Source organism: Homo sapiens, chromosome 19 (genome assembly GCF_000001405.40).
Source record: "Homo sapiens chromosome 19, GRCh38.p14 Primary Assembly".
NCBI classification, from domain to species: Eukaryota; Metazoa; Chordata; class Mammalia; order Primates; family Hominidae; genus Homo; species Homo sapiens.
In genome coordinates, this window is record NC_000019.10 from 16,044,251 (window position 1) to 16,269,138 (window position 224,888).

Below are 224,888 nucleotides of genomic sequence, written 5' to 3' on the forward strand. Positions count from 1 at the left end.
TGGCCCACAACTGTAACCCCAGTGCCTTGGGAGGCCAAGGCAGGAGGATCCATTGAGACCAGGAGTTTGAGACCAGCCTGAGTAACACACATAGTGAGACCCTATCTCTACAAAAAAAAGAAAAAAAAATTTTTAATGTTGGAACATGAAAAGATGTTCAACATGATTAGCCATCAGATAAATGCAAATCAAAACCAAAATGAGGCCAGGCATGTAATCCCAGCACTTTGGGAGGTGAAGGCAGGAGGATCACTTGAGGTCAGGAGTTTGAGACCAGCCTGACCAACATGGCAAAACCCTGTCTCTACTAAAAATACAAAAATTAGTGGGGAGTGGTGGCTGATGCCTGTAATCCCAGCTACCCAGGAGGCTGAGGCAGGAGAATCCCTTGAACCCAGGAGGCGGAGGTAGTGAGCTGAGATCACGCCACTGCACTCCAGCCTGGATGACAGAGTGAGACTATCTCAAAAAAAAAAAAAAGAGAGAGAAAGACTTCACACTTCACACTCCCTGAGGTGGCTATAAGCAAAAATATAACTACAAATGTCAGCAAGTATGTGGAGAAATTGGAATCCTTGTGCATTGCTGGTGGGAATGCAAAATGGTGCAGCCACTATGGAAAATAATCTGGCAGTTTCTCAAAAAGCTAAATATAGAACTCCCACATGCCCCCGCAATTCCGCTCCTAGAGATATACCCAAAAGAACTGAAAACAGGACCGCAAATAGATATTTGTACACTGACATCATAGCAGCTCTATTCACGCTAGTCAAAAGGTAGTAACAATCCAAGTGTCCGTCCGGGACAATGGAATATTACTCAGCAATATACAGAAATAAAGTTCTGGCCAGACACAGTAGCTCATGCCCGTCATCCCAGCACTTTGAGAGGCCAAGGTGGGCAGATCGCTTGAGCCCAGGAGTTGGAGACCAGCCTGGGCAACATGGCGAAACCCTATCTCTACAAAACATACAAAAATTAGCCAGGCATGGAGGTGCACACCTCTAATCCCAGCTACTCAGGAGGATGAGGTGGGAGGATTGCTTGAGCCCAAAAGGCAGAGGTTGCAGTGAGCCAAGGTCAAGCCACTGCACTCCAGCCTGAGGGACAGAGCGAGAGACTCTGTCCAAAACAAACAAACAAACAAAACCTCAGACAGTATTATGAGAACTAGGACTTTGCTTTTAATTATAATTCTGTTAGTTCAATAGAACCTGAGAGAAGACTCAACACTTATAGAAATACTTAAATAGAAAAATAGAAGTCTCAGCCGGGTGCAGTGGCTCATGCCTAATCCCAGTACTTTGGGAGGCCGAGGCAAGCAGATCACGAGGTCAGGAGATCAAGACCATCCTGGCTAGCATGGTGAAACCCTGTCTCTACTAAAAATACAAAAAATTAGCCAGGCATGGTGGCAGGTGCCTGTAGTCCCAGCTACTCGGGAGGCTGAAAGGCAGGAGAATGGTATGAACCCGTGAGGCGGAGCTTGCAGTGAGCTGAGATGGCGCCACTCCAGCTGGACAACAGAGCGAGACTCCGTCTCAAAAAAAAAAAAAGAAAAGAAAAGAAAAGAAAAATATAAGTCTCAACAGGATTTGATGAAGGCTCAGGCGTGAGTGTGAGAGAAAGGTAGTCAAGGGTGACTTCAAGGTTTTGGATGAGAATGACCAGAAGGATGGAGCTGCTGTTTACTGAGATCATTACCAGGTCTCTTGCATCCTCAAAAAAAATAATAATAAAAAGGATATTTTCTTTTTCCTTTTTTTTTTTTTTTTGTTTGAGACAGGGTCTTATTCTGTCATGCAGGCTAGAGTTCAGTGGCCTGATCACAGTTCACTGCAGAGGTCAATGGTTTCAGCGACCTCTGGAGCACTTATGATGTCCCAGGTGAAGACAAACAGTATCTTGTTCTTTCAAAAAAAAAGAAAGTTCTAATCCATGCTGCAATGTGAAAGAACTTCAAAAACAAGCTGAGTGCTATGGGAGGCCGAGGCAGGCGGATCACGAAGTCAGGAGATCCAGACCACCCTGGCTAACCCAGTGAAACCCCATCTCTACTAAAAATACAAAAAAAAAAAAATTAGCCAGGCGTGGTGGCGGGCACCTGTGGTCCCAGCTACTGGGGAGGCTGAGGCAGGAGAATCGCTTGAACCCGGGAAGCAGAGGTTGCAGTAAGTGGAGATCACACCTCTGTACTCCAGCCGCCTGGGGGACAGAGCAAGATTCTGTCTCAAAAAAAAAAAAAAAAAAAAAGAACTGGGGATAGAGGCCGAACTGGGTTTGGCACACAGTCTGTGGGCTCAAAAGCAAGACCAGCCAGGAAACAAGGGCGCCCAGGAGGTGTCCGAACTCTCAGGATGGGAGCTCGAAGGACGCAGTGACCTTGACGGGAGAATGGTGATGGAATCTGCAATTTACTTACCCACCCACACAGCCCTCTCCTAGTAGTTCCTTGATGGTGGGAGCCACATTGAGTGTGTGTGTGTGTCTTTGTACGTGTGTGCACGTGCATGTAATATTTCAGGCATACAAAAGCATAGATAGGCTGGGCATGGTAGCACACACCTGTAATCCCAGCACTTTGGGAGGCCAAGGTGGGAGGATCACTTGAGCCTAGAAGTTTAAGAACTGCCTGGACAAGATGGTGAGACCTTGTCTCTATATATTAAAAAATAAAAGTAGGCCAGGCGCAGTGGCTCATGCCTGTAATCCCAGCGCTTTGGGAGGCCGAGGCAGGCAGATGGCGCCTGAGGCCAGGAGTTCCAGACCAGCCTGGCCAACATGGTGAAACCCCATCTCTACTAAAACTACAAATATTAGCCAGGTATGGTGTGCACACCTGTAATCCCAGCTACTTGGGAGGCTGAGGCAGGAGAATTGCTTGAACCCAGGAGATGCAGATTGCAGTGAGCCAATTGCGTCATTGCACTCCAGCCCGGGCAACAGAGCAAGACACTGTCTCAAAAATAAATAAATAAATAAACAGCATAGATAGGGGCCAGGTGTTGTGGTTCACGCCTGTAACCCCAGCACTTTGGGAGGCCAAGGCAAGAGGATCATTTGAGCCCAGGAGTTGGAGACCAGTCTGGGCAACATAGAGAGAACCTGTCTCTACAAAAATAAATAAATAAATAAAAATAAAATTAAAAATTAAAAAGCATAGATAATAATTCGTGCTGGAACACAGCTTGTATTCATCACCCAACTTAAGAAGAAAAAAATCACGGATAATACTGATGCTGTATATACACCACTTCACTTCCATTTACCTCTCTCTCTCTGTGTCTCCCTCTCATTTAGCATTTATCATTCCCATGCACATTTTTTTTTACCTTTACAACATGGGATGTATTCATGAACACTATATAGAATTGTGGCTGGATGTAGTGGCACGTGCATGTAATCCTAGCTATTTGGGAGGCTGAGGCAGGAGGATAGCTTGAGTCCAGGAGTTCAAGCCCAGCCTGAGCAACATGGTGAAACCCCATGATATGGCGTGGCTGTGTCCCCACCAAAATCTCATCTTGAATTGTAGTTCCCATAATCCCCACGTGTAATGAGAGGGACTCAGTGGGAGGTAGCTTAATCATGGGGGTGGTTACCCTCACGCTGTGCTTATGATGGTGAGTGAGTTCTCAGGAGAGCTGATGGTTTTATAAGGGGCTTTTGCCCCTTTCTGCTAGGTGCTTCTCCTTCCTGCCACCATGTGAATAGGGACGTGTTTGCTTCTGCTTCTGCCATGATTGTAAGTTTCCTGAGGCCTCCTCAGCCCTGTGGAACTGTGAGTCAATTAAACCTCTCCTTTATAAATTACCCAGTCTCAGCCTGGGTGCGGTGGCTCATGCCTGTAATCGCAGCACTTTGGGAGGCCAAGGCAGGTGGATCACAAGGTCAGGAGATTGAGACTATCCTGGCTAACACGATGAAACCCCATCTCTACTAAAAATTCACAAAATTAGCTGGGTGTGGTGGCACACGCCTGTAGTCCCAGCTACTAGGGAGACTGAGACAGGAGAATCACTTGAACCTGGAAGGCGGAGGTTGCAGTGAGCCAAGATCACACCACTGTACTCTAGCCTGGGAGACAGAGCAAGACTCCGTCTCAAAAAAAAAAAATTAAATTAAGAAAAAACATAAAATAAAATAAATTACCCAGTCTTGGGTCTGTCTTCTTTAGCAGCATAACAGACTAATATGCCCCATCTCTACCAAAAAACAATATATATATATATATACAAAAATTAGTTGGGCATGGTGTTGCATGCCTGTAGTCCTAGCTACTCCAGAGGCTGAGAGGGGAGGATCACTTGAGCCTGGGAGGCAGAGGTTGCAGTGCAGATCACGCTACTGCACTCTGGCCTGGGTGATAGGGTGAGACCCTGTCTCCGTAATAAATAAATAAATAAATAAATAAATAAATTTATTTTCCCCAGTTGTCACATGGAGACAAGCCCATCAGGGACAAGACTAGAAGTAGACAAACCAGTCAGGTAACAACTGCTAGAGCCAGGTGCTAAAGACAGGGGCTTGGAACAGGATGGGTGTAGAAAATGTAGTGAGGCCTGTTTGGATACATGGATATTTTTGGAAGGCGGGGTCAACAGGATTTGATGAAGGCTCAGGTGTGGGTGTGAGAGAAAGGCAGTCAAACATGACTTCAAGGTTTTGGATGAGAATGACCAGAAGGATGGAGCTGCTATTTACTGAGATAATCACCAGGTCTCTTGCATCCTTAAAAAAAAAAGGGATTTTTTTTTCCTTTTTTTTTTTTTTTTTTTGAGACAGGGTCTTATTCTGTCACCCAGGCTGGAGTTCAGTGGCTTGATCATAGCTCACTGCAGCCTTGAATTCCTGGGCTCAAGCAATCCTACTGCCTCAGCCTCCTGAGTAGCTGAGACCACAGGCACACCGCACCCAGCTAATTTTTGTAGAGAGAGATTTTCTATTAATATCAATAATCTTTTTCAAAGTGTTGAGTCTTCTCTTAGCTTCTATTGAACTAACAGAATTATAACTAAAAGCAAAGTCTTAGTTCTCATAATACTGTCTGAGGTTTGTTTATTTGTTTTAGACAGAGTCACACTCTGTCGCTCAGGCTGGAGTGCAGTGGTGCAATCTCGGCTCACTGCAAACTTTGTCTCTGGGATTCAAGTGATTCTCCTGCCTTAGCCTCCCAAGTAGCAGGGACTACAGGTGTGCACCACCACACCTGGCTAATTTTTGTATTTTTAGTAGAGACAGGGTTTCACCATGTTGGCCAGGCTAGTCTTGAACTCCTGACCTCAAGTGATCCATCCACCTTGGCCCCGCAAAGTGCTGGGATTACAGGCATAAACCACTGTGCCAGACCTGTCTGAGGTTTTATGTATTCAACACCTCACCCATTGATTAAGTCCCAGAAATTATTTAATCATCATATTTATTTGATCAGTTTGACTTTATTAATATTTGTTCCACAGAGCTTTACAGGCATCCTTTAACTGATTTCTAGGATTCAATAAATTTACATTTTTTACTTTCTTCACCAAACAACAAATTCATTTTTATAAAATTTAGTTGACCCTCTGAGAGTTTCTTTATACCACTGTTCTCTCAAGATTGATATTAATTCTGTTAGTTATCTTTTCTTTTCTTTCTTTTTTTTAATGTTTAGTTTTTTAGAGATAGGGTCTCACTCTTTTGCCTAGGCTGGAGTGCAGTGGTATGATCGTAGTTCACTGCAGCCTCAACCGCCCAGGCTCAGGCAATCCTCTCTCCTCAGACTCCAATGTAGCCGGGACTACAGGTGCACGCCACCATGCCTGGCTAATTTTTGTATTTTTTACAGAGACAGGGCTTTGCCATGTTGCCAAGGCTAGATCCTATTGGTTTTCAAATGGTATATCACATTTACTTCTATAATATCTTACAATTACACTTCTGTTTCATCATTCTCATAACTTACTATTACGTGTTCAACCACGTTTTAGGTATCATTTAATACACATTGCTAGGTACTAAATGATTGCTATGTACATTATTGTTAGTTTTAAGGACTGGAATATTTCCTTCTTATAAAGCCAAAAGAAAGTATTGACATGCAAGGACAGACAATGTTTTTGAGGAGCATTGAAAGCCAAGGAGCAGAGAAAAGGAGGTAGTTGGAAGAAAGAAGGGATTCTTTCAAAGCTGGAAGAAATTATAGAATCCTTACATCTGGAGCTGGATTCTCCCCAGAGCAGGTTTTGAGTCGAGGAATTGAGTGTAAATATTCAGGAGATAATCTCCAGAGACCCAGTGAGCACCTGGAGAAGAGAAATGGGAAGGAAGGGTGCGGTTAAACCTTCCCCTCTGGGCAGGAAGATCGCTTGAACCCAGGAGGTCAGGGCCGCAGTGAGCTATGATCACACCATTGCACTCCAGGCTGGGCAATCCAAAGGAGTAATCCCTGAGATATAATACTATAGAACACCCCAGAACTGCCCCACTCAGGAGTGAGGAAGCCAGGGACTCACCCAACAAGCCCTGTCCCTCAACAGCCAAGGGTCACTTCTAGGAGTGGGAACTCCCAGCACATCCACATTACCCCCATGTGCAGGCTGAGCCTGCTCCTGTGGTCAGATGAAGCCCTCGGGCATAGAGACACATGGTGGTAGAGGTAAAGGGTCAGTGTGTCTGGGAGCCATCCACCCAGATGACACCCTGCACATGGGCTGGGGGAAAATAAACAGTGTTGCTTCAGTGTGTTTGCTGATAAAAATGAAGGAGCAAGCCAGGTGCAGATTCACACCTGTAATCCCAGCACTTTGGGAGGCCGAGGAGAGAGGATTGCTTGAGCCCAGGAGTTCAAGACCAGCTTGGGCAACACAGCAAGACCCCATCTCTAAAAAATTTTCAAAATTAGCTGGGTGTGCTGGCATGCATCTGTTGTCCCAGCTCCTCCTGAGGCGGAAGGATCACTTGAGCCCAGGAGGTCAAGGCTGCTGCAGTGAGCTATGATCTCACCAATGCACTCCAGCCTGGGGAACACAGCAAGATCCTGTCTCTACAAATAAAAATTTTAAAAAAGGAATAATTGAGCCAATAGGAAGGAGGAAATTCTATTGCAGGAAAGAGTTGGGAGAATTGCTGAATGTCTGAACCCAAAAGAGGGGATGAGATCGGGATGCAATGGGGTCGGGGGCTGGCCTCAGCCAGAACCGTGGACAGCTCCTCCGTTTCCTTTCTAGTTGACCCAGGTTAGCTACGGAAGGGATGAACGTCTAAGGCAGAATAGCGAATTAGGATAACCACGGGTTAAGGCACAAGCATAAGAACAGCAGGGGCAGCCACTTCTAGGCAACATTAGGCAGTATCCAGGCCACATCCTCCCTCCTATAATAACAAGACAGAAGTTTCCACTTCAGCCTCTGATTGGTCATGGGCTGTCTCCACTTCAGCCTCTGATTGGTCCTGGGCTGTCTCCACTTCAGCCTCTGATTGGTCACAGGGCCACCCTTCATAGGGTGTAGCCAATTAGAGGCCTCTAAAGGGCACCTGAGGTGTTGCCAAATTATTCTAGCTTAATAAAAACCTCAGTTGGGGGTGCTCTTGAGCCACTTGCTCGAGCCCACTTCCACTCTATGGAATGTACTTTTGCTTCGATAAATCTGTGCTTTCATGACTCTGTTCTTCTGTTGCTTGTTTGTCTTTAGTTGCTTCTTTCTTTTATTGCTTTGCTTTGTTCAACACTCCAAGAACTTGGACAACTCACAGTCAAGACCTTCCGTCTGGTAATCTGGTAACATCTTGCCTGGGTCTCTGAGTTTCTACTCTTGGGCCTCTTGGAGGAACTCATGCTCATCCTCTTCCTGAGCATATTCCTGGTCACTGGGCTGAAGAACCTGCTCATCAACGAATTGCTTGAGCCCAGGAGGCAGAGGTTGCAGTGAGCCAAGATCACACCACTGCACTCCAGCCTGGGCGACAGAGAGAGACTCTGGCTCAAAAAAAAAAAAGAACCTGCTCATCATCCCAGCCATTGCCACTGACACCCGGCTCTCTGTGCTCGTGCGCTTTTTCCTTGCCAACCTGGCCTTCGTGGTCACTTGCTTCACCTCCACCACCATCCCCAAGATGCTGGACGTGCAAAGAGATCCCTTGTGTCATGTCAGGATGCAAAGGGATTCCTTATGCTGGTTGCCTGACCCAGATGCTCTTCTTCATCTGTTAGGCATCCACAGCTTCCTGCTGACTGCAATGGCCAATGAACACTGTGTGGCCATCTGTCACTCTCTGAACTCCATCAGGTCTGTGACACCATAGCTCTGTGGCCTCCTGGTGGTGGCCTCCTGGACCTTCGCATTCAGGAATGCCCTGACCCACCCAGTGTTACTGACCCGCCTCTCACTCTGCACCTACGAGTGGGTCAGCCATGTCTTCTGCAACCTCAGCCAGCTGCTGAAGTTGGCCTGCTCAGACGCCACTCTCAACAATGTGACGGTGCAACCGCTACACAAAACACAAGGACATGAATGCCATTCAGCCACACATTCTTTTGGCACTTCATAATAATAATCACTTTTCCTCCCATTTTTTGTGGTTGTTGTATTGTTTAAACAGGTCTCACTCTGTCACCCTGGCTGGACTGCAGTGGCATGATCATAGTTCACTGCAGCCTCAACCACCCAGGCTCAAACGATCTCCCACCTCAGCCTCCCGAGTAGCTGGGACCACAGGCGTGTGCCATCATGCCCAGCTAAATTTTTTGTATTTTTTGTGGAGATGAAGTCTCTCCATATTGCCCAGGCTGGTCTCAAACTCTGGGGCTCAAGTGTGCCTGCCTAAGACTTCCAAAATGCTGGGATTACAGGTGCGAGCCACCGCATCTGGCCTCTTCCAGTTTTCAACAACATGGTCCTCATTTCCATCTGGGACCTCCTCAGAATGGCCTTTGCCATTCATATTGCTACAACATTCTCATCACTGCCACCTAGGTAAACTTTGAAAAGATTGAGGCTTTCTCTCCTTTTCTTTTAAGACTTCACCAGAATCACTTTTAAGGCCTTGTTCACAATAACATAGTCTTTTTCTAGCATGCACCTGCACGCTCTTCCAGCCTCTACCCATTACCCAGTTCCAAAGCTGCTTCCACATTACTGGGTATTTTTTTTACAATAACACTCCACTTCTTGGTACCAATGTCTTAGTTTGTTTTAGCTGCTAGAACAACATACTTTAGACTGAATAATTTATAAACAACAGAGGTTTATTGCTAACAGTTCTGAAGGCTGGGAAGTCCAAGATCAAGGTGCCAGCAGATTCAGTGTCTGGTGAGAGCCCATAGATGATGCCTTCAAATGGTGGAAGGGGCAAACAAGCCCCTCCAGGGCTTTTTTTGTGGGGGGAGGGGGGAGGTGAAGTATTGCTCTTTCACCCAGTCTGGAGTGCAGTGGGGTGATCTCGGCTCACTGCAACCTTCGCCTCCTGTGTTCAAGTGATTCTCCGGCCTCGGCCTCCTGAGTAGCTGGGACTACAGGCACGCACCACTATGCCCCACTAATTTTTTTTGTATTTTTAGTACAGATGGGGTTTCACCATGTTGGCCAGGCTAGTCTCAGACTCCTGACCTCAAGTAATCAGCCCACCCTGGCCTCCCAAAGTGCTGGGATTACAGGCAGGAGCCACCACACCCAGCCTGTTGAAAAAATTATTTGAACTTTACAATTTATTGCTGGAAATGTAAAAAATAAATGTTCGGGGTGACTGTCAAATTGGGGGAAATTCTATCAAGTTTATGTAATTTTGAGCTGTAAGGTTTGGAAAACAAGCTTCTGTATATGACGTACATTAGAGCTGTGCACCATCGGACACTATAGTGTCCAGTTCAATGGGAGGAACCTGTTGCATTGCACCCTGACCTCTGACTTTGCACCTCTGTGTCACAATGTCTTTGCTATTGTGAATAGTGCTTCAGTGAACACATGCATGCATGTGCCTTTTTGGCAGACTGATTTTTGTTTTCTTTGGAGTATATACCCAGTAACAGGACTACTGGGTCGAATGGTAGCCCTGTTTTTGGGTTTTGTTTTTTGTTTTTTGTTTTTTGTTTTTTTGAGATGGAGTCTCACTCTTGTCACCCAGGCTAGAGTGCAATGGTGTGATCTTGGCTCACTGCAACCTCCGCCTCCTGGGTTCAAGCGATTCTCCTGCCTCAGCCTCCCAAGTAGCTGGGATTGTAGGCAGCCACCACCACGCCTGGCTGATTTTTGTATTTTTAGTAGAGGCGGGGTTTCACCATGTTGGCCCAGCTGGTCTCGAACTCCTGACCTCAGGCAATCCACCCACCTCAGCCTCCCAAAGTACTGGGATTACAGGTGCGAGCCACCGCACCCGGCCAGGTAGCTCTGTTTAATTTCTTTGAGTAATCTCCAAACTGCTTTCCACAGTGGCTGAACTAATTTACATTTTCATCAGTACAGGATAAACATTCCATTTTCTCTACAGTCTCTTTAATGTCTGGTGGTTTTTATTTTTGTTTTTTGTTTGTTTGTTCATTTTACTTTTTCAGAATAGCCATTCCGACTGGTGTGAGATGGTATCTCATTGTGGTTTTTATTTGCATTTCTCTGATGACTAGTGATGGTGATCATTCTTTCATATGTTTGCTAGCCACTTGTATGTCTTCTTTTGAGAAGTGTCTGTTAATGTCCTTTACCCACTTTTTAATGGGGTTATTTGGTTTTTGCCTGTTCAATTGTTTAAGTTCCTTGTAGATTCTGGATATTAGACCTTTGTCAGATGCACAGTTTGCAAATATTTTCTCCCATTCTGTAGGTTGTCTGCTTACTCTGTTGGTAGTTTCTTTTGCTGTGCAGAAACTCTTTAATTTGATTAGATCTCATTTGTCAATTTTTGTTTCCATTGCAACTGCTTTTGAGGACTTAGTCATAAATTCATGTTTCCTAGGTTTTCTTCTAGGATTCTTATGATTTGAGGTCTTACATTTAAATTTTTAATCTATCTTGAGTTAATGTTTGTATATGGTGAAAGGGAGGGGTCCAGTTACATTCTTCTGCATGTGACTTGCCAGCTATCCCAGCACCATTTATTGAATGGGAAGTCTTTTCCTCATTGCTTGTTATTGTCAACTTTGTTGAAGATCAGATGGTGGTAAGTGTGTGGCTTTATTTCTGGGCTCTCTATTCTATTCCATTGGTCTGTGTGTCTGTTTTTGTACCAGTACCATGCTGTTTTGGTTACTGTAGCCCTATAGTATAGTTTGAAGTCGGATAATGTGATGCCTCCAGTTTTGTTATTTTTTCTTAGGATTGCTTTGACTATTCAAGCTGTTTTGGTTCCATAAGAATTTTAATATAGTTTTTTCAATTTTGTGAAAAATGGTTTTGGTAGTTTGATAAGAATAGCATTGCATCTGTAGGTTGCTTTGGGCAGTATGGCCATTTGAATGATATTGATTCTTCTAATCCATGAGCATGGAATGTTTTTCCATTTGTTTGTGTCATCTATGATTTCTTTGAAGTGTTTTGTAGTTCTCCTTGTAAAGATCTTTCACCTCCTCCATTAGATGTATTCCTAGGTACTTTTTTGTGTGGTTACTATAAATGGGATTGTGTTTTTGGTTTGGCTCTCAGCTTGGATGTATTGGTGTATGGACATGCTACGGATATTTGTACATTTATTTTGTACCCTGAAACCTTGCTAAAATTGTTTATTAGTTCTAATAGCTTTTTGGTGGAGTCCTTAGGGTTTTCTAAGTATGGAATCATATTGTCAGTAAAGAGAGATAGTTTGACTTCTTCTTTTCCTATTTAGATGACTTTTATTTCTTTCTCTTGCCTAATTGCTATGGCTAGCACTTCCAGTATTATGTTGAACAGTTGTGGTGAGAGTGGCCATCTTTGTCTTGTTCCAGTTCTCAAGGAGAATGCTTCAAGTTTTTTCATGTTCAGTATGATGTTGTTCCCTAGCTTCTTGTGGTTTGCTGCCAATCTTTGATGTTCCTCGGCTCGTAGACCTCTGCATTCATCTTCACACGGCATTCTCCCTGTGTGCGTATCTGTCTTTAAATGTCACCTTTTTATAAGGACACCAGTTATACTGTATTAGGAGCCCACCATTCTCCAGTATGACTTCATCTTAGTTATTATACTTAATCCTATTTCTAAATAAGGTCACATTCTGAGATACTGGGGATTAGGACTTCAACATATGAACTGGGAGAAGAGACATAATCCAACTCATAAGATTTGCTAAAAATAAAAAGAAGAAAAGGCCGGGTGCAGTGGCTCACACCTGTAATCCCAGCACTTTGGGAGGCCAAGGCAGGTGGATCACTTGAGGTCAGGAGTTCAAGACTAGCCTGACCAACATGGTGAAACCCCATCTCTACTAAAAAAAAAAAAAAAAAAAAATACAAAATTAGCCAAGCATAGTGGCACATGCACATGCCTATAATCCCAGCTACTTGGGAGGCTGAGGCAGGAGAATCGCTTGAACCCAGGAGGTGGAGGATGCAGCAAGCTAAGATCATGCCATTGTACTCCAGCCTGGGCAACAAGAGCAAAACTCTGTTTCAAAAAAAAAAAGACTCTAGTGAGTGGATTCATAGCTGAAGCAACATAGTAGCTTATTTCTCACATAACAGAATCCTAGGTCAGTGCATGGCTCTACTCCTCTCAGTCACTCAGAGACCCAAGTTTCCTGAGTCTTGTTTCCCACCTATTTCCTAAACATTGTTCTTGTTTATAAGAGCAAAGCTGTGAACTCTGGATTACAAAAAATAATAATAATCAGAGTGCATAGAGGAGGCAAGCCTATTGTCTGGAAATGCCACCTACTTTTCACATTCCACACTGGATTACACCTAGCTGCAAGAGAGGCCAAGAAATATGACATTGGAACCTTGGTCCCTAAATAATTGCGTGAAGCAGAATCGCATACTGAACTGAAACTAGAGAGAAAAGTAAACTTTAAAATATTGAATTTTGGACCTCTCACTTCTTTTTACTGGAGCTTAGACTTTTGTCCTAACAAACGCAGTAACTGGTTCCAGAAGTGGGGTACACCATAAAAATAGATGGCATTTGCTTAATGACAGGGTTGTGAGGACGCAGATATTTCAGACTGGAAAGCTGAGTATCTTCCTTAGGCCAAGGCAAAACATTTGGTAAAACATGGTCAACCAAGTTGCTAGGCTGTGATTTCGTTATTATAGAAGGGGAGAATGGATTTTTGTAGAGAGCTAGCAGTCCACATTCCATCCTCTAGCCACCAAATATATAAAAGCATGCTTCTTCCCACCATGGAATACCTTTATACCCTTCCTGGAAGAAGGCAATATCCCATGTTATTGATGCATCCAGCTCAGAGTCCAAAATCTCTGGCTAAAACACAGTCTTCATCAGGCAGGTATAAGAAAGATGGGGACTTAGTGGTCAAGAACTTGACCAATATGCAAACAGAGATGGAAGAATCCACAGATAAAAGTCCACAAAGAGTTGGAGAAATCATCTGACCCTGATCTCTCCAACAGTGAGTGGTAAATAGGCTTTTCATTTGAAAGGCTGAGGTGGGTGGATCACCTGAAGTCAGGAGTTCAAGACCAGCCTGGGCAACATGATGAAATCCCGTCTCTACTAAAAATACAAAAATTAGACAGGTTGGCCAGGTGCAGTGGCTCACGCCTGTAATCCTAGCACTTTGGGAAGCCAAGGCAGGTAGATCATGGGGTCAGTAGTTCGAGATCAGCCTAACCAACATGGTGAAACCCCGTCTCTACTAAAAATATAAAAATTAACCAGCCAAGGTGGCATGCGCCTATAATCCCAGTTTCTTGGGAGGCTGAGGCAGGAGAATCACTTGAACCCAGGAGGTGGAGGTTGTGGTTATCTGCGATCACGCCACTGCACTCCAGCCTGGGCGACAGTGCAAGATGCTGTCTCAAAAAAGAAAAATTAGCCAGGCCATGGTGGCAGATGTCTGTATTCCTAGCTACTCAGGAAGCTGAGGCAGGAGAATTGCTTGAACTGGGGAGGCAGAGGTTGCAGTGAGCCAAGATCGCGCCACTGCACTCCAGACTGGGCAACAAAAGCAAAACTGCATCTCAAAAAAAATGAGGGAGACAGAGAAGGAAAGAAGGAAGGAAGGAGAGAGAGATAAAGAAAGAAAAAGGAAGGAAGGAAGGAAAGAAAGAACAAAGGAAGGAAGGAAGGAAGAAAAAGAAAGAAGAAAAAAAAGAGAAAGAAAGAAAGAGAAAAGAAAAAAGGAAAGAAAGAAAGAGCCAGCACTTTGGGAGGCCAAGGCAGGCAGATCATGAGGTCAGGAGTTCAAGACCAGCCTGGCCAATATGGTGAAACCCCGTCTCTACTAAAAATACAAAAATTAGCTGGGTATGGTGGCGTGCACCTGTAGTCCCAGCTACTCTGGAGGCTGAGGCAGAAGAATCGCTTGAACCCAGGAGGCGGAGGTTGCAGTGAGCCAAGATCATGCCACTGCACTCCAGCCTGGGCGACAGAGCAAGACCCTGTCTCAAAAAAAAAAAAAACAAAAAGGAAACTTGAGCATCCTGGGTTTTTTGTATTTTCAGAGGGTCTTGGAATCTATCCCCTGTGGATACCGAGGGTTGACTGTGATTTGGGAGTGTAGAGGGATTTCTTATTTTAAAAAGGACCCCCTAAGCCAAAGAAGGCAGCTTTGAAGGATGTCTTAAGATTGTGGTCCTTCCTTAAAGAAGTGATTGTCAACAAGGAGGATGATTTCACTCGCTCCCAGCCCCGGGGACATTTGGCCGTGTCCAGAAACAGTTTTGACTGTGGTGACGGGATGGGATACTACTGGCATGTAACAGGTAGAGGCCAGGAATGTGGCTCAACATCCTCCAATGCATAGGAAAGTCTTGTGCTATAAAGAACAATCCATGAGGCCGGGCGCAGTGGCTCATGCCTGTAATCCCAACACGTTGGGAGGTTGAGGCGGGAGGATTGCTTGAGCCCAGGAATTCAAGACCAGCCTGGGCAACATGGCAAGACCCCGACTCTGCTAAAAACCAAAAAACTTAGCTGGGCATGGTGGTGCATGCCTGTAATCCATGCCTGTAGCTACTCGGGAGGCTGAGGCAGGAGGATTGCTTGAGCCCAGGAGGTCAAGGCTGCAGTGAGCCATGATTGCAGTACTGCACTCCAGCCTGGGTGACAGAGCAAGACCCTGTCTCAAAAAAAAAAAAAAAAAAAAAATTATTCAGGCAGCAAAGAGTTAAGGTATGCCGTCCCACTCTGCACCTACTTTGAAAGGTAGCTACAAACCAGGCGCAGTGGCTCATGCCTGTAATCCCAGCACTTTGGGAGGCCAAGGCAGGTGGATCGTCTAAGGTCAGGAGTTCGAGAACAGCCTGGCCAACATGGTGAGACCCCATCTCTACTAAAAATACAAAAATTAGCCAAACGTGGTGGCGGGCCCCTGTAATCCTGACTACTCAGGAGGCTGAGGCAGGAGAATCACGTGAACTCAGGAGACAGAGGTTGCAATGAGCCGAGATCGTGCCATTGCACTCCAGCCTGGGTGACAAGAGCAAAACTCCATCTCCAAAAAATATTAAAAAATTAAAAATTAAAAATTAAAAAATTAAAAATAAATAAATAAATAAATAAAAAGTAGCTGCATTTAGCTGGGCATGGAGGATCTCACCTGGAATCCCAGCACTTGGGAGGCCAAGGTGGGAGGACAGCTTGAGGGGCCAGGAGTTCAAGACTAGCCTGGGCAACATAGCAAGATCCCACCTCTACCAAAAATGTAAAAATTAATTAAAAAAAAAGAGAAAGAAATAAAAATTAGCCAGGTGTGGTGGCACACACCTGCAGTCCTAGCTACTTGGGAGGCTGAGGCAGGAGGATCACTTGAGCCAGGAGTTGGAGGCTGCAATGAGCTATGATTGCATCACTGAACTCCACCCTGGGCAACAGAGTGAGACCCTGTCTCTTTAAGAAAAAAAGAAAAGAAAAGAAAAGAAAGGTAGCAGTAAAAGTGAGACCTAACCAGGCCAAATCTAGGATCCCAAGAGAAACACCTTGGTGACAGTTGTCATCCCAGAGACACAAGTAGTTGTCAAGAACTGTGAAGAGTCTGGGATCTTATCCTACTTGCAAGTGGACAATTGAACCTGCTACAGTTTTATGGATGTGGGCAGAAGACACGAGACTCCAGTATCAGAGACAAAGGACTTTATTACTCATGGCACAGCAGGCAGCATGAACTTTGTGTTTGCACTAGCCCACATTGGGTTAGTTCCACAGCCAAGGAACTCTGAGCTTAAAGATCTCGATTTTTATAGTTGATTGCAAACAAACCTGGTCTATTTTAATACCAGAGGGAGACATTATCTTTATTATATGGATAGCAAATGAAACTGCCCTCTGCTTCACAGGAAGAAACTCTGTCTTCCAAGGCTGTTTGCTATACAAACATCCTTGAAAAGATAGCTGGAATAAAAGCTGTCTGAGCCCCTGATTTTGGGGTGTACAGAAATGCAAGAGACCCGTGGAGAATTGTTCTCCAATGACACCATTGACACCTAATGGGCAGTGGCTGTCCATGAAGGTAACTCAGGTAGGAGGTTGAATAGGGGAGGCTGCTCAGGTTATAGTTTGTGGGTCAATGTGTAGAATCCGGAGTCAGCCACTCTTGGTTCAACTCCCAACACCACCACTTCTTAGCTGTGCTGGCTTGAGCAAGTTACTTCACCTCTCTGTGCCTCAATTTCTCCTTTTATAAAATGGAAATGACAGCAGCACTTATCTCACGAGGTTATTGTGAAAATTAAGTGAGCTGATGTGTGCAAGGCACGTAGAACAGCATGGACACATTAAAGACATGTCAGTGTTAACTATAATTATTATTAATTATCGTGACGATGCCACCAAGCTTGTGGTCATGCCTGTTTTACGGGATTAATGGCCAAGCTCTCTAACCCACACAGTTCCCTCGGAGTGTGGCTCAGAGACTTTGGGGAGGACTTAGAGCCCTTTTCTCCTTGCCCGCCCCACCAATGGTTTGCCCCTTCCCGGATAATTTTTTTTTTTTTTAAACAGGATCTTGCTCTGTAGCCCAGGCAGGAGTGCAGTGGTGCAATCTCAGCTCATTGCAACCTCTACCTCCCGGGTTCAAGCAATACTTGTCAGCTTCCCAAGTACCTGGGATTACAGGTGTGCATCACCTATGCCCGGCTAATTTTTTTGTATTTTTAGTAGGGACGGGATGTCACCATGTTGGCCAGGCTGGTCTCGAACTTCTAGCCTCAAGGGATCCAACCCCTTGGCCTCTCAAAGTACCAGGATTACAGGTGTGAGCCACTACACCTGGTCTAGAAACTCTTTTTTTATTAAGAGATAGAGTCTCACTCTGTTGCCCAGGCTGGAGTGCAGTGGTACCAGCATGGCTCACTGCAGACTCAAACTCCTGGGCTCAAGTGATCCTCCTGCCTCAGCCTCTGGAGTAGCTGGGACTACAGATGCATGCCACCACACCCAGCTAATTTTTAAATTTTTTGTAGAGATGGGGTATCGCTCTGTTGCTCAGGATGATCTTGAACTCCTGGGCTCAAGCAATTCTCCCACCTTTGCCTCCCAAAGTGCTGCGACTACAGGCGTGAGCCACTGCACCCAGCTTCAGGGTCATTTTTATTGTCATCCTTGTCATCTTATTACTCTATTGTACCCCATGAAATGAAACTCCATAGAGTGCAAGCTGAGAACATTTTTGCTCTTTTCTATTGGAACTCAGTAAACTCACCTGTTGCCTTGGTCTCTTTGCATGTCTCAAACTGCAGGAGACACATTTGGGGGCAGTCCCCATCCTCTCTTCTGTTGTTTGATCTCTGCAGCCTCACCACCCACCACACCACACCACACCACATCCTCACCTCTGCATTCAACGGCAGACACTCTCACCTGCCCTCAGTCCCTTCCTCCTATGACCTTCGCATAGACCCCATCACCACCGTTCAGGCCTCCCTCAATTGCCACTTCCTCAGGGAGGCTTTTTCCTGACTTCCACCCAAGACTAATCAGGTGCCTGCATTTTGCATGCATTAACATTTTTAGGCTGGGCGTGGTGACTCATGCCTGTAATCCCAGCACTCTGGGAGGCCGAGGTGGGCAGACCACCTGAGGTCAGGAGTTCGAGACCAGCCTGGCCAACATGGTGAAACCCTGTCTTTGCAAAAATACAAAAAGTAGCCAGGTGTGGTGGTGCATGCCTGTAATCCCAGCTACTTGGGAGGCTGAGGCACGAGAATTGCTTGAACCTGGGAGGCGGAGGTTGCAGTGAGCCGAGATCGTGCCACTGCACTCCAGCCTGGGAGTGCAGGACAGAGCAAGACTATCTCAAAAAAAAAAAAAAATTTAGCTCACACTCTGGGTGCCTGCCCAGATCCACTGGGTTCCTACTGTTTCTCTCCACACCAAGGGGTACTTCTAGCAGCTTCATCTCTCTGCTAGGGGGAGAGGCGGTCTTCCTCCAGCTGCTGAAGTGAGTGTGACCCATACAAGGGCAGATCAGCACAATCAACAGCCCCTAAGAGCAGCCTTCAATCAACAGCAGCATGGAATTGGTGGATAAATACCCCAGCTCCTTCGCCCCTCAGCTGGGACAACTCCAAAGAGCATGCTCTCTGCTGCCTCCAGAGGCCCTCAGTGGGACTGCACCCTATTTGTCCATGGCAGTAACTGGTTTCATAATGCATGCTTAATGGTTACTTTCTTTTCCCTATTTCACTTCCCATCCTCTACTTGTATCTCCTTGGGTCACTTCCCAAATAAACTATTTGTCCTTGCATTTTTTAAGAGATGGGGTATCTGATGCCCAGGCTGAAGTGCAGTGGTGCAATAATAGCTCACGGCAGGCCAGGCACAGGGGCTCATGCCTGTAATCCCAATAGTTTGGGAGGCCAAGGCAGGAAGATCACTTGAACCCAGGAGTTCAAGACCAGCCTGGGCAACATAGCAAGACGCCACCTCTACAAAAACAAAAAAGTATCCAGGCATAGTGGCACATGCCCGTAGTCCTAGCTACTCAGCGGGCTGAGGTGGGAGGATCAATTGAAGCTGGGGGATCTAGGCTGTAGTGAGCCACGATTGTGCCACTGCACTCCAGCCTGGGCAACAGAGTGAGACCTTGTCTCGAGAAAGAAAGAAAAGAAGGAAAGAAGGAAAGAAAGGAAAGAAGGAAAGAAGGAAAGAAGGAAAGAAAGAAAGAAAGAAGGAAGGAAGGAAGGAAGGAAGGAAGGAAGGAAAGAAAGAAAGAAAGAAAGAAAGAAAGAAAGAAAGAAAGAAAGAAAGAAAGAAAGAAAGAGAAAGAAAGAAAGAAAGAAAGAAAGAAAGAAAGAAAGAAAGAAAGAAAGAAAGAAGGAAGGAAGGAAAGGAAGAAAGGAAGAAAGAAAGAGAAAGAAAGAAAGAAAGAAAGAAAGAAAGAAAGAAAGAAAGAAAGAAAGAAAAGAAAAGAAAGAAAGAAAAAAAGAAGCTCACTGCAGCCTCAAACTCCAGGGCCCAAGTGATTCAACTACCTTATTCTCCTGAGTAGCTGGGACGACAGGCACAGACCACCATGCCCAGCTAGTTTTTGTATCTTTTGTAGAGATGGGGTCTTGCTATGCTGCCCAGGCTGGCCTCAAACTCCTGACCTCAAGTGATCCTTCCACCTCAGCCTCCCAAAGTGCTGGGATTACAGGCGTGAGCCATTTTGCCTGACCTCCTTGAACTTTTGTATCAAAAGACAGTCATTTGCCCTATTGTAATTCATTCCATAATTGCAGTTATTGGTTGTCTTGCCCCACTGGGATGAGTCATGTCCACCACAGTGTTCCAAAAACACGCACATGGTAGTAGATGCTTGATAAATGACTCTGGGTCTCATGACTGGGAGGTGGCTGGGATGCTGATGGGCTGTTCTCTTTCCCCCATCCTGTCCTTAGAAGCCCCCAGTTGGAGAGGTTGTAGTGCAGGAGGGAAGCTCACTCCTGAGCTATAAATGGCAGCCTCCACCTGCCTCATGCTCCAGAATACACAGCCTGAACAGCTGGGGCAGGGCCCCCAGCGTCCGGGAACCCCAAATGACCCTCCCGGCCCTGACCAGGGCTCCTGGGGTGTTCCCTGGAGCTCATGCCCAGAGGGGATGTAAGTCCATTACCAAGGCTGCAGACGACACACTAAAGATGCTGATGGGGTCATGCAGCTAGTCCTAGCGCCATTCCTAGCCTGTGTCTCCCCTCCTCCGCATCAGACTCCACCTCTGGGAGCTCCCTTTGCAAGAAACCGTACCAGGGACAAGGGTCTTCCCTACAAGGCCATGAAGCACGCAGATATCTCCTGCGGGAGGAATCTCTTTCCGAGGTCGGTGGTGTCAGGCCTGGAATTAGCCACACCACCTGCGGCGAGGCTGGTCCCAGGGTCTCTGGGGACACAGCGGGGGACAGCAGGGGTGGAGAGGACATCAGGACTGACCTCTGATGACTCAGCCTGAGATAGTGAAGAGAATGAGAAATGGTGGGCATGGAGGCCTGGTTGTGGCAGAGCGGGGTGGGTGAGGGAGTCTTAGGACTTCTTGCCAGCTCGGTCCTAGAGTCAGCTGGGCCACTCACAAGCTGGGTGACTGTGGGTGAGTCACTCTGGGCCTCAGTTTCCCTATTTGTAACACAGGGAGGGGCTTATAACCGCAGCTCATTCCTGGAGTTCATTGTAAAGGCAAAGGGGCCTACGTTGCAGCTGCCTCACCTGGCTGGATGGCCTCTGACATAGAGGGCCAGCCTCAATTTCCTCCTCTGTAAAAATGGGAATAAAAGGCCAGGCACAGTGGCTCATGCCTGTAAACCCAGCACTTTAGGAGGCAAAGGTGGGTGGATCACATGAGGTCAGGAGTTGGAGTCCAGCCTGACCAACATAGCAAAACCCCGTCTCTGCTAAAAATACAAAAATTTAGCCAGGGGTGGTGGCAGGCACCTGTAGTCCCAGCTACTCGGGAGGCTGAGACAGGAGAATCACTTGAACTTGGGAGGCAGAGGTTGCAGTGAGCCAAGATCATGCCACTGCACTCCAGCTTGGGTGACAGAGCAAGACTCTGTCTCAAAAAAAAAGAGGGGAATAAAAACAGTGCCCCCCCCTCCAGCTTATGGCTCAAAGTGGGATCTGTGAGTCATCTGCTAGGCTTAGTCCATGAACAGCATTTCTTCATTATCCACCCAGGGTCCTTTCATCATGACTGACGTCCCTCGAGATGCAATTATTCTGGTCTGCTTTTGTCACAGGACGAAACTGTCTGTGTAGCATGGGGGAGGGGTGGGATAAGGGAGGAGGATGAAGAACGGAGTTGGGGAGGGGTCTGGGCTTGGCCCCCTTAACTCCGGAACACAGGGAGAAGTCAATGTCTTTAGCGCATGAAAGAAGTTCTAGAATGTTCTATTTGCTACCTTTTCAGCCCCTGCACCAACAGGGGTGAAGTTTTCACCATGACAAAGAGAAGGAAGCTGGCTTAATGAACAGTGAGGCAGCTGGGAGGGGGCAGAGGGAAGCTGGACACTCTTGGCCCGAACCTACAGTCCCCAGTGGCACTGACCACTACCCATCTCTTCCACGATCCTGTTTCCTCTACAGCCTTGGGCAGAAAACAAGGAGGCCTCCCTACCTCCACTTCATCCCACACAGGAGTCTTGATGCTGGGTGGGAGTCCAGGAGTCTGTCTAGGAATCCAGGAAGGCTTCCTAGAGGAGGAGCCATTGCATCTGGGCCTTGAAGGATGAATAGAAGTTTCCTAGGCAGCGAAGTGTGTGTGTGTGTGTGTGTGTGTGTGTGTGTGTGTTTCATTTTAACAAACACTTTCCTATCTTCTAGGGGCCAGGTACTCAGAAGACCACAGACAAGACCCAGCCCCATGGCCTGCCCCAAAGAGTTCACATCTCATAAATGATGCTTGAATAATAACAATAATAGTAACAGCTCCCACATGCTGAGTGTGCGCTGCTAGGACACAGCATGTGACAGGAATTCAGTGCCTGAATGAATGAGCCAATAAATTAAACTTTCTCTTTAAAAAAAAAAATTCTTTTTGTTTTATTCTTTTAGCTCTACTATCTAAGGAAGGAAAAAGCTTTCTGGAGTCAGCAAATCCTGCCCTTGATTGCTGGAGGGGAGAACGGAGGCATAGTAGGGTCAAGGAGATGGACGGCACAAAGGCCTGGGGGTGGGAAAACTGGAGTACAGGGGTCCAGTGTGGAGAGAGTTGGGGGCAGAGTCTTAAGCGGGGAGCTAAGGCACTAAGGCCGTCTCCTGTTCTTTGGGAACTGGGGAGCCACACCTTGATTCCCAGCACAAGAGGGAGGAAAGGAAGACCTGAGATCTAGAGAGGACAGCAGGAGCCTGCCCTGGGCTCCAAGAGTTTCAGAGATGGCCCAGATCAGTTGATTGAGTGGCCTTCTCCCTGTCATGAGCCACAAGCAGTAGAAGCCACAGGGGGGCAGAAGAGATGGAGAGATGGAGAGAGACACAGCGACAGTCACCAGAAGAGAGACAGGGGCATGGCAGAAAGAGGTGGGAGAAATCCAGGAAGGCTCCCTGGGGGTGGTGGCCGGAAATAGGGTGGAGGCCTAATCCCTGATACTAGAGAGGCAGGACCTAGAGGGGAGGAGAAAGCTTGATGCTAGGCAGGAAGTCCAAAAGTCTGTCTAGGAATCCAGGACGGCTTCCTGAAGGAGGGGCCATTGGATCTGGGCCTTGAAAGATAAATAGACGTTTCCTACATTTCCTAGGCAGAGAAAAGTGTGTGTGTGGGCGGTGGGGGAGGGGGGAAACGGGGAATTGCTCATTTTACTTAACAAGTACTTTCCCATTTTTAGGGGACCAGGTACTCAGTGGGCCACAGACAAGACCAAGGCAGAAAAGACAGGCGCCTCCCCACATTGCAGCACCGGGACCCCGAGCCCACCCACAGCCCTCTTCATTCCTCCCAACGATGGATGGGGAAACTGAGGCAGCCCAGAGCAGCCCCCACCCTAGGTCCTGCCCGGGACACGCCCACGCGGGACCTGTGTCACCAGGTTAAAAATGGAAACAGCTAGGACCTTTTTTTTTTCTTCCTTTAAGAAAATCCTAGGTCCAAATAAGGCGAGGGCTGCCGGGAGCACGGTGAGCTGGCCAAGTCCTCCTGAGCAAGCGAGTGGCGGCTGGCCCGGCCGGCCTGGGCTTGGGCCTCCTCCAAGACTCGCCTGGCAGGAGGGCGGAGGCACCCCGGGAGGCTATAAGGCCCTCTCCTCCACCCTGCCAGGCTCACTCTGCCCCACAGCCACAGCCCCTGACTGCCGCAGCCCCCACAGAGCCCGCCGCGCACCCCACGTCCCCCACGCCAGCGCCCAGCCATGGAGGCCATCAAGAAGAAAATGCAGATGCTGAAGTTGGACAAGGAGAATGCCATCGACCGCGCGGAGCAGGCGGAGGCGGATAAGAAAGCCGCTGAGGACAAGTGCAAGCAGGTGAGGTGCCCTCCGCTGGGCCGCTCCGGGCTGCTGGGAGTCCTCTCTGTGCGGAAGGCCGGGGTCTGGAGCCCAGTTGGGGGTCGCAGACACCTGCGGGAGGATAGGAGGCTGATGCTTTGGCGGAGGAAGAGCGAGGGGACCATTGCCTTCCTTGGATGGGGTCCTGGGCTGGAAGAGGGGTGACGATCGGACCCACCCCCAGCAGGGCCAGTGCGAACAAAGTGAGTTTGACAGAGAGAGAGTTGGCGGGGGAGGGAGAGTGAGAACGTTCGTGAGCGAGGTGTCGTTTGCGCTGGGAGGTTGTGTACTAGATAGGGCGGTTGGGGACATGCTGTGTGTGTGTATTTGCGTGTGTTTGAGCGTATGTGTGTGTACGTGTGTGTGTACGTGTGTGCGTGTTTGCCTCTGGTGTGTGTGTGCATGTGTGCGTGTGTGTGTGTGTGTGTGTGTGTTTGAGACAGAGTCTCGCTCTGTGGCCCAGGCTGGAGTGCAGTGGCCCAATCTCGGATCACTGCAACCTCCGCCTCCTGCGTTCAGGCGATTCTCCTGCCTCAGCCTCCGAGTAGCTGGGATTACAGGCACCCACCATCACACCCGGCTAATTTTGTATTTTTAGTAGAGACCGGATTTCGCCATGTTGGCCGGACTGGTCTCAAACTCCTGACCTCAAGTGATCCGCCCGCGTCTGCCTCCCAAAGTGCTGGGATTACAGGCATGAGCCACTGCGCCCGGCCATTTGTGTGTGTTTGAGCAATTCTCTGTGTGTGTGCGTGAGCATTTCTGTGTGTGTCTGTGTGTGTATCTGCATGTTTGAGCATTTGTGTCTGTGTGTACATGTATTGTGTATGTTTGAGCGTGTGTCTGTGTGTATCTATGTGTTTAAGCATTTCTGCACATGTCTGTGTGTGTACACATATTTGTGTGTTTGAGCAATTCTCTGTGCGTGTATCTGTATGTGTTTAAGCATTTCTGCGTGTGTGTGTACACATATTTGTGTGTGTGAGAGCAGTTCTGTGTGTGTGTGAGTGTATCTGTGTGTGTTTGAGCCTTTCTGTGTGTGCACATGTGTTGTATGTGTCTGTTTTACGTGTCTATCTGTACATGCACATATGTTTCAGCTGAAAAGAGTGCGGAGGGGTAAAGGTGACTGTGAGAATGAGTGTGTACTAGGAGAGCTGTGTGTGGGACGCTGCGTGCGGCTGTTGGAAAGTAGGTGTGAAAGAGTGTGGGTGTGTTTGTGAGCCTGTGTGTAGATGGTGGGGGTCTGTGAGGGTAGCGGGACAGGCTGACTGTGTGTGTGCTTGAGCAAACGCTGGTATGACAGTGATTGAAAGTACATGTTGATGTGGCTATGTTTGTGTTGGCATCTGTGTATCAGGGTGATGGGTTTCTGATGGCGTGTGTGTGTGCACCCACGCACATGTTTGGATGTGTGTTTCTGTTGTGTGTATTGGTGACTGTGCTTCTGTTGGGGTGTGTGTGCATGTTTAGATGAGTGTGTGTTTCTGTTGGTGTGTTTATGTGTATGAGTGTGTTTCTGTTGGTGTGTGTGAATGTGTATGGATGAGTGTGTGTTTCTGATGGGGTGTGTGTATGGTTGTGTGTTTCTATTGGTGTGTATGTGTGTGGATGAGTGTGTGTTTCTATTGGTGTGTGTGTATGAGTGTGTGTTTCTGTTGGTGTGTATGTGTGTGAATGAGTGTGTGTTTCTATTGGTGTGTGAATGTGTATGGATGAGTGTGTGTTTCTGATGGGGTGTGTGTATGATTGTGTGTTTCTATTGGTGTGTATGTGTGTTGTGTGTGGATGAGTGTGTGTTTCTATTGGTGTGTGTGTTTCTATTGGTGTGTGTGGATGAATGTGTGTTTCTGTTGCTGTGTGTGTGTGGGTGAGTGTGTGTTTCTGTTGGTGTGTGTGTGGATGAGTGTGTGTTTCTGTTGGGGTGTGTGTGTGGATAAGTGTGTGTTTTTATGGGGTTGCGTGTATGAGTGTGTTTCTATTGGGGGGTGTGTGCATGTGTGGATGAGTGTGTGTTTCGATTGGTGTGTGTGTGAATGAGTGTGTGTTTCTGTCGGGGTGAGTGTGTGTGTCAGTGACTGTTTCTGCTGGCGTGTGCATATGGATGTGAGGGGGGCTGTGCGAACCTGTGTGTGCGTGTAGGTGACACTATGCCCCTGGATCAGGAAGCCTCCACTGTGACAGAAGCCCGCTGTCTCATGGGCACCTGCCCAGGAGAATGGCACGGCATGTGTGTGTGTGTGTGTGGTGGGGGCCCAGGGCTGTGACCTGCTGCAGGGGTGACTGGGTGGGGTCTGGGGACTGGGATGGGAGTAGAGTTGAGAGTGAGTCTGAGAATCTCATTGTGTATGTGGGGGTGTCCCTGCTAAAAGCCTGGAGGCCGGGGCAGGTGGGCTGCCCGTGGTGGACGGAGGAGAGGGAGGCCATTTCCCATCTCCTGGCAGCCAAGAGCCCACACAGACCCAGAACTTTGGAGACAAGAGTCCTGGGAACCCTGGCAATGAGAATGCATTGGAGTTCCAAGGCCGTGGCCATGGTTTGGGGCAGAGCAGACAGGAGCAGTGGGTGGGAGGAAGGAAGGGAGTCCCCTCCCACAGAGCCATGTTCCCCACAATGTTTATCCACACCCCGATGTCAACTGCCAAGCCCTGGGGAGCATCCAGGTCTCCGATAAACCCTGGGAGATGCCTAGGACCATGGCACCGAGTGCCCAGCCCCACCCAGGCCAGGAGCCAGGCCAGCCCGGCAGCTAAAGGCGAAAGCTCGGAGCTCAGACTGGCCATGTTTGAGTCATGGCTCAGTCGCTAGGTGTCCCGGACGCCTGCATGAGTGAGATACGGAAGTGACAGTAGGGCCTCCCTTGCCACCCCATGACAGGATTAGAGGTGACTGTACAGGTGGAACCCTTGGCCCGGAGCCTAGCTCAGAGTAAGCACTCAATAAATGTAGGTTGATTTCCTGCCCCGCCCTACTTCCCCTTTGGGCCTCCCCAGCCCCCCGTGCCCCAGGGCTGCCCTAAGAGTATGTGGCACATTCGTGCAGGCCAAGCCCCACCCCAGTGTTCCCTGCCACAAGCTCTCTCCGCCTTCTCTGTGCCCCTCCCTGGCAAACACAGACATTCATCCTGTGCTGGGCCAGCTTCTAGCCATCATTTAGCCCTCACCATGAGGGACTTAGCCAGAGATTCGGAGAGAAACAAGTTTATAGCACTAATTCTTACTAAGGTGTGAGTGGCTATCTCCCAGGACAGCCACAAGTTCAAAAAGGAAGAATCCTCAAAGCCTCCAGCCAGCTGCGTGGCCAAGGAGGTTATGCCTTTTTTGTCCCACAAAGATGCCCACTGGAGTAGACTTGGGCTCAAAGCAAGTCTACACAGACTAGCTTTCAGGCAAACCTCCATAGACTAGCACATACTTTGTGTATATCAGTCTTTAAATGTATTTTTATTTTTTAGAGATGGGGGTCTCACTCTGTTGCCCAGGCTGGAGTGCAGTGGTGCAATCACAGCTTACTGCAGCCTCAAACTCCTAGGGCTCAAGCGATCCTCCCACCTCAGCCTCCCCAGTGGAGGTGCACACCTCCACGCCCAGCTAGTTATTTTATTTTTAGTAGAGACAGGGTCTCACTATTGCCCAGGCTAGTCTTGAACTCCTGGGCTCAAGTGATCCTTCCACCTCAACCTCCCAAAGTGCTGGGATCACAGACTTGAGCCACGGAGCCTGGTCTTTGTGACTCTCCTAGCTTCATGACTGAGGACACGTTCCTGCACATTTCTGAGCCCTCAGTGTCCTCATCTGTGAAATGGGAACACGTGAGGCCTTCTGAAGTTCAGGTGTGGAACTCAAGATCCCAGAATTCCGAAGCAGAAGCCAGCGCCCCACAGGAGCTAACGGCCAGTCCTGCTGGGGAATAGAGGCACTTAGAGCGCCTGACGCTGCAGGAGGCCAGAGAGAGCAGCTCTCGGGCCAGCCTGATCCCAGCAGCCAAGCACTGATTTCTGGCCCTGCTTACCCAGTGTGGGAAAAGGACAAAGAGGCCCAGCCCGGCCGCTTCCTGCCCACTCCCCTCCCAGGGCAGCAACATCCTCCACCACTGGCCTTTGACCCCACATCCTGCCTCAGCCCTGCCCCAAGGCCCCATTTGCAGGGACTAAGGTAATCCTATGACAGATAGGGAAACTGAGGCTCACAGAGGGACAATGACGGGCACGCGCCACCAGGCCCGGCTAATTTTTGTATTTTTAGTAAAGACGGGGTTTCACCATGTTGGTCTGGCTGGTCTCAAACTCCTGACCTCGTGATCCGCCCGCCTCGGCCTCCCGTAGTGCTGGAATTACAGGCGTGAGCCACTGCGCCCAGCTCTCATTTATTTTTTATCCTCACTGCCTACCACTGAAGGGTTTGGGGTTGTGTCTTCGATTCATCCCAAACACTTCCTACAGTGTTCTAATGCTGGGGCCCATAGTGGCCTCAGTCCCAGAACTGACCCTCAAGAAACTCCAAGCTGAGGGAGACAGACCATGAATACCTCCAGCTCAGAGGTCAGGGCCGGACCAGAGGGAGGGACAGAGGCTGGGACAGCTGTAGGCGTGGCGAAAGCTCTGCTCAGGGCAGCAGAGCAGGCCACCAGGGTTGGGGAGCCTTGGGACTGAGCATGGAGGGACGGTAGATGCCCTCCCAGTGAAAAGTAGAAAGTCATTCTTAGCAGTGGGTCCAGCATGGTCTAGAAGTCAAGCAAACCAGCTTTGGAATCAGACTAACAAAGATTCAAATCCCCCATCTGTGTGGCATCAGGCAAGTCCCTTCCCCTTTCAGAGACTCAGTTTGCCCTTCTGTAGTATGGGGCTTCCCTGAGACAATATTTGTAACACGCCCTGGCCAGGCATAGTGGCTCACACCTGTAATCCCAGCACTTCAGGAGGCTGAGGTGGGGGATCACCTGAGGTCAGGAGTTCGAGACCAGCCTGGCAAAACCCTGTCTCTACAAAAAATACAAAAATTAACTGGGCTTGGTGGCATGAGCCTGTAATCCCAGCTACTAGGGAGGTTGAGGCAGGAGAAGCACTTGAGCCAGGGAGGTGGAAGTTGCAGTGAGCTGAGATCCAGCCACTACACTCCAGCCTAGGCAACAGAGCAAGACTCTGTCTCAAAAAATATATCAAAACAAATTGTAACACGCCCAACACATTCTAAATGCCAGATAGCCCCCTGTCGGCCTTATCCCTGTCCTCACATGTTCTTGCCCAAACATTTCCCCCAAAAAAGTAGTCAAAACCCCAAACCAAACAAAAAAACCCCAAACCAGCCAGGTGGGGTGGCTCATGCCTGTTGTCCCAGCTACTCGGGAGGCTGAAGTGGGAGGATCCCTTGAGCCCAGGAGTTCGAGACCAGCCTGGATAACACAGCGAGATCCTATCTCAAAAAAACAAAAACAAAAACAAAACAAAACACCCAAACCATCTTCATACCCTGATGAGTCCATGCTGTCAGATTTGCTCTCACTCTTCCTACATGTTAGGAGAGTCCTGTGTTGGGCACACAGTTGGCACCCAATAAATGCTGTGATCCACAGATCTGGAAGGAAGTCAGGTGGATGCTGTAGGTCAGGGTTGACCTATGAAACGTCTTTAAGGAAACTGGCTCATTTTCTCAGTCAAGGCAGAAGTTCAAAAGCAGCTGCCGGAATGCTCAGAGACCAGCATGTCAAGGTTTCTGTTCTGCAGATGGAGAATCTGAGGCCAGAAAAGGGGACGGGGGTCGCAGAGCTTGGATTTGGAGTCAGGCTTCCAGGCTCCCCACCCGGAGGTCAAGGTCAGGCCCTATAGACTCTGACCCTGCCCTGATCAGCTGGCCACCCTGGATTGGGCCCTGTCATCTCCCCATAGCTTGGGATGCTCCTGAGGACTTCAGACAGGATAGCCCTCCCTGCTCTCTGTCACATCTCAGCTAGAGACCCTTGCAGGTCACCTCAGTGACATCAGCTGAACCTCCAGCTGCCAGCCTCCACCCCATCCTCCAGCTGACACCCAGCAGGCCGCAAGATGGGAAGCCTGGAGTTCACACTTTCCAGCTACTCAGGAGGCTGAGGCGGGAGGATCGCTTGAGCCGAGGAGGTCAAGGCTGCAGTAAGCTATGATCACACCACTGCACTCCAGCCTGGGAGACACAGGAAGACCATGTAAAAAAAAAAAAAAAAAAAAAACGCAAAAAAAAAAAATAATGCACACACACACACAGCAAGATCAGGTTAAAAAAAAAAAAGGCAAAAAAAAAACATACACACACACACACATATGGGGCACCTGGTACATTTTGCACATCCACTCAGGGGTGAGCACGTAGCCCAGACAGGATTCAGAGCTCAGTCTAGAAGCCACGGGCACAGCAGCTTTTTTAACATACCCTCTTCAAGAAAAAAAAGAAGAGAAGCAAGTCAGAGAGGGAGGAAGGGAAGCTGGCCTAGTGTGAGGAACAGGGCCAAGGGCTTTGTCTTTGTCAGCTCAGGCAGTTATAACAAAACACCATAGACTGGGTAGCTTCAGTAATAGACATTTATTGTTTACAGTCTGGAGGCTAGATGTCCAAGATCAAGATGCTGGCAGATTAAATGTCTGGTGAGCGCTCTCTAGCTAGCTTGCAGACAGCCACCTTCTTGCTGTGTCCTCACATTGGAAGAGGATAACCAAGTTCTGGCCTCTTCTCATAAGGGCCTTAATCCCATCATGGTGGGTCAACCCTCATGACCTCACCCAAACCTCATCATCTTCCAAAGGCCCCATCACCAATTACCATCACATGGAGATGAGGGCTTCAACACATGAATTGGAGAGGGGGCAAAAGCAAGCATTCAGTTCATTATAGGCTTATATTCCAGAAGACCTGGGCTCAAACCCTGTGCTGTGTGACCTGGGGAAAGTCATCCCACCTCTCTGAGCCTCCTGCTGTGGGGAGGAAGCAGGAGAATGAAGCTGGGCTCAGTGGGGGCTGTCTGCCCACCCTGGGAGCAGGAACAAGATCAGTGTCAAACCATCTAAGGCAAAAGTCAGATCCAAGCCAGGTGTGGCGACTCACGCCTGCAATCCCAGCAATTTGGGAGGCCGAGGCGGGCAGATCACTTGAGGTCAGGAGTTTGAGACCTGCCTGGCCAATATTGCAAAACCCTGTCTCTACTGAAAATACAAAAATTAGTCAGTCGTGGTGGTGTGCACCTGTAGTACCAGCTACCGGGGAGGTTGAGGCAGGAGAATCACTTGAACCCAGGAGGCGGAGGTTGCAGTGAGCTGAGATCGTGCCACTGCACTCCAGCCTTGGTGACAGAGCGAGACTCTCAAAAAAAAAAGTCAGATCCAGGCATGAGCTGGATATGATCACCCTAATCCAGAGTTGGGGGCCCAGGGAGGGAGTTTCAGCCTGGAGGTGACAGAAAAGTCTTCTTGAGCCAACTCTAGACCGGTGTGGTGGGGGGTGACAAAGAGAGGTGATGGGGTCTGTGGTTTGTAATCCATAGGCCTGAGCTTCTCAAACTAGGAGTGATGGGAGGATAGGACTCTTGGGATAAACAGAGGACTGAAAATTTAGGGAAAGTAGGGGACATTTTTATTAAAATGAACATGGCCTATATGCAAAAATTTTAAAGATTTAACCCGAGCCTTCAAAGAAAGTGATCCTGTAGGGGCGAGTCTCTTCTAGCCAAGCTCCCCAAAGCCCAGAAATGAGGGACTAGGTCTGAGCCCTTCAGCCCTTCAGAGTATTTTGGTAAGACAGTCTAAGAACCACTGCCTTGGGCCATAGGGAGCCATAGCAGGTTCTAGGCAGAAAGAGGGCAGGCGTATTTGTTAGAAAGTTTCTCTGACCCCGTGTTGGGGTCAGAACCAGAGGGAGAAAGGCTGGGGACAGGGATGGGCGGAGGGATCCACGCGCAGAGAATGAGATTGCTTAACTCCAGATCATGGTGAGGCTGCACCTCTGAAACTGGAATGTGTGTATTTCTGGAAAACATTTGGAGTCTTCAGTTTCCCAAAAGCTGCCATTGATCTCCCTAGAGTACTGGGGACCCCAATAAGCCCAAAACAGCTGGTCCTCAGGACGAGGGAAAGATGTGAAAATCCCACTATCAGGTAGCATGGATGGCGTGGTGCATGCTATCGCAACCCCTGTTCTACAGATAAGGAAACTGATGCCCAGAGAGAGACGGAGGACTCTTGTGAATATTGGGGGGGACCGCCCCTGCACCTCGGGGACGTGACCCCCCCCCCAGGCTGACCCGTTCCTCGCTCTGTCGTCCCCAGGTGGAGGAGGAGCTGACGCACCTCCAGAAGAAACTAAAAGGGACAGAGGACGAGCTGGATAAATATTCCGAGGACCTGAAGGACGCGCAGGAGAAGCTGGAGCTCACGGAGAAGAAGGCCTCCGACGTACGTGTGCAGGGATGCGGGAGCCCGCGGCGGGGCCAGGCCGGAGCCCCGGGGCCGGGAAGGCGGGGAGAGCCGCAGGGGGAGGAGGAAGAGGAGGAGGAGAAGGCGGCGCCTCCCAGCGCTTTCTCCAAATAAGTCCCGAAAAGGGGCACTTTCCAGCAGCTGTGGCCAGCGGTGCCGACGTCAGGCCCTCCCCCAGCGGTGCTGACGTCGGCGGTCCGGCCGGGTGACCTCATCGCCCCGACGGCAGCCGGCCCGGGGGGCGGGGAGAGGCGGGGGCGGCCCCCGCGCAGGCAAAGGCTTGGGGGGCCGGGGCGCGGCTGTGCAGCTCTCGCCGGAGCCGAGCCCAGCCGAGCGTCCGCCGCTGCCCGTGCGCCTCTGCGCCTCCGCGCCATGGCCGGCCTCAACTCCCTGGAGGCGGTGAAACGCAAGATCCAGGCCCTGCAGCAGCAGGCGGACGAGGCGGAAGACCGCGCGCAGGGCCTGCAGCGGGAGCTGGACGGCGAGCGCGAGCGGCGCGAGAAAGTGAGCGCCCCGGCCTCGGGCCCCGCACCCGCAGCCTCCTCCCCCGCGCGCCCTCCTTTCTTCCCGGCTTCCCGCGCTGCCCGCCCGCGCGCAGTCCTCGGGCCGCCTTTTTACGCCCTCGGACGCCGATCGCCGACCCACATCCCTGCGCCCGCAGCCAGGACCCCCTACTTCCTCCGCCGTCCTCCTTCCTGGGCCTGGGACAGGGGAGGGGGCGCCGCCTCCGGGTCGGGCGGGGCCGGCCAAGCGGGAAATGGGGGGATGGGGCGGAGGGGGTGAGCGATCTCCGGGTGGAGAAGTGGAGCGGCGGGAGGGGGCGTATCGTGCAGGCTCCGACTCCGGGGCTGGCGCCGGGGTCCCGGGCCGAGGGGAACCCGCGACCGGACTTGTGGGGGAGAATGAGGATGAAAACGTGGAGCTTCCATTGTCTAGGGTTTGACCGGCCGACAGGGATTTCGACGGGGGACCGGGGATCTGGGGAGGGGGTCGCACTTTCTCGCCTCTTTCGCGGCTTCCCGGCTTCTGCTTGCTTCCCTGACCGTTCCCAGGGGCGCGGCGGCGACGTGTCTGCTCCAGGCGGCGGGGGGGATGGGGGGTGGAGGAAGTTCAGCCCCAAGCCGCCCGCCTTTCTCCAGCTGATTCCTGCGGGAACCGGGGCGGCGGGACCCTGCCTCTCTCCAGAAGGCCCCGGGAACGCTGGCGCGGGGCCCTGAACCCACGATCGTTTGAGCGCCTGCTGTGCGCCTCCGCCGCGAGTCGCAGGGCCCGAGATAAACAATGGGTCTGAAAAAGGAGGGAGTTTCACCATCCTCTCTGCATCATCCTCCTGGCTGTCCCTCGGGACAGATGGTGGCACCGCCAGGGTCTGGGGACAGATTTGGATTCTGGTCCCATATCATGCCACCCACAGGCTTCATGACTTGGTATTTGCTCTCTAGGAGCTTTTTTCCCATCTGCGAGTAGGACTGATAAGAATCCCGACCCCCCAGAGTAGCAGGGAGGGTCCCAGGAGTAAATCTCAGGCGTGGAGCCTGGCGCTTTGTAAATAATCAATTGTGTTGTTGTTTTTTGTTGTTTTGTTTTTGAGGCAGTCTCACTCTGTCGCCCAGGCTGGAGTGCAGTGGTGCGATCTCGGCTCGCTGCAACCTCCACCCCCCGAGTTCAAGAGATTCTCCTGCTTCAGCCTCCCGAGTAGCTGGGATTACAGGTGCCCGCCACCACGCCCAGCTAATTTTTTTTTTTTTATTTTGGATTTTTAGTAGAGACAGTGTCTCACCATGCTGGCCAGGCTGGTCTCGAACTCCTGACCTCGTGATCTGCCCACCTTGGCCTCCCAAAGTTCTGGGATTACAAGCGTGAGCCACGGCGCCCAGCCTCAATTGTGTTTTCTCTGCCCTGGGAAGAGCTCATAGACAAATGGAGGCAGGGGAGCTGACTCACTGATGGAGCGAGGTCTGCATTCCACGGGTTTTCTGTGCAGTTATGGGAGCATGACAGGGGAGGCTCCAAAATGGAGGTTGAGCTGGGTCTTATAGAATAAATAAGTTTGCTGGGACCAGAGACATGGGTGTGCACAGACTCAGAGGCAAGAAAGTTGTATGATGAGGGTGGGGGGGTGTGCGGATAGAGGTTGAAGCCCAAAAGCCCTGAAAGTTCAGTGTTGAGGCTCAGGGTGGGGACCCTAGAGAGGCAAAAGATGCCCAGCCAGATGGAATTGGTGGTGTGAATTGCCAGGACTGGAAAGAGCCCAGATGGGGGCTGCAGCATGGGCCTTGGTTGAAGCCTCTAATCCTGTAAGGGCTGCTTTGGCCCAAGAGGCCTTAGAAACCCGGTGTAAGCCTCAATCGGTAGCCGGTCTGGCCTCTTTCTCACACTTAACCGACACAGCTCTTGCTCTGATCTCATCCCAAGTCATCTCGCTGGAGGACAATTAACTCGGCTTCAAAATGGCCCTCAGCCTGGAGCCAAGATTTAGGAGCAAGACCGTCTAGTTGGGAGAGAAGATGTTTTTGGAGAGTTGAAGACTTCTTGAAAAAGTTCGAAAAGTTCTTGAAAAAGCAAAGGATGCTTCTTTCCGTCTGGGAGAGGGAAAACCTCTCCCAGGGCAAAAGGAACTAAGACCAGGGGTGGGTTAAAAAAAAAAAAAAAAAAACCTTTCACTCTTGTAGAATAAGCCAGGAGCCGGCGTGTGGTAGACTTCTGGGCCTGTTTCCCGACAGCTGGTTTCGTTTAGATTTTTGTGTGATTAACTGACATCTTCCTGTTCCTTTGCCACATGTATCTAGCAAGCCTCTTTTACCTTATAAGGGAAATCCTTTGTAGCGTGTGGAAGGCTTTGATTGCAGGAAGGGGTGGAACCCAAAATGACTCGGCCGTGACTAGCAGTTTTTCAAAAATACATATATATGTATGCATGTACAGATATGCGTGTATCTCCCAACTCCAGACAGCTGAAAATCTGCCAAAAGCGTTGTTTGCCAGGATTCAGAATTTCCCACATAAGGGCTACTCACTTCTTAAAAGACAACTCATGAATCAAGCACCTCTGTTTGATCTTTAAAATCAATTCCTCGACTGCTAATGGGTACACAGTTTTTTGTTTGTTTGTTTGTCTTTGGCGGGTTATGAAAATGTCCTGGAATTCGATAATGGTGTTGGTTGCAGAGTGTTTTTGCAACATCAGTTCCTGGCCCAGTTACTGAAGGTGGTAGGAGGAGTTAAGATCTAGGCAATTAAAAAGAATGAAAGGCACCCATTCATGGGAAGGCCTCAGTGACGTTTCTTAAGACAGTTTCATCAGTGGTTTTCACAATTCTCTGCATTTGGTGTTTCAGAGGACACTGCAATACGAAACACCTGTGGGAGTGCCCTCTTTCTGCTTCTAGGAATCTGAGGCTGAGAAACCTTCCTGACTCTATTTGTGTAGTTTTTCGGCCACGTTAGCCTCATTCTATTTTTTTTTCCCCCAGTATGAACTCAGGGCAGGAGAGGGAGTGGTTTCCTAATAATTTTTTTTTTTTGAGACGGAATCTTGCTCTGTTACCCAGGCTGGAGTGCAGTGGCGCGATCTCGGCTCATTGCAACCTTCACCTCCCGGGTTCAAGCGATTCTCCTGCCTCAGCCTCCCAAGTAGCTGGGATTACAGGCGCCTGCCCCCACACCCAACTGATTTTTTTGTATTTTTAGTAGAGATGCGGTTTCACCATGTTGGCCAGGCTGGTCTCGAACTCCTGACCTCATGTGATCCACCCACCTCCGCCTCCCAAAGTGTTAGGATTACGGATGTGAGCCACCGCGCCCGGCCTTCCTAATAATTTTGATAGCCTTCCCCAGTTCAGGGATTCTTCATTTGTTCTGATAGGAAAAAGCTAGCGTGGCTTCCCTTTTCCTCTCGGTTGAGGCCCGTTTGACCCGTTCTCAATATTCCTTCCAAAGAGCAGGCATCGCTGGAAAACTCGCCTTGCCTCGTAGCCCTGGCAGGACCTAGGGGACAGGTTCTGACAAGGAAGAGCCCTGGGTGGGTCTTAAGAGGCCATTCATTTCTTACCAATTCTGAGTCACTGAATAAAACCACTTCCCCCAGTGGGGCCCCTCGGTTTCTTCACCTGTAAAATGGGTGCGATGTGTGAGGATGAAATTGCAGTAAAATAAAACCGTGGCAGTAAGAGATGCCTTTCTCTGGCACATCCCACCTGCTGGGCATAAGCGGCGCCACCCTCTGGAGTTACAGCCTCAAGGCAGTCCGGTAACTAATCAGGCTTTGGGATGGAGAGGGCCAGGATGAGGAAGCAACCTTCCCAACACCACGTGGCTGTGAAAATGACAAAGCACGGTCGGGCGCAGTGGCTCACGCCTGTAATCCCAGTACTTTGGGAGACCAAGGCGGGTGGATCACGTGAGGCCAGGAGTTTGAGACCAGCCTGACCAACAAGACGAAACCCTGTCTCTACTAAAAATACAAAAAAATAGCAAGGCGTGGTGGTGTCCGTCTGTAATCCCAGCTACTCAGGAGGCTGAGGCAGAATTGCTTGAACCCGGGAGGTAGAAGTTGCAGCAAGCCGAGATCATGCCATTGCACTCCAGCCTTGGTGACGGCGCAAGACTCCATCTCAAAAAAAAAATTAAAAAGAAAATGACAAAGCGGGGATTCCAGCCCAGCACTTTTTGGCCCTGGAGTTCCTGGTTTAATGCTTCCCATTGTACTTCCTTTCTTGTAGGTAAAAACACCTTGAAAAGCCAATAACACTATTGGGGTATGTCTTCCATGCCTGCAACCAAGTTTTCTTTCCCTTTCCATATCTTTTTGTCCTGCCATCTCTCAGCCAGGCGGATTGAAGGATGGAATTCCAACGAGGCTCCCCCGCCTCGTCCCACCTTGGTAATTGCATGGCCAACATTTAACTGAGGGCTCCATAGTCTTGCATTTATCTTGCCATTCAGGTGAATGGGAGCGGAACTCACAGGACACAATGAGCCGGGTCACTGATGGCCTTGCTTTCTAAGAATCTCACAGTGAGCCCTAGAACTCTCTACGTGGTAACACTGTGTGCCTTTTTCAGAGAAGAGCCTATCTTAGATCTTAGCCTAACGTTGGGTCTATTGTGTTGCTGGAGAGACCAGCACTGACATTCATCTCAAAGCACATGGTATGTTTGACTCCTATGTTGACTCAACTACCCATCTTGTACTGGGACACTCGCTTTTTTTTTTTTTTTTTGAGACGGAGTCTTGCTCTGTCACCAGGCTGGAGTGCAGTGGCACGATCTCAGCTCACGGCAACCTCCGCCTCCCGGGTTCAAGTGATTCTTCTGCCTCAGCCTCCTGAGCATGTGGAACTACAGGCACGTGCCACCACACTCAGCTAATTTTTCTATTTTTAGTAGAGACAGGGTTTCACCACGTTGGCCAGGATGGTCTCGATCTCTTGACCTTGTGATACACCCACCTCAGCCTCCCAAAGTGCTGGGATTACAGGCATGAGCCACCACGCTTGGCGATGCTCATCTTTTGCTATGGAGTGGTAGATGTTTTTCCCAGACATTTTCCGGGAAGATCATACTGAAATTTTGGTATGAGTGTAAATTCCCTATGGCCTGGACTCCTGGGTGGGCTTTGACGGGGAAGATCAGGTTAACAGAGGGCAGGACATGGGGGAGGCTCCCACTGGTGGCTGGCCTGATACTTCTTAACATGGCTGCACCTCCGACCTCCCCAGGCTGAAGGTGATGTGGCCGCCCTCAACCGACGCATCCAGCTCGTTGAGGAGGAGTTGGACAGGGCTCAGGAACGACTGGCCACGGCCCTGCAGAAGCTGGAGGAGGCAGAAAAAGCTGCAGATGAGAGTGAGAGGTAAGGACGCTTTGAATCTGGTGGCATCCGTGTTTGCTTTTAGAAAATGGGGATCATGCTGCCGACCTCGCAGAGCTGGTGTGAAAGTAAACAAGGTCACAAGGACATGCATGTGTCCACAAAAAAGTGCATGACAGCACTTTGTAAACCATCACTCCATGGGTAGAGATGTTTATCCGTGGCCAGGCACGGTGGCTCATGCCTGTAATCCCAGCACTTTGGGAGGCCAAGGCGGACGGATCACCTGAGGTTGGGAGTTTGAGACCAGCCTGGCCAACATGGTGAAACCCCGTCTTTCCTAAAAGTACAAAAAAATTAGCCTGCCATGGTGGCGGGCACCTGTAATCCCAGCTACTCAGGAGGCTGAGGCAAGAGAATCTCTTGAACCCAGGAGGCAGAGGCTGCAGTGAGCCGAGATCGTGCCATTGCACTCCAGCCTGGGCAACAAGAGCAAAACTCCATCTCAAAATAAAGTGAGGGGTGTTTATCCTTACGGTAACCATGAAAAGAAACTTCCGACAGACAGAAAGGCAAACAGAACGGGCAGATGTGAGACTGCAAGTATGACTGTCCATGGTGGTCAGTTTGCAAAGCACTGCTTCTCGTATTTTCTCTGAAAGCCACAGTGCCTCTTAGTGTTCTCTAGACACCAAATTTCAGGTAGGCCGGATGCAGTGATTCCTGCCTGTGCTCCCAGCACTTTGGGAGGCAGAGGCGGGCAAATCGCCTGAGCTCAGGAGTTCAAGACCAACTGGGGCAATGTGGTGAGACCCTGTCTCTACAAAAAATACAAAAATTAGCCGGGTGTGGTGGTGCACGCCTGTACTCCTGGCTACTCAAGAGGCTGAGGTGGGAGGATCACTTGACCCCAAGAGTTTGAAGCTGCAGTGAGGCAAGATTGTGCCACTGCACTCCAGCCTCAGTGACAGATGAGATTCTGTCTCAAAAAAAAAAAAAAAAAAAAAAAAGCAGAGTACTGTGGAGAGGAGGAAAGGAAACTTGGGATGCACAGGTGATTGTTAGCAGAGCTGTCAGGCTTTAGGCTTTTGGACGGTGACAGCTATTTCAGGGACAGTTGCAAACCAGCATGGTTAATGTACTTGCAACTGACCATGCACCAGGTGCCGTGGCTCACGCCTATAATCCCAGCACTTTGCGATGACGAGGCGGGTGGATCAACTGAGGTCAGGTGTTTGAGACCAGACTGGCCAACATGGTGAAACCCCGTCTCTATTAAAAATACACAAATTAGCTGGGCGTGGTGGCGGGCACCTGTAATCCCACCTACTCAGGAGGCTAAGGCAAGATCCCCCAGCTTGAACCCAGGAGGCAGAGGGTGCAGTGAGCCAAGATCGCACCACTGCACTCCAGCCTGGGCAACAGAGTGAGACTCTGTCTCAAAAAGAAACTGACCACGTTCCTCACCCGCCCATGGTATCTGTGCTGCAACCCAGCCACCAGTAGGGTGCCTTCTCCTCGGTAGCCAGATCATTCTCTGGCACGCCTTGGCACAGGCTCTCTGGAAGACTGAGGGTAGATTGTGTAATTCACAGAAGCAGCAGTCTGTGTGTGGTGGAAAAGGAGTTCCTTGTGTGGCAATGGTGTGGGCCCGACCAGTGATCATCGCGTCTGCCCCTCATTCACACCGGAGTTCTCACTTGAGCCAGCCACCATGCTTTTGCAGTATAAACACCTCCCAAAGATTCATTTCTTTTTTTTTTTTTTTTTTTGAGACAGGGTCTTACTCTATCACCCAGGCTGGAATGTAGTGGTGCGATCACAGCTCACTGCAGCCTCGACCTCCTGGGCTCAAGCGATCCTCCCGCCACGGCCTCCAGAGTTCCAGAGTAAAGCTGGGACTACAGGCGCATGCCATCATGCCCAGCTAATTTTTTTTTGAGACAGAGTCTCGCTCTGTCGCCCAGGCTGGAGTGCACTGGCGTGATCTCAGCTCACTACAAGCTTCACCTCCTGGGTTCACGACATTCTCCTGCCTCAGCCTCCCAAGTAGCTGGGACTACAGGCACCCGCCACCACACCCGGCTAATTTTTTTGTATTTTTAGTAGAGACAGGGTTTCACCGTGTTAGCCACGATGTTCTCAAGCTCCTGACCTTGTAATCCACCTGCCTTGGCCTCCCAAAGTGCTGGCACGCCTAGCTAATTTAAGATGCATTTCTGGTTGTGCTGCTGTGACCACTAACCAGAGATTAGAAACCAGCTAAGGAATCTTGGAGATTGCATGTCACCCAAGCTGGAAATTTCTTCCCAAGTAGTGGAACAGCCAGGGCAGAGGGAACAGACGCTACTGCAGACTCTGCTTCAGCCACTGAATCAAGGGAGAGAGTGGCAGCTCCGGCAGCCACGGGGCAGTGGAAGGACCCAGTCACGAGAGTTCCTGGCTGTGCCTGTGGCCTGGGTTAGCTGCTGTTCACAGTCAGACCAGCCTGGCTGGATGCTGACGTTGAGGGCTCCCATATTGGCAAACCAAGGGAGGCTGCGAAGGCCAGTCTCTTGTTTGCACCATGTCCCCAGAGGCCTTTGGTGACACCCCTGTTAAAGACTGCTGTGTCTCAGTAGAAAGAATTATATACTTGAAGCTTGGGGATCTAGAGTCAGCTTCTACCACTGGCACTTTCTATGGAGCCTTAGGCAAGTCACTTTGATCTCTTGGGTACTACAAGGGGTTTTGGGGCAATAAATAACCCAGAGAGCTTGCTCACATGCTGAGGGTGAGACCTCGTACAGGTGGGGGAGGGTGTTTTGAGACTTAGCTGAGAACGGGTGACACCCCACGTGAACATATTTATTGGACAGCAAGAAGCATATGGTCTCTGTGCTGGGTGGGAATGATACATATCAATGACACATTATCCCAGGCTGGCCTCTTCTTTTCTTTTCTTTTCTTGTTTTAAATACACAAGGTCTTGGCAGGGTGCGGTGGCTCACACCTGTAATCCCAGCCCTTTGGGAGGCGGGCGGATCGCTTGAGCCCAGGAGTTTGAGACCAGCCTGCGCAACATAGTGAGACCCCATCTCTACAAAAAAATATTAAAAATTAGCCAGGCATGGTAGTGCATGCTGGTAGTCCCAGCCACTCAAGGGACTGAGGTGGGAGAATCACCTGATCCCAGGAAGGCAAGGTTGCAGTGAGCTATGATTACACCACTACACTCCAGCCTGGGCAACAGAGTGAGAACCTGTCTCAAGAAAAAAAATAAATAAATACACAACGTCTTGCTCTGTCACCCAGGCTGGAGAGCAGTGGTGCAATCACGACTCACCGCAGCCTTGAACTCCTGGGCTCAAGCGATCCTCCTACCTCAGCAACATTGCAAAACCCCCACCTCCACAAAAAATTTTTTTTTAGTTTAGCTGGGTGCAGTGGTGCACACCTATAGTCCCAGCTACTCAGGAGGCCGAGGCAACAGGATTGCTTGAGCCTGAGAGGACAAGGCTGCCGTGAGCTCTCAGGGCACCACTGCACTCCAACCTGGGCAACAGAGTGAGACACCATCTCTCAAAATAAAAGAAAAAGAAAGGGGGCACAGACTCTGGAGTCAGACTGCCAAGGGCTGAGCCTCAGCTCTACCACTTACCAGCTCTGTAACCTTAAGTTACTTACCCTCTCTCTATGCCTTAGTTTCTTCATTTGTAAAATGTGGATAATTTACCTGCTCCATAGGGCAGTTGTGAAAGTGAAGGCACTTAGAAAAGTGCCTGGTAGTAAAGATGAAGGGAGGCTGGGCGCGGTGGCTCACACCTGTAATCCCAGCACTCTGGGAGGTCAAGGCGGGCAGATCACTTGAGGTCAGGAGTTCCAGACCAGCCTGGCCAACATGGCGAAACCCCCTCTCTACTAAAAATATAAAAGTTAGCCGGTCACGGTGGTGCATGCCTATAGTCCCGGCTATGCTGGAGGCTGAGACAGGAGAATTGCTTGAACCCAGGAGATGGAGGCTGCAGTGAGCTGAGATCACACTACTGCACTCCAGCCTGGGTGACAGAGCGAGACTCCATCTCAAAAAAAAAAAAAAAAACCAAGATGAAGGAAATGTGTGCACAGAGTTCCATCTTTGCAGTGTGTTACAGTGCTCAGTAGATTCAGAGACTCATTTAGATGAGAGATGGGACTAGGGGTGGTGTCTCACGCAATTAGCCAGACATGGTGACGGGTGCCTGTAATTCCAGCTACTCAGGAGGCTGAGGCAGGAGAATCGCTTGAACCCGGGAGGTGGAGGTTGCAGTGAGCTGAGATCGTGCCACTGCACTCCAGCCTGGATGACAGAGCGAGACTCCATCTGAAAGAAAAGATAGATGAGAGGTGGGTGGAGGGGTGTGAGTGAACGGCCGTCCTGATGAGATTGCTCCTTGCAGAGGAATGAAGGTGATAGAAAACCGGGCCATGAAGGATGAGGAGAAGATGGAGATTCAGGAGATGCAGCTCAAAGAGGCCAAGCACATTGCGGAAGAGGCTGACCGCAAATACGAGGAGGTGAGTGGGGCTGGCAGATGGCGCAGCAGCAGGAAGTGGGAGGAAATGCATCTGCTGAGATAGGGAGGACACCGGGGCCAACGAAAGGAAGCTCTCGGTTAGGTCAGCTGTCCTCCTGCGTGAACATATGTTTGTCCAGAGACAACCACTTGGCTAGGAAACTATCTCCCACGATGCCAGAAAGTGCTGCGGACGCTTGTCTAACGTAATGGGAAAACCGAATGATCAGCTCACTTGTGTCGTTAGCTGGGAGTTTTGGCACAGTTGGGCAAAAATGGAGGATTGTGGTCCCAAGCCATGGAGTTTCAGACCATGCAAGCTCAGGCCCTCCTTTGCCTCCCTCGATGGCTCGGCTCTTCCCTCCCGCCTCTTGTCTGCCTCGCTCCTCAGGCTTGAGGAAGAGAATCAGGATTTCCTCCAGGCCCCAGGATGGCTCTTTCAGTTGAAGCGCCAGCAAAAGGCCAGGCGCGGTGGCTCGTACCTGTAACCCCAGCACTTCGACCGAGGCGGGAGGATCACCTGAGGCCAGGAGTTTGAGACCAGCCTGGGCAACATAGTGAGACCCCATTTCTAAAAATAATAATAATAATAATTAGCTGGGTGTGGTGGCATGCACCTGTAGTCCCAGCTACTTGGGAGGCTGAGGCAGGAGGATCGCTTGAACCTGGGAAGTCAAGGCTGCAGTGAGCTCTGACCACGCCACTGCACTCCAGCCTTGGAGACAGAGCAAGACCCTCTGTCAAAAACATAAAAGGGCTGGGCATGGTGGCTCACGCCGGTAATCCCAGCACTTTGGGAGGCCAAGGCAGGCAGATCACCTGAGGTCAGGAGTTCATGACCAGCCTGGCCAACGTGGTGAAACCCTGTCTCTACAAAAAATACAAAAATTAGCCGGGCATGGTCGTGCATGCCTGTAAGCCCAGCTATTTGGAAGGCTGAGACAGGAGATTCACTTGAACCCAGGAGGCAGAGGTTGCAGTGAGTCAAGGTTGAGCCACTGCATTTCAGCCTGGGTGATGGAGCGAGACTCTGTCTCAAAAGAATAAAAAAATAAAAAAGAGGCCAGGTGTGGTGGCTCATGCCTATAATCCCAGCACTCTGGGAGGCCGAGGTAGGTGGATCAGGAGGTCAGGAATTCGAGACCAGCCTGGCCACTACGGTGAAACCCCATCTCGACTGAAAATACAAAAATTAGCTGGGCGTGGTGGCACGCGCCTGTAGTCCCAGCTACTTGGAAGGCTGAGGCAGGAGAATCGCTTGAACCCAGGAGGTGGAGGTTGCAGTGAGCCGAGACTGTGCCACTGCACTCCAGCCTGGGCAACAGAGGGAGACTCCGTCCCCCTGCAAAAAAAAGAAACACCAGAAAAACCCATGTTGCAGCTGGTCTAGGGGTCTGGGTGGGGCATCATTGGGGGCTGTCTGCAGTGGATGGGAGAGGACACGGCTGGTGGGGATCGGGCTCAGCTGGGCCTTTCTGTCTCTGCAGGTAGCTCGTAAGCTGGTCATCCTGGAGGGTGAGCTGGAGAGGGCAGAGGAGCGTGCGGAGGTGTCTGAACTGTGAGTGGCAGAACAGGACTGAGCGAGGCTGGCTCGATTCCTGGGGCGGAGTGGGAAGGAGCTGGCTGTGTTGGGAATTGGCTCTGACCGGGGTCTCTGCTCAAGTGGACGGGCGTCAGGGGCTCATGGCTCATCTTTTCTCTTGGCTTCTGTGACAAAGAGGTGGTGACTTGTTCTTACTGCCATGGGAAGCACTGCCCACGTGTTGACCCTTTCTGCAAAGATATGAGGAAATAGGAGTGAGACAGGAGGCAGCAGGGAAGCCCAGAAGTCCCATTTTCCCAGAGAGGATATCTCAGGGGGCTGTGCCATCTTAACAGAACACTGACCTGCTCCAGAAGGCAGGCTCCCCCGGTCAGTATGTAAATGCTTTTGCTCCTGTCAGTGTTTGGCCGTGACACATTCCTGGCGGGAAGGTGAGAAGCTTAACCAGAATCCCACAAGCAAGCACCGAAAAACAAAACACCTGTCCTCTTGGCCCCGGGTGAGGAATTCAGCCCCACAGAGCATCCGGGAGTGCTGAGAGAGATCTGGTTTCACAAATCCACTCCGGGCTTCCTTCCCGGAGTGTCCCCTGCAAACTCCCATTGCTCTCTGCCCGCCTTCTGCCCTCAGTCCCATTCTTACACCTTCCGGAGTCGGCCTCATCAATCATAGATTTCACAAGTCCTTGCAGCCTTACCCTTGGCAAAAGACCAGGAGTGTTTTCCAAGCCCTCCAAATACTCTTCGGGCGCACCTCGCCTCTGCCTGGTATGATAAGCCTTTGATAAGCCCATAGTATCACACTGCAGAAAAATCCATTAACATTTTCTCCCCACATTCCTTCTGCCCCCCACCGGGGGAGCTGTGTAGGTTTCTCCTTTGGAAAATTTATTGTTGGGGCGATTGCTATTATTGCCGGCTGTAAGGGAAGATAAGACACAAAAATCCTTTGTCTTTGTGCAGAAAATGTGGTGACCTGGAAGAAGAACTCAAGAATGTTACTAACAATCTGAAATCTCTGGAGGCTGCATCTGAAAAGGTAGGTGGTTGGCTTGAGCTGGAGGGTGGCTTGCTGGACTTTGTTCTTTTCTTCTCCCGAGGGATGCAGGAGCCTGTCAGGTTATGGGGAATCTGCCCTTTATTTAACAGTAGCGTTGGTGCCTGGCAGCCAGGGTTTTTCCCCTACAGAAAGAGCTGGATTTCTCCTGCACACTCTTGAGTCCTCTTCCATGGGGTCTGAGCACCATCTTTGATCTCCATCTCAGGAGGATAGAGATAGAACATGAGGCTCTTCTTAGCGAGATCTGAGCATAGTTGTATAAATAAATACAGAGCCTGCCTCTCACCTGATTCCCCTGGTTCCTCCAGAAATACCATCTCAAAGGTATAGCAATGATCAGAGGTGGAATTGGGCTTTTTAGTTTGAAACAGCACCCAAAGCAGTTGCTACGTGGCAGCTACGTCGGGAACAAAGGACACACTTCCACGGCCGAACCCCACTGAATTTCCCAGCCTCTTCCTCATTCTTGCTCCTGCTTTTGCAGTTTCACAGACATTCTTTGTTCTCCCATCACCTCCACCCCCCACTTTTTTTTTTTTTTTTTTGAGACAGAGCTTCGCTCTGTTGCCCAGGCTGGAATTCAGTGGCATGATCATAGTTCATTGCAGCCTTGAACTCCCAGGCTCAAGCGATCCTCCCACCTCAGCCACCACCTGCTATTCACTCAACTGGGTGTGGCTTTCCTTTTGCTTGATAAACCCCTATTCAGCCTTTTTTTTTCTTTTCTTTTTTTTTGAGACAGGGTCTCACTCTGTCACCCAGGCTGGAGTGAAGTGGCGTGATCTCAGCTTACTGCAGCCTTCGACTCCCAAGTTCAAGCAATTCTCCCACCTCAGCCTCCCGATTACACGCTAATTTTTATAATTTTTGGTAGAGATGAGGTTTCACCACATTGGCCAGGCTGGTCTCGAACTCCTGATCTCAAGTGATCTGCCCGCCTCGCCCTCCCAAAGTGCTGGGATTACAGGCATGACCCACTGCACCTGGCCTAGAGATGAGATCTTGCTCTGTTGCTTAGGCTGGAAGTGTAGTGGCGTGATCATAGCTCACTGCAGGCCCCAAACTCCTGGGCTTAAATAATCCTATCACCTCAGCTTCCTGAGTAGCTAGGACTTGCAGGCATGTGCCACTACTCCAAAACTGTATTTTTTTTTTTTTTTTTATAGAGCACAGTCTATGTTGCCTAGGCTGGTCTTAAACTCCTGGCCTCAAGTGATCCTCCCACCTTAGCCTCCCAAAGTGCTGGGATTACAGGCGTGGGCCACCGTGCCTGGCTAATTTTTCTAGTTTTTGGTAGAGACAAGGTTTCATCATGTTGGCCAGGCTGGTCTTGAACTCCTGGCCTCAAGTGATCCTCCCACCTTGGCCTCCCAAAGTGCTGGGATTACTTTGGGAGGCCGCCGAGCCTGGCCTCCTGTTCATCCTTTGAGCTTCTGCTTAAACATCACTTCTGAGAGTCCTTCTCTGATTTCTCATCTAGGTTAGGTATTTCTCTGCTGTGTAGCCCTGTCTATACTTTTGCTGGCATTATGATTTCTTACATTTATTATAGTTACTCCATTAATTGCATGCCTTCCTTGCTAGATTGTAAGTTGTAAGGACAGGAACCATGTCATCTTGTTCAGAGTTGTGTCCCTAGTACTAGCATTGTGCCTGGCATATATCTGTAGTGTGTGTGTGTAATTTTTTTTTTTTTTTTTTTTTTAGTAGAGATGGTGTTTCACCATGTTGCCCAGGCTGATCTCAAACTCCTGGCCTCGAGTGATCCACCTGCCTCTGTCTCCCATATGTGCCAGCCCTGGCATATATCTGATACTAGGATGTGTAAGGAATGAATCCAGTTGGTGTGTGTATGCCAGACACTGCCCCGGGCCAGGGGGATAGATGTAACACCACTAATACCTCAGCTGCTTTGTTTTGTTTTGTTTTGAGATGGAGCCTTGCTCTGTCGCCCAGGCTGGAGTGCAGAGGCACGATCTCAGCTCACTGCAACCTCCACCTCCTAGGCTCAAGCAATTCTCCTGCCTCAGCCTCCTGAGTAACTGGGAATACAGGCGCACACACCACGCCCAGCTAATTTTTGTATTTTTAGTAGAGACGGAGTTTCACCATGTTGGCCAGGCTCGTCTCAAACTCCTGACCTCAAGTGATCCACCCACCTCGGCCTCCCAAAGGGCTGGGATTACAGGTGTGAGCCACTGTGCCCAGCCTGGCATCTGCTCTTGAAGAGCTCAGAGTCGAGTCTAGTGGAAGGGATTGACAAAGTCACAGAGTGCTTTGGGAATACAATAGAGGGACCTTGGTAGGTTGTGAACGGTGTCACCAAGGAGGCGACATTTAAAACAGCTGTAGGTCCAGCACGGTGGCTCATGCCTGTAATTCCAGCACTTTAGGAAGCCGAGGCGGGAGGATCGCTTGAGCTCAGAAGTTCGAGACCAGCCTGGGCAACATGGAGAGATCCCGTCTCTACCAAAAATACAAAAACTAGCTGGGCATGGTGGTGCATGCTTGTGATCCTAGCTACTTGGGAGGCTGAGGTGAGAGGATCACTTGAGCCTGGAGGGCGGAGGTTGCATTGAGCCAAGATTGCCCCACTGCACTCCAGAGTCAGGCTTCAGTCATGACTTGATCACTTAATAGCCATGTGACCCTAGGCAAAATAATAACTTCACCTTTCTGTGACCCTTTCCTCCCCTATAAAATGGGATTACAGATACCAGGCTGTGATGCCATTAACTATGTCTGGCCCATGGTAAGCAGCTAATAAGTGTTAGTTATTATTGGGAGGCCGAGGCAGGCGGATCACCTGAGGTCAGGAGTTCGAGAGCAGCCTGGCTGGCCATCGTAGCGAAACCCCATCTCTGCTAAAAATAACAAAAATTAGCTGGGCATGGTGGTGGGCGCCTGTAGGCCCAGCTACTTGGGAGGCTGAGTCAGGGGAATTGCTTCAGCCTGGGAGGCAGAAGTTGCAAGTCACAGTGAGCCGAGATCGTACCACTGCACTCCAGCCTGGGTGACAGAGCAAGATTCTGTCTGAAAAAAAAAAAAAAGAAAAGAAAAGTATAATTTCTGATGGGTCATCATGGGGAGGGGAACATTCCATGCTAAGGGGTGCATTCATGGACAGGGACTGGGACTCAGGAGTCCACAGATTATGATCAGGGAGTGCCTGTCACCCTGGGGAAGGTGGTGGAGAATGGGGTTGGAAATACAGAGGGGGCCTTGAGTAACAGATTCCCAGTTATCTCCCTTTCTTCGCCATACTTTTTATCTCAAGTTCTCAGTTTAGGCCTTCTGATCAATACCATCCTACAGGACTCTCCCCAACATCCTCCACATTTCACACATATTTCTTCTGCTGGGGAAAGGTGCCTGCCTCTACTCTGCCTACTTTTTTTTTTTTTTCTTTTTGAGATGGAGTCTCACTCCATCGCCCCAGGCTGGAGTGCGGTGGCGCCATCTGGCCTCACTACAGCCTCCACCTCCTGGGTTTAAGCAATTCTCATGCCTTAGCCTCCTGAGTAGCTGAGATTACAGGCACCCACCACCACACCTGGCTAATTTTTGTATTTTTAGTAAAGACAGCGTTTCGCCATGTTGGCCAGGCTGGTCTCGAACTCCTGACCTCAAGCGATCCACCCGCCTTGGCCTCCCAGAGTACTGGGATTACAGGCGTGAGCCACCGTGCCTGGCCTGCTTACTTCTTTTTATGCTTCTTCCTCCTTTTTTTTGAGATGGGGTCCTGCCCTGTTGCCCAGGCTAGAGTGTAGTGGTCCAATCAGAGCTCTCTGCAGCCTTGAATTCCAGGGTTCAAGCCATCTTCCCTCCTCAGCGTCCCCATTAGCTGGGACTACAGGTGCTCACCACCATGACTGGCTAATTTTTAAATTCTTTGTAGAGACGGGGTCTCACTATGTGACCCAGGTTGGTCTCAAATTCCTGGGCTCAAGTAATTCTCCCACCATGGTCCCCCAAAACACTGGAATCACAGGTGAGAGCCACCACACCCAGCCCTCCTTTTCTTTCTTTCTGTTTTTTTTTTGTTTTTGTTGTTGTTGTTGTTTGTTTTTTTGAGATGGAGTCTTACTCTGTCACCCAGGCTGGAGTGCAGTGGCGTGATCTCGGCTCACTGCAACCTCCACCTCCCAGGTTCGAGTGAGTCTTCTGCCTCATCCTCCCCAGTAGCTGGGACTACAGCTGCATGCCACCAAGCCTGGCTAATTTTTGTATTTTTAGTAGAGACGGGGTTTCACCATGTTGGCCAGGCTGGTCTCGAACTCCTGACCTTGTGATCCACCAGCCTCAGGCTCCCAAAGTGCCAGGATTCCAGGCATGAGCCACCATGCCTGGCTGGGCCTCCTTTTCTTAAAGCAGTGTTTTGGTTTCTCCCACAGTATTCTGAAAAGGAGGACAAATATGAAGAAGAAATTAAACTTCTGTCTGACAAACTGAAAGAGGTGAGTGTGGTGGCACCCAGCGAGCTCTGGTTTCTCCTGGGGCTGGTCTTGAAGCCATGATAGTAACTCCTTTCTTCTTATCTAGGCTGAGACCCGTGCTGAATTTGCAGAGAGAACGGTTGCAAAACTGGAAAAGACAATTGATGACCTGGAAGGTATGAGGTTACCATCTAAATGTTTGCCTTGCCCTGCCTTCCCCTCTGGGACACATCCACGGACAGTTGGGGAATGTTTGTGGAGGGGCTGGGTTGGGCTTTGTTTGCCTTAGGAAAGTAAAGCGCATAGTGATGTCATATCTGGATGTCCTGGAACACTGGAATAGGATAATGCAAAGCATTCAGGCTTGAATGGCCCTTTTTTTTTTTTTTTTTTTTTTCTATGAGACGGAGTCTGGCTCTGTCTCCCAGGCTGGATGGAGTGCAGTGGCGCCATCTCGGCTCACTGCAACCTGCGCCTCCCGGGTTCAAGTGATTCTCCTGCCTCAGCCTCCCAGGTAGCTGGGACTACAGGCGTGTGCCGCCACACCTGGCTAATTGAATTGCCACTTTCAGGAGGTAAAATATCTCTGCTTAGTTAGTCCCATGAGCAAGTATAGAGAAAAGAGTATGGCTCTCTCTGATTAAAAAAATATTAATAATAAATTAAAAATCTCAGGCCAGGCGCAGTGGCTCAAGCCTGTAATCCTAGCACTTTGGGAGGCCGAGGCGGGCGGATCACTTGAAATCAGGAGTTTGAGACTAACCTGGCCAACATGGTGAAACCCCGTCTCTACCAAAAATAGAAAAAATTAGCCAGGCGTGGTGGTGCACGCCTGTAATCCTAGCTACTGGGGAGGCTGAGGCAGGGAGAATCCCTTGAACCTGGGAGGCGGAGGTTGCAGTAAGCCAAGATCACGCCACAGCTCTCCAGCCTGGGTGACAGAGCCAGACTCCGTCTCAAAAAAAAAAAAACTTCACAATTTCCTTCTGTTTGCTCATTTCTGATAGATGCCTTGCATTTTTTTTTTACATGCCTTGCATTTTTGCAGAAGCTCTGTCCCAGGGAGCTCAAAGCTTATCATAGTATTTAAAAAAAAAAACAGAAATACAGAAAGTGTAGGGACTGCAATAAAGACTAGTCTGCAAGTCTGGGGCCCACTTCTCCCAGAATTTTTTCAAGAGTTCCAGTGTTTAACATTCGGCCTCAGAAATTCCAGAATCTTGGGGTTCAAATGGAATCTTCCAAACTGCCCATCCCACCCAGAAAGGACACATTCTTCAGACCATATCTTCCAATGTTTTTTTGGGGAAGTGAGGTTCCCATATAAGGGAAAATGCCCCATTCCAAAATACGACCTTTGGACAGGGTGACGTCATTGGAAATCCGAAATAAACTGAGGGGTGGGGACCAGTGGGGGGAAGCTCTGTCACTTCTGGTTACCACTGTTTTGAAGCTTCATTGTGGCTAATCCCCCTGCAGAACCTCAAACCACTTAGAGATCAACTCCATAGATCTTTGGTTTTCTTCATCTGTTTCACATGGAACACAGCTTTCTCCTAGTCTGTGCTTTGTTTGCTCACGTGTTTTTTTCTTCCTCTTGTGGTTCATCTGTGGCACTCCATTCCGACCCTTGCCTTCTGTCCCCTGTACTTCTGAACTGTCTCCCTGGGGACCTCCGCCCTCTAGATGAGTTATACGCTCAGAAGCTCAAGTACAAAGCTATCAGCGAGGAACTGGACCACGCTCTCAACGACATGACCTCTCTCTGAGAGGCAGCCAGGTCGCTGCCCTCTGTCCTTCTCACATGGTGCCTCCTACGCCCCTGTGGGCTTCTAGGAGCTCCGGTGGCCTGCCTTCTGGTTTGAACGTCAGAGCCTTCTTCTGATGTGTCTGTGACTCTACAACCGAAATAAAGACGGGCAGTCCTCCTCTTCATGCCCCCTCATTCTCATTTTCTCCACTTGCTGCCTTTGAGCTGTAGCTGTGTGCCCTTAACCATAGCCTGAAACACAAAGTGGGTGGTTAGCCTCTCTCACTCACAAATGAAAAGCTTATTACAAAAAGAAAATTATGCCTACAGGATGCTTTTCTGAAGACGTGAAAACAAAAGCAAACTGGGCATGTGCTCTCAGATACCGCTGTTAGCTAACGGCATCTGCATGCCAATAATTTTTTTTTGTTTTTTTGTTTTGAGACAGGGTCTTGCTTTGTCACCCAGGCTGGAGTGCAGTGACACCATCATAGTTCACTGCAACCTCCACCTACAAGGCTCAAGCTATCCTCCCACCTCGACCTCCCAAGTAGCTGGAACTACAGGTGTGCACCACCACACAAGGCTAATTTTTGTACTTTTTTTTTTTTTTTTTGAGGCGGAGTCTCACTATGTCGCCCAGGCTGGAGTGCAGTGGTGCAATCTCGGCTCACTGCAACCTCCGCCTCCCGGGTTCAAGCAATTCTCCTGCCTCAGCCTCCCAAGTAGCTGAGATTACAGGCATACACCACCACACCTGGCTAATTTTTCTTTTGGATTTTTAGTAGAGACAGGGTTTCACCATGTTGGTCAGGCTGGTCTCAAACTCCTGACCTTGTGATCCGCCTGCCTTGGCCTCCCAAAGTGCAGGGATTACAGGCTTGAGCCATCACGCCTGGCCATTTTTGTACTTTTTGTAGAAGCGGGAGGGTTTCACTATGTTGCCCAGGCTGGTCTTGAACTGCTGGGCTCAGGCAGTCTGCCCACCTCACCCTCCCAGGGTGCTGCAATTACAGGCATGAGCCACCGCGCCCATCCCCAATGGTTTTTCCTTAAATAGAAATTGTTGTGAATGGAGGCTCATCCTTGTAAACCGCTTAGGCAGCTTAAGAGTCAACAGGGATTTGGAAAAACCAGCAAGCCTGTGTCAAAAATGAGGCTCCCCTTGAATGGGGCTTGAGCTACAGATTCAAACAGCGGCAGTGACATTTTGATCTCCATTTCCTCCTTTTCTTGTGTCTTTTCTCTGTGTTACACTGTGAGTGTGGTGACTGGGGCTTCCCGTGGCTTTACTCTTCACTGTTCATCCAGCTCCCAGTCCTGGGAGGAAGTTCACCTCCACGCCCTGCCCTTAGAAAACTGACTGTACAAGGAGTGAACGGGCCTCCATGAACAGGGAAAGTGCTGTGACGTCAGAAGACGTGAATTTAGAATTCTTTTCCCGAATTCCAGAATTGCCTGAGACTGCTAACATCAATCTCCATTCATATTTCAGTTAGTTATAACAGGAACCTTGCTTTAGTTTAGAATAGCTCTTAAGGTTGACCTGTGGGTAATAAAAGGTCATGCTTTTTCCTACATGAGGAATATGGAGAAAACAAGGTCACTCTTTTTTTTTTTTTTTTTTTTTTTTTTTTTTTTTTCAAGACAGGGTCTCACTCTGTTGCCCGGGCTGGAGTGCAGTGGCGCCATCTTGGCTCACTGCAACCTCCGCCTCCTGGGTTCAAGTGATTCTCATGCCTCAGCCTCCCGAGTAGCTGGGATTACAGTCGCGGACCACCACACTCAGCTAATTTTTGTACTTTCAGTAGAGATGGGGTTTCACCATGTTAGCTAGGCTGGTCTGAAACTCCTGGCCTCAACTGATCCGCCCACCTCAGCTTCCAAAAATGCTGGGATTACAGGCGTGAGCCACTTTGCCCGGCCCAGGCTATGCTTTGCTTTTTTTTTTCTTCTTTCTTTTTGAGACGGAGTTTCGCTCTTGTTGCCCACGCTGGAGTGCAGTGGCGCCATCTCTGCTCACTGCAACCTCTGCCTCACGGGTTCAAGCAATTCTCCTGCCTCAGCCTCCCAAGTAGCTGGGACTACAGGCATGCGCCACCATGCCTGGCTAATTTTGTATTTTTAGTAGAGACAGGGTTTCACCATGTTGGCCAGGCTGGTTTTGAACCCCTGACCTCAGGTGATCCACCCGCCTCGGCCTCCCAAAGTGCTGGGATTACAGGTGTGAGCCACTGCACCTGGCCCAAGCTATGCTTTTCTAATGATCAAAAACATACCAATTTGTCCCAAAATTTCAAATAGTGCATCTGGTTCTCCCCTGCATCCTACCACCACTACCACCTCAAATTATCACAGATAATTGACATTTAGATGTTCAAGCCACATCTTCCAGACTACCCCTTGAACCTGGAAATGGCATGAAAATCTCCAACTAGATCCTGAATTTTCGGTATCCATTGTTATTCCTCATCCTATTTTTTTGTCCAGGTGGGAAGCTCTGTCCCCATTACTCTCTCTATTCATCCATTCCTCCAAAATGCACCTCCCCTAAACCACCTCCACCTTTCCACCCTCAGCCTCTCCCTGCTCCTAACTGCCGTCCATCCTGAACTTCTGCAAAAACCATTCCCCTCACACATTGCCATATATATGCCCTTGGAAAGATTACAGACTGTGTAGGGGGCTGGTTTTTGTTTGGAGTCTGTGTGTTTGTCCCTGGAATTTCTCCAGGCATTTCTGGACTCCACCCTTTGAAGTAACTATGCAGCCTGTCTATCCAGTTATTCTACCTAACTAAGCACATAAGTGGAATTTCAGAGATTAGTGCTATGGCCGGGCACGGTGGCTCACGCCTGTAATCCCAACACTTTGGGAGGCCAAGGCAGGCAGGTCACTTGAGGTCAGAAGTTCAGGACCAACCTGGTCAACATGGTGAAACTCTGTCTCTACTAAAAATGCAAAAATTAGCCGGGCATGGTCATGGGGGCCTGTAATCCCAGCTACTGGGGAGGCTGAGGTGGGAAAATCAATCACTTGAACCTGGGAGGCGGAGCTTGCTGTGAGCCAAGGTCGAACCTTTGTACTCCAGCCTGGGCGACAGAGTGAGACTCCGCCTCAAAAAAAAAGAAAAGAAAAGAAAAGAGATTAGCACTATGGAGGTCTACACTATCTGTTGATAGTCTGTGAGCCTTGTCGTGATTCTCAAGGGCAGTTAACACTTTCAGGGAAAGTCATTTTATCTCAGACCTAATAACAAAATAGATGCTAAAGCATCTGAGTGACAAGATGAAGCGAAGTCAGGATTTGTAGTCAAGAGACCAGGGTTTAAGGCCTGGCGCAGTGGCTCACACTTGTAATCCCAGCACTTTGGGAGGCCAAGGCAGGCGGATCACTTGAGCTCAGGAGTTTGAGACCAATCTGGGCAATATGGCAAGACCCCATCTCTAAAATTATTCATAATAATATTTTATTTTTAAAAAATTTTTTAATAAAATAATAAATAAAGAGACCAGGATTTAAAATCCTAGCTCTACTACTTTAACCATGCCAACGTGAACAAGCTGCTTAGGTTTTCTGCAAAATAAAGGTGATATCTCTGTTATGAGGATTAAATGAGATAATGGAGAAACTGGCTCGTCCAACATAGTCAGCATTCAGTTAACATCTATTCACCCAGACTGGATAGGCCCAGGTCACTGATCTGTCTGATAGAATCCTCCCAGGTCATAGTCACTTGACTCTGTGTGTGTGTGTGTGTGTGTGTGTGTGTGATGGAGTCCCACTCTGTCACCCAGGCTGGAGGGCAGTGACGCAATCTCGGCTCACTGCAGTGTCCGCCTCCCGGGTTCAAGTGATTCTCCTGCCTCAGCCTCCTGTGTAGCTGGGATTACAGGTGTGCGCCACCACACCCGGCTAATTTTTTGTATTTTTAAGTAGAGATGGGGTTTCGCCATGTTGGCCAGGCTGGTCTCGAACTCCTTACATCAAGGATCCATGGTGTCTCATGCCAGTAATCCCAGCACTTTGGGAGGCCGAGGTGGGTGGATTGCATGAGACCAGCTTGGGCAACATGGCGAAACCCCATCTCTACTAAAAATACAAGAATTGGCTGGGTGTAGTGGCACGCACTTGTAGTCCCAGCTACTTGGGAGGCTGAGGTAGAAGGATCACTTGAGCCCAGGAGGTCAAGGCTGCAGTGAGCTATGATCATGCCACTGCACTCCAGCCTGGGCAACAGAGCAAGACCCTGTTTAAAAATAAATAAATAAGAAAGGCTGCCATCTTCTGCAGTCATTTTTTTCTTTCTGTAAATTTCCAGGCTGATGATATCACATTTTATGAGGCATTTTGCTTTCCCCCAGCATTTTAATGAGTCTTGGCCTTGTCCCTTATCAGCCATCACTTACTGCAAACTAAGTTCTCTCTCGTGCTCTGTCACGCATAGCTCTAAATGGCGTCTTTTTTCTCTCTCTCTTTCTTTTTTAATTTAAATTGTTTCATCAGCTCAGTTACTTAATAACATGCCTGTAGAATGGCTTAAATTTCGCATTTACCTGGGGTTTGTCTCCGTTCTCCTGGATTCATAGACAGTTACACAATTATGTGTATAATTTAAACAGCCATTCCCAGAAGCTCCGAAGGAAAGATGGGTTACAGGATTTTAGATTTAACTATCAAAGGCTCAGGGGCTAATTAACTAGCACTTGGGTGGAAATTTATATTAAGTCACACATATCTAGGACTGAAATCTTCATGTAGCAGCACGTCATAGGTTCTGAAGTATTTCTCCTTTATTCCTCATCATAACCCCCACACCACGCATTGATATCGTTACCCCCATTTGACAGACGGGGAAAACAGACCTAGGAAGGTTAGATGCTTACTTAAGTGATACAACTGGAGCTTAAGTTCAGGTATTCTGACTCAAGGGTTACCAGAGTTCACAAGGAAAAATACAGGACACCAACTTAAATCTGAGTTTCAGATAAGCAATGAATAATTTTTTAATCATAAGTATATCTCTTGCATAAGTACATCTCATGCAACATTTGGGATATACTTACACTAAAATATTATTTGTGGTTTATCTGAAATTCAATTTAACTGGGCGCCCTGCATTTTATCTTACAACTGTGACTCCCAAATTTGGTGCTTGTTCCTTAGTATTCTGTGATGTTCTGCTGTAATTAAAAATACAAAGTACTGGACAGGCATGGTGGCTATAACCCACCTGTATTCCCAGCACTTTGGGAGGCTGAGCAGATGGGTTCCTTGAGCCCAGGAGCTCAAGACCAGCCTGGGTAACATGGTGAGACCCTGTCTCTAGAAAAAATGCAAAAATTGGCCAGGTGGTGGCATGCACCTGCAGTCCCAGCTATGCGGGAGGCTGAGGTGGGAGGATCACCTGAGCCCAGGGAGGTCAAGGCTACGGTGATTCGTGATTACGCCACTGCACTTCAGCCTGGACAACAGAGTGAGACCCTGTCTCAAAAAAAAAGTACTTTCTCTCTTGTGACTTTCACCCTGGCAGTTTCAGGTTTAGAAATCTTTGGGGGGGTGCTGGGCATGGTGGCTCACACCTGTAATCCCAGCACTTTAGGAGGCCAAGGTGGGTGGATCACTTGAGGTCAAGAGCTCGAGACCAGCCTGGCTAACATGGTGAAACCCCATCTCTACTAAAAATACAAAAATTAGCCGGGTGGTGGTGGCACGCGTCTGTAATCCCAGCTACTCGGGAGGCTGAGGCAGGAGAATTGCTTGAGCCTGGCAGGTGAAGGTTGCAGTGAGCCAAGATCGCGCCACTGCACTCCAGCCTGGGTGACAGAATGAGACCCTGTCTCAAGAAGAAGAAAAAAAAACAAATCTTTTTTTTTCTTTCATTTAACAAAGACGCTTATTAATTTATCTTTCCCCATACTCTTAATCCTCACCAGAGAAACTTGCCCAGGCCAAAGAAGAGAACGTGGGCTTACATCAGACACTGGATCAGACACTAAACGAACTTAACTGTATATAAGCAAAACAGAAGAGTCTTGTTCCAACAGAAACTCTGGAGCTCCGTGGGTCTTTCTCTTCTCTTGTAAGAAGTTCCTTTTGTTATTGCCATCTTCGCTTTGCTGGAAATGTCAAGCAAATTATGAATACATGACCAAATATTTTGTATCGGAGAAGCTTTGAGCACCAGTTAAATCTCATTCCTTCCCTTTTTTTTTCAAATGGCACCAGCTTTTTCAGCTCTCTTATTTTTTCCTTAAGTAGCATTTATTCCTAAGGTAGGCAGGGTATTTCCTAGTAAGCATACTTTCTTAAGACGGAGGCCATTTGGTTCCTGGGAGAATAGGCAGCCCCACACTTTGAAGAATACAGACCCCAGTATCTAGTCGTGGATATAATTAAAACGCTGAAGACCATAACCTTTTGGGTCAACTGTTGGTCAAACTATAGGAGAGACCAGGGACCATCACATGGGTAGGGATTTTCCATCCAGAGCCAATAAAAGGACTGGTGGGGGCCGGGGGTGGCTATTGTGGGAAGTCATAACCCACAGATAGATCAACCTAAGAATCCTGGCCCTTCTCCACTCTCCACCATGCAGGACAAACATCTTCTCAAGCAGTCAACGTAGAATGCTTGGGAAATAGTCATAATTACCCACATATAGTAATTAATAGATGGTAATTAATTGATCCTTGATGTGATGTTCTTTTGCATATTTCCTTCATTCTAAAGTTGTTCCCTGGCCGGGAGCGTTGGCTTTCGCCTGTAATCCCAACACTTTGGGAGGCCAGGACAGATCACTTGAGGTCAGGAGTTCGAGACCAGCCCAGCCAACATGGCGAAACCATGTCTCTACTAAAAATACAAAAATTATGGTGACGCCTGCCTGTAGTCCCAGCTACTCGGGAGGCTGAGGCAGGAGGATCGCTTGAACCCAGGAAGTGGAGACTGCAGTGAGCCGATATCGCACCACAGCGCTCCAGCCTGGTCGACAGAGTGAGACTCCATCTCAAGAAAAAATAAAAATAAAGTTGTTCTCTGAAGAGCAAATGTCTCATTCCAGTAATGACCCACTCAGCAGGAATATGGTGGAGTTCAGTCCAATTCAGGTCAGCCATATCCAAAAGACCACAAGTCATTACTAAGTTGAGCAAAAGAGTTTTTATCTATTAGCAGAAAGGGCCTCTCTGGCAGCAGAGATTAAAAACTGGCCCAACTTCATTTCCATACTTCAGGGAACAGCAAATTGAGGATTTACTTATCTAGGACTTGAATTCCTTCTTTGGGACCAAGTTAATAAAAGACCAAGAAACTCCTGATTAAACTGGATAATGAAGGATTCTGTAGACAGGGCTGCACGTATCGGCTTTGTTTGACTTCTCTTTTCTCAGTTAACATCTCAGAGCTAGAACATTCCACATTCCCCAGCAGCGTGTGGGGGCTGACTAAAGTTTACAATTCCAACTAAAAATCACCCTGCTTCTGGCTTATCTGAATCCCTTACCCACCCCACCCCACCACCCTACTCCTATTTATTCAGCACCACACTACCCAGGAAATACACTAGCAAATTGTGCAATGGAATAAAATCCACACTTTAGATTCTTGCAACTGTATCATATGTAATAGTATCACTTTTTCTACATTTTGGTCAAATAAATTTTTACATAAACTACAATTTGCGTGAATTTTAGAATGTGTGGGGGTACACAGAGCATTTTGGTTCAACAAATGTTAAAGGGATGGAAAGGGAAAATAACCAGAGCCAAGAATGTAGACAAGGTTATCTATTTGCTTTATACTGTGACTTCATGATACAAGGATATTACAGTCTCATTGCAGGCGAGAGCACTCAGCCTCGGTCACTCGAAAACTCCTGGCCTTCCTTATCCCCTACGCTGCCTAAGCCAGGCTGTGAAGAATGAGTAGGATTTTAAGAGATAAAAGCAGGGAAAATCATCTCTGTTGCCTGAGTTAGGAAGATCTGCCTAGCTAAGGCTGAGTTACACATACAAAGGAAAGCAGACCAGCATGGGCACCATAGTGAGACCCCGTCTACAAACAATAACAAAAATTTGGCCAGGTACAGTGGCCAAATTACACCTGTAATCCCAGCACTTTGGGAGGCCGAGGCTGGCGGACCGCTTAGGGCCAGGAGTTCAGGACCAGCCTGGCCAACATTGTGAAACCCCATCTCTACTAAAAACACAAAAATGAGCTGGGCATGGTGGTGCACACCTATAATCCCAGCTACCCGGGAGGCGGAGGTTGCAGTGAGCCGAGATCACGCCACTGCACTCCAGCCCCGGTGACAGAGCGGGACTCTGTCTCAAACACACACACACAAACTAGTGGGGTGTGGTGGCACATGCCTATAAGTCCCAGCTACTCGAGAGGCTGAGGAAGAAGGATCGCTTGAGCCCAGGAGGCAGAGGATGCAGTGAGCTATGATTGGCCTGTGCACTCCAGCCTGGGGGACCGTCTCTGAGCAAGACCCTGTCTCAAAATAAGTAAATAAATAAAGCAAAGCAGAAGCAGAAAAGCTGGAAGGTAGGCTGAGCCCACACTGATGACAGCCTGAACTTAATTTAGTCAGGAGTGGAGAGCCACTAAAGACTAGAGGAGGCCAGGTGCGGTGGCTCACACCTGTAATCCCAGCACTTTGGGAGGCTGAGGCAGGTGGATCATTTGAGCTCAGGAGTTCAAGACTGGCCTGGGCAACATGGTGAAACCCCGTTTCTACTAAAAATACAAAAATTAGCTGGGTGCACACCTGTAATCCCAGCACTTTGGGAGGCTGAGGCAGGTGGATCATTTGAGCTCAGGAGTTCAAGACTGGCCTGGGCAACATGGTGAAACCCCGTCTCTACTAAAAATACAAAAATTAGCGGGTGCACACCTGTAATCCCAGCTACTCAGGAGGCTGAGGCAGGAGAATCACTTGAACCCAGGAGGTAGAGGTTGCAGTGAGCTGAGATCATGCCACTGCCCTTCAGCCTAGGCAACAGAGCAAGACTCTTGTCTCCAAAAATAAAAAATAAAGACTAAAAAGACTGGAAGAGGCCAGGTGCAGTGGCTCCCACCTGTAATCCCAGCACTTTGAGAGGCCGAGATGGGCAGATCACGAGGTCAGGAGATTGAGACCATCCTGGCTAACAGGGTGAAACCCCATCTCTACTAAAAATACAAAAAATTAACCGGGCATGGTGGCACGCACCTGTAATCCCAGCTACTCGGGAGGCTGAGGCAGGAGAATCGCTTGAACCCAGGAGGCGGAGGTTGCAGTGAGCCAAGATCACACCACTGCACTCCAGACTGGGCCACAGAGCAAGACTCCACCTAAAAAAAAAAAAAAAGACTGGAGGAAACAAGTCAAGCAATACATTAGGAAAATCCACTTAGCATTCATCTTCAAGAAGGTCTAGCATTGGGGTGGACTAAGGCAGGAAGCCCAGTTAGGAAAAGGTTTCAATAATCCAGTACAGGTTGCCATGGAATACGAGGGAAGAAGTGATTCGAAGGAAGTAATCTTAAAATTTAGCTCGCTGGATGGCAGAGAACTTAGAACAGAATGTCAAAGACCACTACAGTTTCACTACCTGAATTTTGATATTTTGCCTCAAGATCTTCTTTTGAGGAGGGGAGGCAGTGAATCAGAAAGAGAAATGAAAGCCTTTAAAACATTAATGGAGTCTGCAGACAACTTTCTGTTATCGAAAAAATAACAAGCCGGGCGCTGTGGCTCACACTTGTAATCCCAGCACTTTGGGAAGCCAAGGTGGGCAGATCATCTGAGGTCACAGACAGGCAGATCACCTGAGGTCAGGAGTTGGAGACCACCCTGGCCGACATGGTGAAACCCTGTCTCTACTAAAAATACAAAAATTAGCCAGGCGTGGTGGCACACGTCTGTAATCCCAGCTACTTGGGAGGCTGAGACAGGAGAATTGCTTGAACCCAAGAGGCAGAGGTGGCAGTGAACCAAGATTGCGCCACTGCACTCCAGCTTGGGCAACAGATCAAGACTCTGTCTCAAAAATAAAATAACAGGCCGGGCACGGTGGCTCACGCTTGTAATCCCAGCCCTTTGGGAGGCCAAGGCGGGCGGATCATCTGAGGTTGGGAGTTCGAGACCAGCCTGACCAATATGGAGAAACCCCATCTCTACCAAAAATACAAAATTAGCCAGGTGTGGTGGCGCATGCCTGTGATCCCAGCTACTCGGGAGGCTGAGGCAGGAGAATCGCTTGAACCTGGGAGGCGGAGGTTGCCGTGAGCTGAGATCCTGCCACTGCACTCCAGCCTTGGCAACAAGAGCAAAACTCTGTCTCAAAAAAAACAGCAGGCAGAGACAGGGGAGGATAACGAGCCCAGCCAGGGGTTCAAGACCTGCTTGGGCAATATAGCGAGATCCCATTCTCCAAAAATAAATTAATAAAAAATAAATAACTGGCTGAGCACGGTGGCTGACATCTGTAATCCCAACATTTTGGGAGGCCGAGGTGGGCAGATCACTTGAATTCAGGAGTTTGAGACCAGCCTGGCCAACATGGTGAAACCCCGTCTCCACTAAAAATATAAAAATTAGCTGAGTGTGGTAGTGGGTGCCTATAATCAGCTACTCAGGAGGCTGAGGCAGGAGAATCATTTGAACCTGGGAGGTGGAAGCTGCAGTGAGCTGAGATCGCGCCACTGCAATCCAGCCTGAGTGACAGACTCTGTCTTTAAATAAATAAATAAAATAAATAACCGAAAATGTAGTTATAATAAAAGTATACAATTAAAGCATTTCCTTTAGGCCAATCCAACCTTTAATGGGCACTGGGCTGATTCAGATGGTTGGTGCAGAGAATGTGAATGAATAAAGTCACACCCTCCAATAAAGGCCCTGCCATGATTTGACCACAGTTCCTCCTTTGTGTGTCTGTTTCTCCCTCCTCCCTCCCCACTTGGGTTGTAATCTCATCTCGGGATGCTGTTTTAGTCATGCTTATGGCCTCAGCACTTCACACTTCACTGTGTTCAACGGACCTGTCCCAACTTTTGGGGAGTTCCCAATGCCATGAAGTATGGCTGGAACACAGCATGAGGTCAGAACCAGACTGTGAGGGATTTCAAACGCTAAGAGGAAGATTTTGGACTTTATCCTGCCCAGAGACCACAGATGGCTATTAAAGGAAGTGGTTTTTTTGTTTGTTTGTTTGTTTGTTTTGCTTTTTGAGACAGGATTCCACTCTTGTCACCCAGGCTGGAGGGCAGTGGCGTGATCATGGCTCACAGCAGCCTCGACCTCCTGGGCTCAAGCAATCCTCCCATCTCCACCTCCCGAGTAGCTGGGACGACAGATGTGTACCCAGCTAATTTTTGTATTTTTAATAGAGACAGGGTTTCGCCATGTTGCCCAGGCTGGTCTGAAATGCCAGACCTCAAGTAACCTGGTTGCCTCAGCCTCCCCAAGTGCTGGGATTACAGGCATGAGCCACCGTGCCCAGCCTAAAGTATTTTAGAATAAGCACACTGCAGGGTGGAATCTGGGTTAGAGAAAATGGTCAGGGAGACCAGTGGAGAAATGTAATGATTCCACTGTGGCAATGGAAATGGAAGAATGCAATTCAAGAGCTATTTGTTTTTTTATTTTTTATTTTTGAGACAGAGTCTTGCTCTGTCACCCAGGCTGGAGTGCAGTGGTGCAATCTTGGCTCATTGCAACCTCCGCCTCCCGGATTCAAGCCATTCTCCTGCATCAGCCTCCTGAGTAGCTGGAATTACAGATGCCCACCACACCCGGCTAATTTTTTTAATTTTTAGGAAAAACGGGGTTTTACCATGTTACCCAGGCTGGTCTCAAATTTCTAACTCAGGTGATCCACCCACCTCGGCCTCCCAAAGTGCTGGGATTACAGGCATGAGCCACCGCGCCCGGCCCTCAAGAGCTATTTAGAACCTCCTTAAAAACCAGAATGTGACGGATGAGAGATGAAAGGCAGATGTCAAAGACAGCTTAAGTTTCACTCCTAAGGAAAATCAGGACAAGCCAGTCTGGGTATTGGCTGATGGGTTCAGTTGTGAACATGCTGAGCTAGGAGTATCTGACAAATCCAAAGGGAGATGTCCTGAACGCAGGTGGATGTGAAGAGATGGCTGGGCTAAGGATAAAACACTGAGAATGGTCAGCATGGATTAGGAGCCCCCAGAAAGTGAGAACAGAGACAGAACAACGAGGACCACAAACACTAAGGGACAGGCAGAACCCACCCCTCCCCCACCTCAAAAAGACTTCAATGGGGTCTGAGGAAAAAACAAACAAACAAAGAAGGGGAGGCAGAGGCAGAGGTGGTAGGGAGAAGAAACCAGCAAATAAAATAGGGACAGGGCCGGGCACAGTGGCTTATGCCTGTGATCCCAGCACTTTGAGGGGATCACTTGATGTCAGGAGTTCAAGACCAGCCTGGCCAACATGGTGAAACCCTGTCTCTACTAAAAATAACAAAAATTAGCCGAGCGTGGTGGCACGTGCCTGTAATCCCAGATACTCGGGAGGCTGAGGCAGAAGAATCGCTTGAACCCGGCGGGCAGAGGTTGCAGTGAGCCGAGATCATGCCACTTTACTCCGGCCTGGGTGAAAGAGCGAGACTCCATCTCAAAAAAAAAAAAAAGGGGGATAGGGGCCAAGCGTGGTGGCTCACACCTGTAATCCCAGCACTTTGGGAGGCCGAAGTGGGCAGATCACCTGAGCTCAGGAGTTCGAGACCAGCCTGGCCAATGTGGTGAAATCCCATCTCTACTAAAAATACAAAAATTAGCCAGATGTGGTGGTGGGCCCCTGTAATCCCAGCTACTTAGGAGGCTGAGACAGGAGAATCACTGGAACCCGGGAGGCAGAGGTTGCAGTGAGCTGAGATCGTGCCACTGCACTCCGGCCTAGGCAACAAAGAGTGAAACTCCATCTCAAAAAAAAAAATAATAATGGTATAGGGCCAGGCATGGTGGCTCATACCTGTGATCCCAGCTTTTTGGGAGGTGGAGGCTGGAGGATCTCTTGAGCCCAGGAGTTTGAGACCAGCCTGGGCAACATAGGGAGACCCCATTTCTACAAAAAATAAAAAAATTAGCCTGCCATAGTAGCGTGCAGATGTAGTCCCAGCTACTTGGGAGGCTGAGGTGGGAGGATGGCTTGAGCCCAGGAATTCCAGACCAGCCTGGGTAACATAGCAAGACCCCATCTCTACAAAAAATAAAAATTAGCCATGCGTGGTGGTGCATGCCAGTAGTTCCAGCTACTCTGGAGGCTGAGGTGGGAGAATCACTGGAGCCTGGGAGGCGGAGGTTGCAGTGAGTGAAATCACACCATTGCTCTCCAGCCTGGGCCACAGAACAAGACCCTGTCTCAAAAATAAGTAAATAAATGAGGATAATACCAAGAAAAAAGAATATTCAGAGGTGATCAAGACTATCAAATACCACAGAGGCTGAGGCCTGTAGGTGGTCAATGCCTCTGGTTGAAGCTTTTTTAACCAGAGCTAGATTAGCAGAAGAATGAGCTGAAGTGGAAGGGAGGAGGAAAGGCTGGGCCCTCCTTCCACAGATCCTTAAGTAAGCCTCAAGGCCCCGGAGGCCCCAGAGTGACCTAGAACAGACTGGACCATCTCTAAGAAGCAGGGAGCCCTAGTGATCAAACTGCGGCCTGGGAAGCTTGGCACTCTGAGTTCAGATACCAAATTCCCACTTTTAAGCAGGAAGGGGGAAAAGTCACTTAACCTCCTCTGGCTTCAGTTTTCTCACCATTAAACAGGAAAAAAACAATAACATCGTTTTGCTGGGCTGGTACTGGGATTAAAATTTTAAGAGTCAGGGGCCGGGTGCAGGGGCTCACGCCTGTAATCCCAGTACTTTGGGAGGTGGAGGCAGGCGGATCACGAGGTCAGGAGTTCGAGACCAGCCTGGCCAACACAGTGAAACCCCATCTCTACTAAAAATACAAAAAAATACACCACACCAGGCGTGGTGGTGGGTGCCTGGAATCCAAGCTACTTGGGAGGCTGAGGCAGGAGAATCGCCTGAACCCGGGAGGCAGAGGTTGCAGTGAGCCAAGATCGCGCCATTGCACTCCAGCCCTGGTGACCGTGAGAGACTCCATCTCAGAAAAAAAAAAAAGTCAGGGTCTTGCTCCGTCGCCCAGGCTGGAGTGCAATGGTGCGATCACAGCTCACTGCTGCCTTGACCTCCTGGGCTCAAGGGATCCTCCCACCTTAGCCTCCTGAGTAGCTGGGACTACAAGCATACACCACCATACCTGGCTAATTTTTTAAAAAAATTTTTTGTTTTTTGAGATGGAGCCTTGCTCTGTCACCCAGGCTGGAATGCAGTGACACAATCTCGGCTCACTGCAACCTCCGCCTCCCAGATTCAAGCAATTCTGGTGCCTCAGCCGCCTGAGTAGCTGGGACTACAGGCGCACATGACCACACCTGCCTAGTTTCTGTATTTTTAGCAGAGATGGTGTTTTACCATGTTGGCCAGGCTGGTCTGGAACTCCTGACCTCAGGTGATCCACCTGCCTTGGCCTCCCAAAGTGCTGGGATTACAGGTGTGAACCACCTCGCCTGGCCAAAAAACTTTTTTTTTTTTGCAGAGATGGAGGTCTTGCTATGTTGCCCAGGCTGGTCTCCACCTCCTGGCCTCCAATGAACCTCCACCTCAGCCTCCCAAAGTGCTGGGATTACAAGCGTGCACCATGACGCCCAGCTAATTTTATTTGTTGTAGAGATGGGGATCTCCCTATCTTGTCCGGGCTGGTCTTGACCTCCTAAGCTCAAGCAATCCTCCTGCCTCCCAAAGTGCTGACTCCCAAAGTGCTGGGATTACAGGCCTGAGCCACCACACCCAGCTGCAAGCCCGATTTTCCAAATGTATCTCTCCTCTGTTTTTCTCTTTCTTTTTTTTTTTTTTTTTTTTTTTGAGACGTAGTCTCATTCTGTCGCCCAGACTGGAGTGCAGTGGCGCGATCTCGGTTCACTGCAGGCTCCGCCTCCCGGGTTCACACCATTCTCCTGCCTCAGCCTCCCGAGTAGCTGGGACTACAGGCGCCCGCCACTACTCCCGGGTAATTTTTTGTGTTTTTAGTAGAGACGGGGTTTCACCGCGTTAGCCAGGATGGTCTCGATCTCCTGACCTCCTGATCCGCCCGCCTCGGCCTCCCAAAGTGCGGGATTACAGGCCTGAGCCACCGCGCCCAGCCTTTTTTTCTTTTGATAGGGTCTTGCTCTGTCGCCCAGGCCGAATTGCAGTGGGGCGATCACGGCTTACTGCACCCTCAACCTCCTGGCTTCCCAAAGCACTGGGATCACAGACGGGAGCCAACGCCCCGGCCAGTTTTTTCAACGTTGAGAGCCCTGGCCCCTAGATAGGACCCAGCATCCTCACTGCTCTAACCCCTCCCCCCCCACCATCCCCGGGCTGGCCCGGACAACCCCTAAGGTGGCCGAGGGCGGGCCCTGAGGAGGCCGGCGCGCGCTTCCGGGCACAGCTTGTGGCGGTGAAGCCGCTCAGATGGCGGAGGCCTTGGGTATCTCTAAGCAGATCGCTAGGCCGCAGACCTCGGAGCTCGTCTTGGGTCACTTTTATTTATTTTTTTTGAGACGGAGTCTCTCTCTGTCGCCCACGCTGCAGTGCAATGGCGCGATCTCGGCTCACTGCAAGCTCCGCCTCCCAGATTCAAGCAATTCTCTGCCTCAGCCTCCCGAGTGGCTGGGATTACAGGCGCCCGCCACCACGCCCGGCTAATTTTTGTATTTTTAGTAGAAACGGGGTTTCACCATCTTGGCCAGGCTGGTCTTGAACTCCTGACCTCGTGATCCACGCGCCTCGGCTTCCCAAAGTGTGGGAATTAAAGGCGTGAACCACCGCGTCCGGCTTGGGTCACTTTTCGAGTATACAGCTCCTCCTCTCTCCTTCCTCCCTAGGCCCCCACTGCCCCGACTCGCAGGCCGCAGACAAGGCTGAGAGCGCTACCTTGCTTTCCCGCGCTCGCCTCGGTGCCTACTGCGCCTGCGCGAGCTGTGAGGGCGGGACCCAGAGACACCCGCCCCAACTACTGGCGTGCGCCCTCTGCTGTCGCCTAACGGAACTCCGGGCGCGCGTGCGCACGCACCCCAAGCCACGCCCCGCCAGGCTGCCGGCGCGCGAGCGGTTGGCGCCGCTCCCTGCCTTCCCTCTCCTACAGTGGGGCGGGGCCGGGCCGCCCGAGTCGGGGGTGGAAGGCGGGGGCCACATAATGCCACGCCCCCGCCTCGTCCCCATTTGAAGCCCCGCGACTCTTCACTGCTGGTCAATCAGAGCCCGTGCTCTCCCTAGTGCCGGCCAATGGGAGGTGCGCTCGGGCTGCTTCCGGCTCCGCGCTCCGCTCGCCCCCTCCCAAGGTCTCCCCGCGACTGGCGGGACGCAGGGGCGGGCGTCGGCCGCGGTGACGCGCAGCGGGCCTGGAGCCAATAAGGGGCGGGCTCGGTGCTGATGGACGGTGCTGGTGGCCAGTGGAGAGGCGCTGGCCGCACTTCCCGTCGGGGAGAGAGTGTAATATGGCGAAGACCTACGATTACCTGTTCAAGCTGCTGCTGATCGGGGACTCGGGGGTGGGGAAGACCTGTGTCCTGTTCCGCTTCTCCGAGGACGCCTTCAACTCCACTTTTATCTCCACCATAGGTAACGGGACCGGGGAATGGCTGGGGGCGCCGGAGGCCCGGGCTGGGCGCGCCCCTGAGGGGCTGGGGCTGAGGGATCTACAGGGCTGGACGGGCCGAGGGCGCTGAGAGGGTCGAGGGGGCCTAAAGGGAGAAGAGCAGTCGCCTGCACCGCCGTTCGGGGGTTCCTGGGCCGTGGTGGGGGAGACCAGGTGCCCATTTTGCAGATAGGGAGACTGAGGCTCCGACCCTCAGCCCGCTCGTTAGGGCGTGTTATGTCTTGGGCTGGGGTCTTCGCGCCCGTCCTCTCGATCTGTCCTAGCAGCAGCCCTCGAAGCGGTTCTTTTGAGGCTCTTGCCTTACAGAAGTGGAAACTGAGTCATGGGGAATTGGCCATGGGAAAAAGACAGTGGCATCTCACCTTAATGAGCATTTACTATGTGCCAAGTGCTTCACGTGCATTTTCACACTCTTCAGTTCTTGGTGTTAAGTGCTGTTATGAGCCCGTCTGACAAGATGAGGAATCTGAGGCTCAGGGAGGGCATGGAACTTGCCCAAGGCCACACAGTCTGCACGTGGTGAGAATGGGATTTGATGGAATTTGAACCTGGCTGTGTCTCAACCCAAAACTCGAGGCTTAGCTCTCCTAGAGAGATGCCACTGCACACTCCCAGCTGATGACAAGCTCAGCTAATGCACCTTGGAGCCGGGACTCTAACCCACACCATTCCTGCTCTTTTCTCTGGAGCGTTCAGAGGTTGAGCCCCTCTCCCTGACCATGCTTCCCCTCATAAGCGTATTTTCCTCTAGAAGGAATGATAAGAAGAGTCAGGACCTTTTCCCTGCCCACCTTTCATCCTGCTCCAGGAATGACAGCAATGGCAAGTGACAGCACTGCCTGCCCTGGGACCTGTCATCCCCAAGAAGATGCAAGATAAAAGCCTCAGCGAGAAACTAAATCAGCCACTGCCACAGACAGCCTTGACTTCCCTATCAAAGGGCCCAAGACTCCAGCTGTCACTTTAGAACAGCTTTTCCTGTAGGGCCAGCCCACATTGTGGTTGAACAGAATTGGCTTGGTGCATCTCAGTTGTGATGTCCACAGAAGTGGAGCTGACCTCTCTCAGTGCCACAAAAGCAGTCCTGGCCCACAATGAAAAGGTTTGACCCAGGAGTAACACCTATTTGAGTGGCTTGTGAGCTCTGTAGCCCTGCTAGGGATGGGGAAAGTGGGGGAACGGTCACTAAGTCCAGGAGTTTATTCCGACTCAAGAAAACCTAGGGAATGGCCTTTGCTTTACTGTGTCACTTTGACAGAATCGTGTTATCTCCCTGAACCCCAAGATAATGTGCTAATTCCATTCTTGCCCTCCTCCAGGAGCTATGCTTTATTTATTTTATTTTATTTTATTTTTTGAGACGGAGTCTAGCTCTTTTGCCCAGGCTGGAATCCAGCGGCAGGATCTCGGGTCACTACAACCTCTGCCTCCCGGGTTCAAGCAATTCTCCTGCCTCAGCCTCCCTAGTAGCTGGGATTATAGGCACCCGCCACCACGTCCAGCTAATTTTTGTATTTTTAGTAAATACAGGGTTTCACTGTGTTGGTCAGGCTGGTCTCGAACTCCTGACCTTGTGATCTGCCTGCCTTGGCATCCCAAAGTGCTGGGATTACAAGCATGAGCCACCGCACCCAGCGGAGCTGTGCTTTATAAAACAGTTATATGCCAGATGTAAAATAGAGAGAATTGACTGGAAATCATTACGTCTGGTTTCCAGTTGCTGTTTGCCCTTGAATGTGCACTACCCCTCTCTGAGCCCTGCTGTCTTTAGAGCAGGAGTGACACTGTCTGCCCAGCCTAGTGCCCTGGTGGTTGAGGATTAGAATTAGACAATAAGGGGTTGTCACCACAACCAGAGGCTATCTAGAGGAAGCAAATGAATGGCTCCTGCAGTGACAGCATCCAGCCTCTGAAGACAGATGTTTCTGAATTCTTCCCCCTCCCCCACTCCAAGGCTAAACTTTAGGGTAATTCTTGTGCTCCAACCAATCAAGAAGTGGCGTTAATTCAGCCTGGGCAACATGGCAAACCCCATCTCTACAAAAAATAAAATAAAATCAGCCGGGCACAGTGGCTCACCCATGTAGACCCAGCCACTTGGGAGGCCAAGGTGGGAGGATCGATTGAGCCCAGGAGGTCAAGGTGCAGTGAGCTGTGATGGTGTCACTGCACTCCAGCCTGGGCAACAGAGCGAGACCCTGTCTTAAAAAATAATAATAAAAATAAAAGAAAGAAAGAAATGATGTTAACTGTGAGCAGACTGGCTTGCATTCACTCAGATCCCAGTTTCCCAGCCTTCCCCACAAACCCCCCTCTTTTTTTTTTTTTTTTTTTGAGACAGTCTCTCTTTGTCACCCAGTCTGGAGTGCAGTGGCGCGATCTCGGCTCACTGCAACTTCCACCTCCCAGGTTCCAGCGATTCTCCTGTCTCAGCCTCCCAAGTAGCTGGGATTACAAGCACCTGCCACCATGCCCAGCTAATTTTTGTATTTTTTTTTTTTTTTTTTTAGTAGAGATGGGGTTTCACCATGTTGGCCAGGCTGGTCTCGAACTCCTGACCTCGTGACCGCCCACCTTGGCCTCCCAAAGTGCTGGGATTACAAGCATGAGCCACCGCGCCCAGCCCAACCCCCCTCTTTAGAGTTACTTTGAGCTTTAAAGAGGCTTTCTTCCATTTGCAGATGAGGATGTGACTTGGTGAAAGTTACCTAGCAAGGTGGAGGTGGCACCTGACCCTAAGATCCCTCCCTCCCACCCCTTCATTCCCCTCCTTCCATTTGTAGCCTTCTGTCTTCTAGGAAAGTCTAATTCACCATGACCTTGAAGGTCAGACCTCATAATTCTTAGGCCTCATAAAGTTTACACTTCCTAATTAAATTTGGCATGTTAATAAAACCCAGAGGAGTGTAGGGCGGAGTGCTGCTGTGGAGCTTGGCCAACCTAACAGTGCTCCTCGATTTTTTGTGTCCCTGTACACGTGTGACAGGAAATGGGGAATGTTTTAGGAAGCCCAGGCACACTGGGCTGTCTAGTCCTGAAGCAGTATCACCTTAATGCTTAAAGGTGATTCCATAAATTAGCCATACGTGGTGGCGCTTGCCTGTATTCCCAGCTACTCAGGAGGCTGAGGCAGGAGAATCGCTTGAATCCAGGAGGCAGAGGTTGCAGTGAGCCAAGATTGTGCCAGTGCACTCCAGCCTGGGCAACAGAGCAAAACTCTGTCTCCAAAAAAAAAAAGAAGCAATTCTATATTGGCTGAGTGTACCTCTGGGTTTTCTTTATAGACAAGGATTGAGTGGCTATTCATTTTCTGCCACTCAATCCTTAACATTTTGCCAAAAGTTACATTTCATCAAAGCCTATTCTCAGAAGCCCCATAGATCATTTGTGGTGTGAACTTGGCCCTGTAGCTCCCTGGAATGGGTTCTCACCAGCCTGGCTCGGCGCCACTGCCTCCTCAGGGGCCCATTGATTCCTCCAGTGAAAGGGTTGGCATTTGAGAAAGTGCTTTGTGAACCGCTCAACACCGCGTAGACCCTGTTGCGCTTTAATACTTTGATCCAGCCATATTTTGCCAGTGTCTTCTGTGGGCCAGGCAGCCATTTTGGCAAGAGGGCTGCAGAAAGGACACAGGTGAGTCAAGGTGCGTGCAGGACTGGGGTACCAGCTTCTAGCAAATGTGTATTCAACCCCTGTGTGTTCAGTCACTGGAGGTAATAGCAGTGGATGAGACTTGTCAGTTCCCTGCCCCAGGGAGCTTACGTTTGAGAGGGCGAAAGTCCAGTGCTGGGGCTGGATGGATGGAATTAGCATCCCCACCCTGGGTTCAGAGAGGCCCAGCCAGGCCTGGGCCTCAAGTCTTCCCCAGCAGGCACTTGAACAAACTCCTGGTGGCAAAGGCTGGGTCTGGCTGTTTCTCATCTACATGGGCCATTATGATCTGCAAGCATTATGCCCAGGTCCATGCAGCAGATACATACATGTATGTCAGTTATGTTAATAAATAGGTAAAGGGAGAACTGATGAGGATGGTCAGAAAGGTTCCCCTGAGGAGGGAACTTGAATGGGAACCTGAACAAAGGGATAGCCAGGTAGCTACAGAAGAAAGAACTTTCCAGGGCAGGGAAGAGCAAACATCAAAGCCCCGAGTCAGGAGCATGCTTGGAATGTTGAGGAAATCGCTGTGTGGATGGTGTGGCCAGAGAGAGCAGGTCATGAGCCAGAGTGCTGAGAGGTGACCAGGTTAGGCAGGACCTTGACACACATGAGCAGCTGTTTCCACTTTATTCGAGGGAAGTGGGGCAGGGAAGCCACTGAAAGAGGCTTTAAAAAAAAATAGCTTTATGAGATAGAATTCGCATACAGTTCACCCATTTGCAGTGTACAATTCAGTGGCTTTGGGTACATTCACAGAGTTCCACAACCATCACCACAGGCAATTTGGGAACATTTTTATTATGCCAAAAAGACACCAACCCAAGGCCAGGCACGCACGGTGGCACAGTGGCTCACGCCTGTAATCCCAGTACTTTGGGAGGCTGAGGTGGGCAGATCACGAGGTCAAGAGATCGAGAACAGCCTGGCCAACATGGTGAAACCCTGTCTCTACTAAAAATAGAAAAATTAGCTGGGCATGGTGGCGCGTGCCGGCAGTCCCAGCTACTTGGGAGGCTGTGGCAGGAGAATCACTTGAACCCGGGAGGCAGAGGTTGCAGTGAGCCAAGATTGCACCACTGCACTCCAGGCTAGCCAAGATCGCACCACTGCACTCCAGGCTAGCCAAGATCGCACCACTGCACTCCAGCCTGGTGACAGAGAAACTCCATCTCAAAAAAAAAAAAAAAAAGGATACCAACCCTTCCAGTTTCCCCATGTGCCCCCCCAGCCCCAGACAACTGCTAATCAGCTTTCTGTTTCTATGAATGAGCCTATGCTGGACATGTCTGTTAATGGAATCTCACACTAAGTGACCTTTAGTGTCTGGCTTCTCTCAGCATCCTGTCTTCAAGGTTCATCCACATTGTATAGCATGGATGAGTACTCCGTTCCTTTTTATGACTGGGTCATATTCTGTTGTATGGTTGGACCACATTTTGTTCATCCATTCATCTGTTGGTGGACATACTAGAAAGTTTGGAGCAGAGGGCCGGGTGCGGTGGCTGATGCCTATAATCCCAGCACTTTGGGAGGCTGAGGCAGGCAGATCATTTGAGGTCAGGAGTTTGAGACCAGCCTGGCCAACACGGTGAAACCCCATCTCTACTAAAAACTCAAAAATTGGCCGGGCATTGTGGCAGGCACCTGTGGTCCCAGCTACTCGGGAGGCTGAGGCAGGAGAATCACTTGAACCTGGGAGACAGAGGCTGCAGTGAGCCAAGATTGTGCCACTGCACTCCAGCCTGGGCGACAGAGCGAGACTCCATCTCAAAAAAAAAAAAAGAAAGTAAGTTTGGAGCAGAGGTTAGCTGTGTAACATGGTTAGGGTTATATTTTTGAAGGCTGGGGAGGGGACTGCGGGTGAACAGTGGGAGCCTGGGGAACATCAAGGTGGCTGCGAGGTCACCGTGGGGAAAGGGGATGAAAGCGGGAGGTGAGAGACAAGGAAGATGGGGTCAGGAAGGCTTGTTAGGAGGTGATCTTCAAGGGGGCCTTAAAGGAGGAGAAGTGTGCCTAGCTGACGGGCCAGTGGGACACAGACCACCCGCAGAAAATGAATAGCATGTACAAAAGCTGGGGGCAGGAGAGAACGTGACCATGTGCATTGACGCATGGTGGGGCCTAAGGCCCTGTGTGCCTGGGGGTTGGTCAGCTGCAGGGTGTTGGGGAGCAAGGGACTCAGGCCTGCAGAGGGCTCTGTTGAGACCCACTCCGTACAACTGCCTGGGGTGGGGAGGCGGGTTCAGCTGGCAGCAAGGGACAAGAGCAGGGCTTTGCCACCCGCGCCCCCTGGGTTTGCTCTGCACTGCTCCCATCAGCTCTTGGAGAGGGAAAATATCTCCAAGTGTTTCCAGATCTGGATATTCCGACATCCTGCATGCCCAGCACCAGGCAGGGTCTCCGTAAGCCACAACAGCTGTCACCTGCACAGGTTGGTGGCGCCCAGCTCAGACACAACTTGGGAAATGGGCTGACAGTGACGTGCCTTTTTTCTTTTTTCTTTCAGGAATTGACTTTAAAATTAGGACCATAGAGCTCGATGGCAAGAGAATTAAACTGCAGATATGGTAAGAGTCATTGTTCTCTGTCATTCTCTCCACCTGGCAATGGCTTCAAGCCAGAAGCCCTTGGCCTTCTCCCTCCACCGTCCCTGTGACCTTGGCCTCCATTTCTTGGTGCCCAGTCCTGGCACATGGGGCTTTCTCCAGAAGCTCCTGGAGGTTTATACCCAGCCCAGAGAGCTGTCCTCTGCTGGCTGCAGGGCACCAGGGCCTACAGCATCATAGGCACAAAGCTGCCCAGCCCTGGCTAGCTCAGTGTTCCACAGTGGGCACCATCTGGGTCTGGCCTTCAGAGTGGGCTGCTTCTGTTGAACGGGAAGAGAGCCCTCTCAGTGCCAGGTGCTGGTGACGCCTGCAGGGACTGTGAGATGCCCCAGCCGAGAGTTTCCTTTTGAGCCTCTCAACCCACTCAGAAGCATAAAGGTCCAACTTCACTTCCTCTTTTCTCCCCTGGGGCAGGCCTGGCCTCCCTTCCTAGCGTACAGACCGAAACCCCAAACCGAAATTAAGCGGAGGGCCGGGCCCCATGTTGAGACCTGTTTCCATTCCTGAGAACTAAGGGTGACTTCCCATGCACATACAATTAGGGAAGTGGGGAGACTCCAAGTCGCCATCGCTGGCCTGATTCTAGTTTGCTGAGACTGAGTTCAGGTGGCGGGTATAGTGGGGTCCTGCCCTGCACACATGCCACTCGCACAGAGTCACTGGCCCTGAGCAAAACAAAGAGAAGTCACATTTAAGAGCATGGTGCAATTTCCCTGTCACCCAAACCAGGCAAGTGCCTTTGAGTGGGAGCAGTGTGCCAGGAGATGGGCCACGAAGTCATCCTCCCTCAAGTCTCAAAGTTTGACCGGTCACCCCCACTTGCCAGTTTCAGGGAGCCCCACAGCTACCCTTGACTCCAGGTGCTATTCACCTCTTCTTTTTTTTTCTTCTTTTTTTGAGACGGAGTTTCGCTCTTGTCGCCTAGGCTGGAGTGCAATGGCGCGATCTTGTCTCACCGCAACCTCTGCCCCCCGGGTTCAAGTGATTCTCCTGCCTCAGCCTCCCAAGTAGCTGGTATTACAGGCATGCACCACCACGCCCAACTAATTTTGTATTTTTAGTAGAGACGGGGTTTCTCCATGTTGGTCAGGCTGGTCTCCAACTCCCGACCTCAGGTGACCCACCCACCTCGGCCTCCCAAAGTGCTGGGATTATAGGCGTGAGCCACCACGCCCGGCCCTACTGTTCACCTCTTAATCTGACTTTGGGAGTCGGGTAGGTTTAACTTGCAGTTCATCCTGCAGACATTGGTAGTAAGTCAAGCTCTGGCTGCCTTGTAAGTTCCAAGCCATGGAAGTTTCTCCACTTCCAGCACGTTGGTGCCATGTCACCCTTTGTTCCCAAGTCCAAAGTGACACTGCATCAGCAAGCAGAAGTTTCACTTTCCTCCTGCCTTCCTGCTTCTGCTCTTAGCAATCGTGGTGAGGTTAGTGACTCAAAACTCTTCTAAGGACTGTAGTTGAAAAAAAAATGACTGGTTTTTTTTTTTGTTTCTTTGTTTTTTTGAGACAGAGTTTTGCTCTTGTTGCCCAGGCTGGAGTGCAGTGGCACGATTTTGGCTCACTGCAACCTCCGCCTCCTGGGTTCAGGCAATTCTTCTGCCTCGGCCTCCCAAGTAGCTGGGATTACAGGTGCCTGCCACCACGCTCGGCTAATTTTGTATTTTTAGTAGAGACGGGGTTTCGCCATGTTGGCCAGGTTGGCTTCGAACCCCTGAATTCAGGTGATCCACCCGCCTCGGCCTCCCAAAGTGCTGGAATTACAGGCGTGAGCCACCGCACCTGGCAAAAATGACTGTTTTTAACCACTCATGTCTCCTGCTGCTGGTGTCAGAAAGTCAGCTTAGCTCCAAGCAAGGTGTTTCTGCACAATCCAGACGTATAGAGCCCTCCGGGTCCCAGCAGGGCCGTGGGAGGAACCCTGGGCTTGGAGACAAAAGACCTGAGTCTTGCCCTGGCTCTGTCACCAATCAGTTAGGTCACCTTTAATTTTTTTTTTTTTTTTTTTGACAAAGTCTCACTCTGTCACCCAGGCTGGAGTGCAGTGGCATGATCTCAGCTCACTGCAACCTCCACTTCCTTGGTTCAAGCAATTCTCGTGCTTCAGCTTCCCGAGTAGCTGGGATTACAGGCACCTGCCACCATGCCTGGCTAACTTTTGTATTTTTAGTAGACAGGGTTTCACCATGTTGGTCAGGCTGATCTCAAACTCCTGACCTCAGGTGATCTGCTGGCCTCAGCCTCCCAAAGTGCTGAGATTACGGGAGTGAGCCAACACGCCTGGCTTTTTTTTTTTTTTTTCCTGAGACAGAGTCTTACTCTGTCACCCATGCTGGAATATAGCGGCACGATCTCAGGTCACTGCAACCTCCACCTCCCAGGTTCAAGCGATTGTTGTGTCTCGGCCTCCTAAGTAGCTGGGACTACAGATCCACGCCATCATGCCCGCCTAATTTTTGTATTTTTAGTAGAGATGAGGTTTCATTGTGTTGGTCAGGCCGGTCTCGAACTCCTGGCCTCAGGTGATCCACCCGCCTCGGCCTCTTAAAGTGCTGGGATTACAGATGTAAGCCACTGCACCAGGCCAGTTAGGTTACCTTTTTTTTTTTTGAGACGGAGTCTTGCTCTGTCACCCAGGCTGGAGTACAGTGGTGCAATCTCGGCTCACTGCAGCCTCCACCTCCTGGGTTCCAGCAGTTCTCCTGCCTCAGCCTCCCAGGTAGCTGGGATTACAGGCACGTGCCACCATGCCTGGCTAATTTTTGTATTTTTTGTAGGGACGGGGTTTCACCAAGTTGGCCAGGCTGGTCTCAACCTCCTGACCTCAGGTGGTCCACCTGCCTCGGCCTCCCAAAGTGCTAGGATTACAGATGTGAGCCACTGCGCCCGGCCAGTTAGGTTACCTACCTTTAAACCAAACACTAAGTACCCTTCAAGCCAGGAGCTGGACTGGGCATGGGTATGTCTTACCCAGGCATCACCTCCCGGGCAATAGGCCCTGTGTTCCTTGTCATGCAGATGAGGAGGGACTTTCCCCATCATTCAAACCAAGATGGCAGGCCTGAAAGCTTTTCCTGAGTCCCAGCCACCCTCAACAGCAAGAGCTATGTTCCTGAGCCACATGACTGGCTCTTCTGTGAACCAGAAACTCCAGGGAGAATTCCCTGGAAGCAAAGGTGCAGAAGAGGAGAAGGCGCATGGGTCAGGGATCCCATCATGGCTCTGCCACATCAAATGACCCCTCCAGGCCACAGTGTCCTTCCCTGTAATAATAGGGAGATTAGAAGGTGCTGCCTTAGCAGAAGAAGGTATCACAGTGGCTGAACGGTGAGAAAGCCAGGCATCCCGGGTAGATGCTCCTTGTCTCCTACTGAGGACAGTTATTTTCCTTTAATGTTGCTAATATCCCTTCTCTTCATGTTTAGGGACACAGCCGGTCAGGAACGGTTTCGGACGATCACAACGGCCTACTACAGGGGTGCAATGGTAGGGACTTTTTGTTTGGTTGTTTTTATCTGCTTTTTAAGTCAACATGGGAGCGTCACTGTGCATTGGTTACCGAAGCCTAGATGTTTCTGTGGAGCCCGTGCCCCAACTCCTCAGGGCTCCTTGGTCCCAAGTTAGTCTTAGGAACAGGCTTTGTGCCCCGGCCTACCCCCATGTACATACCTCCCCTTCTGGCTGCAGAGACAATGCAAGGTTTAAATAAAGTGGAAACATAATTCTTTGGGAATGAAGAAAGACACAGGAAGCCGGTTCTTCCAGGTGAGCTCAGTGCAGTTAAAGCCGGCATGCCCCGACTTTTAGGAGCTGTCACATGACCTGCATCTGTCTCTGAAATTTGCTACCAAAAGCTTGAAGATCTTCCAGGAGCTGACCTGCCCTGGGCTGTCGGCCGTTATATCCGTCACCCAGGCCTGAGGCGGGATGACGTGATGGGAAGACTCAGTCATCATCCCTCAAAACATTTCTCAAGCACCTTCTCTGGGCCAGGCCTTAACTAGATGCAGAAGGCGGCCAGGGATGGGACGAGGTCCTGTGTCAGGGGCCCTGTGTGTACATGGCAGGGCATTCAGGGGTAGAGGGAGCAGGAGGTGGAGCCCCTGGACCTGACCTGAGACCCTGGCTTGCCCACTGAGCTCCATCTCCTGACTTGGAAAAGGGAACGGAGCACAGCACTGTGTCTCGGGCTGTGCTGAGGATAAACGGCTGCCTCTCCCCATTCCCAGGTCCCTCTGCTCCCCACTCTTTCCTCCGCATACCCCATCATTTAATTGCTCAGGCAGCTGCCTGTTTCCTCGATGAGGGCAGCGCCACATCCTGGTCCCTGCCATCTGCCTGGCCCCGGGGAACCTGCTGGGTCTGCAGTAGTTGCTCAGGAAAGACTTGTGGAGGGTGGAGATGGAAGGAGGCATTATGTGTTTAGAGCATCCCACACGGCATCCGAAACCTCATGGCAACCCACTCGTGTGGGCTGCAGCCTTAGTGTGCCTCAGTAAAATTAATGTATTTCTTTCCCCCCACCTCACAGTTCTCTGGTGGAGGGTGGGCAGGCGGCCTGAGGGCACTGGGGTCTTGGGGAGCTTCAGCCTCTGGAGAAAACTGTGACCTGGGGCCTGTCCCGATCTTCTCTGGGCCCAAATAGCCACCTTCCACCCTGCCCTGACCACCAAGCCCTCCCCTGCACCAGGCAGTGGGCCCAGGTCTTAGCTCAGATTATCTCATTGCATTTTGGCTGTGAACCTCTTTGTGCAGGCGCCATTGTCATCCCTGTTTTATAACAAAGAACCTGAGGTTTGGCCCGGTGGCCTGCCCCGCTGAAGTTCACTCAGCAGGTAAATGGCTAGGCTGGGCTGGGCTGTTTGTCTCTAGCACCCACATCCTCAACCAGCACCAAGATGATCGTGGCTTTCCATCCTCCTAGACCCAGGCCAACCTGAACAGATGCCACCACTGGCTGCATGTGGCTATTTGAATTTACCCAATTAACATTGAAAATCCAGCCAGGCGCAGTGGCTGATGCCTGTAATCCCAGCACTTTGGGAGGCCGAGGTGGGTAGATCTCTTGAGGTCAGGAGTTGGAGACCAGCCTGGCCACATGGTAAAATTCCATCTCTACTAAAAATACAAAAATTAGCTGGGCGTGGTGGCGGATGCCTGTAATCCCAGCTACTCAGGAGGGTGAGGCAGGAGAATCGCTTAAACCTGGGAGCCGGAGGTTGCGGTGAGCCGAGGTTGCACCACTGCACTCCAGTCTGGGCAGCAGAGCAAGTATCCGTCGCTTAACTACTTAATTAATTAATTAATTTTAAAAAACATTGAAAATCCAGCTCCTTGGGTCAAAGCAGCTATGTTTCTGATGCCCTAGAGCCTTGTGTAGCCAGTATCAGTCATATGGGACAGCACCACCATTGCAGCTGTGTCCTCATCTCTGTCAGCATGCTCATAGACCCTTGGGCCTCAAAATCCCAAGTTTGGGAAGCATTGGATGCCTAGAGACCCATGGTGAGGTTTGCCCAGACGGGGCCCTGGAAAATAGTCACTTGGAGCCCTGAGGGGTGTTTCCAGGAAAACCTGGAATAGGATGGCTGGCTCAGTGTTTTCCAGGTGCTTCTGCTTGATTCTAAGAGAGAGCTCTACCCACTGCCCCACTAACGTCCAGGTTCTCCCCTCAGCTCCCTGAAATAGGTATAATCCAGGAATTTGAGTCTTAGGCACATGTCACCAACTTAGTGGTGAAGGCAGGAATCCTGGGCTTTCAGAGGGTCCAGTCCCCGGATAAAGGGCCCCACGCCCCCTGTCCCTGACCATGTCACAGTCACAGGGTGTGCCCACCGTGGATGGGGCATGGCAGACATCATGGGCCACTGCAGCCTTGAGGTTCTTCGCCATGGTTGCGGCTGACTGTGAGGCCATTATTCATGTCCCTGAATTCCCAGGAGGATTTGGGGTTGCAGTGACTTTCTTGCCCCATCTGTGTCGTTTTTGTCCCACACTCTTGCACCCACATCTGTCTCACCATTACCACATGGCCCGTGTCCTTATTCTGCAAACTTGGATGGCCCCAGACAACTTGGCCAGCAGCAGAAGTCATCAGTGCCCTCAGGTGCCACAGATGCAGGGCTGGGCCTGGGGAGCAGGTAGCGAGGAGGAAGGAAGAAATCCAGGCCTGGCCATGAGCAGGCCACGTGCCTTGGAGCCCAGGATGCCCGGCAACAAAGGGGGACTTGTGATGGCACTGCAGGCTGGCCCGCTGTGGGCACTCCACAAGGACATCGAGAACCACACAGACCGTCAGAGGGTGGCCCCCACATGTGGGTTCTGGGGCTGAAAAAGGCCCAGGGATATTGCTGAGAGGATAGGTGTCATCAGTGCTTTTGGAGTTAGCCCCCCCCCGCCCCCCGTGCTTGAATCTTAAAGGTCACGTCTCTGTGCCTCAGTTTCCCCTTGCATCGCATGGGCATGTTTGCGCTTGTCCACAGCAGTAGCGAGGCTGTGGACCCAGGCTGAGGCGGGGCTGCCCCGAAGCTCTTCCAGGACCCACGAGCCGTCTCCCAGTTGCTCACGTCTAGGTTAGGGAACTGGAAGGGCCTTGGCACTCTCGGCTCCATCTTCACACAGCCGGTTCCCTCTGTGGTGGGGTCACTGGAAGTTGTGTGGATGTCGGGTCAGGACTTCCTGGGCTCAGTTGTGCCTGGTAGGTGGCTCAGGCAGAGCGTGGGGTGAGCAAGGGGTGAAGAGGAGGCCGATTGCAGGGGAGGGTCAGCGTGAGGGGAGTGCTGCTGGCAGTGGGCCTGTGGACCGGCTCCCACCGTCAGGCTGCACCACCCCGTGGGCCATGAGGGGAGCCAGCCGGGCTTGTCAGCGAGTGCGTGGCAGGGGCTGGCCTGTGAGGCAGAAGGGTCACCTCAGCGGCCCGGGGGGCAGGACAAGGCTGGTGCCAGAACCCAGCAGAAAGAAGGGCCACAGGGATGGAGAGGAGGGGGCTGGCTTCCGGGGCTCCACAGAGGTGGGGAGGGCGGCAGCTAATGGGCCTGGCTGTGCAGTGGGTGCTGGGCTCCCCACCACTGTTCTCTGGTGCCGCTGAGGCCTCCCTTCCAGAGCCTGCAGCCGATCAGGCACCTGTGTCTTCTCTCCCCGCGCAGGGCATCATGCTGGTCTACGACATCACCAACGAGAAGTCCTTCGACAACATCCGGAACTGGATTCGCAACATTGAGGAGGTGAGGCCCTCCGGCTCCTCCCACTGTCCCTGCTTCAGTCCTTGTCCCAGAGCCCTCTGGTTTACTCATGAGAAGGCCAAGGTGCAGAGACACATACAGGCCACTTGCCCACAGCCTCCTAGTCAGGGACATGGTGGGAGCAGGGACTGAGATGCAAGCAGCCGGCCCCAGGGACCACACACTGGCCTGGCCCCACCCCGGAGCCCCTCGGAGCCCATCCCTCCAGCTAGGCTGTTGGATCTGGCCAGTGTCATGGTTATAAGAGAAAGGATATCCAAGCTTGTGGTCACCATGAGTGTTGGGTGCTTTCTAGAGAAGGAAGGGTCTAGCACAGGTGTGACCCTTGTAGTTGGAGGGTGTGGTGAGCAGGCGTCAGTTGTACTTTGAGCTATATCGGAGCAGGGTGTGACCTGGTACAAACGACCTGTGTTCAGACCTTGAACCATAGAGCAGTGAGAAGTAGGCCAACCCCTCCTCCCCTCCCAAAGCCAGCATCTTCATCTTCTGCTCCCCAAAGAGCTGACCTCACCCCCAAAGCCTTCCTGGCTGCCGGCACCTGCAGCTTTCTATAACTAACCATGTGGGGCTTCAGGTCTGAGGCACAGCCAGAGAACTTTTCCCATCTATAAAACCACAGCAAAAGGGCATATCACTGTCCACCCAGGACTCATGGACCTCCCAGGCCAGGCCGAGAGGCCACCCCATCATTTGTGAGTCATTGCACTGGGCTCACCTCCCCAGTGACCCTGAGAGGGCTGTGCTGCCAAATTTGCCAGTGCAGGGCTGCACCCCAGCTGGGAAAGCTGTCTTCATCCGTGGAGAGGAGGAGAGCCTGGTCTTTGTGAAAGGTCTCTGTTTCTGGCCAGCGGGCAGGAGCCACCTTCTGGTTCATGGGAAGTGAGGCAGGGAGTGGCGCAGTAGGTTCCAGAGACCAAGTCTGAGCTGGTGGAAGAAGACAGCAGTTTCCAGTGTCCCCGTCCTCCAGGAAGCGTGGTCCGCTCCATGGGGACCCAGGGAGACTTGACGAAGGAGCTGCCTTTGGGTATGAGGGCAGAGTTTGGGCAACATCAGACAGGGTGGTGAAGTGCCTGCAGCTGGTGACGGCCTCGAGTTGCGACCACCTCAGGCACGGCCTGTTTCTGGAGCCCAAAAATAGTTGAAATGTCAGGGCCAGGCGAGGTGGCTTATGCCTGTAATCCCAGCAGTTTGGGAGGCTGAGGCGGGCAGATCACCTGAGGTCAGAAGTTTGAGACCAGCCTAGCCAACATGGCGAAACTCTGTCTCTACTAAAAATACAAAAAATTAGCCTGGTATGGTGGCAGATGCCTGTAATCTCAGCTATTCGGGAGGTTGAGGATCGCTTGAACCTGAAGGCAGAGGTTGCAGTGAGCCGAGATCATGCCACTACACTCCAGCCTGGGAGACAGAACGAGACTCCATCTCAAAAAAAAACAAAAAAAAAAGTGTCAAAGCAGAAGGTCCCAGGACAACAGCTGGGGCCTCTTGCAGAGGAGCCAGGGAGGGAAGGAGGAAAGCCAAGGTCGGGGGGTAAATATCTCAGCCTCACTCACCTCCCATAGGCTAGACCCGCCCAGCATCCCAGGTGCGGGGGCTTGATTGATACAGCCATAGAAGCTGCCAGAAAGCATTTCAGAAAATGTGCATTTGCTCAGAGTAGCAGCTAGAACCCTGGCCCCAGCCCTGGCATTGGCTGTGTGACATGGGGCCGGCTGCTTGGCCTCTCTGAGCTTCAGCTTGTCCCTTAGACCAGGCTGTACCTAGCAGTCCTGACCCCACCGCTCTGATTTCTGGGGACAGACTGTGTGTTGGCAGAGGCACCTGGCCTGTGTCATCCGGTCTGATCCCCCGTCTGTCCCCCTCCCTCTCAGCACGCCTCTGCAGACGTCGAAAAGATGATACTCGGGAACAAGTGTGATGTGAATGACAAGAGACAAGTTTCCAAGGAACGGGGAGAAAAGGTGGGCATGGTGGCACAAGGGGCAGAGGGCCTCGGGGTCTTGGGGTTCTTGTGCAGAGGCCTTCCCCTGTCCCTCCTCTGCCCCAGGGGCCTGAGACGAGTTGGTCACCCCAGTGGGGCACGTGCCATGGGATGACAGAAGCACACACCCAGCCGGGGCTTCTTGGGTGCACTCTGCGGGCATCTCATCAAAACCTACCATGGCCCCGCTCCAGACTTTCAAGACCACAGGAGCGGGGAACAGAGCCATAGTTTGATCCCAGCAGGTCCCCGCCACCCTCCCATCTCAGCTGCCATCCCCAGCAACTCCATGCCCTGTGAGGCCCTGTGGAGGGGCATTCACTATAGAATTGAGGGAGTGATCCAGGAAGTCACGCCCACAGCCCCAGCCCTGTTGCTGCTCCCTCTTGGCGCCGGCCCTGCCTTCAGCTCCTGTTTTAGGCAAGCTCAGATGCGCCCGGCGGCTGGTGTGCTCATGCGTGTGCCTCCCTCTCTCACAGCTGGCCCTCGACTATGGAATCAAGTTCATGGAGACCAGCGCGAAGGCCAACATCAATGTGGAAAATGTGAGTCCCGGGCCCTGCTGGGAGACATGGGGCCTGCAGGATCGGCCCCTTCAGGCTAAAGGGGGAGCTGGCGTCCTCCGAGGAGGTCCTGCCAGACGGACCAGCCTCGGGCTCAGGGCTGCCAGTCAGTCCTCTGAGGGACATTTCCTGGGCAGTGCCACGTGCCAAGCACAGGCAGCCCCTGGGAATGTGCCATCAGCAGGGACAGGCACCACAAAGGGCACCTAGGACGCATCTCACGGGCTCTTGGGCAGCCCTGGGGAATAGGCACGGTTTTACAGGTGAGGAAACTAAGGCTCAGAAAGACCCAGCTCTGTGTTTACCCTCTCAGCCACACCACTCACCCTGGAGAGGCCCCTGTCAAAAAAGCCCAGACATAGCAGGGAGCCCTGATGGGACCTGGGCCCATGCCACCCTCCCCTCTCCACGGGGCGACCCCAGCCCTGCGGCCGATCCTGTGATGTTTCCCCATCCTAGTCATGTTTCCAAGGCGGATCTTCCATATCACTCCCGACCTAAAGTCTCTATGCTGACGTGAAGACAAAGGCTAGACTCCTTGCCTGGCGTGGAAGGCCCTCCCTCACCGGCTACAGCTGGTGTTTGCCACCCAGGGCTCAGGCCTTGCCCTCCCCAGGCCACCTGGGCTGCTCCCTTCTCCAATACGTCACTGCATTTCCCTCCTGTGTGCCCCTTTTTCTGCCTGCCAGGTTCCCTTTTCTAGTCAGGGCCTGGCCCTGGGGGCCTCTCCCCAAGAACACCTTCAGTCTCCCCTGGGCCTTCCTCCGCACCCCAAGCCACTCTCCTCTCCAGAACCTCCCACATCATGGGGATGTATGTTGGGATCACGCCTCCCGCCATCTCTGTATGTCCCCTCCTCAAGGCTGTGACAGCAGCTCAACCCTTGGCTGTGCTGGGAGATGAACCTGCTCCCGCTCCCAGCCCTGCCAGGCAAGGACTCCGAGTGAAGCTTGTTTGGCCACAGAGCTGCTTGCCTTTTTCCCTGACCATCAGAAGGGAGGCCAGAGCTGACAGAACCTAGGAGTCAGAGACAAAGAACTGGGCACTCCTAGATCCTTCTGGATTGGTCGGTTAACTGCTGGGTTCCTTTGGACAAGTCACTTGGCCTCTCTGAGCCTCAGTTTCCTCTCTGGCCAACTGAGTGTCGCCCCATCTCACAGGGCTTAGGGGAGGTGGCACATGCGTAAAGTCCCGTCAATGCTAAGGTGCTCTGCGGAAGTGAGAGTTGATGTCAGAGAGTAAGGGTGGGTGGGAGGCAGAGGGAGCCGGGGAAGGATGAGCTGGGGCCGGACAGGCCAGATGAACCCACTGCCAGAGGCGGGCATCAAAGGGCCAAATGGGAGGCCCACGCCTGGGAAGCTGTCTCACCACACCCGCTGTACACGGGCGGCTGAGGACTCAGGGTCCTGCCATCCCAAGGACTCACAATGTGCTTATTCCACAGGCATTTTTCACTCTCGCCAGAGATATCAAAGCAAAAATGGACAAAAAATTGGTGAGTGTGTGTCCTTCCGAGATCCCCGGGTGGATCTCTGGGATCCAGCCATCGTCGTTAGCAGCAGTGATATGACGTGCCCTAGATCCTGCTTTTTAGGGCCCAGCCAGACCCCATGGGACATTGCTGGGAAAGGGGGAAGAGTTTGCAGGTGTGGCTGGGGCATCAGCATCAGGCAGTGCCAGCCTGGGGACGCTGCCCAAGCAGACAAGGCCGTGCCCGGTGAATCCCCAGGCTAGCAGGGAGCACACGGCCTTTTCCATTCCACTCAAGGGCCAGAAAGACAACATGGTGTGCAAGGACAGAGAGCCATGGCTCGGAGAAAAGCTTCCTAGGTCGCTTGGGCAGGGCCAGGGCTGGTGTCTGATAACTGCTGGCTCATCGTCTTGACAAGCATGGCAGATCAAGAACCTGCCCCCGCTCCACCCCAGCCCCAGATGCTACAAGTTGTGACAGCTCTGCAACCTTCATTGTGTCCCAGGGTTCTCTGAGGCCTCCAGGGAAGTCTGCATGAATCCCTACCCATCTACCCTCTCATTCGTTTCTTGCTTTTTTTTTTTTACCACGTTAGCGATTTCCTAGTCCGCTGCGCTCAGTATCAATGGTGCTTTCTTGATGGAATCAAACACTTCCCTGTACTTTGGGGGCATTTAGTGCCTAAACACCGTAGTGACCCTTCCTCCCTCGCCCTGGTTCCAGCAACTGCCCTTTCCCGGCCATGTTACATTGGTTGTCCAATCGAGGAGCACACGGCGCTCTATTTGTGGGTTAAGTCTGGTCACTTGAGAATGCACATAAAATACAAAATGCCGTTCAAGTTTTACATCTGATGTAAGCAAATCTGTTTTGTAATTCTAAGATGCGGTGTGTTGAACAGTGAGGCATGTGATTGATTTAATAGCAGCTCTTTGGCCATTAAATTAAAATGGGAAACAGTTCATGGAAACCAGTGCACTGACCAACAATAATTTGGGATTTTCTTGCAATTTTTTTTCTTCAGTATAATGGTCAAGGTCTGATTCTTTTTTCTTTTAGTTTTCTTATTAGTTAAAAAAGAGATTTTTTTTTTAGAGTCTCACTTTGCCACCTAGGCTGGAGTGCAGTGGCACCATCACAGCTCACTGCAGCCTTCAACTCCTGGGCTCAAGCAATCCTCCCACCTCCGCCTCCCAAGTAGCTGGGGCTATAAGCACACACCACCATGCCTGGCTAATTTTTTTTCTTTTTCTTTTTTTTTGAGAAGGAGTCTCGCTCTGTTGCCCAGGCTAGAGTGCAATGGTGCAATCCCTGCTCACTGCAACCTCTGCCTCCCAGGTTCAAGCGGTTCTTCTGACTCAACCTCCCGAGTACTTGGGATTACAGGCACATGTCACCACGCCCAGCTAATTTTTGTATTTTTAGTAGAGACGAGGCTTCACCATGTTGGTCAGGCTGGTCTTGAACTCCTGACCTCAGGTGATCCACCTGCCTCGGCCTCCCAAAGTGTTGGGATTACAGGTGTGGGCCACCCCGCCTGGCCATTTTTTCTTTTTTAAGAGGCAGGATCTCACTTGTTACCCAGGCTGGACTCAAACTCCTGGGCTCAAGCAGTTCTTCTGCCTCAGCCTCCCAAAGTGCTGGGAAGGGTATGATGGGGTGGGCAGATAAGTGAGAGAGTGGTTGGAAGGGGTGGTATATAGCAGATGGAAAATAGATCTGTTTCTGAAAAACGAATTATCAGTTGTAAGAGAATTGGATGGATGGGTAGAAGATAATGGATGGATGGTTGGTTGAAAGGGAATAAATCGATGGTTGATTTGTTGGAAGGAGATGGTTGGATAGATAGATGATTGGTTTGTTGGTTGGTTGGAAGGGGATGGATGAATGGTTGGTTGGAAGGAGGTGGTTGCTTGGAAGGGGATGGATGGATGGTTGATTGGTCAGAAGGGGTGGTTAGAAGGAGATGGTTAGTTGGAAGAGGGTGGATGGGGGGAAGGAGATGGATGGGTGGATGGATGGTTGGAAAGGGATGGATGGATGGTTGGTTGGATGAGGTGGTTAGAAGGGGATGGATGGTTGGTTGGTTGGTTGGAAGGGGATGGATGGTTGGAAGAAGATGGATGGTTGGAAAGGGATGGATGAGTGGATGGTTCTTGGTTGGAAGGGATGGATGGTTGGTTGATTGGTTTGTTGGTTGGAAGCAGGTGGATAGACGGATGGAAGGGAATGGGTGAGTGGATGGATGGATGGTTGAAAGGGTATAGATGGATGGTTGGTTGGTTGGTTGGTTGGTTGGTTGGTTGGTTGGTTGGTTGGATGGTTGGAAGGGGACAGCTGGACGGACTGGCAGATGATGGATGGATGGTTTGATGGCTGATTGGTTGGTTGGATGGCTGGAATGGTAATGGATGGATGACCTGGCAGATGATGGATGGATGGTTGGATGGCTCGTTGGTTAGTTGGTTGGTTTGGCTGGTTTGATTGGTTTGGTTGTTTGGTTGGTTGGTTGGTTGGTTGGTTGGATGGTTGGATGGATGGTTAGGTGGATGGTTAGGTGGATGGCTGGTTGATTGTGAGACGTAGTGCTGATTCTCAGTGATAACCTCAGAAAACCTCTTGTGATTTCAGGAAGGCAACAGCCCCCAGGGGAGCAACCAGGGAGTCAAAATCACACCGGACCAGCAGAAGAGGAGCAGCTTTTTCCGATGTGTTCTTCTGTGAGGAACACCGCCTTACTCTGAGCCTCGCTCAGCCCAGCTGACTGTGCCTGTTCTGAGTGAGCCCCTCACTCAGCCGGGGCCCTCCCACCTCCAACGCCCCGCCCACGCCGCGGCCACCGGGCCCACGGCCACCAGAATGCAATTGAGAAATCGTTTATTTTAGTAACTGTCTGATCTTTTTCAACTTTGGAGATGGAATAAGTTAAAAATTTGCTATTTTTCCTGTAACATCTGCTGAACGGGCCCACCCACACGTTGTATATTCAGAGAGAGAGAGGGAGTCAAGGTGTGACCGTCGACCACAGCCAGTGTCAGGCCTCTGCCTCTGGGCCTTTGCTTTGTGGCCTCACTGCAACACAAAGCTCCACCAGGAGGCTGGTTCACGTCCCCTACCACGGAAGCGAGGTCCCAGAAGGCCAGCGGTGGTTCCAGGAGCAACAGCTCCCAAACCCTGAGCAAGGCAACCGATCGCCAGGACCAGGAAGCATCACCCAGGAGATTTGGCGCCCACTTCCACCTCTTCTCTCAGTTTTGGACAAGTGACAAACCATTTTGCCCCCTCACTCTTCTTTTTTAACTGTTAAACCAAAGGAAAGCACAAATGAAGGAAATCCTGTGTAAAGCATTGAGAAGGAAAGAAGCCTGGAGCAGCCTCTCCTGTCCACAGCCAGGGGTTAGGTCTGCAGGCCCGTCTGCGGTCCCCATCGAGCATCAAGGGGACGCTGTGTGTGCTGCAAGTGACCCCGAAAACAACCACAGCCGTCACATGGTCCTCCTGAAGTTGGGGCACCCTCCTCTCAGCACCAAAATGGCCCCCACTCCTTCGTGTCCTCCCGCTATCTCCAAATCGGACGTTCTTTCTAGCTGAGATTTTTATTTTTCCACATCTGTAGTGCCATGAAGCGATTCTGTCTTTGACTTCCAATGGCAAACCTGGGTGATCGGGAACAAGCACGTTGTACCCTTGGCTGGACATGGCCAAGACACAAGGCATTCCACGGCGGCAAGCTGACCGCACAGCAGTCTGGCTTGATTTTCAGCCGTCATCATTGGGTTCTGTTTTGACAGCTCTGCTGTCCCATAGGGACTGCGACTGGGACCAGGTCAACCACGCCAGGGGGGTGTCACCAGCCTTTTCTTTTTTTCTTTCTTTTTTTTTTTTTCCTCCTTAAGCTGCTGTCAATCCAAACCATTGGCATCATCGTTTCTTTTGAATTAAAACCAACATATCAGCAATAGTCTGCTCTCCCCGGGAATCTCTAACATGCTCTGTTTACATCGATAAATGCACTTAAGGAAAACAAACAAATTAAAGCTCATCTTAAAGTCCAAGGATTTTTATGTCCACATTTTCCCTGTAGGCCACACGGACATGGCCAGGTGCTGGGGGTGGGTCTGGACAAGATGGTAGAGCCCATGGATTACCCCATCGAGCGGCCACCTCAGAGGAGATGCCACCCATCATCAAAAGACTAAATTGGGAAAAGAAGCCTCCTGGCTTGGTGCAGTGGCTCACACCTGTAATCCCAGCACTCTGGGAGGCCAAGGCGGGCTGATCACTTGAGCTCAGGTGTTCGAGACCAGCCTGGCCAACATGGTGAGCCTGCGTCACCTGGCTTCTGGCACACAGCTCGGCCACTGTGTCCCTCCTGCCTCCCTGGCAGGTCCTTCTAGGGGCCCTCTCCTGGCTGGCTTTCCAGGGCATTCCTTCCACTCTATCCAGGGTCCTTCCCAAGACCACACCCAGGTCCAGTCATTCCCTAGGACTTGGCAGAGAGCTGTACTCACAGCCAAGATCACAGCAAAATCAGCAAAGGGAAAAGGCATGCAGAGTGAAGTCCAGAGGCAACCAGACAGAAGCATCCAGAATCCTCTCACAGTGGGGTCACACACCCCATGCTTAACTCCCCCAACAATGAGTTGTAACAACAGGTGTGTAATGTGTCTTTTGTGAAAGCTAGTTGGCAGTTCTGTACCCAGGTGTTTATGGAGCCAGTCACATAGGAACCCTCTACCTGGCACTTATCAGGATTCCAGACTCCTACAAAGAAAGCAGGGGTTTAGCATAAACCGCATCACTTGTACAGAAAGTGTATGAGCCACGCATGTAGGGAAGTTTTAATATCCGTAGGGAACTTTACCAACTGCAGGCCCACCTTGCCAGCAGGCCTTTCTCAGGAAGCAGCCTCAGATCTATTCATTCTTTTCTGCACACACTATGCTTTTAGATAGGCCAGTGGCTTTCAAGCTGCAAATCCAGGCCAGACCCAGGTCGGTTTCACCTGCCACTCTCTATTCCAATTTGAATGTCTCATCGGCACCGTAAGCATAACACAGCCCTGACCCTGGACTCCATCCCTGCCTTCCCCATCGTGCCCACAGCTGACCCCTCCCGAGTTGTAGCCACGACCACCTGGACCTCTGTGACCACTTCCTCATGGGTTTCAGGTCCTCACCTCTGTGTTTCAAACTATTTTCAGAGTGTCCTTACGAAACTGAAATCAGTGTCACCTCCTTGCTTAAAGCTCTCCCCAGGGGCTGGGGTGTGTGGCTTATGCCTATAATCCCAGTGCCTTGAGAGGCAGAGGCAGGGGAATAGCTTGAGGCCAGTTCAAGTTAAAGACCATCCTGGACAACATAGTGAGACCCCATCTCTAAAAAAAAAAAAAAAAAAGTACAAAAATTGGCCGGGTGCAGTGGCGCATGCCTCATCCCAGCACTTTGGGAGGCCGAGGTGGGTGGTTCACCTGAGGTCAGGAGTTCAGAGTTCAAGACCAGCCTGGCCAATATGGCAAAACCCCATCTTTACTAAAAATACAAAAATTAGGCATGGTTGCACGCGCCTGTAGTCCCAACTACTCAGGAGGCTGAGGCAGGAGAATCGCTTGAACCTGGGAGGCAGAGGTTGCAGTAAGCCGAGATTGCGCCACTGCACTCTAGCCTGGGTGACAGAGCAAGACTCCGTCTCAAAAAAATAAAAAATAGTATGGTGGCATGCACCTGTAGTCCCAGCTACTCAGGAGGCTGAGGAGGGAGGATCACTTGAGCCCAGGAGTTGGAGGCTGCAGTGAGCTGTGACCACACCACTACATTCCAGCCTGGGTGACAGAGCAAGACCCTTTCTCAAAAAAAAAACAAAAAACCTCCCCAGGTCTTCCTTGGGCTTAGGGATACAACTTACGCCCCTCACCGTGGGGCACAAGCCTCTACACGCTGCAGCCATAGCCCTGCCTACTCCTTCCTCTTTCTCTGGCTGCCCTTCCTGGCTCACTCCACTCCAATCCTCTCCTTCCTTACTCCTTCACTCCACACTCATCACTGAGAAGGCCCCAGGGCCTTTGCACTTGCCACACCCTAGTCTTGTAGTCTCCTGAAATGTGCAAAGCCCACTGTCCATCACATCATGGTTATCCAGGGCTACCTCTGCAGAGGCCTCTCCCAGTCATGCCCTTCTCTCTTCCTAGCTCATCTTCATAGCATTTATGAGAAGTTACCTGTTTTCATTGCCAACCCTGTCCCCACTCAGCCCAAAACCTCCATGAGGACAGGGACTTCTGTAGTGTGCTTGTGTGTGGCCTGAACCCATTGAATTAATGAAGGACACGCAAATGGCCTCTAGGGTGAGCACAAGGGAGGAGACATCCTCTTCCCTCAAAGAAACCAGCTTCCAGGGTTGATCCTGCAGCCTCTGCAGCCTAGGGGGCAGCTCCCCAGGCATTGCAAACTCAGTGGGTTTGGGAACCCCCAGCCACAAACTCCCTTCCCACCTGACCATGCTAGAGGCCTGCCCTGGTGGTCCCTGGCTTAGCTCCCATCAAAATCTCTGTCATCTCTATCCTTGAGCCTCCGAGCACGCACTCAGGAGGACCCTGAATCCTGATACTAAAACTCAAAAGTCACCCCCTGCCACGGATGCCTGATAAATGGCCACTTTGGGAAACTTGCTTTCTTTCCACGAAACTTTGCAGTTTCTGTCCAAAACTGCAAAATTCGGAGACAGTGACAGCCAATGGCAATGAATAGCAGATCCTGACTGGGAACCCATCCTGTGCCTGGCTTTCTTCTGAGCCCTTAATGGGTCACGGATAAGAGGGAGCTGCCTGGGCCCGAATCCCAGCACCACTCAAGACCCACGGTGATAGAGGAGCTAGAAAGAAATTATTTAGGCAGATAGTGAGGGCACCAGAGTCCTTGGCGGAATTTCTTTTCTAACAAAAAGCAGCCCAAGAAATTATTTTTTCTAACAAAAAGCAGTCTGAGAAATCGAGCTGCAGACATAGATAAGCGAGCTAGAAGCTTGCACGGGGAAATGCCAGCAGCTGCGTCAATAGAAAACAGTTGCCTGGGTGCCAGGCAAGACCAACGTGGAGACTCCATCTTCCCTGTTTTTATTACCACGTGTACAGTAAAGGGATGGGCAACATGGCACAGCTCAGGCAGAGGACCCGCTTGCATGATAAAAGATTAGGGGTGGCCAGAAATTCACACCCGATGCAAATGGCACACCTAGTCCTAACCAGTTTTTCACACCCTATGCAAATATAACACCTAGTCCAACCAATCTTTCACGCCTTATGTAAATCAAACACTGCCTCCTCACCAGGCATCTATAAAATCCCCTGCATTTCACTGTGCATCTGTCAATGCATTTTTTCAGGACCTCTCTCTGCAGGAGGGAACTCTTCTCTTTCTTTTGCCTATTAAGCTTCTCTTAACCTCACTCTTGTGTGTCCACGTCCTTGTTCTCCATGGCCATGAGATGACAAATCTCGGGTATCTACCCCAGATGAGGCCGTTTCAATGGCACAGCCTTGGACACATGCCCTCAACAACTGAACTTAGTTTCCTCTCTTGCAAAATAGGGGGGATCATAGTTTCCACCTCATAGGATGGCTATGAAGAGCCAGGGAGATGATGGATCCCAGAGGAGGCACAGGTACATACATAATGAGCACAGAGACAGAATAGGCTGATATCAGCATCATCACTGTCCTCATCACTGTCATCATCATCATTATCATTATTTTAAAGCAGGGTCATCCGGCCGGGCGCGGTAGCTCACACCTATAATCCCAGCACTTTGGGAGGCCGACGTGGGTGGATCACTTGAGGTCAGGAGTTCGAGACCAGCCTGGCCAATATGGTGAAACCCCGTCTCTACTAAAAATACAAAAATTAGCCAGAAATCACTTGAACCAGGGAGGCGGAGGTTGCAATGAACCTAGATCATGCCACTGCACTCCAGCCTGGGCAACAGAGCGAGACTCCGTCTCAAAAAAAAAAAAAAAGAAAAAAAGAAGCAGGGTCTTGCTCTGTTGCCCAGGCTGGAGTGCAGTGGTGGGATCATGGCTCACTGCAGCCTCAACCTCCCAGGCTCAAGTGATCCTCCTGCCTTAGCCTCCCAAGTAGCTGGTACTACAGGTGCATACCACCACACCCAACTAATTGTTTTACTTTTTTGTAGAGATGGTGTCTCACTGCCCAGGCTGGTCTTGAACTGGCCTCAAGTGATCCTCCCACCTCAGCCTCCCAAAGTGTTGGGATTACAGGTGTGAGCCACCACACCCACCCTGTTATTACTATGACCACCATTGTTCATCTTGTTCCCCAAGAAAAGTGCAGTGGTGCAATCTTGGCTCACTGCAACTTCTGCCTCCTGGGTTCAAGCAATTCTCATGCCTCAGCCTCCCGAGTAGCTGGGATTACAGGTCCCGCCACCACGCCTGGCTAATTTTTGTATTTTTAGTAGAGATGGAGTTTCACCATGTTGGCCAGGCTAGTCTCAAACTCTTGACCTCAGGTGATCCACCCACCTTGGCCTCCCAAAGTGCTAGAATTACAGGTGTGAGCCACCGTGTCCAGCCAGTTCTGGACATTTCATATCAATGGAATCATGCACTAGGTGGCCTTTGTGTCTGGCTTCTCTCAGCATCATGTTTTTGGGGCTCATCCACATTGTAGCATGGAGCAGTGCTTCCTTCCTTTCTGTGGCTGAATCATATTTCATGGTGTGGATGATGGAACCACGTTTTGTTTACCCATTCATTCATTCATGGACATTTGGGTTGTTTCCACCGTTTGGACACCTTAGCTGTCATCATCTGTGCCTCAGACATACCAAGTTCTTTCCTACCACAGGGCCTTTGCCCGTGCTGATTTTGTTTGTTTGTTTGAGATGGAGTCTCGCTCTGTTGCCCAGGCTGGAGTGCAGTGGCAAGATCTCAGCTCACTGCACCCTCCGCCTCCCGGGTTCAAGCGATTCTTCTGCCTCAGCCTCCCGAGTAGCTGGGACTACAGGCGTGCGCCACCATGCCCAGCTAATTTTTGTATTTTTGGTAGAGACAGGGTTTCACCATGTTGGCCAGGCTGGTCTCGATCCCTTGACTTCATGATCTGCCTGCCTCAGTCTCCCAAAGTGCTGGGATTACAGGTTTGAGCCACCGCACCCAGCCTGCCCTTGCTATTTTCTTTTCTGCCTGACTGTCCTGCATGTGAACTCATTCAGCATCTGTCTCCTCATAGACTGTGGGCCCTAGAAGGGTGGGGACCATGCCAATCTTGCCTTTTTTTTTTGAGACACAGTCTCACTCTGTGACCCAGGCTGGAGTGCAGTGGCATGATCTCAGCTCACTGCAACCTCCATCTCCCAGTTCAAGCAATTCTTCTGCCTCAGCCTCCTGAGTATCTGGGATTACAGGCATGAGCCACTACGCCCAACTAATTTTTGTGTTTTTAGTATAGACAGGGTTTCCCCATGTTGGCCAGGCTGGTCTTGAACTCCTGACCTCAGGTGATCTGCCCACCTCGGCCTCCCGAAGAGCTGGGATTACAGGCATAAGCCACAGCACCCGGCCCGATCTTGCCTTCTGCTTCATCTGCAGCATCTAGCATGGTGCCCATCCAGAGCTGGGGCTCAGCCAGTGTTTGTGAAATCAATGAATGAATAGAATGAAGGCATTGTAGGAAGCTAAAATCATAAAATTACATCAAGTCCAGGGTTGGGCACAGTGGCTCATGCCTATAATCCCAACACTGGGAGGCTGGGGTGTGAGGATTGCTTGAGCTCAGGCGTTCTAGACCATCCTGGGCAACACAGCAAGACCCTGTCTACAAAATAAAAATTGAAAAATTAACCGGGCATGGTGGTGTGAGCTTGTGATTGCAGCTACTTGGGAGGCTGAGGCGGGAGGATCACTTGAGCCCGGGAGTTTGAGGTTGCAGGGAGCTATGATGGCACAGTGCACTTCAGCCTGGGCAACAGAGTGAGACCTTGTCTCTAAAAAGAATCGCATCAAACCCAGTGTTGGCAGAGCCTAAGGGCTTCCCCACTCCCTGACATGTATGGGCCCAGCATTTTCCCAGCACTAAGATGGCATTGTGGCCACCTCCCCCAAGAGCCACCCCACGTGAATCTGTGAATGGCCCACTTACCAGCTGCGGCCTCTGCTGAGAAGCCCAGATCTGTCTCCCTGGAGAACCTGGTATCAGAGAGAGGGGGCCTTGGAATTCTAGCCCCGTTATCTCCCCATCAGGGCACCTTCGTTTTCCCCTCCACACCCTTCCTTCCTCTGGGGGACGCATGTCCGTTTGCGGGCCGAGGCCTGCGGACACTGAGGGGTGTGGGGGTGATTCTGTTGCGACATCTGAAAGGAAGACGTTAGTTTGTGGGAGACCACATCACCCAAGCAGGTCAGGGGAAGCGAGGTTGGGCCGTTTGTGGTGAGGTCTTAGGGGACTGTGCTAGAGCTGGGCCAGCGTACCCCCATGTTCCTGGAAACTCTAAACCCCATGCAAATAAGAGCCCCGATGGTCAGACTTTCCCAGGAGGATCAGAGAAGTGAAGTGAAGTGAAGGCCAGGCCCGGTGGCTCATGCCTGTAATGCCAGCACTTTGGGAAGTCCAGGCAGGTAGATCGCTTGAGGCCAGGAGTTTGAGGCTGCAGTGAGTTGTACTTGCACCACTGCACTCCAGCCTGGGCAACAGAACAAGATCCTGTCTCAAAAAAATAAAAAATAAAAATAAATAAATAAATACTTCAGGCCTATAATCCCAGCACTTTGGGAGGCCAAGGTGGGCAGACCACTTGAGGTCAGGAGTTCAAGACCAACCTGGCCAACATGGTGAAACCCTGTCTCTACTAAAAATATAAAAATTAGCCAGGAGTGGTGGTGCACACTTATAATCTCAGCTACTGGGGAGACTGAGGCAGGAGAATCGCTTGAACCCGGGAGGTGGAGGTTGCAGTGAGCCAAGATCGCACCACTGTACTCCAGCCGGGGCGATAGAACAAGACATCATCTCAAAAATAAAAAGGCCAGATGCAGCAGCTGACACCTGTAATCCTAACACTTTGGGAGGCTGAGGCGGGAGGATCACTTGAACGAGACCAACCTGGCAACATGACAAAACCCCATCTCTTCAAAAATCCAAAAATTAGCCAGGCGTGGTGGTGGTGCTCCTGTAGTCCCAGCTACTCAGGAGGCTGAGATGGGAGGATCACTTGAGCCCAGGAAGTAGAGGCTGTGGTGAGCTGAGACTGCACCACTGCACTCCAGCCTGGGCAACAGAGTGAGGGGACCCTACTCAAAAAAAAAAGAAGAAGAAAAAGAGATTAGCCACAGAGAGGTGAAGTGAGTTGCCCAAGGCAGCTCAGCCCATGAGGTCTGAGGCCCAAGCCAGAGTCTCCCCCAGGCAAACACAAAGGCCTTGCTTGAATTAAGTCACAACAAAGAGTCCTGATTCTCTCACTCCCAACTCATCTCCATGTGCTGTGCTGGAGAGTTGCCTCTCCTAGCATCTTCACATGATTAAGGAGGGCTATTATGCCCATTGCACAGATGCAGAACTGAGGCTCAGAGAGGCTGAGCAACTCACCTTAGGACACACAGCAGGTGAGTGAGAAGCAGGGCTCCACGTGTCTCCTGCTTAGACCTTGTTGACCACAGAGGGCAGACGAGGTGCTGCTGTTGCCGAGGAGGAGCAGGGGGGTGAGAGAGGCACCCAGGGTGAGCCTGGGGTTATCTAGCCCAGCTGGGCCAGGGCAATAGGCCCTTGGGGAGGCCCCCAGTAGGATCTGGGCCCTTTCTGCCTGAAAGGAGAGGAGGAAGTAGTTTTGTTTGTCTGCCTGGGGTACGAGCACACGGCCAGAGCTGGCCAATCTGTTAGGCACACAGGGCCTGCACCCAGGACCCAAGTGCTGTGTGGGACTTCCCAAAGGGCTTCAGCTTATTTAAAATCAGAAGAAAAAAAACTGAACATCCTAATAATAAATATACAATAAGGAATCCAGCCTGGACCACATCGGTCTTAATGCCAACACAGTTGTAAAATAGAATTTTAAGCTGGCACGGCGGCCCACACCTGTAATCCCAGCACTTTGGGAGGCTGAGGCGGGTGGATCACCTGAGGTCAGGAGTTTGAGACCAGCCTGGCCAACATAGTGAAACCTTGTCTCTACTAAAAATACAAACATTAGCCAGGCGTGTTGGTGGGCACCTCTAATCCCAGCTACTCAGGAGGCTGAGGCAGGAGAGTCACTTGAACCAAGGTGGGCGGATCGCTTGAGCCCCAGGAGTTTGAGACCAGCCTGGGCAACACAGCAAGATCCCATCTCCAAAAAAAATATTTTTTTAATTAGTCAGGTGTGGTGGTGTGTGCCTGTAGTCCCAGCTACTTGGGAGCCTGAGGCAGGAGGATCACTTGAGTCCAGCAGTTCAAGACTGCAGTGAGCTATGATCATACCACTGCACTCCAGCCTGAGTGACAGAGTGAAACTCTGTCTCTAAAATAGGTTAGTCAATTAATAAAAATATTTTAAAATATTTTATAATGGAGGAAGTCCTGGTGTGGACCTATGCGTGCCATGAGACCCCAGCCTGTCCAGGCTCAATTCAGTTTCAAGGCCTTTGTGCCTGCTCTTCCCTCCCCCAGCCTGGGCAATATAGCAAGACCCCATCTCTACAAAAAAATATACTCTTTCTGCACTACGCACTCCCCAAATCAAGATGATTCCTTCTCACCCTCAAATGCCCCTTCCTTCACGTCAGTTAGGTCACCTCTGTGGGTTTGTGCAACTGCTGTTCCCACTTCCTGTTTCCCCTTTGGATTTTTTTGTTTGTTTGGGGTTTTTTGTTTTTTTGTTTTGTTTTGTTTGGTTTTCGTTGGTTTTGTTTTGTTTGAGACGGAGTTACACTCTCGCTGCCCAGGCTGGAGTGCAGTGGTGAGATCTCAGCAAACCGCAACCTCCACCTCCCGGGTTCAAGCGATTCTCCTGCCTCAGCCTCCCAAATAGCTGGGATTACAGGCATGTGTCACCACGCCGGGCTAATTTTGCAGTTTTAGTAGAGACGGGATTTCTCCATGTTGGTCAGGCTGGTCGCGAACTCCTGACCTCAAATGATCTGCCCACCTTGGCCTCCCAAAGTGCTGGGATTACAGGCATGAGCCACCGCACCCAGCTGGTGTTTTTTTGTTTGTTTGTTTTGCGGGGGACAGAATTTCCCTCTGTCATCCAGGCTAAAGTGCAGTGGCGTGATCTCGGCTCACTGCAGCCTCTGCGTCCCTGGTCCAAGCGATTCTCTTGCATCAGCCTCCTGAGTAGCTGGGATTACAGGCACCCGCCACCACGCCTAATTTTTGTATTTTTAGTAGAGACAGGGTTTTACCATGTTGGCCAGCCTGGTCTCAAACTCCTGGCCTCAAATGATCCACCCGCCTCGGCCTCCCAAAGTGCTGGGATTACAGGCGTGAGCCACCGCGCCCAGTTTCTGTTCCCCCTTTGTTGCTTTTGTTTTTGTTTTGAGAAGGAGTCTCACTCCGTTGCCCAGGCTGGAGTGCAATGGTGCGATCTCTGCTCACTGCAACCTCCGCCTCCCGGGTTCAAGCAATTCTTGTGCCTCAGCCTCCTGAGTAGCTGGGATTACAGGCGTGCGCCGCCACACCCGGCTGATTTTCGTATTTTAATAGAGACGGGGTTTTGCCATGTTTGCCAGGCTGGTCTCAAACTCCTGACCTCAAGTGATCCGCCTGCCTCAGCCTGTCAAAGTGCTGGGATTGCAGGTGTGAGCCACCGCACCCGTTCCCCGTTCTCCCTTTGTAATGATGTCTCACTCCTCTTCACTGCTTGATAGATTATAGATGCCAGGAGTCAGGGGGCCTGCACCTGTCTCCGTGTCACCCCTGTGTCCTCCAAACAGCAGGCACACAGTAGGTGCTCAATAACAACTTGCTGGGGGCAAGACAGGAGCAAGCTGTCTCTGCACCTGTGGCACCAGATGCTTTGTTGGACTGCAGACAGGGTGACTTGAGCTGTCCTTGTTCCGCCCCCAGGGCTCACCTGCTTGAGGAAACAGGAACTGCCTCGGGGCAGCCAGCCCCGCCCCATTGACGTGCAGACCTTGAATCGAAACCCAGGCTCCTGCAGGCACTGGCACAGCTACAGCGAGGGCCTCGGCCATCCAAGGGTCTCCCAGGTATGTGACCCAAGAGCCTCAGCCCTCGAGGAGACAGAACGTGGGGGCTGGGCTAGGCCAGAAGGAGGGACAGGGCTAGTGGGGCCTGGGGTGGCAGGAGGGATTTTCTAGGGGCATGGGGGAGAGCTTCGTGGAGGAGGGGGTATTTGTGGTGACCACAAATGGAAAATGGAGCTGGAGTTAGGGAAAAGGGGGTCTTGGCAAGACAACAGCATGAGCAAAGGTATGGAGAGGCAAGAGAGAGAGAGCAAGGATGTCTTTAGGTCTAGAATGTGGGTAGCGGGGAAGTAGAGGAGGCTCCCAGGCCAGGGTCAGGAGCTTGAATTTGAGCATGCGGTCTTTCATCACTAGATAGCTGTTCACCAGCAAAGACCCTTGCACCCTCCTCTGTGCCAGGCCAGCACCAGGACACAGAAAAAAACAACAACACAGGAACCTAGCCCTAAGCCCTGATCCCTAGGAGGCCCTCAGGCTGGTGGAGACAGAGCAAGATAAAGACACTCTAGCTCCATGGAGTCATGGCTGGACCAGAGAGAGGAACAGGGGGGAACGTTGGGGACAGAGAGGGGTGCCAGGGTGTTGTCTGGGGGGAGATGCAGGAAAGCTGCCTGGAGGAGGGGACATTTTTACTGGGTTTTGAAGGATAAATAGGAGCTCTTCCAAGTAAAAAAAAAGAATAAGCCTGTAAACATTACCCCATGATAGGTCACAACTGGATTCATGAATATTGTATATATATCTCTATATATACACAGTGCTAGCTAAACTTTCCTAGGTAAATATCATTATTCCCAAATTAAAGACAGAAATACAGGGACAGAGAGCCATTAAGTGACTTATCTGAGGTCACACAGCGGCTAAGTGGGCGAGCTAGGGTTTGAACCCAGGCCATCTGGGTCGAATTCTAGGCTCTTTTTTTTTTTTTTTTTTTTTTTTGAGACGGAGTCTTGCTCTGTCGCCCAGGCTGGAGTGCAGTGGCTCGATCTCAGCTCACTGCAAGCTCTGCCTCCCGAGTTCACGCCATTCTCCTGCCTCAGCCTCCCAAGTAGCTGAGACTACAGGCGCCCGCCACCACACCCAGCTAATTTTTCGTATTTTTAGTAGAGACGGGGTTTCACCATGTTAGCCAGGATGGTCTCAATCTCCTGACCTCGTGATCTGCCTGCCTCAGCCTCCCAAAGTGCTGAGATTACAGGCATGAGCCACCGCACCTGTCCCAGGCTCTTTTTTTGTTGTTGGTGGTGATGGGTTTTTTTTTTGGGGTTTTTTTTTTTTTTTTTGTGAGACAGAGTTTCGCTCTGTTGCTCAGGCTGGAGTGCAGTGGTGCGATCTTGGCTCACTGCAAACTCTGCCTCCCGAGTTCAGATGATTCTCCTGCCTCAGCCTCCTGAGTAGCTGAGACTACAGGCACATGCCACTGTAAGTTTTGTATTTTTATTTCATATTTATTTATTTTGAGATGGAGTCTTGCTCTGTTGCCCAGGCTGGAGTGCAGTGGCTCGATCTCAGCTCACTGCAACCTCCGCCTCCCAGATTCACGCAATTCTCCTGCCTCAGCCTCCTGAGTAGCTGGGATTACAGGGGTGAGCCACCTTGCCCAGATAATGATTGTCTTTTTATTAGAGATGGGGTTTCACCATGTTGGCCAGGCTGGTCTCAAACTCCCAGCCTCAGGCAATCCGCCTGCCTCAGGCTCTGACAGTGCTGGGATTACAGGTGTGAGCTACTGCACCCAGCCTCCAATTCCAGGCTCTTAATCATTTTGTCACCCTGCTTTATTAAACATTTCTTAATACAGTTATTTAATTTTGGTTGCCCCAGAATTCCCTCAGGCCATACCCCAGAGGGTATGCTTGACATCTGGTTGGAGAAAGTCAATATTGACTGCCATTGGTCAACAGACCCCGCCTCCTCATAGAGACAGCCCAGTAAAAAGATCTTTTGAGATATTGAAACATTAGATGGGGCCAATGGGTGGAGGGAGTGAGCTCCAGTTTAAGGACAGAATTTATGGTGAGTGGCCGGGCGCAGTGGCTCACGCCTGTAATCCCAGCACTTTGGGAGGCCAAGGTGGGTGGATCACTTGAGGTCAGGATTTGGAGACCAGCCTGGCCAACATGGTGAAACCCCATCCCTGCTAAAAATACAAAAATGATCCAGGCGTGGTGGCACATGCCTGTAATCCCAGCTATTCAAGAGGCTAAGGCAGGAGAATCACTTGAACCTGGGAGGCGGAAGTTGCAGTGAGCTGAGATCGCGCCACTGCACTCCAGCCTGGGCAACAGAGCGAGATTCCATCTCAAAAAAAAAAAAAAAAAAGAATTAAGGGTGAGCAAGAGGGGTCCTGAAGGAACTATCTAGCAAGATACAATCCTTTGGCTTGTCTTACACTCACTTAATAATGTTTTGCAAAACGGTGCTGCTTTCTCTCTCCAGCTCTGTCATTGGTACACAAAGTCCCATGGTACCGCTTGCTTAAAATTGTCAAGAAAGTGTGTGAATTAATGATGCATCTGACATATCGTAGGTGTGCCATGAGTGGCTACAACGTGTAGTGACGTTGGTGGCAGAAGTGACTGTCTGAAGCCACATTTCTCTGGTGTTTAATGAAACCAAGGCAGCCAGGCACTGTGGCTCATGCCTGTGATCCCAGTATGTTGGGAGGCTGAGGTGTTAGGATTGCTTGAGCCCAGGAGTTCAAAGCCAGACTGGACAACAGAGCAAGACCCTGTTTCTACAAAAAAATTTTCAAAATTAGCCAGGCATGGTACTGCATGCCTGTAGTCCCAACTACTCAGGAGGTTGAAGTGGGAGGATTGCTTGAGCCTAGGAGGTTGAGGCTGCAGTGAGCATGAGCTGTGATTGCACCATTGCACACTCCAGCCTCAGGAACAGAGGGAAACCCTGTCTCAAAAAAAAAGAAAGAAAGAAATCAGGGCAACCCTTTTTGACCACCACCGTTGGGTCAGCTGTTTATTTCGTTCACTTGCCATTTTGTCATTTCCTTATTCCTCCAGGGGCCTTGATATTTACTTAATATTTAAATACTCTACTCTTTTTTTTTTTTTTGAGATGGAGTCTCACTCTGCCCCCCAGGCTGGAGTGCAATGGCGCGATCTTGGCTCACTGCAACCTCTGCCTCCTGAGTTCTAGCAATTCTCCTGCCTCAGCCTCCTGAGTAGCTGGGATTACAGGCACCCACCACCTCATCTGGCTAATTTTTGTATTTTTAGTAGAGATGGGGTTTCACCATGTTGGCCAGGCTGGCCTCGAACTCCTGACCTCAGGTGATCCACCTGCCTCAGCCTCCCAAAGTGCTGGGATTACAGGCGTGAACCACCATGCCCAGCTCTAAATACTCTATTCTTAAATTTCAAAACATTTATTTATAAAATGAACTTTCTAGTCCTTGCAATAATGGCATAAAAGGCTGGGCACAATGGCTCACACCTGTAATGCTAGCACTTTGGGAGGCTGACACAGGTGGATTTCTTGAGTCCAGGAGTTTGAGACCAATGTGGGCAGCAAGGTGAAACCCCATCTCTACAAAAATACAAAAATTAGCCAGGCGTGGTGGCACATGCCTGTGGTCCCAGCTACTTGGGGGACTGAGGTGGGAGAATCACTTGAGGGAAGAAGGTCGAGGCTGCAGTGAGCCAAGATGGGGCCACTGCACTCCAGCCTGGGTGACAGAGTGAGACCCTGTCTCAAAAAAAAAAAAAAAGAAAAAAAACACAATGGCATAAGAAGAATAAAAGGAAAAGTCCTTGAAGGCCTTTGGGGATGAGCCAATGAATGAATGTGTAAAAACTATCAGGCACATAGTAGGTGCCCAAAAAATCACAAGCCAGTGGTTTTTTTTTTGTTTTGTTTTGTTTTGTTTTGTTTTGAGACGGAGTCTCACTCTGTTGCCCAGGCTGGAGTGCAGTGGTGCAATCTCGGCTCACTGCAGCCTCCGCCTCCTGGGGTCAAGTGATTCTCGTGCCTCAGCCTCCCAAGTAGCTGTGATTATAGGCACAGGCCGCTGTGCCCAGCTCATTTTTGTATTTTTGTAGTGACAGGGTTTCACCACGTGGCCCAGGCTGGTCTTGAACTCCTGATCTCAGGTAATCCACCTGCCTTGGCCTCCCAAAGTGCTAGGATTACAGGCGTGAGCCACCACGCCCAGCCACACAAGCCAGTTTTTTGTTGTTGTTGTTTTTGAAACATGGTCTTGCTCTGTTCCCCAGGCTGGAGTGCAGTGGCACAACCACAGCTCACTGCAGCCATATCCTCCTGAGCTCAAGGGATCCTCCCACCTCAGCCTCCTGAGTAGCTGGGACTACAGGCATGCACCACCACACCCAGCTAATTTTTAAATTTTATTTTATTGATTTATTTGCTTATTTATTTTTTGAGGAGTCTCACTCTGTCGCCCAGGCTGGAGCACAGTGGCATGATCTTGGCTCACTGCAACCTCTGCCCCCCGGGTTCAAGTGATTCTCCTGCCTCAGCCTCCGGAGTAGCTGGGATTACAAGTGCCCACCACCACACCCAGCTAATTTTTGTATTTTTAGTAGAGACAGGGTTTCATGATGTTGGCCGGGCTGGTCTCAAACTCCTGACCTCAGGTGATCTACCCACCTTGGCTTCCCAAAGTGCTGAGATTACAGGCGTGAGCCACCGCACCTGGCCAAATTTTTTAATTTTTTGTAGAGATGGGGGTCTCACTATGTTGCCCAGGCTGGTCTGGAACTCCTGGGCTCAAGCAATCCTCCCACCTTGGCCTCCCAAAGTGCTGGGATTACACATGTGAGCCGTCACACCCAGCCACAAGCCAGTTTTAAGTCCATTGCTCTGTCCACCCTGGAGGACTTCTCAAAGGAGGAGGCACCACAAGCTTCAAGAATAGAGCAAAGATAAGAGGTGCATCAAGCTTGATTCTTGTCTTCCCTCCCTTCTCTACCCAGGTGACCTTCCCTCCACCCCAGGAAGCTATGACAGAGGCCGGGAAGCTGCCCCTACCGCTACCCCCACGGCTGGACTGGTTTGTGCACACCCAGATGGGCCAGCTGGCCCAAGACGGGGTCCCCGAGTGGTTCCATGGTGCAATCTCAAGAGAGTGAGGACACACCCACACCCTCCACCCTGCCCTCCCCACCCTGTCCTTGTCTGTCCCTACCCTGGGCAGCTTTTAACTGCAGAATTCTGGACTTGGCTCAGCTCAGTGTGGCAAGAGGCTAAAATGAGCTCCAGGCTCCCAGGCTTGAATCCTGCCACCTCTTTGGGCTCACTGTGTGACCTGGGGCAAGTTACTTGCTCTCTCTGAGCCTCAGCTTTCTCTATACAAGTGGCCAACAGACCAGCACTGCCAGGGACCTGGCAGCACCCCACACCTCGCCCAGGCCAAGCATTACCAATCAACGATGGCAGCATGCAGCCTCAGAATCTTTCTCTCTTTCTTTTTGAGACAGGGTCTCACTCTGTCACCCAGGCTGGAGTGCAGTGGTGCAATCTTGGCTCACTGCAACCTCTGCCTCCCGGACTCAAGTGATTCTTCCGCCTCAACTTGCTAAGTAGCTGGGATTACAGGCACATGCCACCAAGCCTGACTAATTTTTGTGTTTATAGTAGAGATAGGGTTTCACCATGTTGGCCAGGCTGGTCTCAAACTCCTGGCCTCAAGTGATTCACCCGCCTCGGCCTCCCGAAGTGCTGGGATTACAGGCGTGAGCCACCGCACCCGGCCAGAATCTTTCTGAACACAGTACTCCAAGCAGCTGCTCTCAACCCATCAGGATACAACCAATGTGCCCTTTCTTTTTTTTTCTTTTTCTATTTTTTTTTTTTGAGACAGAGTTCCGCTCCTGTTGCCCAGGCTGGTGTGTAGTGGCGCGATCTCGGCTCACTGCAGCCTCTATCTCCTGGGTTCAAGCAATCCTCCTGCCTCATGAGTAGCTGGGACTACAGGCATGCACCACCGCACCCGGCTAATATTTGTATTTTTAGTAGAGACGAGGTTTCACCATGTTGGCCAGGCTAGTCTCAAACTCCTGACCTCAAGTGATCTGCCGGCCTCGGCCTCCCAAAGTGCTGGGATTACAGGCATGAGCCACCGTGCCTGGCCCCAATGTGCCCTTTCTACCTCAGACTGTGAGCTCTGAGGATGTGGGCCCGGCTCTAACTAAATGGAGGAAAAAATATTTATGGCCACTCTCTGCATGCAGGAAATTGAGAAAATTCTGTGAAGGCCACAGAGAGGAAGTAGTATTGGTCATGGTTTCTGAGCTCTGGGGCCTTGCTGAATAACAGAAATATAACATGAGTTGCACATTGCAATTTAAAAAAATTTTAGTAGTTATATTAAAAGAAGCAGCTGGCTGCACTGGCACTTACCTTTAATCCCAGCTACTTGGAATGCTGAGGCGGGAGGATCGCTTGAGCCCAGGAGTTCAAGGCTGGCCTGGACAACATAGTGAGACTCCATCTCTAAAAGGAATTTTAGGCTGGGTGCAGTGGCTCATGCTTGTAATCCCAGCACTTTGGGAGGCCGAGGCTGGCAGACCACCTGAGGTCAGGAGTTTGAGACCAGCCTGGACAACATGGTGAAACCTTGTGTCTACTGAAAATACAAAATTAGCCAGGCGTGGTGGCGCATGCCTGTAATCCCAGCTACTCGAGAGGCTGAGGCAGCAGAATCACTTGAACCCAGGAGGCGGAGATTGCAGTGAGCTGAGGTCGTGCCACTGCACTCCAGGCTGAGCAACAAGAGTAAAACTCCGTCTCAAAAAAAAAAAAATTAACTGGGCACGGTGGCACGTGCCTGTAATCCCAGCTACTCGGGTGGCTGAGGCAGGAGACTTGCTGGAACCCTGCAGGCAGAGATCATGCCACTGCACTCCAGCCTGGGTGACAGAGCAAGATTCCAGCTCAAAAAAAAAAAAAAATTAAAAAAATTAGCCAGGCGTGTGGAACATGCCTGTGGTTCTGGCTACTCAGGAGGCTGAGGTGGGAGGATCTCTTGAGCCCAGGAATTCAAGGTTTCAGTGAGTTATGATTGCATCTCTGCACTCCAGCCTGAGTGATAGAGTAAGACCCTGTCTCAAAAACAAAAAACAATTCATGAAACAGCATATGTTCCTTTTTTGTGTTGTTTTGGAAATCAGTACAAAAGGCCAGTGGCCTCTGTATTGAACAGTGCAGGACCAAAGTCTCCCCAGCTTGTCCCACAGAAGGCGGCCTTCCTCTCTGTGAACTCCAGATAATAATGGTAATAATATAGAAAATAGACTGATTTCGGTGGCTCACGCCTGTAATCCCAGCACTTTGGGAGGCCGAGGCGGGCGGATCACCAGAGGTCAGGAGCTCGAGACCAGCCTGGCAAACATGGTGAAACCCCGTCTCTACTAAAAATACAAAAAATTAGCTGGGCGTGGTTGCGGGTACCTGTAATCCCAGTTACTTGGGAGGCTGAGGCAGGAGAATAGCTTGAACCTGGGAGGCAGAGGTTGCAGTGAGCCAAGATTGCATCATTGCACTCCAGCCTGGGCAACAAAAGCAAAACTCCAACTCAAAAAAAAAAAAAAAAAGAGAGAGAGAGAGAATAATAGTAATAATAACAGCAAACATTTTGGGAGCACTTACCAGGTAGCAGCTGTCATGCTTATGTTGCAAGTTCTTTCTGTTCTCACAGCAGCCTTGGAAGTGGAGTTTACTCTCCCCTTGAGGAAGCTGAAGGTCAGAAAGGGAGAGACGATTGCCTGAGGTCACACAGCTGATGGACAGTAGAGCTGGGTTATGAACTCGAATGCATCTGAGCATACAGGTCCTTCTTTGTTACTTGTGACACCTTGATCCACCCAAAGGTGCCTTAATCGGGGGATTCCAGGCATTGGGAAGGGGCTGTGGGAGATGGGAGGAGGTCTGGCCTGAGATCAAGGTCATCAGACGCCTCCTAGCTCCTCGGGGGGAACATCCCTAATCCCTGAATAGCCCAAGGTCTGCCACAGCTGAAAAAAAAAAAAAAAAAAAAAAAAGATGGGTTTGGGGTGTTTGTTCATTTAGAAAACAGGCCGGGCACAGTGGCTCACACCTGTAATCCCAGCACTTTGGGAGGCTGAGGCAGGCGGATCACTTGAGGACAGGGGTTTGAGACCAGCCTGGCCAACATGGTGAAACCCTGTCTCTACTAAAAAAAAAAAAAAAAAGTTGGGCATGGTGGCGGGCGCCTGTAATCCCCGCTACTCAGGAGGCTGAGGCAAGAGAATCACCTGAACCCAGGAGGTTGAGGCTGCAGTAAGCCAAGGTCACGCCATTGCACTCAGCCTGGGAGACAGAGCGAGACTCTGTCTCAACAAAAAAAAAAAAAAAAAGGAAAAAAGAGGCCGGGCACGGTGGCTCACACCTATAATCCCAGCACTTTGGGAGGCCGAGGTGGGCGGATCACGAGGTCAGGAGATCGAGACCATCCTGGCTAACACAGTGAAACCCCATCTCTACTAAAATATACAAAAAATTAGCCGGGCGTGGTGGCTGGCGCCTGTGGTCCCAGCTACTTGGGAGGCTGAGGCAGGAGAATGGCGTGAATCCGGGAGGCGGAGCTTGCAGTAAGTTGAGATCGCGCCACTGCACTCCAGCCGGGGGGACAGAGCGAGACTCTGTCTCAAAAAAAAAAAAAAGGAAAAAAGAAAAATGAAAACTACCAGCCTTCTCCATGAATGATCCCATGGCCCCAGGAGTCTAACTGGTACGTGGGGCGGCTGGACTGTTTCATTTCCTTTCTGTGTGTGCCCTTCCAGGGATGCTGAGAACTTGCTGGAGTCACAGCCACTGGGATCCTTTCTCATCAGGGTCAGTCACAGCCATGTGGGCTACACACTCTCCTACAAGTAAGGCCTGGGCCGGGATCCAGGGCAGGGGCAGGTGGGCTCTTGGGTTTCCTTGGAGGGGGCAAGGGGTGCTTCATGTCATAGCTTCTCAGAAAGCAGCAGTAACTGAGGCTGTGGATCTGAGAACGGGAGCTGCTAGCCAAGCAATGAGTGAAGCTTTTGTCCGTAGTGGCATGTTTTATCTGAGGCCAGCCTTTGTACTCCTGTGTTATAAATGGGGGAAACTGAGGCACAGCGAGGTTAGTAACCTGCTGGGTGTTGCATGGCCAGTGAGTGAAGAAGCCTGCATGGGAACCTGGGGTAGTCTGGCTGTAGCAGTGACGCTGCCGGCCCAAGGGCTGGGGACTTGGGGCAGGGATGAGGGGGAGTAGGATGTCCCAGCCCCCGCAGTGTCTCCGCAGAGCCCAAAGCAGCTGCTGCCATTTCATGGTGAAGCTCTTGGATGATGGGACTTTCATGATCCCCGGGGAGAAGGTGGCCCACACCTCGCTGGACGCCCTGGTCACCTTCCACCAGCAGAAGCCAATTGAGCCGCGCAGGGAGCTGCTGACACAGCCCTGCAGGCAGGTGAGGGCGGGGACCCACAAGGTTCACAGCCATTTCCTTGGGGCCAAGCCCCCCAGACCCCTTTGTTTCCCACGCCCCCATCAGCTCCTCTTGATTCTGTCACTCTCATGGTCCTTGGCCCCTCCGGCCCCACCCCAGTAGTCCCTCTGCCCCCCACAGCGGTCTCCGTTGTGGTTCCTGCTTCCCCATGGCTCCGCCCTCCAGGCCCATGTCAACAGGCTGATTTTTTATAAGGGTTCATGTGCCAGGTATAATCTTGGCTCATCTGAAGGAATGACATCTTTCCTTAGAAGGCTCGGTGGGCGTGGCCTGGCTCCCAATACGCTTTCCTTAGAAGGCTCAGTGGGTGTGGCCTGGCTCCCAATAAACTGCTGTGGGTGGAGCATCTTTCCTTAGAAGGCTCAGTGGGTGTGGCCTGGCTCCCAATAAACTGCTGTGGGTGGAGCATCTTTCCTTAGAAGCTCGGTGGGCGTGGCCTGGCTCCCAATACGCTTTCCTTAGAAGGCTCAGTGGGTGGCCTGGCTCCCAATAAACTGCTGTGGGCAGGGCATGTTTCCTTAGAAGGCCCAGTGGGCGTGGCCTAGCCCCTAAGAAACTGCTGAGGGGGGTTATCTCTCCTTAGAAGGCTCAGTGGGTGTGGCCTAGCTCCCAATAAACTGCTGTGGGCGGGGCATCTTTCCTTAGAAGGCTCAGTGGGTGTTGCCTAGTCCCCAAGAAACTGCTGTGGGCAGGGCATCTTTCCTTATAGGGCTTGGTGTGCCTGGCCTAGCTCCCAAGAAATTGTGGTAGGTGGGGCATCTTTCCTTAGAAGGCTCAGTGGGTGTGGCCTAGCTCCCAAGAAACTGCTGTGGGTGGGGCATCTTTCCTTATAGGACTCAGTGGGCCTGACCTAGCGCCCAAGAAACTGTTGTGGGCGGGGCATCTTTCCTTAGAAGGCTCAGTGGGTGTGGCCTAGCTCCCAAGAACGTGCTATGGGCGGGGCATCTTTCTTTAGAAGGCTCAGTGGGTGTGTCCCAATCCCTAAGAAATGGCTGTGGGTGGGGCATATTTTCTTATAACGCTTAGTGGGCGTGGCCTAGGTACTAAGAAACTGCTATTCAAGGGATGGTCCCTGAGACCTGCCTTCCAGGGTCCGTGCAGGACCTTTCCCCCTCCCTAGTGCTGAGCTACAGGCCCCTTCCGCCCTGCAGAAGGATCCCGCAAACGTGGATTACGAGGATCTCTTCCTCTACTCCAACGCAGTGGCCGAGGAAGCTGCCTGCCCGGTGTCTGCCCCTGAGGAGGTATGTATATGACAGGAGGCTGGCACCTCCCACCTGGCTGAGGGGCAGGAGTGGAGGTGGTCAACAGCTTCCAGAGGAGGCTCCTTCTAGAATGAGAATGCGATCCTACAGCTTGGTGCTTTAAACCTTTCCAGTGCTTTTGCAACACCGAGATTAAAATTCAAACTACAATCTGAGGTCCTCTTTCTGCCTGTCACCTACCCAGCGCCAGCCCTGCTGCCATACCGTCTGTTGTTCAGACACACCAAGCTAGCCTCGGGGTCTCTGCGTGTGCCGGCCCCACCTCAGGTCCTTTGCACAAACTGTGTGCCCTGCCCCTAGATTTCCCATGTCTTCATTCATTTCTCCTTCAAGTGCCTCCTTCCCCAGGCCCCAGACCTAAAGCAACACCTTCTGGATTCTCCTTCACATTACCCTGTTTATTCACTGCAGCGGACTTCCCAAAAGTGTTCCTCAAAATCCTATTTACTTATGGGTTTACATGCTCCCTGGCTGCCTTTCCAGTCAGACTGTGAGCTCTGAGAGACTGGAGACTCCATCTGGCTTGTTTGCCTTTGCTTCTCCCACCCCTCTGAAAGGACCTGCCATATTGAAGGTGCTTAACTAATGAATCTGTGGAGTAGATGAATGAATGTATCACAGCATCTTGGGGTTTGGGAGACCTTTAGGCACCCCTAGGTTGAAGTCTAAGTGCTCTCCAAGCCCCCTGCCCAGCAGGGGAAGTTATGACAGTGGTACAAATGAAACAGGCTGGTGTGATGGACATCAGTGGAGGTGGGGGGTGCAAGTGGGGGAAGGCAGTCAGGGAAGGCTTCCTAGAGGAGGTGGCTTATAGCTGAGATCTGCAAGGTGAGGAGGAGCCAGTCATACACACAGACACAGGGAGGACATTCCAGGCAGCGGGAATGGCACTTGCAAAAGTCCTGGGGCTTGGTGTGTTTGGAAAACAGAACAAAAAAAGCCAGCATATAGATGGATTGGGGTTAGTGAGAGAGAGATTGTCAGAAGTTGAAGCCCCAGGGTCAGGAAGGGCCAATAGTGCAGGGCCTTGGAGCCAAGGTGAGGAGCTGGGATTCTAGTCCAGTTGCACCAGGGAGGAGCCAAAGGAGAGTGTATGCATGGGAGGACTTTTTTTTTTTTTTTTTTTGAGACGGAGTCTTGCTTTGTCGACCAAGCTGGAGTGGAATGGCACAGTCTAGGCTCGCTGCAACCTCCGCCTCCCAGGTTCAAGCGATTCTCCTGCCTCAGCCTCCTGAGTAGCTGGGACTACAGGTGCGTGCTAATTTTTGTATTTTTAGTAGAGACGGGGTTTCACCATGTTGGCCAGACTGGTCTCAAACCCCTGACCTCATGATCCGCTCACCTCGGCCTCCCAAAGTGCTGGGATTATAGGCGTGAGCTACCACACCTGGCCGGAACTGGTGGTTTTAAATGTTTCCTGTGGCTACTGGCTGCAGAAGGGGCTTTCCTGGGCACTGGTGGAGATGGAAAGAAGGAGGAAGTGAGGTGGGGGTGGAGGACAGTGTCAAGGTGGGAGGGACAAAAATGAGAGCCCAGGTGTGGAAAGAAACATGGATATTTGGTCTGCGTAGTGGCTCACACCTGTATTCCCAGTGCTTTGGGAGGCTGAGAGGAGAGGATTGCTTGAGGCCAGGACTTTGAGACCAGCCTGGGCAACACAGCAAGCCCGTCTCCACAAAAAATAAAAAAATTAGCCAGGCATGGTGGCGCACGCCTGTAGTCAGCTACTCTGGGGGCTGAGGTGGGAGGATTGCTTGAGCCTGGGAGGTCGAGGCTGCAGTGAGCCATGATTGCACCACTGCACTCCAGCCTGGGTGACAAAGCAAGACCCTCTCAAAAAAAAAAAAGATTTGTAGAGATGGGGTCTCACTACATTGCCCAGGCAGGTCTCAAACTCCTGGCCTCAAAAAATCCTCCTGCCTCAGCCTTCCAAAGCACTGGGATTACAGGCATGAGCTATCACACCTGGCCCCACATTTTTGTAAAGATAGTATTTTGTAACCTGTGAAAATCAGATAAAATTCATATTTCCATGTTTATCAATAAAGCTATATTAGAACCCAGGCACGCTCATTGGTTCACGTGTGACCTCTGGCATCCGCTACAACAGCAGAGCTACATAATTGAGACGGATGGTACAGCCTGCAAAGTTGAAATATTTACTCTCTGACTCTTTGTAAAAGAAGTTTGCCAGGCCAGGTGCGGTGGCTCTCATCTGTAATCCCAGCACTCTGGGAGGCCGAGGTGGGTGGATCACCTGAGGTAAGGAGTTCAAGACCACCAGGGCCAACATGGTGAAACCATGTCTCTACTGAAAATACAAAAATTAGCCAGGCGTGGTGGTGTGCTTTTGGTTCTAGCTACTTGGGAGGCTGAGGCAGGAGAATCGCTTGAACCCAGGAGGTGGAGGTTGCAGTGAGCCGAGATTGTGCCACTGCACTCCAGACTGGGCGACAGAGTGAAACTCCATCTCAAAAAAAAAAAAAGGAAGAAGAACAAGTTTGCCAACCCCTGGGGGAGACAGTGAAGCCATTTACTGAGACGAGAAAGATGGGGCATGGGATCAGGTTTGGGGGTTCACACGGGGACGTTTCTCAGCCACAGGGTGTCTGGGTGGAACCCAGGCTCCAATTTCTGGGACAGACATGGTGCTCTGGTGGGCAAGCTGCCCCAGGCCTCCCCTACTCTCATTTTCAGGCCTCCCCAAAGCCAGTCCTGTGTCACCAATCAAAGGAAAGGAAGCCGTCAGCAGAGATGAACAGAATAACCACCAAGGAAGCCACTTCCTCCTGCCCCCCAAAATCCCCTCTTGGAGAGACCCGCCAGAAACTCTGGAGGAGCCTCAAAATGCTCCCCGAGAGAGGCCAGAGGGTCCGGCAGCAGCTAAAAAGCCACCTCGCCACTGTGAACTTGTCGTCACTCTTGGATGTCCGGAGATCCACGGTGATCTCAGGCCCTGGGACCGGAAAAGGCAGCCAAGATCACTCAGGGGATCCCACCTCGGGGGACAGAGGCTACACGGATCCCTGTGTGGCCACATCTCTCAAAAGCCCCTCACAGCCCCAGGCACCAAAAGACAGAAAGGTCCCCACCAGGAAGGCCGAGAGGTCGGTCAGCTGCATTGAGGTGACCCCAGGGGACAGGAGTTGGCACCAAATGGTAGTGAGAGCCCTATCCTCCCAGGAGTCCAAGCCAGAGCACCAGGGCTTGGCAGAGCCTGAGAACGACCAGCTCCCGGAGGAGTACCAACAACCGCCACCCTTTGCCCCTGGGTACTGCTAGAGAACAGGTCCACCCTGGCTCTGGGACTCGCTGCCAGGGGCTGCCACACTCCTGAATGCCTTAACATTTCTTCCATGGCCCCACACCATGGCATCCGGGGGTCTTCGGGAACCCGGGAAATGGAATAAAGATGTTTTTGGGGTCTGTTCCTGCACTCACCCATGGGGTGAGCTGGTTATTTTAGCAACAATCATCAGAGTGACGCTGATGGTTTGGGGCACCAGCTATACATCAGCCCCAGTGCCAGACCTTCTATTCATTATTTTACGCCTCAGAGCAAGGCCCTCAGGGAGGGTCATCCTCCATGTTTTGAAGAAGAGACTGAGGTTCAGAGAGGATAAGAGGCGTGACCAAGGCCACAGAGCTATGGGTGTCAGCACCAGGATTTGAAGCCAGGTGAATCCGAGCCCTTTTCCCATATCATCTGTTTGTTCTGTTGTCTAAAAGCACACTGCAAGCCGGGCTCAGTGGCTCATGCCTGTAGTCCCAGCACTCTGTGGGGCCGAGGCAGGCAGATCGCTTGAGGTCAGGAGTTCGAGACCAGCCTGGCCAACATGGTGAAACCCCGTCTATACTAAAAAATTCAAAAATTACCCGGACGTGGTGGCGCATGCCTGTAATCCCAGCTACTTGGGAGCCTGAGGCGGGAGAATTGCTTGAACCCGGGAGGCAGAGGTTGCAGTGAGCCGAGATCGCATCACTGCAGTCCAGCCTGGATGACAGAGTGAGACTCCATCTCAAAAAATAAATAAATAAATAAAAATGAAATTAAAAAATAAAAGCACGCTGCAGGGTCTCTCTCCAACCGGAGCTTCGTCCAGGCTCAACTCCGAGTGTGTCCCCAGCGGCACCATTGGCTGTTCATGCCTTCCTCCTGGGGTTTTCATGCAGATGAAGGAGACGAGTTGTGTTGAGGGCCTGGTGTGCAGTAGGCACTTGGACATCATCAGTGTTGGCTTCAGGAGAAGCACATGAGCGTCTTTCCTTTAAAAAGGGAAGAGGCAGCCGGGCGTGGTGGCTCACACCTGTAATCCCAGCACTTTGGGAGGTCGAGGCAGGTGGATCATGAGGTCAGGAGATTGAGACCATCCTGGCTAACACGGTGAAACCCCGTCTCTACTAAAAATACAAAAAATTAGCCAGGTGTGGTGGCGGGCACCTTTAGTCCCAGCTACTCGGGAGGCTGAGGCAGGAGAATGGCGTGAACCCAGGAGGCGGAGCTTGCAGTGAGCCAAGATCATACCACTGCACTCCAGCTTGAGTGACAGAGTGAAGAGTCTGTCTCAAAAAAAAAAAAGGGAAGAGGCAGCCGTGTGTGGTGGCTCATGCCTGTAATCCCAGCACTTGAGGAGGGTGGGAGGTGGGAGGATTGCTCAAGCCCAGGATTTCAAGACCAGCCTGGGCAACATGGCAAGGCCTCGTATCTACAAAAATTCAAAAAATTAGCCAGGTGTAGTGGCACACACCTGTAGTCCCAGCTATTTGGGAGGCTGAGACGGGAGGATCATCTGACCCCAGGAGTTCAAGGCTGCAGTGAGTCATGATCACCCCACTTCAGCCTGAGCAACAGAGAGAGACCTTGTCTCAGAAAAGAAAAAAAAAAAAAAGAAAGAAAAAGCTGGCCGGACGCAGTGGCTCACACCTCTAATCCCAGCACTTTGGGAGGCCAAGGCAGGTGGATCACCTGAGGTCAGGAGTTCAAAACCAGCCTGGCCAACATGGTGAAACCCCGTCTCTACTAAAAACTACAAAAATTAGCCAGGCATGGTGGCTTGCGCCTGTAATCCCAGCTACTCAGGAGACTGAGGCAGGAGAATCGCTTGAACCTGGGAGGCGGAGGTTGCAGTGAGCCAAGACCAAGCCACTGCACTCCAGCCTGGGTGACAGAGCAAGACTCCAGACTGGGTGACAGAGCAAGACTCCATCTCAAAAAAAAAAAAGGCTGGGGACGGAGGAGGCATCACAGGGCCATGATGGTGGAGGGCTCTGGAGGGAATCCTAGGTTGTGGGGCTGTGTGACCTTTGGCAAGTCTAGACATCTCTGGGCCTACTTTCTTACCTGGAAAATGAGAAGAGCAGTCCCTCTTCAGGATGAACTGGCAGAATGCATGTAAAACCTGGGACTTTGGTGCACAGTAGGTGTTTTTCTTTTTTTTTCTTTTTCTTTGAGACGGAGGAGTTTTGGTCTGTCGCCCAGGCTGGAGTGCAGTGGTTCGACCTCGGTCCACTGCAACCTCTGCCTCCTGGTTCAATTGATTCTCCTGCCTCAGCCTCCTGAGTAGCTGGGACTACAGGAATGCACCACCACATCCAGTTACTTTTTGTATTTTTGGTAGAGACAGGGTTTCACCATGCTGCCCAGGCTGGTCTCGAATTGCTGGGCTCAGGCGATCTACCCGCCTCAGCCTCCCAAAGTGTTGGGATTACAGGCGTGAGCCACTGTGCCTGGCTCCTTTTTTTTTTTTTTTTTGGACAGAGTCTCGCTCTATTGCCCAGGCTGGAGTGCAGTAGCACGATCTCTGGTCACTACAACTTCCCTTTCCTGGGCTCAAGCGATCCTCCCACCTCAGCCTCCCAAGTAGCTGGGACTACAGGCATGCACCACCACACCCAGCTAATTTTTGTATTTTTGGTAGAGACAGGGTTTCACCACGTTGCTGAGGCTGGTCTCAAATTCTTGGGCTCAGACAATCTGCCCACCTTGGCCTCCCAAATGCTGGGGTTACAGGCTTGAGCCACCGTGCCCAGCCCAGTAGCTGCTTAATTTATTAGCGGGTTAAGATGGGAGTGAGCTCTCTAGACATGACATACTGTACAATGGAGGTGTCTGGGAAGGTCCCTAGGGGCTGGTCTTGGTTGCAGGAGTGACTACTCCTTGGACTGACTGGGGCATAGATGGGGGCCCTGGGGCAACCCCAGGTGGAGGGGGTGTGGGGTTCCCCAAATGTACAAGGTTCAGACATCTGGGATCTGGTATGAGGTGCACCTGGGTTCAAGCCCGCCCCTGCAAATGACTTGTGGGGTGGCCTTAGGCAAGTCACTCTGCTCCCTCCAAATGAGGGCATGATCCTCGGCCAACTCTGCAGGGATGTTATAGGGGGTCAGTGTCACGTTAGGGGGCAGATGCATCATAAACTGTAAAGTGCAGCAGCCACCTCAGTGAATGACATTTCCACCCCTCCCAATCAGTGGTCTCCTCTTGGCAGCTCTAATGAGTCAGCCCGGGAGGAAAAGTTTCAATCCCTTTGATGACTCAGGGTTTGAGGGATAAAAAGAAACTTGAGTAGTGAAGGGTGAGGTTTGGCCTTCAGAGTGGGAACCCTGGGGTAGGACAGCACGGGCCCGATCTCCCCACCACCTCACCTCCGCCACGGACACCCACAACAAGGCATTTCCAGCCTTCACAGTGAAGACGATCTAGGAGTCACCCCTTCCTTGTACAAACAGGGAGATCGTGGCCCAGAGAGGGTGTGGCCACACTCAGGGTCACACAGCAAAGTCAAAGATAAAATTCTACGCCGCCTCCCTCCCATCTTCCAGTTTTAAGGTGGAAAAATGTGTCCTCCCAGCAGGTGTGACTCAGTGACTTGTGTTTATTCTCAGAAACCAGAGTCCACAGCGGGTGAGGGGTCACCCCGCCCTCCTATAGCTCGGCTCCTCTGTGGTGCCATCAGATTCGGATGTGGAAGGTGCTGTGTGCAGAGAGAAAAGGAGTCAAGGCCTTCAAGGAGTGGACAACCCCTTTTCCTCCTCCCCCTCAACACGCTCACGGCAAGTCCCTGGGACAGGCAGGAAGGATGCCACATGGACCCCTCAAACAACCCTAGGCCGGGAGACCCCTACAGGGGCTGAGAGCACATGCCTTTAATTTTTTAATTCTTTTTTTTTTTTTTTTTTTTTTGAGATGGGGTCTTGCTCTGTCTCCCAGGCTGTAGTGCAGTGGTGTGATCTTGGCTCACTGCAACCTCTGCCTCCTGGGTTCAAGTGATTCTCATGCCTCAGCCTCCCGAGTAGCTAGGATTACAGGTGCATGATACCACGCCCAGTTAATTTTTCTATTTTCAGTAGAAACGGAGTTTCTCAACTTGCTTTGTTGCCCAGGCTGGTCTGGAACTCCTGTGCTCAAGCGATCCACCCACCTTAGCTTCCCAAAGTGCTAGGATTACAGGCATGAATCACCACATCCTGCCATATGATATAAAGTTTCAAATAGCTAGAAGAAGGATACTGAATGTTCTCAACACAAATAAATGATACATGTTTGAGATGATGGATATGCTAATGACCCTGATCTGCTCATCATACATTATATGTATCGAAACCATTATGTGGCCTGGTGCAGTGACTCACCCCTGTAATCTCAGGACTTTGGGAGGCCAAGGCAGGAGGATCAGTTGAGGCCAGGAGTTTGAGAACAGCCTGGGCAACAAGGCAAGACCTTGTCTCCACAAAAAAAAAAAAAAAAAAAAAAAGTTTTTAGTTAGCTAGGCGTGGTGGTGTGTGCCCGTACTCCCAGCTACTCAGGAGGCTGAGGTGGGAGGATTGCTCTTGAGCCCAGGAGGTAGAGGCTGCAGTGAGCTATGATTGTGCCACTGCACTCCAGCCTGGGCAACAAAGTGAGACCCTGTCTCAACATTTTCAGCACTGCCTCAGCTTATAGATAAAAACAAAAACAGGCCGGGCATGACGGCTCACGCCTGTAATCCCAGCACTTTGGGAGGCCAAGATGGACAGATCACCTGAGGTCAGGAGTTCAAGACCAGCCTGGCCAACATGGCGAAACCTTATCTCTACTAAAAAAATACAAAAATTAACCGGGCGTGGTGGCGGGCGCCTGTAATTCCAGATACTCGGGAGGCTGAGGCAGGGAGAAGTGCTTGAACCTGCGAGGTGGAGGTTGCTGTGAGCCGAGATCGTGCCACTGCACTCCATCCTGGGTGACAGAGCGAGACTCCATCTCAAAAAAATAAAATAAAATAAATTAATTAATTAATAAAATAAAACAAACAAAATTAGCCAGGCACAGTGGCACGTACCTGTAGTCCCAGCTACTTGGTTTATTCTTATTTTATTTCTTTTTTCTTTTCTTTTCTTTTTTTTTTTTTTTTTTTTTTGAGACAGAGTCTCGCTCAAGCTGGAGTACAGTGGCGCAATCGTGGCTCACTGCAAACCTCCACCTCCCAGGTTCGGGTTCAAGTTACTCTCCTGCCTCAGCCTCCCGAGTAGCTGGGACTAGAGGTGTGCCCCACCATGCCCAGGCTAATTTTTGTATTTTTAGTAGAGACTACTGCCTCAGCCTCCTAAAATGCTGGGATTACAGGTGTGAGCCACTGCGCTCGGCCCCGTAGTCCCAGCTACTTAGGAAGCTGAGGTGGGAGGATCTCTTGAGCCGAGGAGTTAGAGGCTGCAGTGAGCCGATTGCACCATGCACTGCAGTCTGGGTCACTGAGTGAGACCCTGTCTCAAAACAAACAAACGGGCTGGGCGTGGTGGCTCACGCTTGTACTCCCAGCAGTCTGGGAGGCCACAGTAGGTGAATCACTTGAGGTCAGGAGTTCAAGACCAGCCTGGCCAACATGACAAAACCCTGTCTCTACTAAAAATACAAAAATTAGCTGGGCATGGTGGCACGTGCCTGTAATCCCAGCTACTCGGGAGGCTGAGGCAGGAGAATCACTTGAACCCAGGAGGTGGAAGTTGCAGTGAGCTGAGATTGCACCACTGCACTCCAGCCTGGGCAACAGAGCAAGACTCCGTCTCAAAACAAACAAACAAACAAAAAGAAACATCACTGTGTACCCCATGAATATGTACAATCATTATTTGTCAATTCAAAAAATAAAAAATAAAGTGAAATTTAAAAATTATAAGATAATAATAGCAACAGCAATTTATTAAACACCTATTGTGTGCCAGGAGCTGTGCTGAATTTTCTCCATATATTAATTTGGGGTTCAGCAAACCTTTTTCTGTAAATGGCCAAATAGTTGATGTTTTCAACTTTATACCATGACGCAACTCTGTTGTTGAAGCACACAAGCAGCCATAGACAAAATGTACACAAATGGGTGTGGCTGTGAGCCAATACAACTTTACTGATGGACACAGAAAAGTGAATTTCGTATCACTGTCACGTGTCATGGAATAATCTTTTTTTAAATTAAAAAAAAATTTTTAATGTGTTTATTTATTTTTGAGACAGAATCTCACTCTGTGACCCAGGCTGGAGTGCATGGCACAATCTGAGCTCACTGCGGCCTTGACCTCCTGGGCTCAAGCAATCCTCCCGCCTCAGCCTCCCAAGTAGCTGGGACTACAGGCATGCACCACCATACCTGGCTATTTATTTATTTATTTATTTGTAGATATGGACTCTCCTTATGTTCCCCAGTTTGGTCTCAAGCTCCTGGGGTCAAGAGATCCTCCCCACTTAGCCTCCCAAAGTGCTGGGATTAAAGGCATGAACCACCCCACCTGGTTGGAATATTATTATTCTTTGATTGTTTTTTGATCTTTTGAAAATATAAAAGCCATTCTTAGCTCACAGGAGGTACAAAACCAGGCTTTGGGTCAGACTGGCCTATTGGCCGTACTTTGCCCTGCAGTGGCGGCTGATTTTCCCCAAAGGCTGCCAAGTACAGTTACACAGTCTGTTCACTGCAAACTGTTCAGGCAACAAGGGCTGAAGTCCAGCCACATTCTGCTTGCTGAAAGAGGTGTATCCACTCGCAAGAGGTGCCCAGGGGGTCCCTAATTATCCCCATTTTACAGATGCAGGGACTGAGACTAGGGAAATTGAGAAAGTTTCCCAAGGTCATGAAAGAATGAATAGAGGAATTTTCAGAAACAGAGTCTGTGAACTGTCTGCGTAAGAGCCCCTTCAGATGTGCAAATGGACTGTGGGCGGTGACGGAGAGCATCACCTGAGGAAGTCTGGTGCCCGGAGGATCATGTTCTGGAAATCTTCCAGGGACAGCCGCCCATCATGGTCTCCATCAGCCTCATCCAGCACCTTCTCACATACCAGGCTCACCTCCTCGGCACTCAGCCCCCCCCGCGTCAGTTTGGTCACCGTCTGCTCCAGGTCCCACGCACAAATGTAGTCGTCGTTGTTAAAATCTGCAGAGCAGGATGGATGGGGAGTGACAGCAGGTGGCAGGAGGGCTAGGCCGGCTGTGGGCACATACTGTGCCCATGTTACAAGAAGGGGAAACTAAGGTCGGGCACGGTGGCTCACGCCTGTAATCCCAACACTTTGGGAGGCTGAGGAGGGTGGAACACCTGAGGTCAGGAGTTCGAGACCAGCCTGGCCAACATGGTGAAATCCCATCTCTACTAAAAATACAAAAATACCCAGGTGTGGTGGCATGCACCTGTAATCCCAGCTATTCAGGAGGCTGAGGCAGGAGAATCACTTGAGCCCGGGAGGTGGAGGTTGCAGTGAGCCAAGATCTCACCACTGCACTCCAGCCTGGGCAGCAAGACAGAAACTCCGTCCAAAAAAAAAAAAAAAAAAAAGGAACTGAGGCCCTGGGAGGGCACCCGAGACCCTGGTGTAAAATCTGGAACTTGCCTTAAAATTGGGCAGGGACCTGCTGGGAGTTCATTCATTCATTCAACAAGTATTTATGCAATGAATTTTTCATTCGTTCTTTTTTTTTTTCTTTGAGACGGAGTCTCGCTCTGTCGCCCAGGCTGGAGTGCAGTGGCACGATCTCGGCTCACTGCAACCTCCACCTCCTGGGTTCAAGTGATTCTCCTGCCTCAGCCTCCCAAGTAGCTGGGATTACAGGTGCCTGCCACCATGCCCGGCTAATTTTTGTGTTTTTAGTAGAGATGGGATTCCCCATGTTGGCCAGGCTGGTCTCAAATTCCTGACCTCAGGTGATCCACCCACCTCGGTCTCCCAAAGTGCTAGGATTACAGGTGGAAGCCACCACACCCAACCTCATTCATTCATTTTTACAAGCATTGAGTGCCTGCTGTGTGCTAGGCACTGTAATAACTTTTTTATTCACTCATACAAGTATTTATTGAGCATCTACTATGTGTCAGGCATCACAGTAACTGATTTTCATTCACTCACTCACTCAACAAGTATTTATTGAGTGCAATTTTCATTCATTCACTCACTTAACAAGTATTTATTGAGTGCCTACTGTGTCCTGGCACTGTGATAATAATTTTTCATTTACTCATTCAAAAAACAGTTATGGGCCCGGCGCAGTGGCTCATGCCTGTAATCCCAGCACTTTGGGAGGTGGAGATGGGTAGATCACCTAAGGTCAGGAGTTCCAGGCCAGCCTGGCCAACATGGTGAAACCCCATCTCTACTAAAATTACAAAAATTAGCGGGGCGTGGTGCGGGTGCCTGTAATCCCAGCTACTAGGTAGGCTGAGGCAGGAGAATCGCTTGAACCCAGGGAGTGGAAGTTGCAGTGATCTGAGATCGCGCCATTGCACTCCAGCCTGGGCGACAAGAGTGAGACGCTGTCTCAGTAAAAAAATAAATAAATAAAAATAGTTATTGAGTGCCTACTATGTGCCAAACACTGTGACAGCTCTTTCATTCATTTATTCAAGTATTTCTTGAACACGTACTACGTATCAAGCACCATGATATCTGTTTTTCATTTATTCACTCACTCAACAAGTATTTATTGAGTGCCTACTGTGTAGTGGGCACTGTGATAACTTTTTTCATCTATTCACTCAAAAAGTACTTTTTAACTGCTTACTGTGCACCAGGCACTGTAATAACTTTTTCATTTATTCATTCATTCATTCATCCATTCAGGAAGTATTTATTGAGCACCTACTACATGTTGGGCACCATAACTCTTTTATTCACTCACTCAACAAGTATTAGTGTCTACTGTGTGCCAGGTACTCTGATAACTTTTTCATTCATTCATTCATGCAACAAGTATTTATTGAGCACCTACTATGTGTTGGGCACCATGATAACTATTTTTCATGTACTCACTCAAAAAGTATTATGGTGGCAGGGCACGGTGGCTCATGCCTGTAATCCTGCCACTTTGGGAAGCCGAGGTGGGTGGATCACTTGAGGTTAGGAGTTCAAGACCAGCCTGGCCAACATGGTGAAACCCCATCTTTACTAAAAATACAAAAATTTGGCTGGGCGTGGTGGTTCATGCCTGTAATCCCAGCACTTTGGGAGGCTGAGGCGGGTGGATCACCTGAGGTCAGGAGTTCGAGACCAGTCTGGCCAACATGGTGAAACTCCGTCTCTACTAAAAATACAAAAAATTAGTCAGGCGTTGTGGCAGGCACCTGTAATCAATCTCAGCTACTCAGCAGGCTGAGGCAGGAGAACTGCTTGAACCCGGAAGACGGAGGTTGCAGTGAGCTGAGATCGCGTCACTGCACTCCAGTCTGGGGGACAGAGCAAGACTTTGTCTCACAAAAAAAAAACACACACACAAAAAAAACAAGTATTTATTGAGTGCACACAAGGTGCCAGGCACTAAGATAACTGTTTTTCTTTCATTCAGTCATTCAACAAATATTTACTGAGCCAGGCTCAGATGACAGGTGGTGAGCAAAATAGATACTGTTGGTACCTTTGAGTCTTCTCAGGGACAAAGTCAATAAGAAGTGAACAGGTCAAGGAACAAGAAATTAAGCAGCATTGCCTGGTGCTAGAAGAGAAATAGGATGGTGGGATGGGGGGATGAATGGGGAGAGGCCTACTTTTGACCTAGACTTCAAGGGTAAGAAGGAGCCAGGGGAGCTGGGTGCGGTGGCTCACGTCTGTAATCCCAGCACTTTGGGAGGCCGAGGCGGGCGGATCACCCGAGGTCAAGAGTTCGAGACAAGCCTGGCCAACATGGTGAAACCCCGTTTCTACTAAAAATACAAAAATTAGCCAGGCGTGATGGCACCTGCCTGTAATCCCAGCTACTCGGAAGGCTGAGGCAGAAGAATCACTTGAACCTGGGAGGCGGAGACTGCAGTAAGCCAAGATTGAGCCACTGCACTCTAGCCTGGGCAAAAAGAGCGAAACTCCATCTCAAAAAAATAAAAAATAAAAATCAATAAATAAATAAGGAGCAAGGCGAAAGGTGTTCTAGGCAGAGGGTTCAGCAGAGGCAAAGGCCCAGAGGCCGAAGACTGTGTTTGAGGAACAGCAAGGCCCATGTGGCTGGAATAGAGTTAGCAAATAAATGAGGTGGGGAGGCATTGGAGTGGGGTGGAGGACAGGGCCACATAGGGCCTCAAAACCCCTGGGGAGATATTTGTGATGTGGGTGCCACCCACCCAGTTCCCACTCCCCACCCCATCCCCATGCTTCCCAACCCCAGGGCCACGCACGCACCATAAATTTTAAAAGCATAGTAAGCCTTGAGGTCGCGGGGAGCCATTTCACTCATCACGGAAAACATGTCCAAAAAGTTGTCCAGGGTCATGTGGCCATCCCCATCCTCAGAGAATACCTGGGCAATCCTCTGGCGGAAGGGGTTGTCCTGGGGACAGAAAGGAAGCTGGGAGGCCATCCTCTGACCCCCAAGGTCTCTGGGGTCCATGTGGTCTCACTATCAGCACCCACCTTCTGGGAACCTCCAAGTACCCTCCATCAAGACCCACTCCCTCCCATGGTCCCTGGACAGGACTTTGGACAACTCCACCCTCCACCCCTGTGATCTGAGCAACCTTGCCCCAACTTCCAGCTCTTGGAGCAGCCATGTGACCCAGGCAAGGCCAATCAGAGAGTTCCATTCACCTGGCAATAGTGATTGGCTCTGTGATGGGCATGTGACTCAAGCTAGCCAATCAGAGGCTGACCTGGGATATTTTTCTGAAAAATTGGGAGGGAGGGGACCTGATTACTGCTGCTTGCAAAGCTCACAGAAGCTAAAGCTGAGTGGCTGAGAGGTCCCTTCACAGCCTCAAGAGGTGAGGCTGCCTTAGACTGAAACCTCTTCCTGGGAGGAGCCGAGATATGGGGGGAGATTCCTGAGCACATCATCAGAGGCCCTGGTTCCAGCTGTACCTGACACTGTCCCTGCCTCTGGATTTTTTTGTTGTTGTTCAGGGGCAATCCATTTTGATCCAAACCATTCTGTCCCTCTCAAATAAGGTTTTTGTCACTTGCAATAAAATCAACCCTACTCACAGTCAGTTACTCAACCCACAAGTTCCCCTTGGAGGCACAAACCATGTGTCAAACATCCTGCTGATAAAAACCTGCATTTAGCAGCTCCTGTTACAAGAAGAACTAACGTTCTCTGAGTACTTGACACACAACACACCCTGTACTGAATTTGTTGCCTGTATTATCTCGTTTCATCCTCCCAATTCTGGGTGTTTTTTGTTTGTTGTTTGTTTGTTTGTTTGTTTTTTGAGACAGAGTCTCACTCTGTCGCCCAGGCTGGAGTACTGTGGCTAGATCTCTGCTCACTGCAACCTCCACCTCCTGAGTTCAAGCAATTCTCCTGCCTCAGTCTCCCTAGTAGCTGGGATTACAGGTGTGCACTACCACGCCCAGCTAATTTTTGTATTTTTAGTAGAGACGGGGTTTCACCATGTTGGCCAGGCTGGTCTCGAACTCCTGACCTCAGGTGATCCACCCGCCTCGGCCTCCCAAAGTGCTGGGATTACAGGCTTGAGCCACCACACCAGCCAACTCTGGGTTTTAACCCTGTCTCTGTCACATTGTAGCTGTGTGACCATGAACAAGTGTCTTAACCTCTCTGAGTCTCAGTTTTCTTATCTTTAAAATGGGGATAACTGCAGCACTGACCTCAGAGGAATGCAACGAGAGACATCTCTACTATTTTTTACCCTGTTTGTCCCATGGCCTGGGCATACCTTCAGCTCGGGCATGCTGCCAATGAGCTCGTAGGGCACCTTCACATCGGGGCAGGTGGTATAGTCGAGGGGCACGAGCTGTGGGGCCAGGTCCTGGTAGCGATAGAAGAGCCTGATGTGGGGAGGAAAAAGCTGGGAAAGACTGGGAGCAGGGAGCAGGCAAGACGCTTGTCCCTTCTTTGTTTTTTGAGACAGAGTCTCGGTCTGTCACCCAGGCTGGAGTGCAGTGGCACAATCTCGGCTCACTGTAACCTCTGCCTCCCGGGTTCAAGCAATTCTCCTGCCTCAGCCTCCCAAGTAGCTGGGATTACAGGCACACCCTGCCACGCCCGGCTAATTCTTTTGTATTTTTAGTAGCGACGGGGTTTCATGTTGGTCAGGCTGGTCTCAAACTCCTGACCTCAGATGATCCACCTGACTTAGCCTCCCAAAGTGTTGGGATTACAGGCGTGAGCCACCGCACCTGGCCAAGTCCCTTCTCTTTCACATTCACAGCTGCTCACTGCACACTGAGGTATACTGGGTCCCCAAGAACACTCAGCCCTGGGCCTGGACCTCAAGCATACAGAGCCTGACACAGGCACCCCTAACCTCCCTGGGGGCAGGGTCAAGGTGCAGAGAGGGCCACAGGACAAAGGGAGACTGGACTGGGGGAAGCAAGCTAGCGAGGAGAAGGGGGTTCCTGGAAGAGGGGACATTGGTTCTGGGCTTTGAAGCATGAGTAGGAGCTTCTAAAGCAGATGGAGTTGGGAGAAGGGAGGGTGCTTATGGCCAGATCACAGCAAGCATTCAGAGAATCCTATATAATCCACACATCTCTGGATATTGTCATGTTATCAGCAAGACCCTGCCTCCAAAGATACCTTCACTTTCATACCTTCCCTTCCTCTCCTTATAATGGGAGGAAGAGGCCGGATGCAGCGGCTCATGCCTGTAATCCCAGTACTTTGGGAGGCCGAGGCGGGTGGATCACCAGAGGTCAGGAGTTCGAGACTAGCCTGGCCAACATGGTGAAACCCCATCTCTACTGAAAATACAAAAAATTAGCTGGGCGTGGTGACGGGCACCTGTAATCCCAACTACTCGGGAGGCCGAGGCAGGAGAATCACTTGAACCTGGGAGCTGGAGGTTGCAGTGAGCTGAGATCGTGTCACTGCACTCCAGCCTGGGCAACAAGAACGAGACTCTGTCTCAAAAAAAAAAAAGAAAAGAAAAAAGAAAGAAAGAGGCCGGGCGCGGTGGCTCACGCCTGTAATTCCAGCACTTTGAGAGGCCGAGGCAGGTGGATCACGAGGACAGGAGATCAAGACCATCCTGGCTAACATGGTGAAACCCCGTCTCCACTAAAAATATAAAAATTTAGCCAGGCGTGGTGGTGGGCGCCTGTAGTCCCAGCTACTCCGGAGGCTGAGGCAGGACAATGGTGTGAACCCGGGAGGCGCAGCATGCAGTGAACCGAGATCAAGCCAGTGCACTCCAGCCTGGGCAACAGAATGAGACTCGGTCTCAATAAAAAAAATAAATAAATAAAAAATAAAAAAGAAAGAAAGAAAAGAAGAAAGAAAGAAAAAAAAGGAGGGATTCCTCAATGGGGCAGAGCAGAGACAAACAGCTAATAGTCACATTTTTTCTAAAGGGCAGACAAAAGATATTTTGCAAATAACTGAATACCACACACACTATCCAGATTATAAGGCCAGTTCTCCACTCAGAAGCCCTCACCTGTGACACCATACCTTCATTAGGGCATGCTGAGCAGCAGCCTTGCAGAGACCATCCTTGGTGGGTCTGAGGTCCCCAAGCTGCTAGGGACTGTCTCTGAGAGAGACATGAGTCCCTAGGTCATATGATGACTAGGAACTCAATGAAGGTGGGGTGGGGAGACCTAGAACTTTCATCCTGACCACTCAGTTCCCTGTCGGGGTCCCATCAGGGAATACCCTGGGTTTAGGTTTCTGTGTGGCTCTGAGCATGTTCCTCTCCTCTCCCTCTCTGTGCCTTGGTTATTCTATCTGATAAGCAAGAAGCTTGGGACAGACAAAATGTCTGTCCTTGGGGCCTTGGGGCTCTGTGCATTTACCCTTCAGCCTGGGATCAGCCCCGCCCTGTCTGAGCCTCAGTTTCCCCATCAGTAATTTGATCGTGATGGCCGAGGTGACCCTGCAAGCTGTCCTCACCCAAACAATGGGGCTCACTAGTAAAAGGTGTGGCCATCAATAATGGATGTCCTGTTACTACACAACTGGGGCCTTGGCCCCGATCACACTGCAGCTGAACCCTGGCCAGCTTGGGTTTCATAGCTCCAAGTTCATGGGTCGGGGCCCCTGGGCAATGGCCCCACAGGCCGAGTGATGATGTGGGATACTCATCTGTGCCCATCGTGCTGGGTCACGCCAGGGACCTGCAGCAGCCTTGGGCCACCTCCTCACACCCTCATCTTAATGCCAAGCCCACAACCCAGACTGGGCTCTGGACTTTGCACCTGGGCTCCCAGCCTCAAGTCCCAGTCTCAGGAGAATCTTTATCTTTCATTTTGTTTTTCTGAGGCAGAGTCTAGCTCTGTCACCCAGGCTGGAGCACAGTGGCGTGATCTCGGCTCACTGCAACCTCCACCTCCCAGGTTCAAGCAATTCTCCTGCCTCAGCCTCTTGAGTAGCTGGGATTACAGGCACCCACCACCTCGCCCAGCTGATTTTTGTATTATTAGCAGAGATGGGGTTTCACCATGTTGGCCAGGCTGATCTTAAACTCCTGACCTCAGGTGATCCACCCACCTTGTCCTCCCAAAGTGCTGGGATTACAGGCATGAGCCACCGCGCCCAGCCTCAGGAGAATCTTTCTAACGTGCTGATGGTCTCTCCCCTGCTCATGCATGCTCCATAGCTCCCTGCCACCCTTGGGAGAAAGCCCAAGCTCATCAGCCTAGAGACTGGGACAGTATGACAAGATGTGACTTGTCAGCTTCTCCATCTCTGCCTCTGTCCACTGACCACACCTGCCCCCCTTCCCCATTTGAGTCCCAACAAATTGGAAATACCAGTTGGGCATGGTGGCTCACACCTGTAATCCCAGCACTTTGGGAGGCTGAGGCAGGGGGATCGCTTGAGCCCAAGGGTTTAAGACCAGCCTGGGCAACATAGTGAGAGCCCCATCTCTATAAAAAAATACAAAAATGAGGTACATGTGGTGGCTCGCACCAGTGGTCCTAGCTACTCGAGAGGCTGAGGTGGGAGGATCACCTGACCTTGGGAGATCGAGCCTGCAATGAGCCATGATTGCACCACTGCACTCCAGCCCAGGCAATAGAGACAGACCCTGTCTCAAAAAAAAAGAAAAGAAGGAAGGAAGGAAGGAAGGGAGGGAGGGAGGGAGAGAGAGAGAGAAAAGAGAAAGAAAGAAAGAAAGACTACTTACACACACACACACACACACACACACACACACACACACACACACCAAATTGCAAATATCCTCCAGCAATGAATAGAAAGTTGTTTTTCCAGATCTTCTCTCCCTTCCTCCCTGGACTGACCTCATGATCTCCTTCCTTGTGAAAAATGTGCAGTCCTGTGGAGAGAGGTGTTGTCTTAACCCGAACCCTGCCTCTGGGGCCTCCTCCCACGGCCTCCTCCCTCCACCCCACACTCACACAGATGGCCTGATGCTGCCACACACAGAGCAGAACCAGGAACCCAGGCGGACGGTACACCCAGATGAAGGCATTCTGTTCCCATTTCCCAGACCACGGAACCAAAGTTGTCAAACCCACTGAGGACCCATCCTGCCCCCCTCTACCTGATACGCTTCCAGCTGCTCGTGTGTGAAGACTGTCTGCTTGTTGCCCATGGTGTGAACCACAGCCCAGACTTGGGGATGCACCCCAAAGGCTCCCAGCTTCCTCGGGGCCACACGGGTTGCCAGGCTGTTGTGTACCAGTGTCTGGGCAAATCTCCCTGCCCTGGCTGTCACCCACCCACCTACGCCATCACCCCCTGCTTGATGAGACTCAAATTACAGCCAGGCTCTCTGGACAACAGCCTGAATGTGTCCATGGGTAAGGATAAGGGCTGTGGGATGTCACAGAGAAGACCTCAGTGGGGAGGCCACATCTGCCACCACAAGGTGAGGCTGGGGTTATGGGGCACACTCAAGAGACAGGCAGGGTATACAGAAGGGCTATGGGCACACTGCAGCTCAAATCCCAGCTCTCTGCCCACTAGCTGTGTGGCCCTGGGCAAGTCACCTGACTTCTCTGAACCTCATTCATGAGATGAAAATTACATTATACCTACCTCATAGGGTCATTCTCAGGATCTGAGATTTAAAAAAAAAAAAAAAAGGTTTTGACTGGGCAAGGTGGCTCACACCTGTAATCCCAGCACTTTGGGAGGGCCAGGCAGGCGGATCACCTGAGGTCAGGAGTTCAAGACCAGCCTGGCCAACACGGCAAAACCCCATCTCTACTAAAAATACAAAAATTAGCTTGGCATTGTGACACATGCCTGTAATCCCAGCTACTCCAGAGACTGAGGCAGGAGAATTGCTTGAACCCAGGAGGTGGAGGTTGCAGTGAGCCGAGATCCCGCCATTGCACTCCAGACTGGGTGACAGAGTAAGACTCCATCTCCAAAAAAAAAAAAAAGGTTTTGGCTGGGCGAGGTGGCTCATACCTGTAATCCCAGCACTTTAGGAGGACAAAGCATGAGATTCACTTGAGGCCAGGAGTTCAAGATCAGCTTGGGCAGCATGGCAAGGCCCTATCTCTACTAAAAATACAAAAATTAGCTGGATGTGGTGGTGCATGCCTGTGGTCCCAGCTACTCAGGAGGCTGAGGTGGGAGGATTGCTTGAGCCCAGGAGTTTGAGGCTGCAGTGAGCCATGATTGCATCACTGCATTGGGAACATAATGGTGAACAAGCTAGATGAAGTTCTGGGGTGTGCATTGACATTATTATTTTATTACATTTTATTTTTTTGAGACAGTCTCACTCTGTTGCCCAGGCTGGAGTGCAGTGGTGTGATCTCGGTTCACTGCAATCTCTGCCTCCCAGGTTCAAGTGATTCTCCTGCCTCAGCATCCCAGGTAGCTGGGACCACAGGTGTCCACCATGCCAAGCTAATTTTTTTTGTATTTTTTTTTTTTGAGACGGAGTCTCGCTCTGTCACCCAGTCTAGGGTGCAGTGGCGTGATCTCGGCTCACTGCAAGCTCCACCTCCCGAGTTCAGGCCATTCTCCTGCCTCAGCCTCCCGAGTAGCTGGGATTATTACAGGCGCCCACCACCACGCCTGGCTAAGTTTTGTATTTTTAGTAGAGACAGAGTTTCACTATGTTGGCCAGGCTGGTCTCGAACTCCTGACCTCAGGTGATCCACCCGCCTCGGCCTCCCAAAGTGCTGGAATTACATGTGTGAGCCACCTCGCCCGGCCCAAAGGGCAGATCTAATGTAGCAGCTACCAACTTTATTAAGGCCCAGAATCCTCTTGGGTGGAGAATCTGAGAGTCTAAATTTCTTAGCCTGGCCCTCCATGCCCTTCTCACTTTGGGTCTCACCTGTGTTTTCTCTACCTGGCCTGGACTATTGCAATGTTTCCCAGCAGGCTTTCCTGCCTCGGCCTCATCAAGCATCCTCTGCCAAATCTGTGCAGTCATCTTGTAAAATGTGACCCTGATCAGGCTTGAAAGATGCCTCAAGGATGACTTTTTTTTTTTTTTGAGACAGGGTCTCACTCTGTCACCCAGGCTGGAGAGCAGTGATACAATCATGGCTCACTGCAGCGACCCTCCTTCCTCAGCCTCCCAGGTAGCTGGCACTAGAGGCACATGCTGCCACATCCGGCTAATTTTTTTTTTTTTGTATTTTTTGTGGAGACAGGGTCTGTCTATGTTGCCCAGGCTGGTCTTGAACACCTGGCCTCAAGTGATCTACCCACCTTAGCCTCCCAAAGTGCTGGGATTACAGGCATGAACCACCATGCCCAGCCATCCAAGAATAACTTTCAAAAAATAAACAATATCAAGTGTTGGTGAGGGTATGGAGCAACTGGAATGCTCATACATTGCTGGTGTTGATGCAAAATGGTATAGACACTCTGGAAAATAGGTTGGCTGGGTTTTTTTTAAATAGAATTAAACTTAACCTTACCACAAGATTCAGGGCCTGGTATGGTGGCTCATGCCTGTAATCCCAGCACTTTGGGAGGCCAAGGCAAGAGGACCACTTTAGCCCAGGAGTTGGAGACCAGCCTAGGCAACATGGTGAAGCCCCATCTCTACAAAAATACAAAAATTAGCCAGGTTTGGTGGTATCCAGCTACTTGGGAGGTTTGCTTGAGGTAGGGAGGTCGAGGATGAAGTGAGCTATGATCACTCCACTGTACTGCACTCCAGCCTGGGAGACAGAGTGAGATCCTGTCTCAAAAAAAAAAAAAAAAAAAGACTCCTGGGTGTTTACCCAAGGGAAATAAAAACCTATGTTCAACTGAGAGTGACCCCTAATGTAAACTATCCACTAACCACTGTGGGTGATAATGATGTATCAGTGTCAGTTCATCAATTGTAACAGACTAGCTACTGTCATGCACTTGCATGTGGAGGATGTTGATTGTAGGGGAAGCTATACAAGTATGAAAGCAGCAGGTGTACGGGAAATCTCTGTACCTTCTGATCAATTTTGCTGTGAAACTAAGACTGCTCTAAAAAAATAAAGTATAGTGTAAAAAAAAAATTTAAACTAGGTTCACACAAAAACCTGTCATGCCCACAGAATGGGACAAATGCTCAGTGCTCAAGTCATTTATATAAAATGGCATAATATTTGCATATAGCCTGTGCACATCTTCCATACACTTTATTTATTTATTTATTTATTTTTATTTTACTTTTTCGAGTTGGAGTCTGGCTCTGTCACCCAGGCTGGAGTGCAGTGGCGTAATCTCAGCCCACTGCAACCTCTGCCTCCTAGGTTCAAGCAATTCTCCTGCCTCAGCCTCCCTAGTAGCTGGGATTACAGGTGCACACCACTGTGTCCAGCTAATTTTTATATTTTTAGTAGAGACGGGGTTTTGCCATGTTGGCCAGGCTGGTCACAAACTCCTGACCTCAAGTGATCCGGCCCACCTTGGCCTCTCAAAATGCTGGGATTACATGGGCCACCATGCCCGGCCCTCCATAGACTTTAAATTATCTCTAAATTATGTATAATATCTAATGAAATATAAATGCTACATAAATAATTGTTACACATTTTTATTTGTATTCTTTTTATTGTTGTATTATTTTTATTTTATTGGTTCCAGGTATTTTCACTCCGTGGTTTATTGAATCCATGGATAAGGAAACTGGATATGAAGGGCTAACTGTATTTGTGAATCATATATCTCATAAGGAACTACTATTCAGAATATATAAAGAACTCTCAGGGCCGGGCGCACGCCTGTAATCCCAGCACTTTGGGAGAATGAGGTGGGTGGATCACCTGAGGTCAGGAGTTAGAGACCAGCCTGGCCAACATAGTGAAACCCTGTCTCTACTAAAAATACAAAAAATTAGCCAGGTGTGGTGGTGGGCGCCTGTAATCCCAGCTACTCGGGAGGCTGAGACAGGAAAATCGCTTGAACCTGGGAGGGGGAGGTTGCAGTGAGCTGAGATCGTGCCACTGCACTCCAGCCTGGGCAACAAGAGCGAGACTCTATCTCGAAAAAAACCAAAAAACAAAACCCACGATAAAAACTAAGAACTCTTACATCTCAAAACTAGAAAGACAACCCAAATAAAAACATTATGCTGATCAAGGTAACTTTTGCAAAAAAGAGAAAAGAAGAAAACAAAAACATTATGTTGAGTGAAAGAAGCTAGAGATGAACAGTCCCATATAGTGTGATTCTATTTACATGAAATGTGCACACCACCACACCTGGCTAATTTTTTAAATTTTTGTAGAGATGGGATCTCACCATGTCGTTCAGACTCGTCTCTACCTTCTGAGCTCAACTGATCCTCCCACCTCACCCTCCTAAGTAGCTGGGACCACAGGCAGGTGCCACCGCACTCGCTAATTTTTTGTATTTTTTTTTTATTCCACTTGGGTAAATATCGAGGGGTAGGATTAATGGCTCATATTCAGTATATAAGAAACTTGCCAAACTTCTTCCTAAAGAGGCTGCACTAGTTTGCTTTCTCACCATCAGTGTTTGTAGGTTCTAGTTATTTCACATCTTCTCCAGCAGTTACTATTTTCAGTTTTTTATTTACTTTTATATTTTAATTAATTAATTAATTAATTTATTTATTTATTTATTTATTTATTTCTTGAGACAGAGTCTCGCTCTGTCGCCCAGGCTGGAGTGCAGTGGCGCAATCTCTGCTCACTGCAAGCTCCGCCTCCCAGGTTCCCACCATTCTCCTGCCTCAGCCTCCCGAGTAGCTAGGACTACAGGCGCCCACCACCACACCCGGCTAATTTTTTATATTTTTAGCAGAGATGGGGTTTCACCGTGTTAGCCAGGATGGTCTCGATCTCCTGACCTCGTGATCTGCATTTTTTGTATTTTTTGTAGAGATGAGGTCTCAATATGTTGCTCAAGCTGTTCTCAAACTTTTGGGCTCAAGTGATCCTCTTGCCTCAGCCTCCCAAAGTGTTTGGATTGCACACCAGGCCAGGTGTGAGTCAGCCTGGCATAGAAAATTTACACCCAGCCTGACATAGAAAAATTAATTTTGGCCAGGCGAGGTGGCTCACACCTGTAATCCCAGCATTTTGGGAGGCCAAGGTGGGTGGATCACCTGAGGTCAGGAGTTCGAGACCAACCTGGCCAACACGGAGAAACCCTGTCTCTACTAAAAATATATAAACGAGCCAGGCGTAGTGGCACATGCCTGTAATCCTAGCTACTCTGGAGGCTGAAGCAGGAGAATCACTTGAACCCAGGAGGCGGAGGTTATGGTGAGCTGAGATCGCGCCACGGCACTCCAGCCTGGGTGACAGAGTGAGACTCCGTCTCAAAAAAACCAAACCAAACCAAAACAACAACAACAACAACAAAAGACAACAAGTGTTGTCAGGGGTGTGGAGAAATTGGAACACTTACATAGTTGGTGGGAATGCAAAATGGTGTAGCTGCTATGGAAAACAGTATGAAGGTTCAAAAAAAATTAAAACTATCAGCCGGGCACAGCAGCTCACACCTGTATTCCTAGCACTTTGGGAAGCCAAGGCGGGTGGATCACTTGATCTCAGGAGTTCAAGACCAGCCTGGGAAACATGATGAAACTTTGTCTTTACAAAAAATACAAAATCTAGACAGATGTGGTGGCATGCTCTATGGTACCAGCTATTGGGAGGCTGAGGTGGGAGTATTGCTTGAGCCCAGGAGGTTGAGGCTGCAGTGAGTCATGATTGTGCCACTGTACTCCAACCTGGGCAACAGACCCTGTCTCTAAAAACAGAAGAGGAAGAAGAAGAAGGCAAATCACACATTGTGTTCTTACCACAATGTCTTAGGGGGTTTTTTGTTTGTTTTTTGAGATGAAGTTTCGCTCTTGTCGCCCAGGCTGGAGTGCAATAGCGTGATCTCAGCTCATTGCAACCTCCACCTACCGGGTTCAAGTGATTCTCCCGCCTCAGCCTCCTGAGTAGCTGAGATTACAGGCGCCCGCCACCACACTCGGCTAATTTTTATATTTTTAGTAGAGACGGGGTTTCACCATGTTGATCAGGCTGGTCTTGAACTCCTGACCTCAGGTGATCCACCCGCCTCGGCTTCCCAAAGTGCTGGGATTACAGGTGTGAGCCACCTCGCCCAGACTTTACCATTATTTTTTTGTTCCGCTTCCCAAAGTGTTGGGATTACAGGCATGAGCCACCACACCCAGCCTTTATCACAATTTTTTGTTAATGTAGTTTAAATATGCAGCTACCGTAATTACACTTTTGGGCAATTTCAAAGGAATGGAAACTTATGTTCACATAAAAATCTGTAACAGATGTTTTATCTTAATAACCCCAAACTGGAAACAACCCACATGTGAATGTTTAAGCAAATGGATACGTCCATACCATAGAAAATTACTGGAGAATAGAAAAGGTAAATATTACGACTTGGATGAACTTCTAGGGCATTATGCTGAGTGGAAAACAAACCAATCCTAGCAGGTTACATATTGTATGATTCCATTTATATCACATTCTTTTTTTTTTTTTGAGACGGAGTCTCGCTCTGTCGCCCAGGCTGGAGTGCAGTGGCGTGATCTCCGCTCACTGCAAGCTCCGCCTTCCAGGTTCACGCCATTCTCTTTCCTCAGCCTCCCGAGTAGCTGGGACTACAGGTGCCCGCCACCACGCCCGGCTAATTTTTTTGTATTTTTCTTAGTAGAGACGGGGTTTCAGCGTGTTAGCCAAGATGGTCTCGATCTCCTAACCTCGTGTTCCACCCACCTCGGCCTCCCAAAGTTCTGGGATTACAGGCGTGAGCCACCGTGCCTGGCTATATCACATTCTTAAAATGAATGACAACATCAGAGAAATAGAGAACAGATCCCTGTTTGCCAGCTGTGCAGGAATGGAGGTGAGGGGATAAGTGTGTATGGCTACAAAAGAGCAACAAGAGGAATTTTTTTTTTTAAAGACAGGGTCTCACTCTGTCGCCTAGGCTCGAGTGCAGTGGTGCCATCATAGCTCACTGCAGCCCCAAACTCCCTGGCTGAAGCAATCCTCCTGCCTCAGCCTCTTGAGTAGCTAGGACTACAAGCACCTGCCACCAAACCCAGCTAACTTTTGTATTTTGGGAGGAGACAGGGTTTCACCATGTTGCCCAGGCTGGTGTTGAACTCCTTGGCTCAAGGGATCTGCCCGCTTCAGACTCCCAAAGTGCTGGGATTACAGACGTGAACCACCATGCCTCGCCTCTGTTTATTTCTTAAAACTGCATGTGAGCCTTCAATTATTTCAAATTAAAAGTTTAATTAAAAAAATTACTTCCCCTCCATTTAAACACATTTTGTTTCACATTTTAATACCTCCAAAATCAAGATGCATCTCGAAAGTACTGTTGGAGCATTCTCATTGCCTATACATGCACACCCATTAAAAGCATCCGCTTCAAAACTCACAGAATGGAGGCAGAGGCTAGGAAGAAAATCCCCTAGGATGTGAGGAATGGGGGTGTGGAATCCCATGCGCTTAGCTACATTCCTGAAGTGGGAGCTCACTCAGCAAGCCTGACATTATTGCAAAGCTGGCTAGAAAGTCAAGCCCCACCCTCACTTAATTCCTTTACAGATTCTTTCTTTTCCCTTTTTTTTTTTTTGGAGATGGAGTCTTGCAGTCTTGCTCTGTCACTCAGGCTAGAGTACAGTAGTGTGACCTCGGCTCACTGCAACTTCCGCCTCCCAAGTTCAGGTGATTCTCCTGCCTCAGCCTCCCGAGTAGCTGGGATTACAGGCGCCTGCCACCACGCCTGGCTAATTTTTGTATTTTCAGTAGACACAGAGTTTCGCCATGTTGGCCAAGCTGTTCTTGAACTCCTGACCTCAGGGGAACCACCCGCCTCAGCATCCCAAGGTGCTGGGATTACAGGCATGAGCCACCATGCCCAGCCTCTTTCTTTTCCTAATAAACTTTTAGTTTTGAAATAATTTTAAATTTACATTAAAATTGCAAGGATGGGCTGGGCGCAGTGGCTCACACCTGTAATCCCTGAACTTTGGGAGGCAAAGGCAGGCAGATCACTTGAGGTCAGGAGTTCGAGACCAGCCTGGCCAACATGGAGAAACCCCATTTCTACTAAAAATACAAAAAATTAGCCATACGTGGTGGTATGTGCCTGTAGTCCCAGCTACTCGGGAGGCTGAGGCAGGAGAATCGCTTGAACCTGGGAGGCAGAGGTTGTAGTAAGCGAGATCGCGCTGCTGCACTCCGGCCTGGATGACAGAGCAAGACTCTGTCTCAAAAAAAAAAAAAAAAAATAGCCGGATGTGGTGGCACATGTGTGTAATCCCACCTACTGCAGGGGCTGAGGCAGGAGAATTGCCTGAACCTGGGAGGTCGAGGTTGCAGTGAGCCAAGATCGTGCCACTGCACTCCAGCCTGGGTGACAGAGTGAGACTCCATTTCAATAAACAAATTAACTAATTTAATTTAAGTGCAAGGATGATACAGACAGCTCCCATAACCCTTTTGACCTGCTTCCTCTAATGGTTTTTTTTTTTTGTTATTTATTTATTTATTTATTTTTGAGATGTAGTCTCACCGTGTCACCCACGCTGGAGTGAAATAGCAAATGGCAAAATCTCGGCTCACTGCAACCTCTGCCTCCTGGGTTCAAGCGATTCTCCTGCCTCAGCCTACCCAGTAGCTGGGGCTACAGGTGTGCGTCACTACGCCTGGCTAATTTTTGTATTTTCAGTAGAGGCGCAGTTTCATCATGTTGGCCAGGCTAGTCTCAAACTCCTGACTTCAAATGATCCACCCGCCTCGGCTCCCAAAGTGCTGGGATTACAGGTGTGAGCCACTGAGCCCGGCTCTAATGTTAACATCTTACACAACCACAGCATATTTAGCACTACTAAGAATTTAACATTGGCACGTTACTATTTCTTTTTCTTTTTTTGTAGTTTTTTTTTAATTTGTATTCAAGACTCAACATAATCATTTTCTTTTCCTTTTTTTTTTTTTTTTTTTTTTTGAGATAGGGTCTTGCTCTAGTGCCCAAGCTAGAGTGCATCAATCAAGATCCTAAATCACTGCACCCTCGAACACCTACACCCAGGCTCAAGTGATCCTCCTGCCTTAGCCTCCCGAGGAGCTGAGACCGCAGGTGTGCCCCGCCACATCCGGCTAATTTTTTTCTTTTCTTTTTTTTTTTTTTTTTTTTTTTTGAGACGGAGTCTTGCTCTGTCGCCAGGGCGGAGTGCAGTGGCACGATCTCCGCTCACTGCAACCTCCGCCTCCCGGGTTCAAGTGATTCTCCGCCTCAAGCCTCCTGAGCAGCTGGGATTACAGGCTCGCGCCACCACGCCCGGCTAATTTTTTTTATTTTTAGTAGAGACGGGGTTTCACCATGTTGGCCAAGATGGTCTCCATCTCCTGACCTCGTGAGCCGCCCGCCTCGGCCTCCCAAAGTGCTGGGATTACAGGTGTGAGCCACCGCGCCCGGCAAAAAGATCGCCTTGCTTTTGACACAAAAGTGCTGGCAGCCCCCATCCCCTGGTACCAGAAGCCCCTCTGCACAGTCTTTTCCAGGTGTGGACGGATAATTAGGCAGTGACTTGCTGCCCCCTGCAGGTAAGACTGAGAAAGGCAGCCCCTGTGCCCTCCTTTTTCTTGTGTCCGGTAGATTTGGGGACGTTTGCTTCTCTCTTCTCCACCTCCTTTGCCTTCTCCCCACTACCCCACCCCCCGCCAGCAATTAAAAAAAAAAAGCCACCCTGGCACAATTTGGACAAAATCTATGAGAAATAAAACGTGCAAACGTGCATAACCTTGGACCTAGTAATTCCATTGGTTGCAAAAGTCAGCCAAGATTTGTGGGCACGGATTGTGTTCATTCATTTATCTAGGGCAGTATTAGGGCTGTTTCTAATTTGTTGGCTATTACAAATAAATCTGCAGTGAACATTCATTTACACAATTTTATATGGGTCTATACTTTCATTTCACTTGGGTTAAAACGTAGGAATCTAATTCTTTTGTCATAGTATAAGTGAATGCTTAATCTTTTAAAGAACTGTCAGACTGATTTCTAAACTGTTTATGCCATTTTACATTCACAACAGCAGCACGTTTGAGTTCCAGTTTCAACACATCTTCACAGATACTTGGTAGGCACAGCCTTTTTAAATTTTTCCCATAATAGTTTTTTTTTTTACTAGGTTTTTGATACAGAGGGAAATAGAGAAGAAACCAAAAATTCCGATAGTCCTCTGCTGACATTAAAAAGATATATTCAAGGGCCGGGCACGGTGGCTCACGCCTGTAATCCCAGCACTTTGGGAGGCTGAGGCAGGCGGATCACCTGAGTTCAGGAGTTCGAAACCAGCCTGGACAACATGGCAAAACCCTATCTCTACTAAAAATACAAAAATTAGCGGGGCATGGTGGTGGGCGCCTGTAATCCCAGCTACTCAGGAGGCTGAAGCAGGAGAATCTCTTGAACCTGGGAGGTGGAAGTTGCAGTGAGCCAAAATCGTGCCACTGCATTCCAGCCTGGGCAACAGAGCGAGACTCTGTCTCAAAAAAAAAAAAAAAGATATATGCATGTACACATCGTATGTAAGAAAACCGCACAGTACTGAAAGGATGAAAAGAAAGAAAGAAAGGGCCAGGGGTGGTGGCTCACGCCTGTAATTCTAATGCTTCAGGAGGACTGCTTGAGGACAGGAGTTTGAGACCAACCTGGACAACACAGCAATACCCTATCTCTATTGATTTTTTTTTTTTTTTTTTTTTTTTGAGACGGAGTCTTTGTCTGTTGACCAGGCTGGAGTGCAGTGGTGCGATTTTGGCTCACTGCAACCTCCGACTCCCGGGTTCAAGCGCTTCTCCTGCCTCAGCCTACCAAGTAGCTGAGACTACAAGCGCAGGCTACTATGCCCAGCTAATTTTTGCTTTTTGTGTTTTGTTTTGTTTTGTTTTAGTAGATACAGGGTTTCGCCATGTTGGCCACGCTGGTTTCCAACACCTGACCTCACGTGAACCGCCTACCTTGGTCTCCCAAAGTGCTGATTTAAATATATATGTACTTTTTTTTTGAGATGGAGTCTCTCTCTGTCGCCCAGGCTGGAGTGCAGTGGTGTGATTTCAGCTCACTGCAACCTCCGCCTCCCGGGTTCAAGCGATTCTCCTGCCTCAGCCTCCCGAGTAGCTGAGACTACAGGCGCCCGCCACCACGCCCAGGTAATTTTTTGTATTTTTAGTAGAGACGGGGTTTCACCGTGTTAGCCAGAATGGTCTCCATCTCCTGACCTCGTGATCCGCCCACCTCGTTTTCCCAAAGTGCTGGGATTACAGGCGTGAGCCACCGCGCCCGGCATAAAATAGATTTTTAATTGTTTTAACATACCACCAACCTTGTCACATGATATTGTCATTTACCTAAAGCTGAAAAATTAATGAATACTGATTAGGTTTACAAAATTAGGTTCAGCTATCCAGTGAACGCTCAAAATATGGCAATAAAAGAGAACGGGGGTGGTGGGGCGTGGCTCAGGCCTGTGATCCCTGCGCTTTGGAAGGCCGAAGCAGGAGGATCACTTGAACCCACGAGTTCGAGACCAGCCTGGACAACACAGCGAGACCCCATCTCGACAAAAAAATTTAAATGAAAATATTAGCCGCGCTCAGTGGCGCCCGTCTGCAGTCTGCTACTGGGGAGGCTGAGGCGGGAGGATCTCTTGAGCCCAAGGGTTCAAGGCTGCAGTGAGCCACGATCGCGCCACTCCACTCCAGCCTAGGTGACAGACCAAGATCGTGTCTCTAAAAAAGAAAAAAAAATCAAGGAGAGAGAACAGGTCACCCAAAAGTGCGCAAAACGCTCAAAAAGGGGTTGGGTTTCCAGCACCCTGTGTGAAGAATGGGAGACCGGAAGTGGGCGCCAAATTCGGAAGTGTGGCAGCAGATAGGAATCGAAGGGCACTCATTCGCTTGGCTCTCTGTCCCGCCCACTACCCGGAAGTGTGGCCCGGGTCCAGAACCAAGAGCGCATGCTCACCTTGTAGCTCAGCCAATCAAAGAGAAGCGAGGCGGCCATTCGGGCGGAAATAGTGTTTGCAAACAGGAAGTGTGGCACTCCAGCTACCGAAGCACTGGAGAGTGTCATGGAGGCCTACGAGCAGGTCCAAAAGGGACCCCTGAAGCTGAAAGGCGTCGCAGAGCTGGGAGTGACCAAGCGGTGAGGCCCGAGGGCCCGCGGGATTCCGTCTTCATCCCCCTTAGACCTTTTCTCGGGACCCCTGGCCCTGATCCTCCGACCCGCCGCCTCCTCATGTCTTTTTCCAGGAAGAAGAAAAAGAAGGACAAAGACAAAGCGAAACTCCTGGAAGCAATGGGAACGAGCAAAAAGAACGAGGAGGAGAAGCGGCGCGGCCTGGACAAGCGGACCCCGGCCCAGGCGGCCTTCGAGAAAATGCAGGAGAAGCGGGTGAGCAGAAGCAGAAGGCGGCGGGGAGGCGGGAACACCCGGCGCCGGGAGACTGGAAATTGGGGTCAGGGCTGGGACGCTCCGAGGGCAGGGGAGCGGTCAGAGGAGACCTTAATTACGGGGAGAGGATGCTGTACGTGAGTGAGAGAAGAGTCGCCCTCTGCCGGGGGAGCTCCAAGGATGAGAAGACCCCGCTGGCCCGAGTGGGCAGCAGAGGGGAGAGCTAGAACTGGCGTTGAAAGGAGGCCAGAGCTGGAGACCCGGGTTTGGATTCCAGTGCTGTGGCTTATTTGCCCTGCGACACTAGGCCAGTGACTTTCTTATTTCCGTGCCTCAAGTTTCCTCTTCTGTACGAGTCAGGGTAGTAACTTATTCTAAGAGGGTTGGGAACTTGAGAGGAAGTCATGAAAGTAAAAAGCAGTGCATACATGTTCAGTGGATGCCAGCTCTTGATATTAAATGGCCATGCTCGCCGCTCGAAGTCACCACAAAGTTTGTTTCCAAGACAACTTTGTTTGGCAGATTCAAACATGCTGTATTTTTTAAAAAATTAGTTATTTTTGGCGGGGTCAGAGCACTGCAGCCTCTGCCTCCGGGGTTCAAGCAATTCTCCTGCCTCAGCCTCCCGAGTAGCTGGGATTGCAGGCGCCCGCCACCACACCTGGCTAATTTTGGTATTTTTCGTAGAGATGCGGTTTCACCATGTTGGCCAGGCTGATCTCGAACTTCTGATCTCAAGTGATCCGCCCGCCTCAGCTTCCCAAAGTGCTGGGATTACAGGCGTGAGCCACCGCACCCAGTCTCAGCTGTTGATATTGAATGGCCATGCCCATGACGACTTTGTTTGTATTGTATTATAAGGCTCCGATAAATTATTTTTTCTTAACACCATAAATGTGTGCAGTGGAGAACAGAAGAGTTCACAGTAAGACAGAAACTGGGTCCATTATGCTGGGGAGAGGGAATAATCAGTGTAGGTCAGTGATTCTCACCTGGGGGTAGTCTCCACCCCCCTAAACTCCCACCCCGAAGCACATGTGGCAATGTCTGGAAACATTTTTGGTTCTCAACTGGGTTGGGGTGGGGACTACTGGCAACTAGTGGCTAGAGGCCAGGGATGACACCACACACCCTGCGATACACAGGACAGCCTGCCGCAGCAAAGAGTGATCCGGCTCCAAATGTCAGTAGCACTGAGGCTGAGAAACCCTAACCCTGGTCTAGGTGATTCTGTACGGTGACACTGGGGAAAATGGACCTTGGGGACAATTAACTCCTTACTCCCAGATCTAATTCAGGCATACAGAAAACACATGGATGCACTACCTCTGGCATGACAGACCTGAGTTTGACTCTGCCTCTACCACAAATTAGTGGTGTGACCCTGGGCAAGCCGGCTACCTATTACTTAAAGTAGCACTAAAGTCTGCCTCACAGGGTTGTGGTAAGGATTTAACAAGTCAGGCGGGCGGATCACGAAGTCAGGAGTTCAAGACCAGCCTGGCCAACATGGTGAAACCCTGTCTCTACTAAAAATACAAAAATTAGCCGGGCATGGTGGCACACACCTGTAATCCCAGCTACTTGGGAGGCTGAGGCAGGAGGATTGCTTGAACCAGTACCCGGGAGGCAGAGGTTGCAGCGAGCCGAGATCACGTCACTGCACTCCAGGCTGGCAACAGAGTGAGACTCCGTCTCAGTGAGACTCAGTCTGGCTCTGTCACCGAGGCTGGAATGCAGTGGCTCGATCTCGGCTCACTGCAACCTCCGCCTCCGGGGTTCAAGCGATTCTCCTGCCTCAGCCTCCTGAGTAGCTGGGATTACAGGCGCCTGCCACGACGCCCATCTAATTTTTTTGTATTTTTAGTAGAGATGGAGTTCCACCACGTTAGCCAGGCTGTTCTTGAACCCCTGACCTCAGGTGATCCGCCTGCTTCAGCCTCCCAAATTGCTGGGATTACAGGCGTGAGCCACCACGCCCGGCCTTTTTTTAATTTTTTGAAAAAGCCTCGCTCTGTTGTCCAGGCTGGAGTGCATTGGTATGATCTCAGCTCACTGCAACCTCTGCCTCCTGGGTTCAAGCGATTCTCCTGCCTTAGCCTCCTGAGTAGCTGGGACTACAGGCGCCCACCACCATGCCCAGCTAATTTTTGTATTTTTAGTAGAGACGGGGTTTCACCATGTTGGCCAGGCTGGTCTCGCTCTCCTGACCTCAAGTGATTCACCCGCCTCAGCCTCCCAAAGTGCTGGGATTACAGGCGTGAACCACCATGCCTGGCCAAGTAAATGCATTTCTTTCCCTTCTAACCCTGAGGTTGTAGTCAGAGGCAGGGCTGAGATTTTATTGCTGGAAGCCAGAATGAGACTTATGCGAGACTTAGGCAGCTATTAAGAGACTAATAATGGGAGCTCAGAGTAGAGCAGTCGTGATGGAGCCAGTGGAAGGTAACAGGTTTGGAATAGGTTTTCAAGGATGAATTCAGGGTTAGCTGTTGGGTTGGATGTAAGCTGGGAAAGAAAGAAGAGTCAAGGATGACCAAGACTTTGGGCTGGGCAGTTTGATGAATGAAGGTGCTGTTTACTGGGGTGGGAAGGATTGCAGGTAAAGCAGGTTTTCTGGAGTGGGAGTTGAGGGAGGGGGAACCAAAGCTATAGTTTTAAAGAAGGTAAATGCAGTGCCCCAGTAGAAATCCAAGTGGAGTCAGCCAGGCACAGTGGCTCATGCCTGTAATCCCAACATTTTGGGAGGCCGATGTGGGAAGATCAGTTGAGCCCAGGAGTTCAGGACTAGCCTGGGCAACATAGCGATACCCTGTCTCTTCAAAAACTAAAATAGTAGCTGGGTGTCACGCCTGTGGGCAGAGCCCAGCCAGGTGCCTGGCATTGTGTGGCAGCTGGACAAGTCAGTGTGGCTTCTCACAGGGAGACACAGGCTTTGGCTGGGCTCACAGCAGCAGGAAGAGGGACAGAGATGGGCAGGGCACTCGCCTTAGAGGGAGAATCAGCCAGGTGAGGGCTGACTGGACACAGGAGGTGAGGGAATGAAGGAGAAGGGGGGGACAGAGAGGAGCAGCCAGGTGGCCCCTACCAATAATATCTCATGATGCTCTGGGTTGACTGGGCTTAGCAGGGTCTGACCTCACTTGGAGTCTGGTGTGGTCAGATGGCAGCTGGGCCTGGAGTCTCTGAAGGTGCAGCTGGGCTGCAGCATCTAAGATGGCTTTGTCGCCATATAGCTGGTGCCTCAGTGCTTCTTTTTTTTTTTTTTTTTTTTTTTGAGACAGTCTCGTTCTGTTGCCCAGGCTGGAGTGCAATGGCAAGATCTCAGCTCACTGTAACCTCCACCTCCCGGGTTCAAGCTATTCTCCTGCCTCAGCCTCCCAAGTAGCCGGGACTACAGGCGCATGCCACCACACCTGGCTAATTTTTGTATTTTTAGTAGAGACGGGGTTTCACCATGTTGGCCAGGCTGGTCTCAAACTCCTGGCCTCAAGTGATCCTCCCACCTTGGCCTCCCAAAGTGCTGAGATTACAGACATGAGCCGCCATGCCCCACCTCTCAGTGCTTCTTTCGTGGCCTCTTCCTTCATGTCATCTCATCTTCCAGGTCCTTTCTTTCCAGCAGGGCCATCAGACTTCCTGCACAGCAACTGGCTTCCAAGGGCACAAAGCTAATGCTGCCAGGTCTTATGCATGGACCCAGAACTGGTACTGTGTTCCTTCGAGTTAACTGAGTCCACGGCCAGGTCAGAGTCAGTGTGGCATGGGGACTGCACAAGGGATGAATCATAGGCAGCACAGTTATAGGGGCCACCAAAGAGTGGGCCACAGTCACCCAGCCAGGAAGTGTGGAGCCAGGTGTGGCCTCAGATCTGTCTGGCTTTATATCCCACACTCCAACTCTTTTTTTTTTTTTTTTTTTTTTTTTTGACAGGGTCTCTCTCTCTGTCACCCAGGCTGGAGTGCATTGGTGTGATCATAGCTCACTGCAGCCTCAACCTCCTGGGTCAAGCAGTCCTCTCACCCCAGCCTCTTGAGTAGCTGGGACCACAGGTGTGCACCACCAAAATCAGCTGATTTTCTTGTAGAGTTGGGGTCTCCTTATGTTGCCCAGGCTAGTCTTGAACTCCTGGGCTCAAGCTATCCTCCTGCCTTAGCCTCCCAAAGTGCTGGGATTACAGGCATGAGCCACCGCGCCCAGCCCACACTCCCAGCTGCTACCAGATACTGACCTTTCCAGGTGTCATTGAGTGTTTGAAGTGAGGATCAGAGCAGGTCATGGTGCAGGAGGCATATTTCAGAATAACCCTGGGGATGGTGATCCTGGTCTTGTAGCCCTAACATCAGGATGGGAAGTGTCACTTGAGCACCTGCTCTATGTCAGACCCTTTACCTCTCTCTTTCTCATCATTCCTGAAACCCGCTCTGGGACTTTGTTTTCCTCCAAACTGGGAGTGCTAACAGCCTCCTCAGGATGCAGGAAGCATGCCGACAGCTCCCAGCAGAGTCTGCTCATGGGTACGCGCTCAGGCATTGCTGGTTCATTTCCTGCCACTCACGAAGCTGGCAAGTGACCTGGGTTCCCTGTTGGACCAGCCTGGGTGGAGTTGAGGGAGGGGGACAAGGCACAGAGCCTGAAACCTCCAGCTGTTCTAAATGTGAGAGCCAGTCTGGCCAGGCTCCATCTTCCACCCCATGCCAGCCTGGGCTGTGTTGAGCCTGTAAACTCACCTCCATGTCTCTTCTCTCTCCAGCAAATGGAAAGGATCCTAAAGAAGGCATCCAAAACCCACAAGCAGAGAGTGGAGGTGAGTCGCCGTGTCCAGTGGGGGAGACTGAGCCATTCAGGGTCCCAGCTGGGCCCAGAGGCTATCAGCTGGCAGAGGGAGCTGTTGGCATGTTGACGAGAAGGGAAGTTTACCTAATAGAAGTGACACTTCCCCAGGGTTATTCAAAGGGGAGCCCAGGGTTCAGGAGTCTGTAAGACCTGGCAGGGTGAGTTTGAGAGGAGGGGGCTCAGGAGAGATAGGATGTGGGAGAGGTGGGGCTGGGCAGTGCCACTTCTCCCCAGTACCCCACTTGGGTCTGCGCTGACACCGGCCTTCTACTCCACCTCCCCAGGACTTCAACAGACACCTGGACACACTCACGGAGCATTACGACATTCCCAAAGTCAGCTGGACGAAGTAGCCGCCTGCCCCCAGTATGGAGCAGCATCGAGGGTTCGCAAAAGGCCACACTGGGGTTGTGTGTGTTTCCTTTGGTATATTCTGGAAACATGGCTACACACACCCTTGCATCTTCTGCTACAGACTGCTTTTCGAAGCTGTGTACCCTCATTCTGGAACTTGATTAAAGTAAGATCGTCCTTGTACTCAGTTTAGGCTTCTTGGCAACATACAGAAGATACACCCTTTTCGTTTGGATGGAAAGTTTCTAAGTTTATCCAGAGGTAAAGCCCATTGTGTGTCTGTGTCATGTAAAAATGTTTTCACCCGAGTTGCATGTAACGCTCTGAGGCCAGCCAGCTGTCTTCTCCTGGATGAGACAGACTCCAGAGGGTAAGGAGCTAGCGCCATGGTGGCCTGCAGTATGCAGAGCCCCGCAGGACCCAGCGTGGGCGCCCTTCCAAGCTTCCTCTAGCTTTGGGCCTATGCTGTCCCCTGCAGGCCCTAGGGAAGCCACTTGCAACTATGCGGCCTTCAGACTTCCTCCTCAGCCACCTGGCCACTGAGACAGCATAGCCTGGGTAACGGAACAGCCACCTAAGGCAAGAATGGAACGGACACACCTTGCTCCTTTCTGAGCCCGTTTCCCAAAACCCCCCTTCCAGGTGCTTCTAATGGGTGTTGCCATAGCAGACGCTGCTAATGCATCACAGCATTCTTTGAAATGGAACCAGACACAGCCTGCCTCTCAATCCTCAGCTGGGGGCTCCTAGCAGCCTCTTGTATTTACTCAGAGTTGACACATCACACAGATCCTGTTTGGCATTCCTACCTTACGGACGTCTCAGGGGTGACAGGACCAGGGCAGAGCCCCGGTACAAACAGACAAGGCTGCAGTCAAATGGGAGGGTCCAGGTGTCCGTGTTGGAGGGCTGGGATCTTGTAGGGCCTGTGCGTCCTGGCTGAGGATCAAACCACATATGTTATTGGGAGAAACGATTTCTGTTGACGTAGATATTGAAAGAATAATGAAGGCAGAAGAGAAAAACGAAGTGTGGAATTTGGGGTTGTCCTGTGTAAATTACACAATAAAGCAAAAGTCAGTTATTGTAAGTCTGAGTGTCTTCTTTTTTTTTTTCCCAGACAGAGTTTCACTCTCTTGCCCAGGCTGGAGTGCAGTGGCATAATCTTGGCTCACTGCAACCTCCACTTCCCAGGTTCAAGTGATTCTCCTGCCTCAGCCTCCCAAGTAGCTGGGACTACAGGCAACCGCGACTACGCCTGGCTAATTTTTGTATTTTTAGTTAGAAACGGGATTTTTCCATATTGGCCAGGCTGATCTCGAACTCCTGACCTCAAGTGATCTGCCGCCTCAGCCTCCCAAAGTGCTGAGTGTCCTCTTATAGGCTGTTTGTCACCAAAATGTCTTTTGGATTTGTGGCACAGAAAAATATTCATACTGGAAAACGGCAACTCAGGTGGAAAAATTTCGATGGCACATCTGTTCCCGCCTATGGTTCACACCTAAGAGAGATGACACACACTCTCATTAGCAGTGGCTTTTGCCAGTGATTCTCCCATGGCCTGGTGGAAAGACAGTTTCAGACCTTTTCCTTCCACAAGCTAGCAGCAGGAGTCTGCATTATGTACTACTGTGGAAACCCTTTATTAGTATAGTGGAAAGGTAGTTATTTCAGCTCTTTCCCTGCATAACAAACGGCTCCAAAAGGCAGTGGCTTAAAACAACAAAAATGTATTTTTATTTTATTTTATTTTATTTTATTTTATTTTTTTGAGATGGAGTCTTGCTCTGTTGCCCAGGCTGCAGTGCAATGACGCGATCTCGGCTCCCTGCAACCTCCACCTCCCGGGTTCAAGCAATTCTCCTGCCTCAGCCTCCCAAGTAGCTGGGATTATAGGTGCGTGCCACCACGCCCAGCTAATTTTTGTATTTTTAGTAGCAACAGGGTTTCACCGTTTTGGCCGGGATGGTTTCGATCTCTTGACCTCTTGATCCACCTGCCTCAGCCTCCCAAAGTGCTAGGATTATAGGTGTGAGCCACCACACCCGGCCAAAACTTTATTTATTATCACAACTCTGGCTTGACTGTGCTAGGCTGGAGGATTCTGTTCCATGGAGTGTGGTTCAGTTCACTCATTTAGTTGTGTTGGCTTTCCCGGGGCCAGAAAGTCCAGGGTGGCATCTCACCCTCCAGGATCTCCCTCCACAAAGCCTATTTCTTTATTATTGTTGTTATTATTATTATTATATTTATTTATTTATTTTGAGACAGAGTCTCGCTGTGTCGCTCAGGCTGGAGTGCAGTGGTGCGATCTCAGCTCACTGCAACCTCCGCCTCCCTGGTTCAAGTGACTCTCCTGCCTCAGCCTCCTGAGTAGCTGGAATTGCAGGCACCCACCACCACGCCCGGCTAATTTTTGTATGTTAGTAAAGACAGGGTTTTACCATGTTGGCCAGGCTGCTCTCGAACTCCTGACCTCAAGTGAGTCGCCTGCCTCAGCCTCCCAAAGTGCTGGGATTACAGACATCAGCCACCACGCCCGGCCTACATAGCCTATTTCAGCGGCCAAAACAAGCCACCTAGCCAAACCCGGAGTCTGGCAGGGAACTCCACAAGGGCATGAACACTAGGAGGTGTGGTTTACTGGGATCCAATACCCTTACAGTCCACCACCGCTGTCCTCAAATTTACATTAGAATCACCTGGGGAGCATTAAAAACCGCCAAGTTCTGGTGCCAGGCACAGTGCGACGTATGCAAATGTAATCCCAGCTGCTCAGGAGGCTGAGGCTGGAGGGTTGCCTGAGCCCAGGAGTTCAAAGCGAGCCTGGAGAACAGAGATTCTTATTGTGTGTAGGGAGTGTTGTGGCAGGCCAGGTCTCACTAATGCAGGCCTCCGGCCTTCATAATGACTGTTTAAGTACTGACTAAGTGGTTAATTTTTTTTTTTTTTTTGGAGATGGCATTTCGCTCATTGCCCAGGCTGGAGTGCATTGGTGCGATCTCGGCTCACTGCAACTCTGCCTCCCGGGTTCAAGCAATTCTCCTGCCTCTCAGCCTCTGGAGTAGCTGGGATTCCAGGCATGCACCACCGTGCCCGGCTAATTTTTGTATTTCTAGTAGAGACAGGGTTTCGGTATGTTGGCCAGGCTGGTCTCAAACTCTCCTGACCTCAGGTGATCCACCTGCCTCGGCCTCCCAAAGTGCTGCGATTACAGGCGTGAACCACCATGCCCAGCCAAGAGAGGCTTTTGATACTAATTGCCCAGTGATTAAGCTCTAGAAGGAATCCGATGAGATGTCAGGACTATTATTATTACCATTATTATTATTTTGAGATGGGGTCTCATTCTCTTGCCCAGGCTGGAGTGCAGTGGTGTGATCACGGCTCACTGCAGCTTTGACCTCCCAGGCTGAAGTGATCCTCCCACCTCGACCTCCTGAGTAGCTGGGATCACAAGTGTACATCACCATACCCAGCTGATTTATTTATCTCTTTGTAGAGATAGGGTCTCCCTATGTTGCCCAGGTCTCAAACTACTGGCCTCAACCTCAAGTGATCCTCCTGCCTCGGCCTCCCAAAGTGTTGGGATTGTGGGTGTCAGCCACCAAGCCCGGCCACAGCTGTGACTTCCCACTGCTCAGGAAGAACATCAGGGTCTGTTCACCAAGAGTTAACAGAAATAGACGCGATATGTAACAAACCCTGTTGGACCTAGTCTCATATTTTGCCCCATTTATTGTAATGTTTTAGAGATCTTACTCTGTTGCCCAGGCTGGAGTACAGTGATGCCACTATAGCTCACTGCAGCCTTGTCAACCTCCCAGGTTCAAGTGATTCTTCTGTTTCAGCCTCCCAAGTAGCTGGGACTACAAGTGTGTGCCACCACACTCAGCTAATTTTTGTATTTTTTGTAGAGATGGGGTTTCATCATGTTCCCCAGGCTAGTCTGAAACTCCTGGGCTCAAGTGATCCTCCTGTCTCTGTCTCCCAAAGTGCTGGGATTACAGGCATGAGCCATAGAACCAAGCAACTTTTTTTTTTTTTTTATTTGAGACTCAGTCTCAAAAAGATAAAATAAAAAAAGAAAGAAAGATCATACCTATTATGATACACCAGGGTTTCTCAAATTTTGTTTCCTATTAGCATCATCTGGGGAGCTTGGAAAAAAATCCCAATAACCAGGCTGGGCGCAGTGGCTCATGCCTTTAATCCCAGCACTTTGGGAGGCCAAGGCGAGCAGATCACTTGAGCCGAGGTGTTTGAGACCAGCCTGGGCAACATGGGGAAACCCCATCTGTACAAAAATCGCAAAATTAAGCCTGGCCAACATAGTGAAACCCCATCTTTACTAAAAATACAAAAACTGATCTGGGCCTGGTGGCACACATCTGTAGTCCCAGCTACTCAGGAGGCTAAGGTTGGAGGATCGCTTGAACCCAGGAGGCAGAAGTTGCAATGAGCTGCTGAGATTGCACCACTGCACTCCGGCCTGGGTGACAGAGCGAGACCCTGTTTCAAAAAAAAAAACAAAAAACCAGAATTAGCTGGCCTTGATGGTGTGCATCTGTAGTCCCAGCTGAGCCAAGGAGGTGAAGGTTGCAGTGAGCCGAGATTGCACCAGTGCACTCCAGCCTGGTGACAGGATAAGACCGTGCCTCAAAAAAAAAAAAAAAGAAAGGAAAAGAAGGCCAGGCGCGGTGACTCACACCTGTAATCCCAGCACTTTGGGAGGTGGGGCGGGCGGATCACAAGGTCAAGAGATCAAGACCATCCTAGCCAACATGGTGAAACCCCGTCTCTACTAAAAATACAAAAATTAGCTGGGCATGGTGGCAGGCACCTATAGTTCCAGCTACTTGGGAGGCTGAGGCAGGAGAATCACTTGAACCTGGAAGGCAGAGGTTGCAGTGAGCCGAGATCGTGTCACTGCATGCCAGCCTGGTGACAGAGTGAGACTCTGTCTCAAAAAAAAAATTAAAAAAAAGAAAAATCCCAATAACCAAACCCTGGCCCAGACCAATTAAAACAAAATCTCTATACATGGCTTTCAGGCCTCAGTGGTTCTTATTGTGTGTGTTGTATTGGGGGGGCTTTTGAGACCCCCACTCCTAACCTATTCCCAGACCAAACTGAGGGTTGGGCTTCTATATCTCACAGCCCAATAATGAGACACAGATGAACTAGGGAGGAAGAGAGTTTTTATTTCTGTAACTGGTTACAGGGAGAAGGCCTGGAAAATATCACCAGACCAACCCAAAATTACAAAGTCTTCCAGAGCTCATATACCTTCTAAGCTATATGTCTACGTGTAGGTGTGCATTCATCTAAAGACGTAAGTAAGTTATAGTCTTTTAACCCATAACTAAGATCTGAGTCCTGAAGACCTTCCTCTGGAGCCTCAGTAAATTTACTTAATCTAAGTGGGTCCAGGTGCTGGGGTGATTACCCTTATCTTATCTCCTGCTAAATCATGGAGGTTTGGGGGAGTTCCTTCAAACCCCAATAAACTTGTTTGTGGAGGCCTGAGGAGTTTCTTCAGACCGCCAATAAAGCTTGTTTAATCCTAAAAGGGTCCTGTTAAGAATTCCTTCATTATCTTGTCATGCTTCAAGGCCCAGGAAAGGCCTAGGCACAACTCTGGGTGGGCTTTTGTTACATCCCAGCCTTTGTATAAGGGCACTGGCTCTCTTATCTTTTAATATTTAACTTAACCCTTGTAATCCCAGCACTTTGGGAGGCCGAGGTGGGTGGATCACGTGAGGTCAGGAGTTTGAGACAAGCCTGGCCAACATGGTGAAACCACGTCTCTACTAAAAATACAAAAATTAGCTAGGTGTGGTGGCACATGCCTGTAATCCCAGCCACTTGAGAGGCTGACACACAAGAGAATCACTTGAACCCAGGAGGCAGAGGTTGCAGTGAGCCGAGATCATGCCATTGCACTCCAGCCTGGGTGACAGAGTGAGACTCCATCTCAAAAAAAAAAAAAAAAAAAAAAGCAAACAACAAAAACCCTCTCTTGGCTGCTTGCTCTGTGCCTTGAGCAAGAATCCTTCCAGCCCAGGAGTCACTTAGCAGTCTTCAAACATTCTAGTTTGCTTCTCTAGAGTTTCGGTCACATTTCTTTCCTAAGCAAAACACTATATAATTACCGAGTTGCAAAAATCATCTTTCCAAACGCCAAAACGGAGATAAGACAGAAAATAAAAGATGTGAGAGGCAGGCATCCTGGGTAAATCACTCTGGTATTGCAGGGTTGGGATCCCCAGGGTACTATGATGGCTAACTGGAACAGAATGCAGGCATTTCTCCAAAGCCCAAGAGTTCATAAAAGCAAATTAAATATGACTCAATGGATTAATCAAGGGCCACCAGTTGCATTACTGATTACTAACTTTGCAGAAATGAAACACGGTATGTTGGGTCAAGGTTCAGTGAGGCTGGTTTTCATAACATTCCAGGCAATAAACAGGCACACTCATTCATTGATAAATGTTGACAATGACAGGTGGTGACTGTTGATAAGGTTTGATTGCCATTCAGAAAGTTTGTTTGACCTCTTTCCAAGTAACCACGACCTTACCTCTCTCTTTTGAGCTTATCACAATTGGTGACTGTACACTTGTTTCATAGACTTCCCCACCAGACTGTGAGCTCCATAGGGCTGGGCCCCAGGTCGGTTTCACCACCAGGCTCTCTCGCCTAACTCGGCCCACGGGAGGCCGTTTCCAGCTGCTCTGGCTCCATAGCTCAGCCTGGCAGCGGCCACTGGGTGCCCTGATTTGGTCGGCCCCGCCCCACCGGGCCTTACTTCCGGGATGCTTCTGGCGGGAGCAAGAAACATGGTTACATACGACGTAATGCGCCTGCGCACAGTCCGTCCTGCGCCTGCGCATTCCTGACAGCACCTCCCGGACCGGACATAACGGTCCCCGCGCGGCTCCCCGAACCGGAAGTGGAGGTGAGCTGTCGCGGGCGGCGCCCGGCCTTGCTCAACGCCCAGCAGTCCCCACCGTCGCTGCCGCCGCCACCGCCCTCGGCCGCTGCCGAGGCCTCCTGCAGCCATCATGTCCGCCAGCGCCGTCTACGTGCTGGACCTGAAGGGCAAGGTACTGAGGGCTCCCCACCCTCCCTGTTGCCAGGCAACCGGCAGGGGCCTCCGCCCGCGGGGACCCACCCTGTTGCTAGGTAACCGGCTTATGAGCCCCATCCTGGTGTGAGGCAGAGAGGCCGGTAGACCTCACCTGAGAGCCCCATCCTGTTTCTGGGTAACCGGGCGGGGGTCTTAAGTGGGTAATCCCCGCCCTGTTGCTACGTAACGCGGTGGGCTGCAGCCACCGCGTTGCCAGGTAACTGACTGCACCGCCCTCTGCTCCCCGGCGCCGGGGCCGGGGGCTCGGGCCTCGGTGGAGGACCCAGAAGCGGGGCCGCAGCCGGCCTCGGAGCCAGGCAGGGCGTCCAGGGGCTGCGCGACCCTTGGCCGGGGGTGGCGAGGCGTGGCGGGGACTGGGTGCTCTCGAGCCAGTCCCGCCTTCTCAGGGCGTTACAGCTTCTGTTTATCGTGCACTTTCTCTCAGTAGGAATTTCTCCACGTTCATTGTGATAGTGAGTTACAAGGATTAGGTGAGGTGAGTGGTGATCACGAGTGCCGTTTTATAGAGGGAGAAACTGAGGCATGGAGAGGTGAAGCAACCTGACCAAGGTCACAATGGTCACAGAGAAGTAGCAAGTCTAGGAGTCCGATCCAGAATCATTCGTTTATTCAGCTGATATCTGGGGAGCACCTACTAATGCCGGGCAGGGTACTAAGCCTGGGGTCGATTTGTGTTTAGCAAAAAACAGTCCCTTTTTTTTTGTTTTGTTTTTGAGATAGTGTCATGCTCAGTCGTCCAGTCTGGAGTGTAGTGGTGCAATCTCCACTCACTGCAACCTCCGCCTCCCGGGTTCAAGCAATTTTCCTGCCTCAGCCTCCCAAGTAGCTGGGATTACAGGCACCTGCCACTACGCCGAGCTAAATTTTGTATTTTTAGTAGAGGCAGGGTTTCACCATGTTGACCAGGCTGGTCTCGAACTCTTGACCTCGAGTGATCCACCTGTCTTAGCCTCCCAAAGTGCTGGGATTACAGGTGTGAGTCATGTGCCAGGGCTCAACAATCTGTGTTCTTACGGTGTTCACAGGCTGGTAGGGGAGATGGATACCCATCTCCAAAAACACAAATAAATGTCAATTGCAGTGGTGTTGAGGGGCGAGTGTGTTATACAGACAGTCAGCCTCAGCCCGAGGATGAGAGAGGGTTTCCCTGAGGAGGGGTGACAAATGGACCAGAGACACCAGGGAGCTGGACATAAACTAGAACCCAGGCATCTTCCCCAGAGGATCTGAGAAAACTTTAAGAAGGGATTGTCCCCACCTTTTAGAAATGGTCCTCTGCCTTCTCCTAAGTCCATCCCAGGTGCAAGGCAGGTGGCTGCCTGGCCTGTTGCATGTGGAAGCAACAAGAACCGGTCCAACAATGTGAAGCCCAACATTGATCAGTGAGAGAAACAAACATGGGTGTCAGGTCCTAGGTGAGGCGGGCAGGGGTGAGCCCTAAAGCAGCTGAGAGTGAAGAGGTGAAATGGCTGCCCCTTCCCGCCCCACCCCACCCCCAGCACTTTCCTGAAGTCCCTTGAGTGGGTGCCTGCTCTGGAAGCCACCCAAAGTCAACAACTGGTGAGACCCAGTGCTGGGCTTCCCTCCCCCGCCTTCTTGGAAGGAGGGAAGACACCCGTCTTAGAGCACGCCAGGGGCTGGGTGGTGCGGTGGAATGAGTCCTGGTGGAATGAGTCTTGCTTCCACCCTGGCCACTGCCTCCCCAGAGGTGCCAGTGGGCTGCCTGTCTTGGCTTGCTTATTCCTTCAGCAAACATTTCATGAGCACCTAGCATGCACCCTGCCCTATGCCGGGCATAGGGTGTCCATTGGCGCCATGGCTGTGGTGTTAGGGGTGAGCTCAAAACCCATCCCTGCTGCTCAGCTGTGTGACCTGGGACAGGCACCTTCTCCTGTCTGAGCCTCACTTTCCTCACTGGTCAAAAGAGGCTTTTATGGAGTTATTGTGCAGATTTGCTGAGCAGATGCATGAGACAGGCTCAGCACCACCCATGGTCCATGTTAGCTCTCCCAGGCCTCTCGGTCTAGCAGGGGAGTCACCTAGAAGCAGAGACATTACCACACAGTTGGATCCAGGCAGCCACAGGGGCAGGAACAAGGTCCCAAGTCCTGCAGTTGCTCAACCTCATCTTTAGCCAGTGGAAGGGGGAGGTGGTTATGAAAGGCTCCCTGAAGAGGGCGACGCTGGAAGTAGGTTTGGAAGGCACGATCATGTGGAAAAGAGGTGTTGCAAGGGGCAGCCTGCTGGGGCTGCCAAGCCAGAAGTCCTGGCTAATGCTGAGATGGGAGAGAGGGACCAAGGGGACCACTTCAGTTCCAACCAGGAGCCACCGTGAGGAGACCGTAGCCCAGAGAGGCATGATCAGACCTGCCTTTCAGAAAGCTCCCCAAGGCAGCCGTGGGCTTCCTTCCCTTCCTCTGCAACCATGATGCCCTTTCTTATTCCACGACCCACGGACCTCCTGTTTCCAAAGTCAGCCTCGTGAGCCGACTGCATTTAATCAACAATAAAGCACACTGAGAAATTCATGGCCACGTGTCTGGTCACCGAGGACACCAGCGTGGCCACACTGGGCTGGGAGGAAGCTGTCCTAGTAGGAAGCTTCTCCGCTTTATCTAACTGGCTTCTCAGCAGCTTCTGACACCACTAACCACCTCCTCTTCAGTGCTCCCTTCCGCTTCCAGGAGGCTGCGCTCTGGGGGGTTTCCTCCTGTTTCTTGCACTGCCTACTTTCCTCCTTTTCTGCCCTCCCCAGGGCTGTGGAGCGGCTCAGGCCTACGCGTGCCTCCCCATGCTGTCACTCTTCCCAGGTGGGCTTTGACTCATGTCCATGGGCCAGTGACTCTCAATTTTGTTCACAGCATTTCTCTGGAGATCTAGTGGCCTCTGAGACACCAGAGAGGTCCCGCCGCCACCATAAATTCAGCATTCTTCTAAATGCACTCCCTGTACCTGCTCTCTTTCCATTTCAGTGATGCCATCACCCATTCAGCCATCTGCACAAGAGACCTGGACGTTATCCTCGCCTCCTTTGTCTCCTCACCCCTGTTTTCACTCCACAAATGTTTACTGAGCACCTACTATGGTCCAGGCCCCTTTCTGGGTGCTGGAAAACAGCTGTGAATGAGACAGGAGTAGTTGCTGTTCTCAGGGGATGTCAGACAGTAAAGGAGGATAGAAATAAATGTTTAATGCACCAGGTGATAGGGATAAAGCAGGGGTCAGGGTTCAGAGGGATGGGACATGATCTCAGCCAGAGCAAGCAGGGAGGATTTCTTTTTTTTTTTTTTTTTTTTTTTTTTTTGAGATGGAGTTACGTTCTGTCAGCCAAGCTGGAGTGCAATGGCACAATCTCGGCTCACTGCAACCTCTGCCTCCCAGGTTCAAGTGATTCTCCTGCCTCAGCCTCCCAAGTAGCTGGGACTACAGGCATGCACCACCACGCCTGGCTAATTTTGTATTTTTAGTAGAGACAGGGTTTCACCATATTGGTCAGGCTGGTCTCAAACTCCTGACTTCAGATGATCCGCCTGCCTCAGCCTCCCAAAGTGCTGGGATTACAGGCGTGAGCCACCGCGCCCAGCTGGGAGGACTTCCTAGAGGAGGTGTTATTTGAGCTGAGGCTTGAGAAATGAGAAGAGCCAGGTCAGGGCAAAGGCCCGAGGTGGGAACAGATGTGGATCACTCAGAGACCAGCTAAGGGGCCAGGCTGGAGCAGAGTGAACCAGGGCAGCGCAGGCAGAGAGGCGTCAGAGGGGCTGTGAGGAGCCAGACCACGCTGGTCCTTGGGAGCCATGGGGACGGGCTTGGGCTTTGTTCTCAGTGCCGGGGAGGCTGGGGTAAGTGGCAGTTCAGCAGTGGGGGAGAGACCCCGTCTGGCTTCTGTGTAGGAAGAGCCCTGTCACCCTTTGTGAGGAAGGACCTGGGGGGTCAAGAGTGACAGCAGGGGGAGGGGCTGTTCCCTCAACACGTCATCACCTGCCTCCCTCCAATCAGTTCCACAGGCCACGAAGCAGACACTAGGAAAGGAAGGTGCCACCCCGCACCACCCCCAGTCTCGCCTTGAGAGAATAAAGGCAGCGTGTGATGAAATGCCAAGTTCTGAGGCAGGTGGTTCCCAGGATGGTCAGCGCCGCAATGGCCTTCTCAGCATGTTGCTGAGTCCTGCAGCTGGCTGTCCTGCAGGCCCCAAGAGCTGCAGCTGCTCCAGGCAGCATCTCCAACCGCAGCCATGCCCAGGCTAGCAAAACTTCCGACCTCCTTTTTATTCTTTAATGAGGTATAATTTACATTAATAACCTGCACTTATCTAAAGTGTACAATTTGATGAGCTCAGTCATGTGGGAAGCCATAACCACACATTCCATCGCCCCCGAAAGCTTCTTCACACCCCTTTGCTGTCTAGCCCCATCCCTAGGCACCCACCGATGTGTTTTTCATCACCATTTTCTAGGATTTTATACACGTGCAGTCATGCAGGATGAGCTCTCGTTTGTCTGGTTTCTCTCAGCCAGCACAGTGATTCTGATGCGCCTGTGTATCGGGAGTCCGATCCCTTCCGTTGCTGAGGCATGCTTCTCATGGTGTGCACGGATACAGTTTGTTTCTAGTTCACCTGCTGAAGGACATTGGCATTGTTTCTAGTCTGGGTCTGTTTCAATTAAAGCTGCTGTTAAGATTCTCGTGCTAGTGTTTGTGCAGACATGTGGTTTCATTTCTCTTGGGTAAATACCAGAGAGAGGAATGACTGGATCGTATGGTAACTCTGGGTTTCACTTTTTGAGAAACTGCCAGACTACACCAAAGTAGTTGTCCCATTTTCCATTCCTATCAGCAGTGGACAGGGGTTCTGGATGCTGTATATCCTGACCCACAGGCTATGAAAGAGAGAGACCAGGAAGAGGGCTTCTCCCTTCAGGCCACCTGTGGACTTCAGTAAATACGAACCTTCAGCGGGAGTGGGCGCCCTGACACAGGCGGGAGAGCAAGGTGCGTTGGCCCGGCAAAGGCTCTGAGAAGGTCTGCATTGAGAGCTTGTGAGGCATTGCTTAACCTGATGTCTCTGGGTGATTCAGTCCTGGACCTTTGCTGCAGAGTTCGCCTCTACCCTCACCCTGCGAAGAACTGCAGTGGCCCCTGTGGGCATTCACACTGGGAGATGCTCTTCTCCAGGAATTCCCTGGGGGATGGAGATCAGAACGGCCTCAAGTCCTGCTCTTTTGCGGATAGTGGCCATGACCGGAGTCCCCAGAGCGAAGCAGGGTGGTGCATCTCACCCCCTGCCCCAAGCCCCCAGATTGTAGAACTGAAAATGCAAGCATCTTTTCTCTTCCTTCCCCACCCCAGGTGCTCATCTGCCGGAACTACCGTGGCGACGTGGACATGTCAGAGGTGGAGCACTTCATGCCCATCCTGATGGAGAAGGAGGAGGAGGGGATGCTGTCGCCCATCCTGGCCCACGGGGGGGTCCGTTTCATGTGGATCAAACACAACAACCTGTATCGTATCCCTTTGCTGGGGGTGCTCCCAGGGGACTCCTGTGTGGGTGTTGGTGTGTGTGCATATCCACACGCCTGCAAGCAGGGCTGGTTTGTGCACAGCGCAAGCATTGGACACAGCCATGCCCTCCTGGAGCTCCCTGCTGCCTGCGGAGACAGGCAGACAATGCACGATGACATGTGTGATGGGTGTGGGGAGAGGAGCAGGTGTGACTTGAACCTCTTCAGCCCAGGGGCCCAGGAAGGGAAATGACACCCTGGAGGAAGCCTGCAGGGAGGCCTGGCTTCTGCCAGCTGGAGGGGTGGGCAGGCACTAGGCGTGGGTGAAGGCTCTGCAGGGAAGAGCCTCATTCCAACAGCTGCACTCGGGGTGGCTGGAGAGGGGGCGTGTAGGGCAGCGAGGCTGGAGTGGTCAGCGGGGTCTGGGGTCTCAAAGAACATCATCTGAAATGTGACAGGAAGTCTCTGGAGGCTTTTAGATGTGTGTCTTCTGGAGGTTTCTGGCTGCTGAGTGGGGCAAGACTGTGGGGACAGGAGAGGACATGGGTAGGTGGGGAGTAGGCTGGGGCCATCGTGCAGGTGGGAGGGGAAGTGGCCTGGACCACGGAGGGGTGGTGGGGTACAGCCCCGCCCAGATCTCAGAGCCCCCCACCCTTCCTGTCCTTGGGCCCATGGGGAGACTTGGCCAAGCCAGTTTCTATCCAGGAGGTCTAACTGGCCACCCCACAGCTTTGGGCAGACCCGCAAGCCCATCTCAGTACCCACACTACTGCGGAAGGGCCTGCTTTGCCACTCACAGCCCGTTTGAGCCCCAGCTCCAGCAGCCATGGGGGATCCCTCACCTTCCCACAGTTCAGTGGGAACAACGACCCCTCACTGCAGGACCATTCGGGTCAGTTGAACTGACTTGTGCATATTGCTCCCAGCAGGCATGGGCTCTGTGCCCTTTCCTGTGTTCTTGGAGACACTTGGGGCCTTGCCAGTACAGTGTGGCCAACGGGCCAGAATATCCGCTGGGAGCCCTTTGGAAATGCAGAATCCCAGGCTCCACCCAGCCCTGCCCCGTCAGAATCTGCATTGTAGGAAGATTTGTTCCTGGTGGCCGGTGTGCACATTCCCATGTGGGCCGTGCTGGCCCAGGGCTCCCTGTGGTGTGCCTCTGTGTAGATTTCACCTGGCTCTGGAAGGCCCTGAGAATAGCTCTGAAGATGATCTTAGGTGGCTTTTTTTTTTTTTTTGAGACAGAGTCTCGCTCTGTCGCCCAGGCTGGAGTGCAGTGGCGCCATCTGGGCTCACTGCAAGCTCCGCCTCCCGGGTTCGCGCTATTCTCCTGCCTCAGCCTCCCGAGTAGCTGGGACTACAGGCGCCCGCCACCACGCCCAGCTAATTTTTTTGTATTTTTTTAGTAGAGACAGGGTTTCACCATGTTAGCCAGGATGGTCTCGATCTCCTGACCTCGTGATCCGCCCGCCTCAGCCTCCCAAAATGCTGGGATTACAGTCGTGAGCCACCGTGCCCGGCCTAGGTGGCTTTTAACCCAGGGAACTGACAGTCCTCTGAAGCCGCCCAGGTATTGGGAGAGGGAGAGGTGGCTGTGGTCTGAGCTCAGCAGGAGCCATCAGATCAGTTTCTGGTTGGGCCCCCACATTTCACACCTGGGCATCTAGGGAAGAGACAGGGAGGGCTCACCCCTCTGGCTTAGTGGACATCGTTTCACCCCCAGCCGGGACAGTGCTCAGCAAGGCCGTGGCTGAGAGGCACCCATGAGAAGGTGAGAGGCCCCCACTGCCCCTGCTTATAAAGCATCTGGGGAGGGCACATTGCCAGGCAGCAGGAGGGAGGCCAGCACTCGTTTGACTGGGCCAGCGTCCCTTTCCTGGGCCCCTGTGCTGTGCTGGGGTGAGGCGGGAAGGGAGAGGATACAGCCCCCACCCTCCCTCCTAGAGCTCACTCCTGGGCAGACGAGCCAGGCAGCACAGATGTGCCATGAACAGGGATGTCCAGGGTGCAGTGCATGGGCCTACAGAGGAAGAACCAGCCTTCTCTGGCGGCCCGGGGACCCATTAGGGAAAAAGGAATAGGAAGCGCCCAGCACACACTGACCCTGGGAGGCAGGGGCTGGCTCCTGTGGCAGAAGGGAACATCTGTGCCAGACATCTCACCTACATTGCCTTGGTGAGTTCATTCACAGGCCTCCATTACACAGGAGAGAAATATCAAGGTTTCTCTAGAAAGGTTTATTTCATGGGCCAAGGCTTGTGTTTCCAAAGCCAGGAAGGGCTGAAGCCAGAATTGGCCCTGGCTGCTTGCCACAGAGTCTGGCCGGGGGACCCTGGACCTCAGCAGGGTCATGATGAGGTCAGCTTTGGAGGAGCAGGGCCAGTGTGTCCTGCTTTCTGCTCCTGGAATGAGCCTCACTCCCTCCCTGCTCAAGGCAGCCCTTCACCCAGCCGCCGGGACAGGTGCCCTGTGCCACCTGCCATCCCTGTGATTCTCCATCTCAGTGAGTGCTCCCTGGGGCCTGGGAGCGCATCTGGCTGGTGACTCCTGTGTCCCAGGTCTAGCTTGGACCAGGAGCTTTGTAGCCCACCATGGGCCAAGTAAACGGCTGGGAGTGGGGATAGGGAAGGCTCTGAGGGTTGTGAGGGTTAGGGGGTCCCTCCATGAACCAGGATCTTCCAGGCAGCAGCCCCAGCCTCTGAATGCTCCTTAACTGTGGCCGCCATGCAGTGGTTGCCACATCCAAGAAGAACGCGTGCGTGTCGCTGGTCTTTTCTTTCCTCTATAAGGTGGTGCAGGTGAGTCTCGCTCGGAGGGGCCGTGGGCTTGGGTGGAGGTTGTCTTGGCTCTGCTTGTGGACCTCCCCATACCTGGCCACCCTACAGAGAGCTGTGGCATCCCCAGGGAGCACTGGGGCTGGAAGCCCAGGAAGTGGGAAAGGGGAGTCCCAACTCCCCACGCCTGTGGAATTCTATAGCTCACGTTGCTCCCCTACCGTGGGGAAGAAAGGAAAGTGAACAGGAAAAGGTAGGGCTCAGAGCAGGGGTGCCCTGACCCTGGAAGGGACAAGCAGGGGTCAGCGAGCTTTGGAAGGATGTGGGGTGACCAGCTGGATGGGGCTGGAATAACCAGCAGAGCTGCAGAGCTGAGCCCACCTCAGAATCTCCCAGGGGGCTCTCAAGGCACAGATGCCTGACGCCCACCTTGGAGAGAGCTGACACGCCAGGCCCAGGCTGCCAGTGAGACACAGATAGCAGCCAGGGTGAAGGCGCCAGGACAGGTGTATGTGTGGTGCAGCTAGGGAGGCCAGCGTGCGTGTGGCAGAGTATGAGGCTGAGGTCAGCTGGGAAGAGGGCGGATTATACAGGAGTGTGGATTTCATTCCACTTCTGATGAAAGGTAGTGGAGGGCTTTAAGCAGGAGACTGACAAGACGTGGTTTGATCTAAAGCAGCCTCTCTGGCTGCTGAGCAGAAGGAGGACTTGAGGCCAGTGAGGAGGCTGCTGCTGGCTTCCCGGAGAGGATGGGCCTGGCCGAGGTGGGCTGTGGGGCTCACGAAAGTGGGGAACAGGACCCAGGAGGCCTGTGCTGGGCCTGGGAAAGCTTTCATCCCTCACTGATGCTGCCTGTGCAGAATGTTGGGGAACAGGGGCAAGCCTGGGCGGTGAGGGCTTGGGGAAGGAGCCGAGGGTCACCTGGGAAGGCCCCACGTGCAGGCCAAGGGCTGCCTTCACTGGACCGGTGATGCTGTCACAGGCAGGGCTGGGCCTGGCTGTGCTGCCTGTGGTTTCCAAGCAGAGGCCGGGTGATCACAGTCCTGAAGCGCGCAGGGGTCAGCAGATCAGAGAATGGGGGATGCGGGAAGGGGAAGGTCCTCACCCAAGGGTTGGGCTGTGCCTTTCTGTTTTAGTGACGCTCCTTCCTTCAGCATTTGTGCCTGCAAAAGTGCTTCTAACAGCCCCTCTTCTTTGGCGTCCCTTCCTTAACCTTCTGAGCTTTCCATTGAAATGGGGAAGATGCATCAAGCTTTCCACTGAAATGGGGAAGATGGCAGCTCATCAGGTCCTTGCCTGAGTCACTCCAGACTCAGAAAGGGATGACAGTTACAGTCGCTCAGGAGGGGCTGCCTGTCTGCGGGTGTCTGGGCAGGGAAGAGAATGGGAACGCAGAGCTTCTGAAGGCCTCGGGACATCTGCAGTGGCTCCAGCCTGGCCCCACCCCACAGCCAGCCACTGCTGTCCTGCCCCATAACCTGGGTCCAGGGCCCTGTAGCACACCACCGAGCCTGGGAAGTAGGCTGTTGGTAGGACTTAGCGGGCAAATGAATGTGTGCAAGCGTTCATTCATTCCTCATCCGTCCGCTCAATGATCTGCCTCCCATTCCTCCCTCCCTCCCCAACCGCCACAGGTGTTTTCCGAGTACTTCAAGGAGCTGGAGGAGGAGAGCATCCGGGACAACTTTGTTATCATCTACGAGCTGCTGGACGAGCTCATGGACTTCGGCTACCCCCAGACCACCGACAGCAAGATCCTGCAGGAGTGAGTGGGCAGGGGTGGGGCCTGGGGCCAGGCCTGGGCGGTGTCATGACATCGACGTCATCAGGTGTGGAAACAGAAGGGGCAAATTTGTGTTCATGTTGTCCCCCACCTGCCTCCCACCTCCAGCAGTATTCGGGTTTTTACTAAGTTGCTCTTAGTGGTTTTAATTCGTTTCCTCCTCTACGCCCCCACATAACCGTGCTTTTCCTGCTCCTCATCTTTACTCTCCATCCACACAGATGCCTTCAGTACCTTGCTACTAAGGAGTCACCTCCCTTGTTTTTACTGTCATAAAATGAGACTGTGATCGAAATCTCCCCTCTTTGGAATCCTGCCCTTCAGATAAGAAGCAATGTGAATTAAGTGCTTCCTGGGGGCCGGGCCCCAGCACTTCACATTCACTCGATTCACAGCCTCCCCGTATACCGTCTCCCCATTTTACAGGGGACAAGCAAGCAGACTCCCAGAGAAGCCTGTGTTCCTAACCGCTGCACCTCCTGCTCCTTCAGCAGGATGGGGTCACCAGGTTACACTCCGAGGCGTCAGTTCCATCCACGTGCTCAGCAGGGACGGGAAGCAGCTCACACCCACTTCTTGTTTTCCTTCCCAACATGGTCTTCTTGGTCCCCCAAAATGAGCACTTCAGCCTCTATAACTTGAGTGTATTGGCTTTTGGAAATTGTGAAGATTTTTCTGTATGAAGCAGCCCCAGGTGAACCAGAGGCTGCCTTTTCTGGAGCTGCTGAAATCCAAGGGCTATTTTCAAGTCGGTCAGAACCTGCCCTGTACCCCCCACCCAACCCTGCCGAAATGTCAAGGCCAGAAGCTGTGGCGTTGGTGCGGGTACCACCTCCTTCACTCTGAGCGTGTGGCCCCACAGGTACATCACTCAGGAAGGCCACAAGCTGGAAACAGGGGCCCCGCGGCCACCAGCCACCGTCACCAACGCGGTGTCCTGGCGGTCCGAAGGCATCAAGTATCGGAAGAATGAGGTGTTCTTGGACGTCATCGAGTCTGTCAACCTCTTGGTAGGCCTCTTTTCTTTCCTTCTTCTGTAGGGTTTTATCTCTTCCACGATAGAAATAAACACAGCATTTTAAAACTGGCAAAGCCCCGAGAGCCGTTCTGTGTGGTAACAGATAGCAGGATTCAGTTTGGGCCACTCATTGAAATGTGAGTTTGTCTTATCTTTTTTTTTTGAGACGGAATCTCATTCTGTCGCCCAGGCTAGAGTGTGGTGACACGATCTCGGCTCACTGCAACCTCCGCCTCCCAGGTTCAGGCGATTCTCCTGCCTCAGCCTCCCGTGTAGCCGGGATTATAGGCACCCGCCACCACGCTCGGCTAAAGCTTGTTTTCTTTATTAGCATTTATGCTGACTGAGAATCCATACATGCACATTATTTTTAAAAATTAGAAGCAGGGTATGAGGTTAGAAAGTGAAGGGCTCTTATCAGTCACCATGCACAGAAAAAAAAAAAAGAAACTAAAGGGCTCCTATAATCAGAAAGATTAGGATTTATTCACCGTCACCCTCTCGGGCCTCATTCTGTAGACAGACAGAAACAAGTATATTGATTTTTCTATAAACCTGAGATCATAAGATGTGGTTCTCCTGCAGCTTGTTTTTTTGGTGGTGGTTGTTGTTTGGGTTTTGATTTTGCGTTCAGTGTTACTGTTTTGTATATTTTTTTCTTTTGGTTTTTTAATTATGAGGAAAGTTGACGTTTTGAAAATGAATTTTAGCGCTTGTACAGATTTGTGTACCCATCACCACACCCAGGACACAGAACCTCAAAACCTCCTCATGTTGCCCCTTTGTAGCTCCATGCTCCCCTCTTCCCCATTTCCTGGCCACCATTGAACTGTTCTCCATCACTGGAGTCTTCATCGTGTTGTGATTGTCACACGAGTGGCATCATATGTCACCGCAGCTGTCTTTCTGAGATTGTCGTATGAATGGCGTCATACAGTCATGAGCTCTCGAGTCTGGCTGCTTTAACTCATTCTAATTCTTTGCGATTCATCCAAATCCAATTGTTTTGCATATCAAAAGTCTGTTCCCTTTTATATTTATTTATATTTATTTTCTGTTCTGAACCACAGAAGGACATTTGGGTGGTTTTCCAATCTTTGGCAATTGTCAATAGAGTTGCTAGAAACATGTCGTGTCCAGGTTTATGTGTGGACATAAGTTTTCATCTCTCTAGGGTAAATACCCAGGAGTGGGATGGCTGGGTCACACGGTAAGTGTATGTTTACCTTTATAAGAAACTGCCAAACCATTGCTGTTTTGCATTCTCGCCAGCAACAGATGAGGGTTGTGATGACCCCACATCCTTTGTCAGTAGTTTTATTTTTGTCATCCTAATAGGTATGTAGTAGTATGTCAGCACAGTTTTGTGTTTTGTTTTTGTTTTTGTTTTTGAGACACAGTCTCGCTCTTGTCGCCCAGGCTGGAGTGCAATGGCACTATCTCCATTCACTGCAACCTCTGCCTCCCAGGCTTAAGCGATTCTCCTGCCTCAGCCTCCCGAGTAGCTGGGATTACAGGCACCCACCACCAGGCCTGGCTCATTTTTGTATTTTTACTAGAGACGGGGTTTCACCATGTTGGCCAGGCTGGTCTCGAACTCCTGACCTCAGATGATCCACCCGCCTCTGCCTCCCAAAGTGCTGGGATTACAGGTGTGAGCTACCACGCCTGGCCTATTCCATTTTCTTAATGGCTAATAATGTTGAGCATTGCTTTACATGTTTCTTTGTCATCTGTATATCCTCTTTGGAGAAATGTCTCTGTGCATCTTTTTAGCATTTTTAAATTGGGTTATTTTCATATAGTTGAGCCTTGATAGTTCTTTGTGTGTTCCAGATAGAAGTCCTCTGTCAGATAGGTGATTTGCAAGTATTTTCCCCCAGTCTGTAGCTTATCTTTTTATTCTCTTAGCAGTGTTTTTTTTTTTTCGACAGAGTCTCACTTTGTAGCCCAGGCTGTAGTACAAGTGGCATGCTTGGCTCAGTGCAACCTCCACCTCCGGGCTTCAAGTGCTTCTCCAGCCTCAGCCTCCCAAGTAGCTGGGATTACAGACGCATGCCACCATGCCCGGCTAATTTTTGTATTTTTAGTCGAGACAGGGTTTCACTATGTTGGTCAGGGTGGTATCGAACTCCTGACCTCAGGTGATCTGCCTTCCTCGGCCTCCCTAAGTGTTGGGATTACAGGCGTCGGCCACCATGCCCAGCCCCCAATACTATATTGAATAGGAGTGGTGAGAGAGGGCATCTTTGTCTTGTGCCAGTTTTCAGGGGGAACGCTTTCAGCTTTTGCCCATTCAGTATGATGTTGGCTATGGATTTGTCATAGATGGCTCTTATTATTTTAGGTATGTTCCTTCAAAACCTAGTTAGTTGGCTGGGCATGGTAGCTCCCGCTCTACTAAAAATAGGAAAATTAGCCGGGCGTGGTGATGCGCGCCTGTAATCCCAGCTACTCGGGTGGCTGAGGTGGGAGGATCACTTGAGCCCCAGAGGTAGAGGTTGCAGTGAGTCCAGATTGTGCCACCGCACTCCAGCCTGGGCGACAGAGCAAGACCCTGTTTCAAAAAAAAACAAAAAACAAAACCAAAAAACTCCAGTTTGTTGAGAGTTTTTAACATGAAGAGATGTTGAATTTTATCAAAAGCCTTTTCTGCACCTATTGAGATGATCATGTAGTTTCTGTCTTTAGTTCTATTTATGTGATGAATCATGTTTATTGATTTGCATGTATTGAACCAACCTTGCATCCCAGGGATAAAAGCCTTCTTGATTGTGGCGGATTAGCTTTTTGATGTACTGCTGGATTCAGTTTACTAGTATTTTGTTGAGGATTTTTGCATCAATGTTCATCAAGGATATTGGCCTGAAGTTTTCTTTTTTTGTTGTATCTCTGCCAGGTTTTGGTATCAGGATGATGCTGGCCTCATAGAATGAGTAGGGGAGGAGTCCCTCCTCCTCCGTTTTTTTGGAATCATTTCAGTAGGAATGGTACCAGCTCTTCTTTGTACGTCTGATAGAATTCAGCTGTGAGTCCGTCTGGTCCAGGTTTTTTTTGGTTGTTAGGCTATTTATTACTGATGCAATTTTGGAGCTCATTATTGGTCTGTTCAGGGATTCAGTTTCTCCCTGGTTCCATCTTGGAAGGGTATATGTGTCCGGGAGATTATCCATTTCTTCTAGATTTTCTAGTTAGTGTGCATAGAAGTGTTAATAATAGTCTCTAAGGGTTATTTGTAGTTCTGTGGGGTCAATGGTAATATCCCCTTTGTCATTTCTAATTGTGTTTATTTGGGTTTTCTCTCTTTTCTTAATAGTCTAGCTAGCAGCCTATCTATCTTATTCATTCTTTTAAAACACCAGCTCCTGGCTTACTTGATGTTTTGAATGGTGTTTTTGTGTCTCAGTCTTCTAGAGTTCAGCTGTGACTTTGGTTATTTCTTGTCTTCTGCTAGCTTTGGAGTTGGAGGCTTTTGCTTCGTGAGTTCTTTTAGTTGTGATGTTAGGTTGTTAATTTGAGATCTTTCTAACTTTTTGATGTGGGCATGTAGTGCTGTAAATTTCTCTTAACACTGCCCTAGCCGTGTCCCAGAGATTCTGGTCTGTTGTATCTTTGTTCTTATTTGTTTCAAATAATTTCTTGACTTCTGCCTTAATTTCATTATTTACCCAAAAGTAATTTGGGAGCAGGTTGTTTAATTTCCATGTAATTGTATGGGTTTGAGTGATTTTCTTAGTTTTGAATTCTATTTTTATTGATTTGTGGTCTGAGAGAGTGGCTGGTATGCTTTTGGTTCTTTTGCATCTGCTGAGGATTATTTTATGTCCAATTGTGTGGTGGTTTTTAGAGTATGTACCATGTACAGATGAGATATATTCTCTCGTTTTTGGGTGGAGAGTTCTGTAGATATCTATCAGGTCCAGTTGATCCAGTGCTGAGTTAAGGTCCTGGATATCTTTGATAATTTTCTGCCCCAGTGATCTGTCTAATACTGTCAGTGGGGTGTTGAAATCTCCCACTGTTATTGTGTGGGAGTCTAAGTCTCTTTGTAGGTCTCTAAGAACTTGCTTTATGAATCTGAGTGCTGCTGTTGGCTGCATATTTATTTAGGTTAGTTAGATCTTGTTGAATTGAATACCTTACCATTATGCAATGCACTTCTTTGTCTTTTTTTGATCTTTGTTGGCTTAAAGTCTGTTTTGTCTGAAATTAAGATTGCAACTCTGCTTTTGTCTGTTTTCTATTTGCTTGGTAGATTTTTCTCCATTTCTTCATTTTGAGTCTGTGGGTGTTATTGCATCTGAGATGGGTCTTTTTTTTTTCTTTTGAGACAGAGTCTTGCTGTGTTGCCCAGGCTGGAGTGCAGTGGCGCAATCTCGGCTCACTGCAACCTCTGTCCCCCAGGTTCAAGCAATTCTCCTGCCTCAGCCTCCCAAATAGTTGGGATTACAGGCACGCGCCACCACGCCTGGCGGTTTTCTATTTTTAGTAGAGACGAGGTTTCACCATGTTGGCCAGGCTGGTCTCGAACTCCTGACCTCAAGTGATCCACTCGCCTCGGCCTCCCAAAGTGCTGGGATATTACAGGCATGAGCCACTGCACCCAGCCAAGAATGGTGTCTTAAAGGGAGCATATCATTTGGTCTTATTTCTTTATCCAGCTCTTGCCACTCTATGCCTTTTAATTGGGGCATTTAGCCCATTTACATTCAAGGTTAGTATTGATATGCATGTATTTGATCCTGTCATTGTGTTGTTAGCTGTTTATTATGCTGACTTGTTTGTGTGGTTGCTTTATAGTGTTACTTGTCTGTGTACTTAAATGTGTTTTTGTAGTGGCTAGTAATGGCCTTTTCTTTCCTTTTTCTTTTTTTTTTTTTTGAGACAAAGTCTCACTGGGTAGCCCAGGCTGGAGTGCCATGGCGTGATCTTGGCTCACTGCAACCTCTGCCTCCCAGGTTCAAGTGATTCTCCTGCCTCAGCCTCCCGAGTAGCTGGGACTACAGGCGTATGCCACCATGCCCAGCTAATTTTTTTTTGGTATTTTTAGTAGAGACAGAGTTTCACCATGTTAGCCAGGATGGTCTCGATCTCCTGACCTGACCTCGTGATCCACCTGCCTTGGCCTCCCAAAGTGCTGGGATTACAGGCGTGAGCCACTGCACCCGGCCTTTTTTTTTTTTTGAGATGGAGTCTTGCCCTGTCACCCAGGCTGGAGTGCAATGGCATGATCTCTGCTCACTGCAACCTCTGCCTCCCTGGCTCAAGCAATTCTCCTGCCTTAGCCTCCCGAGTAGCTGGGATTACAGGTACCCACCACCATGACCGGCTAATTTTTGTATTTTTAGTAGATATGGAGTTACACCATGTTGGCCAGACTGGTGTCGAACTCCACACCTCAGGTGATTCGCCTGCCTCAGCCTCCCAAAGTGCTGGGATTACAGGCATGAGCCACCACACCCGGCCTTCTTTTCATATTTAGTACTTCTTTCAGGAGCTCTTGTACAGCAGGTCTGCTGGTAAACAAATTCCCTCAGCATTTGCTTGTCTGAAAGGATCTTTTTTATTCTTCTTTTTTTTTGAGACAGGGTCTCATTCTGTTGCTCAGGCTGGAGTGCAGTGGCATGATCATGGCTCACTGCAACCTCTACCTCCCTGGCACAAGCTATTCTCTGGCCTCAGCCTACCAATTGGCTGGGACTATAGGCAGGTACCACCACACCCGGCTAATGTATATGTTTTTGGTAGAGATGGGGTTTTGCCATGTTTCCCAGGCTAGTCTCAGACTCCTGGATTCAGGCACTCCACCCACCTCGGCCTCCTAAAGTGCTGGGATTACAGGTTGAGCCACCACACCCAAGTTGAAAACGATCTCATTTCTCCTTTGCTGATGAAGCTTAGGTTGGCCAGATGTGAAATTCTGGATTGGAATTTCTTTAAAAATGTTTAATATATTGGCCAGGAGTGGTGGCTTACACCTGTAATCCCAGCACTTTGGGAGGCTAAGGCGGGGGCGGGGGGGGGGGAGAGGGGGGAGGGGGGAGGGGAGGGGATCACCTGAGGTCAGGAATTCAAGACCAGCCTGGCCAACATGGTGAAACCTGGTCTCTACTGAAAATATAAAAATTAGCAGCACGTGGTGGTGCATGCCTGTAGTCCCAGCTGCTTGGGAGGCTGAGGCAGGAGAATTGCTTGAACCTGGGAGGCGGAGGTTGCAGTGACCTGCTGAGATCCCACCACTGCACTCCAGCCTGGGCCACAGAATGAGATTCCATCTCAAAAAAAAAAAAAAAAAAAAAAAAAAAAAGAATGTTTAATATAGGCCTCCAATCTCTTCTGGCTTGTAGGGTTTCTGCTGAGAGGCCCACTGCTAGTCTGATGGGCTTCCCTTTGTAGGTGACCTGCTATGTCTCTCTAGCTTCTTTCATTTTGACCCTGGACAATCTGATGATTATGTGTTTTGGGGATGATCTTGTGAAGTATTTTGCAGGGGTTCTCTGCATTCCCTGATTTTGAATATTGGCCTCTCTAGCTAGACTGGGGAAGTTCTCATGGATAGTATCCTGAAATACGTTTTCCAAGTTGCTTCCATTTTCCCCATCTCTTTCAGGGACACCAATGAGTTGTAGATTTGCTCTCTTTTTTAATCCCATATTTCTTGGAGGCTTTGTTCATTCCTTTTCGTTATTTTTTCTCTATTCTCATCTGACTGTCTTATTTCAGAAAGCCAGTCTTCAAGCTCTGAGATTCTTTCCTCAGCTTGGTCTGTACTACTGTTAATACTTGTGATTACATTATTAAATTCTTATACTGTGTTTTTCAGCTGTATCAGGTCAGTTACATCATTTTCTATCCTGGCTGTTTTGTCTGCCAGCTCATATATTGTTTTATTATAATTCTTAGCCTCCTTAGATTGGGTTTCAATGTTCCTAATCTCAATGATCTTTGTTCCTATCCATATTCTGAAGTCTATTTCTGTCATTTCAGCCATCTCAGCCTAGTTAAGAACTCTTGCTTTGGGAGGCCAAGGTGGGCGGATCACAAGGTCAGGAGATTGAGACCATCCTGGTGAACACAGTGAAACCCCATCTCTACTAAAAATACAAAAAATTAGCCGGGTGTGGTGGCGGGCGCCTGTAGTCCCAGCTACTTGGGAGGCTGAGGCAGGAGAATGGCGTGAACCCAGGAGGCGGAGCTTGCAGTGAGCCGAGATTGCACCACTGCCCTCCAGCCTGGGCGACAGAGCGAAACTCCGTCTCAAAAAAAAAAAAAAGAACTCTTGCTGGAGAACTACTGCAGTTTGGAGGAAAGAGGACACTCTGGTTATTTGAGTTGTCAAGAGTCCTTGTGCTCGTTCTTTCTCATTTTTGTGGGCTGATATTCCTTTAGTCTTTGAAGTTGCTGTCCTTTGAATGGGTTTCTTTTTCCTTTATCCTATTTGATGACCCTGGGGGTTTGATTGTGTATAAGGTGGGTTCAGTTGGATGGCTTCATTATTGGAAGATTTTAGGGGACCAAGGCTCAGCTTAGGACTCCTGAACTGCATGCTCTAACTCTGGAGGACTGGTATCCAGCCCTGGCTTTGATCTCTGGCTCCTTCAGGTTAAGAACCTGCTCTGCTAGAGGGGCCAAGCTGCTCCCAGACAGCTGGTCACAACACTCCAATGGGTGGTGCCAGGCAAAGCACTTCATAGGGTAGTGGCAGCAGGATCTGTTCTTGTTTGCATGTGCCAGCGGCAGCACAGCGGGGTGCACGCTTATCGGCTGTGACAGAGTGCTAGTGGATGTCAGGGAGCCAGCCTCTGGGAGGGCATTTGTAGCAGCAGCAGTAGTGGCAGTATGGCTGGGGTGGGGGCAGGGGCCACGCTGGCAACTGTGCACCTGTTCATTGGTGCCGATGATGGGGTTAGCATGGGGGCACTGGTGGGTGCAGGACTGTGTGTGCCCTTTGTGCATGTTCACACTGGCAGCAGTGGCTGCTCAGGGCTAGGGGTAGGTCCTCTGTTTTCTCTGCCTAGTTTCCTGTGGGAGGCCCAGCATAGGTGGGGAACTGGGAGGGGTGGGGCTGGCGGGCTCTATGCTGCCAACACTCTGACAACAACGGTGGTGGGAGAGGAGAATGAGGGGCTGGGGTGCACTTATGCTGGCAACAGTGGCACAGCAGGGTGCACACACAGGCATGCTGTTGGGGAAGGGTGGGCTAGGTCCACCCACGCACACACCACCAGCAAAACAATATTGAGGGTGCCTGTGGGCAAGAACCTGCAGGCAAAACTGCACAGGGGAGGCTGCAGTGGGAGCGGGGCTCAGGTGGGCTAGTGTGTCCATGGGGCCGCTGTGCAGGAGTATTCCCCGTTCAGGTACAGTCTGCCAGTGCAGGAGCTCTGATGCCGCCCCCAAGAGGTACCTGGGGATTGCACTGCAAGCAGGCTTGGCCAGGCTGGGGCCCCAGGAGAGGCCAGCAGACTGAGGGTTGCTCAGGTCAGACCAGCCCCATCTGATGGGCAAGACTACCCTGGAGAGTTCAGGTCTGACAGTTCCCCTACGGCTAAAGTCTCCTATGAGAGCAAGTCAAGCCTAGGGGATGGGTGTCCTGGCTGTGCTCCACCACATATGCTTCTGCATCAAACCCCCTGGCCTGGCTTAGGCTGGAGTTCTGCCCCGCCTGAGGTAGGAGGCAGAACTCGACTTAGGAGGTGAGGCTTGGACACCAGACCAAATTGAGGCTAGCTAAAAGAGGTCAGGGCAGAAGCGCCTCCCCATAAGACCCACCCCACAGTGTGCTATGTCAGTTTGCCATTGCCGTGGCAACACTTGGAAGTTACTACCCTTTTTCATGGCAATGACCCAACAACCTAGAAGCTACCACCCACATTCTAGAAATTTCTTTATAAACTGCCCCTTAATTTGCATATAATTAAAAGTCAGTATAAATGTGACTGCAGAGCTGCCTCTGAGCTGCCGCTCTGGGCGCACTGCCCATGGGGTAGCCCCGCTCCATAGGGAGCAGTGCCTCTGCTGCCGTGCACATGGCTGCTTTAGTAAAAGTTCTGTTTATCACCACCAGCTCGCCCTTGAGTTCTTTCCTGGCTGAAACCAAGAACCCTCCCGGGCTGTCTCAGTTTTGGGGCTCGCCTGCCCTGCATCACTACCACTTCTTTAAGCAGCTTCCCCTGCCAACGCAGCTGGCCGTGGCAGTCGAGGGGTCCTTCCTGCCGGGATTCCAGAGGCCATGGCAAGAGTGGGTTGCCCCTTGCTAGTTCAATTCACCCCCTCCACAGGAGTCACTGGGAGCCAGGAATGATTCCTGGTGCACAGTAGCCCTGTGCAGGGTTCCCAGCCTCCTCCTCTGCCTTCCATCCAGCCTCTATGTCTTCCCTCCGTTCACTCTCAGGGCCTTCCCACTGAAGATCTAGGAGTCTAGGAGTGCACCTGTCTGCACAGTGTCCCTGTCTCTTAGTGGGAGATGTTTCTCCTGGCTGCGTCTAGTTGGCCATCTTGGAGCAGGAGCAAAATCTAGGCAGTCTTTAAACAGCTTCAAATTAGGGTTCTCACAAACCCCTCTTTGGGTAAGCAAGGTATAGAGGGAAGGGACCCAGAGCTTCCTTGCCCTCTCTGGACACACCACCCTCCAGGAACCTCCACGTGTTCAGCTCTCTGGAAGCTTCTTTTATCTCTTTTGCTTTACGTCTTCCCTCACTGAGACTTCCAGCACAGTGTTGAATATGAGTGGTGAGAGCTGACATTCTTGCTTTGTTCCTGATCTTAGAGGGAGACCATTAAGTCTTTTGCCACCAACTAGGATGTTAGCTGTAGGTTTATTATAGGTGTTCTTTTTCACCTTGAGGAAGTTCCCTTTTATTGCTAGTTTGCTAACAGTTTTTTTTTTTTTTTAATCATGCGTGGGTGTTGTATTTTCTTCAGTTCTTTTTCTGCATCAATTGATGTAATCACATGAGTTTTCTTCTTTTGGTTGTTAATATGGTGTATTCCACTGACTGCTTTCTGATTATTGAACCAGTGTTGCATTCCTGGAATAAAATCCCATTGGTCATAGTGTATTATAGGTTGAGTATCCCTTATACAAATGCTTGGGAGCAGAAGTGTTTTGGATTTCAGATTTCTTTGGATTTTGGAATATTTGCATATGCATCATGAGATATCTTAGGGCTGGGACCCAGGTCCAAACGTGAAATTCATTTTTGTTTTTTTGTTTTTTTTTTTTTTTTGAGATGGAATTTCGCTCTTGTTGCCCAGGCTGGAGTGCAATGGCACAATCTCAGCTCACTGCAACCTCTCCCTCCTGGGTTCAAGCGATTCTCCTGCCTCAGTCTCCCAAGTAGCTGGGATTACAGGCACCTGCCACCATGCCCGGCTAATTTTTGTATTTTTAGTAGAAACGGGGTTTCACCATGTTGGCCAGGCTGGTCTCGAACTCCTGACCTCAGGTGATCCACCTGCCTCAGCCTTCCAAAGTGCTGGGGGAATTCAGGTGTGAGCCACTGCACCTGGCTTCATTTATGTTTTATATACACCTTATGCACGTAGTCTGAAGGTAATTTTACTTTTCCCTTGGAGATGCTGAATAAACTGCATTGTGCACCTGCATTTTGACTGCAACCTGTCACATGAAGTTGGGTATGGAATCTTCTACTTTTGACATCATGTCAGGGCTCAAAAAGTTTTGGATTTTGGAGCATTTTGGATTTGGGATTTTTGAATTAGGAATGCTTAACCTGTATTCTTTTTATGTATTGCTGGATTTCCTTTGCTGGTATTTTGTTGGAGATTTTTGGATCTACACTCATAAGAGATACTGGTTTGTAATTTTCTCTTTTTTGTAATGTTTTTGTCTGGTTTTGGTATCAAGGTAATGGAGGAAGTGTTTTTTCCTCTTCCGTTTTCTGGAAGACATTTTATAGAATCCATGTTAATTCTTTAAACATTTGTTAGAATTCACCACTGAAACTATCCGAGCCTGGAGATTTATTTTACAAAATGCTTTTAACTATTAATTTCAAAAAAAAGTGTTTTCTTGAGTCAGGGCTTCGATCTGTTGCCCAGGCTGGAGGGCAGTAGCGTGAACACAGCTCACTACACTTTGACTCCAGTGATCATCTTGCTCAAGTGATCATCCCGCCTCAGCCTCCCAAGTAGCTGGGACTGCAGCCGTGTGCCACCATGCCCGGCTTTTGGGGTTTTTTTGTTTTTTGTGTTTTTTTTGAGACAGAGTCTTGCTCTGTCACCCAGGCTGGAGTGCAGTGGCGCGATTACAGCTCACCGCAACCTCTGCCTCCCAGGTTCAAGCGATTCTCCAGCCTCAGCCTCCCATGTAGTTGAGATTACAGGCATGTACCACCACACCTGGGTAATTTTTGTATTTTTGGTAGAGACAGGATTTCACCTTGTTGGCTGGGCTGGTCACAAATTCCTGACCTCAAGTGATCTGCTCACCCCGGCCTCCCAAAATGCTGGGATTACAGGCATGAGCCACTGCGCCCAGCCCTAAAAAGGTTTTTTTAAAAGCCATTCTTGTAGAGGAGGTCTACTGGCTACACATTCCCTTGGCTTTCCTTTAAGAATGTCTCTATATTTTACCTTTATCCCTAAAGGCTATTTTCACTGGATATGGACTTCTGAATTGACGGTTTTTGTTTAGCACTTTAATATGTTATACCACTTCCTTCTGGCATCCATCATTTCTGGTGAGAAATCCACAGTCCCCCAAATCTTTATTCCCCTATAGGTGATGTATTATTGTCCTCTGGCTGCTTTCCAGATTTTTCTTTGCCTTTAGTTTCAGCAGTTAGATGAGGTGTGCACATCTTTGTGTTTCTACTGTTTGGGATTTGTTCAGCTTCTTGGATCTGTAAGTTTATGTCTTTCATCAAATTGGGAAGTTATCAATCATTGTTTCCTAAAATATGGTTTTTTGTTTTTTTGTTTTGTTTTGTTTTTTGAGACAGAGTTTCATTCTTGTTGCCCAGTCTGGAGTGCAATGGCACAATCTTGGCTCACTGCAACCTCTGCCTCCCAGGTTCAAGCTGTTATAAGTAAAATGTTTATTCAGAAACAGAATGCTTGTTCCTCGGTACCACAAGGAAAAATCAGCATTCAAACAAAAAGTTTTCTCAGCAAGGCAAATTTACTTTCTGCAGAAAGGGTGCTCCTCGCAGATGGAACAATGGCGAGAGCACACCCGAACAAAGGAGGAAAGCCGTTTTTATCCCTTATGCAGCTTGTCCCTGCTGCTGTGTCCTATCTCCATTGGCTGGAGCCAGACCTCACAATCTAAGCTAAACCTGACTGGCTAATAACTTAAAACTTTCCTAAATAGATAAAGGCAAGGGAGAACAAAGGAAAAAGAGGAAGTTGACTCATTCCCTTATATCTAACATCCCTTACATCTAAAAACAAATATCTTGGTTAAAGTACAAGGACACAGAATGTACTCATTCCCTTATATCTAACATCCTTTATGTCTAAAACAAATATTTCGGTTAAAGTACAAGGACATAGAATGTACATTATTTCTAACACTTATGATTTATTCTTTAGTGAGAAGGGAAACTTTGAAGAGGAACTTTTTTACTTTCTACAAAGCAATTCTCCTGTCTCAGCCTCCCGAGTAGCTGGGATTACAGGCATTCACCACCACACTTGGCTAATTTTGTATTTTTAGTAGAGACAGGGTTTCTCCATGTCGATCAGGCTGGTCTCAAGCTCCCAACCTCAGGTGATCCACCTGCCTCAGCCTCCCAAAGTGCTGGGATTACAGGCATGAGCCACCGCACCCAGCCCTCAGATATGTTTTTGTCATTTTACTCTTCCTTCAGGACTCCAGTGACATGAAAGACCTTTGGTTATTATATCATGTGTCCCTGAGGCTGCTTATTTTATTCTATCTTTTCTTCTCTCTGTTAGATTGGATAATTTACATTGAACTGCCTTTAAGTTCACAGGTCCTTTGGCCCTTTCCTGTTTATCTCCATTCTGTTATTATTATTATTACTATTATTATTATTATTTTTTTTTTTTTTGAGATAGGTTCCCACTCTGTCATCCAGGCTGGAGAGCCATGGAGCAAGCATGGCTCACTGTAGCCCCAACCTCCTGGGCTCAAGCGATCCTTCTGCTTCAGCCTCCTGAGTAGCTGGGACTACAGGTGTGCACCACCAAGCCTGGCTAATTTTTAAAAAAAAATTTTTGTAGAGATGAGGGTCTCTCTGTGTTGCCCTGGCTGATCTAGAACTCCTGGGGCAAGTGATCTTCCCACCTCAGCCTCCCAAAGTGCTGGGATTACAGGCATGAGCCACTGTACCTGGCCTCCATTCTGCTATTAAGTCCATTGAGCAAGTTGTTTATTTCAGTTACTATATTTTTAAAAATTTTCCATTTGATTCTTCTCTTTTTGTTTGTTTTTGTTTTTGTTTTTGTTTTGAGACAGGGTCTTACTCTGTTGCCCAGGCTGGAGTATAGTGGTGCAGTTATAGCTCACTGCAGCCTCAACCTCGTGTGTTCAAGTGATCTTCCCATCTGAGTGTGCTGAGTAGCTGAGACCACAGGCACGCACCACCATGCCTGGCTAATTTTTTTTTATTTTTTATTTTGTAGAGACCAGGACTTGCTGTGTTGCCCAGGCTAGTCTCGAACTCCTGGTTGATTCTTCTTTATCATCTGTTTCTTTGCTGAGACTTTCTATTTTAACATTTGTTGCAAGCATTTGCAATTTTAAAAATAGCTGTTTAAAGTCTTCATCAGATAATCCCAACATCTGTGAAGTGTTGACAGTGGTTGATTGGGTTTTCCAGGCAAGTTGACATTTTCGTGGTTGTTTGTATGCTGAGTAATTTTGGATTGCATCCTGGACTTTTTGAGCATTATGTGGTGATACTCTAGGTCTTATTTAAGCTATATGGGAAATATTGATATTTTTGTTTTAGCCAACAGCCAATCTTACTTTCAGGCCACAAGTTCCAATCCCCAACCTGTAGGCCATGAGCATCACGTCAGTTTTTAAAGCCCCCGTGCCATTTCCTGGTCAGATCTCCTGGGCGTGCACTGCCCAGTGGTCATTCTGGGACCCGAGTGGTTAGTTCAGTTCTCAAACTCTTTCGTAAGTCAAACTATGGTATATGCACAGGATTCACAGATGCTCGATTCTAGAGAGTTCTGGAGACATAAACCACTTCATGGGGTGACTTTCCTGAGCTTCTGGCTCTGTGCTGTCTACCTGGTACTTTTCTGATTCCTTGCGGTTTACTGTTGTACACGTCTGCCATTGGGCCCACTTCCCAGCCCACATGGAGAGAGGACAGAGAGAGAAAAGGACAACGGTTGCCCCACCCCCTCGGAACAGTAGCTGGCACCACAGGGCCTGGGGCATGAGGAACAGGGGAGATGGGGGGCTTCTGTGTTTTCCAGGAGAGTCAGGAGTTCCTCTTCTGGCCCCAGAGCCAGGCCTGGAGGCTCTGCTGAGCTCTCGTGTGCTCTGTGGTGCACACTTCTGCTTCCAGATTGCTGCTGCACTTTCTCGTGGGGGGCGGTGGGAACACTCTGCATTCGTGGCTCTTCCCTGGTCCACCTGCTGCTGTCTTCAGTCTTCCGGCAGCTGCCAAGCCTCCTGCCCAGGTTTCAGAGCTGTAGTCAGTGGCAGGGGAAGGGGCGCCAGCCGACCTGCCTCACCAGCCGCTTGCTTTCTTTTGTGTTCACGCTGGCCTCATCCCTGCGGTGTGGGTGGACTGTATGGGCTCAGCCAATCCAGTCATGCAGGTCACTCAGGTCCCGTTTCTGACGGCCACTGGCAGTGCAGCATTGAGCACGCTTGCTCAGCCCCAGACGTGTGCACTTGGGTGTCTCCGTGACCTGGGCCAGGATTTCTGGAGGACTGAGGCTGCAGACATGGAATTGCCAAGGAGAGTGCTGCCCAGAAAGACTGTCTCGCGCACTCCGTGCAGACCTCTTCGCTTTCTTACTTTCCGGGACGGGACAGTGGCCTCGCTAACCACATTCCCCTCTCCCCTGGGGACTCTTGTCTGATTGTTTATTGAGCCGAAAACAGGGTCCATCTGGGTGCTGTGGGGTGCAAAGGCAAGTCCCAGGGGGCAGCTTAGAGAGAGTCGAGCAGGAAAGCGCTAGGGCTGCGGGGGTCCCCGCCACAGTGCGCTGCTGCATGTGGCTCCGCCCGGAAGGATCCCACTCCTCCAAACAGGTCAGCACAAGGGCAGCTGTCAGGATGCCACCTTCCTAAGTGGCTTGCAGAGCTGGTGGCTGGGTCAACATTTGCCTCCAGATGCGATCATCTGAGTGCAGCCTGGTACTTACACAGCCGGGCCCTGAGCAAGCATCCCTTCAGCACCCGCCCTGGGAAGGGCACCGGCTCTGCGTGGCTGGTCACACCTCAGCTGAGAAGGTTCTGATTGCTGCCCGCAGGGCCGAGATCAGCCTCGTGGGCTGGGCAGCTTTTCAGCTCCACTCCCTGGGCCTGCTCTCGCGGCATTCACGACCTCATGTGTTCAGTTACAGCTGGCTGCCAGGGCCAGTCCCAACTCCCTGAGGGGGAGGCAGCACCCAAGGGGAATTAGGGGCCGTCACAGTGGAGTGGAGGGCCCTCCGAGAAAGAGGCAGGCAAAATCCCAATGCTCGGGCTCCTGGAGCCCCGGCCAGTGAGGGTCCCGAGCTCCTGAGCCTCCGCTTGCCCACTGAGCACCTCCTGCCACACACGCTGTTTCTGGTGCTGGACACGGCAGCGCGCAGCCCCACGTGGCTTCCCCCAGCAGGGAGAGAGAGAGAGAGACAAGCAGGCAGACGCAGGGAAGCTGTTGTGCACCATGGGATCAGGGAGCCGCTTGCGAGATGAGGACAGGACAGCACGAGGAGGTGAGGCTGGGGAAGGTGACAGAACCGGAGCCCTTGGGGCCATGTCCGGTTCCCTGCCCCTCCCAGGGCTGTCATTTGCTTGGCACCTCAGTTTTCCCAATTCCCTCAGAGGCGGCAAGCTGGTGAGGGGCTTTTGTTTGTCTACCCAGTGCTTTTTGGACATCATGCATAAGACTGCACAGACTCTCCTGCCACTCTGCAGACAGGAAATGCAGGCCCTGCACATGTTAGCCTGGCTGGAGCCAGCATCTGGGCCCAGGTATCCAAGTCGGTGGCCTTTGGCCCACTTGCTGGTGTGAGCATGGCCTCGTGCAGCATAGCAGTGTGCAGTGGTGGCCAGGGCTGCAGCCCCAGCGATTCTTCTGCCAGTCACTCTGTGCCCTCAGCACGGGGCCTCTGATCTGTGCCTGTTTCCTCACCTCTAAAATGGATGCAAGAAGAGATGCTCCAGCATCTTGGCTCACGCAGGACAGGCTAGGGGGTGCAGGACCGTCGCCCCGGTGTGGATTTTCAGTTGCACTTTCAGATGCATCTCGGCATGCGCAGTGGGTTACAGCCCCTCAGGTCATCTCCCCACAGTCCCTGCCCCAGAGGTTGTCGAGGCGTGTGTGGAGCAATGCCTGGCGCAGTGGAAATGCTGTCAGTGTTAGCCACTGTGACTGGATTTAAGTTGATTATTTTGGATCAAGTGTTATCACACTTCAGGGTGGCCCTGAGAAGCAAGAAGGGGTCAGGACTCAGGAAGCACCATCTCTCATAAGCCCTGGGGGGTGAGGGGCCAGTGGCCTCCCTGGGAGGCCAAGAGGAGAAACAGCTTTCAAGAAAAGCAAGTCTGGCCTGGTTCAAGAGACCCCAGCCCAGCCCAGCCCATCGGCTGAGCAGGGACCACAGGGTCCTGGCCCAGGTCCAGCCGAGCTCATGGACTCTCAAAGCTGACTCAGCGTGGGGACCAGCTGCCGGGCCGGCCCGGAGCATTCAGGGGGCTCCTGGGAGGGAGGGACTGGTACCTGATAGAGAACCCTCAGAGGGGGCTCCAGGCACGCATCATCAGGTCCCAGTGTGGCCTGAGGCCTAGAGGGCAGGACCCACAGTGTCCACCTCATGTCCACAGGGCCTCGGCATGAAGGCTGGAGGGGTGAGCCTGGGGACCCTCAGCCAGGCGTGGGTTGGTGTGGGTTAGGGGTAGACCTTAGCCACAGCTGGGACTCTCCCAGCTCAGGGGATGCCCAGGAGAGGGATGGGCTTGGAGGTGAGAAGGGCGTTGAGAGTGGGGTGGCCAGAGGGTCACATGATGTGGTAGGAGGCAGTGGCTGGTGAGTTGGGGACCTCCCCTCACGCCCACACCGCCACCCCCAGGTCAGCGCCAACGGCAATGTCCTGCGCAGCGAGATCGTGGGCTCCATCAAGATGCGAGTCTTCCTCTCGGGCATGCCCGAGCTGCGCCTGGGCCTCAACGACAAGGTCCTCTTTGACAACACGGGCCGTGAGTACCCTTGCCAAGGGCCCTGCCCATGAGGATGGCCTCACCAGGCACACACATTACAGCCTAGGGCAGGGTTGGGCCAGGCGGAGGAACGAGCTGGTTTCAAGCACTTGGTTGAGCAGCACTTCACACTGCTTGAGACAGCTGTGTAGAGTATTCATCCTTCCCTGGACATAGAAGGTGCAGGGGAGTGAAGATCCTCCAGTCCAGCTGGGAGGCCCCCGTCACCCGGCCTCACACGCCAGGTCCTGCACCCTGCCCTGCTCTGCCTGGGGCACTGGGGCCTAGGCTAAGGCCTTGCTCTCTCCCTCCCAGGCCAGGTTTCTCCCCTCACCTTGGGCCCTAGGTGTGGGCCGTGTGAAGGCCACGCATGGTGATTCTCGCTCCCGCCGCCTGGCCTCTAACACTTCCCACAGCAGGGCGGGGGCAGAGGGGCCCAGGGCCTGGTTTTGTGAACTGTGCCTCCCACTCAGCTGTCACAGGCCACTGGAAGAGGGTGCAGTGGCTGGGCATGCCCCCGTTCCTAGCCCGGTGAGGGCTTCTCGGGCATCAGTCTATCAGGGCAGCTCCCCGCCTGGGGCTGGGCAGGGCCCCACCCACATAGCCCTCAGTGAGGTGGCAAACCAAGGTAGGACCCAGGACCCCGTGGATGCCAGGGCCTGAGCCCTTGGGGAGCCCCGAGCCATCCCCCAGCCAAGTCCACTGATCAATCATTCAGTGAACGTGTCCTGAGCAGGTCCCCTGGCTGGGCCCTGGGATGGCCGCTGGGGACTCAGCATGAACCAGACCCACCAGCCCTGCCCCTGGGGACCCCAGGGGTGTGAGGAGTGATGGGGCAGTTGTCTTGGGACCCAGCCCCCTTGGTGTTTGTGGCCCAGGCTGCTCTCAGTGCGTGGACTGGGGGCCCTGCTCTGCCGGGGTGGGTTGCAGGTGGTAGGAGTACTGCTGAGATAGTGACCCGGAGGGCCCAGATCTGTCCTACCCTCACCCCTGACCCCAGGCGGCAAAAGCAAATCCGTGGAGCTGGAGGATGTGAAGTTCCACCAGTGTGTGCGGCTATCACGCTTCGAGAATGACCGCACCATCTCCTTCATCCCACCCGACGGCGAGTTCGAGCTCATGTCCTACCGTCTCAACACCCACGTGAGTGCGCCACCCTGGGGCTGGGCTGTCGGCAGACTCCTCCTCCCCTTCACCTCCAGGAGGTGAAGCCCAGGCAGGCGCCAGGGCCAGCCCCACCCCACGCTCCATGAGCTGCCTGGCTCTGCAGAGATGGAGTCTGAGGACTTGGGACTCCGAGCTTTCTGAGGGGCACAGACCCCTTTGGCCACCACCACCCCTTTCCCAGGCAGCCCCCAGAGCAGGCCCTGGTCATGTTTTCTGCATTTGCCCCAAGGCCTCCCCGGTAGCTCCCGGCTACCTCGGCCTGTCTGCCCTGGCCCTCCCTGACGCTGGCTGTACGCTCCCTGCAGGGCTCTGGGCCCACACCTGGGCAGATGGTCCCTTGCCCTGGGCCTTGGTTTCCCCTCTGAAATGGGCCTTTGTCAAACAAGGCCAGGTGTGAGCACCCTCTTTGCCCTCCTTGGCAGGTCAAGCCTTTGATATGGATCGAGTCGGTGATCGAGAAGCACTCCCACAGCCGCATCGAGTACATGATCAAGGTGCGTGGGCCGAGGCCACCCACTGAGGGCCTTCTGGTGTCTCTGGCCCGTCCCAGGAGCCTAACCGAGGGCTGGGGGTGCCGTAGGGCTGCCATCCGTGCACCCTCACTGTGGCCTCAGATGCAGGAGTGACCTGACACTGAGGGGACACCGCCTGGGGCCTGCTCCTAGATGGTGCCACTTGTGGGGAGGGGCCTGTAGCCAGGCATCCAGGACACTCCCAGAGGTGTTGCCCCCAGGTGGAGCACCTCTGCCCCTCAGCGACCCTGTCCAGCGCAGCCTGGCCCTGGGACATAGACATTGTCCTAGGAGGGCAGGGCAGAGGGAGGGATGAGGAGCCTTGGAAGCTGAGCAGACAGGAGGATGAAGATGAAACTCCTGAAATTAGGTCTTGGGAGAGTCTCGAGGGCAGGAGAAGGGGTGGGTAGTGCCTGGAGAAGTGGGGCCAGGGGCGGGGCTAGGGAGGATCCCCCGGGCCAGGCTGAGGGGCATGTGTCCTGGAGAGGCTGGCCAGCTCACCTTGGCCTCCATAACCCCGGGCCGCATTGGCCTGGCCTGCAGGCCAAAAGCCAGTTCAAGCGGCGGTCAACAGCCAACAACGTGGAGATCCACATTCCCGTGCCCAATGATGCCGACTCACCCAAGTTCAAGACGACGGTGGGGAGCGTTAAGTGGGTCCCCGAGAACAGCGAGATCGTGTGGTCCATCAAGTCCTTCCCGGTGAGCACTCTGTCCAGACATCCACGTGCCCCCTGCGCCTGTCTCTGCAAGGCAGCCTGGGTGCCTCAGGACCCCCTGCACCTCAAGATGGGGTGACAGTGGCCACTGTGTCTTCCACACCTGGGGCTTCTGAAAGGGTGGACGGAGAGCTGAGGACTGGAGTGGGAGGAAGCAGAGGCTGACTCGGCCCCTGGGCCCCTTTCTGCCTTCCTCTTGTTTGTGAACCAGCCTCTGTCTTCACCTCAGGGCAGTGCCCTCTCCCTCCCTCTCTGTGATGCCCCTGAGTACTGATGTGAGATGGGGCTCCTGTCCATGCAGGCCCTGAAGGAGCCCCGTCCACACTGGCAGGTCCAAGGCCCTTTCTGTGCAGGCTCAGCCTTGCCTGCCATCAAGGGGAACGGCTGCCTGTAGGCCGGAGCAGCACAGCCTCCAGAGCTCCGCACCAGCCGCCCATGTCCTGGGCCAGCTCTGCATCGGCGTGGCTTCCCTGACAACATGTTAAGGATTCTGAGGAGCTGAGTCTGGGCTTGCCGGGTGTACACAGTGCACAGAGAGGCTAGGCCCAGGCATGGCTCTGGAGCTGAGCCGGGTGGCACTGACCTGCTCCACCAGGGGGGCTCAGGGCAGGCGCTGCTTTCCATGTTCTCCCCTCTCTCTCCATCTGCATCCCAGGGGGACTTGGGGACAGCCCCAGCTGAGTTAAGCTGGAAATGCTGCAATTCAAGTGCCTTGAATTTCATGATGGTACTTTCCCTCCCAGCCTCAGTCTAATCACATGACATAAAATACAGAAAGTAGAGGAAGGAGAGAGAAAAGCCAGTTACCCCACCACCTAATACTCCCGTCAGCCTTTCCGCGTGTCTCCTCACCTTTCTTTCTGCGTATTTTGCTTTTCCTCATTATGTGCAAGTAGAGCCAGCTCAGTGCCTGCCCTTCCACGTGGCGCTGCGGCAGAGCGTTTTCCTTCTGGTATTGACTGTCTTCTTGGCGGTCACCTTTGGGAGCTGTGGATATTCCATGGAGGGGTGGTGACCATCCCGGATAGTTGGATTAGCTCCTCTTTTCCTGCAATTCCACTGTTGAAAATAGTGTTTATCATTTAAAACACACTGGGAGAATACTTCATCAAATAAACAGCATGGTGAGCTGTAGACGGGGGAGGAAGGGACAGGGCTAAGGGCCGAGACACAGGCTGGCGTGGACTGTGCTTGTGTAGATTTTACTTCGAAGCCATGCACAGGCACACCTCATTTTATTGTGCTTCCCAGATACTGCATTTTTATTTTTGTTTTAGTTTTTAAACAAATGGAAGGTTTGTGGCAACCCTGCGTTGAGCAAGTCTGTTGATGTCATTATTCCAACAGCATGTGGTCTCTGTGTTGTCACTTTTTAGCAATAAAGTATGTTTTAACTAAGGTATGTACATTCTCCTAGACATAATACTGTTGCACATTCAGACTACAGTATACGGTAACCTTTTTTTTTTTTTTGAGACGGAGTCTCGCTCTGTCGCCTAGGCTGGAGTGCAGTGGCACAATCTCGGCTCACTGCAACCTGTGCCTCCCAGGTTCAAGTGATTCTCCTGCCTCAGCGTCCTGAGCAGCTGGGATTACAGGCATGTGTCACCACGCCTGGCTAATTTTTGTATTTTTAATAGAGACGGGGTTTCACCATGTTGGCCAAGCTGGTGACGAACTCCTGACCTTGTGATCCGCCTGACTCAGCCTCCCAAAGTGCTGAGATTACAGGTGTGGGCCACCGTGCCCGGCTGGTAAACGTAACTTTTACATGCACTGGGAAACCAAAAAATGTGTGTGACTTGCCTAACTGTGCTATGTGCTTTATGGCAGTGGTCTGGAACCAAACCTGCACTGTGTGAAGGTACACCTGTCAGTGCTTCCCATGCATAGAAAACAAAATTAAATCACAATGGAAAAAAGGTAATTCCTAAAAACCAAAAGCAAAATTAATTCATCAGCGTATCAAGTTGATGACAACCACAGAGACACGTCACTTCAAATAACACACCCTAAGGACAAAAGGAACTGCAAAAAATAAATTTTAAGAAATACAGAGAGGGCCAGGCGCTGTGGCTCACGCCTGTAATCCCAGCACTTTCGGAGGCTGAGGCGGGCGGATCACAAGGTCAGGAGATCAAGACCATCCTGGCTAACATGGTGAAACCCCGTCTCTACTAAAAATACAAAAAATTAGCCGGGTGTGGTGGTGGGTGCCTGTAGTCCCAGCTACTCGGGAGGCTGAGGTGGGAGAATGGTGTGAACTCGGGAGGCGGAGCTTGCAGTGAGCCAAGATTGCACCACTGCACTCCAGCCTGGGCAACAGAGCAAGACTCTGTCTCAAAAAAAAAAAAAAAAAAAAAAACACAGAGAGAGATTAGAAATACAGATTAGATAGATAGATAGATATCCTTCCCCCTTTCTTAGATTGCTCCATACTAAAAGTTTTTTTTTTTTTAGGTTAGTTTTTTTTGTTTCTGAGATGAAGTCTCACTCTGTTGCCCAGGCTGGAGTGCAGAGGCACGATCTCGGCTTACTGCAGAGGCATGATCTCGGCTTGCTGCAACTCCACCTCCCGGGTTCAAGCGATTCTCCTGCCTCAGCCTCCCAAGTAGCTAAGATTACAGGCACATGCCACCACACCCAGCTAATTTGTGTATTTTTAGTAGAAACAGGGTTTCGCTATTGTTGCTCAGGCTGGTCTCAGGTGATCTGCCTGCTTCGGCCTCCCAAAGCACTGGGATGACAGGCGTGAGCCACCATGCCTGGCCTATTGTGAATAATGCTGCTGTGAACGAGTGCACAAATACCTCTTCAAGATCCAGCTTCCATTTGTTTTGGGTGTATCCCCAGAAGTGGAATTGCTGGATCATATGGTGATTCTATTTTCAACTTTTTGTGGAAGTGCCATAGTGTAGGCTATTTGCTTTTAAACCTAGAGTGTTTCTCAGTCCTGTCCCTACTGCTGTCTGTTACCAGGTTAGGGAATTTGATATGTGCCCATGGGTGGCCATGGCACATGACACTGTCCACCTGGATGGAGATCTGGGCCGGGCCTTGCGTCCAGGCCTTCTCCTGGCTCTCTCTGCATCTCCTATAGCACCTGCTTCACAGAAGTTGCTGCCATGTTACTTCATGCGTGGGTACCTGTGACTATTGTGTTGTCCCTGTGGCTTATGGGACGGCAGCCTCTAGGATTGTGGCCTGTCCTCCTGTGCACCTTTCTCCCTTGTGATGATGGCAGCCCTGTCCTCTTTTGTCTGCCTTTGGCAGCACGCCTGTCAATGCCTGTTCTTCCTACCCGGGGAGCCCTTCTCACTGTGCCTTTGTGGCGTCGAGTGGGTTTTGGTGTGTGAGCCGGCGCCAGCCTACAGCTCTCATCGAGAGCAGAATTAAACCCACTCGGCTCAACGTGACGACACAGGCTGGGTGTGCAGGCCTCCATCGCCCCTGGCGTCTGCTTCCCTGCATTTTCTTTGTTTGTGTTTTCCATTTGGTCTTTGCTAAGGTTCAGATTTGGGGTCTGGCTGAGTGTTTGGGGCACAGGCTAGTCACCGAGCGGGTTTGTTCCCTCGCTGCCTGCTTTACCAGTTGCTGATGTCGCATCTTCCCCCCGTCATCCTCCTGGAGTCTGTACTCAGCACATGTCACCAAGTCAGGCAGAGTCCTCACTCTCACGCTGCCCTGGTGGCAGTAGGCAGAGATGAACCACTCGGCCCTGCCCCAGGTGCACGGGGACCGCCCCTGCTGTGAGGCAGAAACAGCCCTAGGCGGCAGTAGCTCCCACGGAACCTCGGCCTGAGCCCTGGGGAGCAGAGACTGTGGGGTCCCAGGCACAGCCAGAGCTGAGATCGTGCCCCCGACTGCTCAGGGCGAGACCAGGCGCTGGGGGTGACCAGGCTGCAACCTGTTGCTCCTCAAGGCAGAGAGAGGGTGAAGGTCACAGCCAGGACTCGGGTTCCAGTCAGAGCCACAGCCACCCCCTGCTCACCCTCAGGAGCAGGACCCAGGGCTGAATCGTCACTCAGTGCATGCTCCTTGGTTTCTTCCTTTTGTCGCCTCTCCCTGGTCATGGTTCTCACCTGGACACTCTCTTTTCTTTCACATGCTGTTCTGAGACTGGGCGTGTGGCCCCTGTCCCCAGCAGCCCTCCCCTGCCACGGTCATTACACACTCTTCCTTCCCATGGCCGGTCTGTCTAGTTCACCAGCCTTGGAGGAAAGTGCATTAGGGGAGCTGGGCGGGGGGTGCTGGGCCACTGCAGACCACACTGGCAGGGGCTTGGTGACTGGGGCTGGCAGCTTGGTGAGCTCAGCTCTGGGCGCCTGGGTATCCTCATGGGGCAGCTGGGCACCCCAGAGCAGGGGCTGTCCTTACCAGCCTGGGGCAGCACAGGGCCGAGCTTTGGCTCCCCAGCACAGGGGCTCATGCTCCCCTCCCTGGACTGGGGTGAGTGGTCAGTCTCTGCCCATCGCCACTAGGGCCAGAGCTGTTGGCTAAGCTGGGGCAGGGCCTAGGCCTGAGCGCCTCCCCCGTCTGCTCCCCAGGGCGGCAAGGAGTACCTGATGCGGGCCCACTTCGGCCTGCCTAGTGTGGAGGCCGAAGACAAGGAGGGCAAGCCCCCGATCAGTGTCAAGTTCGAGATCCCTTACTTCACTACCTCCGGCATCCAGGTACGTAAGGCCCAGGCGGCCGGGGCCCAGAACAGGGACAGAGGCCGCAGGTGACAGATATCAATGCAGCCAGCTTGGGAAAGGGTGTCAGTCAGCTGCAATCAGGACCCTGCTGTGCTGTGGGCCTCTGCCTCCCCACAGACAGGGTGAGGCCAGGCTGCCTCTGCTCAGCCCTGACCCCTGAGCTCAAAGCTCACTCATTCTGCCCCAAACTAGCATTTGAGGCTCTGCCGTCCACTCATGCCCCATGGGACCTCTTTTCCCTGGCACCCCCTCAAAAGCCCACAGAGGGAGGAGAGGCTCCCAGAGAGCCAGGGGCCTTCTGGCCGGGCCCCCCAAGCAGGCTGCTGAGGCCGTGTCTGCAAGCCACATCCTGGCTGCTCACCACTTCCAGAGGCGGCTCTGCCCTCCCACACATTTGCATGGTCCAGACAAATCCCTTTCACCCCCCTGAGGCCTGTGCTCATCCTGTCGTCATGGCCTCCCCTGCCAGCCCCAGGCTGCCCCAGCAGGAAAGATTAAGGGGGGACCAACAGGGCGGGAGCCTGCGGTGCTCAGGGCCCTGCTACCTGTGCCCCAGGTGCGCTACCTGAAGATCATTGAGAAGAGTGGGTACCAGGCCCTGCCCTGGGTGCGTTATATCACGCAGAATGGAGGTGAGTGAGGCCCTACCCGTGGGGTGGGGTTGTACTGAGGGGTCCTCTGTGGCTGCCCCCAGGGTGGAGCCATCGGGTCGGGTCCCGAAAGCAGGGAGGGTGCAGAGCCCAGCATGACGCCTCCCTCCTGTCTCCTAGATTACCAGCTCCGGACCCAGTGAGGGGCTGTCGCAGCCAACACCCCGGCCTCGGGGCTCCTGGTGGCAGCACCAGGGGACACACCTGCCAAACCCACCAGATGGAGGGGCCCTCCCTGGTCTCTGGCCACCCTCCCAGCCTCTGCCCAGGGACCCCTGCCTTCCCCAGGCCATCTGCTCTGCCGTCGACACTCGTCTCAGAAGCCCCTTTCCCAGAAGAGGCTGGTCTTCAAGAAGTCTCGTTTCTTTGCCCCTGAAGTCAGTTTCAGGGGAAGGATGTGAAATTTTTCCGTGTAGAGGTTACAGCCTTTTATGCTGTTGAGCTCCCAGGTACCAAAAAGCTTGGCCAACGCTTGCCAGCCAGCCAGCTGCAGGTGGCATCTGCCACGAAGGAAGCGCCAGCCTCGCCAGGCCAGCAGGGGCGTCGTTTTGTTGCCATTTTGTTGAACGTTATGGGTTTATGGGTGTTCCTGGAACTTGTCTTTGTGCATTCGTTGCTGTTTGTGTTACCCTCACTGTCCCCATGTCCCACCCACGTCCTACGGCACTCAGGAAGCACTTGGTGAGGACGAGCCCTCACCCTTCTTGTCTTCCTTCCCGGCAGCGCCCGCAGCGGGCCATTTACACGTCGAGGCTGGCACCTGGCGCGCTCGGGGGCCACTGTAGCGTCTGCCTGCTCCCTGGACTCGCAGGCCTCGCCTGTGGCGCCTTCCCAGGGCCAGCCTGGGTCACGAGATGCTGTCACTCAGCCAGATCAGTATTGACCCACCAGGGGAGGTGGGGTTTGGTGAGAGACGCCAGCCTCAGACTTTTTCCCACTGAGGGTCCAGAGAGCGGGGCCACGTGTCACCCACGTCTGCGCTTGGTCACCCGTCCTCCCCACCCTGTGTGTGTTTATGTCATAGTTACATTAAATTCCATTCATTGAATACTCCACAGCCTTCCTCTGATGCAGCGTGGTCCCAACTCCTCCTGCGTGACCACAGGGCTTGCCTGGTTTTGTCGCCGACCTTCCCTGTGGCCCCACGAGGTGTCACCAGCTCCCTCTGCTTCCCCAGCTGAAACACAGGAAAAGCAGCTGCGGGAAGAGGCAGCTGCAGTGCTGGACCATGGGCCACCACTCCTGGGCCACACAGAGGAGGCCACAGAGGCAGAGTCTTCTCTCATCCAATCTGCTGCACCCTCAGATGGCCAACAGCTTGTCCCCACCTCTCCCCAAACTGATGGCCCACTCAGAGCATGGTCCTTGTGTCCACAGCAGCATCCCCTGTGTCCTAGCTAGAAATGCAGGTTCGTGGGCCAGCCCTGACCTGCCAAAGTGGAGGCTCTGGGGCCAGGGTCCCGGAAAACATTAACAAGGCCCCCAGATGCTTCTTCTGTGAACTGCTACTTGGTCCATGGGGGAAATAGCACATATGCAGGAAGTGCTGCCTGCTCTTGGCCCCCTCCCCGACCAGTGCTGATGGCCCTGCCTGGCCAGCACCCTCTTGCCTTCATTCTCCCCCTCCCTCTCCTGTCTTGCCGAGCTCGTCCTCAGGTGTCTAGTGGGCATCCGACCTAACAGCCTGAGTAGAACCTTCCGCCCACGTAGGTCTTCCCCATCTCAGTCAATGACGCTGCCCCAGCCCAGGCCTCAGACCAAAGCCCTGAAGGCATCCCTGGGGCCCCTCCCCTCACTGTCCACACCCATATCAGCAGCCAGCCCTCATGGCCCCTCCAGAAAACCCTGGGGCTGACCCCATTTGCCATCCTCGCTGCCACCCCCGGGGCCTAGCTCCAGTGTGGGCTGTCACTGTCCCCACCCTGTGGAGCCCCCATGCTGGGACACCGCAGGGACAGGAGAGGGCTGGTCCACAGGACAGAAGAGAGACTTCAGTTTCCAGCAACTTATCAGATAAGACCTGCAAACCCTCCACTACAGACTGTAGAAATGCAGGAAATGAAGCAGACGCACCTAGCCGTGCCCATAAAAAAGCAAGGAGACCCACAGGAGCCCAAGACGAAGGAAGTAGACGCGGAAGACACCGTGGGGGCTCACACCGGAGTTGCTCTTGGAAACCACCGGGTTTAGGTTTGGGGGCCAGGTGGCAGATAGGACTTTGGGCATCGGGAAGATGGTGAAATGCAGTGGAGATGACTCCTGCGTGAAGCTGGGATCCTCGAGGGTCATGATACTTAACAGTAAAAAGATGGACTAGAAAAAACATTTGCCCTCCACCCCTGAGAATAAGCACTGTGTCCTCTCTCTGCCTGAGATCCACAGGAGAAAAAGTCACCACTCATTTAGACCCCACGCTTGTAATATCAATCTGGTTTGCAGACAACCAGGCCAAGATGTTTATGACAGAAAACCTCCCTGGAGGGACCTAACTTCATGCCTTGTTACCTAAGATCCTCGCACACAATAGACCCTCAACATGAGGGCACATCCTGAAAATTACAAAACACGTGCATGAAAGCAAACTTGAAACAGCAGGATCAGATCCTCACGAACTTCAAAGATTATCGGCATGTAAACAAATACACTATGCAGTCAATCTGTTGCAAGTGCCTAAAGGCACAGAGACTCTGAATAGAAAAGAGCAAAATGCTGTTAAGACAGAGCTGTTACAACATCCAACAAGGCAAATAATTTGCATGCGGGTTATAACGTCTACAAATCAGAAAAAGAGAACCTAACAAAATGGGCTGTGTGTGAACAGACAGTATGAAGAAGATGAAATACAAATGGCGACCGTTCGGCCAGGCGTGGTGGCTCACGCCCGTGAGCCCAATACTTTGGGAAGCCGAGGCAGACCGATCACTGGAGGTCAGGAGTTCGAGACCAGCATGGCCAGCATGGTGAAGCCCCATCTATACTAAAAATACAAGAATTAGCCGGGTGTGGTGGTGCGTGCCTGTAATCCCAGCTACTCAGTATGCTGAGGCAGGAGAATGGCTTGAACCCAGGAGGTGGAGGTTGCAGTGAGCCAAGATAGTGTTACTGCACTCCAGCCTGGGCAACAGAGCGAGACTCCGTCTCAAAACACAACAAAAACCGGCCTAGCGCAGTGGCTTATGCCTGTAATCCCAGCACTTTGGGAGGCTGAGACGGGTGGATCACCTGAGGTCAGGAGTCCGAGACCAACCTGGCCAACATGGCGAGACCCCATCTCTACTAAAAATACCAAAATTAGCCAGGCATGGTGGCGGGCGCCTGTAATCCCAGCTACTTGGGAGGCTGAGGCATCAGAATCATTTGAACCCCAGGAGGCAGAGGTTGCAGTGAGCCGAGATCATACCACCTGCACTCCAGCCTGGGCAACAGAGCAAGACTTCATCTCAAAAGAAAAAAAAAAGGCAAACGTTCAACCATGTAGCTATTCAGGAAATATGTACACATAAACCAAGACCACAGTTAGATGCTATTTGCATCATGTCGGCCCCCCCCAAAAAAATTTTTTTTTTTGAGACAGGGTCTTGCTATGTTACCCAGGCTGGAGTGCAGTGGCGTGATCACGGCTCACTGCAGCCTCGAGCTGCCAGGCTCAGCCAATCCTGCCTCAGCCTCTTGAGGAGCTGGGACTACAAGCACATGCCACCATGCTGGGCCAATTTTTCATATTTTTTATAGAGATGGGGTCTCGTCATTTTGTCCACACTGGTCTCCAACTCCTGGGCTTGAGCCATCATCCTGCCTTGGCCTCCCAAAGTGCTGGGATTACAGGCGTGAGCCACCTCGCCACGCCTCCTGAACATCTAGAACGTGCTAGCTATGTACTGACTGTGGGAAAGTTGAGAACATCCTCCCTGAAGTCATCTTTATGCCAGAATTCTCTTGCAGAACTCTAGTTGAGAAAAGCCCTGAGAAGTCCATGCACCAATATATAGAGAAATATCAGGTGTACAGTTACACTTACAGCAGCATAGTTCATGATAGCAGGAAATTGGAAAGCAACCAAAAGTCCTTCAATAGGAAAAGGGACCACTGTAGTCCATTCATGCAAGAGATTACAGCAGTGAAAATGAATTCAACTAGAGCAGTGATATGGCTCAGAATACAACTTAAACAACATTGAGCGGGAAAAATGTTTACAAAAGAAAATGCAGTAATCTAGTATAAAATACGGAAATAATATTTTGCGTGCTTAGGGATCTATATATATCCAGCAAAAGTCTAACGAGATGCTTGAGAATTTGAAAAAATTCACATCCCTGGTTATCTCTGAAAGGCAAAAACAGGAAGGGGGTATGACTGGGGCCTCTGCTGTGTTGGCAATTTCCTTAAGCTTGGTATTGCTTAGTGGCTTGTTCTGTATTCTTTCTTTATGCTTTTTTTTTTTTTTTTTGACAGGGTGTCACTCTGTTGCCCAGGCCAAAGTGCAGTGGCATGGTCACGGCTCACTGCAGCTTCAAACTCCTGGGCTCAAGTGATCCTCCCACCTTGGCCTCCCAAAGTGCTGGGATTACAGGCATGAGCCACAGTGCCCAGCCCTTTTTGTAGTTCTTAATATACTTTTTGTAGTTTTTTTGTTTTTTGTTTTTGTTTTTGTTTTTTTTGAGACAGAGTTTTGCTCTTGTTGCCCAGGCTGGAGTGCAATGGTGTGATCTCGGCTCACTGCAACCTCCGCCTTCTGGGTTCAAGCAATTCTCCTGCCTCATCCTCCTGAGTAGCTGAGATTACAGGCATGCGCCACCATGCCTGGCTAATTTTGTATTTTTGGTAGAGACGGGATTTCTCCATGTTGGTCAGGCTGGTCTCGAACTCCCGGCTTCAGGTGATCCGCCCCCCTCACCTTCCCAAAGTGCTGGGATTACAGGCATGAGCCACCGCGCCCGGCCAGTTCTCTTTTTTTTTTTTTTTTTTTTTTTTTTTTTTTTTTTTTTTTAAGACTGCAAAGCTGGGCATGGTAGTATGCACCTGTAGTCCCAACTACTTGGGAGGCTGAGGCTAGAGGATTACTTGAGCCCAGGAGTTTAAGGACAGCCTGGGCAACATAGTGAGACCCTGTCTCTAAAACAAACCAACAAAACACCCCCCAAAAATGACAATGCAGATTTGGAAGAAAAAAATAGATTAAAAATGTAGTCATAGGAATTAACAACTTGGGGCCGGGCATGGTGGCTCACGCCTATAATCCCAGCACTTTGGGAGGCTGAGGCGGCCAGATCATTTTAGGTCAGGAGTTTGAGACCAGCCTGGCCAACATGGTAAAACCTGATTGCTACTAAAAATACAAAAGAATTAGCTGGGCGTAGTGGCTCATACCTGTAATCCCAGCTACTCAGGTGGCTGGGGCAGGAGATTCGCTTGAACCCGGGAGATGGCGCTCGCAGTGAGTCAAGATGGCACCGTTGTACTCTTGCCTGAGCGACACAGTGAGACACTGTCTCAAAAAAAAAAATTAACAACTTGGTTGGAGGGTGTTAAAATACAAGTGAGACATAGATGAAGAGAATTAGTGCACTAGAAGAGAGCTGTCTGAGGCAGTTACCCGGGACATAGCACAGCTAATGAGACATATATATATTTACAGTCAACCCTCCACATCCATGGGTTCTGCATCCATGGATTCAACCAAGAGTGAGTTGAAAATATTTGAAAAACAATTGTGTCTGTGCTGGACATGTACAGGTTTTCTTTTTTATTGTCATTATTCCTTAAATAATACAGTATAATGATTATGTAGCATCTACATTGTATTAGGTAATCTAGAGATGATTTAAAGATGATGTGCATAGGATATATGCAAATATTGTGCCATTTTATATAAAAGACTTGAGCATCCTCAGATTTTGGTATCCAAGGGGAGTCCTGGAAGCAATCCCTTGAGGATATGGAGGGACGACTCTGTGTGTGTGTGTGTGTGTGTGTGTGTGTGTATGTGTGTGTGTGTGTGTGTGTGTGTGTGATGTGCGTGTGTGGTTAGCACAAGACAATAAGAAGGCCCAACATGCCAGCAAGTATCTAACACAAACCAAAAAATGAGAACTGGGGAGCAGCCACATGCAAAGAGATCGTGGCCAGAATTTTCCAAAATTAATGAAAATCTTGAAGTGTTTTTTGTTTTTCATTTTGACGGAGTTTCGCGTTTGTTGCCCAGGCTGGAGTGCAATGGCGAAATCTCGGCTCATTACAACCTCTGCCTCCCAGGTTCAAGCAATTCTCATATCTCAGCCTCCCAAGCAGCTGGGATTACAGGTGCACACCACCACGCCCGGCTAATTTTTGTATTTTTTGTAGAGATGGGGTTTCACTATGTTGGTCAAGATGGTCTCGAACTCCTGACCTCAGGTGATCTGCCTGCTTCGGCCTCCCAAAGTGCTGGGATTACAGGCATGAGCCACTGCGCCCAGCCTGAAAATCTTGAAATTTTAAGATCCAGGAAACCGTTGAGTCCAAAGCATGATACACAAACCTAAATTCGTAACTAAAATAATCATAGTCGAACCACAGAACATATCAGACTCAGGGAAGATCCTAACAGCAACACTAAGAGATTAAAATGTCTCTCCAAAGAGCAATTGGACAGAGAACTGGTTTCACAACTGGAACAACAAAAGTCCGAAGATAGAGCATGGCTTCAAATTACTGAGAGAAGTGCAGTCTAGAATTCTGAGCCCACCTCATCTGTAAAAGGTAGGACAAGCCGGGCATGGTGGCTCCCGCCTGTAATCCCAGCACTCTGGGAGGCCGAGGCGGGCAGAGGTCAGGAGTTTGAGACCAGCCGGACCAACAAGGAGAAACCCCATCTCTACTAGAAATACAAAATTAGCCAGGTGTGGTGGCGGGCACCTGTGTTCCCAGCTACTTGGGAGACTGAGGCAGACAGAATTGCTTGAACCAGGGAGACAGAGGTTGCAGTGAGCCGAGATCGCGCCACTGTACTCCAGCTTGGGCAAAGTGAGATTCTGTCTCAAAAAAAAAAAAAGACAAGATAAAAACAATTTATCAATAACAGATTCCCCGAAAAAAGGAACTTGTGTACATAAGGAAAGGAAGAAAGATGTGAGAAGGAATGCCGGAAAACCTTAGAAACCATTGGATCTGTCTAAACTGTCATTGACTGTGTAAAGCAATAATAACAGTGACTAACGTATAGAGTAGCGACAAAAGGCGCAACTGAAGTACTAGACAACATCCTGGTGTTCATGCCTTTCAAGGTCACTATGCTATTTGGGAGGAGATTCGGCTAAAGTCCACGAGGGCCACGTATTTATATATAATTTCTAGACCAGTGGTTGGAAAAGGGTTGAAAGAAAACTTTTAACAGATTAATAGGAAGAAGGAAAAGAGAAGGAGGCGTAGAAAAATCAGGAGGCACTGGGCGCGGTGGCTCACGCCTGTAATCCCAGCACTTTGGGAGGCTGAGGCAGGCGGATCACCTGAGGTTGGGAGTTCGAGATCAGCCTGACTAACATGAGAAACCCCGTCTCTACTAAAAATATAAAATTAGCCGGGTGTGGTGGTGCATGCCTATAATCCCAGCTACTCGGGAGGGTGAGGCAGGAGAATCGCTTGAACCTGGGAGGCAGAGGTTGTGGTGAGCTGAGATCGCGCCATTGCACTCCAGCCTGGGCAATGAGCGAAACTCCATCTCAAAAAAAAAAAGAAAGAAAAAGAAAAAGAACAATCAGGAGGCCAGGTTCAGTGGCTCATGCCTGTAATCCCAGTGCTTTGGGAGGCTGAGGCTGAGACAGGTGAATTGCTTGAGCCTAGGAGTTTGAGACCAGCCTGGGCAACATGGAGAAACTCTGTCTCTACAAAAATTAGCCAGGCATGGTGGCGCACACCTGTAGTCCAAACTACTCAGGAGGCTGAGTTGGGAGGATCACCTGAGTTCAGGAAGCTGAGGCTGCAGTGAGCTGTGATTGCACCACTGCACTCCAGGTTGGGTGACAGAGTGACACCCTGCCTCAAAAAAAAAAAATAAAATAAAGGAAAAATCAGGATAAATGCAGGGATGTTCTAAACTTTTTAAAATAATAAATAATAGTACTTAAAACTGCACTGGGACTTTTGGGACACCCCTAGCATCTCTGGCTGCAGAAAGCATAAAATAAGATTGTAGAAATAAATCCAGATATTAGGAACCACAACAGGTGTAAATGAAGCAAAGCTGCTAGTTGAAGATGTTGTCGGATTGAACTGAAATACAAAATCCTGTGATATCCTGTTTATACGCGATACATCTAAAATGTAAGTACACAACACAATTGAAAGTAAAAAAACATTAAAAGATGTGACACTTAAAATATAAGCACACAACACAGTTAAAAGTAAAAAGACATTAAAAGATGCCAAAAGAAATCTCATATGGTTATATTAATTCCAGACAGAATAGATGTATTTATTTATTTATTCATTCATTTAATTTTTTGAGATGGAGTCTCGCTCTGTCGCCCAGGCTGGAGTGCAGTGGCGCGATCTTTGCTTACTGCAACCTCCGCCTCCCGGGTTCAAGTGATTCTCCTGCCTCAGTCTCCTCAGTAGCTGGGATTACAGGCATGCACCACCATGCTTGGCTAAATTTTTTTATTTTTGTATTTTTTTTATTTTTAGTAGAGACAGGGTTTTGCCATGTTGGCCAGGCTGGTCTTGAACCCTGACCTCAGGTGATCCACCCCCACTGGCCTCCCAAAGTGCTAGTGGCAGGTGTGAGCCACCACACACGGCCAGAATAGACTTTAAAGCAAGAAAGCAAAAGAAAAAATGTATTAGATCCCCGAGAAGTTTCCACACAACTCCAAGAATTATTATTAGAGTTCCCACTCTCTGAGGAATTTTCAAGAGAAATTAGTTAGAATTCAACAAGAAATAAATTACTTTAAAATATTTCCAAATATGAGAGGTTTTTTTTGTTTTTGTTTTTGTTTTTGTTTTTGTTTTTGTTTTGAGAAAGGGTCTCTGTTGCCCAGGCTGGAGTGCAGTCAGTGGCACGATGTCAGCTCACTGCAACCTTGGCCTCCTAGGCTGAAATAGTCCTCCCATCTCAGTCTCACAAGTAGCTGGGATTACAGGTGAGCACCACCAAGCTCAGCTATTTTTTTTTTTTTTTTGTATTTTTAGTAGAGATGGAGTTTTGCCATGTTGCCCAGGCTGGTCTTGCACTTGGGCTCAAGTGATCCACCTGCCTCAGCCTCCACAGTGCTGGAATTACAGGTGTGAGTCACCATGCCCAGCCAATATGAGAGATTTTAAAGCACATTTTTCAATCACCATGTGTCAAAGAAGAAAATATAATGGAAGTTAGAAAATATTAGAGAATGGCCAGGTGCAGTGGCTCATGTCTATAATCCCAGCACTTTAGGAGGCTGAAGCAGGTGAATCACTTGAGCTCAGGAGTTCGAGACCAGCCTGGCCAACATGGCGAAAATCCATCTCTACTAAAAATACAAAAATTAACCAGGTGTAGTGGCACACGCCTGTAAATCCCAGCTACTCAGGAGGCTGAGGCCCAAGAATGGCTTGAACCCTGGAGGCAGAGGTTGCAGTGAGCTGAGATTGTGCCACTGCACTCCAGCCTGGGCAACGAAACGAGAGTCTGTCTCCAAATAAATAATTAGAGAATATTTTTCAATCTGGATGCAGGTGACATGGGTGTGCTCTCGAGAATCCATCAAGCATTGATGATTTGCACACTCTTTTGTGTATATGTTACACTTCAGCAAAAACATTCACAAAGGGGAAAAAGGCAAAAGATACTTAAAGCAGCCAGAGGTAAAGACACATCACCTTCAGACATGACAACCAGACAGACAGACAGCTGGCTTTTCAAAGGAACCCAGAAAACAGTTGGGTGACATTTTCAACATGCTAAAAGAAAACCACTAACCCAAATCAGAGACCCAGCAAAAGTATTTCAAGAATGAGGTTACAGTAAAAACATTTTGCAGACAAATAACGAAAGAGTTTGCCAGCAGCAGGCTAACACTAAAGAAAATTGTAAACAGTGTACTCACATCAGGCACAAGGAAAGTGATCTCAGACGGAAGGGCATGATGCAAGAAGAAATAAAAGCAAAGAAGTAGAAAATACATGAGAAAATCTAGACAAAGATTGCATAAACAGTTTCTGGAGTTTTTTTAAGTGATAGAATTATACAACAGGAAAAAAAGTCTGCAGGGAGTAAACTGAGTTAAAATGTTCCAAGTTAATGACTGTCTGGGAGGAGAATAAATAACATGGATACACTTTGGGAGGCCGAGGCGGGCGGATCACGAGGTCAGGAGATCGAGACCATCCTGGCTAACACGGTGAAACCCCGTCTCTACTAAAAATACAAAAAATTAGCCGGGCGCGGTGGCGGGCGCCTGTAGTCCCAGCTACTCCGGAGGCTGAGGCAGGAGAATGGCGTGAACCCGGGAAGCGGAGCTTGCAGTGAGCCGAGATTGCGCCACTGCAGTCCGCAGTCCGGCCTGGGCGACAGAGCGAGACTCCGTCTCAAAATAAATAAATAAATAAATAAATAACATGGATAAAATTTGTTGTTTGTTGTTGTTGTTGTTGTTGTTGTTGTTGTTGAGACGGAGTTTCGCTCTTGTTGCCCAGGCTGGAGTGCAATGGCGCGGTCTTTGCTCACTGCAACCTCTGCATCCCGGGTTCAAGCTATTCTCCTGCCTCAGCCTCCTGAGTAGCTGGGATTACACGATGCGCCACCAGGCCTGCCTAACTTTGTATTTTTGGTAGAGGCGGGGTTTCTCCATGTTGGTCAGGCTGGTCTCAAACTCCCGACCTCAGGTGATCCGCCCGCCTCGGCCTCCCAAAGTGCTGGGATTACAGGCATGAGCCACTGCGCCCAGCCAAATCTGCATTTTGATAAGTATGCATTTTACTATCTAAGGGAGCTAAAACATTTTTATTATTTTAGCACTGTAACTTTGCTTTTCTTCTTTGTTTTGTTTTTTTGAGACAGAGTCTCACTCTGTCGCCCAGGCTGGAGTGCAGTGGCGTGATCTCAGCTCACTGCAACCTCCACCTCCTGGGTTCAAGCAATTCTCCTGCCTCAGCCTCCTGAGTAGCCAGGATTACAGGTGCACGCCACCACACCCAGCTAATTTATGTAATTTTATAGAGTTGTGGTTTCACCATATTGGCCAAGCTGGTCTAGAACTCCTGGCCTCAAGTGATCCACCTGCCTCGGCCTCCCAAAGTGCGGGGAGACCAGAATTCCACCCAGAATGACCTCTCTGTTCCTAGGAGTGTGACAGCATTTGGGGGGGAAAATAGCGTAGAGTTGGAATTTTTAAAATTCAGTTTGACAAAATGACTTTTAGCTGGAGCATTAAGTCCCTTTACATTTAATGTAATAACTGATATTACATTTAAGTATAAATTTAAATCTACCGTCTTACTTTGTTTTCTATTTTTGTCCTTTCTATGTTCTCTTTTATGTCCTCTCTGGATTTATTACAGATTGTTTGTGGCTTTTAAAAAAAGTCATTGCTTGAATGATGAGAGCTTATATTTAAAAAGGCAGGGGGCTAAAATAAATAAATAATTTAAAAAATAAAAATAAAGTCATTGTTTTCCTTTGAATGTTTGAGAGTTACAATTCTAGGCTGGGCGAGGTGGCTCAAGCCTGTAATCCCAGCGCTTTGGGAGGCCAGCCCAGGTGGATCACCTGAAGTCAGCATCGTGAAACCCCATCTCTACTAAAAATACAAAAATTAGCCGGGCACAGCGGCATGTGCCTGTAATCCCAGCTACTCGGGAGGCTGAGGCAGGAGAATCACTCGAACCTGGGAGGCGGAGGTTTCAGTGAACCAAGATCTCACCATTTCACTCTAGCCTGGGCAACAAGAGCAAAACTCCATCTCAAAAAGAAAGAAATATATATGAGTAGATATTAAATGTGTACACATATATACATATATAAAGGCTAAAATAATGATCTAAGCCTCCATCTCAAGAAGTTAGAAAAAGAACAACAAAATAAATGTAAGAGCACAGAAAGAAGGAAATAATAGGGAGTAGATACAAAGAAAATGGAAAAGAAACACTCAATAAAGAAAATCAACAAAGTGAGTTTATTTAAAAAAAAATGAATGAAATTGAAAAACCGCTAGGGAAATTGATCAACATGAAAAGAAAGCACACATAGCTGTTACTGGAATTGGGTTGGGGGAGACATTACTATAGATTTAAAGACATTAAAACGATTAGAACAGGACACATGTCTAGGGTTGTGTGAGGTATTCACTTCCCAAGGGTAGAGAGCTTCTGCTCACCAAGCTGTGATCCCTGGCCTAGAGTTCCAGCCACATAGCGAGAAAGGGGTTTCTTTTTCTAATTCACAAAACACGATACAGGCTAGTGGACCCCCAAATAAAAGAATATTTAGAATAAAACCCTATCAAAAAAAAAAAACAATAGCTAGAACAGTATGAACAATGCTAGGGGCTGGGTGTAGGTGGCTCACGCCGGTAATCCCAACACTTTGGGAGGCTGAGGCAGCTGGATCACCTGAGGTCAGGAGTTTGAGACCAGCGTGGCCAACATGATGAAACCCCGTCTCTACTAAAAATACAAAAAATTAGTTGGGCATGGTGGCAGGCACGTGTAATCCCAGCTACTCGGGAGGCTAAGGCAGGAGAATCGCTTGAACCTGGGAGGCGGAGGTTGCAGTGAGCCGAGATCACGCCACTGCACTCCAGCCTGGGCAACAGAGTGACTCTGTCTCAAAAAAAAAAAACTACACTTGATCTTAGCCAAAAGGCCAAGACACGATAAAATAATAATAATAATAAATGATGCTAAGGAAAAGAGTGACTTGCTGAAGGACGTTGTCCCCATTATGTGTGCAAAGTTTAAAATTACATGAAACAAAATGATGTATTATTTATGGCCAAATAATAAAAGATAGAGCCATCATCAGCATGTCTGTGATGGCCTAAGACCATCTTTTAATAAAGATTGTAATTCAGGTCATTCCCCTCCCCTGCTCAAAATCCTCCCATGGCTCTCCAGTGCCCTCAGAGTAAAGTCCCCGCTCCCTTGTCCTCCGGGTCCAGCTGGTCCTCCTCTGGCTTCCACTCTCGCCTTTCCTCCCTCTTCACCTGCCACTCGCGCCTCTTTGCCCCAAGCTTGTTCTCACCTCAGAACCTTTGCAGTTGCCAGTGCCTTCTGTCTGGTGCACCCTTGCCTCCGCTGCCTCCTTGAAATTCATTGCTCAACTCAAGTGTCCCCTCCCCTCCAGCCACTCCAGCTTGTCGAAACATGCAGCTGTGATTTGTTCCACTTTTGCTGGCACACCCCTGGTCTGCCTAGAAGTTCCACAAGGACACCCCCGCCCCATCTGATTTGTCACTGCTGTGTCTCTAGGGTCCAGAGCAGTACTGCTCTGGGACTGGGATCTGGGGATGCAAGGCTCTGCCAGCCGTGACCACCAGGGGGCATCCACGGGTCAGAAACCACGGCTTGGAGACCCACCCGGCCAGGCCACAGAGAGAGGTGTGCGGGACAGGCCTGGGAAGAGGGAGACTCCAGCCCTCTCTGAACACAGCGACCCCAACACCACTGCTATCCTTCCTGAGGGTCCTCCCTGCAGCCTGATGGTGAAGATGAGGAAACTGAGGCTCAGAAAGGCCACAGGGGACGGGCGCGGTGGCTCATGCCTGTAATCCCAGCACTTTATCACTTGAGGTCAGGAGTTCAAGACCAGCCTGGCCAACATGGTGAAACCCTGTCTTTACTAAAAATGTCAAAAAAAAAAAAAAAAAAAAAGCTGGGCATGGTGGTGGGTGCCTGTAATCCCAGCTACTCAGGAAGCTGAGACAGGAGAATCGCTTGAACCCAGGAGGCAGAGGTTACAGTGAGCCGAGACCATGCCACTGCACTCCAGCCTGGGCAACAGAGTGAGACTCTATCTCAAAAAAAAAAAGCCACAGAAATGTCAAACACTCCTTCCCCCTCCTCACAGGACATTGACAGGGAAGCTACAGATGGAGGGTGGGTGGGGACGCTGGGGTCCCTGGCCTGGCTGGGAGGACCAAGTCAGGGCAGCCAGGCTCAGACTGACCCTGCTGTCCATGAGGAGCCTCAGCTCACACAGGCAGCCCAATCCCTGCCTGGGTTCAGCAGCTCCCATTGCACACATGGGGAAACTGAGGCTCAGAGACAGGCTGGAGCTGGACTCTGTACACCAGAACCCGGCAGGTCCTGCCACACCATTGCTGCCCAACGAATCCTCCCCAGCTGCCATCTGTGCTGGGGCTTGGGGACTCAGTGTGGACGACAGCAGGCGGGTGCCCCTCACCCACTTCCCACCAGTTCCCTATTCAATAGATGGAGAACTGAGTCTGAGCCCACCCAGCTTCATCCAGGGGCTACAAACTCAGACTACCCCCCACAAGAGGAAACGCCCAGTGGCCTGCCCCTGGAGTGGGTAGGGAAGCCCCGTGTTCAAAGCTGTGCCCCACAAACCTGGCTCCCCGTGCTGTGTGACCTTGAACAGGCTCCTTGCCCTCTCTGGGCCTGTTTCTCTGTCCACTGGGGGCCTCTTCATGCCATTTTGTTAGAAGAGTCTCTAAAAGAAGAAAAAGATCACTTGTCAACCAATTAAGAACTGCTCAGATGCTCTTTCTAAGCACTGAGGTTCTTTTACATGACACAAAGACCCTGATATGGCCAGTGCGCTGTTGTTTATTGAAATTGAGGTGAAATTCACATAACACATGGTTAACCATTTTATTTTATTTTATTTTTTATTTGAGACAGGGTCTCACTGTGTCACCCAGGCTGGAGTGCAGTGGTGCGATCACAGCTCACTGCAGCCTCGGCCTCCTGGGCTCAAGCGATCCTCCCACCTCTGAGTAGCTGGGACAACAGGCGCATGCCACCATGCCTGGCTAATTTTTGTAGTTTTGGGTAGAGACAGGGTGTCACTAGGTTGCCAGGGCTGGTCTTGAACTCTTGGGTTCAAGCGATCCTCCCGCCTCGGCCTCCCAAAGTGCTGGGCTTACAGGTGTGAGCCACCGTGCCCGGCTACAGTTAACCATTTGAAAGTGAACAATTCAGTGGCATTTAGGACATTTGCAATGTCGTGCAACCTCTGTCTGATTCCAGAACATTTCCATCACCCCAAAAGGAAACCCCGTCCCCATCAGCAATCACTCCTCATTCCTCTTCCCCAGCCCCAGGTAACACCAATCTACCTTATGTCTCTATGGATTTGCCTGTTCTAGGCATTTCATATCAATGGAATCTCACACTACGTGGCCTTTTGTGTCTGGCTTCTCTCACTCAGCATTGTGGGGATTTATTTGTTTGTTTGTTTGTTTTTTGAGACGGAGTCTCGCTCTGTCGCCCAGGCTGGAGAGCAGTGGCACGATCTCAGCTCACTGCAACCTCTGCCTCCCGGGTTCAAGCGATTCTCCTGCCTCAGCCTCCCAGGTAGCTGGGATTACAGGCTCCCGCCACCACACCCGACTAATTTTTCGTATATTTAGTAGAGAAGGGGTTTCACCACATTGGCCAGGCTGGTCTTGAACTCCTGACCTCAACTGATCCGCCCGCCTCAGCCTCCCAAACTGCTGGGATTACAGGTGTGAGCCACCATGCCCGGCCAACATCAGGTTTTTGAGGTTCACCCTTGTCACGGCATGGATCAGCGCTGCATTCCTTTTTACGGGTGCATAATATCCCACTGCATGGATAACTCACATTCTGTGTATCAGTTCATCTGCCAACAAAAATGAAGGCTGTTACCACCTTTCAGACATCATGAGCCATGTTATGAACTTTCACACACAAGTGTCTGTTTAAACACCTGCTTTCAATTATTCCCGGTATATACCCAGGAATAGACTCCCTGGATCATATGGTAATGTTAGGCTTAACTTTCTGAGGAATTTCACAATTTCACCGTGTGTGTGTGAGTATGTGTGTGTGTGTGTGTGTATGTGTGTGTGTGTGTGTGTGTGTGTGTGTGTGTTTTATAAGGCCCCTGGCCAAACTGGGAATATAGTGCCTAGAAATTTCTGGCAAGTTCTTTTCTCTGAGCGCTTTCCTCTGCATCAACCCGTCCCTCCCACCAGAGCCTGCTCGACCCTGGCTGACCATAGTCCCCTTCCAAAGCGACCCCAGCCCGCCCAGCCTCAGGGCAGTATCTGCACCTGTGTTATGTCCCCATCATCCATGCTTTGAATGCTACTGATATTTTGTATACTTAAAGTGCTACCCAGGCTGGGCGCGGTGGCTCACACCTGTAATCCCAGCTCTTTAGGAGCCGAGGCAGGCCGATCACCTGAGGTCAGGAGTTCAAGACCAGCTGGGCCAACATAGTGAAACCCTATCTCTATTAAAAATACAAAAAATTGGTCGGACATAGTGGCTCAAACCTGTAATCCCAGAACTTTGGGTGGCCAAGGCGCATGGATCACCTGAGATCAGGAGCTCGAGATCAGCTTGGCCAACATGGTGAAACCCCGTCTCTACTAAAAATACAAAAATTAGTCAGACGTGGTGGTGAGTGCCTGTAATCCCAGCTACTCAGGAGGCTGAGGCAGGAGAATTGCTCAAACCTGGGAGGCAGAGGTTGCAGTGAGCCAAGATCACGCCACTGCACTCCAGCTTGGGCGATAGAGGGAGACTCAGTCTTAAAAAAAAAAAATTAGCCAGGTGTGGGGGTGCGTGCCTGTAATCCCAGCTACTCAGGAGGCTGAGGCAAGAGAATCACTTGAACCTGGGAGGCAGAGGTTGCAGTGAGCCGAGATCAGACCACTGCACTCCAGCCTGGGTGACAGAGCGAGACTCCATCTCAAAAAAATAAAAATAATAAATAAAATAATAAATAAATATATAAATAATAAAGTGCTGCCCAAATTGTTTTGTTTTAGAGATTATAAAAACAGAAAAAGGGGGTGGGCACAGTGGCTCATGCCTGTAATCCCAGAACTTTGGGAGGCCGAGGCGGGCGGATCACGAGGTCAGGTGATCAAGACCATCCTGGCTAACAGTGCGAAACCTCGTCTCTACTAAAAATACAAAAAATTAGCTGGGCATGGTGGTGGGCGCCTGTAGTCCCAGCTACTCGGGAGGCTGAGGCAGGAGAATGGCGTGAACCCAGGAGGCGGAGCTTGCAGTGAGCCAAGATTGCGCCACTGCACTCCAGCCTGGGCGACAGAGCAAGACTCCGTCTAAAAAAAAAAAAAAGAAAAAGAGAGATGACCCATGACCCATCTCTCTTCTTGGAGCTCCTGTGGGCTCAGGCTGGAGAAAGTTAGTGGGTGTGTCCTTCTGATTAGAGGACCCCTCACCACCCAGACTCTTCTGGCAATCTCCAGCTTATTTTACAAAGCCCAGCTCTGATGACCCCTCCTTCAGGCAGCCCTCCTGGATCTCCCAGGAAGGTCCTGGCTCTGGCTTATCCCTGACTATTCAGAGCTGGGCTGTGTCGTGAAAGGCCTCAGTGCTCTCTTCCTTTGCTTTGCCTTTTTTTTTTTTTTTTTTTTTTTTTGAGCTGGAGTCTTGCTCTGTCGCCCAGGCTGGAGTGCAGTGGAGCGATCTTGGCTCACTGCAACCTCCGCCTCCCAGGTTCAAGCGATTCTTCTGCCTCAGCCTCCTGAGTAGCTGGGACTACAGGCGTGCACCACCACGCCCAGGTATTTTTATTTATTTATTTGTATTTTTAGTAGAGATGGGGTTTCTCCATGTTGGTCAGGCTGGTCTCGAACTCCTGACCTCAAGTGATCCGCCCGCCTCAGCCTCCCAAAGTGCTGGGATTACAGGCGTTAGCCATCATGCCTGACCAGTTCTCTTTCTTTGGTGCTCACCCTTTTGTCCAACACCCCAGAGACGCTTCTGAGACCCATGGTGCTTGCTGAAAGCATCTGGGCACCTTCTCAGTGCTCAGCCCTTGTCCAGGCCCACAGGCAGCTCTCTGCCCAGTCTGAGTGTCCCCTGAACTCTCCAGCCCCACTCCTGACCCTCATTCATTCATTCGTTTGAGTATTTATGGAGCACCTGCTGTGTATGTACAGAGACTCAACTGACACAGACAGACAAAACCCCAGTCCCGGGGAGTCATGGGATGGGAGACAGATGACCTTGACTGTCACCACATGGCACATGGGTTGTCGGGCGGGCAGGCGCAGGAGGGGAGGCGAGGACACAGCAGGATGGAGACCCCAAGTCCCTGGAGACGGGGCCCTGTACTGGGGGCTGGGGCTGTGAGGAGGGCACGGGGGAGCCACAGCGGGTTCTGGGCGTCAAGGCCACCTCTGGCCGCCGATGGGAGAGGGAGGAACCCGGGCAGGAGGGAGGTCAGGGCGCCAGGGCGGGAGCAGGGAGCGATGGTGGGGCCCCACTGGAGAGCGGGTGGGGAGGGAATTGTGGGATTTGGGTGCAGCCAGAGAGAGTGGAAGAGGCTGAGGCCAGCAGGGTTGTGGGGGTGGGGAGGTCATGGGGTGAGGGTGGCGTGGAGGGGCCCCCACACCCTTTGGGCAGCATACACATCTGACCAAAGATTCAGTTCCTCAAAAATGCCACATTGGCGCGTGTGTGCACATGGGCAGAGCATGCACACGGACACGCACGACACACACAGGCACACACACCTGCACACAGAGACACACGATATACAGAGAGGTATACAGACAACACACACAACACAGACACACACACACAACACATGGATGCACACACACACAGACACACAACACACAGAGACAGAGACACAGAGACACCACACACCACACACATACAACACAGAGACACACACATAACATATGCACATCAAACACAACTACGCTCAACATAGAGACAGACACACACAGAGACATGCAACACACAGAGACACACACAGAGACACACATACAACACACACAGACACATACGCAGAGACACACAACACACAGACACACAGAAACTGACAACAGACACACATACAACACACACGTACAACACAGAGACAAACGCATAACACAGATGCACACATACAACACTCACACACATCAAATACAACTACACACAACACAGAGAGACATACAGCATACAGACACACATATAACACACACAACACATGTGCAACACAGATATAACACATAGATGCACACCAAGCACACACAACACACACAGACACACAAAACAAAACTACACACACAACACACAGACACACAACATGCACAGAGACACAAGCATACAACAGCCACAGAGACACACAGACACCATGCATACAACACAGACATACACATACATCGCTTGAACCCGGAAGGCGGAGGTTGCAGTGAGCCAAGATCGTGCCACTGCACTCCAGCCTGGGTGACAGAGCGAGACACCGTCTCAAAAAAAAAAAGCCCATTTTGCAGAAGAAAACTGAGGTCAGAGAGCAGAGGCAATGTCCCCAAGCTCTGAATAGTCAGGAGTGAGCTGGAGCCAGGACCTTCACGTGGCAGGGACACAGGGCAAGGACTGGCACGTGCCAGCTCCCAAGACAGCAGGCTGGGAGCCTCCCTGCAGCCCAGAACATTCCCATCCCCACGGCAGTTCCTGCAGGGCCCCTCCCCCGCCCCGCCTGCCCTGACGCTGAGCTGAGCACATTTCCCATCCCACCCCTGGCTCTGTTCCATTCCAAGAGAAACAGGTTGCACCTGCACAGTTCCCAGAAGGCCCTGGGCAGCAGGAGGCCAGCCACGTGAGTGGGTGTGTGTGGAGACGTGCAGTCACATTGCAGCCCCCACCATGCCACTGCGCAGGAGGAGCAGGGCCACGGGTAACAGAGCCACTAAGAGGGGCGTGTGGGGCACTGAGCACTCAAGCACTGGAGCCAGCCAGACCTGAGTACCACCCAGGCTCAGCCACTTGCCAGCCTTTACCTCAAAGGAGGGAGGAGGGTTTTTTTTTTTTTTTTTTTTTTGAGAGTCTCACTCTGTCACCCAGGCTGGAGTGCAGTGGTGTGATCTCGGCTCACTGCAACCTCTACCTCCTGAGTTCAAGCAATTCTGTCTCAGCCTCCCTAGTAGCTGGGATTATAGGCATGTGCTACCACACCTGGCTAATTTTTGTATTTTTAGTAGAGACAGGGTTTCACCATGTTGGCCAGGCTGGTCTCGAACCCCTAACCTCAAGTGATCTGCCCGCCTCGGCCTCCCGAAGTGCTGGGATTACAGGCATGAGCCACTGCGCCTGGCCTTCTTCTTTTTTTTTTTTTTTTTTTTTTTTTGAGATGGAGTCTTGCTCTGTCACCCAGGCTGGAGTGCAATGGCACAATCTCAGCTCACTGAAACCTCTGCCTCCCGGGTTCAAGCGATTCTCCTACCTCACAGGAGGGTTCTATGAGGGGGCTTGGGAGATGTGTGCAGGAGGGGCCCCAGCAGGCCGGGAGAGCTACATAATATAACATAAAGTTCACCATTTTTAAAGTGAACAATTTGGTGGCATTCAGTACATTGACAATGTCATCCAACCATGACCTCCACTTCCAAAGGAGACCTCATCCCCATCAGTAGCCATTCCCCATTCCCCTCCCCCAACCCCTGGCAGCCACTCCTCTGCTTCCTGTCCCTATGGATTTGCCTGTTCTGGGCATTTTATATCAGTGGAATCCTACACCGTGTGTCCTTTTGTGTCTGGCTTCTCTCACTCAGCACCGTGTTTTTGGGGGCTCATCACGCTGTAGCATGGGGCAGTGCTTCCTTCCTTTTCATGGCTGCATTGTATTCCATTGTGTGGATGAAACATGTTGTGTTGACCTGTTCACTTGTTAATGGGCACTTGAGTTGCTTCCACTTTGGGGCTATTGTGAATAGCGCTGCTGTGAGTGCATGTGTCTGTGTATGTGTGTGTCTGTCTGTGTGTCTATGTGAGTGTGTGTGTCTGTGTGTCTATGTTGTGTGTCTGTGTGAGTGTGTCTGTGTGTCTGTGTATGTGTGTGTGTCTGTGAATGTGTGTGTCTGTGTGGGTCCATGTGTCTGTGTGTGTACGTGTGTCTGTGTGTGTGTGTACGTGTGTCTGTGAGTGTGTGTGTCTGTGTGTGTGTGTATGTGTGTACAAGGATTTGTTTGGTTCTTCCAACACACTTTTTGTGTTCTATGACCAGGAGATCCAAGTAACTCAGGCCCTTGGAGGGAGGTTCTGATTTACTGAAAAAAAAAAAAAATTCCACATTATACTCATGACTTGAAAAACATTAAAAGAGAACCAAACTGGCTGGTTGCGGTGGCTCACACCTGTAATCCCAGCACTTTGGGAGGCAGAGGTGGGCAGATCACTTGAGGTCAGGAGTTCGAGACCAGCCTCACAAAACCCCATCTCTACTAAAAATACAAAAATTAGCCGGTCGTGGTGTTGGGCACCTGTAATCCCAGCTACTCGGGAGGCTGAGACAGGAGAATCACTTGAACCTGGGAGGTGGAGATTGCAGTGAGGCAATATCGCGCCACTGCACTCCAGCCTGGGTGACAGAGCAAGAATCTATCAAAAAAAGAGAGAGAAAGAGAGGGAGACCCAAACCAACAGTTTTCCCTCACCCCTCGCCCCTCAGCCCCTCCCTATGTTGCGGCTCAAAAGCCCCAAACCCAAGCCAGGGAGTGGGGGACCAGTGCGTGGGCAGACACTGCATCCTCAAGGGTGAACCATCCCGGGAAACTGTAGCCCCTCTGATGGGAGGGAAGGAGAGGACAACCTCAGAACGTCTCAAAGCCAGGCTGCTTCGGGTCACAGGCCTGAGTCCCAAAGCAGGACTGAGCTGGAGGACACAAGGACCTCCCTGAAGCCACGGGGCAGGCAGGGGCAGGAGACCCAGTTTCAGACCCACCTGGAACCTTGGGAGTGGCCTTTAGCTTCCCCTCTCTGTGTGGCTGCTGCCAGGCTCCCAGCACCAGACACTGGCTCCCAAGTATCCTTCTGGTCCCTGAAGTTGGGCTGATGAGAGAAAAAGGTGAACCCTCTCCCCTGCCTTTTTTTTTTTTGAGACGGAGCCTCGCTCTGTCGCCCAGGCTGGAGTGCAATGGCTCCATCTTGGCTCACTGCAACCTCAGCCTCCCAGGTTCAAGCAATTCTCTGCCTCAGCCTCCTGAGTAGCTGGGATTACAGGCACCCACCACCACGCCCTGCTAATTTTTTACTTTTTGTAGAGATGGGTTCTCACTTTGTTGTCCAGGCCAGGCTGGTCTCAAACTCCTGTCTTCCAGTGATCCTCCTGCCTCAGCCTCTGAAAGTGCTGGCATTACAGGCAGGAAGCCACTGCACCCGGCTGAAAAACCCTTTTAGTATCAGAGCACAGGGGCTGGGTGCAGTGACATCACACCTGTAATCTCAGCACTTCGGGAGGCTGAGGCAGGAGTATCGCTTGAGTAGGAGTTTGAGAACAGCCTGGGCAACATAGTGAGACCCCCATCTCTTAAAAAAATAAATAAATAAGTTAATTAACCAGACATAGTGGTGCATGCCTGTAGTCCCAGCTACTAGGGGGGTTGAGGTGGGAGGATCGCTTGAGCTGGGAGTTGGAAACTGCAGTGAGCTATGGTAGCACCTCTGCACTCCAGCCTGGGCGACAGAGTGAGACCGACCCTGTTTTTTTAAAAAGAGAGAGAGAGAATCACAATGTAAGTGAATAGTGTAATATTAAATTTCAGCGTATCCGTTAGATAAAGAAGTGTGGGTATGATGATTTCGCAGAACATAGTGACAAGAAATGTGTCACACTTATACCACATTAAGGATGTTGAGGCCAGGCGTGGTGGCTCACATCTGTAATCCCAGCACTTTGGGAGGCTGAGGCGGGTGGATCACCTGAGGTCAGGAGTTCGAGACCAGCCTGGCCGACATGGTGAAACCCCGTATCTACTAAAAATACAAAAATTAGCCAGGCATGGTGGCAGATGCCTGTGGTCCCAGCTACTTGGGAGGCTGAGGCAGAAGAATAGCTTGAACCTGAGAGGCAGAGGTTGCAGTGAGCTGAGATCACGCCACTGCACTCCAGCCTGGGCAACAAGAGCAAGACTCCATCTCAAAAAAAAAAAAAAAAGGAAGTTGAGTTATGTTACTCTTTCATGCTACTTTAATTTTGTTTCACACTATCTGCCAAAATAAACTCTTTCCTATAACTTAAGATGTGGGTGTATATGTATATGTATACAGATGTAGATGCGTGTAATTTATTATATACTGTTAATTTCACTATTTGGGTTGTAATAACATTATTTTGAAATAAAAATATAATTGTTCAGATTGTGGGGTACATCTGAAGCCCTTAGTCCTTATCGTGTCCTCTTCCGGAAGCTGAGATCTTGGTCAGCAGGTGCAGAGGAAAGAGCCAGGTTTCAGAGCCACAGAATCAGTTTCTCTTGGAATCTCAGGTTCCTTCTCTGTGAAATGGGGATAGTGACACTCTGACTCCAAGCATTCACACATGCTGTTCCCTCAGCGTGGTCATCCCTTCCGTGTCATTTGCCTGGAGAGCTCCTACATATCATTAAACCCCAACTGTGATGTCCCTCCTCCAGGCAGCTGCCGCAGACAGATGCTCCAAATTCTCTCATCCCCACCCGCCTTCCAACCGAGCCCTGATCCTGCAGGCTGTGGCCATCTGTGTCCAGCTCTGTCTCCCTGAGACTGGGGGCTCCTTGAGGACTGGGCTAGGGGACACAAGGGGATGGCGAGTGTTTTATAAAAATGGAGATGCCAGGCTGGGTGCAGTGGCTCACGCCTATAATCCTAGCAGTTTGGGAGGCCGAGGTGGGTGGATCACCTGAGGTCAGGAGTTCGAGACCAGCCTGGCCATCATCGTGAAACCCCGTCTCTACTAAAAATACAAAATTAACCAGGTGTGATGGCACATGCCTGTAATCCCAGCTACTCGGGAGGCTGAGACAGAAGAATCGCTTGAACCCGGGAGGCAGAGGTTGCGGTGAGCCGAGATCGCAACATTGCACTCCAGCCTGGGCAAGAAGAGCAAAACTCCATCTCGAAATAAAAATAAAAATAAAAAATAAATGAAATGGAGACCCCAGTACCCCCCGTTGATAGATAAGAGACTGAGATTTCTAGAGGGGCTCAGCTTCCCTGGGGGACAGCTGTTTAGACCCAGAGCCAATTTTCAACTCTTGGGCAGCCAGACTGCAAGTCCAGTGCTCCTTCCAAAACTTGTGTGTATGGAGAACCCACCACCTGTGCCCTGACCCCCTCCTGGTTCCCCACAGCCCCTGCCCAGGCCAGGACACCCTGTCCCCTGGGTGTCCCTGAGGTCACAGATAAGGCCGCTGGGCCCGGCTATCGGCAGGAAACATCTTGGCAGGACAGGAAGCGCGGCATGGGTCAGCCGCGCCTGCACCCGGCTCAGCCTATCAGCGGCCAGATATTTTGGGAGCCACTATATAAACCCCAACTCGGCTCCAAGCTGTTCCCCGGGGAAGCCTCAGGCTTCATGTTCTGCGGCAGCCCTGAGGCTGCTGGAACACGGGGCCCGGGAGGAGCTCAGGAGCTGAGCGGGACAGAGTGACAGGGGTGGACTCCGTCCGGGCATCACTGCAGGCCAGAGGGTGCTGGCTCTGAATCGAGCTAGCCCCTATTCAGTCCTGGTGCAGACACTCTCACTTGCTGGGCAAGTGGCTTCACCGCCCTGTGCCTCAGTTTCCCCCTCCCCACATCCCTCCTTTGATCCTGTCCCAGGGAAAAACACACCTCCAGGTCCTGGAGCCTTTTCTGAAGTTTCTGGGCCGACATCTGAGGGCCAACCCACTTTCTCCCAATGCAAAGCAGGGCCCAGGAATCTGCATCTTAAAACCTGCCTTGGCCGGGCACAGTGGCTCACACCTGTAATCCCAGCACTTTGGGAGGCTGAGGCGGGTGGATCATGAGGTCAGGCATTCGAGACTAGCCTTGCCAGGATGTTGAAACCCCATCTCTACTAAAATTACAAAGATTAGCCGGGCATGGTGGCTGGTGCCTGTAATCCCAGCTACTCCGGAGGCTGAGGCTGGAGAATCGCTTGAACCTAGGCAGCAGAGGTTGCAGTGAGCTGAGATTGCACCACTGCACTCCAGCCTGGGCAATAAGAGCAAGACTCCGTCTAAACACACACACACACACACACACACACATACACACACACACACACACACACACAACAGGGATCCATACGCAAGCCCAAGCTTCTCAAGTTCAAGAACATACGGTGGGTCCAGCTCCTCCACCCAAAAAGTTCAGTGGACAGGCACCCAGCGTGACACCGCATAACTGCTGAATTTGAGCCACATTATAAGAATGGGCTGTAGTTATTCCCATTTTACAGAAGAGGGGTTGAGGCCCAGAGAGGGGCAGGAAGTTGCCTGAAGCCACACAGCAGCCCAGAGGCCACGCCCTATCAGAATCTCCACCCCGTGCACCTCTCAGGAGATGCTCCAGGGGTGATGTGGCCAGCCAACAAGCAGTGGGGTTAGGATTTGAACCCGGGTCTGCCTGCTCCACGACCCCTTGTTGGCACAGAACAGTGCCATCTTGGGCCCAGTGATGACTGCTCTGGTCCTGAATAACATGCATATTTCTCCCAGGACCAGTAAAAGTGAAACGAAGAAGTGAAATAAAAATACTCAAGAACTCACTGGGGCCCGCAGCCGGCTCCTGACCTCAGAGCCTCGGCCTTTCCTGGGGAGAGGCAAGGGGGCAGGACGGCAGCGCGGGCAGAGGAACCCAAGCGTGGCTATGTAAAGTGGCCGGCCCAGCACCTGCGACTGCCTGCCAGGGCAGGTGATGAAGCGTGCCCGGCCGGCCCCCACCCCAGGCAGCTGCAGCTGGCAAAAGGGAACAGCCACACCACATATAACCTGGCCTGAACTCCACCCAAAACCAGAGCTCGAGGCCTGGCCCGTGCCTGGAAAGCCAGTTTTGGCCCAATGACTCTGGGCAGGTCACTGTCCTTCTCTGGATCTCAGTCTCCCCACTGGCCACAGAAAAGTCTCAGCAGTGGCAGAGGCTCCTGCCTGACCATTCTGACCATCCCAGAATGGAAAGGGAAATCACCTCCCTCATTCTGGAGCCTATACCTCTAATAATATAACCCATGGGCCTAGCAGCTTGCTGGGCAGCTATGTCACAGGCAATGGGCCCCTTCAGGTGTCCCTGAAGTCCTCATCCCTGCCCACCTTTCTTTAAGATCTGGTGGGGACTGGGGGTCAAGATGTCTTCTAGTTCATGCCACACAACCACTTGGCTCAGTTTGCTGCCAGGGAGGCACTGGACTGGCATCTCTTTCCTGACGACATGCTCACTGCCAGCCGGGGCAGCCTAGTGTGTGGCTTAGTGAAAGTGGGTGCCTCCTTCAGAGTGGCTCAGTCCCCACCCTGCCCTGCTCTGCCATCCAGCCACCTGGGACTGCTGACAGAGACCTAAGTCAGTCCTTCTCTAGGTTAAATGCCCTAAAGCCTCCAGGGCCTTCTCCCAGGACACCACTTAGAAGTGTGTATACACATACACACACACACACCATGGTGGTCTTCCCCAAACCTGCCACTATCCATCTATCCCCATTTTGAAGTGGCAGGGCCCCCTGCCTGACAGCATTGACCAGCCCAGAATGGAGAGGGAAATCACCTTCCCCATTCTGGAGTCTATACCTCCAGTAATGCAACCCATGGGCTCAGCGGCTTGCTGGACACCTATGTCATAGGCAATGGGCCCGTTCACGTAACCATTCGTCAATTCCAAATATTGAGCCCCACAAGGGAGCTTTGATGAAGGTGGTGGGGATGGGGATGTCTTGTTTCTTTTTCTCTCTCTTTTCTTTTTTGGTAGAGATGGGATCTTGCTATGTACCCAGGCTGGACTTGAACTCCCCCTGGCCTCAAGCAATCCTCCTGCCTCGACCTCCCAAAATGCTAGGATTACAGGCATGAGCCACCAAGCCCAGCCGGAGTGTCCTGTTTCTTGAGCTGGCTGCTGGTTACCTGGGCATAGTCCCTTTATGAGAAGTTACAGAACTGTGTACCTAGGATTTGGGTACTTTAATGTCTGTATGTTTTCCTTGAATAAAATATTTTAAAAGAAGAAAAGGAAAGAAAGCAGTTTGATGTCTCGGACTGAGAATGAAAGCTAAGTAGATAATAACTAGGTGAGGTTTGAGGGCATGGATGGATTCGGGAAGGGCACTGCAGGCAAGAGGCACGGCGCGGCTAAGGCCTGGTGTCCTGAGGCAGCCTTGGTGTTTGAGGGACCTGGCAGAGGCCCGTGTGGCTGGGTGGGGGCAGGGACCAGCCATGCAGACCCTCAAAAGCCACAGCAGGGTGCATGGATGTTACCCCGAGACAGGTGCCAAGCCGAGAAGTTTAAGTGGAGGCTGATGATTAAGTGGAATGGACATGTGGAAGGGCGGTTGAAGCCATGAGCAAGGGCATTTATGATTGAGTGGTAAAGGGTTGCTCAGCCCATCTGCCAGAGGGGAATACTGAGGCCCGGTGAATCCAGGCTGCTTGGCTACAAGTAGGAGGTGGAGGGGCAATGTGAGCCTGGCCCAGCTCGCCCAAGGGCCACTTTCTCCCAGCTGCACCCACTTGGAGAGTGGTCACAACCTCTGTGCCCAAGAATCAGCCAGATCTCCCAAGTTTGAGTCTCACTCTGAGCTCACTGGCCTCAGTGTCCTCACCTGTCAAACGGGGGCCTGGGAGGGTGAGTCTCATCTTCGACCCCTCTGCAGGCAGCCCAGCGACTCTTTACCACGGATTTCACTGCGATTCCAGCCAAGAGTGCCTGGGCAGTGGAGGGGGCATTTCATAACCCGAGCACTGCAGAGGTGGCTTTTCTGAGAAGCCCGGCCCCAAGGAGGAAACTCTCTGATCTTCGAATGCCGTGGGGGTGGGGGTGGCACCCTCAGCTTGCACCAGGAAAAACTCTGGGGGAAGGGGAGAAGGTAGGAGTTCTAAAAAGAAATAACTCAGTAATGCAAATTCAGCCGCATTGGGGGAAATGGAAGAAGTAAAAAGGCACTGATGAGAAGGGACTCGTGCCACACGCAGGGCAGGGGGTTCGGGGACACCATCTGGGCAGATCACCACCCAGGCACCCTTGCCACAGCTCCTGGCCTTACCTCGAGCCTTTATCCGGGCTGCACCTTGACCTGGGGTCTCCTTCCCCTAAACCTCCCCATAGGGAATCTTTCTCTTCTCTGACCCCTAAAGGCGACCTCATACCCTTTCACCAGTCACACCCAGTTACACTGTGTCCCCCAGCTCCTGGCCATCACTAAGCCACCTTCTGTCTCTACAGATTTGCCTGTTCCAGACACTTCAGGCCCCTCAGTATCACCCCCACTGTGGTCTTGTCTTCAACTGTGGTCTCTCCAGAGTCACCTTGGTTTTCTGCCTTTTGCTCGTCCATCCCCACCGCTACCCGTGGGAGGGCAGGACCCAGCTGGCTTTCTCCCTGCTTCTCCATCCATCCTACTTCTGACTCCCCAGCCTGGAGCCTGGCACCGAAAGGCGCTCAGTAAATATTTGCTGGCTGAATACACGGGGTCAGGCCCACCTTATCTTTAGCAGGGAGTGTTATCAGCTTGGCTCGGGACCAAACTCCAGCTCAGCTTGGGCCATCCCTCCTACAAGCCCCAGTTCTTCTCAGCTAAACAACAGGTCTGGGGGGTGACACTTCTCGCCAGGGGTCCCCAAAGATAACCCACAGCACATAGAAAGCCAGGCACACCTGGCATGGCGCAGTGGCTCACGCCTGTAATCCCAGCACTTTGGGAGGACGGGGCAGGAAGATCACTTGAGCTCAGGAGTTTGAGACCAGCCTGACCAACATGGTGAAACCCTATCTCTACTAAAAATACAGAAATTAGCTAGGCGTGGTGAAAGGTGCCTGTAATTCCAGCTACTCAGGAGGCTGAGGCAGGAAGATCGCTTGAACCCGGGAGGCAGAGTTTGCAGTGAGCTGAGATTGCGCCACTGCACCCCAGCCTGAGTGACAGAGCGAGACTGTCTCAAAAAAAAAAAAAAAAAAAAAAAAGGCCAGGCACACCGGAGATACCCAGCCACTGTCATTTCCCCCAGGGGTGTCCCCTTGCTGATCCCTGGATGGGGCTCTGTCTTCCTCCCCCACCAGGCAAAGAGAGGATAAAAGTGACCAGTGAGGCTCTGAAGGTGCTGGGTTCTCTCCCCCACCTCCAGCTCTTTCTAAGAAGCCAATGGTGATAACATTCCCCCAAAACAGGAACCAGCGAGGGGCACCCTGTGTTGCAGAAACCTCCCGCAGAAGCTGCCCACCCAGCCCCCGACCCCACGGCCGGCTTCAGGGCCCGCTGGGCACAGCCTGGAAAGATTTTTATGTAAAAGTGGTCGATGCAAATCCAGAAACCTGGGGACCATGAAAAGATCCACTTCCCCTTTAACCCACTCTGGCCTGAGTTGCTGCCACCTGGGCACGGCTGCTGGACATAGGCCTCCCTGACCCCCGCTCCCGTTTGCCAAGCCGGCTTCCAGCACCCACAGCGCTTAGGACTTGCTCTGCGCACCGGAGGCCCCAAATCCTGGTTGCTGGGCTAGAGGAACAGGGAGCAGGAACGGCTCATGTAGACCCCCAAACCCCCTGCCCTGAAGCAGGAATGATCCCAGCAGCTAGATCTGACTTTTTTTTTTTTTTTTTAAGACGGAGTCTTGCTCTGTCGCCAGACTGGAGTGCAGTGGCATGATCTCGGCTCACTGCAACCTCCGCCTCCCAGGCTCAAGAGACTCTCCTGCCTCAGCCTTCCAAGTAGCTGGCATTATAGGTGCCCCCCCACTTCGCCCGGCTAATTTTTATATTTTTAGTAGGGATGGGATTTCACCACATTGGCCAGGCTGGTCTTGAACTCCTGGCCTCAAGTGATCTGCCTGCCTCAGACTCCCAAAGTGCTGGGATTACAGGTGTGAGCCACCGTGCCTGGCTGCTAGCTCTGACTTTTAAAAAAAAATTGAGATAAAATTCACACAACATAAATTCACCATTTTATTTTGATTTTTTTCAGACAGGATTTTACTCTGTCACCCAGGCTGGAGTGCAGCAGGTTCATCATGGCTCAGTACAGACTTGACCTCCTGTGCTCCAGTGATCCTCCCACCTCAGCCTCCCGAGTAGCTAGCTGGGACTACAGGCATGCACCACCACACCCAGCTAACTTTTACATTTTTTGTAGAGACGGGGTCACACTGTTGCCCAGGCTGGTCTTGAACTCCTGGGCTCAAGCGATCCTCCTGCCTCGGCTTCCCAAAGTGTTGGGAATACAGACGTGAGCCACTGCACCTGGGTTGAATTTTTAAATTTTTATTTTATTTATTTATTTATTTTGAGACGGAATTTCACTCTCCTTACCCAGGCTGGAGTGCAATGGTGTGATCTCGGCTCAGGGCAGCCTCTGCCTCCCAGGTTTAGGTGATTCTCCTGTCTTAGCCTCCTGAGTAGCTGGGATTACAGGCGCCTGCCACCACGCCCAGATAATTTTCTTATTTTTAGTAGAGATGGGGTTTCACCATGTTGGCCAGGCTGGTCTCGAACTCCTCACCTCAGGCAATGCACTATCTTTGGCCTCCCAAAGTGCTGGGATTACAGGCATGAGCCACCACGCCCGGCCAACTTTTTAAAAAATTGAAATAAAATTCACACAACACAAAATTCACCATTTGCTTTAAAGTATATGATTCAGTGGGTTTGGGGCACACTCATGAGGTTGTACAACCATCACCTATACCTAATTTCAGAACATTTTATCCCCTCAAAGGGAAACCCCGTCTCCAACTGAGTTGGCCACCTCAGAAGTGACTGAGAAGCAGTCACTTATCCCCCTCCCCAGAACCCTGACAACCACAAATCTGCTTTCTGTCTTTGGATTCGCCTGTTTTGGACAGCCATGAAGTGGGCAAAATAACATTGAGTGAAATCTTTGTGATGGAGAAAAATAGGTCATGACATGGTAGGTGGGACCCGGAGGGTCATTTTAGCCGAGAAGGTCAAGGAGGTTCTCTCTGAGGAGGTGACATTTAAGCTGAGACCAGCAGGAGATAAAGGAGTGGCTGAAGGGAACAGCATTTGCAGCAGAGGGAACAGACAGTGCCAAGACCCTGAGGCAGGACCATGCCTGGTGTGATCATGGAACTGTGGGGAGGCTGGTGTGTTGGGGAGGCTGGTGTGCAGGAGGAGATGGGGTCACAGGGTGGCCGGGGCCAGACCACAGAGCCTTGAGGGCCTCAGTGAGAGGTTTGTGTTTTGTCTTGTTTTGTTGTTTGTCTGTCTCTGAGATGGAGTCTGGCTCTGTCACCCAGGCTGGAGTGCAGTGGTGCAATCTCAGCTCACTGTAACCTCCACCTCCCGGGTTCAAGCAATTCTCCTGCCTCAGCCTCCTGAATAGCTGGGATTACAGGTGCGAGCCACCATGCCTGGCTAATTTTTGTATTTTTAGTAAAGATAAGGCTTCACCATGTTGGCCAGGCTAGTCTCGAACTCCCAGCCTCAAGTCATCCGCCCACCTCGTCCTCCCAAAGTGCTGGGATTACAGGTGTGAGCCACTGTGCCCGGCCAGGTTTGGGTTTTATTTCAAACCTGGGACAGGGCTCCGTTCTCCACCACTGCTCTAAAAATATTTATTGAAAGAAGAGGGACATACCACAGAGTCAGCCCTACCTTTGGTGCTTCAGGCCTTCAAATGGAGACCCCAGGGTGCAAGGAATTCAGGTCTTTGCAGACCTTCCTGTGGAAGATGGAACAGTGTGAAACTGCATGGAACAGCATGGATGCATTTGGGAACTGCGTGGAGGCTCTGTCTCCTGTAAGGCAGAACTGAGTTGGCCGCCCCAGGGACTGAGTCCCTGGCCACCTCCTGCCAGCCACAAAGACCGTGCTGCCCACGACGTGCTGTTGCTTCATGGTGACTTGACTGTGATACAAAGAGGCCACCAACCTGGACAGGGAAACCTGAGCTTTCTGCAAGCTCCCCAGTAACTCCAGGCCTGACAGGGGCTCACTTCAATACCCCCAGCCCCCGTCTATGAAATAAAGGGTGTTTAGGATCCATCTGGCAACGGACACCCACTCGCCCAGGCCAGACCTAGGGAGGGGCACAGGGACCAACGAGGCCTCAGTTTCCCTATCTGTGAAATGGACAGAAAAAGCCCCGCGGCGCATCATAACAACCCACCAGGTCTATTGTCCAGCCCTGGGGGCCCCCACATCCCTCTGAGCAGCTTTGGGGTCCCCAATTTCCTTCCCCCAAGCACACACGCACTGTCCTCTGCCCCTGACCGCAGCCGGGTCCTGATACTGTTTTGTTCTCACCCTGCTCTCCTGACCTGGTGCCACCAGTTTGGTGTCTTAAAAAACCACAACTTAGGGTGCTGTTATCTGCTATCAGTGGCGGGACGCGGTGGTTTCGGGGCCCCTCCGTGCACTTCTCAGAAGAGCCAGCCATGTCATCGCAGGGTGCTTGGCACAAAGCAGCTTGTTTATCAGGCCCCCTCATCGCGATCCCTGCTGATAAGGGCCTTCAAGGCGCCCGACAACTTGTTTACGGGCCTTGTTTTCAGAGATTCTCCATTTGATGTATCCCGGTCTTGCAGCCCAGGGGTCAGGGCATTGGGGAGGGGGGAAGCAGGGCTGGGTCGAGGGGCTTCTGGGAAGACTTCCTGGAGGAAGGGATGCTGGAAGGGAGCGAGGGAGGGTTAGTTGCAGAAGATGGGGTAGGCATTGCAGGTGGAAGAACCTGCATGGGCAGAGGTTTGGAGATAAGAACCTTGTGACAGGCTGGGGGCAGGGGCTCATGCCTATAATCCCAGCACTTTGGGAGGCTGAGGTGGGAGGATCGCTTGAGTCCAGAAGTTCAAGACCAGCCTGGCCAACATGGCGAAACCCCATCTCTACAAAGAAAAAAAAAAAATTAGCCAGGCAGGGTGCGTGCCTATAGTCTCAGCTACTTGGGAGGCTGAGGTGGGAGAATTGTTTGCACTTGACCTTGAGAGGTGGAGGTTACAGTGAGCCAGGATCACACCACTGCACTCCAGCCTGGGTGACAGAGCCAGACCCTGTCTCAAAAAAGTAAAAAAAAAAAAAAAAAAAAAAGAGCTTCTGGCAAAGTCAGGTTAATTAATGAGCTGGGGCTTATCTGAAGAGCAATAGGGATTTGGCAGGGTTTAAGCTGGGGAGTGGGGAGGTTAAGAGCCAGGGTGAAGTTTGAATCCTGGTTCTACTCCCAGCTTCAGTTTTCTCATCTGTGAAATGGGGATGGTGTGAGGATTCAGTGACACCATTCAGGAGGGGACGCTGGGGAGAAGCCACAAGCAGGTTGGATGGGAGGAGGAGGGCCTGGCAATGCCAGGGAATGCGTAGAGCCAGAAAGCTGATTAGTAGTTGCTTAAGGCTGGGGGCTGGGATGGGAACAGGATGGAGGTTGATAGCTAAAGGGGAAGGGGTTTCCTTTTGAGGTGATTAAAATGTTCTCAAACAGGCCGGGCACGGTGGCTCACACCTGTAATCCCAGCACTTTGGGAGGCCGAGGCAGGTGGATCACTTGAGGCCAGGAGTTCGAGACCAGCCTGGCCAACATGGCTAAACCATGTCTCTACTAAAATTACAAAAATTAGCTGGACATGGTGGCACATGCCTGTAATCCCAGCTACTTGGGAGGCTGAGGCAGGAGGATTGCTTGAACCTGGGAGGCAGAGGCTGCAGTGGGCCAAGATTGCACCAATGCACTCCAGCCTGGGCGACAGAGAGAGACACCATGCCAAAAATAAATAAATAAATAAATAATAAAATAAAATGTTCCCAAATGGAGTGGTGATGGTTGCAGAACTCTGTGAATACCCTAAAACCCATTGAATTGGAATCTTTGTTATTATTATTATTATTATTATTTTGAGACAGGGTCTCACTTTGTCACCCAGGCTGTAGTGCAGTGGTGCAATCTCAGTTCACCGCAGTCTCAACCTTCCAGGCTCAAGCAATCCTCCCACCTCAGCCTCCTGAGTAGCTGGGACTACAGGGGTGCACCACCATGTCTGGCTAATTTTCTTGCTTGCTTGCTTGCTTGCTTTTTTTTTTTTTTTTTTATAGAGATGGGGTCTCACTGTGTTGCCCAGGCTGGTCTTGAACTCCTGGCCTCAAGGGATCCTCCCGCCTCAACCTCCCAAAGTGCTGGGATTACAGGCATGAGCCACCACGCCCGGCTGAGCTGGACACTTTAAATGAGTGAATTGTGTGGTCGATGCATTATATCTCAACAAAACTGTTAAAAAACAAAACAGACAAAAGAAGATCAAGAAGGCCTTTTTCACTTTAGCACCGGGAAACCCAGGAGGCAGCTCTGAACCTCTGGATAGAAGGCATTTTGGGCAGCGGCTGAAGGAGGTAGGTACTGAGCTCCTTGTCACCTAAGCCATGACCAGGTGAGCTCCTGCTGGGAGCCGCAACCACCCAGCTGCTCCTCCGCTTCTCCCAGCAGGAAAGGTGCCAGGGGCTGCCCCTCAGATGTGGCAACAGGAGCTGGGCCCCCCACCCGCCCACACTGGGGTTTCTGCGCCTTTGCTACCTGTCTACCTGCTAAGCCACTTCCTCCGCCCACCCACCAGCCCGTCTGCCTGGCGCCTGGCTTCCCCGGCTCCCTCGTCCGCCTTGCCTGCATCCCCCTACCCACCTGGCTTCCTCGTGAGCTGCCCATGTAGGCAGGACTGGGAGAGGACCCTCCTCCAAAAGCCAGGATCGGAGCCCAGCTTAGCCATTGACTCTCTGGAGCTCCTTCAAGAAGTGAGCCTTAGTTTATCCGCCTGAGCAATGGGACTAAAAATATCAACCTCGC

The 224,888-nt window shown here is 50.8% G+C and overlaps 6 protein-coding genes, 2 long non-coding RNA genes and 1 pseudogene across 29 annotated transcripts, besides 47 other annotated features; 7 read left to right on the forward strand and 2 right to left on the reverse strand.

Annotated features, from left to right (window-relative positions):
• OR1AB1P (olfactory receptor family 1 subfamily AB member 1 pseudogene) lies at positions 7,728-8,466 on the forward strand (annotated as a pseudogene).
• LINC01855 (long intergenic non-protein coding RNA 1855) lies at positions 21,437-22,062 on the forward strand. The gene is made up of 3 exons (NR_146442.1): positions 21,437-21,505; positions 21,618-21,786; positions 21,855-22,062. It is a non-coding gene; the product is annotated as a long intergenic non-protein coding RNA 1855 (long non-coding RNA).
• Positions 22,589-22,883: an enhancer, noted in NCBI's record as "tiled region #14445; HepG2 Activating non-DNase unmatched - State 8:EnhW, and K562 Activating non-DNase unmatched - State 8:EnhW". NCBI's record gives its function as "activates a minimal TATA promoter and a strong SV40 promoter by Sharpr-MPRA in HepG2 and K562 cells {active_cell/tissue: HepG2 | K562}" and the evidence as "EXISTENCE:reporter gene assay evidence [ECO:0000049][PMID:27701403]".
• Positions 23,288-58,752, forward strand: TPM4 (tropomyosin 4). Of its 5 annotated transcripts, none has more exons than NM_001367836.1 (9): positions 23,288-23,712; positions 31,797-31,922; positions 37,663-37,796; positions 42,173-42,290; positions 43,777-43,847; positions 44,795-44,870; positions 49,286-49,348; positions 49,434-49,503; positions 57,014-58,752. In NM_001367836.1, the coding sequence occupies exons 1-9, from the start codon at positions 23,647-23,649 to the stop codon at positions 57,094-57,096; spliced, it is 807 nt and encodes a 268-aa protein (NP_001354765.1). In that variant the 5' UTR covers positions 23,288-23,646; the 3' UTR covers positions 57,097-58,752. The 5 variants fall into 5 exon arrangements, with proteins under 5 accessions (NP_001354765.1, NP_001138632.1, NP_003281.1 ...); NM_001145160.2 differs by having other exon boundaries at positions 23,288-23,488; NM_001367838.1 differs by lacking the exons at positions 23,288-23,712; positions 31,797-31,922 and adding exons at positions 32,766-32,880; positions 36,665-36,825.
• Positions 23,649-23,943: an enhancer, noted in NCBI's record as "tiled region #6392; K562 Activating non-DNase unmatched - State 6:EnhF". NCBI's record gives its function as "activates a minimal TATA promoter and a strong SV40 promoter by Sharpr-MPRA in K562 cells {active_cell/tissue: K562}" and the evidence as "EXISTENCE:reporter gene assay evidence [ECO:0000049][PMID:27701403]".
• Positions 26,016-26,385: an enhancer, noted in NCBI's record as "active region_14197". NCBI's record gives its function as "activates an Ori minimal core promoter by ATAC-STARR-seq in GM12878 lymphoblastoid cells {active_cell/tissue: GM12878}" and the evidence as "EXISTENCE:reporter gene assay evidence [ECO:0000049][PMID:35858748]".
• Positions 26,466-26,585: a silencer, noted in NCBI's record as "silent region_10288". NCBI's record gives its function as "represses an Ori minimal core promoter by ATAC-STARR-seq in GM12878 lymphoblastoid cells {active_cell/tissue: GM12878}" and the evidence as "EXISTENCE:reporter gene assay evidence [ECO:0000049][PMID:35858748]".
• Positions 27,046-27,610: an enhancer, noted in NCBI's record as "H3K4me1 hESC enhancer chr19:16182106-16182670 (GRCh37/hg19 assembly coordinates)". NCBI's record gives its function as "activates a minimal SCP1, AML or CMV promoter by ChIP-STARR-seq in primed H9 embryonic stem cells {active_cell/tissue: H9 hESC(primed)}" and the evidence as "EXISTENCE:reporter gene assay evidence [ECO:0000049][PMID:30033119]".
• Positions 31,129-31,858: an enhancer, noted in NCBI's record as "H3K27ac hESC enhancer chr19:16186189-16186918 (GRCh37/hg19 assembly coordinates)". NCBI's record gives its function as "activates a minimal SCP1, AML or CMV promoter by ChIP-STARR-seq in primed H9 embryonic stem cells {active_cell/tissue: H9 hESC(primed)}" and the evidence as "EXISTENCE:reporter gene assay evidence [ECO:0000049][PMID:30033119]".
• Positions 31,859-32,586: an enhancer, noted in NCBI's record as "NANOG-H3K27ac-H3K4me1 hESC enhancer chr19:16186919-16187646 (GRCh37/hg19 assembly coordinates)". NCBI's record gives its function as "activates a minimal SCP1, AML or CMV promoter by ChIP-STARR-seq in primed H9 embryonic stem cells {active_cell/tissue: H9 hESC(primed)}" and the evidence as "EXISTENCE:reporter gene assay evidence [ECO:0000049][PMID:30033119]".
• Positions 31,859-33,316: a biological region, named in NCBI's record as "NANOG-H3K27ac-H3K4me1 hESC enhancers GRCh37_chr19:16186919-16187646 and GRCh37_chr19:16187647-16188376".
• Positions 31,895-32,804: a silencer, noted in NCBI's record as "silent region_10289". NCBI's record gives its function as "represses an Ori minimal core promoter by ATAC-STARR-seq in GM12878 lymphoblastoid cells {active_cell/tissue: GM12878}" and the evidence as "EXISTENCE:reporter gene assay evidence [ECO:0000049][PMID:35858748]".
• Positions 32,587-33,316: an enhancer, noted in NCBI's record as "NANOG-H3K27ac-H3K4me1 hESC enhancer chr19:16187647-16188376 (GRCh37/hg19 assembly coordinates)". NCBI's record gives its function as "activates a minimal SCP1, AML or CMV promoter by ChIP-STARR-seq in primed H9 embryonic stem cells {active_cell/tissue: H9 hESC(primed)}" and the evidence as "EXISTENCE:reporter gene assay evidence [ECO:0000049][PMID:30033119]".
• Positions 34,235-34,454: an enhancer, noted in NCBI's record as "active region_14198". NCBI's record gives its function as "activates an Ori minimal core promoter by ATAC-STARR-seq in GM12878 lymphoblastoid cells {active_cell/tissue: GM12878}" and the evidence as "EXISTENCE:reporter gene assay evidence [ECO:0000049][PMID:35858748]".
• Positions 34,565-34,614: an enhancer, noted in NCBI's record as "active region_14199". NCBI's record gives its function as "activates an Ori minimal core promoter by ATAC-STARR-seq in GM12878 lymphoblastoid cells {active_cell/tissue: GM12878}" and the evidence as "EXISTENCE:reporter gene assay evidence [ECO:0000049][PMID:35858748]".
• Positions 34,805-34,874: an enhancer, noted in NCBI's record as "active region_14200". NCBI's record gives its function as "activates an Ori minimal core promoter by ATAC-STARR-seq in GM12878 lymphoblastoid cells {active_cell/tissue: GM12878}" and the evidence as "EXISTENCE:reporter gene assay evidence [ECO:0000049][PMID:35858748]".
• Positions 34,905-35,134: an enhancer, noted in NCBI's record as "active region_14201". NCBI's record gives its function as "activates an Ori minimal core promoter by ATAC-STARR-seq in GM12878 lymphoblastoid cells {active_cell/tissue: GM12878}" and the evidence as "EXISTENCE:reporter gene assay evidence [ECO:0000049][PMID:35858748]".
• Positions 36,231-36,958: an enhancer, noted in NCBI's record as "H3K27ac hESC enhancer chr19:16191291-16192018 (GRCh37/hg19 assembly coordinates)". NCBI's record gives its function as "activates a minimal SCP1, AML or CMV promoter by ChIP-STARR-seq in naive H9 embryonic stem cells {active_cell/tissue: H9 hESC(naive)}" and the evidence as "EXISTENCE:reporter gene assay evidence [ECO:0000049][PMID:30033119]".
• Positions 42,238-42,287: an enhancer, noted in NCBI's record as "active region_14202". NCBI's record gives its function as "activates an Ori minimal core promoter by ATAC-STARR-seq in GM12878 lymphoblastoid cells {active_cell/tissue: GM12878}" and the evidence as "EXISTENCE:reporter gene assay evidence [ECO:0000049][PMID:35858748]".
• Positions 49,729-50,602: an enhancer, noted in NCBI's record as "H3K27ac hESC enhancer chr19:16204789-16205662 (GRCh37/hg19 assembly coordinates)". NCBI's record gives its function as "activates a minimal SCP1, AML or CMV promoter by ChIP-STARR-seq in naive H9 embryonic stem cells {active_cell/tissue: H9 hESC(naive)}" and the evidence as "EXISTENCE:reporter gene assay evidence [ECO:0000049][PMID:30033119]".
• Positions 52,937-53,134: a silencer, noted in NCBI's record as "fragment chr19:16207997-16208194 (GRCh37/hg19 assembly coordinates)". NCBI's record gives its function as "represses an EF-1alpha promoter that drives an FKBP-Casp9 reporter gene in an ReSE screen in K562 erythroleukemia cells {active_cell/tissue: K562}" and the evidence as "EXISTENCE:reporter gene assay evidence [ECO:0000049][PMID:32094911]".
• Positions 67,022-67,681: a silencer, noted in NCBI's record as "silent region_10290". NCBI's record gives its function as "represses an Ori minimal core promoter by ATAC-STARR-seq in GM12878 lymphoblastoid cells {active_cell/tissue: GM12878}" and the evidence as "EXISTENCE:reporter gene assay evidence [ECO:0000049][PMID:35858748]".
• Positions 67,639-89,984, forward strand: RAB8A (RAB8A, member RAS oncogene family). Its single transcript, NM_005370.5, has 8 exons — positions 67,639-67,775; positions 73,976-74,036; positions 77,500-77,560; positions 81,220-81,297; positions 83,187-83,276; positions 83,776-83,841; positions 85,304-85,354; positions 87,962-89,984. The coding sequence occupies exons 1-8, from the start codon at positions 67,652-67,654 to the stop codon at positions 88,052-88,054; spliced, it is 624 nt and encodes a 207-aa protein (NP_005361.2). The 5' UTR covers positions 67,639-67,651; the 3' UTR covers positions 88,055-89,984.
• Positions 73,184-73,433: an enhancer, noted in NCBI's record as "active region_14203". NCBI's record gives its function as "activates an Ori minimal core promoter by ATAC-STARR-seq in GM12878 lymphoblastoid cells {active_cell/tissue: GM12878}" and the evidence as "EXISTENCE:reporter gene assay evidence [ECO:0000049][PMID:35858748]".
• Positions 74,564-74,653: an enhancer, noted in NCBI's record as "active region_14204". NCBI's record gives its function as "activates an Ori minimal core promoter by ATAC-STARR-seq in GM12878 lymphoblastoid cells {active_cell/tissue: GM12878}" and the evidence as "EXISTENCE:reporter gene assay evidence [ECO:0000049][PMID:35858748]".
• Positions 74,814-74,873: an enhancer, noted in NCBI's record as "active region_14205". NCBI's record gives its function as "activates an Ori minimal core promoter by ATAC-STARR-seq in GM12878 lymphoblastoid cells {active_cell/tissue: GM12878}" and the evidence as "EXISTENCE:reporter gene assay evidence [ECO:0000049][PMID:35858748]".
• Positions 75,354-75,403: an enhancer, noted in NCBI's record as "active region_14206". NCBI's record gives its function as "activates an Ori minimal core promoter by ATAC-STARR-seq in GM12878 lymphoblastoid cells {active_cell/tissue: GM12878}" and the evidence as "EXISTENCE:reporter gene assay evidence [ECO:0000049][PMID:35858748]".
• Positions 75,824-75,873: an enhancer, noted in NCBI's record as "active region_14207". NCBI's record gives its function as "activates an Ori minimal core promoter by ATAC-STARR-seq in GM12878 lymphoblastoid cells {active_cell/tissue: GM12878}" and the evidence as "EXISTENCE:reporter gene assay evidence [ECO:0000049][PMID:35858748]".
• Positions 77,589-95,665, reverse strand: HSH2D-AS1 (HSH2D and RAB8A antisense RNA 1). Of its 2 annotated transcripts, none has more exons than NR_199155.1 (2): positions 95,485-95,665; positions 77,589-82,239 (listed from the first exon to the last, which is right to left on the reverse strand). It is a non-coding gene; the product is annotated as an HSH2D and RAB8A antisense RNA 1 (long non-coding RNA). The 2 variants fall into 2 exon arrangements; NR_199156.1 differs by having other exon boundaries at positions 77,589-82,737.
• On the forward strand, positions 89,778-114,325 carry HSH2D (hematopoietic SH2 domain containing). 15 transcript variants are annotated; one of them, NR_163150.1, is made up of 8 exons: positions 89,778-89,985; positions 97,691-97,843; positions 99,382-99,524; positions 104,474-104,625; positions 107,197-107,328; positions 108,302-108,958; positions 110,149-110,241; positions 112,960-114,325. NR_163150.1 is itself a non-coding variant. In NM_032855.4 (8 exons), the coding sequence occupies exons 4-8, from the start codon at positions 104,501-104,503 to the stop codon at positions 113,542-113,544; spliced, it is 1,059 nt and encodes a 352-aa protein (NP_116244.1). In that variant the 5' UTR covers positions 89,778-89,985; positions 97,691-97,843; positions 99,382-99,524; positions 104,474-104,500; the 3' UTR covers positions 113,545-114,325. The 15 variants fall into 15 exon arrangements, 6 of the variants coding, with proteins under 6 accessions (NP_116244.1, NP_001339194.1, NP_001369346.1 ...); NR_111903.1 differs by lacking the exon at positions 107,197-107,328 and having other exon boundaries at positions 108,302-108,391; positions 108,782-108,954; NM_032855.4 differs by lacking the exon at positions 107,197-107,328 and having other exon boundaries at positions 108,302-108,391; positions 108,793-108,958.
• Positions 97,236-97,305: an enhancer, noted in NCBI's record as "active region_14208". NCBI's record gives its function as "activates an Ori minimal core promoter by ATAC-STARR-seq in GM12878 lymphoblastoid cells {active_cell/tissue: GM12878}" and the evidence as "EXISTENCE:reporter gene assay evidence [ECO:0000049][PMID:35858748]".
• Positions 98,728-98,777: an enhancer, noted in NCBI's record as "active region_14209". NCBI's record gives its function as "activates an Ori minimal core promoter by ATAC-STARR-seq in GM12878 lymphoblastoid cells {active_cell/tissue: GM12878}" and the evidence as "EXISTENCE:reporter gene assay evidence [ECO:0000049][PMID:35858748]".
• Positions 98,876-99,570: an enhancer, noted in NCBI's record as "H3K27ac-H3K4me1 hESC enhancer chr19:16253936-16254630 (GRCh37/hg19 assembly coordinates)". NCBI's record gives its function as "activates a minimal SCP1, AML or CMV promoter by ChIP-STARR-seq in naive H9 embryonic stem cells {active_cell/tissue: H9 hESC(naive)}" and the evidence as "EXISTENCE:reporter gene assay evidence [ECO:0000049][PMID:30033119]".
• Positions 99,058-99,217: an enhancer, noted in NCBI's record as "active region_14210". NCBI's record gives its function as "activates an Ori minimal core promoter by ATAC-STARR-seq in GM12878 lymphoblastoid cells {active_cell/tissue: GM12878}" and the evidence as "EXISTENCE:reporter gene assay evidence [ECO:0000049][PMID:35858748]".
• Positions 99,298-99,557: an enhancer, noted in NCBI's record as "active region_14211". NCBI's record gives its function as "activates an Ori minimal core promoter by ATAC-STARR-seq in GM12878 lymphoblastoid cells {active_cell/tissue: GM12878}" and the evidence as "EXISTENCE:reporter gene assay evidence [ECO:0000049][PMID:35858748]".
• Positions 99,698-99,777: an enhancer, noted in NCBI's record as "active region_14212". NCBI's record gives its function as "activates an Ori minimal core promoter by ATAC-STARR-seq in GM12878 lymphoblastoid cells {active_cell/tissue: GM12878}" and the evidence as "EXISTENCE:reporter gene assay evidence [ECO:0000049][PMID:35858748]".
• Positions 99,788-99,837: an enhancer, noted in NCBI's record as "active region_14213". NCBI's record gives its function as "activates an Ori minimal core promoter by ATAC-STARR-seq in GM12878 lymphoblastoid cells {active_cell/tissue: GM12878}" and the evidence as "EXISTENCE:reporter gene assay evidence [ECO:0000049][PMID:35858748]".
• Positions 101,476-101,525: a silencer, noted in NCBI's record as "silent region_10291". NCBI's record gives its function as "represses an Ori minimal core promoter by ATAC-STARR-seq in GM12878 lymphoblastoid cells {active_cell/tissue: GM12878}" and the evidence as "EXISTENCE:reporter gene assay evidence [ECO:0000049][PMID:35858748]".
• Positions 113,727-114,016: an enhancer, noted in NCBI's record as "active region_14214". NCBI's record gives its function as "activates an Ori minimal core promoter by ATAC-STARR-seq in GM12878 lymphoblastoid cells {active_cell/tissue: GM12878}" and the evidence as "EXISTENCE:reporter gene assay evidence [ECO:0000049][PMID:35858748]".
• Positions 116,028-116,117: an enhancer, noted in NCBI's record as "active region_14215". NCBI's record gives its function as "activates an Ori minimal core promoter by ATAC-STARR-seq in GM12878 lymphoblastoid cells {active_cell/tissue: GM12878}" and the evidence as "EXISTENCE:reporter gene assay evidence [ECO:0000049][PMID:35858748]".
• Positions 117,118-129,275, reverse strand: CIB3 (calcium and integrin binding family member 3). Of its 2 annotated transcripts, NM_054113.4 has the most exons (6): positions 129,175-129,275; positions 128,912-128,946; positions 125,380-125,491; positions 123,887-124,034; positions 120,468-120,663; positions 117,118-117,236 (listed from the first exon to the last, which is right to left on the reverse strand). In NM_054113.4, the coding sequence occupies exons 1-6, from the start codon at positions 129,223-129,225 to the stop codon at positions 117,215-117,217; spliced, it is 564 nt and encodes a 187-aa protein (NP_473454.1). In that variant the 5' UTR covers positions 129,226-129,275; the 3' UTR covers positions 117,118-117,214. The 2 variants fall into 2 exon arrangements, with proteins under 2 accessions (NP_473454.1, NP_001287851.1); NM_001300922.2 differs by lacking the exons at positions 125,380-125,491; positions 128,912-128,946.
• Positions 124,568-124,862: a silencer, noted in NCBI's record as "tiled region #5225; HepG2 Repressive non-DNase unmatched - State 23:Low, and K562 Repressive DNase matched - State 9:DNaseU". NCBI's record gives its function as "represses a minimal TATA promoter and a strong SV40 promoter by Sharpr-MPRA in HepG2 and K562 cells {active_cell/tissue: HepG2 | K562}" and the evidence as "EXISTENCE:reporter gene assay evidence [ECO:0000049][PMID:27701403]".
• Positions 134,648-134,717: an enhancer, noted in NCBI's record as "active region_14216". NCBI's record gives its function as "activates an Ori minimal core promoter by ATAC-STARR-seq in GM12878 lymphoblastoid cells {active_cell/tissue: GM12878}" and the evidence as "EXISTENCE:reporter gene assay evidence [ECO:0000049][PMID:35858748]".
• Positions 138,444-138,943: an enhancer, noted in NCBI's record as "H3K4me1 hESC enhancer chr19:16293505-16294004 (GRCh37/hg19 assembly coordinates)". NCBI's record gives its function as "activates a minimal SCP1, AML or CMV promoter by ChIP-STARR-seq in naive H9 embryonic stem cells {active_cell/tissue: H9 hESC(naive)}" and the evidence as "EXISTENCE:reporter gene assay evidence [ECO:0000049][PMID:30033119]".
• Positions 140,167-140,802: an enhancer, noted in NCBI's record as "H3K4me1 hESC enhancer chr19:16295228-16295863 (GRCh37/hg19 assembly coordinates)". NCBI's record gives its function as "activates a minimal SCP1, AML or CMV promoter by ChIP-STARR-seq in primed H9 embryonic stem cells {active_cell/tissue: H9 hESC(primed)}" and the evidence as "EXISTENCE:reporter gene assay evidence [ECO:0000049][PMID:30033119]".
• Positions 140,705-140,754: an enhancer, noted in NCBI's record as "active region_14217". NCBI's record gives its function as "activates an Ori minimal core promoter by ATAC-STARR-seq in GM12878 lymphoblastoid cells {active_cell/tissue: GM12878}" and the evidence as "EXISTENCE:reporter gene assay evidence [ECO:0000049][PMID:35858748]".
• FAM32A (family with sequence similarity 32 member A) lies at positions 141,160-147,796 on the forward strand. The gene is made up of 4 exons (NM_014077.4): positions 141,160-141,266; positions 141,374-141,515; positions 146,270-146,323; positions 146,637-147,796. The coding sequence occupies exons 1-4, from the start codon at positions 141,193-141,195 to the stop codon at positions 146,703-146,705; spliced, it is 339 nt and encodes a 112-aa protein (NP_054796.1). The 5' UTR covers positions 141,160-141,192; the 3' UTR covers positions 146,706-147,796.
• A 5,864-nt stretch (positions 147,797-153,660) lies between these two features.
• Positions 153,661-201,656, forward strand: AP1M1 (adaptor related protein complex 1 subunit mu 1). Of its 2 annotated transcripts, NM_001130524.2 has the most exons (13): positions 153,661-153,818; positions 159,209-159,365; positions 162,091-162,158; positions 163,769-163,899; positions 164,780-164,927; positions 166,110-166,145; positions 182,171-182,297; positions 183,298-183,440; positions 183,887-183,958; positions 184,520-184,678; positions 189,243-189,368; positions 189,949-190,024; positions 190,163-201,656. In NM_001130524.2, exons 1-13 carry the CDS (start codon positions 153,777-153,779, stop codon positions 190,183-190,185), a joined length of 1,308 nt encoding a protein of 435 aa, NP_001123996.1. In that variant the 5' UTR covers positions 153,661-153,776; the 3' UTR covers positions 190,186-201,656. The 2 variants fall into 2 exon arrangements, with proteins under 2 accessions (NP_001123996.1, NP_115882.1); NM_032493.4 differs by lacking the exon at positions 166,110-166,145.
• Positions 153,805-154,044: a silencer, noted in NCBI's record as "silent region_10292". NCBI's record gives its function as "represses an Ori minimal core promoter by ATAC-STARR-seq in GM12878 lymphoblastoid cells {active_cell/tissue: GM12878}" and the evidence as "EXISTENCE:reporter gene assay evidence [ECO:0000049][PMID:35858748]".
• Positions 160,178-160,327: a silencer, noted in NCBI's record as "fragment chr19:16315239-16315388 (GRCh37/hg19 assembly coordinates)". NCBI's record gives its function as "represses an EF-1alpha promoter that drives an FKBP-Casp9 reporter gene in an ReSE screen in K562 erythroleukemia cells {active_cell/tissue: K562}" and the evidence as "EXISTENCE:reporter gene assay evidence [ECO:0000049][PMID:32094911]".
• Positions 179,600-180,100: an enhancer, noted in NCBI's record as "H3K4me1 hESC enhancer chr19:16334661-16335161 (GRCh37/hg19 assembly coordinates)". NCBI's record gives its function as "activates a minimal SCP1, AML or CMV promoter by ChIP-STARR-seq in primed H9 embryonic stem cells {active_cell/tissue: H9 hESC(primed)}" and the evidence as "EXISTENCE:reporter gene assay evidence [ECO:0000049][PMID:30033119]".
• Positions 207,822-208,323: an enhancer, noted in NCBI's record as "H3K4me1 hESC enhancer chr19:16362883-16363384 (GRCh37/hg19 assembly coordinates)". NCBI's record gives its function as "activates a minimal SCP1, AML or CMV promoter by ChIP-STARR-seq in naive H9 embryonic stem cells {active_cell/tissue: H9 hESC(naive)}" and the evidence as "EXISTENCE:reporter gene assay evidence [ECO:0000049][PMID:30033119]".
• Positions 208,324-208,823: an enhancer, noted in NCBI's record as "H3K4me1 hESC enhancer chr19:16363385-16363884 (GRCh37/hg19 assembly coordinates)". NCBI's record gives its function as "activates a minimal SCP1, AML or CMV promoter by ChIP-STARR-seq in naive and primed H9 embryonic stem cells {active_cell/tissue: H9 hESC(naive and primed)}" and the evidence as "EXISTENCE:reporter gene assay evidence [ECO:0000049][PMID:30033119]".
• Positions 214,236-214,570: an enhancer, noted in NCBI's record as "KLF2-I DHS fragment used in reporter constructs". NCBI's record gives its function as "activates the minP and KLF2 promoters by reporter assays in K562 erythroleukemia and HEK293 embryonic kidney cells {active_cell/tissue: K562 | HEK293}" and the evidence as "EXISTENCE:reporter gene assay evidence [ECO:0000049][PMID:23985037]".
• Positions 215,436-215,655: an enhancer, noted in NCBI's record as "active region_14218". NCBI's record gives its function as "activates an Ori minimal core promoter by ATAC-STARR-seq in GM12878 lymphoblastoid cells {active_cell/tissue: GM12878}" and the evidence as "EXISTENCE:reporter gene assay evidence [ECO:0000049][PMID:35858748]".
• Positions 216,086-216,165: an enhancer, noted in NCBI's record as "active region_14219". NCBI's record gives its function as "activates an Ori minimal core promoter by ATAC-STARR-seq in GM12878 lymphoblastoid cells {active_cell/tissue: GM12878}" and the evidence as "EXISTENCE:reporter gene assay evidence [ECO:0000049][PMID:35858748]".

Excerpts from the sequence above, each read along its gene's own strand:
- AP1M1 (NM_001130524.2), top strand. The coding sequence starts at position 153,777 with ATGTCCGCCAGCGCCGTCTACGTGCTGGACCTGAAGGGCAAG. Across the intron at positions 163,900-164,779 it reads GACAGCAAGATCCTGCAGGA|GTACATCACTCAGGAAGGCC; the intron begins GTGAGTGGGCAG and ends GTGGCCCCACAG. Across the intron at positions 184,679-189,242 it reads GGTCCATCAAGTCCTTCCCG|GGCGGCAAGGAGTACCTGAT; the intron begins GTGAGCACTCTG and ends TCTGCTCCCCAG.
- HSH2D (NM_032855.4), top strand. The coding sequence starts at position 104,501 with ATGACAGAGGCCGGGAAGCTGCCCCTACCGCTACCCCCACGGCTGGAC. Across the intron at positions 104,626-108,301 it reads CATGGTGCAATCTCAAGAGA|GGATGCTGAGAACTTGCTGG; the intron begins GTGAGGACACAC and ends GTGCCCTTCCAG. Across the intron at positions 108,392-108,792 it reads GGCTACACACTCTCCTACAA|AGCCCAAAGCAGCTGCTGCC; the intron begins GTAAGGCCTGGG and ends GTGTCTCCGCAG.
- RAB8A (NM_005370.5), top strand. The coding sequence starts at position 67,652 with ATGGCGAAGACCTACGATTACCTGTTCAAGCTGCTGCTGATCGGGGAC. Across the intron at positions 77,561-81,219 it reads CCTACTACAGGGGTGCAATG|GGCATCATGCTGGTCTACGA; the intron begins GTAGGGACTTTT and ends CTCCCCGCGCAG. Across the intron at positions 83,277-83,775 it reads CCAAGGAACGGGGAGAAAAG|CTGGCCCTCGACTATGGAAT; the intron begins GTGGGCATGGTG and ends CCTCTCTCACAG.
- CIB3 (NM_054113.4), bottom strand. The coding sequence starts at position 129,225 with ATGGGCAACAAGCAGACAGTCTTCACACACGAGCAGCTGGAAGCGTAT. Across the intron at positions 128,947-129,174 it reads AGCAGCTGGAAGCGTATCAG|GACTGCACATTTTTCACAAG; the intron begins GTAGAGGGGGGC and ends CTCTCTCCACAG. Across the intron at positions 124,035-125,379 it reads GCAGCATGCCCGAGCTGAAG|GACAACCCCTTCCGCCAGAG; the intron begins GTATGCCCAGGC and ends TTCTGTCCCCAG.
- TPM4 (NM_001145160.2), top strand. The coding sequence starts at position 23,375 with ATGGAGGCCATCAAGAAGAAAATGCAGATGCTGAAGTTGGACAAGGAG. Across the intron at positions 37,797-42,172 it reads GCTGCAGATGAGAGTGAGAG|AGGAATGAAGGTGATAGAAA; the intron begins GTAAGGACGCTT and ends TGCTCCTTGCAG. Across the intron at positions 49,504-57,013 it reads GACAATTGATGACCTGGAAG|AGAAACTTGCCCAGGCCAAA; the intron begins GTATGAGGTTAC and ends AATCCTCACCAG.
- FAM32A (NM_014077.4), top strand. The coding sequence starts at position 141,193 with ATGGAGGCCTACGAGCAGGTCCAAAAGGGACCCCTGAAGCTGAAAGGC. Across the intron at positions 141,267-141,373 it reads GAGCTGGGAGTGACCAAGCG|GAAGAAGAAAAAGAAGGACA; the intron begins GTGAGGCCCGAG and ends GTCTTTTTCCAG. Across the intron at positions 141,516-146,269 it reads AGAAAATGCAGGAGAAGCGG|CAAATGGAAAGGATCCTAAA; the intron begins GTGAGCAGAAGC and ends TTCTCTCTCCAG.